This window comes from Hippopotamus amphibius, chromosome 7 (assembly GCF_030028045.1).
Source record: "Hippopotamus amphibius kiboko isolate mHipAmp2 chromosome 7, mHipAmp2.hap2, whole genome shotgun sequence".
Lineage (NCBI taxonomy): Eukaryota > Metazoa > Chordata > Mammalia > Artiodactyla > Hippopotamidae > Hippopotamus > Hippopotamus amphibius.
This window is the reverse complement of record NC_080192.1, coordinates 128,365,059-128,602,771: the sequence shown is the minus strand read 5'-3', so window position 1 is coordinate 128,602,771 and position 237,713 is coordinate 128,365,059. Positions and strand designations below refer to the sequence as shown.

Genomic DNA, 237,713 nt, shown 5'->3' with positions numbered 1-237,713 from the left:
TAAATTAATTTCATTGTTTAGAGATGTTTCTGTTTGCCAGGTTTAATGAAGTGTAAAGAAATTTTTAAAATTTGGTCAACATACTAAAACTCTTCTGTTTTTTGACAACCAAACTGCATTAAATAACGTGTGCTAGTGCTTTGAAAAAGCAAAAGTCTCAGTTGCAGCCGTTTATGTGAATGTTGTTTAGGTCTATGAAAGCTACTGGCAGTCAGAATCATCCTCTGGTTCAGGGACAGGTTTGGCAAGGGAGCAGAAGGTTGTTTGAGAGTCCCGGCATCATTTCCCCATGATTTCGTTGGTAAATTCTACTTACTGTGAGTTTTTAATACTGTAAACCATTATATTTACATATCACAAGTATTAACTCTAGATAAGTTAAATATAAAAGGTAAAAATCTTTTTAAAATTTAGGAAAAAATACCACTATGACCCTTAGGTTGGGAAAATTTCTTAAACAAGACATTTAAAATGTTACCATAAAAGAAAAGATCTATAAATTGTTCTATGTTGAAATAAGAAGTTTGTTCTTTATATGATAGGGTGGAAAGACATGCTCCAAATGTGGTAAAGATACAGATACAACTTACAAAGGATGTGCATATACATATCTCAGAAAGGTATATTTCTATCATATCATACATATGATAGAGAGGTATCTTACAAGATATATATGATATAGATATGTTTTACAAAGGATCCAGGATGTATACAGAATTCCTGTAAATCACTAAGAAGAAAGATAACGAGGTGAAAATTGGCAAAAGATATTAACAGGTATTCTTTTAGAAAATAATATACAAATGGAGAATAAACATGAAAACGTGCTCATTAGTAATCAAAAACCAAACTAAGATCATGATGAGGTATTATTTTATACCTACTAGACTGGCAAAAATGAACAGGACTGAGAATACCAAGCATTAGTGAGGATGTGGAACAGTAGGAACTTTTTATACACTGCTGGTAAGAATGTAAATTGATATAACTGGTTTGGAAAACAGTCTGGCATTATCCTGTACATTTGAATATGGTTCCCACTCTTAGGTATATTTCCTGGAGAAGCTTGCACATGAGTACCAGGAGACACGTACGAGAGCGTTGATAGCAGCATCGCTCTTTAATAGCGAAATATTGTAAATAACGAATGTTCATCCACAGCAAAGTTTCAGAAACAAGCAAAACTAAGAACATTTCTAGGATGCCGCCATATGAGATGAAAATGCTTTCCTAAACAGTTAAGAAAAAAAGAGAAATCTTACAGAAGAGTTGCAAATAACATGTAGACCCCAGGCTCCAGGAGGTGGAGCATGCCCTTCCCCACTTGTGTGTGGGCTGGACTTAGTGACTCAACTCCAGGAAATAGAGTATGAGGACAGAAAACAAAGCAACCTTACAGTGGAGGAACCTGTAAACACCAGCTTAACCGAGTGACCGAGGTTATGTCAGTGCTGTCGTGTGGGTATCACAGGCCTCCTGCTTTAATGTAATCAAAAGGGCACTTCTCCTTAGTTGTTCAAGCACCCATAAGTTAGTCAATTCATGAGAAAATATCAGAAGAAACTAAATTGAGGGACATTCTACAAAATACTTGACCGGTACTCAAAACTATCAAGGTCATGAAAAATAAAAGAATACTGAGAAACTGTCACAGACCAGAGGAAGCTAAGGAGACATGACAACTAAATGTAATGTAGTATCCTGGGTTGGATTCTGAAACAGAAAAAGGACACTAATAAAAAAAATGGTGAAATCTGAATGAAATCTGGAGTTTAATAGTTTAAAAAGGAGCCCAGATAAAAACGCATATATATATATATATATATATGATGAAATTATTTTCGAGGAGAGTGCCAAGAATACTTAGTGGGGTAAGGACTGTCGTTTCAACAAATGGTGTTGGGAAAATTGTATATCCACGTTGCAAAATAATGAAGTTGGACCCCTGCCTTACACTGTATACAAAAATTAACTCAAAACAGATTAAAGACCTAAACATAAGAGCTAAAATGATAAGACTCTTAGGAAACGGGGAAACCTACATAATATTGGATTGGCAATGATTTCTTGGACATATGACACCAAAAGCACAGGAAAAAAAAAATGGAGTTCATAAAAATTGAAAACTTTTGTACATCAGTGGGCACAGTGAGGGACTTCCCTGGTGGCACAGGGGTTAAAAATCCACCTGCCAGTGTAGGGGTCATGGGTTCAATCCCTGGTCTGGGAAGATCCCATATGCCAAGAAGCAAGTAAGCCCATGTGCCACAACTAGTGAGCCTGTGCTCTAGAGCCCATGAGCCACAACTACTGAGCCCACGTGCCACAACTGAAGCCTATGTGCCTAGAGCCTGTGCTCCCCAGCAAGAGAAGCTACCACAATGAGAAGCCTGCTCACTGCAACGAAGAGTAGCCCCTGCTCTCCACAACTAGAGAGAGACTGTGTGCAGCACTGAAGACCCAACACAGCCAATAAATAAATAATAAAAAAAAAGACACAATGAAAAGGCAACCTATGGAAAGGGGGAAAATTTAAATCATATCCAATAAGGGGTTAATATCCAGCATATATAAAGAACTATATCTCAACAGCTAGAAAAACAGCCCAATTTAAAAATGAGCAAATAATTTGAATAGACATTTCTCTAAAGAAGATATACAATAACCAATGAGCAGGTGAAAAGATGTTCACCACTAATTATTGGGGAAATGCACAAATCAAAACTACAATGAGCTGCTGCTTCATACCCAGCAGGATGGCTACTATTAAAAAACCTGAAAATAAGAAGTGTTGGTGAGGTTATGGGGAATTTGAAACCTTTGTGCACTGTTGATGGAAATTAAAGTTGTGCAGATGCTAAGGAAAATAGTATAGCAGTTCCTCAAAAAACTAAAGGTAGAATTACCATATGATCCAGCAATTCCGGGTCTAGTATATATACAAAAGAATTGAAGACAGGGTCTCAGAAATATTTATACACCCATGTTCATAACAGCATTATTCACAGTAACTAAAAATTGGAGACAAGTGTTCATTGATGGACCAAGGGATAAACAAAATGTGTATATACATACAATAGAATACTATGTAGCCTTAAAAAGGAAGGCAGTCCTGTCACATGCTACAGCGGGGATGAACCTTGAGGATATTATGCTAAGTGAAACAAGTCAGCCACAAAAAGACAAACACTGCATGATTCCACTTGTACCAGGTATTTAAACAGTCAAATTCATAAAGACAGTAGAATGGTGGTTGCTAGGCCTTGGGTGAGGAGAGATGAAGGGTTTAATGGGTACGGAGTTTCTGTTTTGAAAGATGGAAAGAATTCTGAAGATTGGTTGCACAATGATGTGAATGTACTTAATGCCACTGAACTGCATACTTAAAAATGGTTAAAATGATAAATTTTCTGTGTATTTTACCACATTTAAAAAAATTTTTTTTTAAGTAAGGGAGAACATTCAGGACAGAAGTCACCTCTAGGTGGGCGTGGGGGGCGGGCGGTCAGTGGAATTGGATTGGGGAGGAGCACACAGGTTGAAGTTGTGTACTATTTCAAAACATTTTATGCATATAAGAGAGAGCCACGTTATTTTCATCAGCATGACTGTTACAAAAGATCATCCTTGGCTGCGGTCATTATAGATGCCTCCTTGATGTTTGTTCTTTAAAAGTCTTAAACTGGTTATGTTTCTCTTAAAGATCCCAACTTAAAGTGTATCTCTTCGCCTGTAAAACTTTCATTAGACCCTCTGTTCCACCAAATAAGCAACTGAGAGTGGAGCCTTTATTTGCCCCCACCTTCTTTCATTCAAACTTCAAAATGTTGGCTCCTCAACTTCTCCCCCACCCTCTCCCCACTGCTCTCCCCTGCCCCCAGCTCTTTGCTTCTGATGGTCTCTTTGCTTCCATCTTTCTGAGAGAAGAATTCTGATGCTTCTCCCCGTCCTTTCCCCCTTTCCTCTCTCAGTTTTGTTTATTTCTCCAGGCCTCTGAAGTTGCGGTCTTTCTTGAGGATGAGAAGGCAGTAGCAGAGTCTCCCGAGTTTTCTCAGATTTTAATGGATGACTCAGATGCCCTCTGCCTGTATCCGCCGTGGTTTTCTGCCTGGGGACTCTGAACTAGTATATTGTGCTTCTTCAGTTAAGAGGGATCATTGATTGAGAGGAAATGGGAGAATGTGGGGATTGGAGGACAAAAATAGTAAACATACTATTCTGAAAATAGATTATTGTGAAAGAGAAGAAGCATTTAGACTTGTTGGCAGTGTGTGTACTCAAGGTCGTACTCAAGTAGGAGCCCTTTTCCCTTCCACACGTAAAGGACCATCCGTGATCAAACAATAAGATTCCCGAAGCAGAACTCCAGATAGGGAGTTCAGAGCTCCCGCAGGAACCCCTAATGTAGTCTATCCTTTTCGTACAAACTTAAATTCCAGGGCGTATTTTGTTTGTGTTTCTTTGCTTGTCAAGGTTTTATTTTTAAATATGCAAAATGTTCAGGAAAACTTTTTGAAAACCATTTTTTCCTAATATAAAAATACATGCTCATTGTAAAAAAAAAAAAAAAAAATTCAAACAATATTGAGTGGAAGAAAATGAAAAATCAAGTAGAGATACCCACTGTTTATATTGTGATAGCTCTCCTTTTTAATGCACACATATTTATATGGACATGTGGAACATAATTGCCTGGTATAATGGTGTTTTGGAACCCTTTTGTTTTATTTAGCTATGTAGCCTAAATATTTTTCATATTGGTAGGTGTAGCTATGTCATCATTTTTAATGACCACATAGCATTCCTTTGTATAGGTATATCCTAATTTGTTTTACCAAGTGCCTCTTTTTTGAGGATGTAAATACACTAGAGCGCACATCCTTTGTACATTTATGTGTTCGCTTGTTTACTTATTTCTTTAAGCCTTTTCTTTAGAAGTGGAATTGCTGCTAAATCTCACCTTCTTGTATTTACCTCCAGAGCATTCTTTTTCATTCCTTTTTTTTTTTTTATGGTGAGAACCAAGTGAACAAAGGCTTAAGGTCATTTCATTTATCCATTTTAAAGTGTGCTTTTAGCAGCAGAGCATTGAGTGTGTGCAGTCATTTGAGAAGGAAAATGAGAACACATACATCTACAACAGTATGCTCAGAAGAGGAATCTGTGGCTTCTATATGACTGGAATTTTTCAAAAGAGCTTTTTATAATTAAAAAAATTAAGACTGTAAATGTTAATAAAGTGAAAGTGGGATTGAGACATGACTCTTTTGTCAGGGAAACCAGCAAGGCAGAGCCCCCACTGATTCCAGTAGCTGCTGCTTCCTGAGGGGGCTGGAAGAAGTACGAGGGACAGGGACAGTGCAGTTGTCCCAGTGAGTTGGTATCTTCCATTTGGAAGAATGATTGAATCCATTTAGAGAAATATTTGGGCTGGTTTATACACAGTTAAAATATTCACACAAATCATTAAGTGGAGGTATAGTGTATATAAGAAAAATATTTTCAATGGCATGTCCTTAGCATATCACTTTTTTATTTCAAAAGAAAACATCCTCTTTCCACTTTACAAAAATATCCATGAATTTTAAAATTAACATTCATCAGATTATTTTTCATTTACTTTGTTAAAAAAATTTTCAGTCCTGTCATCATCCTCTCATGGGTTCCATAAGTTAATTCAGCTAGGCGTCTTGGTGTCCTCTAAAGACTTTTCTTAAATATTTCTTCTCTATATCTAGTCTTAGCTTTAATCCTGTCTTTTTTTAAATGTCAGTGTTTGTCATCTTTTCTCCTTAATTCTTGGCAGTCTGTGTTACCTTTCTCTGTAAAATTTATACCGCATTCTTACAGATGTGCTCATGTCAGTGACTGTATATACATGCGTACATCTATGACACTTACATTTTATTATAATGTATTTTATGGAGGTTAAAGAAGGAGGGACCTATTAACTTCACCTTTTCCTAAATTTTGAAAAGGAAACCAAATTCTGCCCTTTGCCTCCAATGTTTGGAAGATGGGTGTTCCTGTCAATTAAGCCATCCTTTCTTCATAACTATAGAGAAGAAATAATCAGACAGGAAATCACTGAATAGTTAAAATAAAACCATTTTTATTGACTGTATCTGTAACATGAACCGCTGATTAGTTAAAAACTGGTCGAGGCAGTTTTACTTGTAATTATAGTGAACTGTGATATCTGTTGATTGTTTTTACAGCAAAGCCAGGCTTATTCTTAGGTAGCTTTAGCTAGTTTTTCATGCTTTTCTTGCTTGGATAGTTACAGGTGGGGACAGGTAAGCTGCAAGAGAAATGAGGGTGACTAATGGAAACAGAAGCCTGTCTTCCTCAAGGGCTGAGCTCTGGGAGGGGGAAAGGGTTCAGAGCGTTGGCCAGGATGCATCCCTGGATTCAAGGACACACCCTCAACTCCCTTGAGGGAACACAGGCTCTGCCTGTGGGTCACCCAGAGTTTGTCTTTCCCACGGAAGGAGCGCGCCCTGACGCCTCTGAGGCTACCCTTCCCTCTGGACTCCAGGCCCACCCATGGCAATTCCTTCAAAACAATGGTTTTTCAGAATAATTAAAATTTTGATAGTGTGAAAAGGAATTTTCAGAGTGAACTGAGTCAAGGGCAGGTGGTGGTACACCCCCTCCAGCTTTCTGGAAAAGCAGTAGGAGATCCTACGCCATCTGCTTTCTGAGGCCTCCCCCTCCTTCAGCCCGTCTGGAAATGTCTACCGTCTTCCACGCTTTGGGTTGGGACAGGTATGTGAAGAGGAGTTTTCTTTTCAGAGCTTTGTTGGGAAGCCCTGTGTACACTCAACCTCACTCCACGCTGCTCACGCAGCTGCTGAGAACACTTCATTCTCACCTGGTGTCTTTACTTCCTCCTTTGCTGTGTTCCGGGATGTAGGTTTCATTTGGGGCCTAGGAAGGGGTGGAAAGGCCCAGTTGCAGGGCGATTTTTATGATTGCCAACTCTCCTTTGTATCCATTTTTACATTTTCACCTGCCCTGCTGCCCGGGCAGCAAAAATCCTAGGAAGTTTGTTCCCAGCTACAGTGACTCCCATGCATACCAATCCTATCTTTGCCCTTCAAATGCTCACTGGAGGCAGATTTTCAGAGGGAGAAACAAGGGACAATCCAGAGTCGCCAGGAGTCCAGGTTATAATCAGGAGCCCAGGAACCTGAATCTCTGCCTGGGCTGCTTTCTCCACTGCTGGAGAGCTTGCCCTGCAGCGCCAGTCCTCTCTTGGCTTCTAGCTGTGCCCGTCTCCTCTCGGGAAGGCTGTGGAACATCTACTTCTGACCTGCTCTCAGGGGGAGAAGTGAGAATGTGCAGCCAGCAGCTCACCAGGGAGATGGTGGAGCTGGGGGCTTGGCTGCGGCAGAAGTGTTTGCGTAAAGCCTCTTGGACCTGCAGGAGAGGTGAATGTCATTATGACAGCCAGAGTCCTGGCCTTTGTTTGCGAGTCAGGCACAGGGAGGTGGACAGACTCACCTTCCTGTCCATGAGGCAACCAAACAATAAGATGAAGACACCCTGAAAAGAGGGATACGGGAATCAGTCAAGGAGGAAGGAATCAACTTGTTGCCTCTCCTCTTCTTCAGCCTCCGTCCTCTTGCCTAATTCACATCCTGAGGCTTCCCGTCTCCGTTTTCCTGTACATTAGCACTGCTTGGTGCATAGGATCCATTTCAGGTGCTTTTCTCACTGTTACGGTTACAAAGAAGATGGATATCAAAGGACAGGGTATTAACAATTCCTGACTTCAAAGGCAAATCCAGATAGTTTACAGTTAAGAAAACCAAAGCTCAGAGAGGTTTGTCCAAAGTTACCTAGCTAGTCAGTAGAGGAACTGGGATCCGGACTTAAGCCTTTTAAAATTCCTGAGCCTATGTTTCTTCTGCTCCACCATGATACCTCCTTGAGAAGGGCCTGGCAGTAGCTTAGGCTGTCTAACAGGGCAAAGAGCACAGCTGCCACCTTGTCACCCACCTGGGAGGCGTTTAGAACCGTGAAGAGGTAGTGAGGGACTATGGAGACTTCCTCTAGCAGAGTGGCCAGCCCCAGTCCCCAGGTGAGGCCAAAGATGGGCGTGAGAACGAGCAGAGCTTTGATCACCCCCAGGAGGGCTTGGCGCTTCTCCACCTGGGGTCCCTCCGACAGCGAAGGTCTCAGCAGCTTCAGCACAGCCATGGTGAGTACCAGCCCGTTCACGCCCACGATGGCCAGCACTGGCCCCACGAAGGTGTAGAGTGCTCCTCCCTTTTTGTCCAACCAGCATGCCCCCTCCCCCAGGTATTGCCCTCGGGGTAAGTAGAGGCCCAGGGCAACACATGCAAACCCCATCGGGCACAGGTAGCCAACGAACACCATCAGGGAGAGTACTCGGTGCTTGGACAGCCGATGGAAGACAAAGAGCAGCTGGTGGGCCAGCATCAGGGCCTGGGCCAGCATCCAGAAAAAGGTGGCCAGGTACAGGAAATGACAGAGGAAGGCAGCGGCCAGGCAGAGCGGGCTGCGGGGCCCTGGAGGAAGCAGTGGGGCTCCTAGGAAGCAGGTGTCTGCGGCCAGCAGGCAGAGCACCACGTTGAGCAGGGCCACATGGCGTAAATAGGCAACTTTGTTCCTCACCACAAATCTCCACACCAGCCTGTACACGGCCAGGCACACGAGCAGCGCCAGAATGGAGGCCCCCAAGCCCACCTGACTCAGCAGCTCCAGGGTGGGGTTTTTTGGAACTGTGTGTCCAGACATGAGGATGGAGAAGGCAGTGAGGTGCCGGCAGATACACTGAGTGGTGGGGCTGGCCCCGGCTGCCTGCACCTGGCACCCTGCATCAGACCAGCCCCCCTCGCCCTGGAAGAGATCATGATCCCAGAAGACACAGTGGGGACTGCCGTCTGTGTCCCCAAAGTCCATGATGACCTCTCCCTGGTTGAAGACCTGGCCACCTGCCATGATGGAGATGGCGAGGACTAGCCCAGGAGTGGCGTAGAGGGAGTCCCCCAGCCCTTGTCCATAGTTTGAGGGCAGAAGGTGGTCCAGTTTTTGCAGGCTAGTAACACTGACGTCCGTTCCATTATGGCCCAGTGGGGCCAGGGAGTGCCTGGGAATCTGTGCCTGCAGCGGGGGCTGAGTAGGGAAGGAGACTCTGTAGTCAGCAGGAAATGTGGGCCTGAGGAGCTGGCTCTGCAGCCGCACATTGGGCAGCACGCGGGAGAAGGGCTGATCCTGTGGGTGCAGGCTGCGTGCCAGGGTCTCCACAGCCAGCAGGAGATTGGAGCCCACTGAGGCCTTCTGGGCCCGGGCTGGGGTCCACAGAGAGCTGGAGTCCATGTCCAGGACCTTGTCTGTGGTCTTCAGGAGAGCCTGCAGCACCCAACAGAGAGGTGAGGCCTCGCCACCCAAGCCCACAGCACTGAGCCAGGGGCACCGAGATCTACAGACCCCAAGCCACCCTTCCTAGTGCAGCACAAGGCCCAAGGCTGGGAAGAGGAGGAGGAAGCCACGTCGGTGAAGGGAGACGTTCTGGATGGGAGGAGTGGGGGCCTGTCCGGCTAACCGCTGGGGCATCTTCTGGTGTGTGGTCTCCTGATGCACATCTCGCCCCTCCGTCTGATGCCCTTTCTCCCCCTTCCATCGCTTGGGGCCACGCAGGTTCTAAGGGGCCCCCTACAGGTCTGTAAAGCTAGGAACAGTGCCCGGTGGTAGAGGGCACACATTCTGAAGTAGAGGGCCACCTGCATGTCTGCACCCCCATGCGGTGCACCTTCCCAGACACAAAGGGTGTGCGTGTCATTGTCCCTGGTTATTCTTTTGGCTGCAGCTTATGGGTCACCCACTGATGCCTATCCTGAGAGCTGGTTTGGGTGAATCCAGCAAAGCCAAGTGCGTTTGAGTATCTCCACGTAGGCACCTTGCATGTGGCCGTGGGGGATCCATGTCATATCCACGTGTCTGCACGTGCATGAATGCCTCTGAACTGTCTCCACACCCCTCCCTGCCTTCCCCAGCCTCCCACGTGTTCCCAGCATCAGGCCTTCTCCACACTCCATGGCCTTGGAGGCTGGTATCCAAGAGGAGAAATGGACCAGGGGAGCAGACACTTGAACTCGAGAAAGGTCTGCCATCTGACAGCCCATGGCTATGTCAGAGGGACAGAAATGCCCAGGGGTGAAGAGCTTCCGGCCCACACTACCCAGCTGGCCCCTGCTGTGGCTCAGAGATCTCACCTCCAGGGCACTGCAGTTGAGCTGTATTCTGGCATCTGCCACCACCTTGGCCAGGACTGTCATGGCGCCCACCAGTGCCAACAAGTCAGAGGGTGAAGTCACCACTACTACCTGCTCTGGGAGCTGAGCCAGGATCTGTGGCACCTCCTCTGCAGGCCGGCCCTGGCCTGCCCGCAGCAGCTGAGACAGACAAGACAGCAGGAGGGGGGTGGGCGAGCCTTCAAGGGGGAGGGGTGGCCTCCTCCCCTGTCCAGCTCTTTTCTCCCCACACCCACACCCCGTCCCAGGGGAGCAGGCAGTAGAGAGGGGAGTGAGCCACGTGGAAGGAACTGACACCAAGGTTTGTGGAGCGGACACTTGGTGGGGTTAAGGTTTGGGACTAGCACCCTCCCTGCCATGAGAGTCCTGGCCACTTTAAGGGCCCCCACACCTGCTTCCTGGCTCTGCTAGAGCGCCAGTTCAGAGAAGCTGAATAACCTTCGGGCTGGACCTCGGGGGAAAGGACTCTAAAGCTGGGTCCCGAGTGAGGAAGGGAGACGTGATGGACGATGGGGCACCTGGGCAGCCGGTCAGAAGCTTTACCCGGGTCCGACGAAGCAAGGCCAGGAGCCCCGTGTCTGTGCAGCTGCTGTGGGTGCACCCCCAGACCCCATCAGGCCTGCAAGGCCTCTTCATTGTGCCGGACCTGTTCCTGGGACACGGGGCCTGTGCCACGTGGCCAGCCTTGGTGACGTTCCAGGCAACAGTCGAAGAGTCCTCAGGGCAGGTGGTGTCTCCATCTGAAAATGATACCAGGGAAGCCTCAGAGACCCAGTCAAACCTGCGCCTTCCCTTGGGCAGGCTGTGGAGTGTGGTCCTGTGGCCCAGTGCAGGGAGACATGAGGGAGGAACTCCCAGGACCAGCAGGTGAGAGGTTGGCCAGCTGGACCCCAAGCCCCAAGTACCCTGGATGACGGTGACAGAGACGGCGACCCTGAGAGGGCTCAGTCCTGGGCTCTGCAGGTCACAAGCGTACGTAGTGTCGGCTGCAGGGCAGCTCTGAACAGCCAGCACAAAGCACTGGGAGTCTGGCGTGTGGAATAGGGAGGCTGAGGGGGAGACAAGAAAAGGAATGGTCGCTGGACCAGGGGCACACCTAGACCTCAGGAGGCCCAGAGATGCCTTGTCAGTCTTTCTAGCCATTTCAGAAGCAGATGAAGCAGAGGAGAAGAGCTGAGTGGTGTGTGGGCATCACACTACTGAAGGCAGGGCTTGGATTTGGGCGAAGGGGATCCTTGGGGGTCTCTTACTAGCTCCAGGCCCTGAAGCCACAGTGAATTCATTTGTAAAATGGGACCATCATCAAATGAACCTCACAGAGTAATATCGTGTGAGTTCAAGAAGATCGTGTGAATGAAAGCATTCTACAAAAGTTGTCTACACACATGTGGCTATTGTTGTATGAACAGAATGGGGGTAAAACAGTATTGGACTTGGACCCAGACCCCCCAGGTTGAACTGCAGCCTCTGCTTCTCAGAAGCTGGAGAGCCAGCTGCCTGAAGGCGAGTAGCTGCTCCCTTTCCTCTGACTGCTGACAGCCAGCCCCTTTCCATACCTTCGCTGCCCTCGCTGGGGCTCCAGGAAGCCGTGTAGCCCAGGTGTGCTCTGGGGATGCAGCAGCTCAGTTGGAAGCCAGGGGAGGTGGCACAGGAGATGGAGAGCTGGTGTGGGAGCCCAGCCACGTCTGTCGCCTGCAGGGGCACCCTCACAACCTGGCGCAGCTCCCACCTGAACCCTTGGGCCTCAAAGCAGCATATGTACTCACCTGCAGACACACACCTGTTGCACCTCCCAGCTGCTCGGCCCCCACTTGTGCCACAGGGTCTCAGCTGCTTCCCCAGCCACACCTTAGGTCTGCCCTCTCCATCCAGCCTCAGCTTAACCCCAGCAGGGAAGATCCCTATCCCCCAGAGGGTTTCTAGGAGGAAGACGAGATCCTGACGCTTTGTTATTAGCCTGTAGCCGTGCATCCTAAGGTGAACCTCTCTGCCTCCAGTAGATGCTCTTCCTGCACCACCTGGTGCCATTTCAACATTGTGAAGGAAAGCCCGCATCTGTTCTCAGTTGAAATTGAGGCCACACTTTCAGCATTCTCTCATTATAATTCTTCACATCAATGGGCCTCATAGCCTTAGTTTCCACAGAATGAATAAATGGAGATAAGGGAAAGGAAGAGGAGAGAAAAACAAGAAGGAAGGAGAAGAGCGGGAGGAAGAGGAGATGGAGGGGAGCAGAGGAAAAAGAGGAAAAAAAGACGGGGAGGAGAAAGAAGAAGAGAGAGGAGGGAAGGACAGGCGGGCTACCTGCCCATCTACTGGAGACGTTGATGATGCTGAGGACAGCCTGGAGGTCAAGGACACACGTGTCCCTGCCCACAGGAGGACAGGGCTTGGGCTCCCTGTGGGCCGCAGGAACCAGTTCAGGTTGGTGATCTCCTGGCTTGTGAGGAGGGTCAGGTTCAGGGTGTCGCCAGGCATCTGCAGCCAGGAGTTGAGGCTTAGGGTTGTGGGGGCTGCAGGAGACAGGAGACAGGACCCCCAGAGCAGGAACTTGTGGCCCTTGAGGCAGCTAAGCTCTCCCTCCTTCCCCACCTTCTGAACCCATCTCTCCTTATGCCCTCCCCAGCTAACAATTGTTTTGTCCCTGGAGGAGTGTGGCTGCTGCAATCCAGCCTGGAAGGCCCTGTCTGTGGAACCAAACAGGGAGGCTTTCTGACCTAGGACACCCCCACAGGGAGGGAACTTTCTCTCCTTGTCCACATGCCTCCGGAGCCCTGCTGTTTGTGAGTCTCACTCCTCCTGTCCTAAGCACGGGGCCTGTGATCTGCTATAATGCCTGGCATTTTCTCTCACCCAGAGCAGTCGCTGGGCTTGGACCAGCTGGCAGAGATACAGGGGTCAGAGAGGAAAAAGCACAGAGGGTTTCACTCGCGGCCGTTGGTTTCCAAGCTCCCGACCCTCCTCACCAGGTGGCAGCAGCTGGCAGTGCCCGGCTTCAGTTGGGCCGAAGACAAGACAGCTGCAAGGCCCGTGCTCGAGGGGGGCTTGGCAGGGAGGGTGATGGGAGCAGACACTGGCATTCCATTGGTACCCAGAGAGGCAAGCACAGTAGCTATACCCATTGTGGGTGACATTACACTCTGTCGCAGAGGGAAGAGGGATAAGAAGTGAGCAGGTTGTCTGGGAAAGCCCGACATCTGATGTCTGCATGACTCCAGGGCTTGGAATCTGGAACAATCCTCAAATCACAGTGACTGCCTTCTCAGGGTTCAAAGCAGTGGAGCGTACTGGGCCAAGGCATCGGGGGTGGGAGTGGAGAAGCCCAGGTCCATGGTCATCGGCCCCTTGGGCCTCTGCCAAAGTTCAGAAGATGGGGACCTGGAGCAGGAAGGGGAGGTCTGTCTGATGGGAGGTGAGGAAGGAGCTGGACCACACAGACCCTCCGATAAATAGGGAGGCGCTCGCAGTATCCTGGACCAGGGTCTGTGGGAGGGCTGGGCTCCCTGCACTCTGAGCCCCCTTCCCACACAAGCAGCTCAGGGCCACAGAGAAGCAGGGGTCAGTAGAATTGCCCCCCACCTGTTGTGAGGCTGAGGCCCGTGAGAGTTACTGGGGCAGAGGAAGCCGAAGCAGTGGGGAGACTCAGGGGCCTGGAGAGTGCTGCTGGCCTGTGCTCATTTGAAAAGTCTAGCTGTACATAGACGGAGACCAGGACCGATTCTGCAGGAGAGAGAGGACAGCTGGAGAGAAGAGGCAGCTGCGGACCAGTCCCCTTTGGGCCCCATACCTAGCTGTCCCCTCCAGGAACCGAGGCACATTGCATCTCCCATAGCCCGTCCGGGCGCAGACAGGACCCAGGAAGGTGGGCACAGCTCATCCAGCTGTGATGCCTTCACACACGCTGTTTCATGTCACCTTCTCAACAACCCCCCTTATATAGGTGACAATCTCTAAGAGGAAGGATTTTCTCAAGGCCTCATAACTAGAGAACTGCGTTCAGGCCTGTTTGGTCAGCACCAGACCCAGTCTCTCTCTTCACCCCACTGCCCCCTGGCTGTGCCCTCTTCCAGATCTTTCTTTCTGCCTTGTTCCCTGCTCCCTGTCTCCCGCCCCCGGTCTGTCCACTCACCATCTGCTCCACTTTCTTGGTCCAATTGCTGCCCTGATTCCCCTCCAGCCAGACTCTGTCCCTGGAACAGAGCACAGGGGAGAGACTTCTGAGTCAGCCCGCATGTCTCCCTGGGACACCTTCTTCCTCAAGCCGCTCAGGGGCCAGTCTGGCTAGTCTGGTATGACTTGGTCTCTTTGAAGCTCCTCTTTTCACCTGGAATCGAGTGGGCACATCCAGGAGGGGAGAGCAGGCTTCTGGTAGGAGGTGCAGGGGTGCAGCCCCAGGGATCCCGCCCAGGCCTGCAAAGCCCACCTGAACCCAGGAACCAGGCACACCCTGGAGAGTCAACATGCTTTGCTGAATTCCTTCCTGAATGTACCCATCCCTGGGCCTCTAGGCTAATTGAAATGGCTGGGTCTGGAGCTCCAGTGGAGGTTGGGGGGCCTGGGGGGAGCTGCCTGGGGCCCAGAGGCTTTAGGGCTATTCCCTCCATAGGAATTGCCATGATGGTGAGCAGAAGGCAATACCTTAGTCTCTGGTGCCTGTAAATTACTTCCTTGCCAACTCCTCCCTCTCTCAAAATTGCATGTGGGTGAGGAGATCAGTCTAAAGACAGATACTGATCTAGATAAGGATGCAGCTAGAGACAGAGATAGAGATATCCACCTTGGAGAAAACACAAATCAGAAAGTGCTAAAGTAGACCCTTCTGCCTTTCCTCAGATTCTCTCCTGTCCTCTACGCCAATGGTTCCCAAGTTTGGAAAGTTTTTATTTTCATTTTTAAATTGCAAGCTTGACTGGAAGAGCCTTTATCCAAAGCGCAGCAGGAATCACTGGTGTCCACAGGAATTCAAATAAAGAAACAAAAGTTATCCCCACACCCCGAAAAATAAGGCTAAACTCTCGGAGATCTTATAACAAACCAGCCTCTTTTAAAAATGCATTACTGGGGCTTTCTAGGTGGCACAGTGGTTAAGAATCCACCTGCCAATGCAGGGGACACGGGTTCAATCCCTGCTCCAGGGAGATCCCACATGCCACGGGGCAACAAAGCCTACGTGCCACAACAATTTAGCCTGTGCTTTAGAGCCCATGAGCCACAACTATTGAGCCCATGTGCTGCAACTACTGAAGCCCACGCACCTAGAGCCCGTGCTCCACAACAAGAGAAGCCACGGCAATGAGGAGCCCGCGCACCACAACGAAGAGTAGCCCCCACTCACTGCAACTAAAGAAAGCCTGCGCACAGAAAAAAAAAAAAAAAAAAAAAAAACCTTAAAAAAAAATGCATTACTTCCTTTCCCTCCAGGCTCTCCCCTCCACCTATCCTTTCATCCCACATCTTGCTGCCTCTCACACCCAGAGGCCCTGTCATCACCTTTGTGGACCTTCCCCCAGTCTTCCCTCACCCCAGTCTTACTCACAGGCTGGGATGCTCAGGTAAGTGGTGACCCCACCAGAGGGAGAGTCATGGCCAGGAGTAGCACAGGGGCAGCTGAGCAGACCATGGCTCAATGAAGCAGTCTTCAAGAGCCCTCCTGCTGCTGCATGATGCAAATTTCCTCAGAGAAGAGCTGGCAGGGCTGTGCACAGATGGGATGGGAGGGAATGGTCGAAGGGAGCCAGGGCCAAATTTACAGAGGAAGTGCTACAACCCATGCTACAGTCAAATGAGCATCCAGGTCACAGCGGGGCCACCTGGAGCCCACATGCCCCAGTGAGAGTGGCCTGCCCAGGTTCCCTGCTAGGGTCTGGGCCAAGGACTCAGTGAGCAGGAGGGGACTTGGGGGCCCTAGGGCACCAACAACCATGTGTCAATAATCCAGGTTCAGTCACATCCCCAATGATCTGGGAAATCTGGATTGTTCTGGAACTCCTAGGAAGCTGGATCATTGACCAAAGAGCCAGGGTTAGAAAAGGCAAACATTAGAGCTGATTACTACCCAAAATAATTTCTAAATAGCCTGGAGTCTTAAATGTAACAAAGAATCTGGAAAAATGCCAGGAGACATTATCAAGTAATTTCACAAAATAATTTTGAAGTGAGAAAGGCTTTTCTAAACACGACACAAAACCCAGAAGCCAAAAAGGAAATAAATTAGACAAAGTTTTAAATTTGGGATGAAAAGAACTTTGAGTTAAAAAGGCAAAAAAACAACATATTTGTAGGACTATAATTGAATAAAGGGCTAATTTTAACAGGAGTTTTTTTTTTTTATTTTACACATCATTAAGAAAATGGGCAAAAAACAGGAACAGGCAGTTTACTGAAAAAGAAATATCAATAGTTTGATAAACATATAAACATACCCAACTTAAGATATAATAAATGCAAGTTGAAATAAGAAATTATTCTTTGTCAGCAACCAGTTATCAAAAGACAAGAGAGTGATTATCGTCAGTGTTGACAAAAGTGTACTTGTACAAAAATATGTGTATAAGGATGTTCAAGGCAGAGTTGTTTGTGATAGCAAATGAGTTAAACAATCCAAATGTTCAAAAGGGATAGGTTAGGTAAATTATGGCATTTCCAAACAACAGAACATTTTTATGCGAAGAAAGTAAAGTAGCTCTAATTGGCGTGAATCCCAATACATATGGTGAAATTTAAAGTGTAGGGACTTCCCTGGTGGCACAGTGGTTAAGAAACCGCCTGCCAATGCAGGGGACACAGGTTTGATCCCTGGTCCAGGAAGATCCCACATGCCATGGAGCAACTAAGCCCCTGCACCACAACTACCGAGCCTGCGTTCTAGAGCCCACAAATCACAACTCCTGAGCCCGTGCGCCATAACTACTGAAGCCTGCACACCCTAGTGCCCACATGCCACAACTACTGAGCCCATGCACCTCAACTACTGAAGCCCGAGTGCTCTGGGGCCTGCATGCCACAACTTTCCATTTCTCTGTGCTTTGAGCCCTCCAGGCCATGTCAGTGGAGTCTTTGGTAACAAAGGTCTAGGCTTCTCTTATCTGTATCCAAAGGGCTTATCTTAAAACCTCCTTTACTATGTAAATTAATAGGTCACTAAAGAAAAAAGGTAGCTTTTAGACTTTTATCCCCTATGAATCCTAATTTCTTGTTCTCTTTCCACCTGGCATGGCACTAAATTATTAGGACTATTAAATGATAGGTTGTTAGAATGGGAAGGGACCTGAATTTGTATATCATTTACTTCAACTTTCACTTTACAGAAGGGGAAAAAGAGCCAAAGGGGAAAATGACTTGCCAAAGATCACACAGCTAGTTGATGGCAGAGCTGAAGCTTAAAGCCAGGTATTGTGACTCTGAATCTAGGAAATCTAGATAGAGGGGAAAAGATAGGTCAATTTAAATATAGAAAAATAGGACCTTGTGGCTAAAAAAATAAATTAAAAACAACATAAGGTAGAATTTGATTCTACAAGCAAGACAGTTCTTCGAGAGGTTTTCTTTTCCTGAGGAGGAGAGGAAATGCATGTAATGTGAAAATAGGTGTTTGTGGGAAGTATGTGCATGAGAACCAAGCCATCCTTTGGAAAGTCAGCTCATGAACACCTTGCTTATCTAGAGGTCCTTAACTCAGCAAATGTGACCATTTGCAATACAGCTGAGATTAACAAGGAACTAAAGAAGGCCCAAAGAGGTCACAGAGATGTACTGGAGGTTCTAGCTGGGGCCATCGGCAAGAGAAGAACTAAAAGACACCTAGATTGAAAAGGAACAGTAGAATTATCGTTATTTACAGAGGGCATGATCTTATATTTAGAAAATCCTAAGGAATCCACTAAAAAACTACTAGAGCTAATTAAACAAGTTTGGCAAAGTTGCAGGATACAAGATCAATAGATAAAAATCAATTGTATTTCTATACACTAGCAGTAAACAATCTGAAAATGAAATTAAGAAAACAATTTAATTCATCAAAAAGAATAAAATGTTTAGGAATAAATGACACAAAAGTGCCAGATTTGTATACTGAAAACTAAAAAATAAAATATTGTTGGAAGACATTAAAGAAGATTTAAATATGTGGAAAGACATTCCATGTTGGTGGAACAGAAGACTTAATACTGTTAAGACGGCAATACTCCCCAAATTAACTATGGATTCAACACAATCTCTATATCAAAATCCCAGCTGGCTTTTTATCAGAGATTGGCAAGCTGATTCTAAAATTTATATGGAAATGTGAAGAACTCAGAATAGCCAAAATAATATTGAAAATGGAGAAAGAAGGAGGAATTAGACTTTCCAATTTCAAAACTTACTACGAAGTTATAATAATGAAGACAGTATTTGCATAAGGATAGACATGTAGATCAAGATAATAGAATTGAGAATCCAGACATTAAACTCTAACATCTATGGTCAATTGATTTTTAAAATTAATTAATTAATTAATTAATTGGCTGTGTTGGGTCTTTATTGCTGCATGAAGGCTTTCTCTAGTTGCAGCAATCACGGTCTACTCTTCGTTGTGGTGCACGGGCTCCTCATTGCCATGGCCTCTCTTGTTGCAGAGCAAGGGCTCTCACAGGCTCTAAAGCGCAGGCTCAGTAGCGGTGGCTAAACACGGGCTTAGTTGCTCCGTGGCATGTGGGATCGTCCCGGACCAGGGATCAAACTTGTATCCCTTCTGTGGCAGGCAGATTCTCAACCACTGTGCCACCTAGGAAGTCCCTGGTCAATTGATTTTTGACAATGGTGCCAAGACAATTTAATGGAAGAATAGCACAACTGGATATCCACATGCAAAAAAATCAGGTTGGTCCCTTGTCTCAAACTAAACACAAAAATAGTCAGTTTTTATATTATTAATATAAGGGATGTGCAACATGGTGATACAAAGCACTGAGAGGGACATTTAAGCTTGGTTTTTCTAGGAAGGTCTCTTGAAGGAATATAATGATCGATGAGGCTGGAAAAGTATGAATGGATCAGATTGTGAAGGGCCATGAAGACCACAATTAAGAATTTGCACTTTAGTCTGGAGGTAAATTTGTAGTTCATAAATTAAGTTCAAAAACTGCCAGGACTATGGGTCTGTGGATGTGTTCCTTACAAATAGTATAACTCCCATTTAATAAATCAAACTATACTTTCAATGTCATAGGAGTACATAAAATTTAAAGAAACTCTGTTGTGAATCCATTCATTCACATATATATGCATTAAATGAATACTTATTAAGCACTAGTGTCAAATACTATGCTAAGTCCTAGAGATTCAGTGGTGTTGTGGGCTAAACGTGTCTTGGTGCATTTGCCAAAATAAGATTTGGGCACAAAGACTATGACAGTTATTGTGGAATATAGTATTTTTTCTGGTTGCTACCAAGCCTTGGCCAGTGTCAGGGCATGTCTTGGGACAGTGTGCAGAGAGGAGGGGAAAATGCACAGCTATTTACCCAGTTGGAAACTTTGACGCAGTACAGTTTCAGTAATAGCTAATCAGCTAATTCTTGGCTGATGCAGAAAGCTCTAATACAGAATTGTTTGATGCCATAAAATGTATGATCTGTGAAATATATGACAATAAGAAGTATTTTAACAAAAAGCCAGGTTTGGGACTTCCTTGGCAGTCCAGTGGTTAAGACTCTGCACTTCCACTGCAGGGGGAGCTGGTTGATCCCTGGTTGGGGAACTAAGATCCCACATGCCATGCGATGCAGCCAAAAAAAAAAAAAAAAAAAAAAGCCAGATGCTATATATATCTTCATAAAAACTAAGGATATTTCTGACATCAAAAAAATTTAAGAAGTGGTTGGTATAAAGAGACTCAGAAACAGTAGTGAGAATTTCAGATTTCCTATGATTTAAGCATCTTACTTTAGATCCTAGAATGAGATCTCATACTTGCTGTGTGGGATAGTACAGAAAACCCTGCTTCAGCATTTGTGTTAAAGTACTTGCTTTAAGGGCACAACTTAAAGAAGCTGAAGAAACTCATGACATTTCTGATGCTATCTTTGAGCCTTACAAGATATGGGGACTTCTGAGAAGTTTTATGCTGACTCTGTGTGTGTGTGTGTGTGTGTGTGTGTGTGTGTGTGTGAATAAACCTATGGGGAGGACTAGGACATTGGCATGAAACAATTTTTTCTTCTAAAGATAAAAAAATTTCAAATCCTCTAAGTCACGATCCTGCTGATTTTAATCTATAATTCAGGCTATCACAATGTTAATAAGTTTAACTATTAAGCACATGCCCTACCTATTTAGACCCATCTGTGAAAATCATTTTATAACTTGGACGTGTAGTTGGCCTTCCTAAGCATGACATGAAATCCTAAAGCCATATAGGACAAGATGACCAATTTGAATATGAAAAACGTGTCTTAAGCAAATCACAAAAGGCTACCAGATGGTAATATTACTCCCTGAAAGAAAAACAGTTTTCTCTGAGTGAGCAACTACATGGTAAGGTTTGCAAAGAGGTAACTAACGGAAAAGCAGACATAGAAGTGAGATAGCTAGAGATCAAAATTAGCTTCATTACTGGAAAAGCTGAGTGGGAGATGGTGGTTTGGATGTGAGCCAGATACACTTCCCAATACATTCTCTTTGAACTGAATTTACTTACCCAGTCACTGACATAGCCAGGCATCTCCAGGTCTCCCTTGTAGGGATGGGGGAGCTGAGAATGGCCACTCCAAATGAGTGAAATATATGACAATAAGAAGTATTTTAACAAAAAGAGGGAGGACTCGGAACTTTTCTCCACATCTTACCCATCAGATAGGTCACTTTTTGTTTGGGGAAATGGGAGAGGAAGCAGAGACTATATCCTTATGGGAAATGGAAGTTCCCTCCCTTCTGTGGAAATGTGAGAAGAAAGACATAGCATTCCTCGCCAACACCATGAAATACGGATTATAACAACATTTATTTCAATATTCTAGTGAGAGAAACCTGAAAAACTTCATTTAACTGATGTCAACTAAAGTCAAAATATACACATAAGTAGATTTTATAAAGTCAGTAAACCTAGAATATATTTTTGAACACTTTGTTAGAAGCCCTAGAGAAATGTGTGCCAAGAGCAAAAATTAGCAGGTACTTGTATTGTTTCTGCTATATTCTACTTATTTTCTGAACCAATTCCTAGAAAATGTCCTCTGCCCTTATTCATAGGTTTACTATGGTAGCAGTCATTTTATACAAGGTCAGGCTATCCCCCTGCCTACAGTACAGTCTCAGTACACATCTAACACCAACAATTTCTCTCTTCCAGTGTCATTTGCGAAGTGAACCTAGGGAGAGCCTGAGGTTGGACCTGCAACATATAAACTCAGCAGCTATTGGTTTTCTGTCATGTGAACTGGGAAAATGATCTGAGCTCAAAGGAACAATGAAGTGCATGTGCAGACAAAAACAAAGACATACGAAGAGAGTCCATTGTTTCAACCTTAATTTATTCTTGATGCCATTTAAGCTCTTGATCTTGAGTTCCATAAAAGACTCCAACTTCTTTTAATTATTTCTTTTTTTGCTTGAGCTAGTTAAGGCACGTTTTTATTTTGTGATTAACACATCAGAAAAGCCAGGAAAACTGTGACAGTGGAAAAAAATTGTCATTATATTAAGATATGGGATTAAATAGCCTTGAGATTCAAGACAACCACTTCATCTTTCCAGACCTCAGTTTTCACATCAACAAAACAAAGGAGGTAAATTAGATGATCTTTGCAGTACTCAAAAAATGTTGTTCTACTTCCTTCTGGCTTTCATGGTTTGTAATATAAAATCCAGTCATTTGATTCATTGTCCCATTGTAAGTAATATACCATATTCTCTGTGGCTGCTTTCAAGATGTTTTTCATTGTCTTTAGGTTTTACCTGTTATGATGTGTCTAGGCCAGGATTTCTTTAAATTTATTCTGTTTTGGATTCACTGAGCTTTTCACATCTGTAGATTTATATCTTCCATCGAATTTGAGCATTTCAGCCATTATTTCTTCAAATTTTTTTTATCTGCATCACATTCTTTCTCCTCTCTTTCTTGGACTCTAATGACACAAATGTTAGCCTATTTTTCATATTTTCCCATAGACTCTCCCTGCCCCCTGATTTTTTAATTTTTTTCTCTCTGTTATTTAGACTGGATAATTTTTATTGGTCTATCTTCAAGTTTACTGACTCTTTCCTCTGCCATCTCAATTCTGCTACTGAGCCTACTGGTAGACAGAATGGCCACCCAAAGATGTTATACTTCCTAATCCCAAGAAACTGTGAATATTAGCCTTAACAGCAAAAGGGATTTTGCAGATGTTAATTAAATTAAAGACCTTAAGATAGGGAGATTATTCTGAGTTACCCGAGTGAGCCCAATGTAATCACAGGGTCCTTATAAAAGAGAGAAAAGAAATGTGAGAGACAAAAAACAGGAGATCTACAGCAGAAGCAGAGGTTGGAGGGATGCATTTTGAAGATGAAGGCTGCCATAAGCCAAGGAATGCAGGCAGCCTCTAGAAGCTGGAAAAAGAAAAAAAATGTATTTTTCCCTGGAGTCCCCAGAAGAAATGCAGCCCTGCTGACATCTTAATTTTAACTTTATAAAATTCATTTCAGACTTCTGGCCCTCAGAACTGTAAGTTACTATGTTTGTTTTAAGTCACTACAGTTGTAATAATTTGTTACAGCAGCAATGAGAAACTAATACAAAGCCCAAACAGTAATTTAAAAATTTTTGGTTATTGTATTTTTCAGTTCTAAAATTTCCATTTGGTTCTTTATACTTTCTATTTCTTCACTGAGACTTTTCATCTTTTCATTCATTTCAAGAGTGTTCATACTTAGTCATGACTTTTTTTTGTTTTTTTGGCATGTGGGATCTTAGTTCCCTGATAGGGATCAAACCTGCACCCCCTGCATTGGAAGCGCAGAATCTTAACCACTGGACCTCCAGGGCAGTCCCCCTCATGATATTTTTATAATAGTGGCTTCAATGTCTTTTTCTGATGATTCCAACGTGTCATTTCAGCATTGATGTCTGTTGATTGTTCTTTCCCATGTGAATTGAGACTTCTTGGCTCTTCATATGCCATGTAATTTTTTATTGTATTCTGGACATTTGAATATTATGTTATGAGACACTGGATGTTATTATTGATTTATTTTTGGTTGCGTTGGGTCTTTGTTGCTGCACACAGGCTTTCTCTAGTTGTGGCAAGTGGGGGCTACTCTTAATTGCGGTGGTTGGGTTTCTCACTGCGGTGACTTCTCTTGCTGTGGAGCACGGGCTATAGGTGCAAGGGCTTCAGTAATTGCAGCTCGTGGGCTCAGTAGTTGTGGTGCATGGGCTTAGCTGTTCCACGGCACGTGGGATCTTCCCAGAGCAGGATAGAACCTGTGTCCCCTGCATTGGCAGGTGGATTCTTAACCACTGCACCACCAGGGAAGCCCATGGATGTTGTTTAAATCCTATGAAAAATACTGAAATTTTTGTTTTAGCAGACAGTTGACCTAGTTTGGGTCAGGTCGTATATTCTGACTGATCTACTGTGGATTGTATTTTCAACACCAGTTATTTTTTCCAAGCCTTTATGATACTATTCAGATATACTCCATATATGTGCCACCCAGTGGCCAGTCTGCGACCTGGGTGATGGTCTATGTCTTAGCACAATTCTCAAAGTCTATGATATGCTGTTTAGAGTCAATCTGTGTACGTACAACTGGGAGGAGCTCCCAGGACTTAATAAAACTCTGTGAATCACCTTCCTGAATTCCGTCTCTTTTAAGTTACTCCAGTTCACTTGAAATAATTCTCTTGTCAAAGTAGCACGCACATAGCACACATATCTGTCTTTATTACATAAGTTTTTAAACACTTCTTTAAATGAATTAGAGAATGGCAACCACATCTATTCCTTCAAAAATACTCTTCTCTTTGCAGCATGTGGGTAGCACTCATAACCATCATCATTACAGTTTTAAAAAGCACTTCTCTAAATGCATTACAGAAAAGTTTAAGAATATTCTCAAGTATTCTTAGAACATTCAAGTGTTCTAAGAAGTCTTTCTTAGAACACTCAAGTTATTCTCTTTTAAAATATTCTCTACAGGATAAAATTCAGCCTCCTCAAGTCTAATTGGTTTAATGAGATAGGTGGAGACAATTCCATGGGTCACAGTTGCCAACGGGAAGTGAATTGACCACACAATACCCAAGTCAAATAAAAGTGAAGTTGGGCACCACCCTCTCTCCTTATATCTTTGGTAGAATTAGCTTGGACCTTTATCTCAAAGCTCAAGAATAAATCCTACCAAATAGGAGTTTGTATTCAATTAAAATCCTACTGTGTTTGGGCAACAACAGAATATCTACATTACACATATGAAAATAAAGGAATTCTCTGGCAGTCCAGTGGTTAGGGCTCCCCGCTTTCACTGCTGAGGGCCCAGGTGTGATCTCTGGTCCAGGAACTAAGAACCTGCAAACAGCACAGTATGGGAAAATAATAATAATAATAATAATAATAATACATTTAAAAAATTGGTTTGCTTACAATTAAGCAAACGAACAACATAAGAAAATTAAAGTGGCTTTGATTTTGGATTATCAGAGCAATGTTGGTTTGTTGAAAAAAACTAGAACAATTGTAATTTAGAAACTGAAAGTACTTGTGGCTCCCTTTCTGGTCATAAAATGAACCAAACTATATACCTTGCTTTTGAGTTGTTTACTGAAAAAGTGTTAGGTTTCCTGTTATTTTTAAAAATGAAATGACCTCAACTTTTCATATTGCTCTCTCTCTCCACACACACACACACACACACACACACACACACACACACACACAAAGAACTATGCAAAGTTGTTTTTTACTTGACTGTGGTTCTCAGATAGTTTTCTTTTTAAAAACATTAATTAATTAATTAATTAATTGGCTGCGTTAGGTCTTTGTTGCTGCATGCAGGCTTTCTCTAGTTGTGGCGAGCTGGGGCTACTCTTCACTGCGGTGTGCGGGCTTCTCGTGGTGGCTTCTCTTGTTGTGAAGCACGGGCTCTAGGGGCGCAGGTTTCAGTAGTTGTGGCTTGAGGGCTCAATAGTTGCGGCTCACGGGCTCTAGAGCACAGGCTCAGTCATTGCGGCGCGCTGGCTTAGTTGCTCCATGGCATGTGGGATCTTCCTGGACCAGGGCTCTAACCCATGTCCCCTGCATTGGCAGGCAGATTGTTAACCACTGAGCCACCAGGGAAGTCCCTTGTTTTTTTTCTTGAGTCTGTGAATTCAAACAAAATTTTAGACAGGAAATGTATTAAAGAATGGCCCAAAAAGTGAAAACAACCTAACTTCCATTAGTAATAGAATGGATAAACAAACTGTAGATAGCTTTACTTCCATACTTTAAAACCACACAGAAATTAAAATGAATGAACTAGATCTATATGCGTCGATATAGATAAAACTCAAAACAATATTGAGTGTAAAATACATTGTAAGAAGTTAGGAACAGTGGGATACTATTTAAGTACACACACACACACATACAAGCACAAAATAGTACCATATTGACTCTGGATATGAATATATGTAATGGAAGCATAAAATAGGAATAGGAATAATAAACAACAACTTCAAGATAGTGAAGTTGGGAAAGACATGGTGCAGGGCTGGAGCTTTAGCTGAAACATTTAAAAAAAAAGCTATGAAGTGCATATGGCAGAAGATTAACATCTGTTCATTACTGGTGGTGGGTATATGGATATCAAGTATATTCCTTTCTATATGTGAGTTAAGATGGATGATGATGATGATGATGATGCCAGATACAAGGATGAGGAAGCTTTCCTGGTCTTGACCTTGACTGTTAAGAGAGCATTTAATTCATCCTTATGCTTTTTCTGCTAATATACATATATATACACATGATGCAATATATAGCATGTATATACCATATATATGATGCAATATATAGTATGTATACAGATAGATAGATAGATAGATAGATAGATACATATATACTGTCTTTAAAAACACACAGATGTCAAAAAAAAAATCCAAAACCAAACCCCCCCAAACCACACAGATATCTTTTTTCTTCCAGTTTGAATCATTTCAATATTTAAAGAAAAAAGTGAGCGCCGACTTCTTTTTCTACTATTTTTCAATTTTTTAAAATACATGCACAAAGGTCTAATGGCCAAAGTGCACATAGGAATTGAGCTTCTGCTCTGTCCCCCACTGTCCCATCTGCTGTTTGACAGTTTGTCGCTTCTGCCAGCCCTCCCTCCTCTCCATTCACAGCAGCTACTTTACACGACAGCTCTAATGAGTTTGGTCCATTTGGTAATGTCTTTCCCCAGCATCTCCATTCTAAAATAAAAGCCAAAGCATCATTAAGGGCAGGGTACATCCCTCCAGCTTGTACCAGCTCCCACCTTACATCTTCCGGTTAGGAGCAATTCTGTGAAAGGAGGGGGTGGTCAGAGCTGGAGTACTGGGCTGCACTCTGCACTCTGCTATCAGAGTGAGGACAGAAGACGTAGGTCAGAACGGCGTGGAGGGCACAGATGAGACTGGCACACTCTCAGTGAGACAAAGTAGGGAGAATTCTCACCAGGTTTAGAGACATCAAGGTGTCAATATTTAAAATAAAAATAAAAGTGATCCAAATAACCAGCAATTCAAACAATACTGAATTTCAAGTGTTTCCCACCAAGACACCTCAGACATCACAGGAACAATCTAGACCTTTCCAGGAAGCAAAGGTAGAGCTCCAGGCATTCCTCTCGACAGCCCTGTGTTGGGCCCTAGAAGGCTCTCTTCCGTCTGGAAGACAACAGGAAAAGCCTGGTCAGGAAGGAAGTGCCCTCAACCCACAAGGCTGCTCTGTAAAACCTGCACTTTATTGGCGCCACAAGGAGGGAGAGGTGAAAAGTGGCTCCTGCCTTGGACTGGAGCCTCTCGGGGAACATCTCTGTCAGCCACAGTCTCCCTGGTGTGGCCTCACCTGGCTCCTGTCTCCTCCCCGTCCAGCCCCTCCTCATCTTGTCAGGCACATTTCCAGAGCAATTCCTCCCCAGGGAGGGCACAGTGGCGGCGGCTGCCTCAGGGACCCCAGTCACAGACGCCTTCTCTTATGAGAAAAGTGTTTCTTCTAATACATACCTAGGCTTTCATTTCTAAAAGAAAAGTCTTTACCTCTAGCACTTTATAAAATTTAAAGGGCTGTGCCTATACAAAGATGGGATTTAAAAAAATTACCTATAAAAAGTATTTTATCTTACTTAATTCTCCCTTTGGTTTTTACCTATTTTCTTATTTGCAAGGCTTATTCCTTTGTAGCAATTTGGGCTCTAGAGTCCATCTTAATGCCTCCATTCTTATTTCAATTTCTCTACAGAAGCTGTTAATTCACTTTATCCGGATTACCAGCCTACTGCTTTCAAGAGGGAACTTGCTGGCAGCTACCTCAAGCTCTTGCTTCTCAAATTATCCCTTTAGCCTTTCCTATCCCTATCCTCATGCCAAGTTAGGAAGAGAAAGCCAATGTGAGTAATGTGCTGATACTTACATCAAATCCTCATGAGCACCTTCCCACCAATAAAACACGGCTTATCCTTAGTAACCACCCTATTAACACAATGATCTGTTCCCTCCTGCTTTATGAAATTGTACAGCTTTATAGTTTTATAATATACGTATTTTAGAACTTTATAGTTATGCAGTTTTATCTTTGTACAATTTGCTATAATGCTCTGGCAGATATGCCTTTAAAAGTACTAAATTTGAAACAACTGTACCTAAAATGATAAAAAGCCCATTAATTAAAAACACCAAATTCATGATATTCCTTTATCTTTCCCTTGGTTGCAAGAAGTATGTGTGTGTTATTTTGTGCTCTTCTTTTTATTATAACACCAATAATCCACTTTGCCTTTTTTTACTGAGATGAAATTCACTTAACATAAAATTCACCATTCTAAAGGGTACATTTTTCTTTTTTTTTTAATAAATTTATTTATTTATTTAATTTATTGGCTGCATTGGGTCTTCCTTGCTGCACACGGGCTTTCTCTAGTTGACGTGAGCAGGGGCTACTCTTCATTGTGGTGCGCGGGCTCCTCATTGTAGTGGCTTCTTTTGTTGCAGAGCATGGGCTTTAGGCGCATGGGCTTCAGTAGTTGTGGTACATGGGCTCAGTAGTTGTGGCGCATGGGCTTAGCTGCTCCGTGGCATGTGGAATCTACCCAGAGCAGGGCTCGAACCCATGTACCCTGCATTGGCAGGCAGATTCTTAACTGCTGCGCCACCTAGGAAGTCCTAAAGGGTACATTTCAATGGTTTTTAGTATATTCACAATGTTGTGCAACCATCACCATGATCTAATTCCAGAACATTTTCATCACCCCAAAAAGAAATCCCATACCTGTTAGTACTTATTCCCAATCCTCCTCACCCCCATTCCCTGGCAATCACTAATTTATTTTCTGTCTGTATAGATTTGCCTATTCTGGACATTTCATATAAATGGTATGCTACAATATATGGTCTTTTGCGTTTGGCTTCTTTCACTTAGCATAATGTTCTCAAGGTTCATCCATGTTGTTGTCTGTATCAGTCCTTCACTCCTTTTTATGGGTGAATAATACTCCACTATATGTATCTACACATTTTGTTTATCTGTTCATCAGTTGATAGATGTTTGGGTTGTTTACATTTTGTGGCTATTATGAATTATGATACTATGATCATTCATGTACAAGATTTAGGGTATATACCTAGAAATGGAATTGTTGGGTCATATGGTAAATCTATGTTTAACTTTTTGGGGACCCAGCCAACATTTTTCCATAGAGGTTGCACCATTTTACAATCCCACCAGCAATGTGGAAGAATTCCATTTTCTCATCTTTGCCAACATTTGTTATTTTCTGGAGTTTTCCCTATGTTTTATGCACCCATTCGTTATCTTTTTTTAAAAAGTTTATTTATTTTTATTTTTAATTTATTGGCTGCATTGGGTCTTCGTTGTTGTGCATGGGCTTTCTCTAGTTGCAGCGAGCAGGGGCTACTCTTGGTTCTGATGTGCGGGCTTCTTATTGTGGTGGCTTCTCCTGTTGTGGAGCACGGGCTCTGGGTGCGCGGACTTCAGTAGTTGTGGCGCGTGGGCTCAATAGTTGTGGCTCGAGGGCTCTAGAGTGCAGGCTCAGTAGTTGTGGCACACAGGCTTAGTCACTCCTCGACATGTGGGATTCCTGCACCAGGGATGGAATCTGTGTCCCCTGCATTGGCAGGCGGATTCTTAACCACTGCACCACCAGGGAAGCCTCCATTTATCTTTTTAGTGACTGTATATTTTATAATGTTGATTTACCATAGTTTACAGTTTGGGTTCTTATTTCGTTGGGGATGTAGCCTGCATGTATCTTCCCTCTGTAATTATAAATATGGCTCTTACGAATCTTTGCAACAAAGATTCTATTCTTTCAGATTATTTCCTGGAAATATATTCTTCCAAAGTGGAATTCCTATGTCAATGAGTATGAAGAATTTTATAGAACTTGTTGCTGCCAGCAATGTAACATTTCCTTATTTCCTCACATCAATTTAATTCAACAAAATCTTACTGAGGGCTTATTGCGTACTAGGCATTATGCTAGGTTCAGGAGTATACAGATGTGTTCCTTACCACCAGGCACTTATAGTCCAATAAGCAGATAAAAAAATAGATACTTTCATAACATGTAAGTATGAAGGAAGAGGTACGCACAGGATGCTGTAGGAGCACAGAGGAACAGAATTGTCTCTAGTGAGGGGAGGTAGGAGTAGGCTGGAAGGAAGAAATGAAACTTAAGGTGAATCTTGAAGACTGAGAGGGAGTTAGCTAGGCATAAACAAAGGAACAGAAGCTTTAAAAGTACAGCCTAAAGTGGTTGAGGATTTATAAATAATCCTGTATTCCTGGGAGACTGAGTGTGTGTGTGTGTGTGTGTGTGTGTTGGGAGGAGGGATCAGGGGAGAAGAAGAAGGACAAGAGTAATTCAAAGCAATCAAAGGAGGAGGAAGTGTCAAGGAAATAAGAGTAGGCACTGTAAGCTGATGGAAAGTCAAATAAGACGAAGCGTCCATTTGAATTAGCAACAAAGTGGAGGTGCCTGGAAGTAGCCACTTCAGTGGAGCAGGTGGGCTTGGAAACCAGACCGGAGAGGGTTGAACCGTAAGTGGAGGTTTGGAAGTAAGGGACAGCTTGACTAAGGCTTGTCATGAGGAATTCTACGGATTTAACTTCTTTTGCCAGTCTTTTCCTGAATACCTTAAAATAATTCAAGTGTAATTCAATGGTTTCCAAATTTCTTTCTAATGAAATCTACTGTCTTGTCTTTTAGCAGCTCATCTGAAGTGGTAGATTGTTTGCAAAGATGGTTGCAATAACTCTTCCCATCCTTCTGCACAGGTACCATGACCAGGTAACTTTGCCACTCCATCCATTAAGAGGTGGAATCTATTTCCCATACTATGAATGCGGGCTGGCCTTGTGATTTGCTTTGTCTGGTAGAATGAGACAGAAGTAATGCTGTGTGACATCTGAGTCTCAGCCCTGAAAGCCTTGTAGTTTCTACTTCTACCCTCTTGGAATAATAAGTCCAGCAAGACCAGTAGAACTGCCCAGCTAAGACCAGCCTAAACTGCTCACCCACAGAATTATGAGTAAATAAAATGGTTATTATTATAGGCTACTATGTTTTGAGAGGTTTGTTATGTGGCAATAAATCACTTCTGCATCTGCTCAATTTTTTTTAATTAAAAAAATATTTTTTAATTTTTATTTTTCTTTTGGCTATGCTGCATGGTTTGTGGGATCTTGGTTCCCCGACCAGGGATTGAACCCAGGCCCTCTGCAATGAAGGTGCAGAATCCTAACCACTGGTCTGCCAGGGAATTCCTCTGCTCAATTTTTTAAAGTGTGTTTTCTTGCAGCTTATGCCTACTGATACATCATTTCCTTATGAAAGGCTACGTATCATTAGTATACTCAGAGTTTTTTTCTGCACTCCACCTTATAGACTATTCATCAAAATACGAAATCAATTCCTATGAAATCTCAAAGTCTTTACTTAGTTTCCCTTTTTTGATTCCAACCATTTGTTTCCTGTCTTCAAGTCAATTCTCTGTTCAAGACAAAATATCTCACACTTTATTTTAACAGTGAATTTTTTTAAGAGAGGAGGGGTGAGAGGAGGAAGGAAGAAACAGAGCATCTGTGAAGAGCCAGGGCATTGGATAAGACTAGCCATTCACAGAATGTAGTAATATACTCCCTGCCTGGGGTCCATGTTTTATCCAACTTTGTATCTCCAAGGTATGTCATGGTATCTGGATTTGGTGCACAGCTAATGTTCAACAAGTATACACGAAGAGATAATGAAGTTGCTGCTTTTGTACATTGTTTCATGTTTGTATGTCTTGTTTCCTAACTTCTGCTAGAGTTCTGGTCAAGCAGCCTGCACAGCCTTGGGCATATCAAGAAAGATCTCAAAGCCTTACTGTAGATATCTATGTTGGCTGATACAGGTATTAGCCAATCCCAATATTACCTCAATCACTGCCCCTGGTTTTTGAGGACTCTTATAGGAAAATGGGTCACAGCAAACTTTCCTGCTCACTTGCTTCTCTTAGCGTTTTTTGTTTTGTTTTGTTTTGTCTTTGCTAGTATCTTTCTCTTCCACCCAAAGTAAATAACCATCCATCTCAACTCCAATTATCTCAAAGTTTCATGAAGACAAAAATGGATCCCTACTCAAAAATGGAGTCCCTTGCATGGCTGTATGTCCAAATTGAAAAAAGAAGAAAGGAAGGAAGGAAGGAAGGAAGAAAGAGAAAGAAAGAAAGGAAAAGAAAGAAAGAAAAGAAAAGAATAGTGGTTATATTTGGTTATATTTGCAGACCCAACATTATATAAGGCAAACAGGAATCAAGACAGAGGTGTGACAAGGGTGATGCCACTACGGCTACCCATCTGAATGATTTGTACTTGGTTCACCTAAAGTTCTGCTCCCATTTTATTTTTTTTTAAATTTATTTTTGCTTCCATTTTAGTGTAGTAATAATGGGGAGGAGGAGGTGTGTGTAGGAGAGATATCAATTCTCTTTCTGCTCAGAAAATACAGATGTTGGGTCACTACCAGAACTTCAAAGCATGCTGACTATAAGACTTTGTCAACTGTAAAACTTTGCTGAGATCAGTTTTTTTTTTTTAAACACAATTCTTCTTTTATCTAACAGTTATGCTCAGGAATAATGGCTACACAAGAGAAATAATCACTCATCTTCAAAATAAGAATGTCAAGTATATAGAGAGTCTGGATTTTATTCTTACCTCATATCACACTGGGCCTCCAGGTCCCTCTGAACCTATACGCTGCTTCTCTCGGTTTTGAATGACTATGGATACCACTGAGTTGGTGTTCAAAGATTAAGAGCACAAAAATTGGCAGAAAACCACTGGGGAGGTGGGTGGGATGACAAGTTACAGAATCGTGGAGACACTACCCTCCTCCACTGGTGTGGTAAGTAGAAGGTACAAAGCAATATTACCTTGTGCTGAAACTCAGGTGTACTGCACAGCCCTGGTCTGTGATTGAGAATTTTGTTGATGACCCACTCAAATACAGCTCTTGATACATTCTTACCTAGTAGGATTGTTTTTGAAAAATGTAAAACACAGCAAAAACTGGGCAGACAAAACCCAAACTGAGAAGGTTTACTCTAGCCAGGGAATTTCATTTTTAAGAAACAACAAGCAACTTAATGACTCTGTTCAGTTCTTTCCTCGTTTGCTTTTTTTTTTTACTACCCCCTACCCCCAAATTCACTAACTTGTGAATTTTCTTTTTTAAAACACCTTAACATGGTAACTTGTAGAAGCATGGTGCACTGGAAAAGTTGTTCAACTAGAAGTTTGATGACCTGTTCTCTTATTCTGGTTTTACCATAAACTTTGGGGCAAGATATGTAATTCTGTTGTTCCGTTCTGTACAATTAAAACAACTACCTGGCCATGGTGCAAGGTTGTTAGGATGATCTAGTGAGATGTCAAAAGAACCAAAGAGTTTATGAATATAAGGCTTTATTATTGTTTAAAAATAGAAACCCGATCAGTATCTTTTTACAAGCTTTCTTGGGAAATCTTGCCCATTTTTATGGCTTTAATGACTTATATTGGAGTTATTAACTCTATTAGTCCTTAACTAACTCCCAATTTTCTAGATATCTCCATTTATGTTTCCCTCTTACTTCAGACTAGGTAAAACAGGAATTGTAGGAATTGTATCATTTCCACCCCCCTCCCCAGTTATATTAGGAAGGTGGTAAGATTGTTTCTAGCACAAATATCTTTTATGATTATCACTTTGGAAGGCAAAAAACCTGACCTTGAGTGTATGAGCCACAGAAGAGAGGAACTTCAATGGATGAGGAGGCAGACCAAGGAAGTAAGGCAGTAAAAAACTATGCTCACTGTTGTGGTGCAGAAGGAAGAGACAGCATGGGGTATAGAAGGGAATAGCTAGGCCAATATGAAGTGGTCCCTGGCAGCTCTGGGCTGCCTTAGGGATAAATGCGCCCTGGAATGGAATTCAGGAAAGAGGAGACAGGAAGGTGATTCACTTGCAAAGGCAAATTTATTTTCTCGACAATTTTCTCTTCCTAGGTGAGAGTGCCTGGTAAAACTCACCCAGGTCTAGGATTCATGGGGTTTTGGAAAAAATATCTATTTGTATGGGCTTAATTTAACAGGCTTATGCCATATCACTTCATGTGCTCTATGTAATAACTATAAGGTAGGACAAGAATTATGACTTTACAGATAAGCTGATTTCATCTTAGAAAAGTTAAATAATATAGTTTAATTAAATTTCACAGATAAATAGGATCTTAGAGATTTAGTCTAATGCCCACTCTCTAAAAAAAGAGAACAAGTTTAGGTGAAGTAAGCCTTCTAGGATCACACAGCCAGTATGTAACAGATGTCAAAGTATAAACAAAGTTCCGAGCTATGTTTCAGTTTAGAAATTCTCAGACTGACTCATAATTGATTCAAACTTGCTACAGTCTTCTGCAGAAGAGAGGCAGCAAAGTGTAACTGCTTTCACAAAATTAAAAGCTGCTCTTTTTAAAACACTGCTTTTGAAGAAAATATGAGAGGTAGCAAAAAATTTTTACAAAATCAGAAATGTCACTTCGAGTTTGCATACCTCAAGCGAGGAACAATAAGTGCAGTTTATGAACTACTATTAGGTTCATGTACTCAAGGCACATTCTATTGCTTTTCATAATTAAATATCTTTTACAAGTATGACGTTTATATGTCAGATGCATAAGCACGGGTCTTATCTTAAAACTCATTTAATACTAAGTGTTTTTTTTCTCTTCATATTGATTAAAAGAAACACATGAGGAAATCTGTAGTGTATCACTTAGGAAAATAGCTTCAGTCTGATTAATAGATTGTCTAAAATTCGAATTCAGTTTTCTTATTATTACACAGAGGGGATTTAAATACAGTACCTGCACAAAGAAAATACTTTTACGTCCAAGGAGGTGGTTTCATAGTTTTCCTTTCATTAGAGCCAATTTCCTTCTTAAAGGGAGATTCACATTTCCAATATCCTTCTCAAAGCTGGGCACTTCACAGTGTATCAGAGATCTTTGCTCACTCATTAAACAAAACTCACTGACCATGTACCATCTGCAAGCTGCTAGGCTATGGGACATGGGGAAAATTGGGTTGTACAAGATACAAATCCTCCCCTTAGGGGAAGTAAAAGAAAATAATACCCAAATTTATTGACCATCTACCATGTACCAAGTATGATGTTAGATGTTTTAATATCTATTACCACACAAGAATCTTAAAGTTCAGAAGGTAAGACATATGCAGAAACAATAATATACTTGACATATATTCAGTCCTCATTGAGTATTTGTTGAATGAATGAATGTAAAGAACCTAAGAGATCTCAAAATAATTGCCTTTGTTTCAGTCCCAGAGAGATTGAGAGGCCTCCTTATGTGGTGGCTTTCCATACCAAAGGCTGCATTTCATGTTTGGGTCGACCATTTCCGAGCAGTGTAATTAAGTGATCCTGGTCAGCTTAGGTAATCTGACTTTTGACTTCCTAATCTGCAAAGTGGACAAAATACCTTTGGTCTCATGGTGTTGTTATAGGGGTTGGTGATAGGCTATGTAAAGTTCTCTACACAGAAGGCGATCAATAAATGGTAGCAACTATTACTATTATTCAATTTTATTATTAGACTGATACACACTAGCAATAGATCTAGTGTTCTTTCTATAATCGGCTCCAATTATGTAAACGCACTTCTTGTAAACGCATTTAAGGACCCCTAGAGACTCAGAGATCATCTGGTCGGGAGACACCGGCAACCTTCAGCTGGAACAGGGCAATAGAGCGCAGTGTGTCCAAGGTTCACAAGCAACGCTGACTCGATGGGCTTCTCTCCAAAGCCCTTTCACGCCCCTTTACCGACTGCAAAGAGTCTCTGACTGGCTTTTCCGCAGCAGATTAGGTTCACTAAGCTACTGCGCGCAGCGCTCTGTGCCAGGAGCTGGAAGCGGGCTGGGCGCAAACGCTTTTTCTGCCTTTGCTTCACGGCTTGGGGGAACCAAGCCCTCCTTCCTGAGGCACTGCTGAACTGATTCGCACGCAATCACCCCAGCCCACCCGAACTAAAAACGTAGCCCCGAATCTCTACCCAGGCACAGATGACATATAACCACCGCCACACCCCAGAGACGAAGCGCAAAGCCTCCTGGGAAACTGACCTTTCACCTCCCCTCTTGCCTTACCTCAACTCACCAATTTTGACGCTAGCGAATAAAGCGACGAGGAGGCCTGGAAGGCGGGACCTAGTGGTCCCCGGTCCACGCTGACTGGACTGCGACGGCGCGAAGGGGGGACCGCATGAGCCTGCGAGCGACCCGCCCTCGGTGGGCGGGGAGAAGTGGGGCTGCGCCTGCGCGCTGGCAGGCGGCGGAAGCGGCCGGGGCGGCTACGCTTGCGCGGTGGGCGGAGCACGGCTCTCCCGGCTCCTTTGCCAGCGCAGGTCCTCCCAGTCTCACCCAGCCGGTGTGGTGCTCGTGTTTCCCCATCTCGTCGTGGAGCGTCGCTGCCGAGTGGGCTCTCGTGTTCGCGTCGTCATGGCTGGTTACGAATACGTGAGCCCGGAGCAGCTGGCTGGCTTTGATAAATACAAGGTAGCGTGGGCCCCGCGGACGCCCCTCGCCCTGCTGGTCCCGGCCTCTCCTAGGCGCCTGAGGGGCCGGCGCGGTCCGTGTCACCTTGTGCCGCGTGGCTCCGGGCAGACTGGCGGGAGCTTCTTCGTGGGTCCTGCCGAGCGCTGGGGCTTTGGGGTCGGGGAGCGTGGGAGCATCCTAGGCCCGCCGCTCCGACTCGGACCCTCCCGGGGATTGCCTTTTCATTAGGAGACCGCTCGATGAGAGTGGAGCGAGAGAAATCCTTTCTCTTCTTTACTTCGTTATCATTATTATTTTTAGTCCCCCGAAAGGTGATGCAGTTCTTTCCTGTGGTGTCTTAATTGTCTTCATTTTAATGAAGTTTCTACCCGCCTCTCTTGCATTCAACTTCGGAGATGGAGAGAGTCATTTGGCAGATGAGGCCGGGGGAGGGAGAGTGACTGCTGGGGCCGTACCGCTGATGCTCTCGCTTCCACTCCCAGGAGAGAGGCGCCTGGGCGGCCAGGGAAGTACATGTGCGCAGGCAGGAACTGGCACCGTGTAGTGGAAAGAGCGCGGGGCTTTGGAGTACATATAAACCTGATACCGAACCTGATACCAAAGTCTAATTTCTTTATTTGGCTTTAGGCCAAATAATAGTGTCTACCGTGCAAAATTACGAGAATTGGAGAAGCGCCTGGTACTTAATGGGCCTCCGGTAGATGCTGGTTGTTCACTTTCCTCCACGTACGGTTCTCCTCCGCTGCTCCCTCATCAGTGACTCACTCCACTATCCGTCCAGTCAGTTGTCCAAGCCTGAAATCTGGGCGGTAACCTTTCATCCTTGCTACCTGTGTCGCTTTCACTGCTGATTTCTCTACCCCACCCACCGCGGGTGAATCACCAGGTCCTGTATGTTCTGTTCTTTTTAGCCTAAGCTAAAAAGATGGTTCCATTACCACTCTCCCCACATATACTTTAATCTTTTAATTTTGGAATGGTTCTAGAATATTTTAGAATAGACTTACAGAAAAATTGTGACGATAGTACATACAGAGTTCCCATACACTCCACACCCGGTTTTCTCTGTTATTAACATCTTATGGTACATTTGTCACGATTCGTGAACTGATACTTACACATTATTAACTGAAGTGCATACTTTACTCAGATCTCCTTGGTTTTCACCTGATGTTTTTCTTCTGGGATCTCATCTAGAATACCACATCACATTTAGTCGTCATGTCTCTGTAGGCTCTTCGTGGCTATGCCAATTCCTCAGACTTTTCTTGTTTTTGATAACCTTGATAGTGTCAAGGAGTTCTGGCCAGGTGTTTTGTCGAATGTCCCTCAGTTGGGATTTGTCGGATGTTTTGACAAGGGTTATGGGCTTTGGGGAGGAAGACCACAGGGTTGAAACGCCTTTCTCATCGTGCGAAGAGTACATGTCATCAGCACGCCTTACCGCCGTTGATGCTGACTCTGAGCACCTTGCTGAGGTAGTGTTTGTCAGGTTTCTCCCTGTAAAGTTACTCTCTTGGGAAGAAGTCACTACGCACAGCCCTCACTTACCCGAGTGGAGAGTTATGTTCCACCTCCTTGAGGGCAGAGTATTGACATAAGTTATTTGGATTTCTGCATGGAAGATTTATCTTTTCTTCCCAGTGTATATTTATTCAGTGATTTATTTATATCAGTATGAATTCGTGGGTATTTATTTTATACTTTGGGTTATAATCCAGTACTCCTTGATTTGGTTGCTTGCCCACATCCACTTTTGCCCTTCCATTCCTTTCTCTATGCTTCGTAGTGATCTTCTTTAAAAAAATGTGCATCTGGTCACATCTCTCCTTTGCTTAAAATCCTCCACTGTCTTCCCTTTGCTCTTGGAATGAAGTCCAAAAATCCAGAACATGATCTGCATGGCTCTGAATGACCTGGCCCTCGTCTATGTCATCAGCTTCGTGTCATCACTCACTGTCTACCGCTCGCAGCATTAGTAACCATCTCCCCCATCTCCATTTTTTCAGATCTTCAGGTAGTGTTGTGATGTCTGACAGAAATGTAGCTCCCCATTTATGTTCATCTTCACATCTTAAATGTTACTGCCGCAGAGAAGCATTCCCTAAGGACCTCATTCCCCTTAAGTGTGCTCTCACAGTACCCTCTACTCCTTTATGGAATTAGCTTTTTGGTTTTTTTTAAATAGATTTACTTATTTATTTTTTGGCTGCACTGGGTCTGTTGCTGTGTGCGGACTTTCTCTAGTTGTGGTGAGTGGGGGCTACTCTGCGTTGCGATGTGCGGGCTTCTCAGTGCAGCAGCTTCTCTTGTTGTGGAGCAGGGGCTCTAGGCATGTGGACTTCAGTAGTTGTGGCACGGGGGCTCAGTAGTTGTGGTGTGTGAGATGTGGGATCTTCCCCAACCAGGGATTGAACCCGTGTCCCTTGCATTGGCAGCGGATTCTTAACCACTGTGCTACCAGGGAAGTCCTGGAATTAGTTCTTTAGGTGTCTCCCTATTAGAACGCAGTATCCAAGTGGTTAGACTTGTCTTATGGATCTCCGTGGCCTGAGCACAGTGCTTCTATGCCTAGGCATCCAGTAAACATTTGTGGAATGAACGAATAGCTGAGAAAAATCATAGTGGATCTTCTCAAACTGGAATTGGAATAACTGTAAGGGACCTTATAAGGTCACATAGTACATTTCTCTGCTTTCGAGCAATATTGTGCCATACCATTTTGAACTGAGGTGCTGACGTCTGAAAATTTTAAGTCGAAATATAACCCAGTGCAGGGCTTTCATTAAAGAACATCATTAACCCAGATACCTCTTGTTTTCCCTTAAGCTCTACCCTCTTTCTGTTATCTCTGCACTGTAAATATTGACATATAAAACTTTTTCTTTCTCACTCAGATCTGGCTTTCTGGTGAGTGCCAATAGAATAGCTGTTTCATCTGCAGCCGTGTCTGTAATAGGGAGTCTACTTTTTTTTTTAATAAGCAGTCTTTCCTAGATTTATACTTCCAACTAGATAGGTATCCTAATTTATAGAAGATTTTAGTGTGATTTTTCTGTTCCTGTTTTTCCCTCTTCCATTATCTGACTCACTTCCTGTGTCTGACAGCAGATTTCCTATCATCTTGGAAAACAAAGGTCAATTTAGCAAGCGTCCAATGTTCACTACAACATAGTTTGTTGATGTTATTTTAGTTATAATGAGGCTTCCTTTAAAAATGTGCAGGTGGGGGTGCGTGGCACAAATTTATAACCTAAACTTCTTCTAGTAGGAGGTTCTTTACTCAGTACTGTGTTCATATTATAAAAATGTGAATCCAAAGGTATCCAGAAATTTCTGTGGTCAGTTTTACTGGAATGTGAATTGCACCTGGAGACCTTTTCTTCCTGAATATCACACATTTCCATTATGTGGGCTTCGACAGTAAGTGCTTTGTAAATGCTCATTGAATTACAACAGCTTTTGAAGAAGATCATCCCATAAATGGGTAAAGACCCAAAACACTCAAAAGAGATTTTTATTTACTGATGTGACCCTGTATATTAAAATGACTAGATGTAGAGAAAAAAAAAAAAAAAAAGCTGCTGGTGGAAAAATTACTTTTGAACCAGTTTAATTTCTTTATCTTCCCTAGAGGTTCATCTGAGAGCTACGGTTGGAAACCTGGCAGTTATTCAGAATAACTCCTGAAAGGGTGCCCACATAGAGCAGTAATTAGGCTTCTGTAGTAAGAAACTGTTAAGATGATTGATTTTAAGTACAGAGGAAAGTATGGGATGGATTCTTGGTTGTATGCTTTCTTAACACTTGTGTTCTTCGTTGTGTTACCCCAGCCTTATTAAACAGTTGAATAATTAGTGGAGTGTCTGCCTTCTCTGTTAGGATATGAGCTCTAGGAGGGCAGATCCTACAGCTCTCTTGTTTGGAGTGACCAAGGTCTAGCATATGAACAGAGTAAGCATTTGACAAATATTTATTGAAGGAATGAAAGTATAAAAGAATAAAAACCATTTTGGAAGTATGGTAAAATGGAGCTGTGCATCTCCTGGAAATTGGAAGGATATTTTTGTTTTTCAGATGTGAAGATGTCAGTAGTTTAACCACTGTTGTTCGCGGTTGCTTATTCATATACCTTCAGACAGTTATGTTGAGGGATGTCACTCTCATGAGGCTTGTCATTCCTTCTCTCTTCTCATCCTATCCGTAGGTGAAGGATCTTCTCACTTAATCTAAGGGTGAAACTTCTAATGTGGTTTACCTAATCTGACCTAGGGAAGGCTTAGTTTTTATTGATAGTGTAGCAGCTAGTTTCAAACTGTATCATTTTGCTTTAGAGAAGAAGTGTTCTGTGAAAGATCTTGTTTGGTTTCAAGAAGATAATTTTATGATGAATTGGTTTCTTCTATTGTAATTAATTAACTTGGCTGTCAACAATAGCCCGATTACAGGAATTGTGATAATTGTGAGTTCAGGTGGGAAAGACAGGCTGAGTACATCTTGGGGATGCTGAAGAACTGGAATCTGGCCAGCACCCTTACTGGTTCCTGCAGTTTGACTTTGTTCAGTAAGCATTTATTGACGGCCTACCCTGGGTCAGGCATGGCACTGGGGCTGCAAAATTAAGTTAGGCTAGAATTCCTGCTTTCAAGGAACTCAGTTTGGTGGTATATGGGTAAGGAAATAAACAGATATAAAGAGTTAATAACTGCAGTTAGGTAAGTGCTGGGTGCTGTGGGAGAGGGGAAGGAAGCGGCTCCAGGGAGTGAGGGTTAAAGCTGAGAAAGGCTTCAGAGGGGGTGGAAGGGAAGGCAGAGCTCAGTCTAGAGGATGAAGCTGAGTAGGCGCTGGTTCTTACCAGGTGAAGAACGGGAGAGAAGGCATCAGAGAACTAGGGAGCAGAGGGGTGGAGGCCTGAGAGTGTTTTCTGGGAACCATAAGATGTAGGTGTTGGGGCTTAGTGGTGGGGTCAAGAGAAGAGACTGGAGAAGGAGGCGGGGCCCTCTCAAAGGGGGTTGATTGATGTAAAGGACTTCTGGATTTTACCCTGTAGATCACTGTTTCTATGACCCAAGGACTATGGGCATTAGAATCACCTGGGGAAAGTGGTTAGCTGATTTCTACATCTACTTGGGGAGGTTCAGATTAGGTAGATTGCTGTGATTGTCGTTAGACACATACCTCAGGTGGTTCTTGGGGACATGGTAGTGCTATAGGTTTGGGGAGCCACTTATGAATTTTAAACAGAATCGGATTGTAATCTTAGGAAGCTCACCCTGGCAGCTAGAAAATGAATGGATAGTGGTGGAGGTAGGAGTGATCTGGAGACCTTTTAGGATCCTCCCACGTAAAACTAGGTCAGAGGAGGGCCTGAATCAAAGCATTGGGGATAGAAGGGGAATGGCGATTCTAAAGAAGGAGGTCAAAACTGGTTAGCCTGCCCACTGAATTTGGCCAACACCTACTGTGTTTCAAACATTAGTATCTTTCCCATAAAAGCCCAGATTTCTGGATTCTCTTGAAAAACTAAAATAGTGGATAACACACACGCTGAACTTCCTCCTGACGAGACCCTCCTGAAGCTGAATAGTGCTCACCCCCCCTTAAAAAGGGTACTTGCACTGTAGTGTGACATTTCCCCACCAGTCCCTGTGCTCCACGCAGGTCTGCTTTGTTCAGTTTACCTGCCTGATCCCTGTGCACATTTGAGTTTGTGATCCTTGATTTAAGACTTAAAATCGGCAGAACACAGTAACTGACTGGCTGGAAGGAGTGGAGGTAAAAGATGGGGAGGAGTCTGGGATGACTCAGGTGCTGGTAGGATGACTGGGTGGATAGAGGTGGCAGTCACTGAGGTAGTCTCTCTAACCAGGTTTCCTCGTCTGTGAAATGGGGTAGTACCTGCCTCTTAGAATCATTATCAAAATTGAATGAGTTAGTATTTGTAAAGTGCCTGGCACTTAGTGCTATGTTAGTGTTAAGTAAATAAAAAATAAGACATGACATTTGTGCTTCTCTGCCTGTGAACATTAACTGGCATATAACATATACACACATACTCACACCCCAGAAGGTTATACCAAGAGAAAGGAAGAGTAAGGACATTTTTGCAAATACCATTCCCCTGTTTAAGAAGACAGGGTACCTCCCATGTGTTTATCATGTGTTTGATATCCAGATTCCTCAGCAAGGATTTCAAATTCCTTCACTAAACAACCCCTCCTTTTGTCTTCTCATCTCTTGTTAGAGTTTATTATAGATTGTTTAAGTCTGACATGCGAACGTGTTTGTCATCATGACCTGCTTGTTCTTGTCTTACTGCTCTAGTTCTTCTCCGATCTTCTCTCACCACCTCCTCTCTGACTCGTTAGCAGATGTAAATGACAATATTCACGGAAATGGGATCTCATTGCCCGCTGAGTCATGTTCTCTGTGGGTATACAGCTAATATAATGCCCCCCCTTCATTTTCTGTTAGATTTGTTTTTCTTTTTTAGTAGATTATTACTAGCACAGTGCCTTGCATTTAGTGAGTACCTGCTGAATTTTATTATACCTTGTCTCTTGCTGGCCGTGCAGTATTTGAAGTCGCCGTCAGGAGGTTTAGGTGTTGACCACTAAGCTGATGGTGTGGTCTGCCCTTCAGCTGAGGAGTTGTGGGAATGCCGTTCATATTTGTTTGCACCAGAGCAGTGGTCCTCAGACTTGAGGGTGCCTCAGAGTCACCTGGGGCATTTGTTAAAAGACATATTGCTGGGCCCCACCCCCAGGCTGTCTGATTCTGTATATTCAGTGTAGGGCCCAAGAATTTGTGCTCAGTTTGGTGACTACATTTTGAGAAGCACCTCATCAAAGAAATATTCCATTATATTGAAGAGCAGTTAATAAAATCAAGAACTGAATGCAAAAGAGTAAGAAGCTATATTACTGCAATGTTCATATGTTAGCTCTCAAGCATCAGGTAGTCTTGATTTTGTGGATAGGAGCCTCAAGGTATTTCTTATTAGAAAAGAGGATGATGTAGTGCTTTGTGTGTTGGATGTTAGTTTTCTGTCACTGGGTAGCAAATTAGCACAGATTCGGTGCGTAAAGGAACACAGTTATTGTCTTACAGTTTCCGTGAGTCAGGGCAGCAGTTACCTGGCTCCTCTACTTGGGGAGCACCGGCCTGCAGTGAAGGTGACAGCTGGGCTGTGCTCTCATCTGGAGTTTGGGGTCCTCATCCAGGCTCATGTGATTGTTGGCAGAATTCACTTCTTTCCAGGGCTGAGGCTCTTGGCTTCTAGTAGTTGCTCACTTTTCTGCCTACGTGGCCTTCACCATAGGCAGTTCATATCATTGCTGTTTGCTTCTTCAAGGTCAAGGGAAGACTCTTCTCCAAACTGTTAAGACAGAGTCTTAGGTAATGAACTATACCATGGAACTGACATCTCACCTTTGCCATATAATGTTCTCTCAATCAAAGCAGTCACATCTGTCACATTCTCTATATTGTGTTGGTTAATAGCAGGTCCCAGGCTCTGCCCTCAAGGGAGCGAATGAGCAATCAAAAGGAGGGGATTGATCATACAAGGGCTTGACTCACTGGACATTACCTGAGGATGTGTCTGCCACAAGTTGGAAGACAAAAAAGTGTGTATTGGAGGATATCATGTTAACAATTTCAGTATATTGGGTCAGGGTAGCTCATGATTGTATTTGAGCCAACAGAGGCTAGTCTGGTTTAAAACCAAGTGATCCATTTCACAGAAGTGTTCCGAGATGACTCACAGCATTTACAGTTTAGGTCTTCCCATTTATTAGCTGTTAATCCTTGAATTTTATAGTTTCTTCATCTGTAAAATAGGAATAACCTTATCTATCTTACAATATCAAATGAGAGAACAGATGTAATTGTACTTTGGAAACTGTAAAACAAAAAATGTAGACATGGTGTTATTAATAGGAGGAGAGTAAGAACAACTTCCCCTTGTGAAGTGAAAAGTTGCTGTGGACTAGTTCCTGGGGGAGAATAGCTCTTCTCATCCCTGATGGAGTCGCTCTATAATGCCACTTAAGTGAATGTGCAGAGTAGTTCACGTGTTTATTCATTCATACGTGCAGACATTCAGTTATGTTTATTGAGCTCCTGCTATGTCCCAGATGCAGAAAGGATCAGGTTGGGAAGCTTTTTCCATTCTCTTAACTGTTTCTTTACATACTAGTGCTCAGTGAGTCCCACGTGTGTATGTGAAGGTAGCTCTTTTGACTGCCTTGATATTTGTTGAGCGAGTAACAATTTTTAATAATTGGGATTTTCTGTTTTATGTTTTGTGCTTAAGTGACTGGTCTGGAGGCTTGGAATGCCATTGCTAAAGAACTCTGCTCCAGGAGTGGTAGAGCACGCGTTGGCCACGACAGATCCTGCCCCTGTAAAGACTTATACCTAAACATGATTAAGTCGTGAGACCCGTCAGCAAGGGCCTGACCTCCATAGCATATCAATACCACACCAGACACTGAGCTTCACTGTGCAGGGGGACAGAGAGAGTTGACATTTCTTATCTCTCTCCTGAGTTTGTAAGAAAGGTTGATAATATGTTTCTTTCATTGAAGAGCTGTTATTTTTGTTCATTTATGAGCAATAAATAATTTCATACATTGAATCCAGTTGTGAGCTAAAATTGGTTCTTTGTGACTCTTCTGCTTTTTATTCCAAAAAAAAACCATAGATGATTTAGAACGCAAAAACTTGGGGAGTCGTTTTAAAAAGTCAGAAACACCCTTTTGAGTTTGTTTATATCTGAAATAATTAACAGTAAGTGCAGTTTATGAACTCTTATTAGCTTGTACTCAGTCCATACTTTATGTATTTCCATGGTTACCTAAAATATGTTTTATAAGTGTAAAGTTTGTATTTCAAATTGGTAAAGACAGGCTTTGTATTAAAAATCACTTGATAGAGATTTATCCTCCTTAAATTGATTAGAAGACAAAGCCAAGGAAATCTGCTTCTGATTATAGATGGTAGTGTTACCATCCATATTAGTATTAGATGGGACACTAGCCTCAGTCTGATTTATAAGTTGTCCACAGCTCTGTATTTAGGGCAAAGGTGTGTGTCAGTTCAGTTTTCTTATCAGTATTTGGAAGGGATTTAAAATATAGTACCTGTATAAGAGAGATACTTTTAGGTCCAAGGAAGTGGTTCCATAGTTTTCCTTTTGTTGGAGCCAGTTTGCTTCTTAAATTAAGAGGAGACTCATATTTCTAGTGTCATTCTCAAAATGGGCACTTTATAGCTTATTTTGAAAGTAATTTAGAGTCATCGTACTGCTCTTAGCCTAACCCATAAGCATCTCTTGCCTGGTGTGCTGTAACGGTCTCATAACTGTTTTGCACTTTTGCCTCCCCCCACCCCAGTCCATTTTCTACACTGTAAACAGTATGATCCTTTAAAAACATAAATCAGGACATGCATTGGGCTTATGATAAAATAAAGCTCACTGTGGACCTTTTAGGTGGCGTCTCCAATGTCATTTCATACCACTCTTCCTTGCTCACTCGCTAAGCTGTTTGTAGCTCCATTGGGCCTCCTCCACTCTGTGGTCTTTCCACATTTTGTTCTCCGTTTAGAAGGTATCTTGGCATGTACCTACCCCTCCCCAACACCTATAACCCCTCACCCCCGCACACACAGCCACACATATATTCTTTATTTTCTTTCTTTTTTAAGGTATGAATTATATACGAATGCACAGATCTTAAGTATATAAGTCAATGAATTTTTGCATATGTATATACCTATGTAACCACCATCCAGGTCATGATACAGAATTATTTCTAGCACCTTGGAGGGCCCCTGTTTATATATTTTTTTTTCCCCTTGCCCACATTGCACAGCATTGGGATCTTAGTGGGATCTTAGTTCCCCAACCAGGAATTGAACCCGTGCCCCTGTTAGTGAAAGCACGGAGTTCTAACCACTGGACCGCCAGGGGGTTCCTGTGAAGGGCCCCCATTTTAGTCCCTCTCACCAAACTCTTATTATGATCTCTTTTTGCCATAAATTACTTTTGTCTGTTTTTGAACTTCATATAAATGGAATCTAACAGCATGTCCTCTTTAGTGTCTCCCTTGTTTGACTCACTGTTCTGTCTTGTACATTCTTTACCTGTCTTACCATCTTCTAGGACTCAGCTTAAGTGTCCCCTCCTCAGAGAAGCCTTCTCTGAACACCCTGACTAGGCACATTCCCAGCCCGCTGTTCCTCTGGTACAACACCCTGTTTATTGCCTTCACAGTATTGATGATATCTTGTGATTATGACTTGTCTTCTTGCTTAGCATCTGTCTCACACTAGACTGTGGACTTGGTGAACACAGGAAACATTTGGTCTTGTTCACCATTGTCTTCCTGGTGGCCTAGCACAGTGCCTGGCACAGTCATAGGCACTCAGTCACAGATACTTGTTGACTTAATGAATGAATGAAGAAGGAATTCTGCTCTGTTTCCTGACTTGTACTGAAGTAAAAAAAAAAAAAAAAGTCTTGAAACTTTCTAATATTTGGCAAAATGTTATCTAAGGTAATTCTGAATTTCGCTAAGACTTTAAGAAAATCTTTTCTTGTGGACGAAATAGACTAATTGCCATAGATGACAGTGCAGAATTGTGTACCCAATTAAAAATGACTATATGTACTAATAGCAATCTTGAGGGGAATGTTTAGAGGTTCTACCTTGATCAGCATTTTTACAGAGACTTAGGTGAAGGCATTGCTAGCATGACAGCTTTACATGCTGAGAGTTTGGCGGGCATAGCTGGTACCTTGGATAACTGAGTCTGACCCCGAGGAGATAGAAAGATGAGTGGACTCTAGCAAGTTGAAATGTTATCGTGGTAAATGTAGGGTCTTACACTTAGGTTCCAACAGTCAACGCAGAGAAAGGTGGCTTTGCAGTCCGTATAAGCAAGGCCCGAGAGGTTCAGGTAACTGTGAAGGTGTGTGTAAGTCTGCAGTATGACTTTTGTTACCATAGGACATTAATACTGTGTTGAGCCTCTATTAGAGAAATAAGTTGCTGAGGACGAAGGGCTTATCATCATGTTCTCCTTCGTACTCATGCACCACTTGAAATGTTCCTTTTGCCCTGGATCACACTTCTGTATTGGCTTAACAACAGAAAGGATTGGCTGGAGCACTGGTTGTCAAACTAAAGCCCCCAGGCACCTGTTTTGTAAATAAAGTTTTATTGGAACACAGCATGCCTATTTGTTTTCTTATTTTCTGTGACTTCTTTCTGCTTCCGTGGCAGTGTTGGGTATCTGTTACAGAGAAAACCGTATGGCCTGTAAAGCCTAAAATATTTACTCTGGCATTTTCTAGAAAAAGCTTTCCAACCTCTGGTCTAGAGAACTAGACCTAGATGATGAAGGAGAGTGAAACTATGGCAAGAGAGGAGCAGCAAAAGGAACATGAGATTTTTTTTAAGCCAGGTGAAGAGAAGATTTAGGTGCAACAGGGAGAGCCATCTTCAAATGTTTGAAGCATTATTATTTGGAAGAAAAATTGGACCCGGGTCTGCTTAGCCTTGTAAGGGAACTAGAAAACCTGATGGGAAATATGGGGTGAGGGGATTTTGTTAGCGTATAGAAAAGTTGTTTTAACATTAGATTGGGCTATTTCTAGAAGTAATGAGTTTGTTGGTAACCAGAGGCATTCAGAAAGAGGCCAGATGACTGTTTTACCTACTCACGTTGGTGAGGGTCAGACATGTGAGAACTAGATGTCCCATGAACTCTTTTGGTTCTGAGATTTTGCCTTGGAATGATTCTCAGACTCAGGCTATGGTTCACAAGCCTTTCTCCAGGGCACTGGCTTAGTCTGGACCAACAGATTGTAGATCAAGCAATTCCTGCAGGCCTTAACATGAGATTATTACCTGTTTGAGATATTCTGGTGTATACCAAAACATCGTTCCAATAGAAAATAAAAATATATTTAACAGGCATGAACTAAATCTAGCTTAGCATGTTTAAAATTTACATTTTACTTATTTTTTCATGCATGTGGAAGGTTGGACTCATTCCTCTTTCCTCCTGTTGATTCACAAGACAGTTTCAGGTTTCTTTGTTTACACCAAGTGATACGTGACCTTGAAAAGTACTGAAGTGTGTAAGGCTAGAGCATGGAATGCTCTTTAGGTTTATTGTTTGCTACCTTTTGTAATCTCATATTAAATTTTCTTGCTGTACTTATCAGCTATTATTATTAAATGTAAAAAATCCAGTTAGGCAAACTGACCTTTTTGTATTGAGTTTTAGAACCTTTTCATACTTCTACTGGTCTTCTGAAGTAGAGGTTTAGAGTTAAAACTTTAGAATTTAAAAAGAGGATCTTTTTGAATCAAAATACCATGAATAAAGGACCTTCTTTTATATCTAAGTTCGAATTATGGAAAGCTGCTGAATGGGACTCATTCAGCAAACATTTGAATTAAGAGCATTGTACTTTGTACATCGTATTAACTATTCGTGTGATGTCTTAAACTGTTTTCTTCTGATTTGGTGGACTTGAAATGTGTTTTCTCATTTATCTAACCTGCTGGCTACATCACGTGGGTCTGGGTTCTGACTTTGGTGAAATGGAGGAGGCCAGGGCCCTCGCACCTTGTCATCGGAAGCTTTTCAGGGGTCATATTGCTTGAATGCCCTCAGGTCTGAAAACTTAAATTCAGGCAATCCTATCAGTTTGGGACTCCTTCATTCTGCAGAGGTTCAGGTGTCGTGGCATCTGTTATGTGTAAAAGCTTTGTAGGCTCTAGAGAACCAGGCAAGTGGAAGTTGATTTTAGTGAAAACAGTGATACTTGTTTAAGCAGCTTCCTGCTGAGAGTCTGGGTGCAGCTGCAGAGCTTCTCTGGCCAGTTTTCTCCTTCACCATTTTCTTCCCACTGTCTATATCAGATCTTTTGTCCAGTTTACCCATTTCATCAGAATGAGTTGGAGAAATGGAGGCACTCAGACATGGATTCTGTTGAATAAACATTTGACTTACTAGCTTATTCTGTTCAATAAACATTTGACTTGCTTGCAGTGTTTTATTTTATTTTTTAGCAGTATTTTTTTATTTTACTTTATTTATTTATTTTGCTGCGTGGCATGTAGGATCTTGGTTCCCCAACCAGGGATTGAACCCATGTCCCCTGCACTGGAACCATGGAGTCTTAACCACTGGACTGCCAGGGAAGTCCCCTTTTTAGCAGTATTTTAAATTATTTCTATTTATTTACATTTTTGCTCCATCACACTTTTAAATCTTGAAACACTGATGAGAAATATTTCCTGCATATTTATAAAACACTCAGGAAGAAATTTTGATCTTTAATTATGATTTTTTTAAATATCAGATACTCCAGTGCTTACTACTTATTTTATATTCATACATACATAAATACAAAACACAGTCGAAACTTTTGTCGGGCATTTGACTCATGTGACATCTTTTAAATGTCAGCTTGTTGAATTAGGTAATATTCCCACTCCCCGAGGGTGAGAATTGTCCCTTACCAACGTTGTATTCCTTTTCCCCCACACCTAGTGGGTGCTTCCTACATGCCAGACACTCCACTGTGTGTATGTGTCTCTGATGAATAAGTCATCAACATGCCTCTTAAAGTATTACATAATAACATACAGATATTTTGTTAAAATTTTCTCTGAAGTTTTACTACATAGCTGGACAGTTGGCGCATACGCGTGAACACCCTAACCTGTTGTTTTCTCCTTTGCTTATGTAAGCCATCCATTTTCCTGCTGTAAAGGGATCTGTCATTCCTTTGGTGCTCAAAACACAGCTAATGATACCTAATGCTTTTGTAGCACTTACTGTGGGCTAGGTACGGCTCTAAGTGCTTCACGTGTATTATCAGTTTGTCTAATCCTTATGGCAATCCCTTGAGGTAAAGGCTGTGATCCTCATTTTACAGGTGAGGAAACTGAGACATAGAGGTTAAGTAACTTGCCCAAGATTGCACCGCTAGTAAGTGCATTACTAATGGTTTCAAGGGTAAAACAGCTAGATTCCCGTTAATTGAGAGGGATGAGGGCGGTTGAGAAGGTCAGTGTGGTTAGTGTGTGAATGCACAGTAGGTGAGCACTTGAAAGCAATATAAAATTTTCCGCAGCAACCTTGTAATCTATAAAAGTTGATTTGAATAAAAAAAATTGTTTGGCTCTACTTGGCCATCTTTGCCCCATTCATATTGCTCCAGTTCCATGAGGACATCATATAAATAGATATATTCTCTAGATTATTTTTGTACTATTATTTTCATTTGAGGAATATTGTCCCACTTGCTGGTATGCAAGGATTAACTCTTTTCTTTCATTTCTTAACAGTACAGTGCTGTGGATACCAATCCACTCTCTCTGTATGTCATGCATCCATTTTGGAACACTGTAGTAAAGGTAAGATGATTAATAAGCATGTACTTAGGTTTTAGTAAGTTTTAAATATTTGGAACCATTTTATGGAGTATTACAGACACAACGGTCAGTTCAGTAAGATGTTTAGAGAAACTACATCTCCTATCCTCCTTTCCCTTAGTCACATACCTTTTGATTTATCTCATCATTGAAATATAAGTTTATACTCTAGATCTATCATATTTATAAAATGCTTCTGAAATTTTTCTAAACTAAATATAATGTTACAATTATAAAGGTTTGTTGATATAGAATTATGTAAAATATAGAAAATAGAAATACTTATTTCTATTAACTGGAGATTATGGTTTACCATTTGATATATATCACTATAACTCCTGTATATATGGCCTTTCAAATTTATAGCGTTTATTATGACAAATTTACGTGTTGTGGTATGTAGTAGACAGAGAGGTTTCTCTGCTTTAATTATTTTGTAATTATTTTGAAAAAAATAGGTGTTTCCTACTTGGCTGGCTCCAAATCTGCTAACCTTTTCTGGCTTTCTGCTGGTTGTGTTCAATTTTCTGCTTATGGCATACTTTGATCCTGACTTTCATGCTTCAGGTAAGGTTATTACTTTAATATAAAATCTTAAATGTCTAAATAGATAAAAATGAGATATGGTTCTTTTCTGATTTTATTAAGATGCTTGCATTTCTGAAAAGTTTTGAATGTTATAAGGGTATCTAAAATACTAGAATAGGGTGTCAAAGCTAAGTTGTGTTTTCACAATCTCTTATGTATGTTTCTAACAAGTTCTAGAAACCAACTTGGCTCTTGAATTTAGATTGCCGTCTGAAAAGCCATGAGGTTTTTATAAATAAAAAGTAATTGGATTTATAAGAAGATGGAAAATTAGGACTGTGAAGTTTTGCCTGAAAATGAATATAAGCAAGGCTCAACATACCTACCAGTTCCAGAAATATCCCTTCCCCTTTTCTACTTATAGAATAAAAATCCCCATTTTCTAAAGGGAATGTGATCTCTCTTTCCCTCTGCTCAGCATTTGTACGTACTTTTAATAACTCCCAGTTTCCTCTGAAAATGGTTGTTAGACCTTAAATATTTATTGACAGAAGTCTGGGCCCTAACTGAGGAGGAGAGGGAAAATGCACCTTTGGAGGCATTTTTCAGCCTGTTCCCAAAGTCTTCTTTCGTACCTACTGCTGTCTTACTTCCTCCCACACCCCAGCTTCTGCCCCGGCCAAAGAGGAGAATCTGAAGTGTATCTGGGATGAGGGGGGAGATGTGGGAGATAGTTTATTTTTATTGCTCAGCCAGTGGATGGAGTTGAGAGGAATAGAAAGATGGAGGTAGATGAGTATTTTTTGCATTTTAAGTTAGAGGATATATTTTCCAATAAGAATACTTATAAATGATGTAGTCAGGAGTTTTAGTACTAGAATTCATCTGTGTACTGACCTGGAGAAATTAACAGTCCCTGACAACATTGTTTTTGTAGGAGAATTTGGAGTATCAAACACTTAATGACTTTTGATATTACAGGAATTTTGAATATTGTAACTATGCCTGTGCCTGACTTTATCAGCTGAAAATTTTAGCCTTAGCTTCTGTATATGTAATAAAATGTCAATTGAAGATCATAAAATACCATGTGAATAATGCCTAAGATTAACTTTCATTAAGCATGGTTTTGATGTTGTGTTTTTTTCAATTGTATTTTAATCCTCAGAACAGCCTCAAAAGTTTATCTTTGAAACTAGAAATAGTATTTACTTAGTTATTAAGAGAACTAAAAATATGTAAATAGTGTATGTATTTCCCCAAGTCCTACAACTTGAAGGACCAGATAAACCATCTTGTCCCAGTATATTTGGAAAGTGGAAGACAGGAAAAGCTAAATGATATATTCAAGGCCACACTGCTGGTTGATTACAGAGCCAGGACTAGAATCCAGACCTCCTGAATCTCACTTGTTTTATCTTAGGGGGCAAAGTGAGGTCCAGATATTTCAGAGTGAGTCTGATGCCAAAATTATCCAGTTGAGGTAGTTTATACCCAACACAAAAGGTCTTTTGTTCAGCTGATTCATAATTTGATGAGAGAGCAAAGATTGAAGGCTTAGTACGTGTTTGTAGTATAATCATTAACAATAAGGATCAGATTAAACACAAGCATTTTTAAAATTCCACAAACATTTTTCGTTCTAGGCACATAAGTAATTTTCAAGTAAAGATGAACAGTCAGTCTTGAGTTATGATTAAAGTTCAAAATAAATGCCCATTGTTTATGACAGATTGGGTTACTTTAATTTTGTCAGGGTGTGCTGATACATTCCAATATTTGCCTAGTTCTACATTCAAGGTGTATTGTAAAGTACTTCAGCTTCTATTTAATAAGTAGAAACATTTCTCATTGGCAGTGTAGGCTATGGTAAGAACAGTTGTACTTAGACTGTGTTCAAATCTGAGTTGCTTTCCTTTACAGCACCAGGTCACAAGCATGTACCTGACTGGGTTTGGATAGTAGTGGGCATCCTCAACTTCGTAGCCTACACTCTAGGTAAGAAATTGGCACATACTCATTTTGGTCAATGGCTCGTGAAATGGTTAGCAAGGATAGCCATCCACTACGTTAACATGTTCTCCTATGCTTAATTCACTTTAACTAGGGTTTATTAATATCCCGTTCAGTTTGATAGGCATATTCTTGAGTTTCTCTATGAAAAATATAGTCATTTGCTAGGAATTCAGAGAACAAGATAGGAGTTGGCAAACTACCCCTTGTAGGCCAAATCTGGCCCTTTGCCTGTTTTTGTAAGTAAATTTTTATTGTAACACAGCTGCACTCATTCCTTGTAGCTGCTTTCCTGCAGCAAAGACACAGTTGAGTAGTTGCAGCAGAGGCCATTTGGCCCACAGTGCCTAAACTACTTACTATTTGGCCCTTTACAAGAAATATTTCCCAACCCTGGCATAAGACATCATTTTTGCCATGAATTTGGGAAGCAGTACTGACATGTCAAATAATTGCAGAATACTGAGAGAGATGCTGTAGTAGAGCATAGTGGGAGAACAGATATAGAAGCGATCAGTTCTCATCTGGTGGAGGGAGTGGTCAGGGCCAGGCTACACCATCTATTCTGCCAAGAGTGCGTTTCGTTGGGATCATCTGCGTGGCTTGGCCTGCATTCTCCTATTCTTCCCTGCTTTATTTTTCTCCATAGCACTTAAAACCATGTGACCCACTTGTATGTTGTCTGTCTGCTCTAAAATGTCAGTTCGTTGAGGATGGGTACTTTATTTTGCTCGCTCTGTACCCAGTGTTAAGAACAGTGCCTGCTACAGAGGAGGTACTCAGTGTGTGGTTTTTAAATTAACTTGAGGTAGCCGTCCTTGACTTAAAGTTACTTAGGTCTCTTCAGATAAAAATGACTTGTATTCATAAAACCAGGAAATTTGGTTCAGGATTAAATGCTGATGTGGTGGATGACCAGAGCTGCAAGAATTTGGGGAAGGAGGAAAATGAAATCAAGAAGAATTAGGCAAAAACTTAGTTAAAAGAGCTACATTTAGACAGAGGCTTTTGTGCATTTGTTGTTAAAGAGGAGCTGGTTTTAATGGGACCTCCCTGGTGGTCCAGTGGTTACTACTCCGTGTTTCCACTGCAGAGGGCATGGGTTCCACCCCTGGTCAGGGAACTAAGATCCTGCAGGCTGTGCGGTGCGGCCAAAGGAAAACAAAACAAAACAAAACAAAACAAAACAAAAAAATATATATATATATATAATTTTGCTATAGAATTTGGTTGCCAAGGACTGCAGGAGGAATAGGGAAAAGGAGAGGGTGGCCTGTGAGCTCTGACTTCTAGCAGCATGTCGTAAAAGTCTTTGGAAGTACCTGTTTCAGGTCTCCATAATTCTGGCAAAAATCCTGACCTAACATGAACGGTTTGTTGTAAAATCTGCCTTGAAGCAACAATTTCTAATCTTCATTTATACTACTAGTATGACTATTCTTACACTTTACTGCGGAAACATTAATGTGTTTGATCACAGGTGCTGCTCTAGGTTCTGCTGGTGGGTTTTTCATAATATATAGGAAATGCACTGAATTGCCTTTCTTATGAAAAAACATTGTGAGATGTATCTAGACCCCAGGCTTCTGGAGCTAGAATGGGTTCAGTGAGAAGATGTACAGGACCTAATTGATATGTAGCTCATGAATTCAATATTTGTAATAACTGCATAGAGGTTGCACTGAGAACAGGAAATAAAGCCAGCAAATAATGAGAAAAGACTTTTAGGATACATTTTAACTACTTAGGGGCAGAAGAGTTCCCAATCCTGTAAAACAGAGATCTACAGTGTTTGGACAGAAGTTTGAGATTCATCCTTTCGTATATTTCTTCAACAATGTTTTTAAAGGCCCTCTTTGCCACAAGCTGCGCTAGGTACTGGGGATAATACTGTGGCTAGCAAGATAAGCACAGTGATGGTGAGGGATTTTTAATTCCTTGAATCTGCATCTTTACAATTAGTCTAATTCTGATACTCTTAATTAACAAAACTGTGTCTCTAGAGGAGGAGTTTTTATAATTCAGCCTCTTCTTCCTTTTTAACTAGGTTGTACCATCCTTTCCCTCTCTTCCCCTCTCCCTTTCTCCCCTTCTCCTCCGCTTCCTCTGTCGCAGGCTCCTCTGTTTCTGCCCCTAAATGAAGGTGTTCCAATGTGCTTTCTCTTTCTCCTTCCTTATTCCCTTGGTAATCCTGATCTCTAACACTATTGAGTTGACTCCTGTGTTAGTATCTAGCCCTTGTCTGTCTTCTGAGTACCTTTAGGTTGAGCTGCTTGACATTACCATGTGGATGTCCTGCCAACACTTCAATTTCAGCATCTAAAATTGTTCTCAGCATCTTTTCTATCAATCTTGCTCCTTCAGATGTTCTTATTTCTACTAACACTACTGCTCTCTTAGTTACCCAGATTGGAGATTTTGGAGATGGTCTTCTTGTCCTTCAGTCTCACCTCTCTTCTTTCACTGCATTGTCGTTTTTCTTTTCTTTTTTTTTTAATTTTTATAAATTTATTTATTTATTTATTGGCTGCGTTGGGTCTTTGTTGCTGCACATGGGCTTTCTCTAGTTGCGGAGAGCGGGGGCTACTCTTCGTTGCGATGTGCGGGCTTCTCATTGTGGTGGCTTCTCTTGTTGTGGAGCACGGGCTCTAGGTGCATGCTTCTGTAGTTGTGGCATGTGGGCTCAATAGTTGTGGCTCAAGGGCTCTAGAGCACAGGCTCAGTAGTTGTGGCGCACGGGCTCAGTTGCTCCGTGGCATGTGGGATCTTCCTGGCCCAGGGATCGAACGCGGGTCCCCTGCATTGGCAGGTGGATTTTTAATCACTGTGCCACCAGCAAAGCCCCCATTTTTATTTTCTTAACATCTCTCCTGCCTCCAGCTTTTTGTTCCCACTGCGTCCCATCTCAGTTTAGGCCTACTAATTAGTGTTCCTCTCCCAGCCTGTCCTTCACACTGATGTCAGGTGGAGCTTCCTGAAGCACTTCATTGCTTTCACTCTTCTTACTCCTCTACTCAGATAATTTTAGTAGCTCCTCAGACTCTCTAATACTTCTAAACTGACTCAAACCTCCCTTCTAGCCTCTGTATACTGCCCTCTTCACGTACTAGTTTCTGGTCGAATTAAACTACTTGGCAGTGTCTGCACACACATGTGCTTTTCCATCTTGGTGTTTTTGCTGATAGCACTCCCTCCTCTTGAAATGACACACTCCTTTATCTCCTGTCCGCTGAAATCCAACTCATTCTTTCTGTCCCCACTCAGATTTCATCTTGTCTGGAAAGCCAGGCTAGCTTGTCTTAGCCCGGAGAGAACTCGTCCCTTTTCTGTGCTCTGCTGTGGTTTGTGATACATCATATCTGTCATGTTTTGTCTCCTTTCTCAATTGTAAACTCTTTGAGGGCACAAACTTAGTTTATTCTAAGATTTTTATAATATTCACAGCATCAAGAAGAGTGCTTCGCAGGGAATTCTACTCAGTACTCTGCAATGACGTATACGGGAAGAGAATCTAAGAAAGAGTGGATATATGTATGTGTATAACGGACTCACTTTGCTGTGCAGCAGAAACTAACACAACATTGTAAATCAACCATACCCCAATAAAAATTAATTAAAAAAAATAGTGCACTGTACAGTTACAGTAACTTTAATTCTTATATTTACTCAACACCTACTGTGTGCAAAGCCTTTTCGAAAGCACTTAACATTATGGAGATGCTCCATCTGTAAAGAAGAACCTGTGATATCAAACAAGATGAAATAGGTCTATGACTGAAGTAACCAAGTGTTTTTGGATCCTAGAGCAAGGAATGGTTAGATAAATTACAACGAACAACTGTTGAATATTCTCTGGAAGGTTGAGAATTTGTGGCTAGTGGAACAACTCAGTCATTAGGCAGATTTGGAGGAATTCAGAGTCCAACTAGAATGCTTCTTCCTCAGATCTAAAGTCAACACCATTCAGTGTGATTTAAGATTTTAATTTTTAAATTAAGCTTTGAGAAATTACAGATTTTATTTCTGAAATCTTTGCGTTGTAGGAATTAAAGGTTGGATTTTTATAGTACTGTCTGATAGGTATACGTTAGTTAATTAACATTCCTATGATATGCTGATATGTTTTGTTTTGTTTCTCTCCATTTTATTAAAAACGACTTTCTCCATACTGGTGCAGATGTTGACCTTTGCCTGTGGTAATGTGTTTTTGTTGCAGATGGTGTGGATGGAAAGCAAGCCCGTAGAACCAATTCCAGCACCCCGTTAGGGGAGCTTTTCGACCATGGCCTGGATAGTTGGTCATGTGTTTACTTTGTCGTAACTGTGTATTCCATTTTTGGACGAGGATCATCTGGTGTCAGTGTTTTTGTTCTTTATCTCCTGCTGTGGGTAGTTTTATTTTCTTTCATCCTGTCCCACTGGGAAAAGTATAACACAGGGATTCTTTTCTTGCCTTGGGGATATGACATTAGCCAGGTGGTAAGTATGTGTTCTTCCTTAAATTTCCAACGTTACCATTAATTTTGGGGGAAGTTTTTGTCATTCCTTCTTTATTGACCTTAAGCTTTTTTGGTTACAACTAATGGGTGCTTCAAAATTTTTTTCCTTTTTATATTATTTTTGCTTATTTTTGGAAAATTTCAAATACGTACAAAAATAGAGAACTCTTATGTACCTGTTACTTAGCTTCAGCAGTTAACACTTGCCCAGTCTAGTTTCACATATACTCTTCCTCACCCTCTTTCCAGTTATTATAAAGGGAAATCCTGGCATTATGTGATAAATATTTTACTATATATCTCTAAGTGGTAAGAGTTCTTTTCAAAAAACATAATCACGATGCCATTATTACACCAAAAAAGGAACGATTTCTTAACATTCATTTAAACTGTTGAGTTTATAAAGAAAGTTATGCATGTATAATTGAATTGTTGTTTTCACTGCCAGCGTTTCAATGAGTAGAGAGATTTGTTTTCTCTTACTTTGTAGGCTTGCTATTAACTCTCCCTGCCTTAGAAGCTCAGCTTTTTGTGTTGCCATTTTGCCCATCTGCACCTAAGGCTGCAGTGAAGAATCAGGAGTTTGGAGTGTGTTTGAAGAACATGATTGGGTGGGCAAATTGGGTCATCGTGTGGCTTATGGTGGCCATCAGCCAGTTTATGAGATGCCTCATGAGGCCAGTCGCTTGCATTGTCTAGAAGTTAGTTATTTTATAGCGTTGTTGGCCGAAGAAAATATTTTTAAAGGCGAGAAGACTTGCCACAGTATCAAATTTAAGCATACTTCTTGCTTTTACTAAAATATCTTTACTAGACTTATGCTGCATAAAGCGTTATTGACTCCCTGATCTTTTCCAGCTGTTAATGCTCTGTATGCTTTTGTCTGCATTTTCGTTCCAGACTATTTCTTTTGTCTACATAGTGACTGCGATTGTGGGAGTTGAGGCCTGGTATGAACCTTTCCTGTTTAATTTCTTATATAGAGACCTATTCACTGCAATGATTATTGGTAAGAAGCTCCATGTTGAAGCCTGTTTTAACATCACTTTGTTATCAAAGCCAGTGTTTGATTACAACAAGCAGCAACACCCTTCCCCCTCCCGCATGCCCTCCGAGCAAGTAGAACAACCCTACAACCCTGTAGGGTTTCAACCAAACCTTTAAGGAAAATAAGGTTTCTTTGTTCTGTTTTGCTTTGTTTGTGTTCCGCACCAAGCTATTTCTAATCAGAAGGAAATAATACCAAAATAGATCACACGAACCTCGTAAACTAACTATTCAAATTAATCTAGACTATATTGAGGATCCACATGTAGGTGGATTTTGGTATTGATTTTAGTACTTATCTCAAAATTGAAGATTATTAGTTTGAGGAACTAGAATGACGAAACACAGAGTTTACTTTATAATACATCTGCTCCAAAAATTGAGCTTCTTTTCCTCTCAGATACCCTCTTTCTTAAGCCTCTGAATGCTAGGTAAAAAAATTTTTTTTTAAAGGGTTTTATTGAGATACAGAGTGAAGTAAATCAGAAGGAGAAAAACAAATACCAGATGCTAGTGCATATATACAAAATCTAGAAGAATGATACTGATGAACCTCATGGCCGGGCAAGAACAGAGATGCAGACGTAGAGAACAGACTAGAGGACACGGGGCGGGGGAGGCGGTGGGAAGCTGGGGACCTAGTGAGAGAGTAGCACTGGCACATACGCACTACCAAATGTAACATAGATAGCTAGTAGAAAGCTGCTGCAGAACACAGAGATCAGCTTAATGCTTTGTGACGACTTAAAGAGGTGGGATAGGGAGGGTGGGAGGGAGGTTCAAGAGGAAGGGGATATGGGGATATATGTATACATATAGCTGATTCACTTTGTTGTACAGCAGAAACTAACACAATACTGTAAAGCAGTTATACTCCAATAAAGATAAAAAAAAGTTTTATTGAGATATAATTGACATACAATAAACTACATATATTTAGTGTACAATTTGATATTTTTCTTTCTTATTAGTCATCTGTTTTATACATATTAGTGTATATATATCAATGCCAATCTCCCAATTCATCCCCCCTGCCCCCCAACTTTCCCTTTGGTGTCCATGTTTGTTCTCTACATCTTTTTCTCTGTTTCTGCCTTGCATACCGGTTCATCTGTACCATTTTTCTAGGTAAAGATTTTGATCATAATAATGTTCCCTTTTTGATTTTAGACAAAGGGGGGATATCTACAGGATGATTGAGTGGGAGAGATTGTTTTTATGGAAAGAGGCAAAGAGGAAGAGGAATCTGGGTTGTTATTTGGCACACCAGGAGTGACACTAAGACCTTAGTAGAGTTTAAAAAAAACAAAAACAAAAAAACCTTGGCTGTTGCTCCATTCTCTTAGGTAAAAAACAATCCTCCCTCCCTCTATCTGTGAACCTTAGCTATAGAATGGGAATTAAAGGCTTAGAAACAGCTGAGAAGATGCTGCATTAAGTATTGGCTTTCAGAAAAGGAGTATGTGGGGATTTTCTGTGTTTCTGGACTGCAGATGTTTTAGGAACTCTGCTGTAATCTACCAAATGTTCATTTTTGGGTGCCTGTATAAACTGTGATTTCTTTACCTTGAAAAGACTAGCCATTTTTCATCTCCTACCATGATTGAATCTTTATTTATGCAGCCTGTCCTATGGCAGGTTTGCTGCATTTTACATTTAAATGTTAAAGATAAAATAAAATCTCCAATATGAGGTGTATTTTTTAATGTTAAGTGGGTACTTTAACAGGCATATAATTTTCTTTGTAATTTATAAATTTTTGGCAACAATACTTACTAGGTAATGGTACGTCCTATTGCATCACATTAGGAGGCACACAGTATCTGGTTGTCTTTCTTTTTGTGTAATCAAAAGTGACCAGAGGGTTGAGGTATTGTATGTCTGTTCTGTCTTCACCAAGTTCTGCCTCAGCTCATCACCTAACAGATGCTGATGATCGTTGCTTAGGAATCCATTCATTCAGTGGAGAGCCAGGGGAATAAAGTTTGTTTTTTGATAAAATACCTCATAAATTCATACTGATAATTCCAAATCAAATTTGATGATACAGATTTTTTTACTTAACCTAGTTGATCTTATATTTGTATCTCCTTTAAACTCTGACAAAAGTCTTTGCTTTCAATGACACAAAATATTCATTTACTTTCTTCCATAAAACACCCACAATAGTCTGAGAACATAGTACCAAAATCAGCATCATGTGATTACTGGAAATTGTTGACGATTTTGGTTTTCTGCAGTTCCATTTGTCCTCATGGTTCATCCTGCTAGAGATGCCCAGACAGGTTATTATAGTCTGCAGTCCCCGTTCTGTGGTGTGCCACCAACTGTGAATATATATGTTAGCTTCATTTTACTTTTGATTTTTAGGGGTTACTTTTTCTTTTAAAATTTATTTTTCTTTTATAATTATGTAATGTATTCACATGATTACAAAGTCAAATCTATATATAAAACAAGATACATTCAAAGAAGTCTAATCTCTATCACTAGTCTTTTCTTGCCTCATAGTTAACTATTCTTAGTTTTTAATTTTTTGGTTTATCTTTTCATTGTGTCTTTCTTAATATAAGTGTGTGTGTATTTTTGCCAGGGTATTTTGAAAGAGATCTCTAGAAGCAGAATTGTTAGTAAGGACAGATGTATGCAGTTTCACTAAATATTCTTGTATTCTCTTCCATATGGGTTATCTGATTTAATTCCCGTCAGCCATGAATGAAAGTACTTGTTTATTTAGTTTTACCAATGTAGTATGTTGTCAAACTTTCAGAGTTTTTGCCAGTCTGTGATAGGTAAGAAATGATATATCTGTATAGTCTTAATTGTCATTTCTCTTATTATGGATGAACTTTTCTAGTGTTTGAGAGCCATTTTTATTTTTTTTTCTTTATATCTCTAGTCAGTTTTTGCTATAGAATTGTTAACCACTTCCTTTATTTTTAGAAGCTCTTTATCTATTAGGTATGTTAATCTTTTGTTTTGATATAAATTTTCTTCCTTTGTCTTTTTTTACTTTCCTTAAAATATTTTTGTCTTTGTGGTTTTGTTGAAGTTTTTATTTAATAAATAAACCTGGAAATATGAGGAAGCAGAATATTTGTTGTGACCATGTTATCCTTGGTGTTCATCTCATTCTAATCAATCCTTTTTTATGATTCTATTCTAATTTTTCTATAGCTGTTGTTTCCTATATTATGACGTCTAGGCCTTCCTAGTGATAAGAAAAGCAGGTCTGCATTTGTGTGGGTTCTATCACTATATAGAGTTTAATAAATAAGTATTTAAATTAATAATTAAATACTCTTTACAGAAAGTACATCAGGTATTATTTAGAGAAGAAATAGAAGATACAGTGTTTCTCTTAGGCAGTCTATATAGAACTCAAGCTTTCTACATGCTTACTGTACTTAATTAAGATAAAGCTATTTTAGAATGTTTTAAACTAAAAAACTCTTGATACCAAATCTTTTGCAAGTTTCTCCCAGCATATTTTCAACACCTCAAAGCTACAAGTGATTCTGGGTTAATTCATTTAGCCCTGGCTCCCTGCTAGTGCTCCCCAGCTTAACATGGAATAAACTGCTAAAAATTTTGGAGGACCTTAGGACATATTGTCTTCTCTTCCACTCCCTCTAAGATCTTTTAACTTGGGAAACTTTGTTCCAGTTGGGCTTGGAAGTAGCAAAGTAATTTATCTTTTGAGATGAAATTTCTGTTTGGTGAATTCTAGTCTTTTCATCAGTTTTTAGCAAGATGTCTTAGGAATTGTTTCGAAGGAGTGTTCTTCTGCCTTTGATCCTTAAGGTCATAGCTGCATTAATCAATCCCCACCCCCAAGCCATGTTTAGTTACTGGGAGTCCAGAATGGGCTAATATGTTGAGTGACAAGGAGATATTCAGTGACGTGTCCAGAAAGTTGCCACATGTATTGGTTTGGAGTTTGAAATAGAGAAAGATTAGGAATTTATATCTCTATAGATCACAGAATCAGAGAATGTAAAAGATTCAGGGGACACTAGAAAATCATTTAACCCATCCTCCATGGTACAGCTGTGGAATCTGAAGCTCAGAGAGATTGTCTGATTTGCCCAAGAGTGCATAATTAGATTTTGGAGTCATCTGTAGACAGCTTATGGTTAAAGCTGTAAGAGAAGATTCTCGGAGGGAGTATAGACACACAAACACCCAGTTAGGGATATGCAGGAGGCAGATTGCCAATAAAGGGCACCAGTTGTAATGGTTGGATGGCTAACAGGAACATTGGGTGAGTGGAATCACAAAGGCCAAGGGAGGAAAGAATTGCAGTTAATGGATAGTCAGTGGAGTCATCTTACTTAGAAGTCAGGATGAAGCAGGGATCCTGAATTTGATTATTAGGAGAGCTTGATAAATTTCGAGTGCAATTTCTGCAGAGGGGAGGCAGAATGAATGAGTGCTAAGGAATTGAAGACAACAGGAAAGTTTGGGTTGAGTGATAGGAAATAGAGTAAAATAGCAGACAGTGAGAGCAGCAGAGGCAATGGTAAGGCTTCTTGGGAAAGCCGTCCTTCTTTTTAGGTTTCAGGGGAAGGAATTAGTGTATAGGGTAGGGGAAGAAATTAAGAACGCTAGGGAGGTAAAGATAAGTGCAAAGGAAGCAGCAGGATCTATTAATTGTCCCCTCTTCCAATAAGTAACTTATACTTGCTGTGTGATTTACAGGTACTGTTCCAGCTGTCTTTGCAAGTGATAACTCATTTAATTCTCAAAACTCTATGGGGTTGATACTACTATTATCTCTATTTTATATAAGAGGAAACTGAGGCACTGAAAAGTTAATTTGCCTGATATCACATAACCAGTTGGTGGCACAGCTGAGATTCAACCCACTCTGGCTCCTTGAGTCTCTGCTGTGAATCACCAAACTGTACTGCCACGCTTTCCGTTGTAAATGTTGTTCAAAAATGTGTTTAATTTCCTTATAGTAGTAAACCTGAACCTGAAAATTATTGGGTCTAAAAATATTACATATTTAGTATGTATTCAATTATTATAAAAATTGCTCTTTGAATAATAATTCATGATAATTTAAATATTATTCTCTTTAGGTTGTGCATTATGTGTGACTCTTCCAATGAGTTTATTGAACTTTTTCAGGTAAGTATTTTATTTTTTAATTGGGCAAGGAATATGAAAATCTTAAGAAATTGTTATTTAGGTGAATTTTAGGATCTCTTTCTTTTGGAATCTGGGCATTTTGAGGAGGTCATTAAACCTGTGTTTTGGATCTAGAATGAGGTTAGGATAATTTGTCTGCAGTGGCTTGTGTAGTCAGTTCAAGGATAGCCCAGAACTACTAGTTTTTTTGTAACAGTTTTGGGCTTACCAAACAGTCTTCTAATTTGTCATTTTTTGGTGAGTGAATTGGGAGGGAGTATGTTCCTGTCAAATATTGGTAAGTTTACATTCTTTTTATAAATTGATTATAATTTTTATAAATTGGTTATGTGTAAGTTTAGTTAGCATGATCATAAAATAAAATTTCTGAACTTATATAGTTGAGGACCACATCCTGGACCTATGCTGACTCTTCTCAAAGAGCACCATATTGAAATTCCTGCCTGAGGAATGGGCTAGGGTTTGGGAGCGGAGTTGCCCTGATGGTTTCATCTCTCTGATCTATGCACTTTTCCACTTTGCCTCAGCCACACTGAATTTACTTATGTGACCTGAATGTGTTGTGTTCTTTCCTTCCTCAGTACTTTTGTTTGCACTCTTTTATCTACTTGGAACACTTTTTTGTACTTCCCACTTCATCCTTCAGTGCTCAGATCTATCTTGCACAATCCTATCCATGTCAAGCCAAGCTCTATGAATCGTCCCTCTTTATAGCCATTGGCAGTCATTCATAGAAGCCATAAAATTTAAAGCTCTGAAGGCCTTGGATTGAGTCATGTGCTCCTCTTCTTCTAAAGTTGAGGTCCTGTCCTGATTGGGCAGTATCTTGTCCAAAGTTATGTAATTAGTGGCAGAACCGGGATGACGATTGAGGGCTCAGTTCAGGTGAGCAGACATATAGGAGAGTACCACCTGTATACTCAGAGCCACTAAGATATGCTGTGGACCACTGCAGTTCAGATTCTTTCACTCTTCTTTTTTTTTTTTTAACTTTTTATTTTTTTATTTTTTACAATAAACTGCATATATTTAGAGTGTACAATTTGGTATTCCAGTCTCCCAATTTGTCCCCCCCCAACCCTCCCTGCTTTCCCCACTTGGTGTCCATATGTTTGTTCTCTACATTTGTGTCTCTATTTCTGCCTTGCAAACCGGTTGATCTGTACCATTTTTCTATAGTACACATGTATGTGTTAATATACAATATTTGTTTTTCTCTTTCTGACTCACTTCACTCTGTATGACAGTCTCTGGGTCCATCCATGTCTCTAAAAATGTCCCAGTTTCATTGCTTTTTACAGCTGAGTGATATTCCATTGTATGTATGTACCACATCTTCTTTATCCATTCATCTGTTGATGGACATTTAGGTTGCTTCCATGTCCTGGCTATTGTAAATAGTGCTGCAATGAACATTGGAGTGCATGTGTTTTTTTTGAATTATGGTGTTCTCTGGTTATATGCCCAGTAGTGGGATTGCTGGGTCATATGGTAGTTCTATTTTTAGTTTGGCAAGGAACCTCCATACTGTTTTCCATAGTGGCTGTATCAATTTACATTCCCACCAGCAATGCAAGAGCGTTCCTTTTTCTCCACACCCTCTCCAGCATTTACTGTTTGTAGATTTTCTGATGATGCCCATTCTAACCGGTGTGAGGTGATACCTCATTGTAGTTTTGATTTGCATTTCTCTAATAATTAGTGATGTTGAGCAGCTTTTCATTTGCCTCTTGGCCATCCATATGTCTTCTTTGGAGAAATGCCTATTTAGGTCTTCTGCCCATTTTTTTATTGGGCTGTTTATTTTTTTGATATTGAGCTGGATGAACTGTTTATATATTTTGGAGATTAATCCTTTGTCTGTTGATTCATTTGCAAATATTTTCTCCCATTCTGAGGGTTGTCTTTTCGTCTTGCTTATAGTTTCCTTTGCTGTGCAGAAGCTTTGAAGTTTCATTAGGTCCCACTTATTTATTTTTGTTTTCATTTCTATTATTCTAGGGGGTGGATCAAAAAAGATCTTGCTGATATTTACGTCGAAGAGTGTTCTTCCTATGTTTTCCTCCAGGAGTTTTATAGTGTCTGGCCTTACATTTAGGTCTTTTATCCATTTTGAGTTTATTTTTGTGTATGGTGTTAGAAAGTGTTCTAATTTCATTCTTTTACACGTAGCTGTCCAGTTTTCCCAGCACCACTTATTGAAGAGGCTGCCTTTTCTCCATTGTATATCCTTGCCTCCTTTGTCATAGATTAGTTGACTGTAGTTTATCTCTGGGCTTTCTGTCCTGTTCCATTGATCTATATTTCTGTTTTTGTGCCAGTACCATACTGTCTTGATCACTGTAGCCTTGTAATAGCCTGAAGTCAGGAAGCCTGATTCCCCCGACTCCGTGTTTCCTTCTCAAGATTGCTTTGGCTATTCAGGGTCTTTTGCGTTTCCATACAAATCATAAAATTTCTTGTTCTAGTTCTGTGGAAAATGCCATTGGTAATTTGATGGGGATTGCATTGAATCTGTAAATTGCTTTGGGTAATATAGTCATTTTCACAATGTTGATTCATCCAATCCAAGAACATGGTATGTCCCTCCATCTGTTTGTGTCTTCTTTGATTTCTTTCATTAGTGTCTTATAGTTTTCTGAGTACAGGTCTTTTACTTCCTTGGTGAGGTTTATTCCTAGGTATTTTATTCTTTTTGTTGCAATGGTGAATGGGATTGTTTCCTTAATTTCTCTTTCTGATCTTTCGTTGTTGGTGTATAGAAATGCAAGAGATTTCTGTGTGTTAATTTTGTATCCTGCAGCTTTACCAAATTCATTGTTTAGCTCGAGTAGTTTTCTGGTGGCATCTTTAGGATTTTCTATGTATAGTATCATGTCATCTGCAAACAGTGACAGTTTCACTTCTTCTTTTCCAATTTGGATTCCTTTTATTTCTTTTTCTTCTCTGATTGCTGTGGCAAGGACTTCCAAAACTATGTTGAATAGTAGTGGTGAGAGTGGACATCCTTGTCTTGTTCCTGATCTTAGAGGGAATGCTTCCAGTTTTTCACCATTGAGAATGATGTTTGGTGTGGGTTTGTCATATATGGCCTTTATTATGTTGAGGTAGGTTCCCTCTATGGCCACCTTCTGGAGAGATTTTATCATAAATGGGTGTTGAATTTTGTCAAAAGCTTTTTCTGCCAGATTCTTTCACTCTTAAGTTGTGTATCATAGTAGCACTGTGAGGTACCCTTTTAGTATTGTTTTGTGCTCATTTTATTTTTCCTGTTAGAATATAATCTCATGGGACACAGTTCAGGTTTTATTCATCTTTACATTCTAGAGGGAAAAATGAGACTAGGGCTCAGAAGACTTCCATTCTAGTCCTGGCCCTGCCACTTGGTAGCAAGTTATGTAAATTTATATTGATTGATTGACTTGGTTGCACTGAGTCTTAGTTGCAGCCGGCAGGCTCCTTAATTGTGGCATGCTAAGTCTTAGTTGCGGCATGCATGTGGGAGCTAGTTCCCGGACCAGGGATCGAACCTGGGCCCCCTGCATTGGGAGCTCAGAGTCTTAACCACTGCACCACCAGGGAAGTCCCTAGTTATGTAAATTTAAATTCTCTCATCCTCACTTAACCTGTCTCTAAAATGGGATTCATAGTGTTGGTTCTACCTATGCCATGGGGTTATTGTGAATAAAAATAAGGGAATAAGTGTGAAAGTACTTTGAAAACTACAAAATAAGAGTACAGTGTTAAGTTTTATATGTAATAATGTTCTTTGTATTACTTGATTTTTTTTTTCAGAAGCTATAAAAATAACACCTTGAAACACAATTCAGTCTATGAAGCTATGGTTCCTGTCTTTTCTCCATGTTTGCTATTCATTTTGTCTACAGCATGGATCCTCCAGTCACCTTCAGATATTTTAGAGTTACATCCTAGAGTATTCTACTTAATGGTTGGAACAGCCTTTGCCAACATTACAGTAAGGTTTTTTTTCTTTTAAAAATCGTAATACATATAAGAAATAATTGACAGAATTTGACAGTTTGAGAAACCTTATACAGTATGAGAATAAGCAGGTGTTAATTTAAAAACCTTTAATCAGAAATTTGAAGGAATAATTAATAACCTCAAAGACAGAACATGCTGAAAGTTATTTTATTTTTTGTTTGAAGTCAATAGGATTTGGAAACTGCTATAGTATTTTGGGACCATGGGATGATTTAAATTTTTTGTTTCGGTTTCCTGCTGAAGAATCCATAGAATAATTCCCTTCAGACTCTAAACATTATTAATAGTGTGGTTGAAATGGGAGCAGTGCTAATGATTAATTTAGGGGGCTTGGAAGGGGTTTTTGAGAGAGAAAATACACACACACACCCCTCACATGTTTTTTATAATCAACTGATTTTTAAATTAAGAACATAGAATAAAAAACTTTGTAATAAACACTACGTATGTTAAAAAATCCCTTTCTCTGCTACGGCCCAGCAAGAGAGCAGACAGGGATGAAAGACCAGGAGGAGTTGAGAAAGGACCCTGTTAGTCCTGACAGCCAGGAAGCCAGTGCTCTAGCTCAGGCCAGGTCCTTTAGAAGTTCTTATTTTTTAACTTAGCCACTGAGTTTATGTTTCCATGTCTGTGACTTGTGTTTACTATCCCAAGTCATACTGATTTCATAGGGTTTAAAGATCTGAAAACATTAATGCGCTGTATAAAAAGTATCTCTGAAGGAATAAAACTGTATTTGAGAAAGGTGTTGAAGTAAAGAGAGCCAAAGAGGTTTTGAGATGTTATATGATAATATGACTGAATTGGAGGTAGCATCTCTTCATCACTATGAAGAAATTTAGTTGTGTGATGCTATGGAAGGCTGTTCTGAAAAAATTGTTTTCATATGTCATAGAATCTTAAAATTGGGAGAAATTTCTTTTATCTAAACTGTTACCCAATAGAAGAGTGCCTTCTATAGCATCCTTACTAAATTATCTACCAGTCTCTTCTGACACACAATCTGAGGGTCCATGGGTTTGGAGGTTGGGATAGAGGTCCGGTCGGACTCCTGAGCAGTTGAGAATTACTGAACTTGATAATATGTAATGTACATATCTTGGCTCAACTACTTGAATGCTTTTTAAATGTTGGAGTGACTAGTGCTTTGCTGATTAAATTTTTATTCTCTTTCTCTCTTTAAAACAACTTCAAGTGTCAGCTGATTGTTTGTCAGATGAGCAGTACCCGGTGCCCAACTTTGAATTGGTTTCTGGTTCCTCTCTTCTTGGTTGTCATGGCGGTAAATGTAGGAGTAGCCTCTCACATTGAGAGCATCCTTCTGTTTACATTAACAACTGTTTTTACTCTGGCCCACATCCATTATGGAGTACGAGTGGTGAGTAATCTAGAGCAAAATTGCTTCCATCTGATTCCTAAATAGTGGACTAGGGGTGAGGGAAAATTTCAGAAGAAACTTGCTGATTATAGTAGCTGGAAGAATTTTGTGATATTCTCTAAATTTTGGATAATATCCAGGTGCATGATTCCAGGTGTTGTTTTCTAATAAATATGTTGTAGTAACTACAAATAATTTAAAAGCTAGGTAATTATTTTGAGGAATTAGCTCTTGTTTTTAAATGAGAAGAAATGTAAACCATTTTCTTGGTAATAGGATTTTAAACTCTTTTGTGCTTTTAATTACATAGGACAAAATAATCCTATTTGTTGATTATTTCTATACTTGCTTCTTAAGCGTCAGGGACATTTTTATAAGGGGAAATATGGAAGAGAATAGATTTAAGAAGTATTCTGCAAGCCTTAATATTCTCTTCTAAAGTAAGAAACTGGTACAAAAAATGAAAAGAAAACAAGTCACAATTTGTCAGCTCTACTGAAAAGTAAAAAAGAAACTTTTTAGGACAGATGGAGTAGGATAGGTATAATAAAATGAACATCAGAATCATGCAGTTTATTTTCTTTTTCCTCACACTTTAACATTCTTTTCTAATTATTTTACATATCTTATAGCATGGTCTCGTAATTATGATTTTAATTGCTGTACAGTATTCTGTCGAGGAGATTACTTAATATATTCTCAGTTTACATAACTGTGACCCAGTTATTTTAATCATTTAGGTTGTTTCCATATTTTCGCTGTTGTAAATAAAGTTGAAGTGAACAATCTGGAATAATATTTTTTTCCTTCATTTGCTTTATTTTCTGAGGATGATTTCATAGCAGTTGGGTCTGAAAGTGTATTCATATTTATATAGCTTTAAAAATACTTCTGTTTGGTATGCTTGTACGAAAGGAACCCTGCTGTGAAACAGTTTGAGAAACAAAATGTCTTTACTTCGGTATTGTCAGACATATTTTTAAAATGAGGGCACCTATCATGCTTGATAACTCTTTATACCTTACGTATGTTTCTTCCCTTAGTGTTTCTCCCCAAAGTAGCCCACATTTGTTGGAACAAAATAGATTAAAAAAACCATGATAGCCTATGAATTATGACATGAAGACATTATTATTTATGTTTTTATTTGTGCAAATTTAACATTATATGCTTTATATCAACACTCTTAGGCCTTTATTCTGATATTTGATCAGTCATCTGCATGAAGTAGAACAGTTGCCAGTGTCTTTCATAAGTGTTTTAACTTAGTATAACCCTCAGAAACCTATCTTTAGAAAACCATATACACACACCAAACCAAACCACAACACATTTAAATTACAAAGGCAGTACATTTTCTTTTTTTTTTTAATTTTAATTTTATTTACTTATTTATTATTTTTTGGGGGTACACCAAGTTCAATCATCTGTTTTTATACACATATCCCCATATTCCCTCCCTCCCTCAGCAGTACATTTTCATTGTTAAAAATCTGGAAAATAAATATAAGCACAAGCTAACTGAAAAAAATTCCAGAAGCATCTTTTTTGGTCTGTCTTTCTGCTCTCTTAACAATTCTACAACTTCTGACCAGAAGGTAAACCTTGCTAAGCCACACAAAACATTGATTTGAGCTATTGAAATGTAAATATTAAGAATAGGAATGGAAAGAAGAAATATTAAATAAACAATACTTGCTAACTGGGATACCCACTAGGGATACCCTAATTAATGTGATTTAAACCATTAAAAATTTACAGATCTAGTTTTATAGTGTTTCATGAGATTAGGAATGATTACCTAGAAGTGTTATAAGAAGGTGAACCTTGACTCTAACCATATATGTAAATGTTTGATTTGCTAGATATTGTAAGTCAGCTAACCCTATAATTTTTTAGTAGATTTGAATAGAAGGCTGTGTGGTCTGGAGGGCTCTGGAAAGACTAGATTTTGGAGTTGGGCAGACCCAGGTTTAAGTCCTAACTCTCCTGGGATAATGCTAGTACTCATTTAGCCAGCTAGCTCTACAGCTATCCTCGTCCAGAAAATCTTCTTCATTTCTGATGATTTTTGCCGTGCCAGTAAATTGTCTCCAGAGGCTGAATTCTGTATGCTTTTTTTAAAAAAAATTGTGTATGTATTTGTCATTGCCTCATGTTCTGATTTTCTATAGGTAAAGCAGCTGAGCAACCATTTTCAGATTTACCCCTTCTCATTGAGGAAACCAAACTCAGATTGACTAGGAATGGAAGAAAAGAATATTGGCCTGTAATCTACAGAAAGAAGTACTGTAAATAAGATGCTTGTAAATATTTCATCCATCACCATTGAACTAAACTGATCTGCTTAACAGACATGGGAACTCAGCGTGTGTGGTACTTGGACAGCAGGAATGATACATACGATCTGAACTTGTGGAATTTTGGACCTACTAACTTCCAGCTTATTTTATTTTATTTTTTATAAAACCATGTGATGTTTTGGTTAAACATAATGTACATTAGACCAGACTAGTAATTTTAGCTTCAGGAGTCCATAATGTTTTGGTTCATACAGAGTTAAAGATGCTTGGTTTTTATTTTTAAAACCCCCAAATTGGTTTAGGAACACTGGTAACATTCAGAAGACCCAATATGTTTTCGTATTTGGTACTTAGCGGTAGGTCTTTAGCTGTGGAAGCTGTCAATAGCCCAGTTCTAATATAGGGAAAAGATAAGAGCAAGTCACCTTCAGCAAGAGATGCCAGATGATTGCAGAACAATATACAGTTGCCAAATACTGGTTTCTCTTTCCCATGGAAATACCTTTTGTCCTCATGTGCTAAGAGACATAATATATATATTTAGATTCTCTAGTGTTCTGGCTCTCTTTGTTATGGAACAGATCTTGATAAATGGTTTAATTTTCTTTTAAAGAGAAACATTCTATTGAGACTTAGTAGAGAATGGATTGTAATTGTAGCTCAGTCATTGGCATGGTTCACTGTTTAAATGTGGCATTTTTTTCTCTCAGCTGCAAGTTGCTGAGATTTGGTGCCTATAAACTATGATCACACGAAAGCACGTGACAGTCCCAGTCTTAGAATAATTACTCGTGAGGAACACAGATAAACTTCCTCACAAGAACAATTTTCTTAGGAGTTAGGAATCTCATGAAGCTCATATGAAATTACTACTGTGAACCTCGCTATGGAATTCGTTTTCTGATTTAATTTGTACTTCCTCTCTCCCTCTGTCTTTCTGTGGAGGAGAGACTGCTGTGTTTTTTATTTCATACAGGATAAAGAAATAGAAGTTCTGTCTTCCCCAACTTGCTCACTTCTCCACTTGAAGAAAATGAGTAATTTTTGAGGTTTACTGACAAACATAAAAATCTCTTTGATTTTAATATGGTTGTTTTATGATCACACCTTTTCATGAATGTGGATATTCTTTCTTTTTGGTTTTGTATCCCTTTAATTTGGTGGTGGTGAAATTTACTGGCTGATTTTCTTTTATTTTCCATTGAGTGAAGTTTGTGCTTAAATGAAGAGTGTATCTTAAACCCTTTTTTTTTGGACGGATTGCACTTGGATAAAATAGGCACCACTGTGTTGATATGTAATTAAATCCATAATCATTATTTATCTATGAATGTGACCATCGTTAAATTTAATTATAGTGTATTCCTTTGTTGGATTTTAGTCTGCTGCTTTGTAAAAATAACTGTGTAATTGATATTTCAGTTTTTAAATGTGTAAAGTCTAATCATTGTCATTCAGGTTATTAGAAATGAGGCGCCAAGGAGCTAACACATGGTTCTGTACTCATTTTAAAAAACTGTAAAGGTTGAGGTATACTCTATGACTTTCTCTGAGACAAAAATGAACACTGAAAATAGGTGAGAAATTGATTCAGGAAAATATGGATAGTGATTCCATGTTTGTTAATACTGGATTGGCCAAAAAGTTCATTTGGGTTTTTCGATGTCACAGAAAAATCTGAATGAACTTTTTGGCCAACCCAATAAATTGCCATCATGGATGTCAGAAAATGAACTAATTAAGTAAAATAACTCTATCTTTTGTATACCTTGTTCTGTGTCATCTCTAAAACTGAACTGGATAAAGTGTTAATTTGCACCGGGAACAAAGTTTTAAGTTTTCTAAGCTAACCATTTTATTGTTTTGTTGACCCCGTATACAAAAATGAGATTAATCTGTATTATATAAGAAAAGAACTGATAAATATTTATAAAATGACACATTTGGACCACAGGCTTTCTTCACCTTGTACAGTTTAGTTTAAAAAACAAACAAACACCTTTTACTTCTGGCATAGGGTCATGTCCTGTAATTTGGGGGCTATTTTACCTCAAAGTATGTTTCTGCTCTTTTTCTGTGGCAGTAGGTTTATTTGAAAATTGTTTTGTACCTATATGTTATAACGTATTTCCCAATGGTGGTTAAGAATTATGCTGTAGTCAGTTTTATTGGTATCAATAGATGAAAGAAAGATGGCTGTCAAGAAGATAAAAGATGAAAAGTGAGTAATTAACTGTTTCAGAATACGGTGGACTTGGGAGTCTTTAGGTACTGCTGACTCTTTTTCTTGGTTTAGTCTGCTGTCTTGAAGTGCATCGTGAAAGCCCCCATTCGTTATGTAGTGATACAGCAGCTGAAGCAGGACTTCATTACGAAGAGCTCTGTGAACTTACATCATTGCCAATTATCATAACATTTCCAAAGTCTAACAGATATTTCAGGCTTATGCATGATATTTTGGGGTGCGTTCACACCCCAGCCTTTCTCCCAGCATATGCTGAGTTGCCTTTTGGGGAGCAATGGCATGATTGGTCATACATGCATGTTTTCTGTACATTTCAGAATCGAGTGCCTTAGCCAGGCCAGAGGTTTGCTTTGTGTTTCTTCTGACCAAAGTTACCTAGACCTGTAAGAAGTTTCTTTTCAGGTTATGGTATGAAAAATGTCCTTTCATGCTTGTCAGAAAATAATTCCCCTATATTTGAGGGGGGCATGGGATAGAAAAATCTAAAAAATATCTGAGTCTGTTAATGCTGCCTTTTATGATCCTTTAATAGCATTCATGATGTTAATGTAATGTACAGTTTAAAATTGCCACAATTTAACCAACATTCCTCCCTTAATATGTACTAGACATAGTTTATGGGTTTTAGTCTTAAGGGTAGTAGAGTGAATAACTTCCAAATAAAGAGCTAAATAGTCTTCCTTGGCATTTTAATAATATCATGGTTAAATTACTTTTAATTGTAATTTTAAAAAGAAGGTTCAATGCTGATTATGGCCTAGAATGTTTTAGTACTGTTACCAGCATGTCATGTATTTTAATATAGAGCTATTGGGAAGAGGAGTGTATGTCTAGGATTGCCCAAATTCTAAATAGTTACCGAAAGAAAACTGATCATGACCTAGAGCCTGGCATTGGAGGAACATGCAAAGGAGAAAGCAGACACAGTATCCACGTTAAGGGGAAGAAGAGGTCACTTTAGTGCCCAGTGATCGTACTGCAGGGTACAGTTTAAAATTGTCACAACTTAGTCATTCCTCTAGAAATTTTAAGTTCAAATGTGAATTTGAAAGTTTTCCTGAGTGTTCAGGTTTCAAAGAATTATTTTATTTTGTAGTCAGCCCAAAAACATTTGGAATGTACCTTGCTTTCTAAAGCAGACTTTGATTCTTTAACCTATGGAGAATGAAAAGGTAATCTGAGGGTGTTTGAATCAAAGGCTACTTTTCCCCTTTATATTTTAGCCTGTTTGTAACTGCTCCTCGTCATTCTTCACCTGGGTTGTTTTTTTTGTTTTTAACTAGCCACTACCTAGGACGGAGATGCCCACTCGCTCTGTTGCTCCTAGATCCTGCCACATTCAAATCTCCTTTATTGTCTTAGTTGACTAGTCAAGGACTGGGAATGTGCCAGAGGGAACAAAGTGAACCTGATGGACTAGAACTTTTGACTTTGGGTTCCCAAATAAGCCAAAAACAGATACAGAAATCTTTGGTTGTGTTGATTCCTGTGTTCAGAGTGGCCTTGATCTTGACCTCAGTTCTGGACTTGCTTGAGCACTCTATAGGAAATTTGTGAAGTCAGACTAGAATTTTCTTTGTCCTGTGAGGTGTCCTTTTGTAAGGCAGCATGCCCATTCTTGAACACCCTGTGGGTGGTGAATAACCTTAAGTGAGTTGCCAGTGCTAGAACCTTCCAGGAAGAATTTTAACTAGTATGCTGCATTTGAAGCACTTTGACATGTACATTTTAAGTGACAGTTTTAACAGTAAAACAGTGTTAAATTAATCACTGCGAAACTTGAAAGTGTGATGCCCTGTACATTTTAGGAAGCTTAAGTAAATTTCTGATTTTCCTTTATTAATTATGTAACCCATGTGATTTGTATATTTTACTTTTCATCTTTGACAGTGGTACAAACGACTGACTTATTGGCAGGCAGTTACTTCAGAGTATATGGTAAATCATGGTTGTCTAACTTTTCCAGAGAAAGCGGCAATGTGTTTACTTCTTCCTTTGTGTGAAGCCATGGGAATTGGATTTCCTGGCTAATTTATTTCCAGTGTTTTTACAGTGCAAAATAAATGTAACCTTTTAAACCTGCATGCTAGTAATGCTTTCCTTTTTGAAATAAAAATGCAAGAGATACTAATCTAGCTGATTGTTTTTAAGCAGAGACCTGCTCTTCTTACAGGCAGATCTTAATGAGCTAATATTTTGGATAGCAAAAGAAGTTTTGCCATTTGTAGCCTTTTTTCACAGGTGGCCTGAGTGATGGGGTTGTGTTACATTTGGTCAGAAAGGCCGGGTTCCCAGAATTGGAAAATGGCACATGGACTGATCTTAGAATATTTAAACAAGGGCTCATCTTGAGGAGAGTCCACTTGGACACAACAGAAGTATTGTCTCCCACAGGCCATTCACATCCTCTTACTCTTTATAGAATCATTCTTAGAAAGCCAGGTTCAATCAGAGTAGTGTTATTTTGAAAGCATGTGAACTGGATCATGGCCGTGGAGTACCTAATGCTACATTGTAATTAGAGACAGTGTTGCAGTGGCTAAAATGCCCCTGGATGCCCTGTGGCTCTTAGGCTAAGGTCTTCTCTTGAGCAGTTTCTATGGGTAGTATTTAGAATAGGAATTGATTCTGGTTTTTTATTGAAACATACACAATTCACCATGAATTCTAGATTCTGATATTCTTGAGAAGCACTTTTTAATCTCTGAAGAGTAAATTCTTGACCAGAAGCATGTTTAGTACTTGATGTTTACTTAGGTTATAGGAGGAGCCTGTTTTAATTTTACAAGATCTATGCTTTCTGCATTATGAATCTGTTTGAATTATTGGTATCATTTGGGATCAGACTTAGTTTAATAAGTGCTAATTAAGACTACCCACAATATGAACATTTTTTGTAGCTTATTTTGTTTATATAACTTATTCCATTAAATTAGCCATTCAGGAGACAAAGACCCAGCTACGTGTAATCATTTGCTCTTTCTGGAATGTGCCAAGAAAGCAGAATTCAGTATTAAAGTCCAAATTTCAGTTTTGTGTTTTGTTTCTTAAAGTAGCATTTCCTCTGGGTTAAGGGGAAGGCAGTGAACACTTGCTGTGGTGTAAACTCCCTGCTGCCTGCCTTCTGCCTTTCTCCTCCCATCTAACATAATAGATTAAATTTGTAGCCAATAGTGGGAAAGGAAATAGATACTTTTGTGAGTAAGGTTTCATGCCCTGTGACTAAGTAGGTGGCAGGAATCCTGGCAATCAATTATTGATTTGTTTAGCTTGGTCCTGTTGCAGTTTGCTTTCTGTAGTATTCTGAAACAAAGGGATGATGCCATCTCTTCTCAGGTACCTAGAAACAATACCACTTAAGTAACTGGAATGTGTTTGCTACAAGTGGAATATATTAGAGAACAAGATGAAAGGAGCACAAAGTCTTATTTTCCCTTTCAAGTAGTTTAATTGAACATGTTAGTAACTGGTCTGTCTAGGACTTGCTGTGTTCATAGCAAATATTGTAGCATTTATTTTATCTGGTTATGTGTGGTGTGTGTATATATACATATTTAATATGTACACGTATATTCTCTGTGCATATATATGTATGATATATTCATATATACATGCAGTCTCCTCTTGATTATCAGCAAGATGGTACGCCCTCACTAGACTGTTTCTTCATGTTGACTTAATCTGCATGTAGCTCATAACTCTGTGAAGCCTCTTCCTTATCTGGAGCCACAGTCTTTCCTACTTTCCATTCATCTGAGTCCCCCAGAAAGGCCCTTGCCGTATGTCGCCTTCTACTTCCCTCTCACCAGGGACTGTGTGAGCCAGAAAGCTTTTGAGAAAGATGGTTGCTTCCACCAGAGTTGAGGCTTCTGGGTCCAAATGATGATGGGGCCCATTCCTGGCCAGAAGGCAGCCCCTGGAGCAGTTGTGCCCTTGGGCTTGATGGGGGGAGAATATCCAGCTCTTATGGGAAATGGGGCTTCACAACTTGCTTGAATTCCTTAGCTGGAATGTTGTGAAGTCTTAGATAATTCAATGTGCAAGTAGAGTACAACTCTGCATTTCACCATTAGTTTTGTGTCATTGGTATTCCTGTTCCCCATTGCTACCCCAGATAATCAAGACCTGACTGTTTCTTGCCACTGGATTCTGGAAGCCTTGCCCTTTCAGCTGGATTTATGTTTATTTCTGCTGCTGTGAAACCCAAAAGTAATGCAGTAGGTTTTAATTTAAAATTGTTTAATTCTATTATTGATAAATATTTATTGTAATAAAAGTAAAGAGTAAATGATTTTTAAATCCTTTTAATTGTTTTCAGATCGTCTTTGTTTTTCCTTGGTAGATGCAAAAGGGGAGGGGGGGCTATGGGGAGAAAAATAATGTCCGGTCACTTGTCTCAGAGAATCGTTGGTTAATTTAGAGCAAAACATTAAAAGGTTTTGTTTTGTTTGATCACCTACTAGGTGTTCTATAATCCTGTGACTTTGAGTTCAGAGAGCAGAGTATTAGGAAGGTGGCAGTAACAGCTTTTCATAATATGCTGCTCTTGACTCTCCCAGAACTGGGTACTGGGTAACACTTATTGTTCTCATAATAACTGGGTCACAGTTACATTAGCTTGTAAGGTGGTAGTTTCATACTCAAAAACATCTTCCCATAGAAGAGAGTGTTAGTGTATGGTGTTAATTTTCCAGGCTAATTCCATAAGAACTTAATAACCCACACTTAGTACACCTAAACTTTAGTATGTGAACAAACCATAAGCTCTTATAAAAACTCATATTTTCAAACATTGCTTCCGAGGAGAATATTTCCTATTTGTTTTTTTACATCAGAATTAATTTCCCAGTTCTGGCAGTGGGCGTTTAAAATTTTTTTCTGTAATAGGTTTAAAGAAGGTGAGGGAAGAAATGTCCCTTATTTTAACCCAGGCTAATTCTCTGGCTTACGTGCTCTTAATTCCCCGCCCCCACAAATTCTTGGTTGCCTTTGCCGTAGCAGTTATCCCTTCCCTTCTAAATGCAAATGTCAAACACCTAGCAGGGGCCTGACACTCAGCAGGGGTAACCAGCTTGGGTTTAGCTATTGATAAACTTAAAAAAATTACTGATGTAATTTTGACTCCATGGGGCCATAGCCTAGACCTATTATCTCTCAAAGATAATTCTTTTAAGTAGAATTGCCTACTCAATGCATATGCTTATTTAAACTACTGATACTGGCAAACTATCCTCCTAAAGGGTATCTTTCCAGCAGTGAATGAGAGTTTTTTTCCACACCTATAAAAAAGGTTATTTGCATAATTGAGGCCGTCTGTGACAGCAGTGAAGACCTCCCAGCTGATTGGAAAATGGCTGGAGAGAGCCAGGAAAGGAGACTGGCTTGGGGTATTATTATGGTTAGGAGGTGGGGCCAGGATGAGGGTACCCAGCACACACAGTAGGAGCCTCCCACCAAAGGAGAGAGCACCTAGGCCTTTTTGGGTTTTGTTTTGTTTTTAAATCAGCTGCCCAGATGTAGAACAGAGGGGGAAAGAGACATGAGGCTTCAAAGCTCAAACAGCAAAAAAGGGAGTTAGATTCCTTATCATGAAAAATGTCTGGCTTTAGGTCAAGCAGTTTGTCGATCGCTCCTTTTGAGTTTTGTGGTACCTTTACTCTCTCTCCCATCTCTTGTGTGACAGCTGATTCCCACAGACTTTATCGTGGTATCCTACTCCCAGCTGTAGACAGGCACACACACTTGTATCTCTCCTCACAGATGGTGGAGTCGTGGACCAGGACCTGCAGGAGGCAGTGGTCAGAATTATACCTTGCCCCTCTGATTCCTCAGCCTCTAGGTAAGTTTAAAGCTGGAGGTTACAACTATAGGAGAGAGAGATTTGGCAGAGGGCCCTGAGACCCGAAGCTAACACATTCCTCCCTCCCCCACCCTCCAGAGTCCTCACCCTGGCTAAGTATGGGACAAGGATGCAGGCAGCTCTTGGACTCCTGGCTGCTCCAAGATTTTGGCACTCCCAAATCCCCCTACCACTTGCACACTTGGAAAAATTAATTTAAAAAAGAAAACTCCACTTGCCTCTGGGTAGGTCTTATTCACAAGGTGCTTATCTTCCTTGGCTTCACAATTGCCTGTGACTTGAGTAGGCAGGCAGTACAGCTGAGAAAGTGGTCAAGAAGTTGTGGCATACCCAAGGTTGCAGGGCGAGTCTAGGACTAGGACCTGCATTTTCTTGCTACTCCGGTGGCCTTTCCCTAGTTTCCCTCAGGCCAGTGGGATAAAATTCTGCCAAATGTTATCCAGCTTGTTTTCGAAAGGGTTTTATTTCTCACTAAGAACTATGCATTTTTTGTTGGCAGTGCAACACACATACAAAAAACCGCCCAAGAAATAGTGCTTTTTAAGGGACTCCTCGAAAGTTAAATTGTGCTTCTGTGCTCTTTCACTCCTCTTCCCTCCTTACCCACTCCGTACCATTTTCCTCTGCTCTCCTTTTCTTTTTTCTGTTAATTATGTGATTGCAGGTGGTGATGGTGGGATTGTCCTAGGTTTCAGCTACTGAAAACCGCTACAGAAGACAATTCCTTGATGGATATAAATTTACTAATGGCAGGGTGTTTTCACATTCTAGAGAAGATAGGGGCCAAATGCACAAAGTATCAATGGGAACTCAAAAATGAATGGATGACGAGTAGATGGATGTAATATACTTAAGTTCAAATTTTCCAAGCGGACCTATTATTCTAGCCCCTCCGTGAAGAAAGGACAACGCTTGTATCCTCCGTGCTAGCACAGTGGTTGGCATAGAGTAGGTACTTAATTATATCTGATGAATACGATTTTGAGGAATATTTATTTGATGAAGAATTAATCATCAGGGTCAGTCAGTGATGAATCACAACTTGGTCCAGCTCTTAAATCTTCCAGCCTCTGTTAACCCCCATCACCGGGCCTTCGTGGGGGATTCAAGACAGCTCTCACCCTAATTACAGGAGAAAGGAATAAAGCCCCACGCTGAGATACAGCGTTCTGAACACCAGTGGGCGGGGCCTGAGAGGCTGCGCGCGCAACCACGCCAGCCCCAGGGTCAGGCAACAGATTTTCCCTGGCAACGGCTTGTTGTTAGCAACCGGGCGGTAGTCCTGCGGTAGTCCAGGCAGAGCTGCCTGGCGGCGGGAGGCACCTGCCATGAATCCGCCGGGATCCCTGGGGGTCCTGGAGGAGAAGGAGGAGGAACACTTAGCCACCCCGATTCTCGGGCCCTCGATACATTCTGATAACCCTCAGGAGCGGATCCAGGCCCGGCGCCTCCGCATCGCGGCGCGCCTGGAAGCTCGCAGGCGGTGAGCGGGGGTTCGGGCGGGTCCGGCCAAGGAGCGCCCCGGGTGCCGGAGACGCGGGGCGGGCATGAGTGGGTGGCTTCTCCCCGCCAGAGCCCCTGCGGGGAGGGGCCGGCGTGCGTACATGCAAGCCGACCTTGTTTCTTGGTGAGCTAGAACACATTTCTATCAGAAGGTTCAAACAAAGTGTGGGTTATTAAAATATTGAGCACTAGTAAAGTCAAATACAGAAATAACAATCCCTCCAGCATGTTCATTGAGAAGCTGCTGCGCCAGGCACTATGGGCCGTGCACTGAAGATGCGGGCGCTCCATGACCTGCCTGCCCAGGTCTTTCTTTCCTCCTTGCCTCCCAGCCTGCCTTCCTTCCACAAGTAGTTACGGAGTGGACCTGGGCTATCGCTTCTGCTGGTCTCAGTGGCTTATCAGGTTGTGGGACACAAACCCCTTTTCCTGCAGGGTCTAAGGCTGATAACCATACCATTCTCAGGCCGGGTTTGCCACACCTGTCCATTCACAGAGGCAGTGGCCTGTCTTAAGGGGGTACCCAGGAGCACCTGCATGATCCCCTGAAGACCCTCTCAGTGTGACAGCACTTATACCTTGTCCTGCTGGTCAGGGTCAGCTGCCCTGCCAAGATGGTGCTTCTCTTCTTGCCTGCTGGCTTTTGGACGCAAGGGCCCCTAAGTGATGTGGCCGTGTTCCAACAAAACTATACTTAAGGACACTGATATTTGAATTTCATATAATGTTCATGTGTCACAAAATATCCCTCATATTTAGATCTTTTTTCTAAATTAGTGAACTTCGTATTTTAGAGCAGTTTTAGGTTCACAGAAAAATGGAAAGTACAGAGTGAAAAGTACAGAGATTTCCCATGTACCCCTCCCCCCACACATGTATAACCTCCTCTACTATCAACCTTCCCCACCAGAGTGGTTCATTTGCTGCAACTGACGGATAAATATATGACATGTATCTACCATTACAGTATTGTACAGAATACTTTCACTGCCTTAAAAATCCTGTGCTCTGCCTAGTCATCTTGGTCTTTTTGAAAAACCATTTGAAAATGTAAAAATCATTCTTCACTTGTGAGCCATACAAAAACAGGTGGGTCAGATTTGGTCCACCGGCCATAGTTTGCCAACCCTGATATAGGAGATCAGTGTGATGTTCTGTGGGATATTCAGATGGTCCTGATCTATTCAGACTGTATTTTGACAGAGGGTTAACATGGCCCTGTGAGTGAGAGGGCTATGTGAGTATGCACTAGCTGTTCCACGTAAATATGAATTTCCTGATCCTTTTTCCTGATTGAGGTAGAAAATAATGCATTTGGCCCCATCGGTGGCCACACTCCATGTACCCAAGGCCACACTAATCTGCTCAAGCAAAGACCCCACACTTGCATGGCAGCTGTGATTAGGACTGCTGCTTGGTTGAGCTTGCTGTAATTGACACTCATTTTCTTGGATTCACCCAGTTTTTGCAGGGACCAGACCAGTGAATTAAATGGAGATTTGATAGGCACCACCACTCCTGCATCCTTGAGATCCTTAAGGGTGACCTTAATCCCCACCCCCACCCCCCCAGCCTACAATATTGTTTTTTTATGCACTCGGGTGCAGTTTTGGAGTGTCCATTTAACCTTCTGTGCAGCGATAGCTCTTATCCACAGGCTAGTGTGAGAATTTCTCAAAGTTTTAAGTATGTTAAGATTACTCTCGTTGCTCTTTGGGGAATGGTTTGGTGGAGCCAGAAGTGAAAGTAAGGAGGCCAATTAGGAAGTGGGTGCATTGGTCCAGGTGAGAGATGAAGTTGGTCTGGACTAGTCTGGACTAGTTAGTGGCAGTGGTTTGGAGAGAAAGCAGATGCACTCCAGACATATTTCGGAGCTGAAATTGACTGGATATATTGATTGTTTGGATATGCTGATGAAAGATGGGGAAAAGCAAGAATGGCTTGAACAGCTGAGTAGATAGATGGTAATACCTTTTATTGAGGTGGCAAAGACAGTGACGGGGGAGTGAGGCAGGAATTGGTTTTGCCCATATTAAGTGAAATCGAAATTTGTAAGACATTAAAATTGAGATGTCCACTAGGCAGTTGGGTGTGGGTCTTAAACTCAGAAGAGATCTGGATTAGAGATAGCAGTGAGAACATCAGCAGCATTGTGATTGTATTTTAAACACCGGTGAAGATGATAAAAAGGGATGAGAAAAAAGCTCATGGCCAAGCCCTAAGACAGCCCAGCATTTAGAAGTTGATGGAAGAGGAAACGCTGACAAAGGAGACTAAGATAGAATGGCCAGTTGAGGCTGGTGGAAAAACGAAGAAGGGAGCTACAGTGGTGTACCTAACGAATTTAACTCCTGGAGCAGGTAATTTCTAAAACACAGATGATAACAATAGTCTGAGAAGAAAAGCAGACAGCGAACATTTTCTTTTATTGAACTTTGTTTATATTACCATGCCAGTAAAATTTTAAAAAATAAAAATAAAATTTATAATACAAAAATGAGAAAGAAGTAATGGTTGAATACTTTTAAATTACATGTGTTTTGGGGGAAAAAAGGAAGTAAAAACATGAAGAAATGTTCCCAAAGGAGTGAATTCGCAAGATTTAGAGAACGAGTTGTATAGAGAATGACAGAATTGAAATAAGTCAAGTTCAGTTTCTTCATGTTTCTAATAACTGAGCTAGTGTTGTTTACATCAAATCCCTAATGTGCAGGAATGTGTAGTACCTGGGGGGTTGTGGACATGCCCTGTGCGGAAGTGAGCTGGGACGCTTCTGAACCATTTCAAATGTGCTGTCAAAACACACGCATATAGCTGAGTCTGTATGTGTCAGAGAACAACTGTAAAAGTGCAAATGCTACAAATTAACTTCCTCTTCCAAGGATAAGAAGTAGAAAGGTGCTATATTGAAGCTTACATATATATTATTAAAAATCAACAGTAACTGCAGCAATTGTTTGGAACTTAGATTAACAAAAGATTTTTCAGAAAGGAGTGTTTTACGACTGACAAACATTTTTTTAAAGTTGGTATGTTGTATTTTCATTTTTATTCAGTTCAAGAAATTTTTTTTTTTCTTTTTTCTTTTTCTTTTTTTTTTTTGGCTACCCAGCACGCAGGATCTTCCCTGACCAGGGATGGAACCCAACACACTCCCTGCATTGGAAGCGTGGAGTCATAACCACTGGACTGCCAGGGTAGTCCCACAACTGTTGCCGGCACAGGGTGATAGTAAAACACAGACTGACTTTAGTCAGTTGTGTTGTCTTAAAATTAGCCTTGGGCTCCTGAATCGCCTGTGGTGGCCACCGGCCTAACTGCCTGAGCCTTGGTATGTCACTGAGGTGTAGTTTCAGAGAGGAAGCTGTTAACAGAATCAAATGTCATATGATGATAAAGGATAGGATTAATAGCTAAAGCACCCAAAGCTCTTAATCTCTAGTGTCTCAATGGAAGTTTCAAATTCCTGATGTCACTTCTGGGTCAAGATGGTGGATGGAACACATGCATTTACCTAGGATCTCTATCAAAAATGACATTTAAAGGGATTAAGTAAAAAAGATATAAACCTACAAAGTCAAGCGAAACAGGAGGACTCAATAGCAACAACATTTTGGAAGCTGGGATGTGCACGGACAGATGTAAATGGCTTAGCAGATTCAAGAACATGGAAATATAAACTAGTAGTGAGGAAAGCTGAGAGCCCTCTTGGTTTCCTCTGCAATAAATCTCCGAAAGACTAGGAAATTGGCAGCATCAGGTTTATCTGGATAGGGGTGAAGAGGGAACTAAAATAAGAATTGATTGGAAAATTAATAGATGTCAAGAACCATCTCCTACTTTGCACAGTTGACCGGGAGTTTGGAGAAAGTAAAACGGAGGATGTATGGTTTGGGGACTGCTGGGCAGAGAGGAGGCAAGGACACAGTACTAAAAGCAAGGGGATTCCATGGACACGTGCACACTGGAGCGGAGTGCCTCCAGCTCCCCATTTCTGGAATGCTAGCAGGACCTACCCGTTGCTGGCAGGAGACTGGAGAAATTGCTCTGCCAAATCTGACCATCCCAGAAGGAGGGACTTAAAGACACAGAAATCAGGTCTGCCCAGGAAGCGGTTCAAGTAGATTGTCCTGCACGGTTATACCACACCCTTGCACTCAGCGCCTTCATAAGCTTTCTCGTCTTAGCATGGAAAGGTAGCCAAGGATTTCGAGATGTCTGAAGAAAATCTTTAAGATGAAAGGTAGACACTAAAATGAACAAACAGGAAGAAGCAATTTATAGGAAATTGAGACTATGCAGGAAGAGAAATAATCAATAACACAACGAAAAGACTATCTTTAAATACACTTGAAACTTATGTTACATACCAATTTCACTTCAGTTAAAAAAGAAAGACAGGGACTTCCCTGGCGGTCCAGTGATTAAGACTCTGTGCTTCCAATGCAGGGAACACAGGTTCGATCCCTGGTTGGGGAGCTAAGATCCCGTATGCTGTGCAGCAAGGCCAAAAAATTAAAGAAAGAAAGAAAGAAAGGAAGAAAGAAAGGAAGGAAGGAAGGAAGGAAGGAAGGAAGGAAGAAAGAAAGAAAGAAAGAAAGAAAGAAAGAAAGAAAGAAAGAAAGAAAGAAAAAGAAAAAAGGACTATCATTAAAATCCTTAGAGAAAAAAGAAATGAGGATATGCAACCATGAAACAAAAATAGGATGCTATTAAAATAATCTAGAGATCAAAACAGAGCTCTTGAAAGTTAAAAATATGGTTGAAATGGAAAATAGTAGAAGGGTTGGGAAGTAAAGATGATGGAATTGCCTGGGAGATAGGGCAAAAAGGGAAAAAGGTAGGAACTAGTAGAGAAAAAGATTTTTTAAAAATTAGAGGACTAGTGCAAGAGATCTAGTATCTCCTTTCTAGATCCAGAAAGAAAGGACAGGGTAAACAGAGGGGAGGAAATGATCACTGAAAGAATTCACGAACATTTCTCAGAACTGAAGATCATGAGTTCCCTGGTTGAAAGGGACCATCTGACAGCACAATGGATGAAAGTAGACCCACCACAAACACACCACTGGGAATGTTCAGACCAAGAACCAAGAGAAGGGTCCTACAAGCTTCCAGAGTGAACAACAGTGACAACAACTGTCACGTAACAACTGTCACATACGAAGAAAGGATTAAGAAGCAGGATGGGGCTTCCCTGGTGGCACAGTGGTTAAGTATCTGCCTGCCAATGCAGGGGACACGGGTTCCATCCCTGGTCCTGGAAGATTCCACATGCTGAGGAGCAACTAAGCCTGTCTGCCACAACTACTGAGCCTGCGCTTTAAAGTCTATGAGCCACAACTACTGAGCCCACATACCACAACTACTGAAGCCTGCATGCCTAGAGCCTGTGCTCCGCAACAAGAGGAGCCACCGCAATGAGGAGCCCGTGCACCACAGTGAGGAATAGCCCCCACTCACTGCAGCTAGAGGAAGCCCGTGCGCAGCAAAGAAGACCCAACGCAGCCAATAAATTAATTAATTAATCAAATGTAAAAAAAAAGAAAAGAAACAAGATGACATCTGGTTTCGCAAATAGCAACAGTGGACACCAGAAGACAATGAGCAATGCCCTCAAAGTTCTAAAGAAAAACCAGAGCTCTAAACCCAGCCAATTTTTTAAGTCCTGAGGAAGGACTCTGACTTGTCAGGAGGTGTGGTTGTTCAAGATGGCAGCTTCCACTGAGACCACACGGGTGGCAGTGGTGGGGAAGCAGCTTCCCAAAAGAGGGATCCAGCTCAAACCTGAGGAGAGAGAAGTCTGGGATGGCAACTTTGGGGAATATGCTAGGTCAGCGCTGAACAATAGAAATACAATATGTAAATTAGCATCCACATTTAAAAAAAAAACAGAACGGGTGAAATTAAATTTTGTAATTTATTTTGTTTAACTCACTTATATAAAAATACTATTTCAACATGTAATCAGTATAAATCATATTGAGACACTTGGCGTTTTTGGTTGAAAGTCTTCAAAATCCATCTAGTTCGTATTTTACACTCATAGCACATTTCAGTTGGGATCAGCCACATTGCAAGTGCTCAACAGCCACATGTGGTTAGTGGCTACCATATTGGACAGTGCAGTGCTAGGTCGTCAGGAGTGATAAGTAAAGACAGCAGTGGGATTCGAGTTGAAACTAGATGGTAAGAATGTGTAGCATAGTTCTTTTTCTTTCTGAAGCACAGGTCTTTGCTCCAGGAAGTAGTTGGAAGGATTATTTAGAGTTGGTAACTAATTGGTGGTCAAAGTAGAAAGTCAGGAGAATGAGTGCGTTTTGGGTGGTCATGAGAACACCATTAGCCTGGCAACACCTGAAGCCCTGAGTAGAATGAAACAAATCGTTTTCTCAGTAAGGGCGTTGAGTAGGTTCAGTAGGAGCAGGGAAGTGAATGACATGACAAGAAAAAAAAGAGTTTCAGTTGGATTGGGAGCGGGGTCGTGCTAACTCCGTTGCAGATCTCAAAAATGGTGTAGCACTATGCAGGGCCGTGCTGACCTTTGAACAAAGGGAGGGAAGATGGAAGTCCGGGATAGAAAAAGTCGAGAAAGAATGAAGAGTCAAGAAAGGGGTCTGCTTGTTTCACCGTGGGAGAAGCCATAAGATGATGGTTTCATTTTCCTTAAGGCAGAGCTGGGAGTCCTCATGGCCGCCGTGTGCCAGAGGAGAGGGTGGACCTCCGCGATGGAAGTGGGGTGGGCGCTGGTTGGGTCATCCCCCCATGCCTGCTCCAAAGACGTCCAGAATCTGGAACCTTACCTTTCCCCCTTCATCTTTGGTCTTATTTTCTGATTAACACATACACCGGTATGCGCTATTTATAAAATTCATGCAATAGAAAAATGTAGAAAACATAAGTCCTCAGGTAAAGTTCTCTCCTTAAAAAATTACTGTCAACTGTTTGTCATAAATCCTTCCAAAATTTTTCCTATGTGTATATAAGCCTATATTAAGAAGAAAATCTATATTTTACTTTACGTATTGTTCTACAGCTGGCTTTCTTACATATTGTGGACATCTTTCTGTGCTGCTAGATATCACATAATTTTTTTTTATAGACTACAAAACAAAACATTTTCTTGTATTGTTGCCTCACAAGTGATTTAAATAGGCAGCTGTTAATATGTCTGTAGAATGTTTCCATGTTCCTACCAGTAGAGTCAGTGCTGCAGTAATCATTCTTGCGCATATTTCTTTGTGAACGTGTGACAGCTTTCTATGGAAAATTCATAAAGTTTGGGTCAGGCAGGAGACCCATGTAAGCTTTGGATAAGTCTCACCAAATTGCCTTTAGGCTGGGTTGTGACCCTTCACATTCCCACCCACGGAGGACGAATCGTGGGCACCCACACCCTCCACTCCACCAGACACTATGTCAGCCTTTTAAATCTTTTCTCATCTGATAGGAGAAGGATGATACCCCACAGGGTTTTCAGTTTCATTTCTCGGGTTATATGTGAAGTTGAACATATCTTCTAATGTCTATTTGCCATTTGTGTTTCTTCTGTAAACTTCTTGTTCACATCCTTTGCCAATTTTCCTATTTGCTATTTTGTCTTTTAAAAAAATTTTAGGGCTTCCCAGGTGGCGCAGTGGTTAAGAATCTGCCTGCCAATGCAGGGGACATGGGTTCGAGCCCTGCTCTGGGAAGATCCCACATGCTGCGGAGCAACTAAGCCCGTGCGCCACAACTGTTGAGCCTGTGCTCTAGAGCCTGTGAACCACAACTATTAAACCTGTGTGCCACAACTACTGAAGCCTGTGCGCCACAATAAGAGAAGCCACTGCAATGAGAAGCCTATGCACCGCAATGAAGAGTAGCCCCCGCTCTCTGCAGCTAAAGCCCATATGTAGCAACAAAGACCCATCACAGCCAATAAATGAATAAATAAATAAATTTATAAAAAAATTTTTTTAATCTAATTTAATTTTTAATTGAAGTATAGTTGATTAACAATGTTGTATTAATAGTATTTTGTCTTTTTTGTACGTACCTGAAGGAGCCCATTCTATTTTAGAGAAAAATTTTGTCAAATATCTTTTATCAGTTAATCCCTTGACTTTCAAGGATAAAATGTTTAATTTTTTTTTTTTTCCACACTGTGCAGCTTGAGGGATCTTAGTTCCTGACCAGGAATTGAACCTGGGCCCACTGCAGTGAAAATGCCAAATCCTAACCACTGGACTGCCAGGGAACTCCCCAAATGTTTAAATTTTAGGAGTAAATCTTTCACTCTTTTTTTTCTTTCTAACTTTGATCTTACTCTGAAGTGCTCTCCTGTATTTAATTCCAGTGTTTTTACGACTGTGTTTTTTTAGTATTCAAATTTTTATCCATATGGAATATATTTTTGTGAAGTACTATGAAATTTTAAAATATAGAATCTAAGTACTAGAAATAACTTCAATTTCTCTACTTTTTTTTCCATTGCAGGGAAGCCCTTGGAGAATATTTAGATGGGAAGAAGGAGAGTGAAGAAGATCAAAGCAAGAGCTACAAACAGAAAGAAGAAAGCAGACTGGTAGGAACTGGGGAGTAAATGGGTCACATCAGGCCCGAAGGACCGGGGCTTCGCTCTTCCTGCGCTGTGCCTCTGATCGCCTGCAGTGCCAAGCCCGCCCCCGCTTCCCTCTCTCCTCTCCCCTCCCCACTTCCCCTCCCCTCTCCTCAGGGTACCTCCCCAGACTTTGAGACCCTCTCACGAATTCCTCCCCTGCGCAGATTGAACTCTTTGACTTCTCGTCTGTACCATTCATTTCATTTCAGATACTTTTCTGCCTTGTATGACTTTTTGAAGGTGTGTGCCTGCCCTGTCCCCAGTGGAACTCTAAGTTCTAGGAGAGCAAGGGCCTCTCTGTGTAGCTATGCAATAGGGCAGAGCTTGTACCCAGTAAACTCTAAAAGGTCTTTGATCGCTCTCCCATGATGATGACAAGGCTCCTGAGATGTGCAATAAAGGACTTGGAGCAAGAAGTGCAGGAGGGATAAACAGGAGTTCAAAGCAGCCAGAAGTGGCACAGTGCCAGCGTGTGATTAATTAATTGCATGGACAGTGATACTGTGGGCGTTGAGATGTGGGAAAGAGCTCACCCAGCCGGCCTGGTCAGGAAGGGTTCCATGGAGAAAATGGGGTTTGAGCTGGGTGGGATTTGAGCTAGAAAAATAGGTGGGATTTTTTTTTTTTCCTTTTAAAAAGAATTTTGTTGAGATATAATGGACATACAATAAACTGCACATATTTAAAGTGTACAATTTGATATTTTTTTCTTATCAGTCATCTATTTTATACATGTTAATATATAAATGGCAATCCCGATCTCCCAATTTATCCCCCCCCCCCCCCCGCCGCTTTCCCCCTTTGGTGCCCATATGTTTGTTCTCTTAGGTGGGATTTCATAAAAATGGAGAAGAGAGAGATCATTTCTGGCAGAAACTGAAGTGTACTTACTGGGAGAAAAAAAATATTCAAATTACTGAAATATTATTATAGAACATAGAGGTATCTAGAAATGATTGAATAACCCGTGCTGTACTGGGTCAATGATAAAATATTTTGTTGTAGTGGGAAGAATATTGAACTGTTATGGGTTCTTGTTCCAGATCTGTTGCTTACTGTGAAGTAGATGTCACATCATCTTGTTGTACTTAGGGTACTCCATCTAAAGTTCGGTGATCTCTGAGCATTTCTGTGTGGGATAAAAAGGATATTGTATATAATCCTGAAAATACTGTTTTAGTTGATACTGATATAATCTTGAAAATATTGTTCATCCCAAGCACTCTAAAATTGAGTGTAAAACCAGAGAGAGAATGTTATTTTCATTAGCTGCTTTTCTAGGTTCCTTTCACTTAGGACATAAATCATGAAGAGTGTTGGCATCGAGGAGAGATGTATAAAGAAAGTGCTACCTTTCTCAATATCAAGGTATTAACTACCAGTTCTGCCCTAAGACCTGGGCAGGAGGGGCCTCTGCCCTGCACCTTATCAATCATTTTTTTAAAGATAATTGTTTTTGTTTCCTGTCTAATCTTGGTTTACTCCAAGTTTGTAAATGTATTGTTCCATGTGTTCTTCTGGAAGCCTCATTGTTCTGTTTACATTTTGGTCTATAATCTATCTGGAATCCATTTTTGTGCATGGTGTAAAAGTAGGGCTCAAGGGATCAACTTGATGATGGGTGATGCCTTAGAGGGCCAGGACAGGGAGGATAGGAGAGAGTCGCGGGAGGGAGGGGATATGGGGATATATGTATAAATACAGCTGATTCACTTTGGTGTACCTCAAAAATTGGTACAAGAGTGTAAAGCAATTATATTCCAATAAAGAGCTTAAAAAAAAAAAAGTAGGGCTCAAGGTTCATTGTTTTCTAAATGGGCCTTTAATTAACCCAGCACCATTTAAAGAGAAGATCATCTTTTCCCTCTGCATTGCAATGCACCTTTGTTGCAAATCAGGTGATCATACATGTGTGTTTGCTTCTAGATTCTCTATTCTGTTCCATTGGTCAATTGTCTGTCTCTATGCCAATTCCACACTATTTTAATTACTAGAGCTGTGTGGCAGGCCTTGACATCTGGTATGGTAAGTCCTCCAACTCTGTGGTCCTTCAAGGTTGTCTTGGCTGTTCTTGTCTTTGCATTCCCATATAAATTTTAGACGTAGCTTCTCAAATTCCACCAAGAAAAGCTGCTGGGATTTTAATTGAGATTGGATTGAATCTCTAGATCAATCTGGGAAAAAACTAATATCTTACTAGTAGAGAGATGTATAATTTGTGAGTATAAAGTATTCCTCCTTTTATTTAAGTATTATTTAATTTCACTCGACAATGTTTTATACTTTTTCTTGAGGTTATAACTGTTCATTGTTGATATGTAAAAGTACAGTTTGTTTTTATCTATTGATCTGATATCCAGCAACCTGGTCAAATTCACCTGTTAATTCTAATAGTTTACCTGTAGGTTCTTCTTGTTTTTTGGTTTTTTTACATATATAATCATATCATCTGAAAATGACAGTTTTATCTTTTCCTGTTCAATTTTGATACCTTAAAATTTTTTTTCTTGCCTTACTGCACTAGATAGGCCTTCTAGCCCATTGCATAAAAGTGGTAGTGAGGAGGGTCCTGGGTCCTGTTCTGGCCCTCCCCTGGACACACCCCCTCAAGTGGACTTGCCTCAAGTCCACTCAGAGCCCAAGTGACCCCTTAGATCACACTGTATCACAGAACTCCAAATTCCCTACCCAAATGGTTCTGAGCCCACGTATAGGCCTGTGTGGGCCTCTTCCCAGGGTCTGTCCTGCTCAGGGCAGACAAGGCCTCAGGGATGACCAAGGGGTTTAGATGGAGCTCCTGTGTGTGGTCTGGGAAAATCACAGGCCAGCATTTGAAGGACAGGGCTAGACGTGTGAGGAGAATGGGGTGGGCTCCAGGCTGGGGGCCAGAGACTGGCTCTCCCTTAGCCCGCAAGTTCTGAAAAGAACTCTGAGATGTAGCCTGAATTCAAACTAGGACTTCTAAATTGTTATGAAGGAGGATAGAACATATTTAATGGTTTATTGCACTGAATTATAATTTTAAAATATTTAGATATATGGTATGTGGACCTTCATTTAAACTCTCACCCTGGGTCTCAAAAATGTTTAGGGGTGTGTCTGTTAATCTGACGGTAACATTTTCAGTCTTACTTTGAGTCAAATACTTAATTCAGAAATTTCTGATGTTCGTATTGTCTGAGTGGAACATAGAAAATTGCTCAAAACCGCAGGAAAGCCGTTACTTCCTTATGCATGTAAAACCATTTGGCACAAGTGATAAAGCTGCAGCTATTTAAAAAAAGTCTGGAGTACCCTGGATAGCTGGGTTAAGGTTCAGTTCTGTATTCATTAAAACTGCATTTCAAGATTTCCTTAGAAGAGTGAGGTGAAATAAGAGTCTCTAATCATTTCCGTGACTCCTTGGAGCCGAGATATTTATAAGTTCCTAGTTCAGAAATGACTTGAGAGTAGGAAAATTTGTAAATTCCAAACCAGACTTGGAAAAACTCAGGTATAACCTAAGGATTCCTGAACCTTTTGTTGAGAGGATTTATCATCTTGAAATCATGATGTCACCAAAAGGTCAGGAGTGAAGGTGCTGAGTGTGAAATTTATGAAGAGGAATTTAAGAGGGGGGTCCCAGTAGCAAAATTCCCAAGCCTTTGAGGGAGGGGGCAGTGCAGTCAGCGGCAATTCTCTCCTGTATCAGAACACCTGTAGCGAAAGGTCCCATGTAACATTAGCTTAAGCAAGATAGAAGGTTATTTCTCTGGTTCATTTAATAGTGCAGAGCAGAAATAGTCCAGGGCCGATGTGGGGGTTCCTCGAGGCTGGGACCCGCACCTCCTTCTGCCCTTCCTTAGGTTGCCTTCGTCTGCTCACCACACGCTTTAGCACCACATGCCAGCCTGAGACAGAGAAAAAAGGGGGCAGCAGAGGGCACACCTTCCCCCTTCAAGGCACAGTTCAGAAGTGGCACATAGACTTCTGTTCATGTGCTATTGATCAGACTGTATGCTAGCTGCAAGGGAGGTTGGGAGATGTTTGTATTTTGGGAGGTCAGATGCCCATCTAAAATTTGGGTGTTCTGTTATTCAAAGACGAGGGGGAAATGGACATTGGAGGACAACAATTATTATGTGTCTCACCTCCCCAACTGAGATTCTTAGAAAGGACCCTGGCAGTGTCAGGTGCTTGGAGGCCTGCTGGGGAAAGTGCTGAGGTGTACCCAGAGCACATGCCCGAGTACCGGTGGGCTGGTCCCTCCTCTAACGAGAATAAACTAAACTTCATCCAGAATGGCAGAGTGCTGTTAAATTGTAAGCTGTAACATCACATCACCAGTGTCCTGATGGAAACAGGTTGCTAAGCAGATGCTACTCTTAAAAGTCTTAAGGTAGCTTTTGATTCCTGCTTGGCTGGATGGGACAGCTACAGACAGTTGTGCAAATGTTTCTAACTTCATAAATTCTTATTTGTTTCCAGAAATTGGCTAAACTGCTGCTCTGTGGCACTGAGTTGGTGACAAATATCCGGGTAGCTGCAGATATCAGGGAGATCCACAGGAGAGTCGAGGAAGAGGAGATAAAGCGTCAGAGGTGAGGAGCCCCTCCCCGGCTCTGCAGCCTGGGGGATGTGCAGTATCTCCTCTGTGGGTCCCCAAATTCTCCCCGTTGTTTGAAAAATGGCTTTGTCAAACCTAGTCTAGTAGAATCCGCTTCTCGCCCCTTATGAATCCTCCCGCCTTCTCTCTTTCTTTCCTTCCCTCCCTCCTTCCCTCCCTCCCTCCCTTTTCCCTTCCTTCCCTCCCCATCCCCCTTTCTTCCCTCCGTCCAGCTCTCCCTCCGTCCCTCGCTGCTTCCCTCCTCCTGCCTCAAGTGTTACCTCCCTAATGTGTGCCAAGCCCCGTGGATACAAGGAGGAATGCACATGGCCTCTGCTCTGGATGTTCACAGTCCAGCTGAGACAGATGTGCAAACGCCCACCCATGATTTCTGTTCACATAAAGGTATGTGTAAGAATCGTGGAAACATGTATGAGGAGGCCTTTAATTCTCTCTGGAGAGATTAGAGAAAACTTTCCAGGCAGTGATATTTAAATTGGGCTGTAAGGGATGGATAGGAGTTGGAGGAGTTAAGGAGTGGGTGTTTTAGGAACAGCTTGTGCAGAGGTGTGAGATTGCATGATGCTTGGGAAAGGCATGAGCGTGAGGGATGTATGCGGGTGGTGGAAGAAAAGAGATGAGGCTGAGAAGGGTTAGGCTGTTCTGGGTTTAAGTTAATCATAACAACCAGACCCATAAATGCTATGTACAAAGAATGGTAAAGACTCCACACCTGGAAGGATAGAGGGTCAGAGGGACGATGGGAGCCAGTGGCCGACCCTCAGCTCCAGGCCTCAGCAGGCAGGCTGTGGGCACACCCGTCTCCCAGGGCTCAGCTTGCCCGACAGGGAGGCAGGCATAAGCTGCTTAGAAGGATTCAGCTTCTAAGCTTGGTTTGCCCACAGAGGACTGATAGCAGCAAAACAGAGGTTCTCATGTAATCTCTTCCTTGTTCTTCAATTAATTTCTTGCTTATAGTCCAATTACAAGAGCAGCCCATGGGGGCTATTTTGTTCATCTCAGCAGGTACATACACAATATAATTTTATTTTTATTTATTTAAAAAAATCTATTTATTTACTTTTGGCCACACCTGGAAGCATATGGAACTTCCCGCGACAAGGGATCGAACCCGTGCCCCCTTCATTGGAAGCATAGTCTTAACCAGTGGACCACCAGGGAAGTCCCACAGTACGATTTTAACACAAATATTTTCAGTTGTTCAAGATAAGTAGTTCTCCCCATTAGCACCTTTACCAGTGTCACCAGGATGTAATTTATCCGCGAAACTTCCCACTGCCTGTCATGGCCTATGCCCAGGACTGAACTGGCTGATCCCCAGCAGAGGCAGCTGCAGAAAGTCCCTGAGGGCCCCATTGAGGAGTTAGGCTTCTCCTGCAGCCACTGAGGAAAAATGGAAGGTTGCGAGTGGCAGAGTTACAAGATAAATGTGGGGACCTCTGTGGTGGCACAGTGGTTAAGACTCTGCATTCCCAATGCAGGGGGCCTGGGTTCAATCCCTGGTCAGGGAACTAAATCCCAAATGCATGTTGGCATGGCACAACTAAGGAGCTCACATGCCTCAACTAAGGAGCTGGTGAGCTACAACTAAGGAGCCCACCTGCTGCAACTAAGACTCAATGCAACAGAAAAGCAAACACAAACAAAAAAACCCAAAACAAACAAGATAAATGTGGGTTTTGGAAAGATAATCTGACAGCTGTTTCTCATTTTTTGAAAAAAAAAAAAAAAGTTAATTGAATTATACGGTGTACTATGTGCCCTAGCTTGGAAGGTGGGAAAGAGAGAGGGGATCACAAGATAATTAAGGTGGGATTCTTGTCCTTAAGGGAGTTTGCACCCTTGTTTGGAGACAGTCTCACAGAAGGACAGTCTGTTAAAGCTGGGAGAGGGTTGCAGGCGTATGTCCTTGGCCCCTGTTCTCAGAAGAGGCCTGTCCCCTGGCGGTGCAGAATCAGCGGGTTCCATCCCTGGTCCAGGGAGATCCCACATGCTGAGGGGCAACTAAGCCCGTGCGCCATAACTACTGAGCCTGCAATCTAGAGCTCGAGAGCCACAACTACTGAGCCCGTGTGCTGCAGCTACTGAAGCCCACACACCTGGAGGCTGTGTTCTGTAACAAGAGAAGCCACCGCACTGAGAAACCTGTGCACCCCCACTAGGCAAAACTAGAGAAAGCCTGCACGCAGCCAAAAAAAGCGGGGGGAGCCTCACATCTCAGCCCTAATGCCTCTTTCTATCCAGCCCCATAATCCATGCTCTCCATCACACGGTTTCTTTGGAATTTCTGGAATCCTGGAATTTCGGGAGACTGTCCCTATTTTCCATCGCTACTGGTGGAGTTTTCCTCTTTGTATGTTCCGCTGGTCATTTATTGATAATTTGGGAGAGGAATAGCCAGGCAGTTTAAGGTCATGTTAATAGTAAAAAATAATGTGTATCATACAGTGAATCCTGTGCTGGGAATCATCTTGTTTAATGCTGACAATAGCCGTAGGAAGGTAGATACTTTCATCCTCTCTATTCTACAGATGAGAAAAACAGGGCCCACGGAAATTAAGCAATTTGCTTAATGTTGAGAACCAGTAGCAAAATCAGGATCTGAACACAGGCTGTGGGCCTTGTGACCCAGTGCTTAACTACTGTGTGTTGCCATCCTAGTCAGGAGTAGGTGGCAAACTGACTCGATCCGTGTGCGTGTGTGTGCGCGTGCGGGGGTGTGTGCGTGTGTGTATGTACAGCCTTCAAGTTGATCCATTTTGTTATGTGTCAGTTTGTCTATTTGGTCTCAGTTACTTATAGTCAAGCATTAAACTAAAAGAAGACTTCTCAGAGCCTGGTTTGGTTTGCAGGCCGTGCTTGGTACCCGCGCCTGTTTTACAGGCCATAGAGAACCAGCCAGCTGTCTTGGAAGGCAGCCTCTGGAGCTGGGCTGTTTGTATTTGCAGACTTGAAAAGCTGGAGAACGAGGTCAAGTCCAGCCAGGACAAATTTGATGAGATCACTGTCAAGTGGGAGGAGGGCAAAAAGAAGAGAATCCCCCAAGAGCTGTGGGAGATACTCAACGCCCAGCAGGTGCGCTGCGCTGGGCTGATAGAAGATAAGAACAAGCTGATCAGCGACTTACAGCAGGCAAGAGCCTGGCCTCCTGTGCCGGCTGCAGGGGATGGAGCTGGGGGGTGTTTGCTTTTCCTGAATGGAGAAAGGCGGAGGCCTTGCTTCGTTACCCAGAATGCAGTACGGCTCAGGCAATACACTTTTTTTTTCTTTGACAATTCACCCTTTTAATGTATAAAGTTCAATTTGTCTATTCACAGATATATGCAACCATCAGTTGCACCACAGTAAATTTTAGAATATTTTTATCACCTCAAAAAGAAACCTTGTACCCTTTACTTATAACTTTCCTGTCTTCTCTTCCCCATCAGACCTAAGGAACCACTAATTTACTTTGACTCTATGAATTTGTATATTCTGTACATTTTTTATAAATGGACTCACATAATATGTGGTCTTTTGTGATTGGCTTCTTTCAGTGTAATGTTTTCAAGGTTCACCCATGTTACAGCAGATATCAGTTATTTCATCCCTTTTTATCACTGATTAATATTCTATTTTATGGCAACACACTTTTAAAAATTATTTTTTATTGAAGTATAGCTGAATTACAATGTTGCGTTAATTACTGCTGTACAGCAGAGCGACTCAGTTATACATATACATACATTCTTTTTCATATTCTTTCCCATTATGGTTTATCACAGGATATTGAATATAGTTCCCTGTGCTGTACAGAAGGACCTTGTTATTTCAGGCAATACACTTTTAACCAGAAGAAAAAGCTTTGTAGTCACTTTAGAATTATTGGTTACCTAAAAGGAAGATGTCCTGTCGTAGCAAATGCTGTTTCAAGTTTTACGTGCTTAGTCAAGGAATGGAGCTTAGTCTGCAGCACTGGTTTTCCCGTATTGGAATGTGGATACTGGTTGCCCAGCTGGAGCACCCTGGGCTTGCTGGGAGCCTGCAGGGAGAGTTGTAGCAAGTAGTCAGCGAGGGCTTTGATCCTGTACCGCTTGTTGAGGCTTCGCCCCAAGCTGAGCCCATGGGCTCCAAACACCTGTGCTTCTCCTGGGCCTTCCCAGCCTCTCCCGAGCACCTTCCCTCTGTGCAGTTGTCATTCCTAGTGTGTGACACTGATGGGAGGGGTGCGGGGGTGGGGTTTGGTTGCTGGCAACCTCTGGCTTCTGTCTCAGTTGGTGGCCAACCTTTGACATGCTCTCCTCTAGGAGTTAAAAGCAAAAGATGACCAGTACGTGAAGGATTTGAAGAAACAGTCAGATGACATCTGCCTGCTCCTGGAGAGGATGGAGGAGCAGGTGAAGAATGTGATGAAAACCTTTCGCCAGGAGCTCCAACACATCGAGGTGACGGCATGTGAGCGAGCAGCCCTCTGCCCCTGGGAGGCCCCTGGGAGGAAGCCCCTGGGAGGAAGCCCCTGGGAGGAAGCCCCTGGGAGGAAGCCCCCGGGAGGAGGCTAGCACTGTCCTAACCACCCAGGGAGGGCCCCAGACAACTCAGTCCTCTCCTTGCTGTCTCTGCTTTGGGTTTCATTCATTTGCTTATTCATACATTCACTCCTTCAACAAATATGCAAGTGTCTACTAAATGGTAGGCACTGTGCCAGGGGCTGGAGATACAACCACGGACAAAGTCCTGGTTGAAGCCTGTATTCTAGCAGGAGACAGCTAGACAATAGACAGATTAATTACTAAGTATGTAATTTGACAGGTGGTGATAAGCGCTTGGAAAGAAAATAAGACAGGGTTAGGTAGGAGGGGTGGAGGAGGGAGACTAGGGGTCCTGAAGCATCAGGCATTGGTGAGCCATTTATCTGACATATTTATGACAGTCAGGGATGGGGGGGAGGATGCCAAAGAGGGTCCAGGAATCAATACTCTGGATCTGAAAACAATGTTAAGGACGGAGATTGAGACAGGCCTTTCTGAAACGGAAGCGAGCCAAGAGGTGGGGCCCCTCTCTTTGAATTATTACAGACTCACGTCTGCATTCCTAGGCCTACCAAGCTCCGTGCTGCCTTTGCTTCATGGGAACCCCGGCCACAGCAATGCTCCGGCCAGAGTCCCAGCTGAACACATGCCAGGGCTGGCCCTGTGACCGCAAGGCCCTGGCCTTCCCCAGCCCCCTGCCTGGCTCACCCCCTCAACACAGGACAGCTGGCACTCTGGTTCGCAGTCCAGTCTGTGTGAGGCACAGACTTCTTAACCCTTTCCATGCAACTCCTTCCATAGTCCTTGGGTTGCATGAAGCTCGTCAGGTCTGCCTCTGGATTTGACTTTGTGTGGGCGGCAGTGTGGCACTGGTGCTGTCTGAGAGTTCTTTGATGCTGTGGGACCTGCCCAATTAAAACAGACACAAGAGCCCTTTTCCTTCTTGGTTGCAGAAAGCATTTGAGGTGGAGCGACAGGAGCTGCTGACCAGCAATAAGAAGAAATGGGAGCGGGCCCTGAAGGCTCACAACGCCAAAGAGGTCAAGGGGCGGCCGATGGGGGCGGGGGCGGGGGCGTCGAGGGTAATGTGTAGAGTCTGGGGTGATGCGCACTGTGGCTGAATTTGCTAGGCTGTTTGTACCTTGGGGAGGGTCGCTGTGGCCGACATCCCCGACTGCACCTCCCGGTTAACCGGCGCAGCCCGCGGATGGCGCCCTCTCGTGGTGGTGGTCAGTACCACGTGTGCAGCCTGCTGTGGTCCTCCCGCTCTCTCCTTTATTTCCTGGGTATCTCCCCCAGCCATGGCTATTTGCGGCCTGAGAAACTGTTTTAAGACACATTTTAAAGGGTGTGGGGTTATTTTATCTCAGAGACATAAGGAAGAAAAAAGTAATATGACCAAGATCCACTGGAGTTTTGTTTTTTTTTGTTGTTTTTTTTTTTTAGAAATACAAATGTCTGACTGCAGGGTCTGCATTCCTCTTAGAGTTCCTGGAGTCAGGACCCCGTTAAGCAATACAAGCCATAGCCTGGGAGTTCAGAGCCTTGGGGCACAGGGGTTCTGAGGGCAGACAGACTCCCTCCAGAGTTGGAACAGGGACGGGACCTGACCTTCCCCTTGTCTCCCTGTGCCTTCAGCTGGAGTACCTTATGAACCGTATCAAGAAAGCTGAGGACTACGAGAAGCAGCTCAACAAGCAGAGGATCTGGGACTGCGAAGAGTACAACATGATCAAGATCAAGCTGGAGCAGGATGTGCAGGTGTGACTTGTTCCTCCGCCAGAGCATCTGGGCAGCTCAGCAGACCGAGAGCACCTGTGAATGTCTCATCCTTAGGAATCACCCATAATATTCTAGAGCTAGTCCATTCAACCAACACTTACTTGTTATCTGCTCTCTTTTAAATGATCGTATCTGAAGGAGCTCATGTGCAAGATACACGTGGAGGAATGCTTTCTTTAATAAGTGGAAAACTGCGAAGATGCTGAAGGGGTCTGGAAACCATGGCATGTGAGGGAGCGTTGAGAGAATTGTGCATTTTCACTGGGTGAAGGGAAATGTCCCTAGAGCCAGGTAGCTGTGTCACAGGGTCAGTGCGACGACAGCCGCCATCTAATGGGTGTCTACCATGTCCCAGGCACTTAACACACAGTCTTTCTGACCCTCACGGTAATGTGAAGGGGAGACGTCACTAACGGTGTTTTATATGCCAGGAAACTGAGGCTCAGAGACAAAGCTACTTATCTGGTAGATGGTAAGCCCTGGATTCCAACCCAGTTCTGTGTGCCTTGGTAACCTGTTTCCTTCCTAATATTCCAAACGTTCCCCTGACTGATGAACATAGCAGCAAGGCAGATTCTGACTCACCAGCAGAAAGAACCTCCTCATAGTTAGAACTGTCCAATACAGAAAAGGGTCATCCCACAGAACAAAGAGTCCTTTATCCCATAAAGTATTCAGAGGCTGAATAACTGTGTCTGTCTTTAGTGTAGAAGGAGGATTCCTGCAGTGGGTAAGAGGTTAGATTTTCTGGTTTCTAAAGTTCTTTCCAAACCTAGGGTTGTATATTTCAACATCAGTTAAAAAAAAAATCATCCCTGATTACATTTAGATGTAATGTAATTGCGCCTTAATATTCAAGCATGTTCTATTCATTTCAGTCTTCATCTAAAAAAGCATGTTAGATTAAAGCTTTTCCACATAGCCTTTGGTAGAATTTTACCTCTTAACTCGTCTTGTAGCTTTATTTAAAGAAGTTAAATTAAAAAACCCTATTAGCGAATTCCCTGGTGGTCCACTGGTTAGGACTTGGTGCTTTCACTGCCGTGGCCCAGGGTTCAGTCCCCGGTTGGGGAACTAAGATCCTGCAAGCTGCAAGGCGAGGCCTAAAAAAACCAAAAAACCAAACCAAACCAAACAACCCCCTCCTCCCCCAAAAATCCCTACTAGGCTGCAAATATTTTTCCAGAATTTTCTTGAGCCTTTCTTATATTTAATGTCATGGAGCTGAGAGTTACAAAGAACAATACAAGTCTGTAAGAAAGCAACACTTCTTCTGTGGGCTGCACACATTACACTTTTAATGAAAACGGCTATTGTTAAGCTTTCTGAGGTTATCTTGAGTCTATGATCATTTATATGATAAAAGCACATACTGTTGGCCTCAAACAGTGAAATAATGGAACCTCATGTTCTTTTTTGTTGTTGTTTTGTTTTGTTTTTCCTTTTGTGGTAAAGGTCTTTAATATAAGATCTACCCTCTTAGTACAGTATTGTGAATCATAAGCTCTGTTGTACATTACATTTCCAGAATTTATTCATCTTGCATAACTGAAACTTTGTACCCTTTGACCAATACCTCCTCATTTTCCCCTCCTTCAGCCCCTGACATCTCCTTGTAGCAAATTCTACTGTCTGCTTCTAGGAGTTTGATTATTTTAGATCCCACATGTAAGTGAGCTCATGCCGTATTTTTCTTTCTGTGTCTGGCTTATTTCACTTAGCATAATGTCTTTTTGTTGTTGTTGTTGTACATGACAGGTTTATTGATAATAGCCAAACTAAAAACAAACTAGATATCCTTCCACTTGTGAATACTGAAAGCAAATGTATACATCTATACCATAGAATCCTACTCAACAATTTAAAAAAAATCAACAACAAACTGTTGAAACATACAACCACAACTCTTGACATTTAGCATAACGTCTTGCATGTCCATATATGTTGTCACAAATGGCAGGATTTCCCTGTTTTTAAAGGCTGAATAAGATGCCATTGTATGTATATACCATTTAAAAAAAATCCATTAGTCCATCGTTGGATATTTAGGTTGTTTCTATATCTTGGCTATTGTGAATAGTGCTGCAGTGAATGTGGGAGTGCAGATACCTCTTCAAGATCCAGATTTCAATTTGGGGGGTATATGCCCAGAAGTGGGATTACTGAATCAAATGATAATTCTATTTTTAATTTTTTGAGGAACCTCCATATTGTTTCCATAGTGGCTGTACCAATTTGCATTTCCACGAACAGCATAGAAGGATTCTCTTTTCTCCATATCCTTGCCAATGCTTGCTGTGCTTTGATTTTTGATAATAGCCATCCTGACAGGTGTGAAGTGATATATATTTTTTTTCTTTTTTTACCACGTCAGTGGCTAATAACTGCCACTGATGGAGCAGCTACCATGTGCCGCCAGCCCATGCCAGGCATCTGATACACATTATCTCATTTAACTACGTTAACCTCAGGACAGAGCTACTATTTTTATCCCCATTTTACAAGAAAGAAAACAGGGGTTCAGAGAGATCACATAATGTGCTCATGGTCACTTATCACAGAAGTGACAGAATCTGAATTTGGGCCCAGGTTTGATGGACTCCAAAGATTGAACTTAAATTTCTTCATTACACAAAAACACAATCTACTCTTACATCCTTTGGAAGCCCTCTCTTCCAGGCTGTTGTTTGATTTATTTTATTTATTTATTTATTTTAAGAACTTTTATTGAGATGCAGTTAACAGACAATAGACAGCATATATTTAGAGTGTACAATTTGGTATCCCAAACTCCCAATTCATCCCCCCCAACCCTCCCCGCTTTCCCCACTTGGTGTCCACATGTTTGTTCTCTACATCTGCGTCCCTATTTCTGCCTTGCATTTCCTCTTTCGTAGTTGTTAGCATTTGCCTTATGTATCGAGGTGCTCCTATATTGGGTGCATATATATTTATAATTGTTATCTCCTCCTCTTGGATGGATCCCTTGATCTTTATGTAATGTCCTTTCTTGTCTCTTGTAACATTTTTTATTTTAAAGTCTATTTTATCTGATGTGACTATTGCTACTCCAGCTTTCTTTTGATTTTCATTTGCATGGAATATCTTTTTCCATCCCCTCACTTTCCATCTGTATGTGTCCCTAGGTCTGAAGTGGGTCTCTTGGAGACGGCATATATATGGGTCTTATTTTTGTATCCATTCAGCCAGTCTGTGTCTTTTGGTTGGTGCATTTAGTCCATTTACATTCAAGGTAATTATTGATATGTATGTTCCTATTACTATTTTCTTAATTGTTTTGTTTTTTGTTTTTGTAGGTCCTTTTCTTCTCTTATGTTTCCCGCTTAGAGAAGTTCCTTTAGCATTTGTTGTAGGGCTGGTTTGGTGGTGCTGAATTCTCTTAGCTGTTGCTTGTCTGTAAAGCTTTTGATTTCTCCATCGAATCTGAATGAGATCCTTGCTGGGTAGAGTATTCTTGGTTGTAGGTTCTTCCCTTTCATCACTTGAAATATATCGTGCCACTCCCTTCTGGCTTGCAGAGTTTCTGCTGAGAAATCAGCTGTTACCCTTATGGGAGTTCCCTTGTATGTTATTTGTCGTTTTTCCCTTGTTGCTTTTAATAACATCTCTGTCTTTAATTTTTGTCAATTTGACTACTATATGTCTTGGTGTGTTTCTCCTTGGGTTTATCCTGCCTGGGACTCTCTGTGTTTCCTGGACTTGGGTAGCTATTTCCTTTCCCATGGTAGGGAAGTTTTCAACTATAATCTCTTCCAATATTTTCTTGGGTCCTTTCTCTCTCTCTTCTCCTTCTGGGACCCCTAGAATGTGAATGTTGGCGCGTTTAACATTGTCCCAGAGGTCTCTTAGGCTGTCTTCAGCTCTTCATTCTTTTTCCTTTATTCTTTTCCGCATCAGTGATTTTCACCATTCTGTCTTCCAGGTCCCTTATTCGCCCTTCTGCCTCAGTTAATCTGCTGTTGGTTCCTTCTGGTGTATTTTTCATTTCAGTGATTGTGTTGCATATCTCTGTTTGTTTGCTCTTTAATTCTTCTAGGTCTTTGGTAAACTTTTCGATCTTTGCATCCACCTTTTTTCAAAGTCCTGGATCATCTTCACCATCATTATTCTGAATTCTTTTTCTGGAAGGGTGCCTAGCTCCTCTTCATTTAGTTGTTTTTCTGGTGTTTTCTCCTGTCCCTTCATCTGGTAGAAAGTCCTCTGCTTTTTCATTTTCTCTGTCTTTCTGTGGCTGTGGTTTTCAGTTCCACAAGACAAAATACTGCTGATGCTGCTTGATACTGCTGTCTGCCCTCTTGTGGAGGAAGCTATCTGGGAGGCTTGTGTGTGCTTCCTGATGGGAGGGACTGATGGTGGGTAGGGGTGGGTGGGCAGAGCTCAGTAAGACTTTAATCCGATTTGGTGGGTAGAGCTCAGTAAAACTTTAATCTGCTTGTCTGCTAATGGGTGGGGCTGTGTTCACACCTTGTTGGTTGTTTGGCCTGAGGCTACTTAGCACTGGAGCTTACAGGCTCTTTGGTGGGGCTACTGGTGGACTCTGGGAGGGTTCACGCCAATGAGCACTTCCCAGAACCCCCGCTGCCAGTGCCCCTGTCTCCTAGGTGAGCCACAGCTGTCCCCCACCTCTGCAGGCAACCCTCCAACACCAGCAGGTAGGTCTGGTTCAGTCTCCTATGGGGTCACTGCTCCTTCCCCCTAGGTCCCGGTGAGCACACTTTTCTGTGTGCCCTCCAAGAGTGGAATCGTTGTTTCCCCCAGTCGTGTGGAGGTCCTGCAATCAAATCCCGCTGGCTTTCAAAGTCTGATTCTCTGGGGATTCCTTCTCCCGTTGCTGGACTCCCAGGTTGGGAAGCCTGACATGGGGTTCAGAACCCTCACTTTAGTGGGTGGACTTCTGCAGTATAACTAACTGTTCTCCAGTTTGTGAGTCACCCACCCAGCATTTATGGGATTTGATTTTAACGCGATTGCGCCCCTCCTACCGTCTCATTGCGGCTTCTCCTTTGTCTCTGGATGTGGGGTGTCTTTTTTGGTGAGTTCCAGTGTCTTTCTGTCGATGATTGTGAAGTGATATCTTCTTACGGTTTTGATTTGCCTTTCCCTGTTGATTAGTGATGTTGAGCATCCTTTCACGTGGCTGTTGGTCATCTGCAGGTCTTCTTTGGAGATATGTGTATTCAGGTTCTTTGCCCATTTTCTAACGGAGTAATTTATTTTTTTGCTATTGAGTCGTAGCAGTGGAATCTCATGTTCTTAATCCAACGTTCAAATGTTTAATGAAGCCAAACATTTCTGGGATGTGGGGGCGTTATAGAGGTTGGGGGTAAGACTAGGGAGGTGAGGGGCAGAGAGGCAGGTAGACTAGGAGACCTGGCTTTCCTGCCTCACCCTGTCTGCATGGACTAACCGTGGATTATGGGCATGTGGGAGGCAGGCAGGTAGACACTGAAAGTGGGAACGGGTATACAGTTCCGCTGTGTAACAGTTCTTGCTGTGTTTGTTAGAATGAGTATACGCTACCACATTCCACCCTTTCATTGGGAAAAGGTAATCAAGTCAGGGATTACCCAGATTGCAATATGTGGAATATTTTAGTAGATTAAACTTTACCATAGCGCCTCTGAGTTGTAGTCACTAGGTAGTCAAGTTAAATAGCATCGATTCTTGTCAAAAAGATACGTCATGCAGCTCAATTCCTAACATGAAGTCATAGCACTGTATCAGTTCTAAAATACAGGACTAAAATTTTTGCAAACCACAAAAATACAAAGGATCCAATACACATAGATTTGGTTTGATAGGTGAAGTACGAGAAGTAAAAATAAGAAGGTATGCTTTTTAAGTGCTTACTGCTAACGAGGTCACATTCGCAATGAACAAAGAGAAACCTATAAACACGCGCTTGAGATTTTACCACCACTGCCCACCACCCCAAAGTAAAACTGCGAGAAACACTTAGTTCCTGACGCAGGAAGCAAATGTTTTTATTTTTAGGCTTTCCATGCTCATTTAAAATTGTCAAATGGTTTAGTTCAACTTTAATACCAGAATGTCAATCACAAAAAGTTAATACAAGTTATGTATTTAACAAGTATTGTGCACTTACATGGTGCAAAGCATAAAAATAAATAAGATACAGTTTCTGTCCTCAAGGAATTTATAATCTTTTGAGTGAGAAAGCAAGCTACATAAATAGTAGAAAAGAGTGAGTAACAGGGAAGGAAAAGTTAAGCAAGGGTATGGGATCTCGAGTCTACAGTTTCAAATGGAATCCAGGGGTTCCCCCACCCCCCACAGGACTGAGCTCGGTGATAAAGAGTCCCCAGTGGGATCCTTAGAATCAGCCTGGGGCAAGAGGTGTCTCAGCAGCTCCCTTGCTCCTACTGCCCCAGATAAAAAGAGGGGCAGGGAGGTGTAAACAATACCTACAATACTTGGAACATTGAGGGATTTTCATGGCAGGTTAGATTCTAATCTTTATAAATTACTCCCCCAAACTAAGCATGATGTCTTGCCATTAATCTTGGGAACACAGAGTACAACTTTCCAAAATTCCTTTGGATAATTGAGTAATAAGCACAGACATTTAACAAAATCGATTACAATTTTTTAATATGAAACTATATTCAACGTATGCCAATCAAGGATGGCTATATGTTGAGACGAAAACCTGTGATAATTAACAATAGAGTCGCCGCTACTAAAATTCTCACGAGCAGAAGGTATTGCAAACAAGTAGTGAGTGATGGAATTTTTGGAATTGTCTGGGGTAGACACTGCACTGCAAGAAGCTGGAGACCGTGATTAGTGTTGTAAATTCATTGACTGCATCGCCAGTCACTCCTAAAAGGCATCACGAGCGTGAAGCCCCCAGTGGTGGTCTTGGGACAGAGCTGCGATGAAGGAGGGGCTGATCTGTGATGTGTGTGTATGTTGCATGGCTCATGCCTCTAGCTGTCAGTCCCCTGAGAACACTAACAAAGAGCAGGGGCAAATGTTTTCAACAAGAGCAAAGAAAATCGGCTAATAAAAATTCAACTGCGTGCACAAGCAAAAGACTGTACATTAAAACAATCAGGTGGCAAGTTAATTATTATTATATATATATTTGCCTATAAAATCAGCTCAGATTTAAGGTCTTCCTTTCAGGTCACATTGCGTGACCAGTTAACTCAGTTGGTTGGAATGTGGTGCTGATAAATTCTTTCAGGTCACGAAGAAGAAGACGCAGACATTACTTTTGTTCAGAGTTTTATAAAGTGTGTTCAGCTACGTGAAATATTGGTGGTGCTTTCATAAAACAACAAAAAGAGTGATGCCAGTGATTTTTTTTTTCCTTTCAAGATGTATTTTGTAGGAAAAATAGAGTCTATGTACATAATCATTATGATGTAATAATCAGCCTTTCAGGATGAAATTCACATGAGAATTCATATGGTAGGGCTTGCATTTATAACTCATGAGCTCTTGTTGTGTTATACATATAAAAGCTGTTTCATGGCCCAGTAAGTTTGGGAAATGCTGGCTTAGTGACAGGGGCTCCTTGTAGAGCTCTGGGAAGAGGGAGGTCCCTGGACACAGTCAGAACAGACACCCAGGCACTCTGGGTCACGGGGCTCCTGGATGCCTCGGTCCCAGCAATGCCGGGAACTCACTCATTGTCTTTGCAAATCCAGAGCAGCTCTGAAGGCCCTCATTCTCTGTGAGTGTTCACACTTTCTCAGATTATCGTCACCCAACAAGGAACTTTTCTATTGGATTTCTGTGCCAAGCCACGTTGACCAGTGGCCTCCCCAATGTCCAGGACTGGTCACATTTGAAGCAGCAGGGCTGTTTTTGTTTGGAGCATGGTGGCATAAATCATCATGACTTTGCAGGGAGGATTGCTAAGGGTCCCTTTCCCGTCGACACTCACAGCCATCCCTAGAAGGGTCCAGGGCCCAGAGCGGTGGCTCAGGCTGAGACCTCCACGGATAATTGCACTCGAGATGAGGCTGTGCCTTCAGCGTCTTCCACAGGCTCTTTGGGATTTTGTTCAAGTCAGAAATTTCTAAATGAAACTTTACTCATGCTTAGCAAACGTGGGGTGTGGCTCCCAGCTGTTCCCTGCCCATCCTAGGCACCCTGCCCAAGGGCCAGGCCTGCTGTGCACAGTGCTGAGAGCTGATGGGGTAGGGCAGCGGGTACTTGCACATGGCCAGTGGGGTGTGAACCATAAATTGCTCTGTGGAGAGCCTTTGAACTTCACTTCTGAGGATCTACCTTAAGGAAATAAACAAAATACCCCCAAACCAAAATACCATAAAGTTTTAATGTAATTCTTCCCATCATTATTTTATAAAATATTGAAGATTATCAAAATAATATAAATGTATTTATACATTTATAAATGTATATACTGTAGGGGAATGGTAAAATATTATGGTATAGGATAAATATAAATGTTTCATATATGATAAATTATAAACATATGCACCATTAAAATTATATTAATAAAACGACTAACATGGAAAATTCTTAATGTACTATTAAGGGAGAAAAGTAGGATATATAATTGTAGGTTTAGTTGGGTCTCAACTACGTAGGGAACACTGGAAAGAAACAGGCCAATATGTTAAGAGAAGTTGCCTTTGGGAAGTGGAATTATGGGTAGTTTCTCCTCCCTCTTGTCCTATGTCTCCTTTCTTCTTTACGGTACTTTCTGTGTTTTCTACAACAAGCAAACGTTACTTTCACAATGATAAAACGTTTTTACAAAGAAAATCATGTAACTGGAAAAAAGTAAATAAAAATTTGACAGAAAGAGAAACTGAGAGGTACAATTAGTAATCATCCCAGTGACCAAGATGGTTCTCCACTGGCCTGTTAAAGAAAAGATAGAACAGGTTCTGCTGTGAAGGAGATGTTCAATGCTTGTCCCGTAACAGAAGCTTGAGAATCTCTGGGGTAGATAAGCAGATCTGCACGGCTAATCCCCTCAGTTACAGTGTGGGGGTCACCAGCTCCACGTGGAAGGTGGGATAACTCACCCTCTGATGATGGGTCATCGCTTTGTTCTCCCGTGTATCACCTCCTGGCCAGTTACCCTCCTTGAGGATGACCCAGCAAGGCCTGGAATCCCTTCCTTCCTCTCTTGATTCCTTGGTGAGGGCCTGTAGCCGAATGGAGGGAGAAGGGAAGGAGGCTTGAAAGAGTGCCGCATATGGCAAGTCACACGGCTGCCTTATTCAGATCTGACTGTACTCAGCTGCATCTTCCATTCCCACACTTCCATTTGAGAAAGGCAGGAGCAAGCCAGTCTGTATTTGCCCCACGCTAGCCCTGCCCCTCCCTGATCCTTTTCACCAGCTGCAGAGGGATCTTCCCACCCCGCGTGGACTGGTCACTCCACTCTTCCACTTAACGTCTTAGTGGCCCTCCCTTGCCTTCAGGGTAAAGCGTTCCATTCAGAGCTTGGCCAGGCCCTGCTGCTCTGTCAGCCTCACCTCTACCATTCCCTCCCTGCCTCATACCTCACTGCCCGTGGTTTCCCCAAGGCACCTGGCTTTCCCTCGCCCCTCTAGACCTCTCTGCCCTCCACCCGAGTAACTCCTGCTCATTCTCCAGGCCTCAGACACGCAGATGCCATCTTCTCAGGGATGCCTGCCCTGCCCTCAGGCCCGGGAGAGCCCTCCTCTCATTGGTCCCATACCTGTGCTTACTCCAATCTTACTTCTCTTTGCCAGTGCTTGTTCATCTGCCCCTCTCGCGGACAGGGCAGGCCTGGGCCTTTCTCACCAGTGTTTTCACCAGCGCCAGACATATGAGCACCAGGCACTCAATAAATATTTGCTGAATGAATGAACACAGCTAATGCTGATCCAAAAAGTCAGGATGGTTGCCTCCATCCTCCTTTAAAAGGGACACGGTTTGCTAAGCACTGACATTGCCAGCTGGAGGGTCAGAGTGGGGACACTGTGGGATTTTGTGGCCATGTTAACTTTTATGGTGTTTCTGTTGGGGCTGCTTGTTCTCTAGAGGGTCTGGAGCAGAGCATGATGGGTAGCTGGACTTGAATGCTCTGTGATCTCTCAGGCTCTAAGCATGTAGGCTTTAGCTTGCACTTGAATGATTCATATTTTTTCTGGTTGACTTTTAATTTGGCTCTAGTGATAAATTTTCTAAGAATTCAGGTGGAGACATTTATCTCTAAGGCTCCTCTGATACGACTCCAAAACAAACGACCAGGGACCTCCAGGCGTAATAAATTGTACCAGGGCCAATGAGGATTATTTCTTTTAAACTTTAGATTCTTGAGCAACAGCTTCAGCAAATGAAAGCAACTTATCAGCTAAATCAAGAGAAGTTAGAGTACAACTTCCAGGTGCTGAAGAAGAGAGATGAAGAAAGCACAGTGATTAAATCCCAGCAGAAGAGGAAGATGAACCGGTAAGCTGGAACACAGAGCGTCTTCCTTCTGAGCCCTCTGTGCTGAAAAGAGGGATGGGTATGCACTCTCTTGTAGGAGCAGAAACTGTTAAAAGTATAACCAATTCTTATTAAAAGAGTTGTTTTTAAAATTTTTTTTGAAAACAGAATACATTCACTGGTTCTACCCTCCCCACCCCGGGCCCTAAAAGAGTTTACAGCAAAAAGTCTGTCTCCCATCCCTCCTTTATCTGGGTCCTTTGTCCCACTTCTGTGACCATTATTTGCTTCTTTTGTTTCTTCCAGAATTTCCTGATGCATGTACAAGCAAACACAAATAAACAGTCTCACCCCCCTCTGCTTTTACACAAATGATAGCATTCTATACACACTGTTCTATATCTTGAAGATGTTTCCATACCAGTTCATAGAGAACGTTCACATTATTTCTTAAGCTCCCTAGTATTCCACTGCATAGATATGCTGATTTACTTAACCAGTCCCACACTGATGCACATTTCGATGGCTTCTAATCTCTTGCTGTTGCAAATAATGCCAACATAAGCACTTATGTCAGTGTGTCACATTGCCTGTGTGCAGGGCTATCTGGAGAATAAATTCTCAATTACAGAAGCAGTGCATGTGCATTATAGAAAATTAGAAAATACCACAAGTGAAAGAGAAAAACATAAAACTACCATATTCCTACTACCAGAGATTAAGTGTATCTTTCTCTTCCTCTCTATATACACATAGATGATAGATGATAGATAATAGATAGATAGATAGATGATAGATAGATATAGATATGACATCATACTGCAGCTATTGTTTTGCAATCTGCCTTTCTTTTTTTTATGTATATATATATATTTTTATTTTTTGGGGGGTACACCAAGTTCAATCATCTGTTTTTATACACATATCCCCATATTCCCTCCCTTCCTTGACTCCCCCACCCTCGAGTCCCCCCCATCCTCCCCGCCCCAGTCCTCTAAGGCATCTTCCATCCTCGAGTTGGACTCCCTTTGTTATACAACAACTTCTCACTGACTATCTATTTTACAGTTGGTAGTATATATATGTCTGTGCTACTCTCTCGCTTCGTCTCAGTTTCCCCTTCACCCCCCGCCCCCTCCCATACCTCGAGTTCTCCAGTCCATTCTCTGTATCTGCGTCCTTGTTCTTGTCACTGAGTTCATCAGTACCATTTTTAGATTCCGTATATGTGAGTTAGCATACAATATTTGTCCTTCTCTTTCTGACTTACTTCACTCTGTATGACAGACTGTAGTTCTATCCACCTCATTACATATAGCTCCATCTCATCCCTTTTTATAGCTGAGTAATATTCCATTGTGTATATATGCCACATCTTCTTTATCCATTCATTTGTTGATGGGCATTTAGGTTGCTTCCATGTCCTGGCTATTGTAAATAGTGCTGCAATAAACATGATGGTACAAGTTTCTTTTGGGATTATGGTTTTCTTTGGGTATATGCCCAGTAGTGGGATTACTGGATCATATGGTAGTTCTATTTGTAGTTTTTTAAGGAACCTCCAAATTGTTTTCCATAGTGGCTGTACCAACTTACAGTCCCACCAACAGTGCAGGAGAGTTCCCTGCCTTTCTTTTAAAGTCAATAACCTCCACCTTTCCATTTCAATCAATTTCATCTAAATATCGGGGTCACATTTATATTTTCCCAGTTGTCCAAAGATATCCTTTATAGTAGGTTTATTCAAACTAGTATCTCATTTAGGCCCAGGCATTGCATCAGGCTGTTAAGTTCCTTAAGTCTCCGTACTCTATGAGACCCCCGACACCTCCACCTGCCAACCTCCTTTTTACATGATGCCTATATGCTTATTGTATCCTCTTCTCTTGATGTATGTGTGTATGTGTGTGTGTGTGTGTGTGTGTGTGTTGTGGGAGGTGGAGCCAGTTATTTATTCAAAAGTCTGGGCCAGTTATCTTGTGCAATGTCTCATTTTTGGAGTACGAAAACAGGAATGAACAGTGTTTGTGTTTTAGGGACCTTCTGATTATTTCAGAATGATGCTTAAGAGGGAAATTTTTATTTTTAGAATTTTAAAACTGAAACTATGTCAGTCCTCAAATCTTCCTGTTCCTGTGTCAGTGGGGCACTGACATAAGATGCCCGTTCAGTAGCATGAAGTCTGAAGCCTGGTCTCAGGTCTAAAAGCCATGCCTGCGTATTTCATGGGACAAGTTTCCATGTACAGAGCTCCTATCAGCAGTGAGCCGGGCATCATCGCTGGCCTGCCTGCCTTCGTGGTGCTCTGGCCCGGTCATAGCTGTTTCTTCCAGTGCTGGAACTTTTGACCACTCCCCTCTCCTGCAAGCCAGGGTCCCCTAGCGCCCTGTGTGAAACTCCTCTGCGGCACCTTTCACACAGTTCTGTAATTAACCTTTGTCTCTGGCTGGACTGAGAGTGCTTTGTACTCAGACATATCCTGGTATTCATCTTCGTATTCAAAGACATCCCTGGTGCAATAGAGACCTTTCTTGTTTGAGGAATGAATGAGTGAGTAAATGAATGAGACATTGGACTCATTAACGGTATCAGCTCTTCCGGGAGGGGGGACCCATATATCACAGGCCTGTGGTGCAGTTTTATTATTTTTCCTTTCTGTCTTCCTTGTTTCAGAAGCTGAGGTAGGTTATTTAAATCTGTGAGTCGGCACTAGATGTGGACCCTGACAAGTGCTGTGTTGAGGAAGATTCAGTCACGCTATTTTGTTTTTTTAAATTTAATTTAATTTAATTTTCTAATTGAAATATAGCTGAGTTACAATATTATATTAGTTGTGGGTGTACAACATAGTGATTCAGTATTTTTATAGATTCTACTCCATTTGAAGCTATTACAAAATAATGGCTATATTTCCCTATGCTACACAATATATCCTTGCTGTTGATTTACTTTATACATAGTTTGTATCTCTTCATTCCCCACCCTCATGTGTCCCTGTCCCCTTCCCCTCTCCTCTGCTAACTACTAGTTTGTTCTCTATATCTGTGAGTCTGCTTTTGTTTTGTTATATTCCTTTGTTTGTTTTACTTTTTACACACTGTTGAATAAAAGCCTACCTCTTGGTGGGTTTGGGCTTCTGGGTTGTTTTAAATGTGCATTTAGTTCTGGACGATCCCATTCCCTCCTGTTGCTTTCCTTTCCTTGATCACAGCTGAAGCTGTGTTTGGGAAACTACTCGACTGGCCAAAAAGTTCGGGTTTTTCCGTAACATGGTATGGAAAAACTCAAACAAACTTTTTGGCTAACCCAATATATGGTAGAGATTCCTGCACCTTCCATAAGTCTGAGCCTAGGTTTTGTAAAACTGAGTACAGTCAATAGTAGATGAGAGGACAATACATTGCAGCTTCTGTTCAGCTGCAGACTAACTTTGTTTTCCCCTCTTCAACCCAGCCTGCATGATGTACTTAACAATCTGAGGTCAAAATATAACAAGCAGGTAAAGCAGTTTCAGGAGGAGAACCAGTCCCTAACCTCAGACTACAAACGCCTCGTGATACAATTCAAGGACCTGCAGAAAGCCATGAGGTATTTCAGGGACGTGGGTCCCAAGGCATGGGCCCTAGGGTAGAGGCTGCAGGGGTAGAGCTGGCAGTGGCAGTGATTTCGTTAGACTTTGATATCACCTGCTTTTTGGGAGCTGGACCAGGGCACCAGAGAATCCTTTGCGCTGTCTTTCCTGTCCCTTTACTCGCATGTCACCTGCCTGGTTCTCACAGGTGAGAATCAGGGGCTCAAGGATTGGGCCAGGCCCAGGATTTCCCACAGCTCGGCTCAGTTTTTGCCCTGCTGCTAATTGGGGGTGGAGGTGGGGGGCTGGCCCAGCCCTGACGTCAGCTGCCCACGATCAATAACGTTCCTTCACAGGCATTTCGCTCTCATTGATGACAAGCAGTTTCGGGAGGTTTGGCTGATGAATGAAGAGGAGGCGAAGGATCTGATCAGCAGAGCCTTTGATGTAGACAGGATCATCCATGCCCAGCACCTGGGGCTCCCCTGGGCAGCACCTGACTTCTGGTTCCTGAAGAACGTGGGGCCTCTTTCTCAGCAGCAGCCGAAATCCGCCACACAAATCTTGGAGGAAGTGCTGATGGAAGCAGGTGACCGGAACAGGGTCATAACGTCTTCAAGCTGGAGTGGAGGGGCCCTCTGAGAATATCGGACCAACCCATTCGTTTTACAGATAAGGAAACTGAAGGCAGAGAAGGGGAAGGAGGTTTCATAGCTCAGAGGTCCAGAGGGCATGATTGGTTGATATGACTTCTACGTTTCCTCTAATTTATAGCTCTACCTTCTCCCCTGTATTATAAACTGATAGTTAGATCTAGAAGCTTCATCAGATTCAAGTTCAGTTTATCTTCGCGAAGTTCACCGTTGGGTACCTCCACTGGGATAAAGCGATGCCAAGTGGTCTCTCTTTTTGTGATGTTGGCAACCCTCTATGATCATTGTCTGAGAGTCATTAACTGCATTAGGGACTGCAAAATGGCGTTATTCTAAATCCCATCATCCTGCTCTCGTTTACTAGCTGGAACACTTCTGAAGAGAGATCTTCTCCCCATCTGCTATTTGCTACCCCGAGATACAGTTTGCACAGGAAAAGCAGGATAGGTGCTGGGTCTTTCTCTATTTACTAGAATAAATGGATTGGGTCTCTAGCATCTTCCAAAGGTGACCAGTGAGGTTTTATTTAAATTTTTCCTTATGAACACATGGATGTAAACAAATTGGGTGTGTTTCGGTTTACTGCGGTTACATCCTTGCTAATGCTCAACTTACTCCATCTTTGGCCAGTGGGCGTCTTTTCATGTTGGCTTCTGGGTCCTTTTGACACAACCCCAGTAGTCTGATAGCTTCTGGGCTTTCCAGAATGACCAGAGTTCCAGGCCTACATTATACTTTTCCTGCTTCACGTCTGGAATCAGCTGTTCCTCTAAGGAGAGTTGGTCCTTTTAAATAGGGAATGGCATTTTGAAACCATAGTCTGGGTGCTGGAGGGCTCATTGTCTTGATTGGTCAGTGTTTCCAGGCTTTCTCAGTGGATGAGCTGAGGGTATAGGATTATATTTTAAAGATAAATCATGTATTCATCCTAATACTTCCTAATCATCAGGATGCCAGCATTTTTTACTTAAACTTACTGAAGTATATCTCCTTTCTCCTAAGTTGAAAATCTTGGTACTCAATGCCTCCAAAATAATTACTCATATACTTTTTCACAATATCACAAAGTAGTCTCAGAATAAAAGAGCAACCCTACCACTAACAAATGATTACTAAAAAGAGTTTAAACCTTTTTTTGCAGTTCTTTTTGTTCTTAGGATGCAGCCTACTAGGAATGTACGGACAGATTACTGTCTTTTAAAATCGCTTGGAATGGTTTCTATGAGGTTATGTCACTAACTGGATACACATTTAGGTCTTTTTGTTTCATTTTAGTTTTGATTGTTAGGGATTGCTCTTTTACAATTTAATTTTGTTTTATAATTATGTAAAGTATTTACTTTTCCAAAGGCAAATGTACAAAACAAGTTATACTCAAAGAAGTATAGCTTTTATCCTCTTCTGTCCCTCTCCTATAGATAACCATCTAAATTTTTTTTTTTCAATTTATTGGCTGTGTTGGGTCTGTTGCTGTGCGTGGGCTTGCTCTAGTTGCAGCGAGCGGGGGCTACTCTTTGTTGTGGTGCGTGGGCTTCTCATTGCGATGGCTTCTCTTGTGGGGTACAGGCTCTAGGCATGTGGGCTTCAGTAGTTGTGGCACGTGGGCTTCAGTAGTTGTGGCTCGCAGGCTCTAGAGCGCAGGGTCTAGAGTGCAGGCTCAGTAAATGTGGCCCCAGGCTTAGTTGCTCTGCAGCGTGTGGGATCTTCCCCGCCCAGGGCTCGAACCAATGTCTCCTGAGTTGGCAGGCGGATTCTTAACCTCTGCGCCACCAGGGGAGCTGCGGGTAACCATTTAAAGTTTATGATTTATCCTTCCATTAGTTTTAAAAATTATAAACAAACATGTATATCTTTATATAAATCCACTTTTAGGTAAAGGAGAGCATATGCTTTTCTCCACCTTGCTTTTTTCGTGTACGATACACCCCTGAGATGAGTCTCTACGAGGAAGAAGAAATATTCTTCATTCCTTTTTTATCTGGTGCTCTTTTGTGTGGTTGCACTAGAATTATTCAGGTAGTTCTCTGTTGATGGCTGTTTGGAATATTTCCAGTTTTTTTGTGTGTTTTTGCTATGATAACATTGCTGTAATACACAGCTTTGTGCATTTGTGTTTTCACGTTTTCGCCTGTGAATTGTTGGGGTAGTTCCCTAGAAGTGGGATCGCCGGATCAAAGGGTAAACGCCTCTGTAATTTTGCTGAGTATTGCTCCACAGGGATGGTACCACTTTGCATTCCCACCAGCAATTTCCATCTTGTACGTTTCAAAATCTTTTCATGTATATTATCTTGTTTTACCTTTTGAGCAAGTAGTAAAACCTGGGTAGTATGATGATTTTTATTACTATTTTCAGATGAGGAATGCGTAGCATAAAACACTCAAAAATTTTACATTTTAATTAGGAAAAATTTTGGCTCTTGCTATCAGCTGCTGCTTCCTGCTGCTATTACTCTTCTGTGAGGCAGCTACTTTCCCTACATTTTCATTGGCTGCTTCTAATCTGCTGCAGGTTTAGAAGCCATACAGTGGATGTGGTAGATTTATCTCTAAAATAAGAATAAACAGGTTCATGGTCTCCTTTCCATTTCCTGGTCAAGGTTGGATTTTGAGTATGCTGTTTCCGGGTAGATGAAATTGGGAAGAGTGAAGCTTTATAGGCTGGCCAAGAGTGGCAGAATTCTCCAAAGAGTCTCTTAATTCGACCCCCAACCTCCCTTTTTGTTTTCCCCACATAATAGGCTTTCTTCAGCTGAAGAAACTTGCTAGTGCCTTAAAGAGGCCTTTGAAGACGTTCGTTTTCTGAAGGAAAGCTGTTTGTTCCCCAAAGTAAACCAGGCCAAGAAGTCACCTTCTCAGAGTTCTTTCTCTCTCTCTCCGCTCTATGCCCCTCTGCAGAAGAGGCGGGGGCAGAGGAGGCCGCCTCGGAACCGGAGTCCTACCTGGACCTGCCACAGCAAGTTTCCGCCAAAACTGCCAGGAAGATGCTGATGCTCCTGTGTGATGAGTCGGTGAGGCTGGGCTCCTGGCGGGTGGCTTTGCCGACTTTTTCCCTTGCTTCTCGGGCACTTTCTGACGACACTGGACGGGCCAGAGGTGGCCCGGAGGCAGGAGAGAACTGGCCCTCAGGATGGTGCTGGGGGGCACCCCCTGGGCTTTGTGGGGTCACAGAGAGGCTGTCATGCTCCAGAGCTGGGCTGGCTGGCCAAGGGGTGGGTCCTCCCTTAATGGGTCAGCAAGGCGGGTCCAGGCCAGCCAATGGGCTCCCGCTAACTTAAAAAAAAGCTGAAAAAATGCTCATCTGCGAGAGAAAGGGCGCCCGTCTTGTCTCCGTGCAGCCACCTGAGAGTAGCGTGGCCATAGCCAGGGGTGGCCTTTCTCTGGGAGCTGAGTTTGCTATTACTCTGGCGGTGTTAGGCGTTGGATATCTTCACTGTATATTAGCAAAACCCACTGGACTTGGTGAAAAGGCCTCTTTGGAGCTGGTTCAGCTAGACGTCTGATTGTACCCAAACAGAATTGGTATTTAGGTTTCCATTTTTGAGATGGGAGGGAGGTGGCAGCCTCCAGTCCACTTGGGACAGTTCTTGGGCATGGGGTGGGGCAGCCGGTGGCTCTTGCCACTGAGGGCATCTCCTGCTGAAGGAGGCGGCTGGCGGGTGCTCCCCTCTGTCTGCAGGCTTGCCGCCAGGGGCCACCTCTCCAAGGACCCCTCCCCCAGCTGTTGCTCCCACTTCGAGTGGGCACCCAGTCTTCTCCCCCCTCACCCCCACTCGACATGCACTGTGTTCTGCTCTGGTGTCTGCATCTCCCCCCAGCCTTCCTCTCCTCCAGCTCAGTGCCTGCTGTTGTGTCCTGTAGATGTTTGGGGACTAGCATTTGAGTGAAGTGACATGGGCGGGTGGGAGTGGGACTGGATCGGGTCTGGACTGTGGTGGGGAGCTCAGGTGTTCACCTTGCGGCTTGTGGGAGAGGAGAGCCAGCACCCTTCTGAGGTGTGAGGAACTCAGTGCATCATGAGGACTGGCTTCTGTCCCTGGGAAGGGCTCTTAGACATCCCGGGAAGGCCTTCCTCTCGGGGCCCCGCCGCCTGCCATGTCAGCCCTGGGGTTCTGCTCTGTGGAGTTGTCCCTGGCTAATTACCCAGAGGGGGGCTGCAGGGCCTGGGACGCATCCTGAACCCTGTCTCTGGCTGGAGATGTTGTCTCCCTTCTCCTCAGGGTTTCCTCATAGAGAGCAAGCTGCTGAGCCTTCTCTTACCGCTGGAGAAGAATGAGTGTTACCTGCTGAGGCTGGACGCCGTCTTCTCAGTGAGTCCCCCTGGGCTGAGTGGGTGGGGGCCCCAGGCTGAGACCCACCCTGGGTCTCTCATGGTTGCCTCAGCCCTGGAGTAGGTGTGGGGCTCCTGGGGCTTCCCCGGCTCACTGTCACATCCTTCCCTGTGCCTATTCTCCATGCTATGAATTGGCCTCAGAGTTGCGTTGATGTCTCCCATCCCCATGTCACCCCTTCCTCTGCCAGCTCCTCTCTCATGGCCCAGCTCTCAGCTGTAAGTTCTCCCCTCCCCTCCTAAACTCGGAGGTGGGGTCAGCCCCTTTAGCATTCTCGTGCCCACCAGGCCTATAGGGAGCTATTCCTGACTCTGAGCATCCTTTCTCTGTTCTGATGTGTGTGTGTCCAATTCACTGCGCTTTCCAGTGTTGAATGGCCTGTACTCTGGGCCACGGCAGGTGCCGGGGATGCTGAGGAGAGTGAGCCCCCCGCTTTCAGGAGCTGAGGGTCTGTTGACACCCAGAGCTGGGGGACTTCTTGATGTGGTGTTTGAGCAGTCATTCTATTTTTCCCTCAGGCTCTTGGAATTGAAAATGAGGATGACTTGTACAAACTGGTAAACTTCTTCCTTAAATACCAAGCTCATCATTTACCTCCCAGCCAGGTAAGGTGAAGCATAATAAAAAAGGGAACATTTAAAATTCTCCTGGAAGCCCCCGGGGGGCATTGCTGCCTTTGAATACTACTTCTGGAGAAATAGGGTTTTGTGTCAAGGATTGCTAACTTAGCATTTCCCTTGTTATTATTACTTTTTGTATTTGTAAATGGAATGCTGGTTGGTGATGAGTTGCTGTTCCTATACTGATGCCCAAGGGGTCTTTTCCAGGGCCTTTCCTCAAAGTCAGGCCTCAGACATGTGAGACCTAGGCTCAACAAGTTCTGAATATTTTGATCCATAACAATTTCCTGCAAAGCAGGGCCCATTTTTAATGCCTATTTGATAGTAATTGACTATTTTGAGGAAGTCATCATGTTAAAATATAAAATTTTAATATAAAAATTAAAAACTTGAATTAAGAAAATGTTTTTTAGTATTTTAGCACCAGAGGAGTATCCTGATGTGCTTCCAAAGAGAGCTGGCTAAGTGGGCAAAACCCCGAAGCCATAAAGAAAAAAAAAAGGGACATATTTGACTGCATTAAAAAAAATTCTGTAGAGCAAAAATCACTATAAGCAAAGTTAAGATACAGATGACAGGAGGGGGAAATATTTTTAATTCGTTTTACAGTTAAGGACTAATTTCCTTAATATATAAAGAACTCTCAATAAACCAACAAGAAAAAGACCCACAAGTCAATGGAACACATATGAACAATGGGGTATGAATAAACACCTCCTAGAAGAGGCAATGCAAATAACTGAAACATATGAAAATATAATCAGGCTTTCTTGTATTAAGAGAAACGCAACTTAAAAGTGCTCAAATTCCATTTTCATCTGTCAGGTTGGCCAAAATCTGCAAGTTTGACAACACATAGTGATGGCCAGTGTTTGGGGAGCAAGCATGCTCGTAATTTGCTGGTGTGAGTGTAAACTGTTGCAGCCTTTGTGGAGGATAGCTTGGCAGCATCAATTACAAAACCATATAGTATACGTTACCCTGTGATTCCTCCTGTAGGATTTTATTCTATTGATATATTCAATACAGCTGAAATGATATGTTTATCATAGCTTATTCATTGAGGCATTGTTTGAAAAGACAGAAGATTGGAAAGGACCTAAATTTCCATCATTAAGGAATTGATTACCACATGGTGCATGTACACGATGGAATACTATGCAGCTGTGAAAAAAAGAACAAAGTTCTTTATGTATTTATGTGAAAAGCTCTCTAAGATTTACTGGTATGTGAAACTATACTATGTATGTAGTAGAGTATCATTCATGTAAAAATGGGAAGGAAAGGCGAAAATGTGTGTGTGCTTATAAGCATATATATTTCTTTGGAAGGATACATAAGAAACTAATAACGTTGGTTTGCCCACAGGAAGTAAACTGAATGAACTGCGAGGCAGGAGTAGGAGGTCTTCTCAAAAGTTAAAAATTAAAATTTAATTTGTATTATGAGTCAAGAGGTTATTTATATCATGTAAGCTTTATGAATATCAATAAAGTGAACACCTGTGAACTGGATTTAGAAATAAAACATTATCACTGTTTTTTTTTTTTAACGTGGCTGTACCACATGGCATGCGGGACCTTGGTTCCCCAACGAGAGACTGAACCAGGGCCCCCACAGTGAAAGGGCCAAGTCCTAACCACTGGACCACATTGTCACTGTTGTGAAGCTCCCTGTGTGCCTCTCCCTGGTCCCATCTTCCTTCTTCACAACTCTTTTTCCTCACTATTTCCTTCTTTGTATATCTGTCTCGCCCTGCATCTTTTCTATAACGTCTATAACCTTCTGTAAACTTTTGTCCATTTTTTTCTCTTCCTGCCTGTCTTCACATGCTCATGCTTGTACCGCCAACCCATGGTTACCCATGCACCTTTCTCCAGTTTAACCCCCGGCATCTGTGTCCCCACTACAGGAGCAAACAAGCCTGGCGTCAGCGTTGGAGCCAGTGGAGCAGCTGGACCCCCGGGGAGAGAAGGCGGGAAGCCTCGTGGACAGGGAGCCCCTGCCTTCTCCCAGGTTCATCCACCGCAATGACGTCCTCAAGATTCTGCAGGCCTTTGTCATGGGTCTGAGGAAGCCCAGGTGGGCTGCGGTGCTGGAGGGCTTGCCTGAGAGCTGGGGAAGCTGGACAGGATGGGGGCCCAGCAGGTGCCAGGGAGGGGAGAGGAGGGTGCGGAGCCAGAACTTGGGGGAGTGAGCAGAGAGATGTCCGGAAGGAGGGTGAGAGGAATCCACAGACATTACAATGAAACAAATGGGTGTAGAGGCGATTTGCATGTTTTCATTCATCACTCATTTATTCAACGAACATCTCTTGGGGTCTGCTGTGTGTAGGCCCCCTGGAGATAACGCTTTGATCAAAATAATGGTCAAAGCATATGGAGGTGTCACATTGCTCAGAGGGAAAGTAGTCACCTCTGTCTGGCACACCAGAGAGGGCTTTAGGGGGAAATGACACCAGAACTGGGTTTTCCTCGATGGACAAAGTGGGGGGAAGGGCATTGCAGGATGTCACGCACAGGGAAAGGCCTGGTTCAAGAATCATGACAGAGAGGTATGTCTGCAGTGTCAAGGGTCTGGAGAGTGGGACCGGCTTGGGTAGAGGAGCCAGGCCAGATCTTGAGAGCCTTACCCGAACTGCTCAAGGTCTTGGTCTTTACCTTTTGGAGGATCAGGACTAGAAAAGGATCTCAAGCCACGGGAGAGCCATAGTAGACTTGCATTTTAGAAAGATCCCTCCCTCAGCGGGGAGGGGGCTGATGCTGGATGCAAGGGTAGTGGTGGGAAGGTTTGTCCGGGTGGGAGGGGACAGCCTGGATGAAGGCTATCCTAGAGGGGATGGAGAGGAGATAAATTTTGAGAGGCTGCTTTGGCTATATTTGTGGAAGAAATGGGCATAGCACTGAGCTATAAAGCCAGGGAGGCAAACCAACTGAGAGAAAGAGGGTGGGTGAAACTCCAGTGATGCTGTTACAAAGGTGACAATGGTACCAAGAATCAGGAACACTGATGATAAGCGGGAGTTCTTTCTGAGACTCTTCCACTCTCAGATGAACTTGTATAGCTGGGTGGGAAAGTGACAGGTGGAAAGGCAGTAAGTCTGTGAGGGGCAGGCACTGTGACAGGCACAGCTCGGGGCCCTGGGTGACGCTAGGTGGAGAGGATGATACCAGTGCTCTTGACCTTCAGGGACTTTCGGGCACCAGTGAAGTTGCTGAAGGCTGTGCGAGACGGCTCCAAGGACTCCGAGTACTGGAAGGCCCTGACCACGGCTATCCCTGCCACCACCCTGAACCTCTGGGATGCGCTCTACACAGCCTTGGAGAAATACCAGTATGTGTGTATGTTATGGCCCAGGAGGAGGGGGGAGCCAGGCAGGCAGGTAGGAAAAGGATCCTGCCTGGAGTGGCCACATTTGCCACCTCCCTGTCCCGTGAACTCGTGGAGAGAAAAGCTGCCTTTGCAGCTCCTGTTGGGGGGTGTGTAGTGTTAGGGGCGCGGTGAGCCCTCTGGCTCTGCCCTCCCTGTTCTGTTCCTGCTGGCCTGGTTCGTTCAGGGCGGGAGGGCTGCTCTGGTGGGCGAGGCTTCTGGGGTCCTTTTCTACCTCCAACCAGAATAGAAGCGCAGAGATCCTGGCCCCTACTTGATAGAGGATGGAGGAGTCAACGGGCCTCTAACCTATTTTTCTGCCCAAAGCCTCGTTCTGACCCAGAGGGCTGAGCTGCTAATAGAAAACAGTTCTCTGGAGCGGCAGAACACAGAACTCCAGCAGCTGCTGCAACAGTATCTAGACTCCAAGGTGGGTGACGAGACCCTCCAGGGAGGGGAGGCAGTGGGACTGGAGGAGATATTAGGAAGTGAGGCGCCCTGTCCTCTCCCCCCACCTCCCAGGGGCATGGGGACTTTGAGATGCATGTTGTAATAGTGTCCCTTTGATGCCCGTAGTTTTTGTCACCAGCCGCTTGTTGGACGGCTCTTAGAGGCAGTGACAAAGCCAGTGCTGGCCTCACAGCTTACAGAGTCCGTCCACGTGAATTTTCTTCTTTGGTCCTAACAACCAGTCTGTGAAGCAGGTAGGGCAGAAGTGATTCTCCCCCTTTCACAAAAAGGAGAATCAGAGCTCAGAGCCTCTGTGACTTGCCCAGAGCTTGGGCACTTCCCACTCTGCCAGCCCTGGGTGTCGGGCCTAGGATGTGACATAGGGGGAGGAGGCTCTAACCAGGGTAGATATTCCCCTGCACCCCCTCGTGCCTGCTTCAGTGACAGCTGGGGCAACTTCCCCATGACCTGGCAGGAGGAGGAATCTCCCATCATCTCCACAGGGGAGAGTCCGTTGGCAACACAGTTGCTGGCACTGCTCTGCCCTGCTCGTGTGGGATCCTCCACACGGTGCTTAAGGTCGGTGCTTAAGGTCGAAACACTGGGCTGAGCGTAGGTCCTCTGTCATCAGCTGAGGCCAGCCACACGCCCAGACACTGGGGATGTGTGGCCCGTGGCATCTCAGGCTGCAGGCCACACCTGAGCGGGGGATGTGGTGAGCCCGGGGTCACGATGGCCTCTTGGCCCGAGACAGGACTCAGGCGTTTGGGAAGCATACGGTCCACGCTTCCTTTGATGCTACTGTGGACAGGAGGATGGGGAGGAGGGGGGAAGCACGGGGTCAGACTGGGGATGCGGTGGGCAGGTGAGGGTGGGGGGAGGGTTTAGGAGACCAGAGGCTGGCGAGCTGGAGCAGAAGCCAGACAAGGAGCCCAGGACTCGGCTTCTGAGGAAAGCAGGCTGCAGGCTCTCCCAGGCAGCCGGAAGCGTTCGGGGAGGAAGTGCTCCCAGAGGTCTGGAGGCCTGTGGGAGGAGGACTCTGGGGAAAGTGTAATGACCTTTCCTCTTTCTTTTCCAGATAAACTCCGAACTGCAAGTTCCTCCGACTCAGGCATTCCGGGCGCGCACAAACTAGAGCCAGGCCTCGAGAGGCTGTCGTTTTAGGCCCGGCACTGGTATCGGCGTTGGTGCCAGAAGGGGCATCCCCCGGGGAGCTGCCTGGACCCACTCCCTGGGTTTTCCAAAGCTGCTGTTGCAGGGCCTGTCAAAATAAGGTGACGAGAGGAGTTCCTGTATCCTGCAGGCATGATTAAAGTCTTTAAAACGTTGTGTCTGAATCTCTTTAAAGAGGTCAGGTGAGACACAGGCGCCTGCCCCCACGTCTGTGTCATGATGGGATGTTGTCCCCGGCCTCAGGTTGTGGTGTGAGGACAGGCCCGGCGCTGGGGGACGGGCCTGTGGGGTGGCGCTCCCTTCTTGCTTTTCGGAGCAGCTGGTGTCTGCAGGTAGCGGCTGTAGCTTTGGGCCATGTCAGGGTCTGTGCCTTCGGACGGTCCTTGGGCCTGCAGGACCCTTTAGTGAGCTTTTGGGGCCCCTGAGTCCACGCTGCTGTGCCTCCTGGGCTGCGGTGTGAGGCGCCTCCTGAGGGCGGCCTGGGCAGGCGGCCCTGTACCTTAGGCCCACCGTGAACCCTGGGCTACAGGCCCCCTAAAGGGTTAGGGGCCCATCCTGTACTGAGTTTGCCAGCCGAGCCTGTGCCCCGCCCCGACCAGTCCCCCCACTTGACCAACTGCGGACTTGTCAGCTCAGCGTCTGATTTCTTTTATTAAGAGAAAAATCACCACTCAGGAAAAGAAAAAACAGCCCAGAGAAACCCAGCTCACACAGGCAAGGGGACAGCACGTCAAGCACAAACTCCACGCAGCCCTGGGAGGGCTGGGAGGGCGGGCCCTGCAGGGGCCAGGCGGGCGGGGGGGGGCACGGGATTCACCGCTCCTCGTCCAGGCGTCCAGGCCCGCGCGCGCGGGCCTGGGCTGAGGAAGCGCTGAGACGCCATCAGGACCCACAGGCCGGGCAGGGACTGGGCTTGTGCACCCAGGGCTGTGGCTGCCGGGGCGGGGTGGGGCAGCCCGGGGAAGCGGCCACCCCGCGGGATGCGTGGGAAGGATCTGGCCCACTTCTGCAGAGCGGAGACGGCTGGTGTCGCTGGCCTCGCACGGTCATGTCTGGCGGAGGGGAGAGTGATCCTTCCTGCTCGTTCACTCTTTTTAAAGCCCTGGGCACTGGCCCGTGATGTGATTCTCCAGTCTCAGTTAATTTCATTAATGCTTTAGGGCTCCACTGGAAGGCCTGGGGAGGATTTGGGGTGACTTCCTCTGGAGTCTCAGCAAGATGGGGCAGGCCCCCACCCTTTCCCACACTCCCCGCCCTGCAGGCAGGGACCAGAGGGGCGCGACCAGGCCAGCAGCAGGCTTGGGGTGGTGAAGACGGGGTGGGGCGGGGGTGCCTCACCGGCCCAGCCAGCAGGATGAAGGCCCCTGGGATCTGAGGCCTCTACACCAGAGGAGGGGCAGGTGCCCAGGCCCTGGAGGGGAGCCGCAGGGAGGCACCAGGGCCTTCACGCCCCGAGGAGCTTCTTGACCATGTAGCCGGGGAGGCTGTAGAGGAAGAGGGCCAGCATGAGCAGCCCCAGCAGCGCCAGCGCGATCTTGATGATGAGCCACTTGTACCGCGTGCAGATGAGGTACTTGATGGACTTGAGGGGGTTGAGGAACCAGACGAAGGCGGTGTCGGGCCGGCTGGGGGAGGGACAGCCTTGGTCAGGCGGTGGCATCTCCAAGGCACCCCATTTCCTCAGCCCTTCTAGACCCCAAGAGGGGCCCCCTCATGGCCCCAGTCCCTAAAGTACTGAGTGCTGTAGGGAGGGTTTGAGCCCATCTCTAAGCACCAGGTTTGCCGCCTACATTCCCTGTCCTCTACGCAGGACCGCTCGGTGCCCTATCTCCTTCTAGACGGCACTTCTGGCCGCTGGTCAGCCACCACACCACTGCCCACGTGCAGTGAGGGCAGGCCGGTGCCTGCAGAGGCAGCCGCAGCACTGCAGGCAGTTCTGATTATTAGGAAGCTCCCCTATTGAGCAGTTCCTTGTACATGGTCCAGTGCTGCCCCATGTTCTCAGTGAGGTCGGTGTTTCTCAGCCTCTTCCCCTTTCTGCTTCTGTCCCCACCAGGCCCTGCTAGGGGTCTGAGCAGCCTGGTGGGGCATATCCACCCTCAGCCCGACCTGCCTACCGTCAGGACTGGATCGCTATTCTACCTTCTGCAGGGCCTCCTAGCCCAGAAGTGTTGTTGAGCTTACGTTCTGTTGACTGTGTTACAAAAACAATAGGTTCTATAAAATGTCAACATGGAAAATCAAAGCATTGAGTATGCGTCTTCAAACTTCTGCTCCTGGAAGACACGGACCACACCCTCCAGAGCCACTCAGTGCAGGCAGGGCTGCAGAGTGGGGCACAGGTGCAGGGCGCCTTGTTTCCAGTCCCAGCAGTGACAGGCAAGCCAGGCGCCTCTCTGAGCCTCAGATTCCTCACTTGTACCACACGGTTAATAGCAGACCTCACCTCGGGGATTGGTGAAAGGGGACATGAGGAAGTGCACATGAAGCTCTCAGCCCGGCGCCTGGCGCCCGGCACCCAGCCGTGCTCCGCATACACTGGTTACTGAGATGTTTGATAGGATGGAGCTACTCACTGTCCTGCAGGGCAGGAAAGGGCTTGGGGCTGGGAAGAGGATGCTGGTAGAAACTATTCTGCACTTTGGCTAATCCCAGCCAAACCCTTTTCCTTTGCCCGTCCATAGCTCAACTTTTCTGCCAGTGGAACTGGGATAGAGTCTGCTGGAATGTCGCTGGGAGAGGAGATGGTGTAGTGTGAAGGACACTGGATTGGCCATTTGAAAACCAAGGCTGAGTCCTAGCTTGACCCTGATTTGCTAGGTGACCTTGGGCAATTTACTTCCCCTCTCTGGCCTAACATGTAAACATGCAAGACAGTCATTTGCACTTCTGAGTCTATGATACTGTTTGAAAGCTCAAAAGTTGCTGTCTGTGCTGTCCTCATGTGTGCACTTGTGGGCGTACTTGTGTGTGCACTCTTGTGTGTGTGTGTGTGTGTGTGTGTGTGTGTGTGTCCCACATGCTGCCCAGCTCCTAAGCCCTAGGTCCAGGAGGAAGGGAGGAGTACCAGACCCAGGAGGATGCCGGCTCAGGCCCCAAGCATCTTCTTGACCAGGTAGCCAGGCACAGAGTAGAGGAAAAGGGCCAGGAGGAGGAGCAGCAGCGCCAGCAGCAGCAGTTTGAGGAGCAGCCAGCGATACGTGTGCCACAAGAAGTGGTGGGCAGACTTGAGGGGGTTCAAGAACCAGATGAAGCTCGCGTCGGGCCGGCTGCAGCAGCAAGAGGAGCAGAGGCAGCGCGGAGAAAGGACACTGGGGATGAGGGCTGGGCTGTGGCGAGGGCCCCTGGCCAAGATGGGGGCCGACCCTTGGCTGAGTACATAGTTCCAGGCATGCCCCAGCCGTCCAGGCTGCCTGGGGCCCCACAGTCAACCCCTGCAGCTGTGTGTCTCTGGCAGAAACTAGGGAGAGCATTTCACTCAGCGAAGTGGGGTCTTCCTGGGAGAGGTGCGGCTTCCCTGCGCGGCAGCCCACGCTCTGGCGCAGAGGAGGTGATGGATTCTAGGGGAAGGGAAGGAGGGACGAGGCTCCCCCGCAATGAGGCTGTGACCGAGGAAGGGACAGAGAGGGCAGAGGTGCCCGCAGAGTGGGGACAAGAAGGCCAGAAGGTTCTGGCACCTCCTTTCTGTTCCAGTGCCCCCAGGAGCCAGCATGGCAGGCGCCTGGCAGGCAGGGCACTCACTTGGGTTTCTCTAGGGGGTCGGGTTCATTGCGGGCCAGGCCCACTGGATTCTTCTCCGCCTCCTCGGCAGTGAGTAGGTGCAACTCCGCCTCCACCTTGCCCTGCAGAGAGGAACAGAATAGTCCTAGTGCCCGGGAGAGGTGCCAGCCCCTCAGCACCCCCGCCTGGCCCGGCTCTGCCCCCTGCCCAGCAGTGGTGGTGCCCACCGTGAGCTCGAACTCGTCATTCTCATTGCGGGCCAGGAGGGGCCACCAGCCTTTGACGCGCTTCTGCTTGAAGATGGAAACCAGGGGCACGTCCACCTCCCCCGTGGCCATCTCCATGGTGCACTGCTTGGCCGTCTTCGCGCCCCGTGGGAACCGGTTCAGATCCAGCTCGATGGCCCCTGCGGCAACCCCAGAGTCAGCTCTGACGCCCGGTCTGATGGAGTGTCCCCCCCCACCCGACCTGGGCTGGGCTGACCCTGCCCCTGCCTCTCCATCCCCTGCCCCCTCCACTCCGGTCGTGGCCCCCCACCCAGGAAGTCGTCAGCGGAGAAGTGGTCAGCGTCCCAGATCTGCAGGGTGAGCCGCGCCGGGATCTTGTATTCCGTCTCGTCCCAGGAGAACATGGACTCCTTCTTGGAGATGACAATCCTTTCCTCAGCAGCCAGGTAGTCGAAGGGGAACAGGTAGCGCCAGTTGAAGTTGCCCTCACCCGTCAGGGAGTGGTAGTGGACGTCCGTGTCCTGCTTGTCCTCCTGCTGGCCCTTCAGCCACCTGTGGGGCGTCGCAGGCTCCAGCCCTGTGGCCACACCCGGGGGGGCTCTCTCCACCCACAGCCCCCCGTCCTCTCCCTCCTCTCCTGCCTCCCAGGAAGGTGGGCTCACCCAGCTCAGCCCCCTCCCAGCCAGGGGACCGCTCACCCACCCCCGCACGAAAATGTCACTGGACTTCTCCCCAGTGAAGAAGTCATCGTCCTCCAGGACCACCTCGTCCGTGTTCCACACGATGACCCGCAGCTCGTACCTGGTAGGGGGAGGGGCTGATTAGCTGTCTGTGGGGGGGGTTATCCCAGCGTCTCGGGGCCAGGATGGGGCTGGTGACGAGATGACCGGGACAAGTCCTGGGGACTCAGGGTGGGCATGGGGCCTGGGCCAGGCTGGGGCTGAGAGAGCAGATGAGGGAGAAGCTGAGGGGATGCAGAGACATGGGGGCCCCCAGGTGAGAGGAAGAGGGTCGCGCAGCCAGCATGGCTGTTATGAGGAGAGCTGGGATGGGAGAGAGCCAGTTGGGCTGGGACGCCAGGACCCAGAGCACACTCTGGACAGGGAGGCTGGCTCAGGCCTCGGGGAGGCTGCCCGGGGAGGGGCCGGGGCCGGCTGCCGGGCTGGGGGTGGGGTGGCTGAAGCGAGGTGTGGAGAGTCAGGAGCACGGTCCTTCATCTCCAGAGGCCGGAAGCTCCCCTCCAGCTCTAAAAGAAATGTACATTTAAGCCCAGTAGCTGGCAGTGGACCACCATGGAATCTGATTTCCTTTACATCCTCTCCTCAAAGGGCATTTTTCCCCTTGAAATGTAACTGTCATGATAAATGAGGTAGCTACATCTCAACCTTTAGGAGTGTGGTTGAGTCAACCACTAAAAATTGACTGGATTGTGGCTCTTGTAGTGGCAGTTAAGACGTCCTGGACTGCAAGTCCTGGAGACACGACGGGTTGGAGTGTCCCCTGGTGGCGGGCCCTGGAACAGCAGACTCAGGGTCCCACCTGGAGGCTATGCCAGGTAGAATGGGTGGCCCAGTGTGAAATGGAAAGGTGGGGCCCTTTGTTAAAAATCATTAAGAATTTTAAGACTGCCATCTTGAAACAAGCGTGGGGCCCTGTGCACCTTCATACCCATGCATTTGGCCCTGATTGCAGGCACTGAGGCCAGTGCTGGCAGGACTTGATTCTGCCACTTTACAGATGGGAACACTGAGGACAGGGAGGCAAGGTGAGCTGGCCAGGGTCAACTAGGAGAGACAGGTGGCTTGGCTCCTGACTCAGTGCCCTTTCCACTCTCCTACCCTCCCGCCTCTTCTGGGCATGCACCCTGACCATCTCATCAGTAGATGCTTTAAATAAAACTTGGCAGAGCTGACAGCCTGGCGCGGGGCCTGCCAGGGAGCAGAGCAGGCTCTCAGGGGTTCTGTGCCTTGTGGGGGTGTGTGTGGGAACCACGGGGATGCTGCGTGTGTGCGCGTGCGCGTGGAGGAGTGGGTCTGCGAGGATGACGTCTTCGGGGGGGGTGTGCCGGTGAGAACTCACGGCCCTGACTGACTGCACAGTGGGGGTAGGGGCCCTGCCTCAGCAAAGGGGACCTGCCCAGGGCAGGCCCCACAGCCCTCTCGATGGATGGCTCTGTTTCCCCAACAAGGCCACATGGGACTGACTAGCGCGACCTGGGCCTGGATACAGGAAGGACGCTGTCGGGGAGCAGGGAGGGAGGAGTGCTGGGCCCGAGCCGCTCACTTCTTGGGCTTCCGAGGGGAGATGTCCAGAGGCGTCCCGGGGGCCGGCATGTCCATGGGAAACATGTCCACCCACAGCTCCAGGCGGCCCTGAGGAAGGGGGTGCGGCAGATCTCACGGACTCCTCCCTCTGCCCAGCAAGGCCAGCTCTCCTCTCCCTCCCAACTTTCGCTCTGTCAGGACCCATACCACCAGTTTTCATCCTAGGATGCCAGCAGTTCCTATGACGTCACCAATAGCCAATTGCAGCTTCTCAGGGAGACACCCTAGGTCTCCACCCGAGATGACGTAATTCTCACTCAAAGCCAAGATACGAGCCCTGAAGTTACGGTGAAGGGCCATGCTGTGTGTGTGTGTGTGTGTGTGTGTTGGGGGGTGCCCGACAGATTTGGAGAATGCAGTAAATAGCTGAGGTTCTGTTTTTATGACCCCAGGTTGGGACTCCCTGATCCCAAATATCAAAGAACCTCAGGCCAGTCACCTGCTCGATGCCCGGCTTGTCGGGGTTGAGCAGCGGCCGTGTCTCCACGTGTTCGGGCACGAGGCGGCAGCCCACGCGGGGGATGTCCTCCCAGTGCCTCAGGGCTAACAGTGCCACGTGCTCTTCCGTGGGCTTCCTCTGCCCTGGGGGTGCCGGCGGGTCAGCTCACACACAGGCTCAGCAGAACAAGAGACCTGCACTGGGCCAGGGACTCAGGGGCACAAAGAGGCCCCATCTCCAGTCTACTTCTGGGAAACTGAGGTACAGAGGGAGATGCTGATTGCCCAAGCTCTCAACCGCCTCACGGGCCCAGAGAGGGCTGTGTCCTCGGGTTTCCCCTGCTTGGGGGAACCTGACCAGAGAATCCCACTGGGCTGTGAGGTCAGGGAAGAGGAGAACCCACGTCCTGCGCCAGCACCTTGAAGGTGGTTGGCACCAGCTTCGTGGCAGAGACACCTGCCGATTCTCTGGGAAGGGCCATGGGGGCAAAAGAGTGTGGAGAGCCAGACCCGCCCGGGTCCATGCCCTCCCTCTGCCTGGGAAGAGCTGAGTGACCTTGGGCAAGTCACTGAACCTCTTTGGGTCTCAGTTTCCTTATCTGCAGAATGGGGAGCGCCTCCCTACCCACAGGGACGCTGGGAGGAAGAGCGAAGGGGACACGTGGGCAGTGGGATGGGGAGGACGGGAGGAGGCGGGGCAGACAGGAGGGGCCCCTGGGGTGGCGAGCAATCCCACCACAGGGACGTGTGGGTCCTTCCTTGGCCTCTGACACCCCCGCAGCTGCGTCTAGAATCCGGTTACCATTCTCATCCTCGATCTCAGAGGGCCCCGTGAAGACGTGGTTGGACACCTTCACTCTCCCAGGGGGCCCGAAGTGGGGGCCGTCCACTCTGCCCTCCTTGCAGAGGCGGGTCAGGATCTGGCTGGGCCTCACGGGGTCCCGCCAGATATTGTAGCCGTGCCTGTGGGAGGAGACGCATGGGCTGGGGGGGGCTCGGGGTGCAGCTGGGCCAGCCCTGGGCGGCAAATGGTCCTGGCTAGTTTTCTTAGCGTGGCTGTTGCCCCGTGTCAGCGGGTGAGCCCTGTTCTGTGCTCCAGAATCAGCTGAGACACTAGGGCTGCTGGAGGCTGAGCCCTCCTGCCCTGGGCTCAGTATCCCAAGGATGAGCCTCACAGCCACCCCCCGCCCCCCACCCCGTGCAGCCTGCACCATCCCCCCACTGTGTCCACTCCTTTGGAACTTCAAAGACTCCCTGAGGAAACTGATAACCAGAGAGGTTAAGGGGCTTGCTCAGGGTCACACAGCCTGGCAGTGGCACAGGCTGGCCAGATCCCCAGTGGACTCTTCGGAGCGCACTCCTGCCTCTCCTCCCAGGCTGCTTCTCTCTCCTCATCCTGCTTCCTCTGTCCTGGAATCTCCTGGCTCTCTCCTTGTTTTGGAAACTATATTCCTGGCTGCTGAAGGCTGAGCCCAGAGCTTGTGGGGGTGGAGGCGTGGCTGGGACAGAAACCATAATATGTCCACCGTTCTAAATCACACTGTCTGCATCTTGTTTTTGGAGTCAAGGTGCAGGAGGCGTGTCCCGCCCCACCCCACGCACACGGAGTAGGTCTGGGCAATGCCACAGGTGGCGCGGTGCTTGCTGTAGAAGCGGTTCTCCAGGTCGATCTTGGTTTCCCCAATGAGGTCATCCGTGCCTACCAGATCCCAGTCGTACACGGCCACCGTCAGCATGGATTCCATAGGGAAGGAGGCTTCGATGTCAAAGGACCTGGTGGGATGGGGTTGGGAGAAGAGTTGAGGGTCAGGGTGGGGTCGGGTGGGGTGGGAGGTGGTCTGCCCTGAGGAAGTCAGGGCTGGATGGCAGTGGGGCACCAGGAGACCTTACTTCCCAAAGACGGGGTTAAGCTGCTTGGAGATGTAGTTCTCCTTGTCACGGATGTCAGTCTTGCCTAGCCGGATGGCGATGTAGGGGTCAGCTTTGCCATTGATGTCTGCCGGGTGCAGGTCCGTGGCCTGGGATGGGAGGAGTGCTCCTGAGCAGCGTCCCTGCACTCTCATCTTCCAGTATCCCTGCCCCTCTCCCTGAGGGTCCCATGACAGTGAGGGGCAGGAGCACTGGGCCAGAGACGTGCTGTGTGACCCTGGACAAGTCCCTGACCCTCTCTGGGCTTTGGCTTCCTCCTCTGTAAAGGATGGCACCAGACCAGCTGACCTCTCTGGTGTCTCCTGGTTGGGGACTGTCACTCTGTAGCTGCTTCAGCCTCTCCTGGGCAGGAGGACTGGGAGCCTGGGGAGAGGATGTGAGGGGACTCACCCGGACCACGTAGACCCGGACCAACACGTTGATGGGGTCATTGCTGGGGATGCCCTGGAACATGCCATAGGTGGGGTCGTAGCCGGCTTCCCGGGACACATCCTCTGGGAGTGGCACTTTGTACACGCAGAGGGAGCCCTGGGGCGAGGCAAGTGTGGGTCAGGGTGCAGGCTCCCATAGCACAGGCAGGGGTGGCATTCAAAACAGCCAAGGGCACCGAGGGTCTGCACCCTGCTGCGGTGGGGCCTTAACCCTTTAGTTGCTGGGTCACGGAGAGTCAGCATTTCTGGAGGGAGTGGCTGGGGTGGGGGGCACCTCTCCGGGAGGCGGGGGGAGCGGGGAGGTGTTCAGGGCAGATGCGCTTCATCAATTAGCACGGAAGTATTTTCATCTTTTACCAACCGTGATAGCTGACAGTTCCACCTGGCTGTCAGCCCCCAGGCTTGGGGTGGGGAGAAGAGCTAGTGGGGGCTCAGGACTCAGGACCTGGGGCTTAGGGGCTGGGCTGGCTCGTGCTCCCTGCCTAACCTTGAACCGGCCCACGATGCGCTCCTCCTCAGTCGCGCCGTCCTCGTCGTCCCCCGTCTTGCCTCGCAGCAGGTTGAACGTGTGCAGCCAGTCCTCGAAGTTGTCGAATTCTGACTCCAGCTCCTTGGGGTACACCTGAGCCAGGCCGGCCGTCAGCGGGGTGAGGCCGGCTCACAGACCTCTATCTTGACCGAGGTGTGACCCCCTACCCCAGGGGGGTCTGTTCCCAGACCCTCACCTTGAGCTCATCAATCTTGGGTTTCTTCTTCTCGGGAGCCTCAGACCCCTGGCCAGGCCCCGGGTTCTGGGTTCTCTTCTTCTTCTCCTCCTTTGCAGCCCGTGCTTTCTCCTTGCCTTTCATGGGCCCCTTCAGGCCTGGCCAGAAACAGACAAAGAGGCAGGAATGATCTGAGCAGGAAGGCCTGGGTTGGAGACCCAGTTCCGCTGCATTGCTAATTTAACTTTGCACGTCTCTGCGTGCTTATCTATAGACAGTGCAGACCACGCTGCCTGGCATGCCTGCCTCACACGGGAGCAGGGCACCAGTACGCTGGGAATGTGCAAAGACTGTTGTGTGCCCTTTGACAGAGAGGCGCATGGAAGGAGCTTGGGTCTGGTGCCAGCTCACTGTCCTCTCTGGCCTCAGTCTACTTGTCTTTAACATTAAGAGGATTGTTCTATATCAGCATTACCCAAGCAGCATTCAACGGAACACCAGGTGTAGGTGCTCTTCGAATGCTTTAAAAGAAAGGATCTCTATCTATCTGTCATCTATCTATCATCTATCTATCATCTATCTATCATCTATCTATCTATCTATCTATCTATCTATCTATCTATCTATCTATCATCATCATCTATCTGTCATCTATCTATCTATCTCTATCATCTATCATCTATCATCTACCTATCTATCTATCTATCTATCATCATCATCTATCTGTCATCTATCTATCTATCTATCTCTATCATCTATCATCTATCTATCTATATCTATCATCTATCATCTATCTATCTATCTATCTATCTATCTATCTATCTATCTATCTCTATCATCTATCATCTATCTATCTATATCTATCATCTATCATCTATCTATCTATCTATCTATCTATCTATCTATCTATCTAACTATATCTCTCATCTATCATCTACGTATCCATGTATCTATGTCTATCATCTATCTATCTATCACCTATCTATCTTTCTATCTATCATCTATCGTCTGCCTATATATCTATGTAAAATAAACTGGGGAAATATTTTATTATGTCTTCCTTTTAGAGATTTATAACAGCATTCGTATACTAAAGGCACTGAGAAGTCCTGCACCAAGGGACCTGTTTAACACCCCAGAACCCTCTTTTCCCTTCAGAAGACCCATTAACAGTATTCCATGAAAAAGGTCTGGAAAATGCTGAATGGGGTGAGCTTTGAGGTCCATTCCAGCTCTGATGTTCTGTCGCTCTAAATGTCTGTCCATCACTGTGGATGTTGAACTGGTCAGAGTAGAAGCCACTCTAGATAAGGGCTTCAGCCTGCTCCCCGGTGCCCAGGGATGCCTGATGATATCTGCTGTTGACTGCTGCAGCTGTGAGAGTCCACGGGAAGGGGAAAGAGAAGCAGCTGATGTGACAAGCAGGGAGGCCACCCATGTGGGGGGCTGGGACACGAAGGCAGAGACCCAGGGCTCCAGGGCTCACCCTCAGTGTTGTCCATCTCCTCCTTCTCCTCCAAGTCAATTCCTGAGGTGTCCTGCTGTCGAAGTTGCTGCCAAAAGATGAGGTGAGGAGGAGGGAAGGTGGGTTTCCTAGGGAGGAGTTTGTTGACCCCACACTGTGGTCTCAGACCAGTCTTAAATGCTTAGAAGCACCAACTCTTTCCCACTGGGTTTCAAATCCACTATGTGCTCTACTTACGTGGGTTAAAAAAAAGTTTATGGTGTGTACAATATGACTTAACTGCTCTTAGGGGTTTATGATTCTTCAAATTGTGTATGATTGAAAAATCTGTCTTCTTTAACACTGCTTCTTAGTGGTATTATTATTTTAATGTAGAAAAGTATAACTGAATAAGAAAATGTGCTTTATTTTCTTCAGTCAGTACACATTGGACACTAAATCGTCAGGTTTCATCCAAGGGGCCACCGCCACTTGGTAGCAGCCTCTGCAAATTACAGGACTAGACGAGGAGACAATGGGCAGCCTATTGAGGCTCCAGCTTAGACAACTTGAATCCAGGAGGTGTTGGTGGAAGAAGATACTACTAGGTGTCCCCCAGTTATCTGCTCTTTTGCTCGCTAAAAGTTTTTGGCACACAGCCACCTAGCTAAAGATTACATTTCCCAGCCTCCCTTGCAGCTGTGTGGCTATGGGACTAGATTCTAGTCAACTTGAGTGGAAGTGCTATGTGCAGCTTCTAGACTGGGCCCTTAAAAGGAGTATGCCTCCCCTTCCTGTGCACTGGTATTAGGACATGATGGCAAACCATCTATAACAACACAGATGCCAGTAACAAGATGGCAGGATCTTGGTCCCCGTCCCCACTGAATCACCATATCAGGCTTCTTCTTGTTCACCAATCTGACTTGCTACAGCAGCTTAGCCTGTGCTCTAATACAGATAGTAAACATCACACACAACCTGGGTCACAGAAAGTGCCTGGGGAGAGCGTGTGGCTGGATCAACTAGGTTGAGGAAACACAGCCATGGGCACGTGTTTCCTCAGCCTAGTTCCTCTTAGTCCGTTGATTGGTTGGGGAGTGCCTGCCCTGAGGTTGGCAATGTGGAGAAGATACAAAGAAGAGGGAAATGAGCTTTCTGGAACCTGCAATCTGGCTCAGCACACAGAACCCATGTGTACACAATAGGGGAAGAAAATTTCACAGCAACAGTGACCAAGGAAAGTAAAATAAAAATAGTATTAATAATAGATATACAAGTACTACTGAGAAGTTGTTCTCTTTTGGCCTTCACCTCTTCCTCAAAGGTCACCTCCTCTGTGAGGCCTTCCCTGAGTCCCCCAGGCACTGAACTGCCTTTGTTATCATGCTGTACTCTATCTGCTTACATGTCCATTTCACATATCCAGTAAATACTCAGGGCAGGAGTGGCATCTTATCTTTCGGCTCCTGTAGCACCTACATTGGTGTCTGACTCATCACATATACTCAAGAGGTATTTGTGGAATAAATGAATGAGGAACCAAGCCAGGGAAGGTAGAATGGACCACCATTCTGGAAAAGAATGAGCTAGAAGTTTGAGGCTGTGAGACAAGCTGTCCCAAGCTTGTGTTGATGCAATGAGGAGGAAATAAGCTGGTGGAGGCAGGAAAGAAACTGGATAGGAGGGTCTAACGTGGAGTTGGGGTCACCTCTCCCAGCCCAGTCCCTCCCTGTTCCCCTTCCCAGGCCCGAGGCCTCACCTCCTTCATGGTATCGATGGAGGCAAAGTACTTGGACCACCAGTCCAGCATGCTCTCATCCGGCTCCTCCTCCTCTGGCTCGTCTGCGCTGCCCTTCTTCTTCTTCTTCTTCCTCTCCTTCTCCTCGTCAGCCTGCAGGGTTGGCCAGGTCCAGAGTCCTGCATGTATTCCTGCACCCTCGCCATTCCCGGAGCCCTGGACAATCTGGGGGTCCCCACTCATTCCGGTCATCTGCGCCTGGGAAGCCCTGGGCTCTAGGAGGCTCTGTGGGGCTACCAACATCAAAGAGGCAGGACCCTGTTTTATGGAAGCAGATGTCACGGCCCAGAGAGGGTCATGACCTGCTTGCGTGAGCCCCTGGCCAAGGCAGGATGGGCTCTCGGGGGCCTTGCGGCCCAAGCAGCTCTGTCCCTTTGCCTCTTTGGTGGGCTGTGCTGGTCAGAGCGTCAGGGACTGTGGGGTGGCTCGGTCCCTGATGCTGCTCACGCTGCCCTGACGCCCTAGGTAGTATAGGGTCTTCTCTCCCCAGAGCCCCCAGGTGGTCCCCACACTCACCACATCCACCTTGATGACGGCATCAGAAGTCTGCAGAGAGGAGCCAAGGAGAGAGGGACAGACTAAGCCTCTGGGGCCGGAAGTGGCAGGCAGCGGCCTGGCCAGGGAGGGTGGAGGAGAGCGAGCTCACGCGGGGACGTTCCCTGTGTCCTGAGCACTGTGCTCACGTGGCCAATTCTGAGTCTGTGGAGGGTCTGCCTCACAGATGTTTCCTCAGGCCTGCCAGGGTGGTGGTTTGCAAACCTGGCTACACAGCAGAATCACTGGGGGCTTTTAAAAATGATCCGTTGCAGGGCTCCACTGAGTCCAAATGGGGGTACTGGGCACCAGGAGAGTTGTAAACTCCCCAGGTGATTGCAGTGGGCAGAGTCAAGGGGAGAGGCTGACACGGCACGTGGCTGGAGGTCAGTCATGTTGGCTGGATGAAGGGCAAGTGCCTCAGCCATTAAGTGGACACAAAATTACACAGCTGAAAAGGACCCTGGTGAAAAGGGCCCCACCAGAGCCCGGGGCCTCTGGGACGATGGGGAAGCTCAGGTCTGTGCCGTCTTCTTTGTTCACTGATGGCCTCCCCTCACCCTCAGGAGGAGCAGGAAGGAGCTCAGGAGGCTGGGAGCCGAGGCGGATGTGGCCTCTCCAGGTGTGGCCCCAGGGCCCCTGGCAGTGCCATCCCAAGCCTGCGGGCCAGGCACCGGGCCTCGACGGCTCCCCTTTACTGCGAGCCATGCCCCGTGCTAACTCAGTCCGCTGGCGGGGACTCTCTGGGGGCCGGGATGATGGGATAAGGAAGGATACTTTCAGACCCAGCTCAGATCCCAGGCTGTGTGAAGCACATGCGGTCAGGAATGGGATTTGGAGAACGTGGTGGGAAGGAAGCCTGCCTCCTGCCCCTCTGTCATGTCTGGTCTCAGGATGGCCTGTTCCAGGCCAGTCTCCATCCCGTCCTACCCTGCAGATGCCATGTCTGCATCCGAACACCCAGATGAGAGGTACAGCCCTACTCCCAAAGCCAGGAGGAATAAGGCGCTTCCACCTGGAAATCCTGCCCCAGCCCCGGCCTGGGGATAGTTGTCTGTGAACGGCTGGGAAAGAACACTGGGGACCCTCTGGAAAGAACACTGGTGTTCTTTTGCACAAGGAATCCATTGCCTGTGGGGTCATTTGTTGGAATAAAAATAATTGCAGGCTATTACTTCACATGGTTACTGCTCTCTCTGTCTCTCATACATGTGTACCATGTGTTCACGCACATGTGCACATGCACGCACACACGCACACATGCAGGACTGAGAGTCCCGCCTTCCAGGACAGTCTAGGATGGGGCTGTGTGCACATGCAGTCAGGCTTAGCCCTGGCCCACGTGACTTAATGTGTTGTCTCGTGGGCAGGGTGGCCCGGCTCTGGGAGAGCGTCACCCGCGGTTGCCCGTCCCCAGCCAGCGAGGGGCTGACCCCAGGCGCCTTACCGCGTCCAGCTTCACCATGGTCTCCAGCTTCTTGACTGGCACCTCCGGCTCCATGTTCACCACGACCTCCCCTGTGGGGTGAGAGGAGGGGCCCCCATTGTACAGCACTCGGCGGCCCTGGAGGAGCCTGCCTGCACAGAGAGACAGACAGACAGACAGGGAGGAGCAGGCGTAAAAGTGAGAGTCAGGGGTGGCTGGAAGGACCAGAGGCCGAAAGCTGATTCTGGAGCTTTCTGAGGGGAGAGGGAGGGCTGTGACAGTTGAGGGAGAAAAGATGGGCATAAGAAGAGGGAGGAGGTGAGCCAGAGAGGAGGGGGAGCTGTGCTGGGTGACACAGTGGAGGCCGGCTGGGGGTGGGGGTGGGGAGGGTGGGGGTTGGGGGCAGAGGGCCTGCGGAGGAAGCCCATCTGCCCTCGGGCCCGCCAAGGACACCTTGGCTCTGGCCTTTCTGGCACTAGAGTTTCGGGCCGCCTTGGGCAGCCTTCCTTGGCGTGCAGATGGGACCTCCCTCTTGGCCTCCTCCACCCACTTGGGGACGCCCCCCCCGGAGGAAACCGCGTGGGCCGGACTGCGAGCTGGAGCCCCTGCCCTGGGCCTCGGGAGCGGCCGTACCCGAGGTGCTCCAGCTGGGGGCTGAGCGGTCCGGGGGCCGGTAGAGGAAGCGGCGCAGGGAGCTGACGGCGTGGGAGCCCACCAGGGTGTAGCGGCCGAAGGCCCGGCAGTCCACCACGCGGATGTTCAAGGGCGGGTGCAGGAGCTCGTTCTCCGGGAGGTCCTGGGGGTGGGGCCGGGAGCCCGAGCTCAGAGGAGGGGCAGAGGCGCCCGGCCGCCTCCCGCCGCCCCCAGCTCTGCCTGGCCACGCCCCAGTCCGCACCCACCACTTCAAACCACTTGACGAGGGTGTTGAAGTTGGGGTTCTTCTTGTAATTGTGGATCAGGGACGACTGCACCCCCTTCCCCGCGCACTCGATGTCCACCCGCGGCCGGTCCACCTGGGCCAGGTTCACGCGCTTCAGGTCCCGCAGGCCCCAGAACAGCACCTGCGGGGGGGGGCGGGGGGGGGGGGGAAGGACAGCCCCTCAGTCAAGGGCACCCTCTGAGGGTGGGCCGAGCCACCCGAGGAGGAATTGGGCCGTGGGTGGTCCGCGCATCAGGAGGGGCAGGACCGGGAGAGCTGACGAGGGGCAGGTGTCCTGAAGCGGCTGTGGGGGGCAGACGGGAGGGCCGGGAAAGGTTCTAGGCCGTGGCAGTGTGACTTAGCGCAGAAAGGGCAGGTGTGGGACGGGTGGGAGCGTGGGTCTGCTGCTGGCTCCTGGGTCTGACCTTGGGCCAGTCACTTCCCCTCCTGGGCCTCCAGTGTCCTTATTTGAAAAACAAGGCACGGCCAGAGGTTGCTGAAGACCCCTGGAGTTTGATGCATACGACCCTTGATGGAGAGAGAGTGGGGGGGGGGGTAGGAAGCAGAGCACAAGCAGGGCCTGTTGAGGGCAGGGCCGGGAGGGGCCGGGTCGAATTCTCACACACCTCTATCCGGTACTTGCTGAGCACGGGCCGGATGCCCAAGGGCACAGGCATGATGGGACCTCGGTCCATGTCCACAGGGCCATTGATGGGTGGGAGATTGGCCTTCCCTGCTGGTCCAACCTGGGGAATGGGGGACATAGGGTCACACCCTGGGGACCCTGGGGAGAAGGCTCTCTCTCCCCATAAGTTATTTGCCACGTGATCTGGAAGACAAGGAAGGCCAAAAAGCTGAGGTCCCTAAGAACCCCGCCCCCGGGTTCAGTCCTGACTGGCCTCACAGCAGGATGGGGAAGAGAGAGGCCCTGCCCGCCCCCTCTCTCCAGCAGCCCCACCTGCAGCAGCTCGAAGGCAGCCAGCAGGTCCCCAGCCGTGGCGTTGCCGCGGTAGATCTGGTAGTATTCCAGCTGGGGCGGGAAGCGGGGCGGGCCGTACACCTCGTCGGCCATCTTCACCAGGGGCTTGGCAAAGGTCCGGCCCATGAAGTCGGCTTTGCCCTGATGCGACACACAGCCAAGGTGGCCTCTTGGTGCTTGAACTGACCAAGCACGTTCACGCCGGGGATGTCATTCAGTCCTCACCACGGCCCCATGTAACTGCAGGTGTGATCACCCCATTTTACGGGTGGGGGAAACTACGTCTCGGGCTAGCTCCAGGCCACGCTGGCAGTAAACGGCAGGTACAGAACTCAGGACTCGAAATGGGTGCTCCAACGGCTAGTCCCGAGCTCACTCAGGGCACCCCAGGAGCTGAGGTGGCTTGTAGTACGCGGCTCCCCAGCTCTGGAGGGGTCACCCCAATCCTTCACTCCCTCCCTCCAGAGCTCCCAGAGAGAGCTGCGGAGGCTGTTACTGACTGTGCTAGGTGTGTGCAGGGGCAGCGGGGGCCCTGGAGTGGGAGAAGGCTGGGGACAGCACGCCTTCCTGGCACACCTGGGCCTGAGCTTGGTCTGTGCCAGGAGGTGGGGACGCCCTGGCCTGTCTCCTCCCTGAGGCCCCAGAGGCCCACAGCATTGGGAAGGGGTCAGGCTGCCGTGACAGCGCAGGAGACACCTGGGGTCTCCTGGAGGGGCTGGTCAGCAGCCCAGATGCACCGCTCCCCGGCAAGCACTCTGGCCAAGGGGCTGTGTGGGCGGGCTGGGGAGGTGGCCGCCAGCGCAGGTGGAGTGTGGAGAAGGAGGGGTGGTTCCTGGTGCCAGAGTCTGCCTGTACCATGGTGTCCTGGTCGTAGATTTCGATGACAAGGATGGGGGGGTCGTCCCGCAACTCATGAGCTTCACCATAGAGCTCCAGGTTGTCGAACACCAGCATCTGGTCCCAGGTGGGGCACAGGGTCTCATTCAGCACCTGCAGCGTGGGCCGGGGAGACAGATAAGTGGTGGTGGGTGGCGGGTGGGCAGATACCTGAACAGGAGTCACCCCCAGTCACTGTGGTTTCCAGGGGACTTGGAGGCAAGAGTGCTGTGTTCCCTGACTCTTCTGGAAATCCTAACATGACAGCTTATATGAGATCTGCTCCTGAGCCTCTCCCCCCGCGCCCCCGCCAATGTCTTCTCTGTTTTCTGTATTGAACGTAACCATGACTAAAGCCTTCACCAGTGCGGCCAGGGCCTGTAGTTACCTGCAAGACGTCCCTCTAAGGATCTGGGGTACTGGCTGGTCTGTTTCTCCAGGTCCCAGAAGCTCACAGGCCGCACCCCCCCCCCCCCCCCGCAATGATCTCAAAGTCATGCCACCCCCTCCTCCCTGGGGCCCTCACCTCTGTGCACTGACTCTGGTTAATGAAGAAGACGCGGGCAAAGGGGTCCGAGAGGCCACTGCTGTCGGCGGCAAAGAGGCTGCGAGCCTGGTACATGTGGGCACGGAGCTGGAAGGCCTGCTTCTCTGTGGGGAGAGCAGGCTGAGGTTCGGGGAGCAGGCCACCCGCCAGCACGCTCCCCGGGTGAGGGCTGTGAGCCAGGGGCCGCCCAGGCCCGGGAGGCCTCACTCACTGGTGTAGACCAGGCTGATGGGCGGGAAGGAGTGCAGGCCCAGGCCCTGGGCCGCCTTGACTTCCTCGAAGCCGCAGGGCAGGCCGCGCAGAAAGTCCTTGCGCTGCTTGCTGAGGCCCAGCCATAGGTAGAGCTCCAGCTTGGCCTGCACCGTCCAGCCCGCCGAGCCGAAGCCCCGCTTCCCTGGCAGCTGGGGGTGGGTGCAGGGTCAGCTGCCGGAGCCCATGGGGTGAGGAAGGGCAGGAGACTGGAGGAGGCTGTGGCCAAAGGGGCCTCTGCCTCTCTGCAGCTGTCCCACCCCTTCCTGTTCTCTCCAGCTCTTCTCTGAGCACCCCTCAGCTCAGGCCAGCCAGACCAAGGGATGGGGGTGCTGCTCCCTCCAAGGGGAGGTTGACCCCTTGAAAAAAGCCCAGACCCCAGCCCCTCCACCCCCTCATCGTGCTCCTTTCTGGCACCTTGAGGAAGAGCGTCTTGACCTTGGCGCAGTCCTTGCCCAGCTCCTCCTCCACGATGGAGAAGAGCAGGTCCTTGGAGGGCACCCGGGCGTAGGCAACGCGCTTGTTGTTGCTGACCATCCAGATGAAGACATCGGGGATGCTATGCTGGGGCTGGGCCAGGGTGGGGGGGAGCTCAGTAAGGGAGAGGTCCGACCTCTTGGCCAGGCCTGAACCGACAGAGGAAAGGACCCCCCGCTCTGGGTCTCCCTTCTCCTCCCACTGAACCAGTGGGACAGCGTGACAGCGTGAAAGGCTTGGTCACTACTGTCCCCCAACAGCTGTCAGAGCGAGAGGGGCCTCCTGGATGGTCTGGCCCAACCCCTTCTGTGCAGCCCCCGTTCCGCCACCTCAGGTCACTCTGCTTTGGGGCTGGCAGGGGGCACACCTCGTCTGCCAGGAAGCGCAACTTCTGCAGGAAGTTCTGGCACAGCCTCAGCTTGTCCCGCACCGTGTGCCGCTTCACCTGTGCCCGCAGGGCCTTGGCCTGCTGCCCCATGCTCTCCTGCCAGGGTTGGTGGTTGTAAGTGGAGCGCAGGTCATGACATGGGATGGAGGGCCTGGCCCTGGGGGTGGTGACCTCAGAGACAGATGTCCCCCACCTCGAGTGCCCTTTTCACCTCCAGACCCTCCCTCTGAGCCCGGTGTGGTCCAGCCGCATCCTCACCAGCTCCCGCAGGCAGGACTTGAGACGCTCCCGGTCCAGCCTGGTACGGGATGCGTGGCCCTGGTCCTTGTCGGCGAGGGAGAGGAAACGGCTGGGGTGGGGCAGGGGGAGCAGGGCTTAGCAGAGCCCACCCGCCAGCAGGAGGCCTGCAGGTGCCTCCTTCTCTGCCAGCCCCCCACGTCCACCCCCCCACCCCTCATGGGCAGCCCCATCACTTACTAGCAGCCACAGCTCAGCTCCTCCAGGACGCCCCGCAGTCGACGCTCAGGGTAGGACTTTTCCGTTTTGATCATCTCCTGCACGTCGTTCAGGCCTTCTTCCTGTGAACCAGGAGCGTGAGCCACAGCACCTCCTCAGCCTCCCCAGACGTCTCCCCCACTCATCGAGGGGACAAGCGCCATCTCTGGAGTGTCTCACCATTATAAGGAAACACCAATTTTCCAGGTTCTGTTTTCAGAACCTGAAGGAAGACGTCACCTCTGGGCCATGAGTCTGTGGTCCTGGTGGGCTCACAGGTACCAGATAGAACTCAGGGCTAGATGCGGGGGATGGGGGGTGTGTGCAGGCCAGAGACAGAGGCGTTGGCCAGCCACAGACAGGCCAGGGTTCCAGACTCCACTCTGGGCAGCCCTCAGACTCTCCACGGCTTCTGGGACTGGGGCAGGGACGGGAACACAGGTCCTACCGTGGCCATTCTGCCGTCTCCCCCCAACCCCCACGGCAAGCTGTTGGGAAGACAGGCCTTGTGTGTTGCAGAGGAGGTGTCCAAGCTGGGCAAGGCCCTCAAGAGCACGCCCCCTCCGCCTTTCCCCTCCCAGCCCTGGCCTGGCCCTGACCAGCTTGTCTGCGATGTGATCCATGATGTTGGCATTGTAGAGGCGGCGGCGCTGGTCTGGCCACCAGCTCTTGATGTAGATGCAGGGCTTGCGCTCCAGGTAGGGCAAATGGAAGTAGTTCCTGGGGTGGGAGCAAGTGGGAGGTTGAGGCATGGGTGCCCAGGGAGGCAGGGGCAGGGTGAGTGGCAGGCCAGGAGAGGATGCGAGGTAGTAGGCGGGGCCTCCCAGGACCCTCTGTCCCGCCCGGCTCACCTGTCAGTGATCTGGGGCCGCATGGGTGGTGTGGAGGAGACCGAGGCCAGGTCCCCACCCTCGTCAGTCTCGTCGTCACTCGAGTTCTGGATCAGATCGACTTCGTCCTCATCCCCGGGCTCCTTCCGAGGCCGAGGCCGCTGGGGTCGTGACAGGCCATCGACTTCGTTCCCATAGTTGCCTGGAGGCAGAAGGGGGCACCCGAGAGCCTGGAGTCCTTTTCCCACCAGGGCCCACCCTGCCCTCCAATCCGGGGATCTGTGGGAGGAAAGAGGGAAGTGGGGCTGGTGCTGGGGTCTGTGCCAGCTCACACACGTTAGAACACTTGGCCAGAGGAAGGGGCCGTGTCCTGCAGTCCTGCAGAGGTCTTGCTAGGAGCCCTGATGACCACTGAGCTGCAGGTCCAGCCCAGGACGTGGCCTGTGTTCCCACTCTCCCCCCTCCAGTCCCATGAGGGCCCCGCTCCCGTCTTCGGGGAGGGCTTCTTGCCTCCTCATGTCCCTAACACAGCCTCGCTCTTAGGCGGCGCTGAGGCCACCCTGTGGGGCGTGTGTGTGCTCACGTGCAGTTGCTGTGCTGTGTGGGCGCCTGAGGACACCCGAGGGAAGTGGTGAAAGTTCACCGCCACCCAGGGCTGTGCAGCAGGGCCTGGCAGTTACCACTCAGCAGCTCCCAGGCCTGAAGACCCCTCTGTGAGCCCAGCTCTCACCTATGGTGACCTCAAACATGATGGGCTTGTCTCCGTTTTTCCGGTCGATCATTGAGGCCTCCAGGAAGGCGCCAAACAGAAAGAATTCTTCCATTTTCCCTGCGCAGCTCTGTGGAGAAGGTGGTTCAAACCATCCTGAAAGCTTAATGGGGGATCTTGGGCTTGGGGCCAGGCCTCCTCCTACATCTCACAGACAGGCCCGTGGGGCCAGTGGTGGGGGCCATCCTACCCAGCTGTAGAGCTAGGAGCCCAGACACTGAAGGCCCAATTCCTTTGGCCCTCCAGCCTGTCCCTGGAGGAAGGGCTGCTCTGTCCCATACAAGGACAGCCACGGCCAGGAACAAGGCAGAACAAGGCTCTCCCTTGGCACCTCTGGGCAGGGCCCAGGCCCAGGCAGTGGGAGGAGACAGAGGTCCTGCTGCTTCTTCGGAGGGAGGCCTCATCCTGGGGTCTGGGCCGCAGGCAGGCAGGGCAGACACCCGCAGACCCCAGGCCCAGGCTGCCGTGGTGGGAAGGGGGCTGAGCCAGGGCTGGGGAGGGCTCTGGAGGACAGCGCAGCCCCGGGGCCTCACCTCGGAGACGGGCGTGGCCTGCTCCACCTGCACCTCCGTGGAGCTGGTGAGCTCAGGGTTGGAGGTGTCCAAGATCTCCACCGCCAGGCCCAGCATGAGGCGGGCGCGGAAGGACACGCCCTCCCCCAGGCCCTCGTTCAGGTCCTGGTGCTCGTCCAGCAGCGTGTAGTTGCGTGTGGAGCCGTACATGTTCACCCAGGCGGGGCCCAGCGTGGGCAGGAAGCCTGCGGGCCGGGGATGGAGGCGCGAGGGGCTCACTCGGGTACAGGCCCAGCACAGGGGCTCCCGGCCTGTACCTCCTGGATGCTGAACTGGGGACCTCATGCCTCGCTCAGGGCCATGTTTAAGGCAGCAGAGGGCCCGCGGGCAGCGAGGCTCACAAGGGCTGCAGGGAGAGCTGTGTGTGCTGCACACGGGCAGCTGTGCGGTGGCCTTCTCACTCATGGGGCACTTTTGTGTCTGCTTATTCTCTGCGGGGGCCTGAGCTGGCTGTGCTGCTCCACGACACACACCTCCATTTCTGTGGAGCAAAGCCATGCCCCCTGCTTCCTGGTGCGTGTTGCAGGGGCCACCTACGATCTACTCAAAGGACAGATGCCAGCACCCCACCCCCGGCTCCTCAGCAAGGCCTTCTAGCCCTTTGCCGTCGTGCAGACCCGGGTGCCATGAGGGTCTCACCTTGCTTCTGCAGACCCCTCCCCTACTCTCTGAAGGTCCTTCCTCTCTCCCCGTTACACGCTCTTCCTTCACGAAGCCCTCCCAATTCCTAGTCCCAACTATTTTTCTCCCATTAGGATTTGTTATGTCTGGTGTGTAGCTCGGATTCAATTCTGCCTCAAGTGTTTTGTTTGGTTTTTGTTCTGTCTAGTTTATAAAAAACATGATAGCATTTAAAAAACTGAGACATACTTCACATAACAGAAAAGTCACCATTTTAAAGTATGCATTTCAGTGGTCTTGAGTGCATTCATTATGTCGTGCAACCATCCAGGACACTTCCATCCCCCTCAGAAGAAACCCCGCATCTTTCAGCAGTGCGTCCCAGGTCCCCCTCCCCCTGTCTCCTGGCAACCACTCATCTACTTCCTGTCTCTATGCATTTGCCTATTCTGGACATTTCGTACAAATGGAATCATACAGTCTGTAGTCTTTTGTGCCTTCTGTCTCAGGTTTTGAGCATCTGGTAGCACACCCGTCTCCCTCATCCCCAGGGAGCACCGTGAGGACAGGATGATTCCTCCTTGCTCTGTGTCCCTGGTACCCAGCTCTATACTCTGGTCCTACAAGTCTATAAATAGGCACTATGGCAGTAATACACGTGTACATGTAATATGTATGTATATATACGCACATATATAAGTACTATTATTTTCACTTCACAGATGGGAAAACAGGTACGAAGGTCATGCAGCTTCTGACCGTCAGAGCTGGGGTTCAGATCCAGGCAGCCTGGTTCAGGTAGGCCCCAGGAGCTCTGTGCAGACCTGAACCATGAGTTTCCACCTTTCCCTGGAGGCAAGGGCTGTTGGCAATGCCTGGTGCCCTTCAGGATGGGGGGTGGGACGGTGGCGGTGCATGGGGGCGGGGGGGGCCTCATTTACTCCATCCCTTCAGCCCCACGTCCCACCCCCACCCTCCTGCTGCTGACCTTTGTCTCCATCGTTGGAAATCTTGCGCAGGTCAATGAAGTGGGTGCCGATGGCCACGTCGTTGACCTTGTCCGAGTCCCGGATCTGCACCTTCACGCGCTTGCAGAGTGGGGGGAACAGGTCTGTGAAGACCACCTGCTCATTCCACAGTGGTTCGTAGCTGCTCTTCTGCACGGAGGTCTTGCCCTGGCGGGAGGGAGCGACGGTTAGGGTTTGTGTACGTGCATGAGTGTGCATGTGTGTGTGTGTACATATCTCCTCACTCTTCCCTGCCCCACCCTCTCAGGCTCTTCTCCCTCTCAGTGTCCCCCCTCAGCTCTTGGTGACCTGGGGGCAGCGAGGAATCCCTAAGGTCCAGGCTGGCTTCGTCCGGCAGCCCCTCATCTCCCTCTCCTCACTTCTAGAGGTGACACACCAAGGTGATCAAAGGCCAGTCTCGTGGCTTCCGATTTTGCCTCACGTCTGTCCCCGGGACCCCACGCCCATTCCCGTGCACCTCTGGTGCCTGTCACCCCAAGTCTCAGCCTCCTGCCCCCCAGTACCTTCTGGCCGGCAAAGAAGACTTGCACGTAGGGGTCGACCAGGTCCTTGTTCTCACCAATGAAAGCCTTCTTCACGTTGGCCATGAGGCTTGTGTTCATGCGGGGCAGCCCTTCTGCTCGGTAAATCTTCACGTAGAACCGGGCCCACTGGCGTTCGGGGGGTACCCCTTCGGGGAGCAGCAAGTTCCTGCCGGCACATACAGCGAGGGCTGTGGTGGCCAGCCCTGCACACCCCAACTCCTGCCTCAGCATCTGCACACCCCTGGGGCCCGGAACAGCAGGCAAAGGGTGGCTGCGAAGGCCCACACTAGGACGAAAGACACCGGAGTTTACAGCACCTGCTCTCTTGTGGGATCCTGGGCAAATCTCCCCATTTCTCGAAGGCGCAGTTTACTTGCCTTTAAGATGGGATTAATAACACCCACCTCTTGGAATATGATAAGGATCAAATAGGTTAAAATATATGAGTGCTTTGTAAACTGCAGCGTGGGAGACCAACCTTAGTAATATTGTCCACTTGTCTCAGCTTTGTGTCTTACCTTTTGTCTCCTACACAAAAATCTCACACGTGGCCCCCACTCTCCCTCCCTGGCCCAGGGAAGGCAGGACTCACTGGATCCTGCACTTTTTCCCACTGAATCCAGACAAGGTCCCAGAATATTTCTCAGCAGCCACTGTCAGCTGCCTGGACTTGGTACACAAAACAACATCTCTTTGCTCTCCTGGGTGTAGACTCAAGACCCAGCAGCACCGGGACTCTGCTCTTTTTTTTTCCAAATTTCTCGCAGTGAAAAGTCTGGATGTCAAATGACTGTCACTCTTGACTGTCCTCCGTGAACCCCTGCCCGCCTGCCTCAGTCCTTTCTGTCTCATGAGGCGAGTCCCCAGACACCGAGGCTGGCCTTGATCTCAGTCCTTCCTGGGAAAGCTGGGCTGTCTGGGTGGGGGAAGCGGGTAAGGGAGATGGAGGGTGAGATCTCTGGGCCAAGTCTACCCTGGGGGCTCCCTTTGTGCACCAGGAAGGGCTGGCCCAGGTCCCCTGGGGGTGGGGGATGGGCGCCTCACCCCTCAATGTCATCCTCATCTGTCTCGTTGGCCTTGTGCGGCGTCTTGATGTTGTCCCCCTTGCCCACCACGGCGACGTCGCACTTCACGTAGCCCTTCAGCCCCGCAGAGATGTCATCGGGGTCCGACAGGATGGCCCATTTGTGGTGGAACTGGTGCTCTGCGGTGGTGAGGAGTGAGGGCTGCACCTGCTGGCCTCACCCAGGGGGGCACCCACCCTCGAGGCAGGCGTGGAGCCCAGGCTGTCAGGTCCCGGGGCCCTGGGGCCACAGCTCTGCCTGCCTCTGGGCCAGGGAGACAGAGGCCCTCGAGCAAGGGCAGCTGGGGCAAGGTTCCGCCCCTGGCCATGCACCCAGGCTGTGGTGTAGCTTCAAACCCAGGAGCCCGAATTGGTTTCTCTGCCTGCAGCCCTCCTGCCCCCATCCCTGCAGTCAACCTCCACGTGGCTGTCAGACAGAGCCCTCAAAGAGGTCCTCCTCTCCACTCCCCATTTCAAACCCACAAGAGGCTCCCCAGCGCTTGGGGGAAAGACCACAGGCCCTGTGGGGCCTCCTGATACAGCTCTTCCCAGGGTGCAGTGTTCATCCCACCCCGCCCCTGGGCTCCTGCCAGGGCCTCTCTCTGAATAATTCATGTTGCTGTTTCAAACCCCCATGCCTTTGTGGCTGCTGTTCTTTGAGCTTGGAACGCCCCCGTCCCTTCTGCCCCCACCCCAACCTGCCACCTTCCTATTCACACTTCCAATCATTTTGTTCATGTGTCTCCTCTTCCAGGCAGCCTTCCCAGACTTTCTCAGAAGAGCTGATCCTGGCCCCTTTCCATATGCACATCTCCTATCTCACTGTCACTGTGATTATCTACTTATTGCCTGGAGTCACAAGGCCTGACTTCACTGCAGACCAGCTGGGTGACCCAGGAAGCCGGAGCTCTTCTCTGAGGCCCAGGCCCCTCAAGTGTAAAAGGGGGCGATGCCGCCCACCGTGCAGGCCTCCTGTGAGCCCCACTGATTGGGCATAGGTGGTCACTGCATTTGCATGTAGGCTGTGCACACCATCACCCTGCACACCTGCTGGCTGCGTGCGCTCACGGCCCCACCCAAGTTCAGGGGCCTGGCCAGGCTGAGCCCAGGGCCCACCAGGGCGGGAAGGACAGCGTGCCCTGTATTCCCAGAGCCGTGTGCACTGACGCTGACCGGGCTGCGCAGCTACTCACCCGGCTGGGAGTACACGGTTCCCACATCCATTTTGAAGGACCCCACCAGGGTGCCGCTTCGCAGCAGGTTCTTGGAGTGAATCACCTTCCGGGCAGAACCACCAGCCGCCAGTCAGGCGGGATGCGCTGAGGTTTTCCAAGGGGCAGGGAAGGGCTGACTGATAGTGGTGCCACCTCACTCTTTCTGGGGACATGAGCTTCAGGTGAAGCAGGAGGGCATCTGGCGGGGCGGCTCTCTGAGGCTGGCTTAGTATCAGCCCCTTCTGCCTCACCTGTATTTTACTGGCTGCCAGGTACGGGTGAGCAGGTTGTACACTATACAGAAGCATCTGGCTAATGGGGGTGAGAGGGGCCCAAGTCCAGCCTGTGCCCCGCTTGCCCGGCTGTGTGTCTGGGTGCAGGTCTGCCCTTTTACGGTTGGCCCGCCCAGAGGGAGTGCCCTTTTCAAGTCTGCATGAAGGTACAGTTTGAGTTAAGAGCCCTGCCTGCCAGGGACTGCTGCCCACTCACCGAGATCTTGATGATCTTGTCGAACATGACGTCAGGAGAGACGTGGAAGTCGAAGACGAAGTACTGGAGGCGGGAAGGACCCAGACCTGTGGTCACTCAGCAGGCAGAGACTAAGCGTTGGTCCCTCCCTCCTGGCAGTTCCTGTCTGGACCCCGGCCATTTCCCCTGAGCCCTGAAGTTCAGATGAGCAGGAGGGGCAACCACTGGTCCCCCGACCCTGGGGCAGTTGGGAGCTGTGTCTCTGAGTAACACATCTTCTGAACCTCAGCTTCCTGAGCTGTCAAATGGGGGGAATGACACCCCCCTTAGAGTCTTGTTGTGAGGCTTGAAGAGATACATGAAAGATACTGTAAGATACACTGTGGTTACGTGGGTCCCACAGACATCACCATTAAACCACAATGCCGCACTCCAAATTTGGAGGTGTTTAAATGTAAAATAAGCTGAGCCTTAGAATTTACAACTGATGAACTTAATACTGTGGGCATGACCTGCCCTCTCTGGCTGGGAGCTGCCACTTACAGTGCGGTGCCCGCCCATTTCTCCTGGCCTCGGTGTGCAGGCGCCGGGACCGAGGGTGTGGGCAGTGAGCAGAGGGCCCACTGCTTTGGTGAACTTGTGGGCAGGGAGAAGGAAGAAATGTTGCCAAAGTGCTTGGAGTAATTGAGGAGAATCTGCTCCTGGCTGCTGAGGGCCCGTGTTAGAGCATTGTGGGTAAAAGAGCCGGCTTTAGAGCCAGAAAGACTGAGCTTTCACTGTTGGGCCAATCACTTCCTTTCCTGCGCCTCAGTTTACGCCTCTGTGATGTGGGGATAACTGTCCAGGGCCGCCATGTGGAACCGCTCCGGGGCAGCATTTATGGCATTGCTGGGAGGCGTGGTTGTGAATCTAAATGAGATGACCCGGGTCAAGCATTCAACCCAGGTGTGCACACGGTCACTGCACAATAAATACCAGCTGCTTCGAAGCACTATGCCCAGGTGGTGCTGGCCACTGGGGACTGAAGCTCTGGAGAGGCGGGTGGTACATGCATCTAGACACACAGATGGTAACCAATGCCTTGAGGCTGGGGAGATACCCAGGGAGAGTAAGAAGGAGAGTAGGAAAGAAGCAGGCCCAGGACAGGGCTTCAAAAGCAGCAGCATTTCAGCAGTGGGCACAAGAGTGATGCCAAGAAAGGCAGTGAGGAGAGGAGCTGGAGAGAGGGGAATGCAGGAGAGTGGCATGAGAGGTCCCCAGGGCAGAGGCCGGTGAGAGAATGGAAGGACCTGGGCAGTCAGGGGAGAGCGGGCAACAGCAGATGTTGAACTAAGGTCCTTGATGTCTAGAAAAGAGCAGATTCAGGGAAGGGGGGGTTGGGCAGAAATGACTGCAGCGATTAAGGTGAGGAAGTAGTGGTCACTAGGAGGTATATGGGACTGAGGAAAGGCATAGATGGATGGATAGGTAGATAGATGGATGATAGGCTTCCAGTTCCTGTCCTTGAGCATAATGGTTTTCATAATTGAGCTTAGACTATGCTACAGTGAAATGCTTTATAGACAAAGGAGGAGCCAAAAGAAAAGCAAAGGCAGAGTTGATGATGTTGAGAGGATGATGTAACGCTAGATTCTTGAGAATGTAGAAGAGAAGGATTCAAGGCAAAGGGGAGAGGTGGTTTGAGGCAGAAGGAAGATGCCAGTGGTCGGGACCGGAGGCACCGAGAAGGGGTCTTGGCCTGGTCCGTGGATGGTCAGGTTGTTCTGGGGTGGGGGTGATGGCTGCGAGCCCCCCTTCACATGAAGACAGGTCCAGAGCCAGGCAGAAGGGTCAAGGCCAGGCCAGGTGCTGCAGAACTGTGTCGGCCCTAGGACAGTGAGCTAACTAAGCTAGAACTCTGAGCTGTCTGTGGTTATATTCCTTGTATTTCCTGAACATACTTCCCTTTTGTGATTACTTAGAAATCTAAGTGATGTTGATTGTTTTCACGTCCCTCTATTGTGTTTAGTGGGACCAAAGGCAGGTTCCCATCAACTCAGAGAATTATCTGGAAGCAGTACACCCTTGAGGCCAGGGAGGTATTATAAAAGGAAGAGGAACATGGTGCAGCATGAGAAGAAAAGGGAAAGAAAATTCTAGCTGTGGGGTTGGGAGGAATCATGGGAGGATAGTTTTGATGCCTTTGCTTTTCTTTTGGCTCCTCCTTTGCCTATAAAGCATTTCATTGTAGCATATTCTGGTTCTCAACTGGGGGTGATTTTAACCCCCAGGGGGCATTTGGCAATGTCTAGGAATTTTCTTGGTTGCTACCTCTGAGTGGAGGACTGCTACTGCTATGTAGTGGGTAGAAGCCAGGGACATGCTCAACATTCTACAACGCACAGGACCATCTCCTACAACAAAGACTTATTTGGTCCAAAATAGCCACAGTGCTGAGTTTGAGAAATTTTGGTTTAGAGGAAACAGAAATTGAACAAATCAGAGATACTTGGGTTTGTGAAAAAGAACAAAAATGTGATCAGGTATAAATTTAAGATGGTCCAAAGATGAGTGGAATAGATAGTTTTAGTGGATATAAATGTAGATTTTGGAAAATGGTTTCTAGGCTGGAACTAGCTGTTCTGTTTCCGGGCCCCATGTTGCCAGGCATGAGCCTGGTGCAAAGCAGATGCCCAGAGGATGTCTTTTTGTTCGCTTAGGTAAGTATCCACTCAGCAAAGTGTTACCAAAGCCCTCCAAGTACATGGCAGGCCCTGGGCTGGGCTACAGTGATGCAGGAGACCAGGAGCCTCGTGGGCTGGACATGGAGGACCAACTGCAACTCGGGGATGTTGTGGTCAGAGAAAGAGGAATGCCCTGACCTCTGACCTAAAGAGTGCAGGGAAGGCTACTCAGTGCACGGACTTTCAAACTAACCTCAGCAGGGCAAGTAGGAGTTTACTGGGGAGCCACAGAGTGGTGAGAACAGCTCTGTTTTCTTGGGAAGGAGAAATCCATTTGAATGAAACATGAGGCACGTGGGCCTGCTGCAAGGTGAGTCCTCCAGTCAGCCAAACATGGCTTCACCACTATCAGATAACTGTGGAAGGCCAGGAGGGCCCTGTCTCCATATCTGTTAGGGAAAAATAGACCTTATCTAGGCCAGAGGCTTTTCCAGTCAGGGACGTGTCCTGACATAAGGTCAGAGATGTCGAACCTGAATTTCCTGACTCCTGGGAAGGTTGCCACATGGGGTGGAGGGGGGGTCCTGAATAGCAGTGTCCCAGCCCTATGGGCCTGGGGGAAACCAGCTGTGAGAACAGCATCCATTTGTGGTCATTTAGAGACGTCAGTTGGGCTCTGGCCTTAGCCTGGGTCCCTGAGAAGGGCAGAGATGTGCCTGGGTTTTCCTCCTGAATGTGCATGGCTGGGGGCTCCCAGAGTTTCCCGAGAGATGCACCCCCCAGGCCCCCAAGTAGCAGATGGCGTCCTCAGCCTTCACCACCCCCAGGACAGACACTGAGACACAGGATGCAGATGGCTCCTTTGGGCCAGCCTGGCACCCCTCACTGCCTGGAGCCACTGGGAGAAGCAGGCTGGAGGCCCCTCCAGGGAAGGGAGGGCCAGGGCGCCCAGGCCAATGACTTCTGGGTTAGTCTGTTGTGTGCTCAGGCATCTGAGGGGCATCCTCCTCCAGAGCTGATTAAGACGGGCTCCTCTCTGGAGCCCAGAGTCACGATGCTGTGTCTAGGGTGGCCAACAGAGTGCTGGGTTAAAGCAGGACAGTATGGGCCCTGCTCTGTCTATAATACTCTCTGTGATCTCGACCCTTCTCATATTGTGGCCTCAGTCTTCTCTATAAGATGGGGAGACTGAACTAGAAGGTCTCTGAGGTCCTTTAACCTCGATGTGGCCTCAGACAGCTGCAATGAACAGCAGTGAGTGCTGGGCGTTTTCTCTCTCGCTCCCCAAGCATCATGACCAGTGGTCTGGAAGGACCCTGCATGACGGCAGCTGAGCAGAGAGTGTGGACACACAGAAGCCAACTCTGGCACTCAGCACCTGGGCCAGGTCTTTCTCCAGGAGCCTTGATGTCCCTTGTGTAATATGGGATTGATGGTGACAGCTTCTGACAGTGTGAGAGTCAGAAGAGATGATGCACCTAAATTGTTTAGAAGAGCGCCCGGCACACAGCAAGTGCTCAGCAAGGGTGCCAGGGCCACCACGGGCCGGGGCTGGAAGGGGGTGGCCCTGCCCTGGGGCCCTAGCTGGGAAACAGCTGGGACCAGGCCTCGCAGGGCATGCGGTTCACTCACAGGCACTGCTGGGAGCAGCACAGGAGGGCCTGGGGCCGTGTTCCTTTCACAGGGTGGCCCCTGGCCAGCCCAGTGTCCGGCTGGGATCTGGACTGGGGGTTCTGAGGATGCGGCACTGCACGTCGGCATGCTGGGGATTGTAACAGGTGGGCCAAGGTCACCCTGGCTGGTAGCTCTTTGTGCCCTTTGACTCCCAGTTTCTCCTGTTGGGCCCTCTGCCACAGTTCAGAGGCTCCTTCCCCACCTAGGGCCCCAGGTGCTGACCTCATTGTAGTAGGGGCAGTTAGTGGACTCCTTCATGGAGGTGTACTTCTTGTCGTCGCCCACCTCCACACACACCACGGGGTCCATGTTCAAGCCCACCAGCTGCCGAGCCTCGATCACCGTGATGCTGACCTGCGGGCAGGCAGGAGGGGGAATGAGAAGGAAAGCCCGTGAGCTTGGAGATGGTCCTGCAGGAGTCGGGGCCCAGGCAGCTGGCTGGAGGGTGCAGGGAGCTGGCCCTGGACTTTGGTACCAGTCTGAGCACTGCTGTGAATCCACTGGTGATCCTGGGCTCTTTCCCTGCTACGCCTTACTGACCTCATTTATAAAGAAGGGATGTGGGACTTCACTGGTGGCTCAGTGGTTAAGAATCCTTCCAATGCAGGGGACATAGGTTCAAGCCCTTGTCTGGGAAAATAGCCACGTGCTGCACAGCAACTAAGCCTGTGCACCACAACTACTAAGCCTGTGCTCTAGAGCCCACTACCCACAACTACTGAGCCCATGTGCCATGACTACTGAAGCTGCATGCCTAGAGCCCATGCTCCACAAAAAGAGAAGCCACTGCAATGAGAAGCCTGCCCACTGCGACGAAGAGTAGCCCCTGTTCACCACAACTAGAGAAAGCCTGTGCACAGCAACGAAGACCCAACACAGCCAAAAAAAAAAAAATTATTAAAAAAAAAAAAAAAAGAGGGGACGTGAGCTGGATCACCTCAAAGTAAGTGTGCACCAGAATTACTTGGGAGGGGGAGGATGGTGGTTAAAGACCCTGAGGCCCCTGGCCACACTCCAGACCAACCCAACCCAATCTTGGGGAAGGAGGAAAGGAGTGGGGTCCAGCATCCATATTTCTAAAGCTCCAGGTGATTCCAAGTGCTCTGAGTTCTCCCTGGCATCAATGGCCCTGCCTCACAGAGGGCTGCACACCCACCTCCCAGGTTTTGTGCACTAGGAATTAAGCTTTTCAAGTCACCGCTAACATGCATTTAATTTTCTGCTCCAGCATTTCTCATTTCAAGCCTGCAGGCCTCTGACATCTCTTTTTTATTTTTGGAATTTGGCCCCCTTTCTGCATTCCTGGCTTCCCTTCCTTTTTTTCTTTCTCTCTTTTTTTTTTACAAATTCCTTCCTTCCTTCCTTCATGTCCTTCCTTCCTTCCTTCCTTCGCTGTGCTGGGTCTTCATTGCTGCGTGTGGGCTTTCTCTAGCTGCCGCAAGTGGGGGCTACTCTTCATTGTGGTGCATGAGCTTATTGTGGTGGCTTCTCTTGTTGCAGAGCACGGGCTCTAGGCGTGCGGGCTTCAGTAGTTGCGGCATGTGACTCATGGGTTCTAGAGCACAGGCTCAGTAGTTGTGGCGCACGGGCTTAGTTGCTCCACGGCATGTGGAATCTTACTGGACCGGAGCTGGAACCTGTGTGTCCTGCATTGGCAGGTGGATTCTTACCCACTGTGCCACCAGGGAAGTCCCTGGCTTCCCTTGTTTTGTTTAATTTTCTTTGAATGTCCAGTGAGGCGTTGGTGCCCACCTGAACACACCTTTTTTAAACTTGATACTTGTAAGCATTCTGTATTTTTTCAGTGGCGTCCACCTCCCTGGAATCTTACTTCTATACTGGGAAGCCCTTTTTCAGTTGTTCATTCTCAACAAATATTTGGGGAGGGAGAGGGAGAGAGAGAGAGATGAGTGTGTGTGTGTTTGGCGTGTGTGCACGTGTGTTTGTACATATACTATCCCTGAACTCTCGTTGTAAGCCATCGGTTCTGGCTTTGGATCTGGGGGGTGTCAGGCCCCATGAGGATGGCCATGATAAATAGGAAGAGGCACAGACTCGGCGTTGCTGGAATGACTCTGAGCCTCAGCTTTCTCAGCTATAAGCGGAGACACCACTCATCTATAAGTGTGTGTGAGGGCTGAATGAGATAATGTCTATCAAAGTGCTTCGTAAACAGTAGGAGGGGCTAGGAAATGCGAGCTCTTGTCATAAACGGCTTCTCAAGTAGAGTGTACCTTCAGTCAAGTGGTTGGTGTCCCAAGCAAGTAGGGTCATGTATGATGCTTAATACTGTTTCCTTTAAGTCTCGTGAACTTACATTTAAACAAAATAGCCTATGCTGAGCTAGTATTAGCAATCCCTTCAGCACACTCTTCTAACGGAACTCTCAGTTGCTTTTTATGCTTCTTATCTTGGAGAGTTGGTATTTTAATTGCTGTGCTTTGACGCAACTGCTAAATACTATTTTACTCAAGAGAATTAGTTTCCCTTTTCATGAAAAAGAATAGCCATGAAAATAATCATCCACTATGTCCATCAAAGTCTTATAAATATTCCGAAGGCCAAGAAAAATCCACACATCAAAAGTAATGATGTTAAAAAAAAAATAGAAACCCTGATGACAACAGGAACGTTGCCAAGCAAGTATATAGAACTGGAAACTGAACATTTGCTAATTGAAGTAACACTTGAACTATGAAAGCAAGCATTTCTATGTGGAACTTGAAGTTCCAAAGGGAATGGAGTTGAGAATCTGGAGCTCTGAAGGAGTTCAGTAATTGTAGTTTCTGCAGGGAGCTAAGAGGGAAATGCAGCCAGCTCTGAGAAGTTTACTGTGAAGACAGTAAACAGACACTAAAAGTCTTTTCAGAACATTCTTTGCATAGCAGTTTATAGAGTTATAAGCTCTATGGAGATTTTTTTAAAATCTCATTTCCCACCCGCAACTAACACATTCCCTTTCCTCCATTAAAAAAAAAAAAAGATTTTCTGTAACTCAAGACTGGGAAGTAGACAAACACAGTTTTGGCATAATAAGGTACTACAGATATGCCATCAGGAGAGTAAACTTTGCAGTGTGAGAGGTTGGCTGGTTTTTCACTCAGAGGCTCAGCCACAATGACAGCCTTTTTGCCCCCTACTCCTTTTCAGGACCCAGAGTTCCCACCTTCCTCCACTGAGCAGACCCAATAATGGTGGGCAACCCTGGTCGGAAGCTCTGACACCCAAGAAGTAGGAGGTAGAGAGAGAGGAGGAGGGCAGAGGGTTGAAAGGAGAAAAGGGTGGGGTAGGAGGAAGAGGCTCAGGGGGTGCCCTTTGCTGGCTGAAGGGTGGCCTGAGGGGTACCCTGAGAGTACACAAAGGAGGTTGCTGCCTGGTGCTGGTGGCGGAGGGGAATGCCATTCCTGCTGCCCCCCCTCCCACCTGGGGCTCTATGGAGGGGAAATGTATCACTTGGACTTGTAATTTAAACAAAGCTAAACAAAACACTCTGAAGAAGGGTTAGCCATCCTTTCCTTCCATTCTTCAGTCACCATCAAAGAGGGCGCTGTCTCTCTATGATGGGCGATGGATCAGTTGGTCCCTTTAGATCAAGGAAACTCTTTGGGTGATTGACTATTCCATCCTCTCCTTCCAAGATAAGGGACATAATCCCCAGGTGGCTTGATGAAAGTCATCGCAAGGAACAATGTTGAGTGTAAGTCTACACCTCCGTCCTAGGGGAGCCCAAGAGTCAGGGTACTTTGTGAGCTGCTTCTGAGGGATTTCATCAGGCTGCAAGAACATCGTTAGGAGCTGGAGATGCGAGGTGGTGGACCCTTTAGTACTGCTCTTTTGAAACATCCTTTATCTTCCCTTGTCTCCAGGTGACAGAGATGAGACATGACCAGATGTGCATTTTGAGATGACCACTCCAGTGGCGGTGTAGAGGATGGAGTGGAAGAGGCAACATGAGGGCAGGGACACCAGACAGGAAGTACGTGCCATATGGCAGTTGAGCTGGGGCTCAAAGGTCAGTGGAGGGGAGGTGGCATGGAGGCGAAAACTAGAGAGATGTCTGGAGGTGAAAATGTATATGGTCTCGGTGCCGGGAAGAAGGGGCGAGAACAGACTCAAGACTCCATGACCCACCAAGAACATCTCTGCCAAGTGCCAAATTTTACCCACTCTGATGAGGAAACTGCGTATTCACCGGGAGGAAGCTGTGGCTTCTAGCTTTTGAGATGCTCATAATCAGGAAAGGGTTTCCACATTCCATGCATTCTAAACAGAAGAAACAAAGGACCTGGCTACAGCATGGTCTTCTCACCTTGGGACCTCCTTTCAGTGCTACCCAATCTTTAGGATGAGATCTTCCTGGATCTGAGATCAGCTTAAGTCCCTCTGGCTGAGGCCTTTCTCACTCAGCAAAGCCAAGTTCTCCATGAGAGTGAAGTCCTTCTGATAGGTTTTCTTGCTTTACACATTGCACTTATTAAAAGCAAAAATAATTCCACATTCGCATGCTCACAGCTCTCTCTCCAAGTGTGTTAACACTTTTGGTGGAGATGTGAACCAACCTGTTAGGGAACACTGTGTTACCGGATTAAATACAACTGTTTTGTTCAGTGCAGAATGTTTAGAGTCTTTGGAGGCAGACTGTCTGGTCCACATAATAATTTGGAAGCAGACTGTCTGGTCCACGTAATCATTTTTTTTTTTCTGAGAAGGTTTTATTGCACACAGAGGGGAAGGGGCTCAGTCCGCCAGGAAGCGACTTGAAAGAGCTCCTGAAAACACCCAGTAAGAAGTAAGCTAAAGATGAACAGGGACCAGAAGGAGAGACTGTGCAAAAGGCTTCATTAGAGAGGAAGCAGTTGCTCTGACTGTGGGGTCGGACACCCTCACATTTGAGCCCTGTTTCTAGCTTTGAATATCTGTGTGACCTGGGACTAGCTCCTTACCCACCCTGGGCCTACGTGTCTCACCCATGAACTACAGTAATACCTATATTTGGGTGGTTGTTACGATTACATTAACCGGATTTCCCTGGTGGTGCAGTGGTTAAGAATCCACCTGCCAATGCAGGGGACAAGGGTTTGATCCCTGGTCCTGGAAGATCCCACATGCTGTGGAGCAACTAAGCCCCTGGGCCACAACTACTGAGCCTGCACTTTAGAGTCCATGAGCCATAACTACTGAGCCCATAAGCCACAACCACTGAAGCCTGCGTGCCTAGAACCCATGCTCCACAAAAAGAGAAGCCACATCAATGAGAAGCCCGCGCATGGCAACAAAGAATAGCCCCTGCTCGCCGCAACTAGAGAAAGCCTGTGTGCAGCAACGAAGACCCAATGCAGCCAATAATTAATTAATTAATTTAAAAAAGGTTACATTAACTTAAATGGAAAACACACCTACCTAGCCTAGTGTCTGGCACACAGCATACCTTCAAAAAAATAACAGTTACGTTAACAGCAACACATTTTCTATGTGCCTTTAGTGGCAGGCTTGTGACACTGTAAAAGGAACAGTATCTGACTGTGGGGTCCTTATTCTTTGGGATTTTATTCTCTTCTCAGAACACAGAGGAGCAAAGCCCTGAGCCCAGTGTCCTGGAAAAGCCCTCAGAAGTGTTAGGACACTCTGTTCTTGGATTTTGGCAGAGAGGTGAGGAGGTGACATCCCCAAACCTCCAAGGAGCCCAGTGGTGTGAGGTTGTCTGAAACCACAGAGGCAGGTCTGCTTGACACTGCCCGGGGCTATTTTTCAAGCCCCTGGGAGGATGGTCACTGACTGGATGGGAACAAACTGAAACAAGGATTCAGGGAGACAAGAAGAAACATGCATCCTAGAAGCAACCTGACCAGATGCACCTATGCAAAGAAAGATGGCATCTAGTCCTCAGTATCAGCTGAGTGAGGGGAGGTGGGCTTCCTTAAAGAAGGATGCATGGGGCCTGGGAAACGGGCATCAAAGATAAAGCCCTAACCCGGGAGAAGGGTTCACTCTGACCCTGAGGGCTGGAACTGGACCTAGGCAGGAAGTGCAGAGGTAGCCAGGTGGGGTCTCCTGAAGGCTCTGTCCCCTCTGACCAGCCAGCATACTCACTCAATCCTAGGAACACCCAGCAATCTTCTCACCTACAGCTGGCTCTTGTTAGCCCCTAAGAGAAGGTCCAGTGGAATGCTCCTTGGGCCCTTCTTGTTTGCAGTTTATAAATAAGTACTAGGTGTTTCCGGCTTGTACATTAGTCTATTGTGAGTTATGTTAGTGCAACTCAGTCTCTCAGGCTCTGATCAACTCTGGGTGAAGAGACAAAACTGAGGGTGTGGCCCTGCCAAGCTGAGGATCAGGCCCCAGGCTGGGAGGGCTGCACTGGGTCCCACTGTCCATGTGGCCCTCTCCCCTCAGCTCCCAGCTGTGCTCATGCCCCATCCTGCCTGCACTGTGGCCACATTAGCAATCTTACAGCTGCAAATCTCTCCCCTTCTCAGCCATTTGGCCTCCAGTTTTAGAAACATACAAATAAAAAAAATGTGTTAATTTCAGAAAAATACAGAGAAGCAAAAAGAAGAAAAAAACGCCCACATTCTCAGCATCTATAAATAGCCATGATTGACATTACTTCCAGCATTAAAATCATACAAAGCAACAATTAAAAAACACACACCAAAAAATCTATCTTTCTTCAGAGGCACTTATTTAAAAATTTTTTTTGATGCTCTTTGGTCTCTTTACGGTTTTTCCAGGTTCCTCTCACTTTATAAAGTCCATTACAGAATCCTAAGAGGGCTCTGACCAGCATAAGCAGAATTCTCAAGCTCCTATTTGGGTAGATACTACTGCGATGAGTGCTTTCCAGGAACAAGCTTACTTTGGTGACATATTCAGCTTGTGGTTCTCTATGACCCCCAGATCCATGCCTCCACGGAATCTATTATGCCCGTTTGGCTAGGACTCCCCACTAGACAGAGCCAGAAAGCCATGAGGCCTCTAGCTGCGCCACCTACCTGGTAATCCATGGGCCGCCCAGCACTTGGCTCCATCTTAATATCTGGTTTGGATCTGAGGAGGAGAACGTACTGTTAGCCTGGGTGTAAGGGGACTGCTTGCAGGGGAGGAGGGCACTGGCAGTGGTTAGAACTTGGAGAAGGTCAGAAGGACGGACTCATCATCTTCAAACACTCTAGGGCTGCCAAACAGAATGGGGATTAGTTATTCTCAGAGGCGCCAATAGAGAAGACTAACCAATGGCAGAAGTAATAGGTAGACAGACATTAGGTCCACAGGTTCAGCTGTGGTCTGGGCAGCTCTGTGATTTCCCTTTGCCCGGAGGTGTTCAAAGACCGGGGAATAGGCTCTTGCCTTTGCAGGAAGAGAGGTAGGGGAGACATCCAGGAAAATGGAGCAGGGTTAGGAAGGCCCTGATTCTTTCCCACCCAAATTCCAAACATAGCAAGCTGGGTCTTGCTTGGCCTGGTAAGGCCAACTGGGGCTGCGAGGCTCATGTCCACTCACCGCTTATTGGAGACGTTGGTGGTAAGAGCTGTGATGGAAGCTAGTGACACAGAGTCAGGATCCAGCCCATCCCGCAGCCGAATGGCCAGGTGGTCAAGGTCCTCCATCTCCAGCACTGCTGGTTCATCTAGAGAAGAGGGAGGGCCAGTTAGGTGGGCTGGATGGTGGGATAGTGATTGTATTTTCCCTTTTGCTTTGGCATCCAAGAAGCTAAGAGTCAAGTTCCAGGTTTACTTGATAGCATCTGCTTAGAATGTTATGGTCTGCATATCTGCAGTGTTTCTGACCTAGTCTTGCTCTTTGATTTTAACTGATATTATATCTGGTCTTGCTTTTTAATTTTATTTATTATTTTTTAAGAACTGTTATTGAGATATAATTGACATACAATAAACTGCATGTATTTAAAGTGTACAATTTGATATTTTTTCTTATTAGTAATGTATACATGGCAATGCCAATCTCCCAATTCCTCCCCCCCACCCCCACCTCCCCGCTTTCCCCACCCCCTGCTTTGCCCACTTCGTGTCTATATATTTGTTCTCTACATCTGTGTCTCTATTTCTGCCTTGCAAACCGGTTGACTGCTTTTTAATTTCAATTGAATGTAACTCATGTAAGCACTGAATATCCTTTATGGAAGAAGGTCAGGAATAAAGAACTCATACTTATGTACCTCTTGTACCAAGAGCTACTATTTACTGAGTGGTTACTATGTGGCATAGTGGCAGGCACTATGCCAGGCAATTTTTACACATATCGCTAGTTCCCATAATCCTCACAGTCACATCCTGCCAAGACAGGTACTATTCTCAGGTCACAGATGAAGAAACTGAGGCTTAGGAAGGAACTTACCCATGTAAAACAGCTCATGGAATTCAGAACCTAACCCTGTACTGATGTGTATTAATCCAATGAGATGAAGGAATGACAATTCTGAGAAGCCACTCAAGGATGGTGGGTTTGAGTCTCAGCCAGCAGCTCTACCCTCCCCAATCTAGCAAGGAGAAAAGCACAACTGGAACTCTCCTGGGGGCAAAAGACAGAGATTCTGGGGCCAGTGGGCCACATAGGGGATGCTGGGGAGGGAAGTCAGGACCCCTGAGGATGGGTGTGTGACCCACAGACCTGGGTCAAAAAGCTACACATAGCTCCCCTGTACACTCCCATGTCTCCCCTGTCTTCCAGCTGTACTCCCTGCCTCCTCTTAAACAGCTGTCTTGCCCCCTCCCCAGTCTGCTGCAGCGGTGGCACCAGTGCCACAGGCCACTCCAGTCTTCCAGGACCCACCCTACCTCTCTCCCTCGGGGCCGTCCCTGCAGCCTCGTGAGAGGGCACGGGGAAAAGGCAGGACGGTGAGTCCTGCCACGGAGCAAGCTTTGTCGGGATTCTGAATTTCCCCCAGAAATAGGGAATTGGTCAAATAACTTTTCTTCTTTTTGTAATTCTATCCTCTAATTAAAAATCTCTAGGCGTCCGTGCGAGAAGAAAGAATGGGAGCAAAGAGGGCAGGAGGAGCCCACCGGACTGAGGGCTCTGCTGCTCGGTTCTAGACCCGAGGAAACGCCGCACCCACCTTCAGCCCTCGGAGCGCCCTCTTCCGGCGGACCACTCTCAGGACCCGGCTTCTCCGCCAGCCAATGGGCGGCCAGGCCCCGCCCAGGTGGTTCCGCGGGCCAATAGCAGGAGAGCCCGTTCGGAGAGCGGCCCGCGGAGAGGACGGGTTTGGTCACGGTCAGGTGCGGAGAGAGGGGTCTGCGGGACCGTGGGCAGGGGCACGCCTCCGTACCTTGTCTTTGGGGTTCCTCCTTGTGAGGCCGGTTCTTGCCGAGCTTCATGGCGGAGAACACGCTCCTCCCGGCTCTGTGAGAGGGCCGCCAGAATGAGGTGGAGGGAGACGGACGCCGGGAGGAAGACACACAGAAGAGGAAAACCCGAGAGAACACGTAAGGGAAAGGGAGATGCGCGCTCCAGCCCCGCACCTGCTGGTCCCAAGATACAGTGGGGGCCACATTGCCCCAGTTGGGAGCCGTGAGGGGGAATCAGGGCAGAGGAAACCCCACCACTTCCTCCTTCCCCATGCCTTCCCACCACTGAGGAGCAGGTCCGGGACGGCGACCAGTGAAGGTGGCCTTCAGGTGGAAAGAACCATTTACACTGGAGCCCCTCGGGGCCCTGATCCCAGCCCCCTCAGTCCAGTCTTAGAGCTCTGAGCTCCGCCAGTGCCGCCACGTTCATCCTCCCCGACCGTGCTCCCCACCTCGGCTGAGTGGAAAGAAAGCCGGACAACCAGAGAGAAAGCATCAGAACAGAAGGGCAGGAACGGGACCCAGAGGGGCAGAAGCTGATGAGCGGGTAGGAGATGTGGTTGAAACTAGCTGCTTAGTTCTCAGATGGCCCTGGTGCCCAAAGCCTGCCTGGTCTTTCCCAACCTCTCAGGGCCCTTGGATTCTCCTTGGTCCTCAGTGAAAAGGAGGAGACGGGCCCTTTCCCGCCTCTATCTTTGGTCCTGGCTTTGCCCCTTCTGCCTGTCCCCTCTCACTGCAGAACCCCCCCTTCTGCCAACCCCAGGAACGTATGGCAGACTCCATAGTTCCTACCTCTTCCTCTGGTTGGTGTGGCCTTGTGCCCCCAGGTGAAGGGCCTTGCAGTCTGGGGGGCTGAGGGAAGGGGGCAGGGGGTCCTCAGTGTTCCCTCAGTGATGTCCCCGCAGCTGAGCTTGTGATCCCTGGTCCAGGAGGCACCAGAGGTAGGATCAGCGGGGGGTAAAGTGCAGTATTCCATTACCCCATCAATATTGCATGAGCTGGACACCTGACTCCCTCCATTTCCCATTCTCCCTCTGCCTGGCTATGCCTTTGTCATCCTGGGCCCCATCCCTAGGTAGGGTGGGGTGCAGATCCAACCCTGAGCTCACCTACAGCAGAGCCCACCCATCTTTGGGTCAGGCATCTCCTTGGGGAGGTTTGGCTATGGTTCCTTGAGACCCCTGTTCTTTTTTTTTTTTTTTTTTTACATATTTAAAAAATAATTTAATCTCCACAACAAGCTTTGAGGAGGATATTATTAATGACAGTTTACAGATGAGGTTTGAAGCAGTTAGAAAAGTATTGTTCCATTGGCCACATCTTATTATCTGTAATGAAGAACCCATGTTCTTTATGCTGGGTCACGTGATGGGGGAAAACCTTTCTGTCCTTGCGGAGATGGCCTAGAAACCTCAAGCCCCTCATCCCCTCAACCTGACCCTATCCTAGCCCCAGGCCTTTTCTTTACTCTTCACATGCTTGGCAAGACATGGAGTGGAATGTGTCTGTGTCCCAATGAGAGAGCAGCTGAGGACCGTTTCTTTCACGTGGTTACAGCTCACAGTTTAGGAAACACTAGCATCTTCATGATTTCCTGAAAAGGCATGAGGCAGGTGAAAGAAGGTTGGGGTAGCACTGATCTCTTCACACTATCCAGCATCTGTTATCCAGGACATATCAACAGGAGGAAAGGGAAAGAAGGCACTCTAAAAAGAGAAAACTGATGCCTTTGGAATTATCTTTAAAAGTTTCTCCCCAACGAGATTATATAACCTTTCTTGAGCAACTAATCTGGGCCAAAGGCTTTTCCAGATGTTTCGTCTTTATAGCAGTCCTGGGAGGGACATATGCTTCTCCTTGTTCAACCCATGAAAAACCTGAGTCTCAGGGAGTTGGGATTGAAGCTCCTGTCTCCCAGGCCAGCGATACTTGCACTGCATCCTCGCTGCTGTGGGATCACACTTCTCTGGGAGTGTGAATCCTATCCTAACCATTTGTAACTTTGGCAGAAAGTCTCCATGGGCCAGCACAACTTGCAGATGGGGACGTCATCCATGAAGAGTCCCACAGATCGTGCCCATGTTTACAGAGAGGGGGCTTATTCAAAGTAATCTAAGCATCAACACATTTTGGGAAGAGAAGGCTATGTCTATTAAATTACTGGTGACCTAGTGCTGAATAGATCAATGAGCCCATTAAAAACAGTCCTGTGGTGGTGAGAAAGGAACCATCCTGCATGGCTTACAATGAACCATCCTGTGAGATTTCTCCCTGCTTGGTGTTCTCGAGGGCAGGGGTGCCGGCTGTACTCTGACTCCTGCAACAGGAAGTGAGCCTAGTGTGGGCCTTCTCTCTGCTTCCTGTCTCTGTGTTTGGGTTTCCTTTCCTGCCAGCCTTGTTTCTCTCCTGCCTTACCAAGGAGTCTCCTGGAAGGCCCTGAGCTGACCATGCACGATCACTTCTTGGCCATTTCTGGGCTGTGCCATCCTTAGAGTCCCCAGCCCCAGTCTGTGTGTGACTTACATGCTGCCATCACGCAGTCTGTTCCAGCCACACAACCCCAGTCTCTCCCTGCCCCCCCGCCCCTGACCCCAGGCACTAATTCTGCCACCCCCCCGCCCCCGAAGGAAAGTGCTCTGAGATGGTAGGTCAAAGCCTTGCAGCAGGTCAGAGTAGGCAGAAGCCAGCATCTCTGCATCCTGGTACTGGATCTGGTCCTGCAGCCTGAGGCCCAGAGGGGGTTTGGGTAGCAGGGAATTGTGGATTTCTGACGCTGGTCCCAAGGACCCATCAAAGTGGAAAATGGCTTGGGGCTTCCCTTGGGCAGTTATGGCCCTTGAATGTGAAAATCACTCTATTCCTTAAAACAAACATATTTGGAAGCAAAGATTGAGACTTAAAAAAAAAATCTATACTTATCCAACTTTGTCTACCAGACCCTGAAGCAATTCAAAGGAGAAACCCCTCTCCCCAGACCCTGCGTGATTTTAACCATCTCAAGTGGATAAGTTCATCTGTGGGACTCCTGTGTGCCTGGGATTATCTCAAAGTGGTGACTTATCCCTTTATAAAAAATGCATGTTATGTAGTGTAAGTGTAATCCCCAGAATTCTTACTGTAGGCTCTGCACCTGTTTGTTGCTCTTCATTCCTATGAACTGTGGGCAGCAGAACATGATGTCATCGGCTATCACTGCCCTTTGTAATTTTCTGGTTGATGACACATCAGAATTCACTATAGAAAAAGCCTTTTCTACCCATCGGTTCCCAGAAAACAGCATGCCTGATTCTCTTGGCAAAGGATAAAGGTTATTTTTGAAATAAATGTTAACTTAATCAGGGAATTTTGAAGATTATCCACTTGTATTAAAGACTTAGATTTCAAAAAAGGTAAATTGTTGATTAGGTTACTGATGTACTGATGTTTGTTTGTTTTAAATTCTGCATTTGGTCTAGATGGTTCTCCATTTACTAAAGATAACATGGTCAGAAACAGACAAAGAAAACAAGCCAATAATCAACTTGGTGAGAAACCACTTTGCAACCAAGTGGCTCCTTATTCGTGGCTGCATGAAAGCCCGGCAAGCAGGAGCCAGGGGAGGCGGGCCTTTCAGGACCTCTGAGGGTTTACGATCACATTTGGGCTTCCCCATTGCTGGATTCATGGCTGTCAGAACGAGATGCACCCACAATTTAGACAGCTGTTTCTCTCTAGAGAGAAGTCTTGGCAGTTAGTTCACTCATTTTAAACTCTTTTTTTCATCTATGGACCTGATGATTTCTTTGCTTGTTCCATGGCTCAGATCTAGAAGAATGTCTTTGTGATTGGACAATGTACCGGGGGTCCTGGGGAGAGCTTGGAACTCTGCAATGATGACTTGGAAACATTCGCCAAACTAAATTTAGCGAGCTGGGTCTCAGTCAGGTCTCTGTGTTATTCTGGAAGCCACGACTTAGAGGGTGGGACTGGAAATGAACCACAGGCCATGGCTGCCCTGGGACTTCTGCTCTGCGGCTGCCTGCTGGTGGGAAATGTCAAGGCTTATTAGCTCAGGCCTCAGGTGATCAGGAGAAACAAACTCCTACCTAAGAGACACAGGGTTTATGGTTCTCTGTTTCCTCTTATGTCTCCTCAGTAGAGACAGAAACTGACCAGCTTTGCCACACAATAACCTTTCAGAGATTTAAAACCGTTCCCACAGCTCTTCTTCTTCAGGCTAAAGAATTTCAACTTGTTTAATCTCTTCTTAGAAATTCCATTTTCCTACACTTTTCAATGGTCCTAAGGCTCTACACATTAAAATAAGAAGAATGAACGCCAGTTTACTTTATCTCCTATATGAATTGGAAATGGCAGGACACTAGGATGGGATGGTGCTAGGGAACCAGCATTCACTGTGAACCCTACCACATGCTCGCACCGTGAGGTGCCCGTGAGTACAGTTGTGTCCGAAGGGATCAGGCCAGTCTGAATCCCTTGGGGTTCCGGCCCAGGACAGACTGGGGAGCTGGAAATCAAGAAGGATCTTAGAGCATCACCGATCTCAGACAGAGAGCCTGGGGAACTGGCAGGTTGTTTGTGTCTTATACGGGCCTTTTATGTCTAACTGTTCATGCAAAAACCTGACTCTGAGCCCTCTCCCTAAGTGGGACCCCCAGCTCAGCAGTCTGCTGTCATCTCCCACACCCCCCAAGATCCGGTTCCCTGGCTAACTCTCCAAGTCTGGCAGGTGCTCTCTGCCTGAGGCTTCTTCCCTTGCTTGTAACCTGGCAACCCTCTCTGATCCTTCAGGTTTCTGGGCCCGAGTTTCCCCTCAAGGTGCCATTGCCTTGTTGTCATGCTTTTTCCTCATGTACAACAAGCGGAAGTTGGAACTCAATATGCTTTTGTTAAATGAGACTGCGAGTCCCTGGGATCTTAATGCAAGCAGATATCCCGAGCCCAGACCAGTGCTCATCACTTCAGACCCCTATACACACAATCCTGCTGTCGCCATGATGTCCTCATGTCGACTAATTTTTAACTTATTGGGACCACAGTTTTGAGCAAATCTCTTAACATCTCAGGGGCTCAGTTTCCCTATCTGGAAAATAAAGACCACATTCCTGGCTTTTCGGCTCTCGTTAATGTGTTTAGAAAATTAAATTTAGAATATAATCAAGTGCTCTAAGCTTCCTGGGTCTGTTGTAAACTCTGAGTTGGGAGTTAAATTTTCTGGGTTTTAGTTCCGGCTCTGCTGCTCTTATGGAGTCAGTCGCTTCCCCTCTCTGTGGCTCAGGTTTGTCATCTGTAAGAATGGGTGTTAGAGCAGCGGCCCCTCCAGTGTGGTCGGCCCTGACTGCCACTGCCCCTGTGAATTCCCTGTGATGCTAGAAGGTCCTTGAGATGATACAAGGTCTGGGGAGCCTGGAAGACCCACTTGTTACCCCTGGACCTTGAGACGTTCCAATAGCTTGTGGTGACCCCTCCTATCTAGAGTCTCCTCCTTTCCCTCTGGGGAATGGAGATGGTGAAGACCACCAGAGTGAGGACATCTCTCCTTAGCTTTCTGGGCTTCATGCTCTGGCCACCCCCTGTGGCCACTCAGTGCCCACAATTTGTCCTTCTTAGGCCTCCAGCATGGCACGTCCATCTGCCCAGCTCTGCCTTGGCTCTGAGGGAGGTGGCCATTGACTTCTTGGGCCGCCCCCACTCCCTGCCTCACAGGGAAGCCTCAGGGCCTGTCCACAGGGGTGGGGGACTGAACAGGGACGTGGAGGAGGAATTGAGACACTGAAAGGAGGGAGGAGGGAGTGGAAATCAGAAGGCCCGCCCCCACCCTGACACCTCCCTGTCCATCGCCCCCATGGCCAGATGAAGAGACCGCCCTCGCCCTGCCAGCGCCCGGTGCTGGCTCCACTCTGACCCGGGCCCCCCGCCATCTGACCCTGTGCTGTGGACCCTTCCATCTCACGAGCCCCACGGGCTCCACCCTGGCCTGGGGACACCTACTTGTGCTCGCCATCTCTGCCTCCCTTGGTCTTCTCTCTGCCTTTGCTGAGTAGGGGGAAGAAATGAGGAGACAAGGGGATGTGTGTGAGAGGGTGTGGACCAGAGACACTCACAGACTTAGCCCCTAGCCCTACTGATCCCCCATCCCCGCTCCCCAGGGACCTCCTTGACCCAGAGACCCCTCACCCCACAGCCTCTCACTTCAGCAAGCCTGAACCTGCTGGGCAGGGGTCACACGGCCCTGGGCTCTGCCCTGGGTTGGGAGGGGTGTGTGGTCCCGATTCTGGGGGAGGAGCTCTCAGGAGTGGGGCTGGTGGCCACTATCCCACTGACCCCAAGCCCAGGAGAACCTGGATTCCTGGGGATCAGGGTCCCTGCAGATCTCCTCCTCCCATAAGTCAGGGTCTGGTGATGTCTGAATGTGGGTTGTGGGTTCCACAGGGAACCCAAGGTTAGATGAGCCCGGCCGCCCTCCAGGCCTGGGCCACCCTGCTCTCCTTGCCACACCTGATCCCTTCCAGTGGAGTGGGGGCTGCCAGGCTCTGAGGGCCTCAGAGAAGAAAGGTTGGCCTGGGAGGTTCTGGGCCTGCAGCAGTAGGTGAGCTACTGCTCTAGGGCTCAGAGCAAGGCTCCTCCTCCTCCTTAGGGGGGCTTCCAGAAAGCTCTTCTGGAAGGTTCTCTCAGTGCTTGCCTGATGCGGTGGCGATGAGGATGAGGGAGAGGAAGTGGAAAACAATGAGCGATATTTTCGTCTCCTCACACCCCGTCCTGGCACAGACCTTGCCCAGGTAGACATGACTCCAGTCCCTCACAGCTCAGGTCCTGCAGGCCCGGGGGATCACAGCTGTCCCTCCTTTCCATCAGACCAGCTGGTCAGTTTGTAATTCCTTTCAAAGGAGTTAACATCAGCTAGGTCTCTGGCTACCGAAAGTGGCTGAGGCCACTGAGCAGAGAACAGGGAAGGGGAGACTGTCTCAGCAGCCCTGCGCTGGCCCCAGGCCTGGCTGGTCTGGGGGGCTGGCCAGGCGTGAGCCCCCATTGGAACCCGCCGGGAGCTGTGTGGGCTCCAATGAGCTTTCGAGAATGAGGGCCGAACAGGAGATTTACTGGCCGCATCCTCGCATTAATCTAAGCAGGGCTGCCTTTCTGTGAATTAGTGACCCAGGTTTTGAGGGAAATGTGTCTATTATTTTTTTAAAGAACTCTGAGACCCTGAAAAGTATGAAAATCTTTGCACTAGAGGAACCGGAAGGGGAAGTGTATCACCTGAGAGTGGGCAAGGGTGGGTCAGGAAGGTGGAATTTGTGTACCTAAACGATAAAACCTGATGCTTTTTCTCTTCCCCTTTGGGTTTTGCTCTGAAATGGCAGAGAGGTGCCAGGCTGGCCCAGTAGGGGGGTTTCTCAGGCACACAGCAGGCCAGGGCGCAGCGTGTACCTGCAGCCCGGCACTCAGCAGCCCCCACCTGGCCCACGCCCACCCTACCCCTCCTCACACACTCCAGGCCTCTGGGTGGACAAAGGGGTTACACACAGGTCCACACTTTCAGTGTGGACATGGAGAAGGGAAAAGACCCTCTTTCTGTGAAACAATAATACTCTCGCGATTTTACTACAACCACTGTCATGACTACAGCTAACATTAATAACTGTATGGCCCTGTGGGGGGAACTTGAACCTGCCTTGACATGGTGACGCCACATGTCTTACAAGGTCGATATCCTGTTTTCCAAACGGGGGAGCTGAGGCTCAGCCTGCCCTCAGCCACTCAGCTGCAAGCAGTGGGGATGGGCAGTTTGACCTCGCGGTCATCCTTGTTGCTAGGGGACCTCTCGTGAAGCCCTGGGAGGCCTGACTTTCCTCCACGAGTCCACATTGAGTTTTTAGTGTCCCAGCCTGGCCAGAGATGTTCTGTTCCTCAGCCTGCTCTCTCTCTCTTTCTCTCTCTCTCTCTCTCTTTCTCTTTGCCTCAGTTTCGCTCATCTCTTCCTTAAGCTCCCACCCCCATTGCTCTGTGTGCACAGTTAAATGCAGCCACGGGGCGGGAGGGTCCACACGGTGGCCCCTGGGGGACTGAGGATTTGCTTCACCGTGTCAGGCCTCTCTTGAGCACTCAGACCTGGGCAGGGGTGAAGAGGACCCCGACCTCAGGTGAAGTGGCTGAGTTTGGGAGGAGTCTCCTGAGCACCGCTTCACCCCAAACCTCAGCACGGCCTTGACCCTGGCTCCTCCAGGCTGTGGGAGCCCTGCACTCTGGGGGTGAGGCTGGGTGCGCTGACCCTGTACACACACGTCTATGCACACCCCAGGGCACAGGCGCTGTGCACATCTGTCAGGGCCCCCGGCGTGCACACAAGCCCGGCTGCCCCCGGCCCCAAGCATAGGAGGGAGCTACCTTCTTCCACGGGTCCCCACTGGAGTAGAACATGATCCAGAAGAGCAAGAAAAGTGGCCTGCCTCCTCCCCTCCCCCAGGGTGAGACCCGCAGAGAGGAGCCCAGCAGGGACACCAGGAAGGGGGGTTGGGCAAAAGGAGGGCTGGAGGGCCGGGCAGGTGGAGAAAATGAGGAGGAGAGAGTCTCGGAATACAGGGAACCCGTGAAAGCCCCAAGGCTCTGTAGGACAGCTGTGAAATTCAAGCTGGGTTCCCTTCTTTGTCTTTCCTAACAGGGGGTCCTTTGGCCCAGAACCCGGTGGTGTGTGCAGCTCCGCGGTGTCATGTAGAGGGAGGACATATGTGCAGGTAAGCATGTGAAAACACCTGGGCACTTGAGTGTGTGCACATGTGTGTGTTCAGAGCCGACGTCTCCTCTCTCTCCTCAGTCACCAGGGCAGATGTACACTGACATGCAGGGGCCCAGAACCCTGATTTTGTGCTTCTGAAAGCAAAGTGCCCATGGGGTTAGCAATTCATTCCTTCTCTGCAGCACTGACAGCTGGGGAGGCGAGGGAGCCCTGCAAGTGAGTGAGACCCTGGCATGGGCCCAGGCAGCGATGAAGCGCGCAGTGGGCAGCTTTGTTGGCAGAGCCCTTGGCATAGGGTGGGGTGGCCGGATCTGAGAAGATCTTGGGCCGGAAGGTCAGATGCTGCTTGGGGTAGAACAAATGGTGGTGGGGTAACTGCAGAAATGGAGGAGGAAGGGGACACTGGCTGAGCCACGGGCCAGCACTGCGGTGGACGGCTCACATGTGTCATCTCATTTGACCCTAACACTCCTGCGAGGAGGCATCAGTGACCCCCCATCTTACAGACGGGAAAGTGGGGTCCAAACAGCAGCATTGGGATGTGAGCTCTGTCTCTCCATGGCCCCCCTCTGCCTCCTGGAATATTCCAGGGGGTACTGTGCAGAGAGCTGGCTGAAATCAGAAGCTGCTGATTTGGAGGCAGGGACTAAGAAGCGGGCAGAGCGGCTCAGAGGCCGTGTGACTGGCCAGGGCCTGGGATTGATGGAATCTTGGGAGGAGAGGGTTAACCGGAGGGCAGGGGCTGTTGGGTTAGGGGCTAGGGGGCTGCTCAGGCTGAGCTGCCAGCAGACATTCTATGAGGTCCAATGGGAGGAACTTCCAGGAAGGTACTTAAGGCCTTGGGAGTGAGTCCCCTTAAGCAGAGGAGTGTCCGCAGGGGCCCCTTCCAGGGGGTGCTGAGGGCAGATGGCAAGAGCCCAGCCAGGGCGATCCCGGTCCTGGAGGGAGAGTCCCCATATCAGCCTCCTCTGCTGTCCATGGAATGGACATCTCATGCCTCCAGTCCTGGACTTGAGGTTGCTCCCTGCCCCTCACTCCAGCAGCTCCCCACCCTCTCCAGCAAGCACCCCGCTGAGCCACATCAGGATTCCCACACCAGACCCTGTGGGTCCAAATGACCAGGTGAGACACTGCTGCTTGCCAGCGATGAGGTTTTCCTGCTGCTGGTTATGGGCTGAAGGAGAGACAAGAGAGGCACCTTATGGATTGGGCACCTTGACCTACAAAGGGATGGGCCTTCCCAGGAGGGGCTAGAGGGCAGGGGGCAGATGGGGGTGAGGGAAGACTTGACCTGGAGTCAGAGCCTAGGCACATACATCCCTTCCTTCTCCCTGTTCCTTTGCTGGCCAAATTATTTCTGGAGGGCTCTCTGGCCCAGAAGACAGTGGCTTCCTACCAAACCCCAGAGCTGACAGGCCTGCCTGGCTGGCATTCATGTGAGGAGGGTGAGACATGACACCTAGGGCTGTGAGGCCAACTCCCAGGCTCCCCTCGGAACCCCACACTCCTTGACCCAGAACTCATTGGCCCATGTAGGCAGCTAGAATTAAACTGCTGGAAAAGCCCGGATTCTCCAAACCAGCTCTACCTTCTCCTCACCCCTCTGCCCCCACCCAGCCTGCTGGCTGCATGGCCAAGCCTGGTCAGAGGGTGGGAGGCAGTGGCACCGCCCCAAGGCCCTCTCATCGTCTGGGCTGGCAACCCCAGCGCAGCCGGGAATCTACGCACACACTTACCCAGCCCCTCCAAGGCAGGCCGGCGGCCCCTGGAAGACAAGGAGCTCTGACTGCGGCTGTCATCCTCTCCCCATTCCCAATCCTCAGGATAAAACCCCTCCTCCTGTGCCCAATTCCTGCAGCTGCCCTGGGAGAGGCCACAGGAAGGTCGGGGAGAGGTGGGAAAGCCAGGCCATGCCGTGAGGAAGGATGGGGGCATCCTTTCCATCTCCATATTCCTTCAGGTCCAGGACCAAAGCTCCCTCATCTTGCCTGACCGCATCATCTCACTGCTCCCTCCAACAACACCCCAGCCCACGCGTGTGGGATGAGGGAGGACTTGGCTCTGCTTTGCCTGAGCTGCAGCGACCCCAGACAGGGCTGCCCTCTTGGCTGTCCAGAGCTCCAGAGAGTTGTTCCTCACACGTGCTACCCATGGGACCCAGTGTATCCCTGGGTCCCTCAGGATGTCAGAGTTGGAGGGGAACCAGGATGGTCAACCCATTCCTGTTACTGTCCCAGAGGGGCTAATGACTTTCCCAAAGTCACTCAGTTAGCTAGTGGCAGTCAGGATGGGACCTAATGGGACTCAGCTCCTGATTCGGAGCCAGCGTTCCTCTCCCTGCAATTGATGGCCCTCATGTGGTGTCCAATCTGTCCCCAGAAAGCCCTTTCTTAAAGCCCACCTGTAGTCTCACACAAGCTCTTTTCTCTATGCGGACAGAGAATGGGGACCAGACTCCCCATACTCCCCACTGGGTCCCTGCTCCTCTTTTCACCATTTCCAGCCCAATTCCTAGCCCTCTGCATTGTCCAGCCCAGAACCTGTTTGTCACCAGCCCTTACGCGGGGTAGCACTGGGCACCCCAGCTACAGCCTGATCCTCCATCATCCCTTGGCTCTCCCAACAAGGGAGGGGTGGGGGTTCCCATTTTCCTGGGCCCCACGGTACAGGTTAGGAGTGATGGGCCAAGGTTCGCAAGGTTGGTGAGAGGCAGAGCTGGGACTCAGACCTGTGTCTCCTAAGGCCAGATTGCATGTTCTCTCCACACCACCCAGCCTGGAGTCTAAGGAGGACAGGCTCCAAGCTGGCCTGGGTGATGCCACCCACCCCATGGCTGGCCGAGAGTCACAGGTCCAGCGACATTTGCCACAGGTATGGTTCCTTTGACCTTATTACTATTACTCCTCACTTGGCTCCCAGGGTCTTGTGTGTGTGTGTGTGTGTGTGTGTGTGTGTGTCTGTGTGTGTCTGTGTGTGTGTGTGTGTGGTGGTGGTGCGTGGTTCAAAGTCAAAGAAGGAAAATATATTCATACAATAAAAGTATAAAATTCAATTACCCTAATTTAGAATCTGTGCTTTTTCAGAATAGGGACTGAATAAATTTTACTTGGAAAGGAAAGGGTAGAAGGACATGGGAGGGAGAAGTTTCCATTGGGAGGGAACATCCCCCTCTCTCCAAACCCACCCCCATCCTTCAGATGCACCGCTGACTTACCTGTGTTTTACACATTATTTCCAGTGACGTAGGAAACTGCGGATGGTGTTTTACCTAGAGTCTGTCTCTCTGGGCTTTAAGAGTAACACAATTGCATTTCCTTTTTTTGTAAAAATAGTGCATTTGGAACAAGCAGGCCTGGACACAGCAGCCTGTCCTCTGTTTGTGGCTGGACATTTGCGGATATGAATCCAGGACACCGAGGGTGTCGGGATGCAATCTTCTCAACAGAAGAGAGGCCAGGTCCCAACCAGGACCGTTGGCTTCACTCCAGCAGGAAGAGGCTTCCCTCTTTTGGCCCTCCACTGGGCCAGGGCGGAGGCCAGGCTGCCTGGGGCTGGTCTGGCACTGCTGGGTCTTGGCCCAGAGAGATCAGGGCCTCCTCCTCTTTGTTTTTGCCATTCTTTGAGGAGGAAGAAGGTCTACCCTCTCCCACTCATGTTAGAGCCCACCCTCCTGGAACTTTGCCTCGCTCAGGGAAGGGGGTAGGCCTGGATCCTAGCCTGATATCAGACACCCTGCTGCCTCCCTAGCAAGTTCTGGAGTCGGGGGCAGGGATGCTGCCGAAACACCTTCCCTCCTCTTGTATGTCTCTCCGCAGCTCAGCCCTGTACTCCGAGCCCAGCCAAGCTTAGAGGGGACTTCCAGGGGGACCAGGCCCCAGGCATCTCCCCTGTATCTTTGGGGACAGAGGGCCCAGCCTGTTACCTCCGGAAGCTCTTCTCGCCCGGAGGCCGGGAGCTGGGGCGGGAGCCGGGGAGCAGCCCATCCGTCTCCTGGCTGTCCTTCTCTTCCTCGTGAAGGGACTCATCCCCCAGGAAGTCCCCATCATCCCAGGAGCCCACCGTGCCGTCTGTGGCCTGATACCGGACCTCCACGCACAGGCTAGTCTGGAGGAAGAGACTGGTGGTGAGGGCTGGGACGGCAATAATAATGGTAACCCTGCGTCCTCCACTGCTCTGTGATTTTACAAGGTGCTTTCAGGCCCTTAACTCACTGGAGGAAGGCAAGCTGGGTACTATCCTCCCCCTACTTTCCCATTTTGCAGATGAGAAAACAGAGGCTCAGAAAGAATGACAAGTGCAGACTCAGTCGACTGAATGGCTCTGGCTCCAGATCAAGCTGGATGAGGGGCGGTCTGTCTGAAATCAGCTGACCTCCCCTCACTCCTGACGTTTGTTCTGGATTTGAGGACATGAGCCCTTCAGGAGAGGAACACAGGCCTTGGACATCCTCCAAAGGCACTTGTGGGGTTAGCACTTCTTCCTGCTTATCTGACACCTACCCTCCTACTCTGGAGAGGATGGGATCTGGGGTCACCCTGGGCTTTTCTCTGGGAGAACGTGGAGCCCCAAACCCGGGTCCAGGCTATGCACTTGAGAATCCTGTTGGGGCTTCTTGCTCTGTGTCCTTGGGCTACTGCCCTCCTCTCAGCTCTAGTTTCTCCCCAGTGCACAGGGAAAACTCATTCTAGTCCCTTCCTTAACCCATGTGGTTGCTAGGACATCTTCTAGACACTTTTGCCCTTCTTCCAGGTCAGTGGTTGGCTTGCTCCAGGGAGCCCCACAGGCAGACTTCACTCAGCACATGGTCCTCTGAATGCTCTTTGATTTCCCCAGGGAGGAAGTGTCTTGAGCCACCAAGGCCCCGTGGGAACTTCTGCCTCACCCTTGGCACTCCTCAGAGAGGGTTCCTTCCGTTCTGGCTCCCTGTGGCTGCAGTCCTGCTTCTGAGGCTATTCTGCAACTGCTATATAGGGCCACACAGCCCCATTTTACACATGGATAAACTGAGGTCAGGAAATAATAGCTACTGATATTTATTGAGCACTTACTATATGCTTAACCATCCTAAGCACTTCCTGGCATTCCATTTAACCCCCCAGAACAGTCCTGGGAAGTGACTACTATAATTTTGCTCACTTTGCAGATGATCTGTAGCCGGTTAGTGAGTGGCCCAGAGAAGGTTTGTACCCAAGGGCCGTGTTCGTCACCACTCGGCTCAGCTGTCCAGGGGTGGGCGTGAATGAGCTCAAGGGGACACACGCACCAGAGCAGAGCCTGGGGTCTGTGTGTCCCGATCAGTTTATTTCCTTCCTTTGTCTGAACGTATATTAAGGGCCTACAGACCGTGCACCATTAGTACACGTGTGTTCCTGCTGGAAGTGCTGGGACGGGATGTGACAGATGGAATAGAAAGAAGGTCCCTGCCCTCACAGAATGGCCAAGGCAGGCATACAGAGTGAAGGTCATGCCCTGGAGTGGCCAGCAGGGCTCACGCTGGCTTTCAGATGACGAAGGACACCTCTTTAGTGATTCCTGAGCTGGGCCCAGATGGAAAGCCCCTGGGTAGAGAAGGGAGGGCATCCTCCACGCGCCTTCTCTTGTACTCTAACTGCAGGAAGAGCTGTAGTGTCCATCTTGAGACCCTGTCACTCCCCAGGTGCTCTGGCCATGGCCCCCAGGCTGAGGGGCTCCGACAGAGTCTGACCTGAGTCTCCCCCTCCCACCTCACCTCCCTGCTCACGAGGAAAGCTCCCCAGACCATGCTCTGTGCAGGGGGAGGGTGGCCAACAGGCCCCCAGGTGACCCATGATGGGCAGGTCCAGGGACTCTCCGGGCCCCCCCACCTTGATGGTCGCATTGTTGTCATCAATCAGCGTGTCGGTCACCTCCACGTGGTTCTCCTCCACCACCTTCTGCAGCACCATGCGGAAGGCCCCGATCAGCCTGTGAATGGCATGGTTTCACGTGAAGAGGCCAGAATGAGGAGCAAGGCTGACATCCCAAGAGGCAGTGACTGGCTGGGAAGGGGACGAGTGGGCTGGAGAGAGAGGGCTGGCTTGGGCTCCAGGCTGGGGTTGGAGAAGGTGGCCCAGGAGCTGGGGCTGGCCAGGGTGGCATGCCCAGGAGGGTCTGTAACCCCCAACAACTGTGTGGTTGTAGGTATGACAGCCTTTTCCCTGGGAGAGCTTGAGGGCAGTGAGCACCCGGGGGGATGTTCACAGACTGGGGTCAGGGTACCCTGGAGGAGCTTTGTGCTTCTTGGGTACATGCAATCAGAGTTGAGCTGAGCCCCTGCAGAGTGGCTTCCAGATGCCCAGAATGGGGGCTATGGGGAAGGACGGGAGACTCTGGGACACAGAGATAGCTCCTCCCCCTTTCACCTTCCTAATCACATCCAAGGTCTCTACCCTTCACCGGCACCACTGGCTCATTCATCCTCTGTGGAGTCAGTAGTGATGCCCACACACACTTGCAATCCGCAGGCTCCTTGGGGACAAGGACCCATCTGACTGTGGGATCCCCATCTCCCCAGCTGCCTAGAGGGGAGTGACAGGGCAGTGTTATGAAGGGCATAGTCCTGAAGTCAGAGAGATGGGATTGGAAACCCAGCTCTGACACTTACTGGGGAGTTACCTGCTTCCCGGACAGCTGACTTGGGCTCTTTCAGTCCCGGATTTCTCCTAAGATGAGCTAATAACCCCTGCTTCACAGAGGACTGTTTAGAGGACTAACAGAGATCCTCTGTGCCAAGCTATCAGCGCGCCTAGTACACAGTCAGCACACTAGGAGCTGTCAGGTTATTATCAAGGGTGTGACGTTATACCCTGAGCTTTTCCAGGGAAGTGGCTGTTTCTTATTTCCAGCCTCTATTTGATACTTCCGGCTCACAGGAGATCTCAAAATCTACTGGCAGAATTAATGAACAACAGTAGGGGCCCCATAAATGCTGACTGAGTTGACCTTCATGCCATTTCATCCCATGGTTTGAAGGTTATTGCTCTGGGAGAGAACAGGGTTCTCAGAGCAATGTTCTCACACAGTGATTCCACATGGGGTAGATCAAAACATACAGTCCACTTCTGGTTGAAGGGACAAAAGCTGTGGGGGGCATCCATAGGGTATGAGACGGGAGGGGACCTTGGGATCATCTGGTGCTGCCCTTGGTTGATAGGGGAGGAAGTTGAGGCCAAGAAAGCAGGAAGGGATGCAGTTAATTTAATAGCCACTCCGGGTGAGGTAAGGGATCAGGTGGATTCTGACTTTAACAGACATGTTTGATGTCTGCATCCTCCTGAGGGTCGTGGAGGGCGGACCCTGTTTTAAAAAAGCCTCCCATCTGTGTGAGAGGAGGAAGTGGTGGGAACAGCCCCGGAGGATGAACGTGAAATGCTTCCCTCTGGGGTTCAGAGCTCCATCTGCCAGCTCGCCCCATCCTCCCTAAGGGTGAAACTGTTCATACCATTCCTCCACTCTAAAGCCTCCCGAGGCTTCTAGGCTCTTCTCAGATTAGCCCCTTGGAAGCCACCTCCCCTGCTTCGTACTGGCCTCTCCCCAGCTTGGGCTGAAGTGCCGGGCTGGGGTCAGGAGACTTGGAGCTGCTGCCCCTGGGTCTCAATTTCATCTTTATAAAAAGAGGAGGGTGGGCGCTTAGCTTCTGTCCTGTGCAGCCCTTCTACAGGAAACGCTAGGCATGAACGTATACACTGGGCTTTTTGCAGCCTCACCTCTTTAGGGTCTAAATCAGTGGTTCTAGACTTCAGCATGAACAGAATCATGGGGAAGGCTTGCTAAGACACGGATGACTGGGACCCACCCACCCACCGTCGTGCTGGCAACTGTTTAACAACGGACTCGGGGAGGAGAAGGGCAGTACTGACTTGCAGCTTTTGCCCATTTCCACGGTGTAAATACCCCCATCAAGGCCAATTTCAAGCTTCCAATGGAAAGTCACTGAACACAAAGTTGGGAGAGATGTGTACCCTCTGCTCTTGGGAGCTGGCCCCACCCCGGGGGGTGTGACTTTACAGGAGCGTGGGGCCCCAGAATGGGTATTGTTGACACGTGTCCAGGTGACGCTGAAGATGGTGGCTGAGGGGCACCCTCTGAGAATCGCTGTTCTAGTACTGCCCCTTGCCAACTGGAACTTCAGGCCCTTTCAGCTCCACTAGGGCCTGTTGAGTGTCTGCTGAGCGCCTGCTGGGTGCACAGGCACAACTTTCCCTAGAGGATGCCCAGATGGCAGAGGAAGGCCCAGGGATCAGTAGAGATGCTGCAGTGTGACAAGACACCCCCAGGGGGCAGGATGGAGCTACTCCCCCGCAAGTGCTCAGAGAAGGCTCTGGCGCCTTCTAGGCTTAACCAAGGTCTCAGACCTTTAGACTTGCGAGGGGCCTAAGAGGAGAGCTTGTCCAGCAATAGCATTCTTTGAAATGGACAATTGATGTGATCTTAGTCTTACGTAAAGAATAAAGAGAAACATTTTTACAAAACTTTACTCTTTGTGCACATCTGGAACATACCATCTAAGCAAAACCAGGGTGCTTGCTGTGAAAACACAACTTCAAAAGAAGTGCCTGCATGCTGCTTCCAACAGAACGCTGCCCCTCAACACCCCCTCCATAGGTGTTTTCTGGGGAAGGAACTAGTGCAGGAAAGAAGCCTCGGCTCTGGCCTGCCTGGTGACCCCAGAGCCCACCTCCCACCCCGACCCAGCTGCCTTTTGAGGGGCTCTGCCTATTGCCTCTGCTCCTCCCGGTGGGTCAGCGTGGAGGGGCTGCCTGGGCGGTGGGCCCTCCGGAGGGCAACCCCCTCTCTGCAGGCTGGGCTGGCCCCCACGGGGTGGCTGGGCAGGCTGAGGGGGGGCAGGATTCCAGGGTAATCAGCTGGCAGGGAGGGGTCTCAGCGCAGTCGGCCCCGCGGACTGACCGCAGCAGAGCTGCAACCAGGCCCCAGGACCTGTCAATAATTCATTGCTTTCCCCTGGGAGCCGGTGTCAGGTGCCCGAGGCCTGGCCAGGCCTCCCCTGCTCTCCTGGCTCCTGAATGATTCAGGAACTGCAGGAGACTGGTGCCTGGGTCAGGCCAGCCCCCCTCGAGGGTCCTGGACAGGCAGAGGGGATCGCACAAGAGCCTCTGGACCCCACACCATGTCCTCATAGGGAAGCCCAAGGCTCACCCAAAAGGGCCTCATTCCAAGTGGATGGAGCGGACCTGGGGTCTCTTGGCCCTGGCTATGAGGACACTTTCTTTCTTCATACCACGTCTCCTCCTCCCCGCAGCCCCTACAGCCGTCGGGGAGGGGCCCGCTTCTAAGCTGCCCTCTGTTTCTAGAACACGTCCCCTTCTCTGTGATGGGTGGTGGTGGATCAGGCCCATAGGTTCTCTCACACCAGCCTCCTTTACCTCAGTTTCCCCAAATACACCAGTCATGTGACTGGGTTCCTGGCCTGCCCTGAGCTCTTCAGAAAAGAAGGACCACTCGGATTCTGTGCCCAGATCCTCCCACCCTGTACGCCCCCTCCTCCTGACCTAAGGGGGCATTTACTCATTCACTCATTCCGCAGAGTAAGGGGGGCCTGCTGGGTGCCGGCCACTGTCCCGAGCAGCCGGTGTGGCTCTGCTGGTTGCTGCACCCAGTGCGACACCCACAGGCTCCCCAGAGGCTCCCCAGAGGCTCAGTGCCCCATCAGAAGGAGCCTGGTGACTGAGCCAGGCCACGGTGGGGACAGAAGGCCTTTTTCTTTGGCTCCAGGAAATAGAGCCCAGACTCCAGGGTGGGAGACTGAGCCCCACCCGACTCCAAGCACCCCACCCTCCCTCTCCAATCCCCTGAGCTGGCCTGTGTCTGGGTGGGCCCTGCGCTGTCCACGAGACCACCACTCCTCCCCACCCCAGCTCTGCAGCCAACAGTGCCCTGGACCTTCTCCAGGCTTCTAAGAAAACGGCAGGACCCTCTGCCATCATGTCCAGGCCTCCCTTTGTGGGGTTTCCTGCCTTCCCTTGGGTGGGGCCAGGGAGGTAAAGGAGACAGAAAGAAGGAGAATCAGAGGAGGGACTCCTCCCTTCTGTCTCTCTCTTGCTGGTGTTTTAGAATAACTTATCGAAGCCTTATATCCCAGCATATTCACTTGCAGTGGCTGATTTCCTAAACAATTTACCAGATATTTCTGATTTGTTTATAGCAGGAGTTTTCATGTTTTCAAGGGTTTCCAGCATCTCAGGGATTGGTCTAGCAGCTTTCATTTAAACGATTTAGCGGTCTCTTCCCCGTCCTTGGTTTCCACCACCAGTGCTCACACAGCCCGGTTTCTGGGAGTTTGAGGATTAGGAAGGGGAGGAAGAAGCCCAGCACCCTAGGCCTCCTCTGTCTACCTGTGTGGCCTCAGCATGCTCTCACAGGCTCAGTTTCTCCATCTGCACAGCGAGTGTTGCCCTGGCTGAGCTCTGAGGCTTCCCGGTGCTCTGCCATCTACTGTAGGTCCTGCCCAGGTGCCTGGAGCCCCTCCTGGCCCTCAGCTTCCGATTCTTCTTCCTCTTCCACATCCTTGTTGTGCATGTTCCTGTTTCTCCTGTCCTCACAGGTCACACGGTCTCTCATCCCAGGGAAGAAAGCCCTGCTTCATCTCAGGAGCCCCTGGTGGGGTGTCTCACCAACCTTCCTTGTGGGTGCCAGAGGCAGCTGCCTGAATGAGGGGAGGTGTCGAGAGGCCTCCCTACTAGCAGGCCTGCAATGCCCACCCCGTACTCAGCTGAGATCTCTGTGGCCCCCAATAAAAGCCACAGAAACCTTGGGGCCCACGTGGTTCAGGCCTTCCTGACCAGAAATCCCATCTATAGCATCACGGTCCACTCTCTGCTAACCCTCCCCCTGCGACAGCTCATAGGTTGGAGAGCTCTCAGATCTTCCAGCAATCTGCTGTCCTCCAGTCCGGTCCTGGTCCTGCTTCTAGGCACACGTCTTTCCTCTTTCACATGGCAGAAAACCCTCTTGGAGGCCAGGCACGGTGCCCTAATCCCTAATCTTTGTATCTCCAATGACTAGCCCAGTGTCTGCCTGGTACAGAGTGTTTCTCAGTGAATGTTTGATAAGTGACTGAAAGGATGGACCAAGGATGGATGGAAGGATGAACATGTCTTCTGTGATTTTCTCCTCCAGGCTCTCATCCCCTTGTCATGAGGCAAGATTTAAAGTCCCTTCCCCCCTGGCAACCACAAGGCAGTGCCTACTCATGTTCTCTCCAAGCAGCATGAGGACAGTAGAACCCTTGCCCCTCGCCTCTCCTGCTCCAGTGGCTCTACTTCTATTAATATTACCTACGGTTAGGTCAGCTTTTCCTTCCTTTGAGGTCTTCTCCCACTGTTGAGTCACACCAAACTCTCAGTGAGTAAAACCCCCATGCCATGTTTGGACATGGTTCACCTATGACCCCCTTAGCTTATATAAGAGCAACTGGTTTTCGAATCCAAGACAGGAACTTGCATATACTATATTTAGCCACCATTCCAGACTGTTCAAATGATTCTGAATTCTGCTTGTCACCCAGAGAGAAGGATGGGAACTACTTTTGCTGAACCCCTGGTAGTGACAGGTGGTAGGCGGGCTCCACTGCAGAATGTAAGCTCCATGAGGGTGGGCGCCCCGTCATCCTCAGCACCTGGTTCAGTGCCTGACACAAAGCAGGCACGTAGGAAACATGGGGACTGAATGTGTGAATGAACATCTATCTCATTTAATTCTCACAGCTTCCCTATGAGGTAAGTACTTGTCCTCTTTACACATGCATGCACTGAACTCAGGGAGGTCATGCAACCTGCCCAGCGTCCCACAGTAGATGACTGAGCTGGGATCTGACAGCAGGCTCCCCTGACTCCTAAACCATTGAACCAAACGGCCTCAGAGCTTCCAGTCTTCCGCTGGTGTGACAAGTCCACTCTCAAGGCTATAGATAGGTGGTCTGTTGGAGGATATTATCACCTTCTCTGATGGGTAACTGTTGCCCAGCATGGTGTAAGGGGAAGGCTTGGGGAAGGGGACCGGAAGCTGTGATGGGGGTGGGGACAGAGAGTGAACTTGGCCGACAATGATTGGGAGGGCTAGGGGACTCTGAGGACAACATGAGGGAGCAGGCTGTGGTGCCGGTCCCCTTTTACACTCGAAGGGGGGGAGGGCCCAAGGAGCAGGGCAGGCCCCCCACCCCTCGGGGCCCCACCCCTCCCGCCCCGCCCACACTTACTTGTTACTGAAGACTTTGCTGTAGTTGAAGATCTGAATCTCAAGCATCTCGCTGCTGTCGATGCTGCTGGCCACCGGCCACCGGAAGGTCTGGGGAGAGAGGCACAGCTGTGGCCTTGGGTGGACGTGACAGGGAGGGGTGTGGGGTGTGGGAGGGGGAGCCCTGGTAAGATGGCCCCTCGCATCAGCCCAGTGCTTCGCAGGGACAAAGCTCACCCCTGGAATCTCATTTAATTCCAACGCCGCCTTGCAGCCTGGCTACTGTTGCCCACTCCTCTTTCAAAGATGGTGCTTGTAAAGGTCCAGGGATCTGCCCAAGGTCATGCGGTCAGTGGAAGAACCTAGAGCCAACCAGGGCTTCTGATTCTCAGCCCAGAGCTCCTTCCCCTGTCTCCCAGCGGCCTCCCAGCGGCCTCCCAGCTCCTGGGGTGCTCCTGTGAGTGGGTGATGCAACCAGGGTGGGGCGGGCTCCAGGGCTCTGGGCTGAGAGCTTGGTTTTTGCTGTATGTGGAGTGAAGCTGTAAGCTTCCACTGCTCTATCAGGATCATTCTGACCAGTTCTAGCTCTGCCTTGAGTGAGAGATCCCTGGTTCCCCCATTCGGGTCAAACCACCCCTCCCGCTGGCAATGCTAACATTTTGGCAGTTCAGTGTCATTAGGGTCAGACCCACAGATGAAGAACAGCCTGTCTCCACTCACCGTTTCCAGATTTACCCTCACCACTTCTATCTTGGCTTCATTATTGAACCAACGATAATGGTGGAAAGGAACTTCAGTGGGATTTTTTTCATGATGCCCTAGAAATGGCAATGAGAACCCAAAACAGAGGCCAAAAGCTACAAAGTACTCCATCCTCTGAAGAGAGCTGCCAACAGGCAGAGCCGGGCACCTCCTTCAGGGCTGCCTCAAAGGCCTGCTACCCCAACCATCACCCATCTTCCTCCTCCTGGGATGTGAAAGAAGACAGGGGAAGGGGACGCTGCAAGGAGTCGTAGCCTAGGCACAGTGCTTGTCTGGCCTCTTCCCGGGAGAAGGGCTCAGAGAGGTTGAGGCACCCCAGGAAGGGGAGGCTGGCATGCAAGCTCCCAGTGACGTCTGCCCAGGCAGTGGACTGGCTGGCCTGTCCCCTGAGCCCCTCGGGAGACGACTCATGCAACACCTGGGGGCAAGGACAGCGGCCATGCAGGAGCCTGGGGTGCCACTGCCCGGTGTGTTGAGTATACGGCTTATGCTTTGTGGGTCAAGTGCATGCTGAGAAGGGAAGTCAGGCTCAAGCCAGCCTGAGGACTTTCTGCCTGTGGCTGCCTGCCCGGGGAGGGGTGCTCCGCTGTGTGGGCTGGAGCCCAGTGTCCTAGGTTGCAAATCCACATCTAGACCCCATCCACATGGTGTCCTATGAGACAGCAGGACTGCTACGCTTCCAGAGGTTTCCAGAGGCTTCCAGAGCTGGTTGGAGCTCATTAGAGAAGCTGCTACACCACCAGGAGGGGCTACATTCACAGCAGAGACCAAGAATCAGGCCATGTCTCCCCACCCCTGCTGGAGTGGAAGAGGAGGCGGAGGGCCCGAAAAGGCGTCCCTGTCCCACTCTGTGTCTTTTTCTTTTTTTTTTTGGCGGCACCGGTGAGGCTTGTGGGATCTTGGTTCCCCGACCAGGGATCGAACCCCGGGGCCTTGGCAGTGAAAGCGCAGAGTCTTAACCACTGGAGCACCAGGGAACTCCCCAACTCTGTGTCTTGAGCCACAAGCATGAGAGAAAAGAGAAAACCAGGTGGAAACAGGGTGCCAGGGTGTAGCAGTAAATGCTTCCGGACTGGACTTTGAATAACTGAAAATGACCAGAAAGCTCTGGGGTCTGCCCAAGATGCCGCTGAGAGATGCTATCAAGGGGGATGTAGCAGAGCAGGTGGAAGGCAGTGATTTTTTGATGCTAAGTTTCACGTTTATACCCCCCCCCCCCAATTTCAGAAGGCACAATAGGCTAGTGATAAATGACAACAACAGTAATAGTAATAATAGCTGCCATTTGAGGAGAGCTTTTCATCCTGTGGGTCAGGATGCTTTAGACGCAGTCATCTATTTAGTCTTTACGACCACCTAGGAGGCTGCTACTATGTTCTCCATTCTATAGACAGAGGAACTAGGGCTCAGGGTAGTAACAGGACGCTGTTGCTAGTGGTCCAGCAGGTGCTGGGGAGGCTTCCGGGGGCCCTCCCTGCGAGCGTGCCGCTTCAGAACTGTTCTTCATTCTCCACTGGGGACGCAGGGGCTGGGGGGCACCGGGCCAGCCTGGTAGGTCACGGCCCCGTGTGGGCGGGGCCTGTCATGGCCTTTATATCCCCTCTCTCCTGGGCTGGCCAAGGCCCAGGGAGGCCCCTGACACCCTCATGGTCAGCTAGAGTGGGCAGGAGAGGGCGGAAGGAGCAGAGGAGGAAGGAGGGCCTGGGATGGGGAGGGAGAGGGCTCTGAGAGGGGCGTGGGGAGGATTTTGGAGGCCTTGGACACAGAAGGAAGGAGAGGGGGAGGGGAGCCAGGGAGACAGCCTGGCTGCCTGCAGGCCCCATTAAGCTGCTCTGTTCCTGCCATCTGGAGGCCTCCAGCTCAGCGAGGGCTTGGTTTTCTTTTTAATGAAGTTGCTGTTATTGGGCTGCAGGGAAATAAACCTGCGCATGAAGGCCTAACTCATTAGCCACGGTGCAGAGGGAAGAGGGCCTGGGGGGCACCAAGATTTTTGTTTTCTTAGAATGGAGGGGGAAGGGGTGTTTGAGCCGTCTGAGTGTCTATGCATGGGATCTTGGCACTTGAAGGAGGGAAGGATTAGGAGAAAAAGGAGCTGTGGAAATGGCACCATGAGAGGAAGGTTGTTGTTGAAGAGTGACATAATTAGGGGAACAGAAAGGAACCGGGCAACAGGAAGTCATTTTGAGGAAAAGGGGCCCAGAGAGGGAAGTGGCTTGTGGCCTCCTGCCCATGGCCAGGCGCTGACTTGCCAAGTGGTTGGGGTGCCGTTTACTGGGTCACCAGGGCTGACAGGATATGAAGGCCACCGTCGTGGACCAGTTTGCTGAGCAGAGAGGAGGGGAGTCAGAGAGGGTTGGGAGGGGTGCCTGGGGGAGCCCTGACTGGAAATGAGACTCCAGAGGAAGCCCACCCAAGGGCACCCTTTCAGGAGTTTTTCAGCTGGGGGAACACATTTAGCGTTTCCAGGAAGCCGTCTCAGCTGAGCCCAGCCAACTCACAGAAGCATGAGAAACACTAACATGTTGAGAATTCAAGTCACTGAGCTTTGGAGTGGTTTGTTATGCAGCCTAGATGACTGTGACAGTCCCCTGTGCTGTGCGTGCCTCTCTCTAGCTGTCAGCCTCATGTCAGGGAGGGCTGAAATCGGTGGCAGAGCTGGCTCCAGGCACAGGCCTTGCCCCCCCCAACACCAGCCACCTCCCTTCCCGCTGTCCCCAGAACTCCTGGGATAGCCTGCCTGTCCCACTCAGCAGTTCAGAGCCTGAGCAGAGCCGACAGGCCCAGCCTTGTCTCATTCACTGGGGTCTCCCTGCACCCAGCAGGGGCCTGCCACATGGTAGGCACTCAACAAATAGGCCTCACATGGCCACCTGGACTGCAGTGCTGCTCCCTGTTGGCCTGATGGTGTGGTCAGGATAGTTCCCCTCTCCCACACCACCCCCACCCCCTCCCCCCCCCACCCCCCCATAAAGTGAGGGTGACGTCACAGCACTGCTTCTCAGGGTTACTGTGAGGCTGGTGAAGCACTAGCACAGAACCTTGTGAAAGGTAAGCGCCTGATCAACGTGGTGGTTTATTCCAGTGATTCTTACTGCATTGTTTTTAGTTCCAGGAGCCAGGGCAAGGTCTGGCATCCTTGGGGATGGACGCTGCAGGGACTGCGGGGGTTGCTGAGGACAGAGAGCCTCTCTCCAGCCTGAGGCTGCACCAGCGTGATTCTCTTCCTGCAGCCACAGCAGCTGAGGGCTGTGCCTTCTACTTCTGGAGACCCCTGGAATCAGTGGCCTAGCGACGGGACCAAGGGAGCCTGCACATCAGCTAAGATGCCACCCCGTGTCAGCCTCCACACACTCCGGGGCACTCAGTAGCAGCTGAGCCAAACATTGCTACTCAAGTTGTCATGAGCCAGCAAGCCCCAGGCAGGGGCAAGTGTTTGCTGAGCCCCTTCTATGTTTGCTGAGCACCTCCTGTATGGCGGGCTCTGTGTTGGGGATGCAGGGGTGTCTCTCCTGGGTAGTTCTGAAGACAGACACAGGTTGAAATTGCAGAAGTGAGGTGGCAAGCATTAGAGGCAGGGGGAAGAAAGAGGACCTCTGTCTGAATGGGGTCTCAGGAGCCCCGGGAGTGTGGCGCTGTGACCCAGTTCACCAGCTCTAGGCTTGGCCGTGACCTGGCAGCTTCTGGCCAGGGCAGTGGAGTTCTGCATCCTATCAGCCCCAGCAATCTAGGACTCCACGGAAAGGTTTCCCTGATGCAGGCTAGAGTATGACCTGGGTTATCCTGGGCCTCATCAGCTGGGTTTGAAACCACCCTAAATCAGCCAGACAATGTCTTTAAAGGGACAGTCCTCTAGATTTAGCAGGGCAGGGGGGAAATCTTAGGATGTGTTGCAAAGCTTTAGGGTGCAATGGAAAGAGACTGTCTGGGGAGGTTAAAGAGCCAAGACTCAAGTCGGGTTTATTCTTTTGTTCATTTTTTCTCTCAGCAATATTCCCTGAGCCCTGTGCTGGGTGCCAGGCCAGTCGTGAACCAGACAGGCATGTTCCTGACCCACGTTGTTCACAGCCCATGTCTTGCAGGTACAAGTAAAGTGGGAAGATGAGATCAGGTCCCTGTGACCCTCCAGCACCCAGGCTGATGACCTCTCCCTCCTCTGGGCTCACAAGGCCCAGAGTCCATCTTTTCTATTCTGGGTCCACCTCTCCACTGGACTGAGCCCCTTGAGGGCAGGACTGAACCTTGTCTACTTTGCAAGTCTGGGATTAGACCCGGGTTCAAATCCTGATGTGCTCCTCATTGCCTGGGGTGATGCCCACCCAGTGCATGGCAGGAAGTTATGAGGCTTGTGTAAGCTCTCAGCCTGTCCTGCCGTGAACCAAGTGCTCAGTACATTGCATCTGCTCTTATTCCTACAAGTGCTATCGTTATTCTGGCCTCTCCTGGGGGGTGTGGTCCACAGAGAGCCTGGTTAAGGCCAAACCAAACTGACTTGAAGAAGGCTGAGTGTGGCTATTCCCCTCCCCACCCCTGCCCTCCGACCAGGGGCCTCTGCTGGTTGCCGGCCAGGCACAAAGGCTGTCTCTCTCTGTCTCTGTCCCTCTCTAGCTTCTCCATAGTTGTAGGTTAAATGCAGGATCTCAGGTTCCAGCCTCTGGGAAAGGAGACACCCGGTCCAGGCTCTGTTTCCACCTTTGTTGTACAGAGCATTGTCTTTCTGCCATGCCCCCCGCCCCACCCCCCCACCAACTCAGGTTCCCTGGCCCCACCTGCGGCAGCCCCTCTCATCCTTGTCTGAGTATAGGAGGGAGAGAGATTTGTTTTCATGTCTTTTATTTCATTTTCAGCCATGCAATATTTCTGTAAGGCAGACAGAACAAGAAGTCCGATCCCATTTTCCAGAAGGGGACCTGAGGCCCGGAGGGGTTGAGTGGCCAGCCCAAGGCCATGGAGCCTATTAACACCTCAGCAAGGACGGTAGCCCAGGTCCTGTGACTCCCAGGCCAACCTCACTGAGCTGGTTCCCAAAGGCCCTGGGCACAGTAAAGGTGAGACAAGAGACTTTCTGGGAAGCCAAGAGGTCTTTGGAGGTTTTGCAAGGGGCAGCTGAGGTTTCTTTTCCAAGCTTGTTCTGAAACCACTGACAAGCTGGTTCTTTCAGGAGGCAGCCAGGAAAGTTTAGCACTTGTCCACCCCAGGCTGGGGAGACGGGCATACGTCTGGGTGCCTTCCAGGCTGTCTTCGGAGAGACCCCTGGGCCCTTCCTGAGCAGGAGGTGGGACGGTTGCCCCCTCTGCCTTGTGGGGTGTGCCTTGCTGACCAGTGGCAGCCAGGCTGCAAGCTGTTTCTTAGAAGGAGAAATGGAGGCGGGGTGTGGAGAGACGCCCGCCAGGCCTCGTAGGGGTGCTGGGCGTCAGGCCAAGCGGCTTTCTACTGCTGCAGCCAGAGGGCCTTGGTATCTAAGCGTGGACTTAGAACCCTGGCTTTGCCACCTACAGCTGTCACCTGGGGAAGGATGCGTCGTCTCTGAACCCGAGTTTCATCACATCTAGGTTGCTGTGGAGACTGGATGGAAGCGGCCTTGCTCAGGACACAGCATGGTGCTGCTGTGGGAAATTGCCGCCATGATCTTCCCATGGGGCTGCCCAGCAGGGAAGTGATGGGCAAGCCCTGTTGCATGGGGGGTGCCTGAGCACGACAGGTCACGTAGCACCCTTGCCCCGTTCCGTCAAGTGCCAGTGGGTTCTCTGTTGTGACAACCAGCAACTTCCCTGCCTGCCTATGGGTGGGTATTAATTTCCCCGAGTGAGAACCACTTCTCCCCATCTCACAGCTGCTCTCTGATCCTGGCACATGTTTTGCTCACAACTCCCTGGCTTCCACCCCTTTGTGGTCTCTCCGCACGGACCCGGAGGCTCCCCATGCCCAAGTTCCTGCAGGGACCTGCATGTGCTGTTGCACCTGCCTCTCCCTCTGGGGCACCTCCACATGGACCTGGCACACATCAGGCGCTCAGAACATGGTCCCATGCTTGGGGCGGCAGGACTGATTCTCCCCCTGCCCCATGATGGGCCGTACCGGGAAGAGGAAGGACACGGTGATTAACTTGGAATGTCATGTATACCCATGGCTCAGGTGTCCCAGGGTGCAGTTAATGGAAAAGAGTGACGGTGCCCTTAGAAGGGGCATCAGGTTGCTCACGGGCTGGAGGCCTGGGTGGACATGTCCCCTGGGAGACCTGGTGAGAAGGAGGGAGTTGGATGCTGTGCCCGGCTGACTGGGGGCAGAGGCCCAGGGAGGCGGGGCTGAGAGACTGAGCCAGGCTGTCTGCACCCTCACCTAACCAGGTGCTCCAGCTCGGGGCCCTGCCTGAGGAGGTGGTGGGGAGGGGAACAGGCAGGCTGTGCGGTGGGGCTTGTCTGAGGCCATAGGAACTACAGAAGCAAGAGGGAAATTCGGATTCTAGGAAGTAACAAACAAACATATAAGCAGATGTGAGAAACCCAGGGAGACCAAAGGCTGAGTGAGCTGATGTATGAGTTGGGGAGGATGGTGGCTGCTCAGCTTGTGGGGGAGGGGTGAGTGGAAGCAGCAATGGGAAAGCAGATTGGAGCAAATCTTTTTAAGTTCTGCCCTTCTCACTACCAGGCCTTACCTTGGGGCAATGGTTGCCTGCTCCTTTACTGATAAACTTGTGACAAAAACCCTAGCGGGATGAGGTTTAATGAAAATAGATGTCGATAGACCAGCTGCCTCATACTTTCTCTCACTGAACCCCAGAATTAGTTTGTTAAAAATTTTGACTGCCTTCTGTCAATCATGTCTCTCCCTTAAGGCTTAGAGATGAGACCCTGACTCTGTTTCTGTGGTGACTGGGCCCCCTGGTGCTCATGTCTGCCCTCCAGCCCCTAGAGGCTGACACAGAAGCCTCTGATGGTTGCTCAGAACTCATCACCAGACAGAGTAGCTGATACCAGGGGAGCTCAAACATGGCAAAGCAAAGAGACTGGGAGAGTATCTCTCCTATAAAAAAAAAAAAAAAAAAGACAGCACACTGAACTGTATACACCAACTGGAGCAGGATCATTAGAACAAATGGACCATAAAAATATGTGTCAGCAACATGAAAAAGTTCAAGGAATCATAAGAAAAAAGGACAAATTAGTAAATTGGAGGATCAAGTTAAAGAACTTCCTCAGAAGACGGCAGGAAAGGAATAATCAACAAAACCCAGAAAAGCTAAGAAATGGCAGCTAGAAGTAGTACTGACATCTGATCATAGGAGTTGGAGAGGCAAGAACAATATAAAAACTGAATGTTTGAAAAAAAAATTTGGAGATAGAATTTTCCATAATAAATGAAAGATGAAAGGCCTTAGATTTGAAGGAGCTCACAAAATAGTGCAAAACAGGAAAGATCAGGAAACCCACAATTAGACACGTTACGATAAAATTTAAGGATATCAAAGATAAATGAATTATACTTTATTTTCCAGAGAGAAAGAAAAGATCTCTCACCAAAGGACAAGAATCAGATGGTCATTGGACTTCTCACTAGTAGCAGGGAGTGATATTTTTGAAGTTGTGAAAGAAAGAACTTCGAGCTTAGAATTTTATATCTAGTAAAACTCTCATTCAGATTTGAAGAAATAAGAAATACATTCTCAGATTGACAAAGCTTTTGAAGGTTTGCTACATAAAGATTCAAATTAAAAATGCTTTTGGAGGAGGTACTCAAATAAGAAGAAAAACAATTCCAAGAGATGCTTCAAGAGATATGAGAAGTAAAGGTGATCAAGTATCTTGGTTAAGGCTATTGTCTTCAACAAGAACAAAGAAGGCTAGGACAAACAAAGGAAAAAGAGAACAAGCATTTATAAGAACCTAGAATTAAAATTCTAATCTAGACAATATCAGCATGAGGATGTGGGCTGAGGTGGGGAAATCAAAGAGGCATGAAAGAGTATTAAGGTACTTATGTTAGGAGAAATTATAATTACTTATTTGTTTTAAGTTCTCAATAGAAGTACATAAACATGAGTATGGATGGCTGACTACCTCGAAAACAAAAACAGAATGTACAGTTTTTCAACTAACAGAAGAAACTCTAACCAATTGAAAGCTGGAAAATAGGAAGAAAAGAGAAAAAGACAGAAAGTGCAGTAAATGGAAAATGTAAAATAAGATGGTGGTAGAAATAAGCCTTATAATAATAGCAATTACAGTAGAGGTAAACAGGTAAAACCAATCAATTAAAACAGGAAGACTCTCATATTGGATAAGAAAACAAGATCTAATAATACATGCTCCAAGAAAATATGTTTGATTTTAAAAACACAGAATTATTGAAAATAAGAAAAAGAAAAAAGATATACCAAGAGATTAAAAGGATTGAAACAGATACACCAGGCAAACAAACCAAAATTGTCTGAGATAGCAATCTTAATATCTGACAAAATGGAAATTAATGCAAAAACATAAGCAACAAAGAAGAATATTAAGTAGGGGTAGAAGGAAAAATAAACAAGATGATATAGGTATGATGAACATATAGGCAACTAGTAACAGTTTCAAAACACATCAAGCTGTGGCACATATATACAATGGAATATTACTCAGCCATAAAAAGGAATGAAGTGGAGCTATATGTAATGAGGTGAATATACCTAGAGTCTATCATACAGAGTGAAGTAAGCCAGAAAGAGAAAAACAAATACTGTATGCTAACTCATATATACGAAATCTAAAAAAAAATTGGTACTGATGAACCCAGTGACAGGGCAAGAGTAAGGATGCAGATGCAGAGAATGGACTGGAGGACACAGGGTTGGGGGAGCGGGGGGCAAAGGGGAAGCTAGGAGGAAGTGAGACATATATACACTACCAACTGTAAAATAGATAGCTAGTGGGAAGTTCTGTATAACAAAGGGAGATCAACTTGATGATGGGTGATGCCTTAGAGGGCCAGGACAGGGAGGGTGGGAGGGAGTCACGGGAGGGAGGGGATATGGGGATATATGTATAAATACAGCTGATTCACTTTGCTGTACCTCAAAAGCTGGTACAAAAGTGTAAAACAATTATATTCCAATAAAAAGCTTAAAAACAAACAAACAAATAAACGAAAAACATCAAGCAACAACTGACAGAACTGCAGGGAGAAATATATAAATCAGCAATTGTAGCAGTAGATGTTATTACCATTATTATTGAAACTGATAGATCAAGCAGAGGAAAATAAACGGAACATTTGAAGAACTGAATAATATAAATAACAAGCTTGAGTTTATATAATCTAAGCTCAAGCTTATATTGAGCTACAGATAGAACCCCACACTGAACAAATTCCTTTTCAGCAGAGAAAGCATTTATGACCATGAATTAGGCCATAAGAGAAGCCTCAGTAAATTCCAAAGGATCAATAACATACAGATTCTGTTCTTTGATCATAAAGATCTAGTTTCAATAAAACTAGAAATAAATAAAATAAGGAGGTATAATTTCATGTATATATTTGGAAGCTAAATAATATGTTATTGTATAACTCTTGGGTTTAAAAGAAAATCATAAAGAATGTAAGGAATGTTTAAAACTGAACAATGAAAATATTATATATAAATGTTTGTAGGATACAATTAAAACTGTATATAGAGCAAAATTTCTAGCTTCAAATACATTTACTAAGAAATAAGAAAAGTTAAAAATAACAGGCTTAGCACTCAAGAAGTTAGGAAAAGAGCCACAAACAGAAGTGAAATAATTAAGAAAAGGGCAGAAATCAATGAAATGGAGAAAAACAATAGGGAAGATTAATGAAGACAAAAGCTGGTTCTTTACAAAGATTAATAAGATAAACAAATCTTTAGCAAGACTGACCAAGAAAAACAGAGAGAAGATACAAATAAATGAAATATGGAATAAAAAGGGGGAAATAACCATAAGCATAAAAAAGATTTTAAAACAATTTTAAAACATTATGAGCAAATGTGTGCTAATAAATTTGAAAACCTAGATGAAATGTAAAAATGCCTAGAAAAGCATAAAAATCCAAAATTGGTTCAAGAAGAAAAGGGAGTCAAAGAACACCACTCCCCAAGATGTCCAGACTTAAATGTTTTTACTTTCAATTCTTCCAAAATGTCAAGGAAGAGTAAATTTCTATCTTATGTGTGTTGTTCCAGAAAATTTTATGAACATAGCTGCAAACATCCTAAATAAAAACATTTGCTAATTGAATCTACCCATGAATAAAAATAATAAATTATGAAATATACTAAAGGAATAGATTATGATTGTCTCAGTGCAGAAAAATTGTTTGATAAAGTTCAACAAGCTTTATAATAAAATCTCTTAGTAAACTAGTAAACAAAGTTAAATAGTAAAATCCTATTCCAACAATTACATTTGATGACAAACTTTAGGTGCATTTATTCTCTTTAATATGGAGAACATGGAAGGGATGCCCACCATCACCATTACTGTTTAACATAGAACTAGAGATCACGGCCAATACTATATGGAAAGATAATGAAGTAAAGAGGTAGGATTGGAAAGGAAGAGATAAAACACTTCTTTTTGTAGATAATATTATCATATACATAAAAACAGAATCAATAGATAAACTATTACAATGAATAAGAGAGTTCAGCAAGTTTGCCAGATAAAAGATGGACTTATAAAGGAAAGAAAAGCATTTATCTATGCCAGCAATAATCAACTAAAAAATGTAATAAGATACCATTCATGATAACAACAAAACCATAAAGTATCTAGGAAATAATCAAGAATACATAAGATTTTTATGTAGAAAACTTTGAAATCCTCATAAAGGACGGAATAGGTGATTTAATATTATAAAAAATGACATCTTCCTTAGTTAATTTTTTTTTATTTTATTTTTTAAATTTTTTTGGGGGGGTACACCAAGTTCAATCATCTGTTTTTATACACATATCCTTGTATTCCCTCCCTTCCTTGACTCCCCCCACCTCAAGTCCCCCCCACCCTCCCCGCCCCAGTCCTCTAAGGCATCTCCCATCCTTGAGTTGGACTCCCTTTGTTATACAACAACTTCCCACTGACTATCTATTTTACAGTTGGTAGTATATATATGTCTGTGCTACTCTCTCGCTTCATCTCAGTTTCCCCTTCACCCCTTAGTTAATTTTTAAATTCGATGAAATTCAATCAAAATTCCATTTGGTTTTTGGAAGGACTTAATAAACTTACTTTAAAATTTATCTGGGGGCTTCCTAGGTGGCACAGTGGTTGAGAATCCACCTGCCAGTGCAGGGGACACGGGTTTGATCCCTGCTTCAGGAAGATCCCACATACTGTGGAGCAACTAAGCCCGTGCACCACAACTACTGAGCCTGTGCTTTAGAGCCCGTGAGCCACAACTATTGAGCCCATGTGCTGCAACTACTGAAGCCCACGTGCCTAGAGCCCATGCTCCACAACAAGAGAAGCCACAGCAATGAGGAGCCCGCGCACCACAATGAAGAGTAGCCCCCACTCACCTCAACTAAAAAGAAAACCCACGCACAGCAAAAAAGACCCAACACAGCCAATTAAATAAATAAATAAACAACAACAACAAAAATTTATCTGGAAGAATAAAGATCCACAAATAGGTCAACTTTAAAAAAGAAGAGTAAAGAACTTGCCTCACCAGATATTAAGACACTAAAAAAAAAAAGATATATTAACACAGTGTGGTAAAGCTCAAGAACATACAGACAGACTAAAGGAATAGAAATCTCAGACATAGGCTTTAACATACAATAGACAGAAGATGATTGCTTGCTTTGCAACTGATGTTAGGAAAAGTTGCTCCTTATATAGAGAAAAATAAAACTGGACCCCTATCTAAAACCACATACAAGGTAAAAGAAACAACTGTAAAATCAGAAAATGCAGGAAAATGTATTTTTAACTGAGAAGAGTATATAGACTTAAACAAAACTTGGAAACATGCCAGGATTAAGAAAATCTAGTCAATGAGGGGCACCAGGGACAAAGTTAATAGATAAATGGTAAACCGGGAGAGGGTATTTCAATATCTAAAACCAACAAGGAGTAAGGGTATCCAGAACATACAAAGAACTCTTGCAAATCAATGAGAAAAAGACAGCTATAACAATAGACAAAAAGGGCCAAGAATATGGACAGGCAATTTACAGAAGAGGAACCTTTATATGCATCTTTAAAACAACAATGAGATATCACCGTTAGCCTCCTGAAAATCAGAAAGCTGAATAACACCAGGTGTACATGAGGATGTAGGAGACAGGCACTGCTAGTGAAGTGTCAACCATGACAGTCCTGGGTCAAATTAAGTGTAGGCATAGCCTATGAGCTAGCAATTCCTGGCCCTGGTGTATATGCCAGAGGAATACTTATAGAAGTCCAAAGGGAGGGCATATGCATATCCACAGCATCTCTGGTGGTGGGGAGCTGGAGGCAAGCTGGGAGGTCCTCATGGAGTGGGGTGGGTGGGTGCACAAGCGAAATGGGTAGGGTGACCAACTCAACCAGGTTTGACCAAGACTTTTTCACTTTTAGTGCTGAAAATCTGTGTCCCAGGAACCCCCTAAGTCCCAGGTAAGTCCCTGATGTGTTCTGGTTGTGTCCCATGGAGTACTGTAGAAACAACAGATTAGCATAGCAAGATGGATGGAATTTTAAAATGGTGCTCACTGAAACAAAATGAAATATTTAACATGACACCATGTAAGTAAACATAAATTATATGCTCAGGAGACGTCAATACCAGCGTTGTAAGAACACACAGGAAATCAAAAGTTATGCACATTAAACACATTAGAATGGTTGTCTTTGGAGGGAAAGAATGCAGAGAGGAAAGAGAATGCCTGCGTCCATCCATCCACACCTACCCCCCGAAGAACAAGAGGGACCTTGTAGGGCCCAATGAGATAATGTGCCATAAATGGAGGCAAATGATTTTCTCAACCCTCTGAGGCTGAGGTTCAAAAGAACAGAAAAGCTTCCTGGGGAGACACAGTGGGAGATGTAGCCCACTAGCTCCTGGAGAGGAAGGGGTGAGGTCTGTGTGAGACCGTATTTGTTGGAAGGTATGTTAGCCTGGCCCTCCATGTGCCCAGTGAACACAGAAGGGAAGCCCTTCTAAGCCTGTTGGACGGACCCAGCTGGCCCTTCTCTGTGCCAGTCGCTCTGCACAGGCCTCTCCCGTACAGAGGTCCCTGAGAGGGGTCTGGGTGGAGGGACAGGAAGGCTCCTCCACAGCTCCCACCACCGCCTCCTCCCAGGAAGCAAGGAGCTCCCTCCCAGGAGGCAGGGAGTGCTGGTTCCCTTCTGTGGCTGGGGCTGGGGCTTGTGCTGCCCAAGGGCATCCTACCTCGTCGAAGTCAGCCACATCCTCACAGTTCTCCAGGACCCGGGAGTAGAAGGATTGCCCTGGTGGGGAAAAGAGGAAGTTATAGTCAGACCTCCCTGGACAACGAGCTGTTTATTTAAAAACTCCCAACTCAATTCTTTTATATGTGAATGGACAGAGATCTCAAATCATCCAAAGTGGTTATCTGCGGGCAGAGGGAGTGAGAAGTTACTGAGAGCAGCATGCTTTGATTTTTTTATTGTATATACTTGTTTGACATTTTTCAATGACCATGCTTCACTTTTGTAATTGAAAGAAGAGTGCTTTTAAATCCCCACCAACCTAAACCAGGGGACCGTTTCACTGAGGGGCTACCTCCAGACTGAACTCAGTCCTATTCTGAGGGTTAGTTTGGGTTGCCCCTGGTGGGCAGGCTGGGGACCCAGGAGAGTGGTGAGGGAGCACACGTTGCTCTTCACCCCTGGAAACACTGGGAGAACCGGCAGGACCAGTGCCTGGCCAGGGAGGCGTTAGAGTGAGTCCCCTGTGATCCTCCTTGGTGATGGGACTCCATCCCCCTGGGAACCACTTCTGTCCTTTGGCCTTGGTGGCCCCACCTGTATAATAAGAGGGTTGGTGCAGGAATCTCCAGGGCTTGCCTGAGTTTTAGAATTTAGAAGCAAGTCCTAGCTCAGTAGGAAGCTGACAAAGAGGCAGCCAGGGATTTGGTGCAGAGTCAGGTAGATGGTCTGAGGAAGGGTGCGTGCGTGCGTGCGTGCGTGTGTGTGTGTGTGTGTGTGTGTGTGTGTATTTAGAGGGTGGGGGCACATGGGGAGGGGTTGCATCCAAGATAATGAGAAAGAAGCTATAAAGCAAAAGCTACACACACAGAAAATAGATGTGGAATAGACAGATGGGAAAGAAAGATTCTTTAGCGTAGCCAGGGACAAGACAAAACAAAACAAAACCCTGAAAAGAAAAATCTTAATGACAAACCTCAAGGCAGCCAGGGGAGGAGAGGGACGCATGAGGGATGCTGCCTGAGCCTCATTTAATTTTTCCCATGGGCAACATGCAATACAAACTGAGCATCAGGTGAGCATATCTGTGCACTGGGGCTTCCCCAAGGACCTGGCTGCTCTGAATAAGCAAAGGCCTTTCCATCCTGGGAGATGGTAATGAGCCTGGCTATGGCTGTGTTCAAGGGTTTCCTGGAGAGAAACCGAGGAACCCAGCCAGAGGGGAGGGAGGGAGGGACAGGCCAAGACGGCACCACAGGGTTCAAATGTGCATGAAGCCACTGGGGCGCAAACCTTCCCCTGCCTGTGTATTTCCTGCAGGCTTGTTGGAAAAGACGTAAAATACCGTAAAATCAGCCATTGCAGAGTTTATACACGGGGCTCTGTTTCGAAAAGCAGTAAAACCTCATTGCCTCAGACCCCGGGGATTTCAATGTGGCGAATATTGTCAAACAGGGTGAGCTAAATTTTACCTCTAGATATTAAAAAAAAAGGTTTGCTGGGGAAAAAAAATCAAATCAATGGTATAGAACAGTGGAAAGGACAGCTTATTAAGAAAACAGACTGTCCTTAAGCATTTTTGGAAAGCCTCTTTTTAGAAGGATTTGTACAAACAGTGGCAGGGATCATTCCAGTGGTCCTTTTCTATTCATTAGGGCAGAGCCAGGGGGCCTCTGTCATCTCTTCCGAATTATCGGGGGGATTACTCACCCCATCTCTCATTTCATGTTCATTTCCACTTAACATCTGCTCTGCTCAATACTAGTCTTGTTGACATTTCAGCTCCATTTTAACTGACTTTCAGACAAAGCCATTTAACATCCCAATATCCAATCACCTTTGTTGCCACTGAGATTGAGAACAGGGCTTGAAAGAAAGGAAAAAGCCTGTTCCCTGCAGTGGAGAGGCTTTGGTGGATACGGTGAGCAGGAGATTAAATGGGGAAAATTGAACAGCATCCTTCGTTCCTTCGGATGGGATAGCTGAGTTCTTTGGTTTGAAATAAAATCCTCCTTGAGTCAATAAATGAAGTTTGGGTAGCAGACTCTGTGCTCACACTGTAATAAGTGTCATGACATCAGATATATCCAAATGGAGGGGCCCAGGAGTCCAAAGGTTAATCGAAGCAAGTTGTATGTCATTTGCCATTTTAAAACATCCACACTGCTACTCCTGTCCTAAATGAGGTTCTTGTCTCATAATGCAGGATGGAGTGCTAGCTTTCATGGGATGTGACTTAAGGGTGTAAAATGTCCCATCTGCGCCAAAGAGCTCTCTTCCAGACGATTTACCTTGCTAGAGCCAGACTTTGAGAACAGGCAGGCGTGTAGGGACTGGGCTGTGAGCGGGTGTGCGTTCATTCATTCCCACACATAAGAGGCCATTTGACCACGGAGGAGGGTGGGCCAGGGGTTGTTCAAAGATAATTAGAATCGGGATGCTGCCTGAAGAATCTTATCACAATCCAGAAAGGGGATAGGTCAGGCATGTAAAAGGCTACTATATAAGGCAAAATTTGATTGCTGGCATGCAAAAAAGTGTAAATTAATTGAGAACACAGGAAAAAGAGAAACGACCTCAACTTAGCAGATCGAGGAAGGCATTGCAGGGGCATGGGCATTCACACTGGAAGACTGGGTGGAGTCTAGAAATGCAGAGAGACTGGGGGGAAGAGAGAGAGAAAGGAGAGCAGGCAGAGGAAGGGGTGAGCAAAGGTTTGAACAGGTGAAGCAGAAAGTGGAGCCCGGAAGGAGCTGGACACAGGACAAGTGGGTTCTAATGGCAAAGAGAAGAATGAAAAGGGTCTCCCCTCAGGGAGCAGCCCCCCGCCCCCCACAAAGGAAGACCTGGAGTGGGGGTCCTGGGGTCCTGAGAGGGCACAGGGTAGGGGGAGTGGACCATTAAGGGGGAAGAGAGTGTCCTGAGGACACACTTCAGGGACATGATGGTTTTGCCCAGGACCTAGTCATCTGGGCCGTGTCAGCACCTGACATTACTTTTTTCCCTGTGTGAGCTGAGAAACAGGGCAAAGCACTCTGCTTGAGACTCAGACCCGTCACTATTATTTCTTTGTGTTATTTAAAATTAGCCAGACCTCACTGTCTGCATTGCCTGGGATGGACTGTATGGAGGGTGGCCTGGGAATCACCCCATTCCTTGCTGCAATGCTGTGACATCCCCAGCATCTGCTCTCCTCCCGTTTCCTCCACAGCAGCTCAGGAGGGGTAGCCCTGCGGTTTTCATTCCCCCCAGTTCAGATCAGCCTGCTCCTTTTTGAAGGCCAGCTACCCCCATGAGTGTGGGGAAGCAGGGCCTAGGCATCCCCGTGTGCAGAAAGGAGCCAGACCTAGCCAGGTCTGGGGCCTGGTGCTGCGGCTCAGGGCTGGGAGGCCCGGAGCTGGCTATTCGACACCTGGGGTTTCAGAGTCATCATCTCTCAACTGGGGGCGACTATCCGGGACGAGCCTACATCCTGGAACCCCTGCGAGGGTCAGCAGGAGTCTGTTTCTGTGAAAGTCTGAGTGAAGCATCAAGTTCTCGATAAGCACAGGGGGCCACGGGAAGGTGCTTAAGGCTCGCGGGCCAGGCTGCCTGAGTTCAAAGCCCAGCTCCATCACTTGCTGGCCATGTGCCCTCGGAGAAGTTAACTGGTCTTTGTCTTAGTTTCCTCATCCATAGACTGGAGAAAATGATAGTGCTTATACGCCTGGTACATAGCTCATTACCTAATTAAACAATGGCTATTCTACTAAAGAGTCCTGTTTTTTTTTTTTTTTTTTTGACATTTAAGTTGTGTCTTAAATATAAAAATGGTTTCCTCTATTATGAATCACATTTTGTAGCTTATTTTTAGTAGTATATAATCAGAAACAATTTTCTACCTCATCTTATATGATATTTTTCAAAGTTTAGTTACTTTAGGTATAATTAGCTCTTTTTTTAACCAGGTAAAATTTACGTTCACAGATCTTAAATGCACAACTCAATGCGTTTCAATAAACGCACATAGTTTTGTGATCACCGTACAATCAAGATACATCAATCAAGAACATTGCCATTTCTCAAGACATTCCCTTGTTCCCTCCCCCCCCAACTTTTCATCAAATCTACCCCCCCATAGGTAAACCACCGCTCTGATTTCTAACTTTTGATTTTAAGCTTTGTATAAAAGGAATCATACAGTGTTCTTTTGTGTGTCTGACTTCTTACAGTCAATGTAATGCTTTTGTGATTCATCCACATGGTTGCATATATCAGTAATTCATTCAGTTTTATTGTTGAGCAGTTTCCGTTGTATGACTAGACTATGACTTGTTGATCCATTCTCTTGTCCATACTCTCGGGGTTGCTTTCAACATCATGAGATGAGAGTAAAGGTGCTGTGAACATTCTTGCAAAAGTATTTTTGTGCACCCATCACTTCATTTCTCTTGGGGAAATACTTAAGAGCATAATCACTGGCTCATAGTGTAGATTTATGTTTAACTTTAGAAGAAATTGCCATACACTTTTCCAAGGTGATTATACTATTTTACAATCCTATCCACAACGTAAAAAAAAATGTTAATTGTTCTATATCGTCGCCAACATTTGGTTATTGTCAGAATCTTACATTTTAGTGCATGTGAAGTCCTATTTCATTTTGGTTTTTGAGTTTCATTTCTCTGATGACTAATGAGGTTGATCACGTTTTCATGTGTTTATTGGCCATTTCTATATCCATATCGTGAGCAAGGCAAGGTTGGCCACTCTCACTGCATGTTTTATTCAACCTTGCGCTGGAGTTCTAGCCAGTCATTATTTTTCCAGTTTTAAACTAACCTTGCATTCCTGGGATAAAACTCACTTGCTATGATGTTATCCCTTTCATGTAGTGCTACTCAACTGCCTAATATTTTGTTAAGGATTTTTAAATCTTTGTTCATGAGAGATACTGGGCTCTAATTTCCTTTTTGTATAAGGTCTTTATCAGATTTTGGTATCATAAAATGAGTTACAAAGTGTTCTTCCTTCTCTATTTTCTGAGAATTTGTGTAAGATTAGCATTATTTCTTCTTTAAACATTTTCTAGAATTTACCAGTAAAGCTGTCTACACCTGAAGTTTTCTTTATAGAAAAGCAGTTTATCACCACCACCACCATTCTTATCATTGTTATGACAAACTTAATTTCTTTAATAGATACTGGGCTCTTCAGGTTTTCCATTTCTTTTCGTGTCAGTTTTGGCCAGTTGTTTTTCAAGGGGTTTGTCCCTTTCATCTGAGTTGTAGAAGTTTATCGAGATAAAATTGTTTATAATATTCCCTCATTTTCCTTTTAATGTAATGATATCCCCTCTTTCATTCCTGATATTGGTAATTTGTATTTTCTTGCTTTTTTCTTGTTCAGTCTTGCTACACTTTACCTATTTTATTAATTTTTTTTTAAAGAAACAACTTTTGGCTTTGTTAACTTTGTTGTTGGTTTTCTATTTCTTTCCTTTTATTACCCTTGGATTTAATTTTTTAGATTGCATTTATTTTTGTTTATTGAAACATAATTCACAAACCATAAGATTCACCCATTTAAAGTGTAGGATTCAGTGAGTTTTAACATATTCACAAGGTTGTGCAACCTTCATCACTAATTCCAGAATAGTTTCATCACCCCAAAAGAAACACCATGCTCATCAGCAGTCACTCCCCATTCTCTCCTTCCAGCCCCTGGCAACAACTAATCCATTTTCTGTCTCTATAGATTTTTCTGTTCTGGCCTTTTCATACAAATGGAATCATATGAACTGTGGTCTTTTGTGCCTGGCCTCTTACTCTTATCATAATGTTTTTAAGACTTGGGTTTAATTTGCTTTTCTTTTAGTAGCTTCTTAAGGCAGAAACCTAGATCATTAATTGCAGACATTTTTCTTTTCTGCTATAAGTATTTAAAACTATAAATGTTGATATACTGTGTTTTCATTAACATCCAGTTAGAAATGTTTCATAATTTCGCTTTTGTTGTCTCTTTAACCATAGGTCACTTAGAAGAGTATTGTTTAATTTCAAATATTTGGAGCTTTTAAAGATCTCTTACTGTTATTCATTTCTAATTGAATTCCAGTGGGGTCAGAGAACAAATTCTGTAAGAAGTCGGTCTTTTGAAATGTATTGAGACTTGTTTATTACTCAGCATGTGGTCTGTCTTGATAAGTGTTCCATGTGCATATGAGACGAATGTGTATTTTTCAGTTTGGGGGTGAAATGTTCTAGAAATGCCAATTAGGTCAATGTGGTTGATGATGTTGTCAAATCTTCTATGTCCCTAATGATTTTATTGTTTAGTTGTTTGTGATTCTCTCTTGTAATAACATATTTTTCCCCTTAGGAGGAACACACACTATTCAATTTTATAATGACAGTTGACGGGACAGTAGAATGAAGAAACTCAGTTGAAAAAGAGTTGTCCAGGAAAATAGCTATTCCTTAAGTTCCTTAAATGGTGTGCTCTTCAAAGATCACCAGGAACTCAGACAGCCAGCTTTGGGTTCTGTAGAGTCCCTGGGCCTCCCACAGGGGAGGCTGTCCTTTCCTTTCCCCCCATTTCTCAGCTAGATGAAGGCCCCACCGACCTCTCATCCTTTGTTTTTCACAAGTCCTATTCAAATATCATTTCTTACCTCCACTCACTTATTTCCCCTTCCCTCACCCTATTAACACCCAGGGACACAGTATAAACTCAGGCTCAGGTCAGGGATTCATCTGAGAGGCAGGGACAGGACAGGGATTATAAACGCCATGTCTCTGGCTCATCTCAAACCTGTACTTCTTTCCAGGTGCTGCCTTAAACTGATTTTGCCATGTAACTAGCTGATGGCTTTGGTTCCCATCTTTCAGACCCGGGCACTGAGGCAGAGACAGAGTGTGATGCTACCCCTCAAGCCTAGGACATCATCAGCCACATACTCAGCAACTCTTGCATCATAGGTTCTCCCATTCTGTGACAGATGGAGAAGCTTGTGGTCTCAGTGATCCACAAGCTATGCAGAGTACCTTCTCTGTGCCAGGCACTGGGAATATAATGAGGCATGATGGGAGGGTGACTCTTTTTACATCCTTAAGTGGGGTAAAAAATATTGTTAAAACTGCAGTCCTGACTTGATCTTAAACCTTGGCTTTTAAAAAAAAAAGCCAGTGAGTGAAAACTGACCTCTAGCTAAGTTGATGAGCACTTCTGCTTTGAAAAATAAAATAAAATAAAATAAAATAAAATAAAATAAAATAAAATAAAATAAAATAAAATAGAAGCAAAGACTGTTGAGCCAGCCTCTTGGGGGTGGATCAGTCCAGGTAGGAAGCAGACAAGGGCCCGAAGGTAAAAATGATCACGTGATATTCTCTGTCTCGGGAGACCTTTCTGGAACTGTCAGTGGAAGAAACAGATCACTGCCTGGTGCTGCCTAGCTCAGGGTCTGCAGTGTTCCCTGCTGCCAACTACCCGGCTGCTCCTGCTGCACCTACAGGCCGTGCTGCTTCCTGTTGCTCCTGTTTCGTGTCTGTTCTGTGCCAGGCGCTGTGCTGGCCCCAGGGAACCCAGCGAGGTGTCTGCCCCAGAGGAGCCCACCTGGCTGGTGATGACTCCAGGTGTTTTCACACCAACATCTGCATGTCTCGCAGAATTTGGGGTGTCAACAACTGGCAGGAGTCCAAAGGAAAACTCCTGCCCCCCTCAATCCATGGGTCCATGCGATCCCCAAGGTCACAATCTACTCTATTCCTGTCTCTCTAGAAGGCTGCAGCATGAGGGGCCCTGGGATAATTACAATCCTTACATTGCACAGCCCTTTACAGTTTGTAGAGCCTTTCACGTATATCAGCTTTCTCATTTGATCCCAAAGCAGCCCCGTTAGAACCGGGCATATCTCACCTTCTCCTAGACCTTCACTTACCACCTGGACTCCCAGCCACTGGATTCCAACCACTTTCCCGGGTACACAGGGTACTGAGCCAAATTTCTGGCTTCCTGGGGAATGACCTGCAGGCAAGCGCATCCTCTTTGTGTCCCCACCAAACCTGCTCTTCTTAGCATGTTCACCAGCTCCATTGGTGGCCTCACCATCTACCCAGGTACTCAAGTATAAAATCCAGAGGCACTCTCGTCCTGCCTTCTTGCTTACTCCCAATCCCAGAGCCGTGGCCCCCCACCCTTAACCAATGTCACCCCTTCTCTCCAAACCCACAGTCCCCTCTGTTGAGGTACAACCCTCTGCCTGTACCACTGTCCCTCCCTGGGCTCCTAGCCTGCAGTCCTGACCTCCAGAGTATACTTTCCCAAATCAGATCTTCCCACCCCATCCTCCTGCCAAGAGCTTAGGTGACTCCCACTCACTTACAAGGCAAAGTTCAAACTCCAGAGTGTGACACTGAAGACCCTCTGTGTTTGAGCCCGGCCTCTCCTCTAACCCATTCCCACCCCAGGCCCCACCAGCACTCTCTGTTCCCTAAGCCCTTGACATGGCTCCAAACCATCACATCTATACTGATAGTAGCCCCTCTGCCTGGAATGGAGCCTTTTGTGAGTTTTGTCTCTACCAAAATGCTATCCTCTCTCAAGGGTGTTTAAACATCAGCCCATTCCCTGCTCGGTAAGATCTCCTCCCTGGGCCTGTGCACTTTTCCAGCTCCATCTCGTTGACTCACCCTCTCAGGGTGGCTTCTGGATCTCCTGGTCTGAGTGGGCTTCCCTTGCCTCATGCTGCCTGGCACCTGTACCTCCCTTTCCAGAACACTCATCCCATTCACAGTGACTTGTGCAATAACTGTCTTCCCCTTGAGGGCAGGGACCACGTCTATCTCATTGACTGCTGTCACCCCATTGCCTGGAATAGCACTTAGCTCATAACTGGCCCTCGGTGAATCTTATTACCTGGATGGATGAAAGGAATGAATGAATGATTAAATACTTGACTTATAAAACACATTAAAATATAGCTTTTAATGAATTGGGAAAGAGTTTATGACATCAGTGAGACAATCAGAAACGTGATTACTGACTGAATACTTGATAGTATTAAGGAATTATTATTTTTTTAGGAGTGATATAATATGTGGGCTTTTTTTTTTTTTGAGTCCTTGACTTTTATAGCCATATACTGAATATTTTCAGAGGAAATGGTGTGGTGTTTGGGATTTACTTCCAAATAATTTGGTGGGTGGAAGTAGGAAGGGGTACAGATGAAACAAGATATTGGCCATAAGTTAATAGCTGTTAAGACTGCCCAGGGAGAACTTGGGGGCCCTTATACTATGCTCCCTACTCGTGTATATATTTGAGATTTTCTATTCTAAAAAGTTAATAAGAAAAAAAAGATCAAACCTAGGGGTGGGAGTAGGTGGAAGGGATATGGGTTTTATGTTATCAGCACATGTGGGTCAGATAACCAAGACTTTGCAATTCAGGGAAATTATTTGCAAGTGTGTTCTTGAGCACATTCCTTCCAGTGGCACTTTTGCTGAGGGCCGTTTGCAGCAGAAGACAGTTTTATGGTCATTTCCATATCATGAAAACACACTTGTCTTGTCAAAGCAGAAGCCTGAGGAACGTTCAGTGCGCTCTGCTGCTCTCTGAGGTCTGCACTGGCTTGCTCTGGCCAGGGGGTGGGGGGGTGGGGGCGGGGAGGACATTTGCTACCTAGGGTTTTAGGCAGAGAAGATCCTCCCTGGTGGTGAGGGGCCTGTGAGTGCTGGGAAGAGGGGAGGATTTGGGGGCACATCCCTCATGGGGACTGCAAAAGCACAGAGCTGTGTCCAGAGCCAGCCATGCGCTGCAGAGGCTGTCCTAAGTGTCCCCTCTATCTGCGGGGGCAACACCCACCCCACGTCCTCCCAGAAAGGAGGCCCTGGGTGGGGCCGGAGTGCACAGGCAAGACCAGGCATCCCAGGAGCATCTCAGGGCTGGGACACTGGGATACTCTGCCTCCTTCACCAGGGATGGCAGAGAAGTATCCAGATAGAAATCATATTTCACACCAACAGGGAGCGCTCCCCCATTTTTATATTTTATTTTACTTTGTTTTGTTTTGTTTTTTTTACGGCATGCTGGATCTTAATTCCACAACCAGGGATGGAACCTCTGTCCCCTGCAGGGGAAGATTGGAGTCTTAACCACTGGACCGCCAGGAAAGTCCTGAGCTCCCACATTTTAATAGGAAAGTAAATCTAATCTGGAGCCTGAGGTGGTCCCTGCAGCAGCCAAGAGTAGGGGAATCTTGTCCTCAGCGCCCAGGTGGGGCCCAGCCCCTTCCCAGAACGCAGTCGCCCACCTGGCCCTGCGCGCCTTCCCTGACTCCTCAGCCTCCACCTACTGCCTACAGCCTCTGCTGCAGCCAAACCTAGAGGCTTCCTGGTCATCATATTTAAGTGGGATTTCCCTCCTCTGGCCTCTGATCCTGTCAGTCCCTTGCCCAGAATGGCCTCGCCTCCCTGCAACCCTTCCTCGCCCCTCCTTCCTCATCTCCACACACGTGAGCAGCTATTCAAGACCCAGCTTAAGTGCTCCCCCCACCCCACCTGCTCTGCCTCCTCCTCTGCCCTCTCACAAAGCCTTCCCTGATCTCTGTAGCTGGGAGCAAGCGGCCATCCTGTGAACGTGTTGCAGTTTCCGCCCAGCCCCCAAGCACACCTTGGCCCTCTGTGTCTGGCAATGTTTCTCCGTTAGGGCTCCAATGTTTCTCCATTATTTCTTCTCCCCTATCTGATTGTAAGACCCTGGCTCTTTTAAGCCCCACCTGTACCTTTTGCTCTAGGCAGCGATGCTCAGAAAGAGCAAGTTCAAGGAAGCGGATGGGCTGGTGGGGGTGGGGGGAGCCGTGTAGCCCCTCTTGCTTCTGACCTGAGGACCAGAGCTGGACTCCCCAACATTTGCTAGAGGATGGAGTCAGCCTTCTCCTGGGGCCCTGGGAGAGCCCCTGGGCTAGGATGGAGGGAGCTAGGGCCAGGATCGTTGGTTCTTCCACTTCCTGATCCCCTTGGGATAGAGAGCTGAGGGCGGGGACATTCACAGTTGAGGACACTGAGCCAAAGAATGGCAGTGCCACAGAGGAAGGAGGATTTAAACCCATGAATAAGGGAACACCTCAAAGACATGCTGTTTTTGTTTGTTTGTTTGTTTGTTTTACGTCTTTTCTATTAGTCTGTTCTTTTATTTTTTTTTCCATTTTATTTATTTATTTATTTATTTTTGAGGTACACGACATGCCGTTTTGTATTCATTTTGATGACCTGGCCCAGAGTTCAGCATAGGGCTCAATTAGGAGAGCTAAGATCAGGTCCCTGTCTTGAAGGTGCTTGGAAGTTAGTGCAGCATACAAACTGGGGCAGCTTCTGAACTACAAAGTGCCCTAACTAAGTGGGGGGAGGCGTGCATACAGAACTGCAAGGGAGGGGGAGGGCTTCACAGAGGAGGTGATGGCTGAGCTGGACCTTAAAGGGTGCACAGAATTAATGGGAGTTCTCAAGGTGGAGGCAGCAGAAGAAATATGATCTCAAGGCTTGGAGATACAGAAGACTTGGCATCTTTGGGGAATGGCAGGAAGTTCATGTAGTGGGAACCCAATGGGGTGGCATGGAGAGGGGACAAAGAGGAAAAGCCAGCTGGTCCAAGGGAGAAGCCTTGGTAAAGCAAACCTCTGTGCCAATTACCAGGTCAGGCAAATTATGTGGCAATCAGAGCCAGCCTCAGAGATTACCCATCTCGCCCATCAAATCCCCAAACCTGGTATTTTGGCAAAAGAAAGCTCAGGGATGGAGAATAAAGGAAGATCAGGAGGCTGGCCCCAGGCAGTCTGTCAGTTGGTTCCCTGACAGCCCAGAGTCCCATGCCTGGGGGCTTGGATGGGGCTGAGAACTGGGCGGAAGGTTGGACTAGAGGATCTTAGAGGCCCTTCTCACCCTGCCTTCCCTGGCTCTATGATTGATGCCGGGAACTATTTCAGGAGTTGAAAAAGGACGGCTTAGGCTGATACTGCCTCCCTTTGGGCAGCGACCTGCACTCAGGATGGCTCCTCCCAGACAGCCCTCTCCTGATTCTGGCTGCAGGCCTCTGATTTAAATGAGGACCACTGTCTCCATCTTGCTTACGGGAAGCGGGGGGCGCAGAGGCCCCGTGGTCCACATGCATCACGAGGACTGGGGCCCACTCCTTCTGGTGTCTCCTGCCTGACTCAATGGACTGTGACTCCTGCAGGTTAGGGGCTGTGTCTTCTTCACCCCCAGGGTTCCAGGCCTGTTCACAAGTATCAGCACGTTCAGTGAATGAGTGAATGAATGAGGGCAGGACCAGGCTAAGTGTGGCCGTTGGGCAGTAAGAGTCCGGAGCTACAGATGGAGCTGGGCGGTGCACCCTGAATGAGCTTGAGGGTAGGATGGTCAGCTGGCCTGGGGTGGCGGGAAAAGAGGGGTGGCTGGGGACAAGGCTGGTGAATGCCCAGCGCACATGGGAACAGGGGTCTCAGGGGAGGTCTGCCCCAGGCCTGGGCTCCTGTGGAACGTCTTACAGAGCAGAGGCCGGGCCAATTTACCTCCTCCTGACACAGGTCAGGAACCCCTCAGGCCTGCTCTCCTCCCCACTTTATATCTCGCATGGTGCTCTCTCCCCTCACTCCTGGCTGACAGAAGAAGGCAGCTGGGCAGGAGACAAGATGACTAGAAGCCAGCGGCTGCTTCACAAACACAGCAGTCATTGAAATGCTCTTTCCTCCTTTCATACCTGTTTTTTCACTGAAGCAACCTGATGAGGTGAATGTTATCATCATGCCCATTTTACTGATGAGTAAACGGAGGGTCAGAGGGTTCAAGTAAGTGGCAGAACCTAGGTAGGACCCAGGGCTTTTGAACCCATATCTGGAGATTTCTCCAACACAGCCCCATAGGGCTCTTTCCTACGTGTCTTGTGTGGTACAGCACAGAAAGTCAAGCTATATTTCCACCAGTTGGTCTGGTCTGCCTGGGCCACGAGTAACTTGCCTGGTGCTGCCTCACCCCACCTGGCATGGAGCTTCACTCAGGGGATCTGGGGAGCTCAGGGCCAGCATTCCCCAGCTTCTTGTTTCTCCCTGCAGGATATTTGCTTGGGCCGGTGGTTGTGTGTGCAGGAGATGCTGTGGAACATTCTAGAGGGAGTCTGTTCCCTCTGAACTGTAGTTCGTGTTGGTCTTTCGGGGCATCTATAGTTGTCAACTGCTGGCAGCAGCAGGTGAATGGCTGAGGCATCTCTGGTTGTTGCAAAAGACTCTTTCTAGAACCTGCTTGCCATCTGCCTGTTCCTGTTGCTCAACCCCACCCCCCCTGCCCAGGAGCTCTGCCTACAGCCACCCTCTGCAGATGCGGAGCTTGGAAGTGGGTTTCTCCACTCAGTCCAGAGGGCACAGTCTGCAAATAGGCTAATTCCTCTGCAGTCCTCTGAGGCTGGGGGACCAGTCCCACTGTTCAAAGAAAAAGGTGGGCACCAGATAGGCAAGGTGCTCACCCCCACTTCACCAGGAGGGGATAAAGAGGCTTTCAGGGTAGAAAGGCTGGGGCTGAGGTCTTGTGAACTGGGGCCACCGTGTCTTGGTTCCCCCACGAAGGCCATACAGATCTCTTTACAACTGGACCTTGGTTTGTCTGCCCGCAAACGGGACTGGTTTGTGCAGCCCGGGCCAGTCCTGTCACAGCAGCAAGGACACAGCAACCTGCAGCTAAAGACCCAAATACTGTGCTGTCTGCCCAACACAGGGACACGTCTCACAGATGAAAGGACACACTTGCTTTTTCTAAAGGCAACACGAGCTGGCAGGTGGCACATGGAGATCCAGGATGCTGCAGAGAAGGCAGTCTGGGCGGCTGTGGGAAGCAACAGGCGGCCAAGCCCCCTTGCTCTCCCTCCTGCCGGCAGGGACACCGCGATCCCTCCAGCTCTGCCCGCCGCTACGCACAACAGGCCACAGTGTGGACGCCCCAGGGCCTCGTGCCAGGAGCTGGCCCGACGGAGGGGGTGATATGAGTGCCTGGAGGCTGCTGCAGAGCTCCTGGGGGGGCTGCCCCGTGGTCTCACCTCTCCCTCCTGGTGCAGATGTGTGTCCAGCCTCGGCTCTTTGATCTGGTGGGTTCTCTCAGCTCCTCCCCCACTCTCCCACCCTGTCCCCACCCTCAGATCCCTCCCTGGGGAGAAAGGGCCATGTCTAGGGAGGAGCACCCTGGCCTTTGGTCAAAGGCTGCCAGAGCTGCCCCTGGCCCAGGGAGCTGGGCTGTGGCCAGGCAGAAGCAGAGGTGGGTGGGTAAAAAGCAGAGGGAAGCCTGGCCTTGCCTTTCCCTGCTCAAAACCTTCAGGAGCTGCCCGCCGTCCCTGGGGTGAAGACAGCCTTGCCTCCTCAGCGCTGCCTGTCTCTCCCACCTCAGCTTGCACCTCCCCTGGGGTCCAGGCTCATGGAGCTTCTGCCTGTTTCCACGTCCCAGCTTCTCTCCTGATCTTGGTCATCCTGTCCCTCTGTCTGCTCTGTTCTTACCTCTTCACCTTGCTCCTTCCTGCTGTTCCCTTGGGTTTTAGCTGAGGTGTCACCTCCTCTTGGAAGCCTTCCCTGACCACCCTGCCCCCACCTGGGTCAGGGTCCTGCTTCTGTAGCTCGCACCCTACACTTGTCCCCATCCTCATTGTATCACACACCCGACCTATTGTCTGCCCACTGGTCCTCCTGTCCCACTGGATGTGGGCTCATTGAAGGCAGGACCTGGGTCATGCCCAGACCCTAGCCTTGGCACAGAGATCATAGTAAATGGTCACTGGATGTGTGAGAGGGAAGGAGGCTGGGAAGAGGACCGACAGCGAGGAAGGTCGGCGGGGCTCATGGGATCCCTGACCACAGATAGACCTGTGAGAAGCCAGCAGTATCTCCATCACGCTGGTTTCCAGCAGCAGCAGCCCTGGGTCTTCCAGGCTGTAGACCCCACCCCCACTCTGTGCCCAAGGAAACCAGCCTGCAGGAGGGACAGGGAGAGGAGGAGGGGGCCCAGGGAGACTCCACAGCACTGGGCTCCTCAGCCCTGGGTCCCCCTGAGCCCAGGGGTGGGGTCCTCACTTTTGCCTCCCCAGGACCACCTGCAGGCAGAGGACCCCACCACCCTCTGGCACATTGGCAAGTGCAGGGGGAGACGTGCAGACATGGAAACGGGGGACCCCGATGTTCAAGAAATCACAGTGGCTAGTCAGGCTAGCGGTAGAATGGCTGCCCGAGAGAAGCCTCATCCCCCCCAACCCTGATAGAACTTTTCCAATCCATCCTCCCCTCCCTGCCCTATCCCATCAGCCCAGAGCTGGGGTCCCCATAACATAGGAGCTTCCCTACCTCGGAAAGTCACTTTGGCAATCCGGTCACTCCTGCCCCGCAGCTCGGAGACTGTCTTGAGGCGGACGAGCAGGGCCATGCTGGTGCGGGAGCCCGGGCACCGCCAGGCAGGAGCAGCTGGGGAAGGAGCGAGCTCTGTGGATGGAGAGCACACACGCCTCCCTCCTCTCCGCGCTGCCGCCTCCTCTCCCCTCGGATGCTGCCCACAGAGACCAAGGCAACCAAGCCTAGCTGCTCCTTCCAGCGACTCACAGAGACTCACAGCCCTGCCAGCCCCCGCCCCCCCAAGTTGTCAGCCCAGCGTGCGTGTGTGTGTGTGTGTGTGTGTGTGTGTGTTTGTGTGTGTGTGGTGCGCCCGTATGCAGCCTAGCAGTGCAGACAGTCTGAATTCATTATTCAGCAGCCGCCTGCTGCCAGATAAAGCCCTGTCCAGCTTCAGGTGTCTTCTCGCAGCTCCTGGAGCAGAGCTGCCCGGCCACCCCTCCACAGGGCCTGCCGGGCAAGCTCTTCTGCCACCAGGAGTGGGCAGATGGGAGTGCGTATGAGCGTGGTGGGCTGGGTGTGGGGCAGCAGCCCCTCCCATGGGGGAGAAGGAACTTTATGATACTCGTGCACAGGAAGCTAGGCTGCTGCACCGATGTTTCAGGGTGCCTCCCCCACAGTCCCCGCTGGGCTCAGGGGACCTGGAGGGGCCGGGCCTGGTTGCTCTGAATGTAGAAATCCCAGCCCAGGGCCCTGCAGCTGGAAAATCAGCATCTACCAGACAACATCAAGGCTGTGCCTGGTGGCCGGTCCCTCAGAAATGGGCGCCCTAAGAGGAAAGGGGAATGTACTTCCTCACCTACTCTCACGGAGATTATGACCCCAAGAGGCTGAGTCCTGACTCCCTGGGATCTGGGAGGATGGAGACGCTGCTTGAGGGGAGCTCAGGAGTAAGGCTCAGAGGGATTGGAGATGCCCGACGGCAAAAGCCTCAGAGGCTTCTGTTTTACTAAGGGCAGTGCTTCAGGTCCAGGGCACTAACCCAGCCCCATCCTAGGGCCCGGGGGGTGGCGAGATGTGCTGGAGGAGAATGGTCAGCTGTGAGAGGTCGGGGAAGGGATGTCTGTGGCAGAATTTCCAAGGACCAAAGGTGAACTGCCCCTCCTTTCTTCCAGCAGCACACCCCAGGAGGGGCTCAGGGGGAAGGGGACTCTGGGGGCTGGGATCCCCAAGCCTGGAGCCTTTGCAGGGCCATTTGCACCCTTGCTGTTACTGTGTGTTCTGCGTGGAATGCCCCTACCCCATCCTTACCTTCTCAGCTAGACTCAACCCGACTGGTACCTATTCCCTGAAGTGCTTCTGCACCCACACGGCACTCAGGCTGGGTGGGTCCTCCCTGTCTGTCCTGCCCCCTCCCCGTCTCATCCACTGCTTCATTGAGCCGCTCCACTTACCTCCCCCCAGCCCCGACTGGGAGGCACTGGAGCACTGTTCCTTTGCATCCCCAGAGCCTTGCACAATCTCCTGGGGATAGTAGAATATCCCATGAATGTTGACAGGATAAAAGAGCGAGTATGCTGACCTATCTGAACAGAGTCTAGAGGTTAAAAAAAAGAAATATTAAATTTTTACTTGTCAGAGTGCTGACAAGAGGTTACTCCCTTTGAATTCTATAGTCCAAGTGACCTGCAGGATATCACAAGAGCCTCCTTCCTCCCTTCTAGATGTTTCCTTCCTACTCTATCTTATTTTTCTTTATCTCTTTATGTTCTAATTCTCTTTCTTTTCCTTTTTCAATTCCTTCTCCTTTCTCACTTTTATCTAGCTATATTGAATTAAAGAATATTTTAGAATATTGTGTTTATGCAATAAAAGTGAAGGTCTAATTAAAAAAAAACCAAATGTTTAATGTTCTTTTTTTTAGAAAACTGAATTCACCAGCATGTTCCAACCCTAAGGTCATCAGGTGATCTTTGTAAGGCTTGGTGGCACTTGGAAAAAAGTCCATCTCCTCCCTAGGCCCTCTGGAAGATCTCTCGTGACATGAAGGGGGTAAGTTTCATGAGGCCTCCTGTGGACCTGTGCATCATTAGGAAAAAGCCCCTGAACTTGCCCTAGGCAAGGCCTAAAACCTTGCTGAACTTCAGTTTCCATATCTATAAAATGGTAGCAATTCTGCCTCGTCAGCCCAGAACATCCCTTGGCTGAAACACTGACCCTTCTGAAACCTAAGCCAGATCCCACTTTTGAATTTCCACTCTTCTGACAATAACCTATTTGTGTAACTCTTAGTATAAAGTTTGTTCAATGAACATGTACTGAACTCCTTCTAGTACCAGGTGCTGGGGACTCAGAGATGAATATGATACAGGACTAGCTCTCAAGCAGAAGAAACAAATGGACTAGAACACAGACACGTAGAACCCAGGGCAAAGAGTCCATGGGTGGAATCAGCTTGGAAGCCATGCATGGGGGGAGGGAGTGGGCACTGGATCTTGTCTGGGGATGGGGTCATTAGGACCACTGTCCTGGAGTGTGGTACCCCTCCACTAGCGGTTGTTCTTTTACAACTGTTATGAATGTTGTTCGTATTGCAGCTCACGTTCTACATGGAGAATTTAGAAATCTATGGCTGCATTTTGAAAGATGGGTGGAGAGTCCTTCCACCTCTTTTGCAACCATTCATTTCCTTTCAGCTCCTTCTCCTCCCTGGGCCTCAGTTTTCCTGCTCTTGCACCTCTTGGAAGCCTGGCCTCTCACCCCCCACAACCCCGTTCCGTGGTCATCTGTCTCTCCAAAGAAGAGAACCTTTTGAAGATTCTGGAGGCTGAGATCTTCACCAGCTGCCATTGACAGAGTCAGACTGAAGAAGTGAGGTTGTGAGGATGAGGCTAAACTGCAGATGTGCTTGCTGACGCCGGGACGGCAGGGGGAGCTGGGGAATGGGTGGGGGGCAAGACACAGAGAGCCTGGCGCCCTGGAGGCTGTCTGTCATCACACCCCCACCACCCTCTCCAGTTAAAGACCTAAGGCCCCTGCCCTGCCCTACATGTGGCCCAGGGCAGTCTGAGGGTCACTGGAGAAATCCAGATGTGGGGGCACCAAACAGTTACAGGAGGGAGGCACGATGCCCAAGGAACCTCAGCTGGGCCTGCCGAAGCTTTGCTCTCTGGGGCAAATGCCCAGTCCCAGTCCTGGATTCACAGAAGGGACCGAACTTCAAACTGGGGCAAATCTAAATTGCACACTAGACCTTTTTATGGTTGGCTTTTGCCTCTTACTTATAAACCAGTCTTGTGGAGTAGTTTGAGAGGCAAGAGGAGGTGAGAAGGAGGTTACTAGGGAGAGAGGAGAGATTAAGGAGAAGAATGTCCCTTGCTCCTGACGTTCGTGTGCACACACACGCACACTTAAATTACACAGTGTCCTGGGCAAACATGCCAAATGGGACACACGTCTGAAGCCCACTCCTGGAGGCCCCGCGGAACGAGGAACCAGTGGAAAACCTCGGGGAGCAATGGCTCTTGGGGTCCCTGTGGCCATTCGGGCTCTGGGGCTGAGCCGAGCTTGGGCTGCTGCTTTCTGCACCACACACACCTCTTCAGGCATCGGAGCATCACATCACCCTTCTGGGCTGGCAGGGAATCCGCAAGATGCACCCATTCAAGGATGCGAAAACGGAGGCTTGGCTGGGAGCGGCGATTTGCGGGGTCACACAGGAGAGCACGTGGAGATGGGGGGACATCTCGTGGGCGCGCTCCGCCTGGCTGCTCGGAGAAGGAACACTGCGGCGGCGCGGCCCCCTGGCGTTGCCAGGCGCACGGTTGCCGGGTGACCCGTGCTGTTGACCACGGGGCCGAAGCGCCCGGGCTCGCCGCGCGCTCGCCGCCCGCATCATGGCCTCTCGCAGCGCGGGCACCCTACTGACCGAGTTCAAGGCCGCCTATGTGCCCCCCGGCCTCATGCTCGGGTAAGAACGCCGCGCACCAGGTCCTGCCTGAACCCGGGGGTTCCTGGGCCCCCAGTCTGCTCTCCTCCCTCCGCAAAACCCTCCTCCGGCCTTGAAAATCCGCCCCTGCGCCTTTGAGAGTTGAAGGAACTGGGGACGCCTGGCTGGGTGCCCTCCCCCGGGGTTTGCTCTCCCAAACCAGGCAGTGGCTGGGCGCGACGGGGGCTCTCCAGATCCCCTTCGGTACGAAAATGGTACCTAGAGATCGCGAAGCCCTCCGGCCGGGAATAACAGCGGATGGGGCCCGGCTCAGTGGGAGGAGGGGGAGACTCCGCGTGGGGTTGGTGTTCCCTGCAGGAACAAGAGGGTGAGGAGTCCCTGAAAAGGGAGCGGGCTCTTCTGCCCCCAGCACAGTGCGGACACCCAGGATTCCCACAACGTTAGTATTTGTTGGTTGAAGGAGCGAAGGAGACCGGGCACTCGGGAGGGGGAGCTCCAAGAATCTGACAAGGCAGGACGGGCAGTAATGTTTCCTGGTCGTCGGTTCTCTCACTGATCTCACTTAATTCTGGCAGAATGCTGCTGTTGAAAGAAAGCTTCCCAGCCCCCAGACCTGCCCTGCTTTTAGCATTTTGGGATTCGGGGCCAAACCCACCTTTCCTTTCTCTGGATGTTTTCACTCTCCAAACATCAAAGATGCAAGTCTGCCGGTTCCCTTCCATTCTTTGGCCCTTTCTCTCAAAGTATCTGAGATTTCACTTCCAACCTCCTCTTCCAAGGTGTGAGCTTGTCTTCTCTCTCCTACCAGTCAGCATGGGCATTGAGGCCAGGGGCTGGATTCTGAGAAGCCACCCGCACAGTATTATATCTGTATTGAATGAATGAATGAAATTAATGTCTTCAGAGTTTTGCAGGCACGATCTCCATATGGGTGAAAAAACACATACTCTCTTCTGCAAACTAAACAGACTGCAAAAGAAAGAAAAGATCTCATTGTATATGTTGTATGACATTTGGACTGTCTTGAAGCAAAATAAGCACGACATGGAGAGGCTGTGATATTAAAATCATTTCTGCACGCAGAGGTAGTGCAGTTAGCAAGGGCAGGTGCTATAGCTTTAATCCAGCTGCTTTGTGGACAGGGCCTTTCTCTGGGCCTTGGGGAGCTCAAAAGCTACTTTGGTTGCCATCTGACAAAGCTGATTTTCCAGGTCACAGTTGTTTCCTGAAGTCAAGCCAGGTGTGTTAGAAAAGGTGACTAAGGATTTTCCTATTAATTCTTTCAATCATTTAGGCATTCCTTTGATACAAATGTGTTGCGTGGTTGGGATGGGCCAGGTGCTGGGTTAAGACAAACAAGTGAGGGGCTGCCCTGGAGGGGTTCCCAGTCTGGTGTAAATACAAAAGGTTTAGTTCAAAACCATCTTTGCAGCCTTGGATCGTGGTGTTTACACCATATTCAAGGTGCTTATCACGAAATTTGATTTTACACATTGATATATTTTTTCCTTAAGCCCACCACAGTCTCTGTTGGAAGCAAACCCTCCCCCACGGCTACCCCACTCTTCTGGGATTTGGGAGGTGCTGCATGTTTCAGAAGCAATCCCAGGATACTTCTCTCTCCACACCACTTCTCTGTAGTTCCCTTGAGTGCCCTGTCCTGTGATTGATCTAGAAATTATGATAACAAGTGGATCATAAATAAGGCTCCAAGCGTGGATGGGCTAGTTTGAGCAGCTGAGCCTGTATGTGCTACTTTCTAGGCTGGGTCTCTCTGGGAGGGATGTGCTCTCCCTAAAGATTCTCATCAATAAGGAACAAATTGAGTTGTCTTGTGTGTCTAAATGCTACCTCATTGGCAATTTTGTTAACGTAGTGAAAGAATTCAGGATTCCCCGCCACACTTGGATAATTATTATTCTTGTATGTCTTTTCAAAGATTAATCACAGGATTTTAAGTGCAAGCAGTCTCTTCTGACACTCAGATCATCCCCTTTACCAGTCTGATTCATAGAGGCAGAGAATAATTACAGTGGTAAGGACCTTGGAAATCAGGTTGTTCAGCCCCGCCACCTCCTGCTGCAGACGTGGTCACTGAGGTCTGTGGGAGCTTGCCTGAGCCTCTGGCTGCTGATGGAAGAGCTGGGCTGGAACCAGGTCCCCGATGCCCTGTAGTAGCATGGTGAACCCCCATGTATAAGCACTTACTATGTGCCAGGCATTGAGCTGGGTTTTTCACAAACTTTAAAACAAAAACAAAAAGAAAAACAAAAAGCCTTCACAATGACCCAGAGGAGACATTGCCCAAGGTTATTCATCAAGTTGCCCAGCCAGGTTTCTGTGACTTCAGCGCCCTCCTCTCCCCAACTCTTAGCAATTATCATCAGTTAATTCCCTACAGTGTTCAAGGCCTCATTCTAGGCACTGAGGGGTACCAGTACTGATGCTGGTCTTCAGACTAGGATGCTCCATCTGGTCCCTAGCTGCTCTGGGCAGCACAGCCCTCAGGTGTTGTGCCACTGTCTGGCCTGTGTTCCATCCCTGCAGTGAGCAGGGAATTCTTAGGTCAGAGTTCCTGGGGTTGTAAGGCTTTTCAAGTGATGAGACTGGCCTCAGTGAGACTCTCTGCTTCCTGCCTGCAGGTCAGATCCAGGTGGAATCCATCCCCTTCTTCTCTGCCTCCCACCACACCTCGCTGGGCTCCCAGTCCAAACACTTGACCTGCCCATGCATCCCAGGGCTACAGAACAAAGGCCAGATGCCCGGGAGGATGTAGGAGGCCCGTGTGTCCAGATAGATACCTGATGCCATTCGCATAGCTCTGAGGAACTTGGGGAGCCTTTCTAAGAACAGGGGATGGGGGGCCCCTAAGACCTGGGCTTGGTAACAAGGATCCCCCTTCTCTCCAGAAGAATCATCAGCCCTTAGAACTGTGCTCCCGTTTGTCAGTTCAATTCAGCAAATATTTACAGAGCATCTACTGAGTGCCAGGAATGCCAGGGATGCAAGTATGAGTAGAACACAGCCCTCTCTCCCCACGGAGTTTACAACTCAGAAAGGAAGAATATACTAGGGACCAGATAATTACAACACAGCAGAATGTGAACTGAGACATATGAGAGGCACAAAGAGCGAAGACAGTTCAATGGCAGGGACAGGCATGGTCTATGTGTGGGTCAGAAGAGGCTCGATGGGAAAGGGGGTGTATGAAATGTACCTTGAAGGATGGATAAGGTCACAATTTGGGGAGAGGCAGAAGCATCTTTTGGACAGAGGGGATGGCCTGGGGAAAGGCATGGGGTGGAGGTACCAGCAGGATATGCTTCAAAAACAACAAATGGCCTATTTGGCTGGAGTGGCAGTGGTGGTGTTACCAAACCACACTCAGGTCCACTTGCCTGCACGCAGTAAAGTGGTGAAGGAAAGTGCAGCATTTATTGCAGGGCACAAAGAGAGGAGTCCAGGTACCTAGTGCTCAGAAGACCCCCAACTCCTCAAAGGCTTTCAGGGAGAGGTTTTTAAAGACAGGGTGAGGGAGCAGCATCGTGGGGTGTGTGATCAGCTCGTGGACATTCTTCTGATTGGTTGGCGGTGAGGTAATCAGATGTCGGCATCATCAACCTTCTGGTTCCAGCTGGTCTGGGGTCTACATGCCTGTGGGCAGCATACAAGCTGGTGGGGGTTTCTTTGGCCTGGTGGGGTTTTCAGTATCCACAAAAAGGCTCAAAGGATGTGGCTTAGAATATTATCTATAGTTCTTGAGGAGGAACTAGAGGTCCTTGACTTTGTCTAATGGCTACACGATTATTATTTTGCCCTGCTTGACTGTTTTCCTTTCTTTCTGCATTTTCTCACGTCTCCGATTAAATGTGTTATTTGGAACTCAGGGAAGGCCTAGGTGGCTAAAGTTTTTCTATACGCAAGAGGCAGGCGGAGGACATGGTGGGGGATTCTGTTCCTGGAGAGCCCCATAGTGTCCTGCTTGATTACGCTGGGACAAGAAAGTGGATACGACTGGAAAGACCTCTCACGGAAGCCCACATCAAGCAGGTCCTGGAGCGCCTGGCCCAGTTTGTTCTTAATTTCCCAGGCAACGGGGAGCCCTTGAAGGCTGTTGCCCAAGGGAGGGATCTGATCAGAACCGTACTTAGCAAGAAGTGTGTGGAGAAGAGTGTGCTCTTGGACTGAGGGCGTGCTAAATAGTAACAAGTTAATTAGTTAATAAGCTGCTCATGGGATCCCCGATGGCGCACAGTAATTAATTTGAATGTTAGCTGTGGGACCAAGCAGTGCTATTAAGGGATGAGGAGGGATGGTTCTCTGTGCACACAGTAACCACAGTGGGCTTTTGCTGTGGGCAGGGCTGAGCATCGTCTCCAAGCTTGTGTGGTGTGCAGGTGGGTGAGGTAGAGGTGTGATGGGGCCTTAGGGACCATTCGATGCCCCGTTGTAAAACGTGCCATTCCCCTCTGTTCTCTCTACCATGGGCTGCCACTGGCCCAACAAAAATGGGGCTCTACCATGGAACCACAAGGGCCACGCTCAACAGCTCACAAATGCCAGTGTGTACAGGGACATAGACCTACTTGTCAAGGCATGTCCACCACAGGCTAAATAAATATAACCATGTGCATGTGCGTGCACAACACACACACGCGCATGCACGCCTGCACACACGCACACACACGGGCACACAAGCGCATGTGCGCGCCCCCCGCCCACAGCAACAGGGGCTGAATGGAATCCAGAATCTAGGCAGAACCTTAGGAGGACTGTGGAGGAGAGGGTTCTCTTCTATTGGGATGCAAATATCTTGGCATTCAGAGAAGGTGGGAAAGCAGGGAGCAGAGGAGGAGTGTGGCAGAGAGCCTGGGGGTGGTGAAGAGAAGAATCACGAAGACACGTCACTTTTCTATAGATCCTTTCTTTGAGGTGCGCAAACACCCCTGTGGGTAGGATGCTCTGTGCCAGTGTGTGCTCTGCAGATGGGAGCCCAGCGTTCCAGGGCATGGTGCCCCGGGCTTCTGGACTTCTGCTTCCTCTAGTGAACATTTATTGAGCACTTGTCACGTGTCAGGGGCTGTGTAGGTTTTTTGGATAAAGGAGAACACTCACTGGCAGAAGAGATGAGCTAATGTGGGTCTCAGTGTGGATGAAGGATCAGAATCCTACTGTAAGGTGGAGATGCTGGGTAGAGGGTGTGTGGTCAGGGAAGGCGACAGGGAGCCTGGCTCTGTGAGTGAGGGTGAGACACCCTGAGGGGCAGGAGGAGATGCAGCCTTGCAGGTGGAGGAAACATGTGTGAACGCTTGGCGAGTCCGTGGGGCCCCAGGGATATGAGTGGCACTTCCGGGGTATAGAGCGCCTGTGGGGAAGTGAAAAGAGAGGTGAGCGATGGCGATCAGATGATGAAAGGTCGCTCTGGCATCCGTGTGGATGACAGGCTGCAGGGGTGACACGCGGTCTAGGGGACTAGCTAGGAGATCCGAGGCTGTCCAGGTGAGCAAAGCGGAGGGCTTGTAGCCATAGGATGGAGGAGAGCAGTGGGAAAGTCACTAAGGAGGGAGCAAAAGCAGGACTTAGGGAGAGGTTGGATGCAGCAGTTGGCAGGGCGATGCCAGCTTCCTGGTGGATTCTGGTAGATGGAGGGGACGTTCACCAGGACAGGGATGGCCAAGAGGAGCAGCGGCTTCATTTCAACTGTGCTGAGTCTGGTGGCCCTGGGCAAGCCCTCGGTGGACCGCTGGGTGTGTGGGTCTGTAGCCGGGAGAAGCGTTGGAACTAGAGACACAGTGTCCTCAGTGTTGGAAGCCTGAGGTGGATGAGCTCTCCCAGAGGGAGTGGGTCCCTGCAGAGAGAAGAGGACTCTGCGACAACAACAGCACCTAGAAGACGAGCGGGGGAAGAGCGCCGGATCCCGGTCTGTCCTCCTCTACACTGAGGTTCTCCTCACAGCCTCCCCCAATGGAGACCCCTTCATGGAGCTCCACCAATGCTCCCCCCACCCGACCCCCGTGGGAATGGGCTTCCCTCCTCACCTTTAATAGCGTTAGAGCCTTGAGCGCCAGCACCGTCCCTGCACACACACGCCAGGACTCAATAAATACCGAATGAGCAGTAGGCAAGGGGAAGGAGGGCTGAGCGAGGCAGGCCTTTGCATTCTCGACACTAGCATCACGCCGGTTACTTTATGGATTCCCAATAAAGTCACTCATAATGCCATCTGACCCTCTTAGAAAATACCACCTGTGCAAAGAAGCACACCCCAAATCACCCCAAATCCAGACAGCTAGAATTAACCTAAACTTCATTTTAGGTTTCTTTTTCTGTGTATTTTCAGATGGAAGACTAAATGGATGGGTAGATGGATCAATGGATAGAAAGACAGACAAGCAGTTTTATAAAAATATGATCTTACCATATTTACCATTTTATAACGAAAAGCATGAAATTTAATCTTACTCAAACCTAACTGAAGAGAAAGATATTGAAGTAAAGTGGAAGAATAGACTTTAGATAATGCTGATTCATCGTAAGAGATATTCGTTCCTAAAAGTTCCCTCTAATGGAGAGAGCAGGAGAGGAAGAGAGAATAAAAACCATTAAGGGGATAGAGCAATTATACTGTGTTATTTTTACCAACGTGTTTCAATTTTAGATGCCATGGGTTGACTGTGTTTTAAAAATTATAAGTGCGCTCCCATTTCCCCTCCACCCACCCCCCAATTTTTGTTGCTTAAATTATTTTTTCCTTTGACAGGTTTTATAACATTTACATTCTTTTCTGCAACCAGCCTTCACCTAGTAGCTATTCCTGGTTCTGCACTTAAATGGATGTAAAGCAACCACCAGTCATTCTAACAGAGGTTCTATATTCCTGAGTATTTTTTCTTTTGAATCATCTCTTAGTTGGCAGGATTTCATCACTGAACACTGCTCTCAAGAAGAGTTTTGGGTGCTTTGTTTCCTGAGTTCTTTCGTGCAGCTGCCTTTATACCTGGATGACGGGCCAGCTTGATATCCTTGGGTCGTGTTCTTTTCTCTGGAGAACGTTGTAGACGATTGTTTCTTTAGTTTTCATTCTGCTGCTTCATTTTCTCTGTGTTGGGGTTTGGCAGCACCTAGTGACCAGCACCCCTTTCATCACCTGCATTCTGAACCACTTGAGAAAGAAGAGAAAAGAGGGAAAGCTGGCGTTGGAGAATGGGGCTGACACTGAAACCCCAGAGGAGACAGCAGGGCTGGGCTGGGACAGGCTTTCCTCCCAAAGAACAGAGTGGGTCCCCCAAAACAGGGCATGGAGGAGCGGGGAGGGCTTCCTTGCTTCCAGGTAAAAAGGGGAGGGAGAGTGGGCTTCACCTCACCAGGCAGATGTTCCTCCACTTCTAACGTGGAAGAGCAAGTAGGGGCTGGAGACGGTTGGTGGGGGGCTCCCTCCACAGGGAAGAACTCATCAGGATGAAGGAAGAAGCATCTCTCCACCCCTTGTCTTTGACTTCTTGATGATTGACCTGATATTTTTTATTACATTTCATACATAGCACAAAGAACTTTCAGGGCCTCTGCTTCTGTATCTTAGGTTATGCTTCTTCCAAATGAGTTTCCTCATTAGTGAGGATGTTACAGAGAGAGAGTGTGAGCCAGGGATGTTGGATTTGGCAATTGAATGATCTTATATGACCTTAATGAAAAAGTACAAGTTCACATTTAAGTGATGGGTCAGAAGGAAGGCATAGGAATAGATGAAATAAAGGCAGAAAGTACAGAGGATTCCCGGGAGGAACTTGGAAATAAAGGAAGAGAAAGTGTTGCGGAAAGCAGCAAGGTCAAGTGTGGAGTTTTGTAATCTAGGAAAAGCTTTGCATGTGTGTGGGCAGAAAGGAAGACCCTAAGGTAGAAGGAGAGATCCCAGATGGGAGGGTGGACGGAGGCCAAGAGACAGGGAGGGAGGGATGGGGAGTGAGGCCTTGGCGAGGCAAGAGGGGGCGCCCCAGACCCAGGAAGGGGAAGGGCAAGGCAAGGAGGAGGGCTCTGTCCTGGAAGCAGCCAAGGTGACCCCACAAGAACTCAGGTGGGGTCAGCAGGAAGGGCACTGAGGCAGGAGGGAGAGGGTTAGGACCACCAGGGTCACAGCACCGAGGGCACACAGAAGCCAAGGGACAAGAGATGTGAGGCTGGAGAAAGGCCTGAGTCCAGTGGAGGGTCTCCCCCCTCTGCCGCCCGCTCAGCAGCCCCATCGCTCACTGCTCTGGCCCTGGGCAGCCTCGAACGCTGCAGGATCCCAGGAAGGTAGAGCTGCAGAGGGCGGGAAGGACCAGGAACTGGGAAGGATTCCTTCTATTCTGCCTATAGTGGAAAGCTTTTGGAAGGTGCGTCAGTAATCACTGTGCTTAACTTCCTCGCCTTTCACCTGAAGATGAAATCATGCATCTCTATCTAACTCTAGGCCAACATGCATTCTCCCAGTGAGGAGCCTGAGGCCCGGGGCAGCCCTCGGAGGTAATACTGAAGCATGACTTCAAAGGCCTCACTGTGCTTTGGCCTCTGGTGCAGGATGAGTTCCTGAAATGGAGAAGCCCTCGATGAGCAGTGGCCTGGCCAGCTCTGCGCACTTCCCGGGGCTTCCCTGGAAATGTTTTCATGTGGAGGAGGGGGCCACAGTTGAGAAGTAAGACGTCAAGCATTGTGGTGGGGTGGCCTCAGGAGATGCACCGGAGGGCCCTGGAGTGTGGCCCCTGGCCTTCGGTGTCTGTGTCTGTAGGTCCCACTGTAACATCGCTGGTACTGTTGGCACGTCAGCTACTCACCTTGTCATTTGTTTCATAGACATTTCCTACCCACAGACCATGGGCCCAACTCGGTTCTGAGTTAATTGGGGATCAAGCATGAGGAAGACGTGATCAAACTCTGCCCTCCAGAAGCTCCCAGTCTAGCGGGGAGGCAAGATGTAAGCGGACAGTAGTCGGGTGAGATGCGGCTGCTGGAGTGGGTTAGGGCACAGAGGGAACAGAGAGCAGGACCCACCTAGTCCTAGAAGAGGTGGCAAGGAAAGACTTCTTCAAAGAAGTGACATTTGGGCAAGATTTTAAAGGACCTTTCAGCACTGGGAGGCAAGGAGCAGGGGATGGGGTGGTGGTGGACAGGTTTGTCATTCCTGATGGCAGAAGGCCCAGGGCAAGACCCCAGGGGGGAGAGTGAGGGGAAAAGGGGGGGAGGGGTGGGGGAAGAGTAATTACATACAGGAAATGCAATAGATTTTTACAACCAGGGTGTAGGGCAGCTGATGAAGCAGAAACAGAGGCATGTATCAGGTCACTGACAGCCTTGAATGCCACGCTCAGGATTTGACTTCAGAAAGCTCAGTCTGGCTGAAGTGTGGAAAATGGGCTGGAGGCACGAGTGCAGATAGGAGAACAGGAAGGATGCTCCTGCCGTGGTCCAGGTGAAAGGTGATGTAGCTTGAGCTCAGGTGGCAGGGATGCAGCTACAGGGTTTAGTGGCTGCTTGGATGTGAGGGATAAAGCTGGGGGAGATACATGCCTGTTTTGTCTTGGACATCTGTGGAGTGCTCTTCACCGAGGTGGGGCTAGACTGTTGGGGAAGGTGGAGGTGGGAGGTGAGGTCTGGGGGGTATCCCAGGGAGATGCACATTTTGCAACCGTACACAGGAGTCTGAAGCTTGGAGGGAACTTCTGGGCTGGAGATGTAGACCAGGGGTCCTCCACTCGCAGATGAAGGTTAAGGCCACGGCATGGAGCCCACCACCGGGAAGACTAGGTGGGCCCTAGACAGACCCCAGAGGAAGTGAGCAGAGGAGGAACACGATGAGGAGACTGAGAAACAAGGGACAGAGGTGTCAGTGAAAACCAAAAGCAAACAAGAGAGCAGCGTAATAGACACCACAAGTGATGCTTCTAGAAGAGAGCAGTCCACAGTGTCCAGTGCTGTGGTGAGGCCACTGGTGACCATGGCAAGAGTGACTTCAATGGCAACATGGGGGCAGGGCCAGGTTTCAGAGGACGGGGAGCCCATGGGAGGCTGTGCTGACTGGGAGAGCTTTGATTTCTTGTTTGCCCAAAGTCTGACTCCCATGCTCTCTGACGTCGCTGCCTCTCCCCTCCCTTTCCCCAAACAAGTCTTGGTTCCCTCTGTATGAGCCTCACTTAACCAGGGGTCTTGGGCCGTGTCTGCTGTGCCCTCTGTGTCCCCAAGTGTCTCTGCTCCCCCCGCTCCTGTCCGTCCCACTAGCCCCCTTGGTTGCAGAGGGTGCTGGAGCTCTGTACAAGGCTCTTGGAGCTCCAGAACCTGGGCGAGCTCTCCAGGCCGGCTGGATGGTGCCTTGTGAGGCCGTGGTGCTGGGAGCGAGGCTGCGCAGAGCTGACACGCATCACGTGCCCCCGGCCCCTGCATGGGATAACCGCAGAGCGTCAGAGCTTCAGGAGGCCACTGCATCTTCAGACCAACCCATCCTTCAAGGCAGGGCCGTCGAGGGAGAGTGATTTGCCTGCAGCCTCGCTGAGGGGGTCAGGACCGGAACCCAGATGTCCTGGCCCCTGTGTGAGCCTCTGGGCTGGAGAGATGACCTCTGTGGGGAGGCAGAGGCCCAGAGCTTCTTTCACTTGTCCTTCCCCAGAGGCCAGAGCTGGGCCGTGCACCTTAGGAAGCCTCTCAAGGCCCGGAGGTGACCAGCAGGCTCTGCTGACCTCACCCCCAGTCTTTTTTTTTTTTTTTTTCCCAGAGAGATTAGAATTTATAAGAGAAAAGTCACAATATAGGTCTCATCCTATTCAGAAAGAGTATACAGGTACTGACAAACTTTTTTTTCTTTTTTTGGCTGCGTTCAGTCTTCGTTGCTGCATGCAGGCTTTCTCTAGTTGTGGTGAGTGGGGGCTACTATTCGTCACGGTGCATGAGATTCTCAGTGCAGTAGCTTCTTTTGTGGCAGAGTGAGAGCTCTAGGCATGTGAGCTTCTGTAGTGGCAGCATGCAGGCTTCAGTAGTTGTGGCTCGTGGGCTTAGTTGCTCCACAGCATGTGGGATCTTCCTGGACCAGGGCTCGAACCCGTGTCCCCTGCATTGTCAGGAGGATTCTTAGCCACTGTACCACCAGGGAAGTTCCCTGACAAACTCTGAAAGTATCTATGGTCAATTAGGGCCTGCTGCTGGTTATCTCTGCTGGGCTCATCTTTTCCCTCTTTGTCCATAGCCTTTTTTTGACTGATAAGATCCTGTAATTTGATGCTTAAGGGCTTTCTCCAGCTTCTTCACCTGTTGTTTATAAAGTCTTAATTCATGCTCTGTGGGCCTGGTTTCCAAATCTTTCTGGAGATTCAGCTTTTCACTTAAAAGTGCATCAATCCTAGATTTTGATTCCTTGAGTTGATTCTGTAATGACATTAGAAGGCCTTTATAAGTGGGTGAAGCACTCAGACTTCTGTAGTCTTCTTCTGACTGACTGTCATCTTCTTTATATTGCCTGCGGGTGTTGAAAGGTTGCCTGCAGAGGTGGGGGGCAGCTGTGGCTCACCAAGGAGACAGGGCCACTGGCAGCAGGGGCTCTGGGACATGCTCATTGGCATGAGCCCTCCCAGAGACCGCCATTAGCTCCAGCCTCACCCCCAGTCTTTAAGGGGCTCTCTTGGAATTGCCTGGAGCCCCCCACCCATCTCTCCCCTCTCCTCCACTCTCTCAGGCATCAAGGCCATGTTCCTGGTGTGGCCTTCTCCTTCGGCTCCCCCTACGGCACCACCACCCTCAAGTACTTCCAGGACCAGCGCAACGCAGCCCCGGAGGAGAGCCACACACCTTTCAGCAAAGGCGGCCACTTCCCGACCATCTTCTCCCCAAACCCCAACCAAGTGCTGAGGAACCACTCCCACGCCCGGGACCGCTGGCTCCACGCCCGGGACCGCTGGCTGCACGCCCCCAGCTACGCCCGCTTCAACCTGGACCGTAGCCGCTCGGCCGCGCTCTCGCGCTTCTACCAGGTGGGCACCCCGGGCTTGGCTATTGCCACCCCTCCCCCATGCCACGGGAAGGGAGTGACGGCTGGGGAGACTCTCGCCCTCCAGAGCCCCTGTTTGCTTTTTCAGAGCCCCTGAGCCAGCAGGGAACCTGGTGAGTTTGGCTGGGGAGTGGGGAGGGGCCCAGCGCTCTGCTTCCCTGAACCCCCTCCAACTCCGGGGGCTCCAGTCCTCGTCCCCTGCTCCCCCCACTGGCGGGAGAGCTGGGAGCCTTTGGGGATGTTCCCGCCCTCACCTCTGCCCAGCAGCCTCTCCTTGACCCTTGCTTACCTCCTCTATGAGCAAAAGCCCTAAGATACACCCACAGGATGAATCACACGCACTGAGGGCCGCTGAGCCCCACCCTGGCTCCAGTCCCAAGTCCACTGTCCATTTTACACCTGGATCCGGGTGCCCACCTGACACCACCTCCCTGCTGCACGGGCCCATTGAGGATGAGCCCGAGTTGACCTCAGCCCCAGAGCAGACACCAACTACCCTGGGGGGAGAGAAGCAGAGAGAGGGGGGCCTGCCCAAGGCTGTCCTCATCCTGCTTCTTGGGCTCAGAAAGCCTCCTCCGGATCGGGTCAGATGCGTCACAGCAGCAGACCACAGGCTCGCAGGTGCTCACCCACCTCAGGGGAGGCCAGGGCTGCTCCCTCTGCTGTGGTCCTGGAAACCTCACTGTCCCCCTCAGCTCCCTTGCAAGCATCCCTCCCAAGCATCCCTCCCAGCCTGATGTCAAGGACACAGATGTCTCCTGGCCCCCAGGGTGGAGGACTGCATGCGAAGGCAGCTTCCCAGGAGAGATGACCAGGTTGATGTGGTCAGACTCAGAAGAGCTGTGGAACTGTGTTGTAGGCCTGGGAAGGCCTTTACCTCCACCTTGGCTCACAGAGCACAGCCTGTCCAGGAGGGAGCGAAAGGGACACACACACCCACACACACACACACCCCTTACCTGTGCCACCGACTGAGCTGGGCTTCACATACGTTACCTCTGCTGGTCCGCTGCCTTGTTCACGCGCCCTAGCAAAGGTGGCAAGGTGTGTGTCGTTACCCTCAGTAGCCAGACAAGGAGCTGCGGCTCAGGAGGACACCTAGCTGGGCAGTCTTCTCCAGGGGCACTGGGGAGACCGCCCCACCCCCGGCAGCCAGCAGGCGCTGCAGGTGCCCCAGGTCATCCTGCACACTGACAACCTGTCACCTCTTCTTTGGTTGAGCTGTAGATGGCACAACAGCACCGGGAGTACTACCAAGACAAGACGGGCACAGTGCCCCGCATCCCCTACTTCGTGCTGCCCGTGAGGGAGTGGGATCGGTACCCCATCCCCACCGACCTGTGAGTGCCTGCCCTCCCCTCATCACTGCATTCAACGCATGACCCCGGGGCACCTGCTCTTGCCAGGCATGCAGGCCCCCAGACTGAGAAACGAGTTAAGACTTTACCCTACACTGCACAGGGTGACAGTTACAGAGCAAGGGGGTCAGGGTTTCAACAGCCTCAGGAGGGATGCTAGGAACCTGAATGGGCAGAATCAGGAAGAGTATTTTCCTGGTCAGATGCACTGGGAGTTTGGGAGCAAACCCCATAATCTTTGCTGGCCCGAGTCTGCAGGCTTCTCCCCCTGCAATGGCAGCCTTGCAGCTACCGTGGTCCAAACACCAACGCAGCGCCTCTGTGCAACGAGGAGCTGCTGCCCTCTGGTGGACACAGAGGGTACTACACAAAGCAGGGATTGTCTCCCCAGCCCTGGTCTAGATTCAGAAAATGTTCTCCTAGGGACTTGAACATATTTTTCAAAGTCCAACTGTCCATCTAACAAATATGAAAGTTCCTCTCTGGCTGCCCTTTGCTGTTTTTATCAGGCAGAGCTTCTTTTCCCAGGGAAGGCAGCTCTGACCTGTGAGATAATCCGGGCATGGGATTTCCTTGCTCTCCCTCCTGACACCCAGGCAGGGAGATCAGAATCCTATGCTGTGACATGTCCTGTGGAGTAGGGGTCATCGGAAGATCAGTGGACAGATCTTGGGTTTCCAACTCCATGCTTACCCCTTGCTTGCCTCAAGAGCCCTGAGCCTTGCCATTGCTGTTATTGATAAAATAGCAGCCCTTTCCATAGAGTTTAATGGTTTTTAAAGACACAATTTAACATCCTCTATAGGTTCTTCTCTGCAGGACAGGTGGGCCCATTTTCTAAATAGGGAACCTGAGGCTCAGCAATGGCCTTGGAAACTTGTGCCAATGGCAAGTCTGGTTGAAGGTAGAACTGGAGGGAACCCAGATCTCCCAAAGCCAACTCTAGGATTCACCCTTTGGGGTGGCTCTGAGTCAGTCCATCCCTGGAGACAGTGTGGGGCCTCACCTGGGGACAAGTCTCCTCTTGAGACCTCTCCAGGCCAGATCTGCATCTCCTGAAGCTGTGGGACCCCAGGATGCCCAGCTCCATTCCTTCTCTAAACTGCCTGGCAACTTGTGCTGCTGCTGATGGCTTCACAGCAGCCTCTTCTAACACAGAAGACCAACTAGGTGGTTGGGATTAAGAGGGTCGGTGCCTACATTCAGCCTTTACCCTGGTCACCTTTGTGGCCTGGGGAAAGTCCTTGTCCTTCCCTGAGGTCAACTGCCATCATTGCCATCATCAACATCACCATCATCACCATTATAATCACCACCACCACCATCACCACCATATCACCACCATCACCATCACCACCATCATCATCACCACCATCATCATCGCCACCATCATCGCCACCACCACCACCATCATCATCACCACCATCATCATCGCCACCATCACCATCATCATCATCACCACCATCACCATCACCATCATCACCGTCACTACCACCATCACCATCATCACCATCATCATCATCACCATCATCACTATCACCATCATCACCATTATAATCACCACCACCACCATCACCACCATCACCACCACCACCATCACCACCATCATCACCATCACCATCACCACCACCATCACCATCACCGTCACCACCATCACCATCACCACCACCACCATCATCACCATCACCACCATCACTGTCACCACCATCACCGTCACCACCATCACCGTCATCACCACCACCATCATCACCATCACCACCATCACCACCATCACCATCATCAGTAGCAGCAGCACATTCCTTATGTGTTGAGTGTTTGCTCCTTGTTCAACGTTGTTAAGTGTTTTGTATGCATTATTTCATTTACTCCTCAAAACGAAGCTAGGAGGGAGGTACTGACATTAGTCCATCTTACATGTGTACACTTCTAGCAGGAATTGGGCCGGAATCCATCCCAGCTTCCTGACACCCATGTCCTTGCTCTTAATCACTGTGCCGTTGTGCAAACCCAAGTCATTCTGCTCTCAAGTGCAGGGTAGCTGACCAGATGCTAAGTCAATGAGCAGCTAGCAGGGTCATCCGCAGAACGGGCTGGGAAATGGGCCTTTTTCACCCTCCCCATCAGGTTCACTGCATAATTCTAGCTCCATCCTCACCCCCAGGCCTCCTCTGAGCCCGAAGAAGAAGTGGCACCTTTTAAGAGTATCCCCCGAGAACCTGAGGACCTACCAGACATTCCCATCGGGGAAGAGGGTCTCCCCACAGGAGCGGCAGAGGCGGGACTGCTACTTTGAGTTTAGAGCATGACACCTGAGATCCATGGCCCTGACCAGGTTGGCTTTTTGGAATAAAATCTTTAGCCATGACCATCCCGTTTGCTCCTCTCCTTTGAGCCCCAGGAGCATTTGGCCAAAGCAGGATGGCGCCTGAGGGTCACACAGCATGGTGTCTGAGGGGCCTGCCTCTCCCCTAGGACTGTAGGGCTCCGGAGTCTTGGTGGCAGTTCACTCAGGCACAGAGATACCGCCCATCTGCTTCCACTGGGATAATCGAGGAAGTTCCATTACGCCATGTCTGAGGATGAGGGCGCAGTGGCCCTGGAACGCTTGCACTGGTGTCAGATGCAATGGGATTCCCTCCGGAGCCCCGGCTCAGCATCGTTTCACTCACACAATAGTCTGTGAAGGAGGGGATGTTGTTTGTCTCCACTTTACTGATAAAGACACCGGGGCTCAGAGGTGGAGAGACGTGTCCCGACTCATGCAGCTTGAAGTGGCACAGCCAGGATTTGAACCCAGGCCTTTCTGACTCCCACACTCTGGTATTTCCACTGTGCACTCTGCTTGTGGTCCACGTGGGGACAGAGCGGTGGGATGACACAGATCCCAGAGGGCCCTGTGGTGCCTGAGAGCAGAAACCACCGTCTCCATTCAGTGCAGACTGGCAGGGACAGGATTGGGCACCTACCCCTAGGAGTGTTTCTAGAAGGGGATGGGAGTGAAGGGACCCAGGACTAAGCCACGCTTCAAGGCATCACTGTGCATCAGGGCCTTTAGCCCAGAGTGGACATTGGGTTCCTAGGTCACATCTGGCGGTGGCCTGGGAGGTTCAGGGTCTGGAGGCTGCTGCTTCCCACCTCCTGGGAGGCCTCCTGTCTGCCGGATGGGGCACAGGATGTGGGGGACAGCCCCTTTAGAGACAGGATCTAGAATGGGAAACTTGGGTCAGGTGTGTACCCATACCACAGGAGTTCTCCAACATCCCAGTGCCTCCTGCATTTGATCAAGGGACTCTGTCAAGAAAGGGCTCTTATTTCCCCTAAATGGGTGAAATGGGCTCTTAGTTCTCCTAAAGTCAAGGCGACCACAGTGGGTTCAAGTACACGGGTGGGTGAAATAGACCTTCCCCTGTGAGCCAGACTTTAGACACCTCCTTCTCTGAGGACAGTATAAACAAGAAAAAATGTGTCCATCAGGTAGGCACCTGACAGCTTTCAAAGCCCCCCTAAGGGGCTTCTTCTGTGTGCCAGACCAGCTGGGCCCCAAAGAGCCCCTGTGGTGGCCAAATTCATTCCAGGGCTTGGCTGAGTAGCAAAGCAAACAAACCCTGATCACTGGTCACACACTGTCACGTCCCGAGGGTGCAGGGGT

At 47.5% G+C, this 237,713-nt stretch overlaps 5 protein-coding genes and 1 long non-coding RNA gene across 14 annotated transcripts; 3 read left to right on the top strand and 3 right to left on the bottom strand.

Moving 5' to 3' along the window:
* Positions 1 to 6,870: 6,870 nt before the first annotated feature.
* ADGRF3 (adhesion G protein-coupled receptor F3) lies at positions 6,871 to 15,903 on the bottom strand. Its single transcript, XM_057742970.1, is given in 14 exon segments — positions 6,871 to 6,930; positions 7,360 to 7,422; positions 7,507 to 7,548; positions 8,005 to 9,381; positions 10,245 to 10,424; positions 10,827 to 11,023; positions 11,189 to 11,332; positions 11,840 to 12,049; positions 12,588 to 12,632; positions 12,635 to 12,859; positions 13,241 to 13,423; positions 13,863 to 14,003; positions 14,413 to 14,473; positions 15,820 to 15,903. Coding segments are annotated over 14 exon segments (3,012 nt in total).
* Positions 15,904 to 24,180: 8,277 nt separating this feature from the next.
* On the bottom strand, positions 24,181 to 36,452 carry LOC130856487 (uncharacterized). 2 transcript variants are annotated; one of them, XR_009054594.1, is made up of 3 exons: positions 36,199 to 36,452; positions 27,078 to 27,155; positions 24,181 to 25,605 (listed from the first exon to the last, which is right to left on the bottom strand). It is a non-coding gene; the product is annotated as an uncharacterized LOC130856487 (long non-coding RNA). The 2 variants fall into 2 exon arrangements; XR_009054593.1 differs by having other exon boundaries at positions 36,209 to 36,452.
* Positions 36,440 to 76,325, top strand: SELENOI (selenoprotein I). Of its 5 annotated transcripts, XM_057740859.1 has the most exons (10): positions 36,446 to 36,606; positions 50,982 to 51,050; positions 51,527 to 51,635; positions 53,520 to 53,594; positions 57,826 to 58,088; positions 59,009 to 59,117; positions 64,243 to 64,291; positions 68,108 to 68,288; positions 69,513 to 69,695; positions 71,870 to 76,325. In XM_057740859.1, exons 1-10 carry the CDS (start codon positions 36,550 to 36,552, stop codon positions 71,966 to 71,968), a joined length of 1,194 nt encoding a protein of 397 aa, XP_057596842.1. In that variant the 5' UTR covers positions 36,446 to 36,549; the 3' UTR covers positions 71,969 to 76,325. The 5 variants fall into 5 exon arrangements, with proteins under 5 accessions (XP_057596845.1, XP_057596846.1, XP_057596843.1 ...); XM_057740862.1 differs by lacking the exon at positions 71,870 to 76,325 and having other exon boundaries at positions 36,440 to 36,606; positions 59,009 to 59,058; positions 68,200 to 68,288; positions 69,513 to 69,649; XM_057740863.1 differs by lacking the exon at positions 69,513 to 69,695 and having other exon boundaries at positions 36,441 to 36,606; positions 59,009 to 59,058; positions 71,870 to 71,982.
* A 5,106-nt stretch (positions 76,326 to 81,431) lies between these two features.
* On the top strand, positions 81,432 to 125,755 carry DRC1 (dynein regulatory complex subunit 1). Its single transcript, XM_057742534.1, has 17 exons — positions 81,432 to 81,586; positions 90,085 to 90,172; positions 94,676 to 94,788; positions 97,763 to 97,946; positions 99,101 to 99,238; positions 100,276 to 100,362; positions 100,961 to 101,083; positions 111,414 to 111,553; positions 114,986 to 115,120; positions 115,460 to 115,692; positions 118,654 to 118,766; positions 119,976 to 120,065; positions 120,605 to 120,691; positions 122,619 to 122,788; positions 123,896 to 124,039; positions 124,403 to 124,505; positions 125,604 to 125,755. The coding sequence occupies exons 1-17, from the start codon at positions 81,432 to 81,434 to the stop codon at positions 125,658 to 125,660; spliced, it is 2,160 nt and encodes a 719-aa protein (XP_057598517.1). The 3' UTR covers positions 125,661 to 125,755.
* Positions 125,756 to 127,142: 1,387 nt separating this feature from the next.
* On the bottom strand, positions 127,143 to 216,850 carry OTOF (otoferlin). Of its 4 annotated transcripts, XM_057741712.1 has the most exons (47): positions 216,772 to 216,850; positions 201,421 to 201,479; positions 187,307 to 187,395; positions 180,918 to 181,017; positions 178,997 to 179,178; positions 172,332 to 172,376; positions 166,322 to 166,395; positions 164,533 to 164,659; positions 164,025 to 164,079; positions 157,255 to 157,386; positions 152,717 to 152,779; positions 152,207 to 152,291; positions 150,995 to 151,154; positions 149,930 to 150,116; positions 149,387 to 149,573; positions 147,739 to 147,962; positions 147,167 to 147,275; positions 146,458 to 146,638; positions 146,206 to 146,326; positions 145,589 to 145,689; positions 145,370 to 145,460; positions 145,091 to 145,207; positions 144,664 to 144,816; positions 144,209 to 144,398; positions 143,977 to 144,101; positions 143,430 to 143,564; positions 142,554 to 142,715; positions 142,222 to 142,341; positions 141,576 to 141,737; positions 141,310 to 141,472; positions 140,698 to 140,768; positions 139,233 to 139,262; positions 138,678 to 138,809; positions 136,958 to 137,024; positions 135,493 to 135,629; positions 135,255 to 135,389; positions 134,727 to 134,864; positions 134,298 to 134,425; positions 134,010 to 134,180; positions 133,210 to 133,370; positions 132,409 to 132,551; positions 131,929 to 132,017; positions 130,348 to 130,446; positions 129,956 to 130,197; positions 129,646 to 129,824; positions 129,440 to 129,540; positions 127,143 to 127,323 (listed from the first exon to the last, which is right to left on the bottom strand). In XM_057741712.1, exons 1-47 carry the CDS (start codon positions 216,848 to 216,850, stop codon positions 127,143 to 127,145), a joined length of 5,982 nt encoding a protein of 1,993 aa, XP_057597695.1. The 4 variants fall into 4 exon arrangements, with proteins under 4 accessions (XP_057597695.1, XP_057597693.1, XP_057597694.1 ...); XM_057741710.1 differs by lacking the exon at positions 172,332 to 172,376 and having other exon boundaries at positions 140,698 to 140,828; XM_057741711.1 differs by lacking the exons at positions 127,143 to 127,323; positions 172,332 to 172,376 and adding an exon at positions 128,787 to 128,967 and having other exon boundaries at positions 140,698 to 140,828.
* A 3,766-nt stretch (positions 216,851 to 220,616) lies between these two features.
* Positions 220,617 to 236,429, top strand: CIMIP2C (ciliary microtubule inner protein 2C). Its single transcript, XM_057743316.1, has 4 exons — positions 220,617 to 220,723; positions 232,395 to 232,689; positions 233,934 to 234,046; positions 236,226 to 236,429. Exons 1-4 carry the CDS (start codon positions 220,650 to 220,652, stop codon positions 236,368 to 236,370), a joined length of 627 nt encoding a protein of 208 aa, XP_057599299.1. The 5' UTR covers positions 220,617 to 220,649; the 3' UTR covers positions 236,371 to 236,429.
* Positions 236,430 to 237,713: the final 1,284 nt, after the last annotated feature.

Excerpts from the sequence above, each read along its gene's own strand:
- CIMIP2C (XM_057743316.1), top strand. The coding sequence starts at position 220,650 with ATGGCCTCTCGCAGCGCGGGCACCCTACTGACCGAGTTCAAGGCCGCC. Across the intron at positions 220,724-232,394 it reads CCCCCCGGCCTCATGCTCGG|GCATCAAGGCCATGTTCCTG; the intron begins GTAAGAACGCCG and ends CCACTCTCTCAG. Across the intron at positions 234,047-236,225 it reads TACCCCATCCCCACCGACCT|GCCTCCTCTGAGCCCGAAGA; the intron begins GTGAGTGCCTGC and ends CCTCACCCCCAG.
- OTOF (XM_057741710.1), bottom strand. The coding sequence starts at position 216,850 with ATGGCCCTGCTCGTCCGCCTCAAGACAGTCTCCGAGCTGCGGGGCAGG. Across the intron at positions 140,829-141,309 it reads CCCCAGCTGGAGCACCTCGG|GCAGGCTCCTCCAGGGCCGC; the intron begins GTACGGCCGCTC and ends CTCTCTGTGCAG. Across the intron at positions 132,552-133,209 it reads TGAGATCGAGGATGAGAATG|GGCAGAGGAAGCCCACGGAA; the intron begins GTAACCGGATTC and ends CGGCACCCCCAG.
- SELENOI (XM_057740860.1), top strand. The coding sequence starts at position 36,550 with ATGGCTGGTTACGAATACGTGAGCCCGGAGCAGCTGGCTGGCTTTGAT. Across the intron at positions 36,607-50,981 it reads CTGGCTTTGATAAATACAAG|TACAGTGCTGTGGATACCAA; the intron begins GTAGCGTGGGCC and ends ATTTCTTAACAG. Across the intron at positions 51,636-53,519 it reads TCCTGACTTTCATGCTTCAG|CACCAGGTCACAAGCATGTA; the intron begins GTAAGGTTATTA and ends TTTCCTTTACAG.
- DRC1 (XM_057742534.1), top strand. The coding sequence starts at position 81,432 with ATGAATCCGCCGGGATCCCTGGGGGTCCTGGAGGAGAAGGAGGAGGAA. Across the intron at positions 99,239-100,275 it reads AGGAGCTCCAACACATCGAG|AAAGCATTTGAGGTGGAGCG; the intron begins GTGACGGCATGT and ends TCTTGGTTGCAG. Across the intron at positions 120,066-120,604 it reads GGCTGGACGCCGTCTTCTCA|GCTCTTGGAATTGAAAATGA; the intron begins GTGAGTCCCCCT and ends TTTTTCCCTCAG.